General features: G+C 36.7%; 1 protein-coding gene across 3 annotated transcripts; it reads left to right on the forward strand.

The window, feature by feature from the left end:
• Positions 1 to 79,400: 79,400 nt before the first annotated feature.
• Kcnj3 (potassium inwardly rectifying channel subfamily J member 3) lies at positions 79,401 to 236,267 on the forward strand. 3 transcript variants are annotated; one of them, XM_052723835.1, is made up of 3 exons: positions 79,407 to 83,760; positions 93,469 to 93,685; positions 125,946 to 125,965. In XM_052723835.1, exons 1-3 carry the CDS (start codon positions 83,059 to 83,061, stop codon positions 125,948 to 125,950), a joined length of 924 nt encoding a protein of 307 aa, XP_052579795.1. In that variant the 5' UTR covers positions 79,407 to 83,058; the 3' UTR covers positions 125,951 to 125,965. The 3 variants fall into 3 exon arrangements, with proteins under 3 accessions (XP_052579796.1, XP_052579795.1, XP_052579794.1); XM_052723834.1 differs by lacking the exon at positions 125,946 to 125,965 and adding an exon at positions 232,983 to 236,267 and having other exon boundaries at positions 79,410 to 83,760; XM_052723836.1 differs by lacking the exons at positions 93,469 to 93,685; positions 125,946 to 125,965 and adding an exon at positions 232,983 to 233,094 and having other exon boundaries at positions 79,401 to 83,760.
• Positions 236,268 to 288,358: the final 52,091 nt, after the last annotated feature.

The raw sequence follows: 288,358 nt of genomic DNA on the forward strand, positions 1-288,358 counted from the left end.
TAGTACTTTATTAGAACAGAATAAATCCTAACTGCATTTTAAGATTCATCATTATATACACAAATAAGTGTAATTATCTATCACTCCTCATTAAGGAAACTTACCTGTATTTCACAGAAAACTGCAACTGGTCACTATGCAGATATCAATGTATCTTGGCTAGTCCAGTTTCCAATGAAACTTTTTTACATCACAGCTCCTTCATCTCTCTTCTTTTTTCTTTTTCGACATAATGCTTTTTTATTGATTATTTGGGAATTTCATAAAATGCACCTCAATCACATTTGCTTCCTATGCCATCCAGCATTCACTCCCCACTAACCCACAGACCACTCCTGCCTAGAGAGTAGGTCCACCCTACCACCCTTGTGCCCTCTCTCCTCCTTAAAAAAGAAGAAAAAAATACATCAACTACAGTTTGTGTTACCCATATACTCATTGGAGTATGGTCAAACTCCCAGTTTCCAGCCCCTTAAAGATAACTGAATGTATTCCCACCCCCTGCCAGAAGCCACAACTGTGACAAGCTACACTTCAGAATCTTTATCACAATTTTTAAGAATTCTCTTCAATAGCTTTCTAGACTGTTAATTAATTTATTTATTTGGGAGGGGGAGGTTGTCACAGAAGCCTTCAATGTCTCTCATTCTTAATTATGAGTTTGCAATCATCAATACCACTACATAAGAAGCTTCCTATCCCATAACAGCCAGTAGCTGCTTGAATTATGGACTTCCATATGGTTTCCAGCAGCATCCTGTACCATGGACATCAACACAGTCTCTGGAGGCAGCAAGGATCATGGACATCAACATGGCCCTCAGCAGCAGCATGAACTATAGAAATACACAGGGCCTCCAGTGGCAATTTGGAACATGGTTCACAGCATGATCCCTGGTGATAGCATAGATCACTAACCTCATCATGGCCTCCATCATCAGCACTGTCCGTGGACATCCACCTGTCTTCTTGCAATATGCCCTTCAGTAGCAACATGGACCACAAATATCTATATTGCCCCAGAGGAAGCACAGACCACAGACACCAATACAGCCTCCTCAGCTGCACAGGTCATGGAGTCCATCATGGCTTCTGGCAATAACAGGAGCCACAGACATACATGAGCACGGTCTCCAGGGAGAACACAGACCAGGAAGACCAGCCCAGTGTTGGGGATGTCCAGCTGGGGGCCCCATTCCATGCTCTGCTCTCATTCCTCCCTTTCCAAACTCCTGCCCTGAGAAAGCCTGCCAGGAGTTAGCCCCTCTCTAAGGCTGCTCAAGACCATGTCTACAGACTATTTAAGACCTTACCACCGTATTTGCCATGTGATTCCTCTCCTGCCCTCCTGAGGGTCATGCAGGAGTTGCTCATTAAACTTAGATTTATCAATTTGGCTTGATTGGATTATTACATCAGTGGCAGCAGATACTCAATAACCGGGGATTCAAAACATTCCCTTCTCATTCCTAGTTTCATTATATACAAAGCGTTTCCAAACCTGGTATGTTAACTGAAGTTGGCAGTTGGACTTGATAATTGTGAATTGACAGCATTAAGGGTTGGGTGTCCAGACTTCTTTTTAGTGGCAGGTGGAATATTCAAGGTTTAATGGTGTGTACTATATTTAAAGCTCTTGGAAATTTTATTATTTAGTCTTGGAGAATACATTGTTTTTATATTGCTAATAAAATATTGATTTTGTAACTCTAAGGTAGATTTCATTCTGCTGTTTGAACATATTTTACTTCTCTTTCCATCAGGAATTTGAAAACTAGACAGCATTCCTCCTCAAGTACTTTTCTTGATAGGGAAACATTCTAGCAATAAAAAGAAGTATGTAATTCTCATCCTATAAACAAAAATCTGCTTGTTCTTTCAAGTTATCTTTGTTGTTTGTGTAAATAGGGACAAGTAAGTCATTAAACTCTATTAACTGCCATCTTTATCAAATGACTAATTGTTTTTCAGCTGTCCCCTGAATGCCTTTTTAGGTGGCTGTATTGCCCAGTCCACCCTGCACTGGAAATTGCTCCTCTCCGTCATCTGCAAGGCTGACTACTTGTCTAGGACTTACGGATTAAGATGAATATTTCTTGAGTTTCAAAATAACCTTCAATTACTTGCCAATTTATTTTTCGTAAGAAGTGTTCAAATTATATGTTGAAATGTCCAGGTCTTTGTTTGCTCATGGGAATTTTTTGGGTTAGCTATAATTGTATAATTCAATGATTAAGTATTTATAATTTCATATAAACATGGTAAAGACAAATGCCAAGTAAATGGCTCCTGAATGTTTAACCTTGTTTATATGTAAGTACATTTGTTTGATTAAAAGATGAAATAAATTTTGTAGTTGGACACTGTATCTTGACCTTGGCAATGTGTAGTAAATATTTCCCCCTTTTTCAGGAAATCAACAGTCCTCTTTGAATGGGAATGAAATAGAGGCAGTAACATAGCAGTTAAATTTGCAGCAGGGCAAGTTACTCTTATGACTCATAATTTACTTTCCTTAAAATGAGTGCAACAACTCTGTTCTCCTAGATCCAATACCCCAATCTCATCCCCAGCTCCGCAGCAGAATATCTGTGACAATCTTCCCTGCCCTCCTTGAGCCCATCTCTTGTGGGTCCCACAGATTTTCCCTTTCTAATCTCCCTCCCCCTATTCATCACTTTATGCTAGCCCCCAACACAAGCAGGCACCCCTGTCAACCCACTGGCCATGCCTGCCAGAAGACCAGGCAGACTGCTTGCAGATCCTCTCTTCTTCCTCTGTTTCCCCAGATCCAGTGCCCCAGGATCATTCTCAGCTCTGTAACAGAACACCTGTGGTAGCTTTCCCTGCCCACCCCTGATCCCATCTCCTGTGGATCCCACAGATCAGCCATTCTTAACCTCCTTCCCCTGACTCATTACTTTGACTCAGCCCCCAAACCCAGCAGTCACTCCCCACTAACCCACAGACCACTCCTGCCCAGAGAGAAGGTAGGCTGTCTATAGATCCTTCCCTCTCCTTCTGTTTCTCTAGCCTCATCTGCCCCTTCCATCTCATTCCTAGCACTAAAGCAGACCCACTATGGTGACCTCTCTTCACTGTATCACCCCATTCCAAGGAGACAAAATAAGCATATCTTTGCTCAATATTTTATTTTCCTCCCTCCTGTGAACCTGCTCAGACCCCTAGCTTATCCTGATTCCTAAATGTCAGCTCCTAATACCCAGAAATACACTTTACTTAGAACCTACCAGTATCCACAATTGTCAGAACCAAAGAAAATTTCCTACCAGGCAACACAAAGACATCATACTCTCTGAATATACGCAGAGGGAACAGGAACCAAGGAACAAAAACCACTCATCCAATAAAGACCAATTCAGGAATGAGACTTAAGCCAATAATCAACCCAATCCCAGATGCCTAGAAACCAATGTAAAAATACAATCAATAACACTCAGGACAATATATCTCCACTAGAACCTAGAAACCTTACCATAGTAGGCCCTTAATATTCTGAAGGACAAGAAAAATACCTTAAAACTGACTGCATAAAGAAGATAGAGGTCTTCAAATAGAAAATTAATAAACCCCTTAAAGAAACCAATAAAAACACAGTGTAAGAAAATGAATAAAAAACTCAGTACCTGAAAATGGAAAAAAAAACCCACAAACTGAGGGAATTCTGGAAATGAAAAATTGAGGAATTTGAACAGGAATAATAGGCAAGTTTCATGAACAAAATACAAGAAATGAAAGAGAGAACCTCAGTTGTTGAAGATACAATAGAAGAAATGTATACATTGGTTAAAAAAAAAAGTCAAATCTGAAATCTCCTGACACAAAGCACTCAGGTAATCAGGGACAGTATAAAAATATCAAGCCCAAAAGGAATAAAGAGAGAGGAAGGAAAATAAAACCTGGTTAAAGGCTCAGAAAATGTTTTCCACAAAAATTATAGAAGAAAAAATGTCTAACTTAAAGAATAAGATGTCTGCAAAGGTACAAAAACATACAGAACTCCAAATGGATTGGACCAGAAAGGAAAGTTCCTGTGACACATAATAATCAAAAGATTAAATGTAAAGAGAAATGAATATCTAAAGCTACAAGGGAAAAAGCCCAAATAACATATAAAGATAGAACTATTAGATTTACACTTGACTTCTCAATGAGACTCTAAAAACCAAGAGACATGAAAAGATGTGCTACAGATTCTAAAAGACCACGATGTCAGCCTAGACAACTATACCCTACAAAACTTTTAATCACCATTGATGGAGAAAATGAAATAGTCTACAATAAAACCAAATTTAAATAATATCTATCTACAAATTCATCTCTACAGGAGGTTCTAGAAGGAAAACTCCAACCTAAGGAGGTTAATAACACCCACAAAAACACACAGAATAAATAATCTCACCAGCAAAATCAAAAGAAGGGAAACACACACACACACACACACACACACACACACACACACACACCCTACCACCACCACCACCACCACCACCACCACCAACAACAACAACAACAACAAAATAACAAGAATCAACAACCGTTGGTCATTGATATTTCTCAATATAATTGGTCTCAATTTCCCAATAAAAAGTCACAGAATAACAGGATAGATTTGAAAACAGGATCCATCCTTCTGTTGCATCCTAGAAACACACCTTAACATCAAGGAGAAACATTATATAAAGGTAAAGGGTTGGAAAAAATATTACAAGAAAATGGACCTAAGAAGCGAGCTGGTGTAGCCATTTTAATATCTAACAAATGAGACTTCAAAACAAAACTAATTGGAAGAGATAGAAAAGAAAACTACATATTCATCAAAGGAAAAATCCACCAAAGTAATATATCAGTTCTTATCATCTGTACCCCAAACAGAAGGGCAAAAAAGAAACTAGAAACTAAATATTAAAAAGCAAAATAATCCAATTGAAATATGGCATACAGATCTAAACAGAATTCTCTGTAGAAGGATTTCAAATGCCCTAGAAACACTTAAAAGAAATGTTCAACATCCTTAGCCATCGGGGAAATACAAATCAAAACTACTTTGAGATTCCATCTCATATGCATCAGGATGGCTAAGACCAACAAAACAAGTGACAGCTCATGCTGATGGAACATATGGATTAAGGGAAATACTCACCCATTGCTACTGGGAGCTCGAACTTGTGAAGACACTATGGAAATCAGTGTGATGATTCCTCAGGAAGATGGGAATCCATCAACCTAAAGATCTAGCTATACCACTCTTGGGCATATACCCAAAGGTCACTTCAACCTACCACAGGGACACTTACTCAGATATGTTCACTGTTGCTCTATTTGTAATAGCCAGAAATTGGAAACAACCTAGATGTCCCTCAACTGAAAGAATGGGTAAAGAAAATGTGATACATTTTCATATTGGAACATTACTCAGTTGTTAAAAAAAATGACATCATGAAATTTTCAAGCAAATTGAAGGAACTAGAAAAAAAATCATCATTTTGGGACATGAATGGGAGAATCCAGCCAGTGGGAGGGAGTAGGGTTCAGTGAGCTAACGCAGGGAGGGATGACTAGAGTTGAGGAGAATTTGAGGGATGGAATGGAAACCTAGTGCAGTGGAAACACCTTGAAATATATGAAGGTTTTTCTAATGAGACCTCTTATTAATGGGGTGACAGAGAGCCAACCCAGCCTGTTTCTGAAAAAATAAGTTATGTTCCAAAACAGATTGAGGGGCCATAATTGCTAAAGACAACACCCACCAAAATCAGTGACTATGGAGAAGTCAAGCTTGAGCCTACATGGAGCCTTCATCCCTATTTTCTAGTCTCTTTGGTACAAGGTACTCTGCAGGCTACCAAAAGAGAAATGTAAACATCAATGTAGCCACAAAACTTTTGACCTACAATATGCCCTGCTTGCAAGATATGCTAGGGTAATGGTGGCACAGAATTTGTAGGAGCGGCCAACCAATGACTGATTCGACCTAAGGTCTACTCCATGAGATGGAACCCATACCTGAAGCTATTTGGGTGATCAAGAACTTAGTGCAGCTCAGATAGATAGCTCAGAGACCTAAGGTAAAACCAAATGCTACTGTTCCAAACAAAATAGGTAACAATAAAATGACTACTAACAATCTTCTCCTATACTTACAGATAGGTGCCTTATTCAGTCATCATCAGAGTCTTCTCCTGTAGCAGATGGGAACAAATACAGAGACCCACAGCCAGACATTAAGCACACACACACACACACACACACACACACACACACACACACACACACAGAGAGAGAGAGAGAGAGAGAGAGAGAGAGAGAGAGAGAGAGAGAGAGAGAGAGAGAGAGCGAGCAAGCTAAGGACAAAACTCTAAATAGGATGTTTCTATTAAGTCCCTCCCCCAGAGCCCAGGAAACCCCATGCAAGAAGAGATGGAAAGGGTGTAAGAGCCAGAGGTGATTTAGGACTCCAGGAGAACAAGGTCCACTGATTGAACTGAGCAAGCCTCATATGAACTCACAGTGACTGACACAGCAAGAACAAGGCCTACTCAGGTCTGTGTGAGGTCCTCTGTATATATACTACAGCTTTCAGCTTAGGATTTTTATGGGACTCCTGGTGTGTGGAAGACTGGGTCTCTGATTCTTGTGCCTGCTCTTGGAGCTCTTTTCCTTCCATCAGGTTGCCTTGTTCAGCCTGGATATGATAGTTTATTTTTTTAATCTTATATTTTATTTTGTCATATTTAGTTGTTATCTCCTATAAACCTCTTCTATTCTAATGAGACAGAAAGGGAGTGGCTCCACAGGGAAGAAGAGGTGGGGAGGAACAGGGAGGAGTAGAGGGAGGGGAAACTGTAATCAAGATACATTGTATTTGAGAAGAGTCTATTTTCTTTTTTTAATGCAAAAACTAATTTATTTTGTTTAATATACAGAAATGTAACATCAAAATCACAAGAAGTCATAACCCAAGTATATTTTATTATCAATTTTGAATCTAGAAATAAAATTTAAATTTTATTTATGGTTTCTTAAAAACATATTTTGTAACTTATGTCTAGATCTTTTTTTCATTTTTTTTATTCAAAATTTTAGTAAATGGGCACAAATTCTATGACATCTTTGCACTAGCAAATCTTGTAGACAGGATATCATTGTAGGTCAATGGGTTTGTTGCTAGGCTGCTGTTCTCATGTCTCCTTTGGCAGTGTGCAGAGTACCTTTCAGTACCAAAGACACTAGCACATAGAGGTGAAGGCTTTACGTAAGCACCAGTTCAACTTCTCCATGTTCAGTGATTTGTGTAGGTACTGTCTTAAAAAATATAAGAGAAGAATCTATTTTCAATAAATGAAAAAAATGTTGCAGCAACATCTTACTTCATCAGTCACTTGAGATGTTTAAATATTTCAACATATTCAAAGTGCAACATATCCAATATTTATTATTGACATTTTACTACCATTTTTAAAATACAGAATGTTTAGTCTAAATTTATCCATTTTTTTTCTTACTGAATGAGTTTGGAATGTGCTTACAATACATAAGCAGACTTACAATACAGCTTACAATTCACCATACAGACTGTTGGTGAACTTTGCAGTTTGATTCCAGTAAGCATCCATGTAAGAATATGAGTTTCATTCAGAAATGTCTCATGAGAACAATTTAGATTCCATTTCCATATAGCTAATCTTATTACATTTGCAATATCTATACCAAACTCAAAGATCATATTCTCATAAACCATACAAGAACTTCATGGCACATGCGCTAAGACCTTCACGGGAGAAAAAAGTGAAGACCCTTTAAAAGAATTTAGCACATTTTCAAAGATATATAGAAGTGAACCAAGTTATCCTTGTCTACTGTTAGGAAGCTTGAAACAAGAATGTCTGACGAAGTGTTTTCTACCCATGATGAATCATATCCAGACTCCCAAAAGATGCCTTTATTTGTGTAAAGGTAAGTTTGTGGTGCATTTACACATTTTCTAAACATTATTCTCTTACCCTGAAAGGATTTTATTTTGAGTAGAAACATGTTCCCAATGAAGCCATAACAAAGGAAAGTAACCACATCAGCTTAATTTATTGGTTTTACTTCAGCTCTTATTACACTGCATGTACACCATGTATATTTTAGTCTTGGAGTGTAATACATTGTTTACTAGAAATGAATTTATGATTATTTTTTCTTAGACCTTGGAAATGGATCTGTACTTTATACTTTTTGGCTGTGAGAAGAGATTCAAGTTAGCTGGTCTTGGTAACCCAGAGAGTGAAAGAAATCATTAGGTAGGAGACTGTGATGCATAGATTTAGCCCAAACTGTACAAAACCTAAACATTTTCTGAAAAAGGATGTATCTCTCAAGTGGGATACTGAGAAATTCTGTAGTGCTTTCATGTTTTACCACCATTAACATACCATGTCCAAGCACTAGGTAAATTGTCCTAAGACAGATGGGTGAATCTTGTATTTTATCTTTTCCTAAGTATTTATGGTTAAGAATAGTTCTTGACTCTGAAATCACAAATAGTTTTCAGAGGTGGGAATGCTGAGCATTTATGCAACTTGAACACAGAGTAAGAGAACATTAATGCTGCCCGTGACCTGAAGCTGTTGCTAAACAGAGGTTTTCAGAGCAGCTACTTCCTGGATATAGGAAAATAAATAGCAGTTATGATCTTTGAGAAGAAAAAAATGACATATAACTTCGAAACTGAGATTAACATGCATGCTTGGAGGAAAGGGAGTCATTCAAAATGCTACTTATTAAAACCATGAATTATGGCAGTGAAACAAAACAAGCTTAATACAGAGATGGGCCAGGATGTGATCATGAAGACTTCCAAAGTCATGCTGAGCATTTTGATTATCCAGAAAGAAAATGTAGTGTAAATTTTGATTTAGAGAGATGACTTGGAGAGTTGGATCTTAAAAACAGATAGAAACAAGATGGAGATTTGAGGACTCAGCTATTGTAACACCACACAACTGGTGATATATGGTTACACATTACTAGGCAATGAAAAATGGATTCAGGATTATTTTAAAGATTAGAAAATCAAAGTATGTATCATTGATTGGATCATTTTTGGAAAGTTGAGAAGGAAACTTTCAAGTTCCAAATTATGTGAAAGACAATTCAGTAAAAGGCGAATATTGGTGAAAAAAAAACATCTAGAAGAAATAATTTAGTATTCAATAGCAAATTCTGATATGAATATATCAACATGGGGACTAATTAGGATTATAGAAACATTTGTGACTAAATAAGGACACAGTATATAAAGAAAAAAATCAAGAAAAAGATGGAATAAGTGGTCTAATATATAAGTTAATTAACAAAAGGAGGGAGTAAATTTACAACATGGTTTTGTTAAATGAGCTGTTCTTAGATACAATTGAAAACAACACAGATTTCATCACAGCATAATCATAAGGAGAACTTCCTCAAACAGGACAAAGTCCCATGTCTGGACTTCTCAATTCTGGTCAGAAAAGTTTGACAATTTCTAGACTTTAAGTTCTTGTGCAGCTTCCTTTATTAACATCAAGTAGTTGCTAGAAGCAATTAGAATTGCATGCATGAGAAGAGAGACAGATAAAGACAAACACTTCTTAGCTATGAAAATAAAAGCTTAATTCAGAATAAGCTGCTCATCTTTGCTCAAATAATAGTCTCTAGAGCAATGGCATTCTGATCATTGCCATAGAGTGTAGGAGTACTGCAACTTGACTAACTAATGAAGACTTAGCAAATAGGTTTTACAGTAAGGCTAAAAATGCTCTCAACAACTTTTAAGTCATAGGAGCAAAGTGGGGAGGGGTTAGATACGTGGAAGATGTACTAATTAGGATGAGTAATAAGAACAGTTTCTAGGTAAGTAAGCAAAAATCTCTACCATACGGGATAGAATATGACAATTTAAATTCCCAAACAATTACTAACATTTAGGAATGTTGATATGTAACTCCTAGTGTTAACTATTTTTCTTAAAGAGTGATTGTAAGTATATTTATTATGTAATAGCACTCCAGCTGTGTGTGTGTGAAAATAACATCATGGGGTCATGTTAGTTTTCTGAGAGTGTGTCCTCAGGCATCTGTCCTCTATCACTTTTAAATGACTTCTCAATCCTAGATATTTTACATGTTCTTCATGTGGAAGATCGTGATTGATCCTCTCAATATGTCTATATAGTAGACATCCAGCTTTGAATAAGATCACATATCACTAGCATTTGTTGGGATCAAGTCCATATAAAGTCAGATAAAAAGCCACCAGCTTTCATGTTCACCTGAGAGCCTCTTGCTTTGTGAGCTTTTCAGGATACAATAATGATAAATGAAGAAGGACTAAATGTGTGTCACAATTTTAGAAGTTTCAGACCAGGGACAGCTAGATTCAATGCTTTTCCTCTGCAGTATATCAGAATATCATCATGGTGACAGGAACTCCATTGGAATGAAGAAGTCAAAATTGTCAAGGGTAGGAGAGGAGCATGGTCTGAAAGGAAAGAATCTCAGTGTGTAGTCCTGTATTTGCCAGAAGTTGCCAAAACTTGTTAATTTACTTGGTTTGATGTTCCAAAATCCCCTACTGAGATCCTGTTGCTTCTAAGAGGCCATTTTTAGAGTATTTTAGAGAAATAGAATCTAGATATAGCAAGGATATTGTTCATTAAAGTAATGGCACTTGATTTATGTCCTTGTTGTCTAAGGCACTCAAGTGACTACATACAAATATTTTTACTCTCTCTGCTCACATTATATATATATATATATATATATATATATATATATGTGTGTGTGTGTGTGTGTGTGTGTGTGTGTGTGTGTGTGTGTGTGTGTGTATACATATATATGTGTGTGTATATATGTATATATATGTCCCAATAATAGCCATATCCATACATGCATATGTGTATATGTATTTATATAAAAATACACATATGTGTATTTACATGTATATATATGTATATACACTTATACACATATCCTGGTTTACAAGTGTTCAAGCACATAAAAAGTATTACATAATGAGTTTATTATATATGCATATATTCCGAACCAATTTGGAAATAACTTACACGGATATAGTTGTACATGTTCAACTGGTGTCTTGTTTCCACAAGCAACACAAAACATATGTGATCCACTTCTTCCAATATAACTTTTTCATGATTTTTTCCATGAATGAAAGAGATTAAACACTTGTTTTCTCCTTTCTTTAAAACTACTAGAAAGATGTGCTATCAAAGACAAAGTCTAGGGACTTACCCATGTTAGAATATCTTGGGTTGAGGTGGCTACTTTTAAGTATTTACTATATGTATATTATAATCGGGTGTGTATAACTTTTCAAATACATAATAATTAAAGGTGATTACATAACATCAAAGTAAAAATATACCATCCTCTGAAAAATATGTGAAGGGCAAAAATGTCTTTACAACTTCTGTTTATCTTCAGACAAGATAGTGCTTTGAATATTCACAGGAGATAATAAAACAATTTTGTTCTATTTTTAATATGTTATACAGTTTAAGATTAAATAAAGTAGGAAAGTTACTACAAGTAGTGATTTTTTAGATGCTGTGAGAAATAAAGTTTTTTTTCACCATGTGTTTTTAGGTCTACACAGTCTTGAATATGACTTTTCTCAATAAGCAGTACAGATCCAAAGAAGTGCATTTTAAAAAAGATTTTAAAATAACATAACATTTTTTGACACTTAGATCGTTAGTTTGTTACCCATAGGCATAATGTAAAAATAAAATGAGATGTTAACAGCATATAGATGACTAGGGTAAAATATTTGATATTAAAATTCAAAAGCAGGGTATACACAATACACAATAATTTATAAAAAAGCCTTGATTTATGTCAACCCATTAAAATTGATAGTTTCATAAAACAAAATAATAAATATTCTTTATTTTGAAACCAGTTCTTCAGAATATGCTATGTAGATTACTGTTTCAAGGATAAAATATGATTGACTCATAATGTGATAATACAGAATCCCTAATAAAATAATTATAAAAATATATGTAATACATTAAAAGAACCCATCTATAAATGTCACAGAGGCATATAAATGATATGAATTTTTTGTGTTGTCACATGCAAGTTGCTATATTTTTAAAGCTTTTTCCCCCTAAGGTATGAGATTCAGTTTGCCTTATAAAACAAGAAATAAGATGCCCTTAGAAATAGGTTTTCAGGTTATTAAAGTACCAGGCTCAGAAACCTTTGAAATCTGACATTCTACAGAAGATTGCAGCAAATGAGTGGTTATTGAAATATGATGGTAGGGAATGAAGACAGTCAAAAGATAGTAATGAGGAGTTGGTTACTGAGATTAAAGCCGCCACTGTGCCCTTGCAGCATACATACTTTTCCTGTCATTCCTCCTCCCCCAGGGAGAGAATAAAAGTACGTGGTGTACTATAATCATCATATAAACAAGAAGACATCAGAGTATTAGTAGAAATACTAATGATTACTGTAAACCAACAGAAACCTTGTATAATCTGGTAGCAAATATACTTGCAGAGACTGCTTAGAGATGAGCTCTTTTCCAATTCGTAACAGTGATCATATTCCCTGGACATACTACATTTGTTGTCTATGTCCCAGCTTCCTCCTGCATTTAGCAGGGACAATAAGAATATCTGGAATGATTGCATACACGTCTTCCCAAATAACCTCTCACGCTATTTTGTTTTGTTGCTTCTTAAAATTTCCTTAATACATATTAATAATTTATTTAACCCATTAACATCATTTTTCATGTTTCACTATTATAAACAGTATGCCAATGCCACTGCACTTATGTCATTTCATGCATATGACATTTAATTCTGCAGCAAGTAATTTATTCAAAAACGCCTGCCACATACATACAGTTCTAAAAGTTTCCTATTATAATGACTCCTCACATAAAGAGATTTTCTCCATGTCTTTAATATTGCTAGTAGATGATATCCTGTTGCTATATTCCTTGGACAGTTTTTACTTATTAAACTTTCATTTTAGACAAACATTTGATAGAATTTTGAGTTTTGCATGGGGAAAAAGAAATAGAAAAGAAAGGTTACACAGGACATGGCAAATTGGTTGTCAAAGAGAAAATTAGATTTAATTATAACAGAAAGCACAGTTTAAGTTCACATTTTTGAGAGAGATTCCAGACAGAAGTCTTTCTCTTTATGCTTTCCAGAACCATTTTCATTCACTAAACAGGTTCTTGAGCCTTGCTTATATCACTCACAAAACAGAGTTCCAATTCATATGGTCCTCATACTAATTACCAGTTTCAGGATACCACAGTGGTTATTGCTTGTTTGTTAAAATGAAGCAAACATTTTGAGAGAAACTCTGTACATTAAAGGCTGGAGGGATGCTGCAGCTGTTAAGAATGCACTCTGCTCTTGAAGAGGACCAGAGTTCAGTTCCTCTTATTCACACTGGACTCCTTACAACTGCCTGTCACTTCAGCTCAAGGGGATCTAAAACCCTCTGGACATCATGGTCATTACTCATGTGCACATAAATACACATGCAAACACACACAATTGAAAAATAATAAAAATAAATCATTAAAAATCTTGGTATCTTGTTATCAATGTCAAAATGAAGCTTGAAGTGCTGGCCAAGTAAGGACCTACAAGAAACTGAAGCCAATTACATACTATCATGATTTCAATGTTTTCCTCGGCTTCGTGGTAGGGTTGGAGCTAGAATTCACTATAAGTCTGGCTTGTGTCTTGTGCTCTTCATTTTTTGTCAACTTGATACAACCTAGACATATCTGGGAAGAGAGAGTCTCTACTGAGAAAATGCCTCCATTCATACTTTGTTGTTTTTTTTTTTGATCAATTGCTTTATTCACAGTTTGTTCTTTTTGATCAATTGCTTTAGCTGGTGTTTGCCCCGCACCCGTGTGTGTGTGTGTGTGTGTGTGTGTGTGTGTGTGTGTGTGTGTGTGTATGTGTGTCCCCTCTATGAATGCTGTACTTGTTTTCCAATATACTGGATCATATCACTATTATTTTCACAGGGAACACATTGAATCTGTATATTGTTTGGGTAAGTAAACATTTTAGCAATACGCACTCTTCCATCCATGAATAGAGATAGTAGGCTTCATTTCCTTCATCACAAATTTATTGTCCTATTGTAGAGATCTTTCGCTTTCTTAGTTAAATATACTCTGGTTCTTCTGTGACCATTTTAAGTAGGCTTTTTTCTTCGTTTTTATATCAGATAATTCACTATGATCCCAAGTTTTATAATCTGTGACTTTTTGAATTCATTTATTTAAAAATAATTCTAGAATTCATCATATTGAAATAGAATTATATCACATTCCGTACTCCTTTCTTCCCTCCAGCTCCTTCCAATTATTCTCCCTTGAATCTTTCCCACGACACATTCTCAAGTTATAGTCTTTTTTCTCTTATTATATTTGTATGTATGTATATATGCACAAATATAAATAAATACAACCTGATGAGTTTATTTTTGGTGTTTGTGTATGTGGTTTCAAGATTGACCACTCTGCATTGAACAACCAATAGGGGGATCATCCCTGGAAGAGGCTAATTCTCTTTCTCCTGCTAGTCAGTCGTTTACTCCCAGCACTTAATAGTTGCCTGTAGTTCTTTGTCTAGGGGTGGGACAACATACACTTTTCCCCTTCCATGTCAATATATTCAATGATGTCACTATTCTTCCTGTCTTGTTTGTGCAGCAATTTCTATGAGAGACTTTTTCACAGTAGACATACTGATATTTTACCTCTTACAATTTTTCTACCCTCTCTTCCTTGATTCTTCCTGAGCCATAGAGGAAGAAGCAGTGATGTAGATGTTTATCTTGTGGTTGAGCTCCCCATAACTTGTTGATCTGTGTGTTGTGTGTAGTAATGGATTTCTTTGATGGTCTGTAGTAACAGATTTACTATAAAGAGAAGCTTCTCTGAGGAGAGTTAGTAGCTATACTTCTCTGTAAGTATAAGGATAAGATTCAGTAAGTAGTAGGGAATTATGATGATCTAACAACGTGGTAGTAGTAAATTCCTTTCTAAGTTTCATAACTGCAGAAGCCCTGGAAAATTGGCTAGATCTGCAGTACCAGGTATGACTTATCTCCTTTTGAGTAGGCCTTAAGTCCAATTAGACAGCTAATTGTTGCTATGAACATGTAAGTTCTACTTCTTGCATGTGTGTGTACATCTTGCAATGCTGGTAACTCACAGTTCATAGGTGTTACTGCTGGATAAAATGCTTTCCTTCCTTGGCAATTCATCTCCTGCACTAGAGGCACACCCTGGAGCCCTAAGTGGCAACCAAGTGCTATATCCATAATCTAAATTATTTTGGGAGTTATTTGACTACCCCAACCAAACCTTTGAAAGGAAATTCCTTGTGTTTGGTACTGGCTTTTTATTAGTCTATAGCTCTTGTGGAGAAAATTATCATCCAAAGAGAGCTAACTTCTGTATATGTGTATTTAAATATGTAATATATATAAGAAAATATGTCCATATACATGTATTATTACGTATAATTTTAGTTAAATATAAAATAATAATATTTCTTAAGATTTTATCAAGCAATCTGTGTTATTTGTTTCCCTTTTTCTTTCTATATTGGCTTCTTTCCCAGTTAACTTCAAACAATGTTGCTTTTTTGTTTTTAACTTCTTCCTTCCTAATTTCTCTAATGGTTCATACTAGAAATACTTGTACTATGTTGAATAAATGTGGTGATAATGCTCATCTTTTTCTTGTTAAAGATTTAAGAAAGAAAGCTTTAAGACTACCCCCACTGCATTCTAGTATGAAGCTGAAAGTATTATAAAAAACCAGATCACATTGAACATTTTATACTCTTTCTTGAAATTGTAGTCTATTCAGAAATGTGGATTCTCTTTCTATACAAGTGGAGTTTAATTTTATCCAAGAGCTATTGAACACTCTTTGTCCCTGATGATTGCTAACCACTGGAGATGAGCTCTGCATAGCCCTCATTTTTCATTTCTGGACAGGACTGTGACTTCCTTATAGGTTATTCAATTGCAAATAAAATATGGCATAGGTGATGAGGTGTTAATCCAATAAATAATTGTATAAAATGAAACTCCTTGCTAGAAAAACAAAGGAAATACTTACTCTCCTACAAGTACTTAAGAAGGAAGTAACCCATGTAGCAAGGCTTGAGGGTGTCATCTCAAACCTGAGGTAAACTTTGACCCATATCCCCAAGAAATGAGAACTCTCAGTTTTATGGCATAACAAGAAAATAAATTTGGCCTATAAGCTGAGGATATTTTGAAGGAGAAATTTCCCCAGTTGACCTTTGATGAGCCTAGAACACCCAGTAGATATTGAATTGCAACTCACTGACACCAAGCAAGAAACTTTCTGACATTGTGGCTTAACCTAAAAAAGCTGGGAGATAACAAATGTATAGAGTTTTAAGCCTGTAACATGAATCTTAAATGGTCTTATTAATAAAAAAAAAAAAACCCAGAGCCAGGTATTAGGGTGAATGCTGAAAGATCAGAGAAGCAGAATAAGCCACAGCTAACCTCACCTCACCAACTTCTCAGCCTATCCTGTTTGCTCAAACTGGAAGCCAGTCAGTCTTCATCCAAATTCATCTCAGCTGAACTGCTGTTAAAAGCCTAAAAGCTTAAAAGCCTCTAGCTCCTCATGCCTTATATACCCTTCTGCTTCCTGCCATCACTTCCTGGGATTAAAGGCATGTATGCTTCCCATGCTTTCCAAGCATGAATATAAAACTCTAAATTTCCTTCAATGCTTTGAAGAAAAACCACATTTTCTATTTTTGGGGGCTTATTTTTATTTTTATGTTTTTATTTATCTATTTATTTTACATCCCAGCCACAGTTACCTCCTGTTCTCTCCTCCCAATTCCTGCCCCCAGCCCCCCTACCATCTCCAATCCCCTCCCTTCCATCTCCATCCAAGAAAGGGTAGACCTCCCATAGATATCAACAAAACATGACATCAAGTTGCAGCAAGAATAAGCAACTCCCCATGGCAAGGCAAGGTGACCCAGTATGAGAAGTAGGGTCCCAAAACTCAGGAAAAGAGTTGGAGATAGCTCCTCTTCCCACTGTTAGGAGTCCTACAAAAGGACCAAGCTACACAACTGTAACATATATGCAGAGTGTCTAGGTCAATCCCATGTAAGCTCCCTGGTTGTTGGTTCAGCCCCTATTAGCCCAGTTAGTTGATTGTGTGAGATGCTCTGTGGTGTTCCAGATGCCCCCCCACCCCCCATGGATCCTACACCTTTCTCCTACTCCTCTTCAGGATTCCCAAACTCCGTCTAATGCTTGGCTGTGAGTCTCTGCATCTGCCTCTATCAGTTGGTGGATGGTGCCTCTCTGATGACAATCAGGCCAGGCACTAATCTGGTCACAGGGTTCTTATCCACTATTGCTAGGATTCTAAGTTCCATTGCTCCTGGTAGACTCCTGGGAAATTCCCCTGTGTGTAGCTTGAGTTTTCCTGCCTGGCCCACAGTCAGGACAAATCTCTCTCACCTGCCAGTCCCACAGCCACTCAGACCCGACCAAGTAAACACAGAGACTTATATTGGTTACAAACTGTATGGCCGTGGCAGGCTTCTTGCTAACTTTTCTTACAGCTTAAATTAATCCATTTCTATAAATCTATACCTTGCCAAGTGGCTCGTGGCTTACCGGCATCTTCACATGTTTGTCATCGCGGCAGCTGGCAGTGTCTCTGACTCACCCTTCCACTTGCCAGCTTTATTCTCCTCCTTGTCCCGCCTATACTTCCTGCCTAGCCACTGACCAATCAGTGATTTATTTATTTCCCAATCAGCAACACACTTGACATACAGACCATTCCCACAGCACCTGTGCCAGTCTTCCACTGACCCAAAATGTGACCCCCTCCCAGCACTCCCTCCTTCCCCCTCCCCCACCCTGCTGTAGCTGATTGGTCATGTTCCCATCCCCACCCACCCCCAGTCCACTCACAAATTCTCTTCTATTTTCCCTTCCCATGACACAAATCTGGGTGTCCCCCACCACCCTGTGAATCTCCCTTGTTACCTAGTCTCTCTGTGGTTGTCCTTTATTTTACAACTAATACCCACTTATGAGTATGTACATACGATGTTTGTCTTTCTTGGTCTGGGTTACCTCACTCGGGATGATTTTTTTCTATTTTTATCCATTTGCCTTCAAATTTCCTGATGTCATGGTTTTTAACAGCTTAATGCTCCATTGTGCATATGTACCACACATTCTTTATTTATTTCTCAGTGAGGGACGTTTAGGTTGGTTCCAGGTTCTGCCTATTACAAATAAAGCTGCTATAAACATAGTTGAGCAAGTGTCCTTGTGGTATGATTGAGCATCCTCTAGGTATATGCCCAAGAGTGGTGTAGCTGGGACTTGAGGTAGATTAGTGCCCAATATTCTGAGAAACCACCATGCTGATTTCTAAAGTGGCTGTACAAGTTTGCACTCCCACCAGCAGTGGAGGAGTGTTTCCCTTGCTCCACATCCTCCACAACATAAGCTGTCATCAGTGTTTTTGATCTCAGCCATTCTGACAGGTGTGAGATGGTATCTCAGAGTCGTTCTGATTTGCATTTCCCTGATGACTAAGAACGCTGAGCAATTCTTTAAATGTCTTTTGGCCATTTGAGATTTTTCTGTTGAGAAATCTCTGTTGAGATCTGTACCTCATTTTTAAATTGGATTATTTGGATTTTGATGTCTAGTTTCTTGAGTTCTTTATATATTTTGAAGATCAGCCCTCTGTCAGATGTGCAGCTGGTGAAGATCTTTTCCCATTCTGTAGGCTGGCATTTTGTCTTATTTATCTTGTCCTTTGCCTTACTGAGGCTTTTCCATTTCTTGAGGTCCCGTTTATTATTGATCTCAGTGCCAGTGCTATTGGTGTTTTGTTTAGGAAGTTGTCTCCTGTGCTAATGAATTTGAGATTCTTTCCCACCTTTTCTTCTATAAAGCTCACTGTGTCTGATTTTATGTTGAGGTCTTTGATCCACATGGACTTGAGTTTTATGCAGGGTGATAATTATGGATTAATTTGCATTCTTCTACATGCAGACATCCAGTTAGACCAGCATCATTTGTTGAAGATGCTTTTTATTCCATTGTACTATTTTGGCTTCTTTATTGATAATCAAATGTCCCTAAGTGTGTGGATTTACATCTGGGTCTTTGACTCGATTCTGTTGATTGATCTGTCTGTTTTTATGCCAATATGTGATTTTTATTACTATAGCTCTTAAGTAAAGCTTGAAATAAGAGACAATGATCCCTCCAGATGTTCTTTTATTGTACAGGATTGTTTTAGGAATCCTGGATTTTTTGTTTTTCCATATGATGTTGAGTATATTCTTTCAAGGTTTGTAAAGAATTATGTTGGGATTTCAATGGGAATTGCATTGAATATATAGATTGCTTTTGATAAGATGGCCATTTTTACTGTTAATCCTATGGATCCATGAGCATAAGAAATCTTTCCATCTTCTGATATCTTCTTTAATTTCTTTTATAAGACTTGAAGTTCTTGTCTTACAGGTCTTTGACTTGCTTGGTTAGAGCTACACCAAGTTATTGTATATTATTTGAGGCTATTGTAAAGGTTGTTGATTCTCTGATTTCTTTCTCAGTTCCTTTATCACTTGTATATATGAGGGCTACTGATTTATTTGAGTTCATCTTGCATCCAGTTACTTGACTAAAGGTGTTTATCAGCTGTAGGAGTACCTTGTAGAGTTTTTCGGGTTGCTTATGTATACTATCATATCATCTGTGAATAATGATAGAAAAACACATTTTTCTAATATCCATCTGACCTGCTGAAATTAGGTCATCACTTTCTAAATGTTTCCACAAGGACAACACCTGTCCTTTAAATATTTTTTTAAAAAGGGTTTCTTATTTGACATTTGATTTTTACTGTGATGCTGTAGATGACCTTTCCTATCCATTCACATATGGTGATACTGCTTTTTAAGTGGAACAAACTGGACTGGAACATCCTTGTGTTTATTTAGTAGCCTATAGGCTCTTCCCATTCCTTGTATACTGTATAGCTGGCTGCCATTAATTCTTTAAAATTTATTTGTATGATTCCTCCAATATGCCAGCTGCTCAGACACTTGACTTTGTTTCTGTTGGTGACTGTTCCCTCCATTCTGACCTACTGCTCACTCTTATTCTTATGTCTGAGCTACATCTTGTCTTTTTAATAACTGTGTTTGAATCTCAGACCAGTATCTCCTCTCTTTCTAGTTTATTGCCTGTGTAGCTCCTTCTTAACCTTTAATATCTGGCTTGCTGCTTTGTCCTTATTTCCCAGACCTCTAAGTACTGTAATTTCTGAGTTCACTGTCTTCCTTTCTATCTATACTCATTTCATTGGTGATCAATTCATCTCACAGTTCCTTCAGTCTACAGGAATGTGAGTGGGAAAGAGTCAATGAAACTGTGGACAGCCCAGAGGTCAGGAATGAATAACAGATATGTAGGTTTATTTCAGAGCATTTCAAGGCCAAAGAGATGGCAAAGAAAAGAGAAACCTTGGGAAAAGAGAACCCTATATCAATCAGAAAGAATGCTTTCTAGGTATTTTTTGTTTCTCGGAGCACAAATTACTTATATCGAACTAAGTATAAGCAGTTTAGATGTGTTTGTCAGAAAATAAATAGACAAATATAACAAAAGCATTTCTATATGTTTACAAAACATCTTTTAACAAACCAACTAATGATGATCTGGAATTTTAATCCTGAATTTTAAGTATATCATACTTAAAACATAAACATTGAGAAGAGTGTATCTTCATGAAACAAGTTAGCTGCGATAGTCCAGGCTCTGAGTGTTCTCACAGTTCTGAAAAGTTCTTTTACTGCACCATTTAGAAGATCTTTTCTTAGCACAGTAATCCCTTTTCAGCACCATGATAATAGAACAAAGCCAACCTATAACTTACCATCTGGAAGCAAATAAGAATTAAGCCTTCATTCTGCCCATTCTGCATCTCCATGTGTATACATCCTTCGTTCTTTGTGGGAATTCTTGCTTTCTCCTTGTGGAATTTTGAAATTTTATGATATGAAGTGTTATTCCTTCCATCTGGCTACCCAAACACTTGGCTAGGAGAATATTAAAGTACTTAACTCCTACATAGAAAGTTAAAAATTCTTTAAGTTCAGTGTAGGTTAATGTATATTTAATTCAGTTTATTGGGAGGCAGTGCTGTATAGAAATGTATATTCTACTTTCCAAGAAGATTGATAAATATTAAATCCCACTTCACAAAATAAGTCTTTTTCTTCTTCTTGGTCATTTAAATTACTGTACCAACAGCACATTTTCATTATTTAGGAAATTATGATATAATAGCAGAGAATCTGTCTGGTATAAACATCTAGCTATACCATATACTAACCCTATACTTTAGCAATATTTACACTCTAAGTAAGTCTCACTGTAAATGGATAAGAAAACTAATTTGAACACATACTACAAACGTTTTCAACAGTAACTCGTGTTTAAGCACCCTGTGGAACTGATGATGACCATCATTTGATTATAAAATGTATAATCATTGCATTATTATAAAGTTCTATATACAGTAGGTAAAATTTAACAAAAATTTATACCTTAGAAATTTGTTCTAAGAAAATAGATCTATTACATACTTTATACACATGATAGATATGGTATGTGTAAAATGTGAGTGTATGGAAAAGCACTTTCTACCTATCTGCAATAATTAAAATAGGAATTTCAATATGATTGTTTTGTAATATTTTAAGCATTTTGGTTCATTTTTTAAAATTTATTTTATATTTTAGGGAGGGGTAGATTTTTGAGACAGTGTCTCATGTAGTCCAAGGTGCCATCAAATTTGCTCTATACTGGAGGATAACTTTGAAACCCTGATTCTCCTTCTTCTACCTCTCATGGCCTAGTGTGTGCACCCAATTTGTGCAGTGCTGGGGATTGCATCCAGCGCTTTATGTGTACTAGGCAGGAATTTGCCAGATGAGCTACATCCAAATTACTTTGTTGTAATTTAAGGGCAAAATCATTTAAAGTTTCTCCTTGTTTTGAAACTGATCGTTCTCACCTGGTACGTGGTTTTGTCCAGCTTTCTTTTCAGTTATTCAGTAAAAATGCTCTGCGAACATTTCCTTTGAAGACTTCTGGATTCCACCCCTTCCTCTGCATATAGGAGACAGTTGTGTAGCTGGGTCTGTTTGAGGGGCTGCGGCATTGTGATCGGGTTCTATCCCTGGTGCATGAACTGGCTTTCTTTTTTTTTTTTTTATTAATTTATTTTGCAATACAATTCAGTTCTACATATCAGCCATGGATTCCCTTGTTCCCCACCTCCTGTCCCCCTCACCTTCCCCCCAACCCCTCCCCATTCCCATCTCCTCCAGGGCAAAACCTTCCCCACAGACTGAGGTCAACCTGGTAGACTCAGTCCAGGTAGGTCTAGTCCCCTCCTCCCAGGCCGAGCCAAACAATCCTGCATAGGCCCCAGGTTTCAAACAGCCAACTCATGCAATGAGCACAAGATCTGGTCCCACTGCCTGGATGCCTCCCAAACAGATCAAGCCAATCAACTGTCTCACCCATTCAGAGGGCCTGATCCAGTGGGGACCCCTCAGCCATTGGTTCACAGTTCATGTGTTTCCATTCATTTGGCTATTTGTCCCTGTGCTTTATCCAACCTTGGTCTCAACAATTCTCGCTCATATAAACCCTCCTCATTCTCGCTAATTGGACTCCCAGAGATCCACCCAGGGCCTAGTCATGGATCTCTGCATCCAGATCCCTCAGTAGTTGGATGAGGTTTCTAGCACAACAATTAGGGTGTTTGGCCATCCCATCACCAGAGTAGGTCAGTTCGGGCTGTCTCTCGACCACTGCCAGCAGTCTGTTGTGTGGGTATCTTTGTGGATTTCTGTGGGCCTCTCTAGCACTTTGCTTCTTCCTATTCTCATGTGGTCTTTATTTACCATGGTCTCCTATTCCTTGTTCTCCCTCTCTGTTGTTGATCCAGCTGGGATCTCCCGCTCCCCCAAGCTCTCTTTCCCTCAACCCTCGCCTTTCATTACCCCCACTCATGTCCAGGCTTGAACTGGCTTTCTTGATCCCATTGCCTATGGTAGGACGCCTTGCTCACCCTTGATGCGGTGGGGAGGGGCTTGGTCCTGCCTCTACCAAATGTACCAGGCTTGGCTGTCCCTCCATGAAAAAACTTACCCTTTTGGAGGAGGAGATAGTGGGGGGGTGATGAGAGAGGGATCTGTGGCTGGTATGCAAAATGAATAAAAAAACTTTTAATGAAAATAGAGAAATAAATGTATATTTTTCTCTTTTGGGAATTTTTTTTTTCTGCTGACCATCCTTGAAGTCATTTTCGTCTTTCAGTGAATGCTTCCAAGGTCCTATGTCCTAGGGCAGAGAGCAATAATTGTTAAAAAAAAAATGTCTCCTGAAGTTGTGCTTAAATCTGTCTCCCAGTTATGGGCATCGATTGATTCTACTTCTGTCTTCTGAAGCTGTACTAGTAATTCTAACCTACTTCAGAAAAAATATCCCTCATTCTTGGAGTAGAGGATTTCACACAAGCCTAATGGAACCAGTACACCTACAGGCAAGCGCGGCTGTTTCATCCAGAATTTCATTATGAGGAAGTAATAAAGCATTGCTTAGAGAGTTATGACTATTTTTACTCACATTTGGATTCTAACTTTGCTGTAATTTATGTCATTAATTACACAAATTAACCAGTTTGGTGAATTCCATTCATAAATCATTATTCTAATTTTAAATTTCAATTAAAAATTAAGCAGATATATATCAGAAATTTTTTCAAAGTATTCCTGTTATTAATTAGGATGATTATCTTGGGGTATGGGTTATAACCTTTTAATTTATAGAAAATGAGGTCATTGATTATCTAAATTTTTGAACCTGTAAAAGCATGTCTAAATGATTGTTATTTATACTTTTAGTTCTTGAGGGGTTTTCAGCACACTAACCTTGTAAGTGTCAGGAGAACTGTTGCAGAGCATAATGGAAACACAGCTTAATAATCATAGTTTTCTCATGGGTCCATTTTCTTTTGCAAATGCTATTATATGTAACTCCTAAATTATTAAATTGTAAAAAACTAAAAACAGTGTTGTAAATTACATCTGAAGTATTTCCCCTCAGTTTAGAGGGTTATTGTTGCCTTGATTGTCATTTTGAGTTTTACAAAATGTATAAGAAAATCAGAACTTAAAATATCTGTTCTATAAATACCGTGTTTGTCATCATTTGTGGTTGTTATATTAGGCTGTGTGTATTTTTTTTAGTCACTCACTGTTACAGTGTTTAAATTGACATACCTGGAAGTAACCTTCATGCAACACAGCCATTTACTTCTTCCCAAGGCTCTATGATTTTAACACATACTTAGAGTATTTAAGAATTCTTAATATATATATGGGGGAATTCTTAAATACTATATATATATATATATATATATATATATATATATATATATATATATATATGAAAATATAATACTAAAATTATATCCTGTATCGGTTAATATTTTAAGACCAAAGAGTCTTTTCATGCTAGAGAAGACAGAATGAAAGATCATGACTGTCATTCTTACACTAGAATCATCAGTGGGATAGATCTGTTTTCTCTACACTCTAGCAAAATCCAATTAGTCCTCTATTCACAAGTTGGAAGAAGAATGAACAAATTAATAGAAGAGATTTTATGTGCTTTCACAGCAACTACTACTTTACAGGCAAATGGATGCAGCTAATATTTATTAGCATATTGTAACAAACTAGTCATTTTGTTATATACATGTAGCTCTGTAGGTAAAACTAATACATTTCAAGATGAAGAAATTAAAGCCAAAGTATTATACACTTTTGGTGAAGCTGTGTCATGAATTGTCACAGTTTTAGTAGAGGCTAAGCTTAACTCCCTAACTGTGGCATTATCTTCTTTATCCTGTTGTTGCTATGAGAAGACACTAGATAGCTGAATTAATAATATACAAAGCCAGAGCTCAAATGAGAAATGCTTAATGGAAAGGAATGGGAGTCTGAATATATTGTTGAACATACTTGTGAACAACTATAGCATTATATAATGCTCAGTGTGTTGACTGTCATCAAATCCTCAGTTATTAAATATAAATGGCTTACTGTAATAATACTCTTAAGTTGGATTGGATTTTGTTTATACTGACTGCATAATTAACAAATAATAAAGTGGATGCAAAAAAGAGTTCAGTTTAAGGGTGTAGAACAAAAACAACATTAAGAAATTCTGAAGTACCTCAGCCCCCTCCCCATTATAAGACTTTGTGCCATTCTGAGAAATACTGTCTTTGTTTCTCCCTCTCCCTTTCTTATTTTCTTTCTCTCTCTCTCTTTATCACTCTCATATTTTTCTTGAGTCCTTAACTTAGGTTTGTACCACACAGAACCAGGTCCTATAAGCTCAAGGGTAAGAATTTCTAGGGGCATTTTATAATTTCTTCTTGATAAATTATTCAAAGTATTTATAGAAAAATTATAAGTAAATTTGATGCTCAGTGTCTTTGGTCATTTATATTTTAAAAATCATTCATGGTTTTCTTGAACAATAAAAATGTGAAGTAAATCCTCATTAATAATTATAAATAATTCCATAAAATGCTCAGAGATATTGTGCTATGTGTAGTTATGACAAGGCTCAAATGGTCTCTTTTTCAATGTCACTCTAAGTTTGAACATCTCTGACAAATTTGTCATTGGTGGGATGTTTGGTAAGGAGCATTGATGCCAACACACTTGAGATCCTTGAAACAAAGGTACACAGCTCCCAAAAGGAGTTTTTTCTTTTACCTTTGTAAGCAAACTGTGTGATGTACTTTAAAAATCATTTTTTTTTTGTAATTTATCTTTCTTTAAGAGCTGTGTTTTTTCAGAGATGTTTTTTCTTTTCTTTTCTTTTTCAAGACAGGGTTTCACTGTGTAACAGCCTTGGCTGTCCTGGAACTAGTGGTGTAGACCAGCCTGGCCCTGAACTTGCAAAGATCTGGCTGCCTCTGCCTCCTGAGTGCTGCGAATAAAGGCATGTATCACCACTGCCCAGAAAGAGCTGTTTTTTTTCCTCAATGTACTTTTTGTATATTTAAAAATATCACATAGGTATATACATTATACATTATAATGTACAATATTTTGCAGTTGCTTAATGGCCTGAGCTATTCAGTTTTTCAATTGGTTAAATGAATACCTGAAATACTTACAGATTACAAACTTTGATGTGGCTTATCTCAGGCTAGTGAATCACAGGATCCTATGAATGAATGAATGGAACTTAGTACATTCTGAGCTAGGCATCGCACAATGTCAGGATAAGAGCAGACATAAAGAAGATTGTACTGTTATTTAAAGTTATACTCAAGCATTAGTCACTTGCCATTGTCACCCAGAACTCTGTTTGGAGATGATGAAATGTAGGCAGAGCTATTTTATTAAATGGCAAAAATGCAGGAAAACTGAAGGACCAGAGACAATACTCAAATAATGGTAGTGTTAAATTGGTAAATCTTAAGGTAATTGATTATTTTCTCACTATATCCTACCTATCAAAGTTAAATAAAGATTGGCTAAGAAATTTAGACAGATCGATAGCTTCTAGTGTAAAGAAGTAATTAAAAGTTTCGCATCACCAAAAAGCCCAGGGCCAGATAGTTTTAGCACAGAATTCTATCAGACATTCAAATAAGCGTTAATACCAATACTCTTCAAATTATTCCACAAATAGAAACAGGAGGAACATTAATTGTTTTTATGAAGCCACAGTTTGATACCTAAACCATATAAAGACCCACCAAAGAAAGAGAAATACAAACAAATTTTCTTTATGTGCATAAATGGAGAAATTCTCAATAAAATACTTGCAAACTGAATTCAAGAACACATCAAAAAGACACCATGATCAAGTAGGCTTTATCCATCCCAGAGATGCAGGCATGAATCAACATATGTAAATCAATAAATGAAATCCACCTTATAAACAGACAGACAAAATCCACGTGATCATCCATCCCATTAGATGCAGAGAAGACCTTCAGAAAATAAAACAGCTCTTCATGATAAAAGTTCTAGAGAGATTGGGGGATACAGGGGACATATCCCAACATAATAAAGACAATTTACAGCAAGTCCATAGCCAGCATCCACTTAAATGGAGAGAAAGTCAAATATTTCCACTAAAATCAGGAACAAGACAAGGCTGTCCACTCTCTCCAATTTAATACAGTACTGGAAGTCTTTGTAGAGCAATAAGACAACTGAAGAAGATCAAGTTGATACAAATTGAAAGTGACAATGTCAAAGTATCCTTATTTGCAGATGATAGGATTGTGTGCATAAGTGATGCTAAAAATTTCACCAGGGAACTCCGACAGCTAATAAACACTTTCAGCAAAGCAGCTGGCTACAGGATTAACTCACAAAAATCAGTAGTTTCTGTACACAAATGACAAATGGACCGAGAAAGAAATCAAGAGGAAAACACCATTTACAATAACTTCAAATAAAATATCTTGAAGGTAAATTTAATTAAGCAATGAAAGACTTATGTGATAAAAACAATAAGACATTGAAGAAAGAAATGGAAGAAGATATCAGAAGACAATAAGGTCTCTCATGCCTATGGATCAGTGGGGTTAATGTAGTAAAAATGGCAATCCTATGAAAAGCAATCTATAGATTCAATGCAACCCCATCAAAATTTCAAAACAATTATTCACAGACCTTAAAAAGACAATTTTCAGCTTCATATGGAAACACACACACATGAGAGAAAGAGAGGAGAGAGACAAACAAAACAAACAATCAAAACAGGATAAAACACTTCTGAATGATAGAAGAACTTCTGAAGGTATCTACACTCCCAATCTCAAATTGTGCTACAGAGCTATGGTAATACAAACAGCATGGCACTGGCACAAGATGTAATCAATGTAATCAAATTGAAAATCCTGATTTTTGGTAAAAATGCCAGAAATGCAGACTGAAAAAGATGACATTTCAATAAATATTGAGTCAAATGGGGTAGCTGCATGTAAAAGAATTCAAACAGATGCATACTTATCACCCTGCACAAAACTCCACTCCAACTGAGCCAAAGACTTCAACATAAGGCTAGATATACTGAATCTGATGTAACAGAAAGTGAGGAATAGTCTTGAAGTCATCAGCACAGGAAGACATTCTGAACAGAACACCATTAGCTCAGGCTCTAGAAAATAAGGGACTAGCGCAGAGGGTTGGATCTCCTTAATAACAAGAATTAGAATATATAGTTAGGGAGGAGGAAGGTAGCCAACACAGTGGGACTGTCTAATGGAGAGGGAGAAGTAAGAGGGAGCGAGGGACAGAATAAAGGGAGAGACAGCTAAAACTAAGTTCCAATTTAGGCATCACATGGAAACCTAATATTGTAGATGCTTCATATATATAATATTTACAAATATTTATATATAAATATATTTATATATTTATATATTGCATATATATTTATTTAGATCACCTTCATATATTTACGTATCTATATGAAGGTGATCTAAATAAAATTATCAAGTAATGGAGAACACAGAGCCCCAACTAAGCGTCTCTCATCACCAAATGAAGTTTCCAGTACTAGGAATGGGTTACATATAATCAAGCTTTTGGCCGAAGAGGTACCATGGGAACCCCCAAAAGGCTATTGGTAGTACTCCACAAACTCATAGTAAAGCCCTATTACTGGGGACAATGGCTATACAACTCACTGAACACAGAGAAGTCAATCTGATGCCTATCTAGAGCCTTCACTGCAGACTAATTAGTATTCATGGTATTGGAAGGTACCGTTCAGGCTACCAAAGAACAAAGGTTAACACTGGACCAGACACAAATCCTTCAATCTAAAAGAGGGACCTAGCTGCAAGACAAGCTGGCCTAACAGCAGCACAAAGCTTTTGGGAGTAACCAAACAAAATTTCGTTTGAGTTAAGGCTCATCATATGGAACCCACACCTTATGCTGTTTGAGTGGCCAGGAACCTGAGACTAGATAGCCCAGGGACCTAGGTAAAAAACAAAATACTATGGTTCTGCTAAGGAACATAAAAAATAAAAGACTCCTAATGACATTTTGCTATACTCATAGATCTGTGCCTTGTTCAGCATTCATCAGAGAAGCTTCCTCCTGCAGCAGATGGAAACAAATACAGAGACCCACAAGCAGACATTCCACAGTGAGTGAGAGACCTTGGAACACTCAGTCCTAAAATAGTTATCTCTGTCATATCCTTCCCCTCAAGAATCAGAGAAATCTGCAGCAGAGGAGACAGATAGAGTGTGAAAGCCAGAGGAGATATAAGATACTAGGGAATCAAGGCCTTCTACTTACAACAGGGCTAGCACACATGTGAACTCAGAGAGATGGTGGCAGCATGCACAGGGCCTGAGCAGATCTGCACCAGATGGGATCCTACAACTGAAAGAAGTAGACACACACACACACACACACACACACACACACACACACAAATATCATTCCCTATCCCAGAAGGTATCTTCAGTTGATAGCCTCTTACAGATGAAAAAAATTAGTTTACCCCCATGGAAGACTCATTGGGGAAACTAACCCATGCCCAGCAATAGATGGCTGATATAAAACAGACTCAATGGCATCTCTGGAGGTTCTTAGTCTCATAACGTTGAGTGAAGGCTGTCAGGGTTTTGTTGGTGGTGGTGTTTGTTTGTTTGTTTTGTTTAGTTTATTTTCTTTTCCTACAGGTCATTTATATTAATATTATGGCTTTCAACTTAGTGATTTTATAGGATGCCTGTGTGACTTTGAACCTGTATGTCTTTCTTGTGCTTTTTCTTTGGCTCCTTTTCTTTTGTTTGTTTATTTTGTCTCATTCCAACTTTTTTGTTTTCTTTTCTCTTATTGTATTGAATTATATTTTATTATTATTCATTAGATGTCTGTTGGATTTCTAAAGAGAAACCGAAAGGGTGTGGGTCCCAGATGGGAGGGCAGGTGGGGAGGAACTGAGAGGAGTTGTGGGAAGGGAAACCGTAATCAGAATATACTGTATAAAAATTGTTTTCAGTAAAATAAAATAAAAATATAACAGGTGTTCATTAAATTTTGTTGACAGACATTCTCTATTTGAGTAAACACAAGCAGATCATATTACATATGGATTTAAATTATTTTATGCATTTTCTTCATTTGGAATTGATTCATCCTTGGTTACTCAGGCTCACTTTGAACTCCCAGGCTCAAGTAATCTTCCTACTTCAAACTCTGGAGTAGCTTAGGATACAAATACAGCACCACTGTATTTAAATTAAAGCATACTTTAAATAATGAATTGTTCTTGTGATAGGTACAAGTATTTTTCTTATATTCAGAGAAGATAAAGAAAACATAGATCAACTGTATTGGTGAAGTTCCATATGCCAGGAAGTAGACTTATGGTATCAAATTGCTCTTGTGTTTGAATCTATGTGTTACATTAAAATATAAAATTGGATATTAGTGTTTATATTCATAACACTCTCATAACTTTTTTGGTCCAGTCATCAGAGTGGAAAATTTTAGAAGACGGAATAATTGAAACATAACTTTTTGGCCAACACCAGAAGACCCTAGGTAGGTGATACTTTTGAACTTAATTCAGAGATTTCACAGGGTCAAACATTTTGACTTCATAAATTTACAGTTTTATGAAACTTCTGGTATTCCAGATGCAAACATCTTGTTTCATTGGATGTATATTATTTCTTATTGCAAATTCTTTGTTATATTTTTAGTAGACACAATAAGGGGATTGTTAATAAAAATATAATTACATTTTTCAAAGAGAATAGGACTTAGTATTATACCAAACAGTATTATTTCATTGTATTAAGAATAATCTGAAATGAATTAACCATTTAATTAAAATATTGGTAATTTTATTCCTATTTGGAGAAGATCTAATTTGTATACATACTCACATTTTTTTCTCATTAGCTTAGCAAATATTTAATGGGTTTCACTGTATTAAGTGAACCAGATCCATTATTGTACCAATACAAATATGCATACTAATTAGTGTAAGGGGCATCCTAGCAGATAGCAAAATCATATATTTTGCAAATAAATAATCTTTTGAAGTTCTATTGTTAAAATGGGATAAAAATTATGATAAATTATACAATAAAACAGAGAATCCAGTGATCATTTTAGTTATGTAAGAAACCTCCCTTTCCTGTACACTTCCACTAGCTTTGATATTAAGCAACACATATTTGGTCCAAATTTCCAACTCTAGGGACCTTATCATGAAAGTTATTGTGGATATTGCTAAAAAGTTACCCAAATGAATAACAGTGGGAAGAGAGGAAGCAGTCCTGTCCTGACTAAATGTTAGAGTTACTAGTAAGTGAAGAGACTAAGGCACAAATGTTGTGCTGTCTGGTTTGTGGTGTTTGATTTCAAGATTACCAACCAATAGAAGAAAAGACAAAAGGCATCATTTAAGTTATTTATATAGTGTACAGTCCATCAGTGATGGTGCCGGAACTGTTGAGTCTCCAAGTTCTAAAGGTCTAACTAAGAAAACATGAAAGGGACAATTATCTTCTTTCTGTAGATAATAAGAATTGTGGCTGTTTGGTTAGGGGTTTGATCAAGCTAATAATAACACTCTTTGCCTTTAGCCATTTCTTTCTAAAGACTACTGAAATGAGGGGAGAGCTCTGTGTTCATCTTCACAAATCAAGATGGTACCACTCCCATTCAAGAGGACTGTAGGTGAGTCACATACATATGAGTAACATTATACAGACTGAGCAGGCTGTATTTAAATATTTAGGAATATGTATGTATATACACATATATATGTAACAACAATTAAAAATATAGGTTATGAGATTAAAAGAGAGCAAAGAGAGGTACATGGAAAGGGATGAAAGAAAGAAAAGGAAGGGAAGGAATGATATAATTATATTTAATTTCAAAAAGTAAAAAGAAAATTTAAAAATGAAATAGATGCTGTTGCAACAGTCAAAATGGAAAGATAGGCTTGGGGAGTGGGTCTGTTAATGAAGTCCCTTTGTTCTGTACTTCTAGAGAGCACCCTTTCTTTGTCCCTATATACAACTTCATACTGACTATGTGCAACATGCCATTCTTTGACCATGATCATGATCACATTTTATCCCTTTAATTTGCTATCTCTAGCATCTAAAATGCTGTTTTGGGTTCCATTGCATTTACTCTGGACACTTCAGGTCAGTGGTTCTCAACAGTCCTAATGTTGTGACCCTCATGCTGTGGTGACCCCTAACCATAAAACTCTTTGTGTTGCTACTTTATACTTGTAATTTTACTACTGTTATGAATCATAATCTAAATATCTGATAGGCAGGATATCTGATATGCAGCCCCTGTGAAAGGGTCATGACTCACAGGTTGAGAACTACTGGTCTGGGTAGTCCTCCTTGGGAAATAAAAACTCACTATTTCCCAACTATTTACTTGCCTTTTCTCCAAGAACCTGCTGCTGTTCCCAGCCTTAGCAGCCCACCACCTTTCCTCTGCTCTATATGTACACCATACAAAATACTTTGCAACTCTAGATTCAGATGTTCTGAAAAAGAGATGGACCAGCATGCAGTAGAAGGTTCAGTTTGGGAACTATGGCTGAAGACAGCAAGAACAACTTGCATTGATTTCAGAGTTGTCTTCTGCATGTGCAAGGCCCAGAATGTAAACCTCAATTCCAGGAGACACACACAGAGCGAGAGAGAGAAGAGGGGGATAAAGAAAGAAGAAAGAAAATAATCTGTTATAATATATAAAGGGACATCTAATATTTTTATAATTCAGACAATCACCCTTTAATGGACATTCAGTTAGTCAATTTAATGCATATATACATATGCATATACATTATTTTTTTAAAGACTGCTCTGAATACCACCATGTATTATTTGTGACCATGGAAACCTGCATATCTAATTAAATATCAAATGTTGGACTGCTATAATTGTCTTTAATGATGATACCCATTACCAATCAGACCAGTGCTAATTTACACTCTCACTAGTGTTATATGAGAAAAAAATGTTATTTCACATACTCACCTGACTAGCAAACATTTCATTTTTTAAAGATATATATTTAGTGCGGGATTGTATCATCCTTGCTTTGAGTTGAATTCAAAGTTGAGCAGGTTTTCATTGTTGACTTTCTAATTTCAGGATTAGTGTACATCAGTGTCTTTTAATCCCTGAACTAAATCTGAAAAAAATGATACCATAGAACTTCCCCACACAGAGCACTAATCCAGAAATAGGAAAGGATTGTTTTACCAGAGCAAAAGCAGTGCTAGTACTTTCTACATACTTATCCTCTGCTGGAATATGTTAGTCCCTTTGCATTCTCATGATGAAGTACCTGAAAGAAGCAGCATAAAACAGAAAAAAGATTTGTTTTGGCTCCTCATTTTAGAGATTTTGGTCCTTGGTCATCCGGCCCCATTGTAATGACCTGTGGTAAGGCGTAGCATCATTGTGGCTGGGTGGTGGGGTGTTATTCATCTCCTGACAGACTGGAAGGAGTGTAACAGAGAGGAAGGGTTCAGGGACAGGGACAAGATATTCAGTTTACACAATTGATAGACACACTTCTAGTGATCTACTCCCTCTAATGTGACTTTCCTTCTAGTAGTCCATTCAGCTACAAATGCACCAGTGGTTTATGCCATGGTAGTATCATCATGATCAAAGCACCAGTGAGTAATGCAATCAATTGGGGATGCAAGTCTTCAACACATGAGCTTTGGATACCACTTCATAGTCAAATGATAGATAACACAGGGCATCATTTAGTGATGACATCAATTCAATTGTGCTCATTCTTACAGTTAACTAGTTTTTATGTCTTTCTTTTTCCTTGTGTATAACATCAAAACTTGTATTGCTTCTCTCAAGGGCTGACAAATACACAGTAGAGCTTTGCTCATTTGGAACATCCAGTAAATGTGTGTTGAATAATTGAACAATGAGCCTGAAGGAAATCTTTCAACCTGGAAATTAATCTTATGCATCCCTGAATTTACTTCTCCCAAGCTATTTTTTCTTTTATAATTCAAAACAGAGCTATTGATTTCAAAAATGGTATACAAGGATACTATTTTCATTCATGATGTTGAAATAATGCAGTTCTCAGTATGTAATTCACAAGACAAAGGCATGCACAATAAAGAGAATACTTGCTCAAATAATCTGCAAATGTCTTTGTCTTAGGCAAACTTTGCTGACAGAAGTTGAATGAGTTCCATTTCTAATGATAAACTAAACTACCCGAGTTGGGGACTGTCTCCCACTCTCTTCTTAACTGCAGACGTTTCCATTGCCTATATCTAAGCAAACAGCACATCTGACACAATGTGAGTCTTTGAGTGTCATGAGACCATTTGAGGTGACTAACTGGATAAACAATATCATTAACAGTCTTTAACAAAAATTTAAGTTGCTGCATTGAGTCTCCAAATTATAACCTGAAATTAATTACTCATTTATCAATAACAGTCTACTTAAAACATAAATAAATATGTTGACCTAAAGGGCTTTATAATGTAGCAAAAAGTTGTATATTTTAGAAGTTATTTTGAAAGTATAAAAGGGTAGAAAAGGAAGTTTCTTGTCCAAATACACATTATATTTTCAGCACCATAATTATTGTCATTTTCAGCACTGCGAAGCTTTAATCCAGGGGAAAGTCATCAGTGGAATATGACTCAGTTTGATCTGAGAGTCCTTGAGAGGAGGAGAACTTTCTGCAGATGGCTGCTCATCTGCATCTCATAATTACAGTGTACGCTCACACTCTAATAAACCTAAAAATATATGAAGACCAACATAGTCAGTCTTCTGAGTAAGCAATAACTAATGAACATCTGGAAATGCCAACACAGCTTATAATTGGGTAGATAATTTCCAGATCAGTCAGTAAAGCAGTGGCTGTTAATCTCCATGTACACATTCCAGTCTCACCTAGGCATTTAAAAACCACAAAGCACATTCAAAACATGTATTTGTACAAATGATCTGTAATTCTAAATAGACCATGAGAAAGTATACTTCTTAGAGACAGACAAGCACATTATTTGGAGAGTGGCTGTGAGCACTGGTAAGGGAAGTCTGGGGTAAGGCGGCTGGTTGGTGGGAAGATGGATTCTATTCATATACTTCCTACAGAGCCAGTCCTGGTGGGGGGGAAACCTAGTTAGGATAAACTGTTTCCAGATACCTCACTTCCAACTGCCTTTATCATTAAATTACAACCAATATTCTTGTGGCCTTTGTTTAAAATGAAGGACAGATTTTGTTTAAAATTCATTAACTAGATTACTCTTAAAAGTAGGGTTTTCTAAGTTTGGTGCTTCAGCCAGGGCTCTAGGCTCCTGGCTGTCTGACAGTGCTCCAATCAGAGTTGCTCTGTTTTCATTTCCTTTAGATTTCCAAATGTCATCAGTACTTTGTTTTAATTAGACACTGTGGTACCACAGGGAAGAAATGTTTTACTCTCCCACTTAGAAAAAGGAAGGTGACTTTCTTAGTGCATGGAAACACCCCCATCTTTGCCCCTGTTACTGGAGATTGTTTGAAGCTAGGTCCTCACACCTGTTAGTCAAGTGCTCTACCACTGATTTATGCTCCCAGTTCTGAATGCAAGGTTTTTAACCTACAATAAATATAAGGTGGCTCTTACATAAAGAAGAGCCACAATGTAGAATCCTAAATAATTAGTTTTTAAATAATATATGAGCCACCACTTCCTCTTCTGGGTATATAACCAAATGAAATCAGGACCTTGAAGATATGTCTATGTTTCTATTCCTAGAAACTAGTTCACTTTAACAAAGATGTGGGAAAGTCCCATATCTATTTATGAATGAACACACAAATTTACTGTGGAATAAAGGAACACATAAATTTAATATGGACAATATAATATTATTTGGCCTTCTAAAGAAATAGTGCCATTTGCAACCACATGGACAAATTGGAATAACATTATTCTAAGTGTTCTGGTTTCATTTCTGTTGCTGACAAAAAGTAAGTTAGAGGAAAATGATTACTTGGCTCATAATTGCAGTCCACAGTTCACCATTCTGGAGACACCAAGGCAGGAGCTTGAAGTAGTAAGTCACATCACACCCACAGTCAAGAGCAGAGAGAAATGGATGCATGCACACTTCATGATCAGATCACTCTTAGACAATTCAGGCCCCAAGCCCAGGGAATGGTGTTGCCCACTTTCAGGCGGGGTCTTCTTACATCAACTAAGGCAAACAAGAACATCTCTCACAGACACACTCACAGGCCATCCTGTTTTAGAAAATCTGTGATTGAACTTCTTTTCCCAGGTGATTCTAAGTATTTTCAAGTTTATAGTTAAAGTAAATGGTAAGTGAAGTTGATAATGCACAGGAAAAAAAAAATACTCCATGAACTTACTTAAGGGTTTTATTTTGTTTTGTTCCTTCTTGTTCTGATTTTTTGTTTTTTGAGACAGGATTTCTCTGTGTAGCCCTGGCTGTCCTGGAACTTACTCTGTAGACCAGGCTGTCCTCAAAGTCAAGGAGATCTGCCTGCCTCTGCCTCCCAAGTGCAGGGTTTAAAGGTGTGCACCACCACCGTCCAGCCTTAAGAATTTTTTTAAAATGCACATAGAAACAGAGTGAATTTGGTAGACAAGAATGGAAATGTGAGGAATTGTCAAGAAACACAGAACTGAAGTGATGCAGGATAAGTACATAAACATCTCTAATATATGATAGGAGGAAAACAGTTCATAAGACTAATTTATTATACAACAGATTTTAATTTGCTCTTACACTCCCATATATGGAGCCAACTGTTGAAGGTAATTGACTTGTAAATTGTATGCTTTCAGCAGTCACTTCACTGTTGACACACATAGTGAAATATCTCATGTGATATAAATGTAAACATAATAATAAAGAAAAAAGCAAACAATGAAAATGACGATCATATATTTTTTAACTTGGATATGACTTCCACATTACTGATTTCCTAAGATAGCAATCTCTTTTCCCTCTAATTATAAAAGAGAATGGAGGGAACAGAGGAAGCTGAAACTGTCCTTTTACTTGTTTGTAGTCATTGGGTTAAATGCTTAATAAGCATCATTTTGTTTAATTTATAAAGCAACTTTTTAAAATTGACATAAAAAGTGTGGGTGTTACTTTTACCTCAATGTAATAAAGAAACTTTAGTCAAATAAATTCTACCTCTGACTGACATCATCATGCCTCCATCTTTTTCTTACTTTCATAGCTGACTCATTTGCCTGCTTTTGGGACCCTTTGCTTCCTATGGGGTTGGATCACCCAGCCATGATATGAGGGTTTCTGCTTAGTCTTACTGTATCTTGTTATGCCATGTTCAGAGGAGCAGAGAGAGGGGAAACTACAGTCGGGATGTAATGTATAAGAGAAGAATAATATGTATATATAATTATATAAAGAGGACTAAGCATTGCATGAGCTGATGTGTTTTACTGTGTCTCATGTTTATATTTTTTTCAGGAATATGGATAAGAACAAAAATAAACGCTGTCAACTATACTCAACTACAAGCAGAATAACCAGTTATTTTGGATATAAAAATATGTTTAAAATTCCACTTTAACTAATGTGTGTCAATGACTTTTCATAAGTAGACGTTTTACACCTCCTCATTTATTTTGATGTAAAAAATGACATAAAAGGCAAAACATGTCTTTCTCTTCAAAAAATAATAGCAGCCCCCTCTCCATGCTTCAGATTATTAGGCAATTATGAATTTGAATCTGTGATTTATTAGTCACCTGTTTTCTAGTCTACCAACTATAGTTGCTAAGAGATCAAAATGTTTGGTAATCTTTCTTTAGAAGCAGGGAGCTTGACTTCCCTCACTGCATGTAATCATCACTTTATGACAGAGAACAAAATCAGATAAATTTATTTATTTATAATTGCATTAAAATTCTTTATTTGGTGAGATGAGGTGTGCATGTCATGCATGTGTGGAAATATGAGGACCATTACGAGAGCTGACTCTCTCCTTCACCATGTGGGTCCTAGGATAGATGTCAGACTGTCAGTCACGGCGGTGGGTGTCTTTAAATAGCAAGCCGTGCTTAATAATAATCTACTTTGACATTGTTTTAAAGTACTATTTTATTTACTTTATCAAATAAAAAATACACTTTGTCAGCTTACACCTGATATTTTGGATTTAAAATTTTAAATATTGTGATTGATTTCTCTATCAATTTTACCCTCTATGCAATGCTTCTCTTTCTTTTACATCAATTACTGTGTGTGTGTATGTGTGTGTATGTGTATGTATGTGTGTGTATGTGTGTGTATGTATGTGTGTGTGTGTGTGTGTGTGTGTGTATGTGTATGTATGTGTGTGTATGTGTATGTATGTGTGTGTATGTGTGTGTATGTATGTGTGTGTATGTATGTGTGTGTGTGTGTGTGTGTGTGTGTGTGTGTGTAGGGGAGGACATGTCACTGTGTCGCTGTTCATGTGTGGAAGTGAGGACAACTTGACAGAATCAGATCTCCTAATGTGTGGGTCTTAGGGATAGCTAGGTCGGTCACCAGGCTTTGCTGCAAATGCCCTTGCCCCTGAGCCCTTTCTCCAAAGCCAAGGAATCCTTCTTTGTATGATATTTGCCTTGATTTTTATGAAACCAAGATAAATTATTTCTCTTATAAGTTATAGTTCCTGCACTACATTGAGATAGCTATTGTTATTGAATGAATTATATCTCCTTGAAATTCACCTGGGTCAGACCAACCTTGTTTATTTCATAATGTGACCATATGTAGAAGGATGGCTTTTTTCAAAGGTAATTAACGTTAAATAAGAAGGATGACATCATGGGTGTAGATCCTTTATCTTTCATGACACATATCTAAGTAAGAAACAAAAGATACCACAGAGAAGGTACATGAGCAGAGAAAAAGGTCACATGGGGAAAAACCAAGACGAAAGCTGTCTGCAAAGCAAGTATAGACCAGGAGAAGTCCAGTTGGAGCATTTTTGATTTTCATCTTCTGTCCTCCAAGGCTACAAGAAAATAAATCTATGGTACTTAAACCATCCGACCTGTTATTTGTTTTCTCAGCCCTAGCAAACTAAGACAACTCTATAGAGTTCAAGATTTTTGATAGCTACACAAGAATACTGTACATTTGAGCTGGTGAGATAGATCAGAAGTTAAGAGTACTTGTTGCTTTTGCAGAGGACCTGAGTTTGGAAGCATCTAAGTTGGGCAAGTCATAAATGCCTCTACCTCCAGCGCTGGGGGATTTAACACTATCGCCTGGCAACTGTAGGCAGTGTATATATGTGGCATGTACACACACATACTCACACACACACACACACACACACACACACACACACACACACACACTCACACAAACACACACTCATGAAAAGTAAAAACAAAAACTCTTAAAATGATGTTACCTTACATTTGGAGAAATTGAGTGCATTTTATTTTAGATCAGCATCAGAGAAAAAAATCGTAAGTATTGTCAGTTAAGTGACTACCTAATGTAACACATAAAATTTATTAGGCTTCAAGGAAAAAGAAACCATGATAAATGAAGACACCATGGGATTGGGAAGAAGCAAAGTGCTAGAGAGGTCCCCAGAAACCCACAAAGATACCTCCACAATAGACTACTGGCAATGGTCAAGAGAAAGCCCGAACTAATCTACTCTGGTGATAGGATGGCCAAACACCCTAACTGTCCTGGTAGAACTCTCACCCAATGACTGATGGAAGCAGATGCAGAGATCCACGGCCAGGCCCCAGGTGGAGCTCCAGGAGTCCAATCGGCGAGAAAGAGGAGGGATTGTATGAGCGAGAATTGTTGAGACCATGATTGAAAAAAGCACAGGGACAAATAGCCAAACTAGTGGAAACACATGAATTATGAACCAATAGCTGAGGAGCCCCCAACTGGATCAGGCCCTCTGGATAAGTAGACAGTTGATTAGCTTGAACTGTTTGGGAGGCCCCCAGGCAGTGGAGCCAGGACCTGTCCTTAGTGCATGAGCTGGCTGTTTGGAACCTGGGGCCTATGCAGGGACACTTTGCTCAGCCTGGGTGAAGGGAGGAGGGGACTGGACCTGCCTAGACTGAATCTACCAGGTTGAGCTGAATCCCCAGGGGAGTCCTTGCCCTGGAGGAGATGGGAATGCTGGGAGGACAGGGGTGGAGGGTGGCGCGCGCACACGCACACGCGCGGGAGGAGGGAGGATAGGGGAATCCATTGCTGATACGTAAAATTAAATTAAATTATAAAATAAAATTTTAAAAAAATTTCTTAATAAGAAATAAAAAAATTTTAAAGAAGTGAAATCAATCATTAAAAAAAGAAAGTACCTGATACTAAGTGAAATCGATAATACCAAAGGCAAAATGTTTTTTCAATTGTATTTTGCCTCCAATTTACTCATTCTGAAGGGTGACTGGTCCAATAATATAATATTTTCTTTAAATCAATATAGGCTATTGCAGTTCCCATTGGTTACTTATCAGCAGTTGAATGAAACTTATTACTGAAGGCATTGCATATTTAGGGCACAAGATTTGGTTAACTAAAGCTAAATGTAACCTGGAAGCCTCCTTCCTGTGGACTAACTTCCATAGTACTAAAATGTTCTGTGTAAGCTACCAAGAGAGGGAAGCAACCAATAGTCCTATCCAGGTGTGGTGCTTGTGAACCACAATAATTATCAGAGTTTCAAGGTAGCCATAATCCTGAAATAGTGGCACTCACGTTTTGACAGTAAACAAAAGCTGTCAAATTGGACTCAGGGCCTACTCAATGTGAGAGAAATCATGACTGGCACTAGGAACCTAGCCAAGTCCCAAGGGCTAGTGTGGCCATGGATGTTAGTAAAGAGTCAACTACTACCACTATCATAGACCGGCATAACTCGCTTTGTTTAAACTTTTCATTGATTCTTTGTGGATTTCACATCCCGAATCCCGATCCCACTCCTCTGCCAGTCTTCTTGCTTCTGCTTTCTGCCCTTGAAACCTCCCTCCCTGAAAACAAAATTTAACAGTAAAACCAAAAAACCGAAAAACAAAACAAAACAAAAAAAACACAAATAAATAAATCTCATTGTGGAAGTTGCAGTGTGACACAGTGAGTAACACAGTTTACCCTTTGGTCCATACATCTTTACTTGTAAGCGTCCGTTGCAAAGAGTCATTGGTCTGGTTCCAGGTCTCTGGCTTCTGCTACACTATCAATACTGGACCTTCACTGGAACTCCCCTTGCATATCCTACTGTTGCCTTGTGCCGTGGAGATCCTGTACCTTTGGATCTATCTGCAGAACCGGCCCCTTCACATGCTCCAGAAGTTCATAGATGAGGTGGGTGTTGGGGTGTGCTACCTAGTAGTCCTGGTTTGGGGCCTGGTGGGTAGCTGGATTGGTCAGCCCACTACTTTTTCCTCATCACCAGCAAGGCAAACTCTCCAGCATTGCCCCAGCTAGTTCGTCCAACCTAGCAGACAGCGAGGAGAGGGGCCAGTCCCTCTGCCCCCAGGCCTTTGGGTCTGGCTCACCGGCACTCATACCACCAGGGACAGCTCTACTGTTTTGCCCAGGTGAGGTACAGGGCCCATTCTCCAGATTGCTGTACTTGGTGAGTGGCAGGACTAGCTTTTCCATTCTCATGCACCCAAGGCCAGCTCTCTGCCTGCTGCAGGTGGCAACGGGTAGGAGGGGGAGGACACACTTTTTTCATCTTTGCCACCCCATGGTATATGAAGGAGGGGTCAGGTGCAGCATTTCTGCTCTCATGCCCACATGCACAGCTCACCTGTGCCCCCATCAAAAAGGTCAGCTCCAGTGTGCTGCCCAGGCAAGGCAGAGGGTCTGCCTCTCATGTGCTGCAGCTGTTGAGGGCAAGGCCGGCTCTCCCACTCTGGTGATTCCAGAACTACTCTCTCTCCTGCCACTGTGGGGGGGGGGGGGCAAAACAGCTTGACCACACAGCTGCCATGACAGGCTTAGAGGCCCAGACACAGCTTCTGGCAGGCAACACCTGGACCCAGGAAAATCCATAAGCTGACTCTACCCAGTGGGGCCTGCATCTAAGGGGAATTACCTGACATTCCAAACATTTCCTATACCTTTAGACATACGCCAGCCAATCAGGGTCCTGAACCCTTGAAATCCCCTCACCCCAACCTCTGCTATGATAAAACCCCCACCCCACCTGAGCTCAGGGCTCTCTGCTTTCAGTGATACATCGGACAGAGAAACCAAGCTCAGAGCTTGAAATTAAAGGCTCTTTGCTTTTACATATAGAAATCAGTCTCCCTAGTGGTCTTTTGGGGGTCCCTGTGGTCTGGGTATAACACCACAGCTGGCAAAGAACAGTGAGGAGAGGGTATTTTTTTCCTCACCCATGCCACCATATGGCAGACAAAGGGGGGCGGGGTCAGTCTTTCTGTTCTTGTGCCCTCCTGGGCGAACTTACCTGCGCCCCAGCCAACAAGATCATCTCTATTGTGCTGCTTGGGCGGGGTGTGGGACCTGCTCTCCCATGTGCTGCTGCTGGGGCAGTGCCAGCTCTCCCACTCTCATGACTTCAGGGCCAGCTATCCATCCCTTGTACCCTGGGACCGGCTTTTCCTGCCTGCAGTAGGTGGTGAGGGGTGAGAGGCAAGGAGGCATATCTTTCCTTCTCCCATGCCACTGCGTGACTGACCATGGGGGTAGCTCTCCCACTCTCATGACTTCAGAGCTGGCTCACCCACATCTCTGCCAACAATGATAGCTCTTCTGTGCTTCCCTGGGAAGGTGCAGGGCCCACTCTCCCCAATGCTGAAGCCAGTGAGGGGCAGGACCAACTCTGTGTATGGCTAGCCTCACAGCTTTCAGTGGTAATGAGCCATAGCCTTCAACACAGATGCAGTTGTGGCAGGACACTTGGCAACAGTCTGGGCCCAGATGTCATTGTGACCCTAGCTGGCATTGCCCAAATTGCCCAGATCGGAATGGCCCCGGTGGTGGTGTGGACCTCAAAGGCCAACATGTCCCCAGGTGGCAGCCTAGACCCCAGGTATATGCTCGGCCTTTGATGGTAACAGGAGCCACAGATATCAACACAGACTCTGGCTGCGGTAGATCCAGACATAACCCAAGGCTACAGTTCAGATACGGATGATACCATGTCTCCAGGTGGCAGCATAGGCCATCCAGGTCTGTATGACTCCAGCTTCAGCTTGACCCTTAAAGACCAACATGGCCTCAAGTGTCAGCCCAGACTGTGGGCCTCTGCAAGGCCCTCAGTGGCAACAGAAGCCATGGACATCAACTCAGAGCCTGACTGCAGCAGAGGGACAGACCCAGATGTGGCTCCAAGCAGCAGTCTGGGTCTGGATGTCACCATGGTCCTGGGTGGCATTGCAGGACTCCTGGACTAACATGGTACCATGATCCTGGGTGGGAGTGCAGTCCTCTGAGATCAACATGGCCCCTGTGACAGCACATCCCTCAGACTTAGACATGGTCACAGTAGTGACCCAGACTTTGGGCATCAGCAGGGCCCTCAGTGGTAACAGAGGCTATGGAATTCAACACAGACACCCACAGCTGTATCAAGGCCATGGACCAAATCATGACCCTTGGCAGCAGCCCAGGCCAGGACATTACCATGGCCCTGGATGGTAAACAGGCTGGCTATGTCAGCTCATTCCTCACCACCCTTGCCTCTTTAGATCTGCCTCTCTCCCCAACCCATGAATCAATCTCTCTCTCTCTCTCTCTCTCTCTCTCTCTCTCTCTCTCTCTCTCTCTCCCTCTGCCACTGCCTCTGCCTCTCCCTCTCTTTCTCCCCCATTTCCCCATCCTGTACTTGTTCACCATAATGGTGCCAGGCTGGCTTGTGGATGCTTTTTTTGACTCCAAGTTTAAAGACCTAGGGTGGAGCTGTGTTTGTCCTCCATGCACCAGCCAAGCCTCATAATTCTTAACTACTTCCGATACTACCCTTATATTCACAGGTAAGTGTTGTTCTCACTCATCCTCAAAGAAACTTCTCTTTACAGCAAATGGAGATCATTATAGAAACTACAACTGGATACAATGCAGATATCAATAGATCATGGGGAGCTCAGCCCCAACTGATACATCTACAATACTGCTCTAGCATCTAAGGCTCAGGGAACATTAAGGAAGAGGGGGCAGAAAGATTGTTAAGAGTCAAAGGACCAGAAAGTCTTCTATGAGAGTGACTCCTAGACATGGCTGCATAAGAAAAAGATCTACTGGAACAATGGTGATATCAAAAGTCATCTTAATGAAGGAAGGGAAAAATCTCATGTGGACCAAACCTTAGATAAAGAACTGCACATAACTAATCACTGCATCACTGCTGAAAGAAGAGAATCAGCTTCTCCTAGGAATGAGTCCCCTAATTGGTTATCCGATATAAATCATATCTGTACTGCTCTCAAATCATATGCACACAAACAATAAAAACAGACTCAGCAGGTTGTGTTGAAACATTTGTGCATGTACGTATGTATAAAAATAAAGAGAATGAGGCTATCAATTAATGACACAAAGGGAAGGGGTTGATGTAATTACATTTTTATTAAGGAAGGATTATAGGAGCCAGAGGGGTAAAGGAGAACATGGCCCACAGTATCAACTAAGCTGGGCACATAGGGACTCACAGAGACTGAAGTAACAATCATGGAGCCTGTAAGGGTCTACACTAGGACCTCAGAATATATATTGTGGTTGTTTGGCTTGGGGTTTTGTGTACTCCTAACAGAGGGAGTGAGGGTTTCTCTGACCCCTTTGCCTGCTCTTGGAACCCTTTTCCTCCTACTAGGCTGCCTTGTCCAGCCTTCTCCTGAGGGTTTGGGCCTAAACATACTGCATCTTGCTGTGTCATGTTCAGCTGATATTCCTGGGAGGCCTCCTTTTCTGAAGGGACATGGAGGAGCAGTGGATCTGGGAGAGGGTAAGTGGGGGTAGGAAACTGGGTGGAGTGGAGGGAGGGGAGACTGTGGTTAGGTTGTATTATGTGAAAGAAGAATAAATAAACAGAAAGAAAAATATATATTTAAAAAATAAAAAAAAATTAAAATCCTTTTTGACTTGTCTTGCCATCCCTTGAAGATAAACTCCAAATGCTTGTAAATGGCCCAGGGTGGCAATCTGAAGACTGCCACATTTCCCTCTGGGCACTTTCCAAGTTAAGCTCTGTAGTCCTGTGGCTCCCAAGACCCTGCACCTGCCTCATTCCAGGTTTGCTCACCTGCTGTCTGATTTCAGTCTCCCTTCTGTTTTAGTTGCTCTCCTTCAGCCATTTCATGACCCCATGGTGCAGTGGTAAAGACTGAGGACTCTGTAGCTGGGTTTCACAGGTTGAAACCCTGTTCTGTGGGAAAGGGTAATCAGGATACATTATATGACAAAAGAATCTATTTACAATAAGAGGGGAAATGCACCATTAAAATTAATTTTAAAGTTAATATGCTAATAATTCAACTTTAGAAATGAGTATACACTGTTTTCCATGAATTGTAGATCCAAAAATAAAGAAGGCTAGCCCCTTAAAAATAAAAAAAAATAATCTATTTTGCCAATTACTAATATACTGGCTTTTCCCTACTTCAGTGTTCTCATCTTTTGGTAATTAAATTCATATTAAATTATCATCCTAAGATTATTAGCTTAATAAATAATTCAATACTTATAAAGAGAACTGTGTCTGATCTATTCATTATAAGTACTCACTTGACTGTTAGTATCAATTTAGAGTACTGGGGTCTCTGACTTTGGAAAATTATCCCTGAGTCTCTCTCCAGCCTTCTGCATTTTCTACTGTAACAGGTCCATCGACCTTAACTGACACCATGTTGGAGGTATCATTCTAACATTACAACCCAGCACATAAGCTCCAACACCTGCCAAAGCAGGAGCAAAAACCCAATCCATCAAAGATCTGGCCCCTAGTTCCAGGATCCAGGAGAGTGCCTAAATATACAAACCTTTCCTTTTTGGCTTCGGTAGTTCTGCTTCTTGACAACCAAAGTATGACAACATGTCATACTTCCACACAATGCATAAAAGAAAAAAAAAACTCTATGAGGACTGGGGCTGCATTATTTGAGCAAGTTCTTCATGCAGCTACTGGCTGGTAATAAAGGATTTCTTTTGTGTTTTGATGCCCATGTGTGTTCTCTGGTGGACTTACTTTACAACACCGTGTTCACATTACATTATTCTAAAGTGGATCAGATAAATAGAGCTATATATTCTTATTATCTTTTAAAAAATTTAACGTTTTTATTAATTTATTCCTGACAATATCAAACATGCATATAATACATTCTGGTCACTTCCATCCCTCCACACTCTAATCTTCCTCCCATTCTTAGACCCCTCCTTCCATCCTTCTACTCACTACTCTCCCACTTTCATGTCTTTTTTGTTGTTGGTATTGTTTCAGTTTTGTGACCCAGAGGTTCTGATCAGAGCCCTCCAGACAGGCATGAGTGTGAAGCTATCCACTGGTTCATGACTAACTCGCCAATGGTTATAGCACTGAAGATAATGACTTCTTTTCCTTCTTCAACTTTCAACCGTCTTTAATTCTTTGGGTGAGGCAAGATTCCCACGTGGCTCACTCTTATCTATGACTGAAAGTTTACTGACTTGGTCTTGTGCAGTCCTTCCTCAGGCATTCAAGCTGTGAGTTTGTGAGTACCATAGCCATATCATATCTATGTCATTTTATGCCCCCAGCCATGTTGCTCAGCTCTCAAATCCTTTTGCCTTCTCCTTGATTCTTTGAAGAGATGATATGGGTGGGTGAGCTATTTAAACATGATTACCCAGCAGTCACTTATTCTCAACATCTTAACAGGCATGAGTGTAACACGAATCTTGAAAGGTCTTATTAATAAAACAAACCCAGAGCCAGGTATTGGGGTGAACACTGAAAGGTCAGAGAAACAGAACAAGCAACATCTAACCTCACCTCTTCAATTCCTCAGATGATCTTCTTTCCTCAAACTGGAAGCCTGTGTCCTCATACTAATGGATCTCAGCTGAACTGCTCCTAAAAGCCTAAAAGCTTAACAAGCTTAGTTCCTGGTCCTCATGCCTTATATACCTTTATACTTCCTGCCATCACTTTCTGGAATTAAAGCTGTGTGTCACCATGCCTGGCTGTTTTCAGTGTGGCTTTGAACTCACAGAGATCCAGATGGCTATCTGCCTCCTGAATGCTAGGATTAAAGGTGTGTGCTACCACTGCCTAAATCTATGTTTAATATAGTGACTGTTCTGTTCTCTGACCCACAGATAAGTTTATTGGAGTGCACAATATCTCAACCAAACATGAGTCTGCATTAGCCTCTATTTACTGAAAAGAAAATCTTCTTTGATCAAGGCTAATGACAGCCCTAGTCTACCAGTGTAAATATAAAACATTTTTTTATAATTTTTCTTTTTTATTTATGAAGAAATTTTATTATTCTCTTTATATACAAATCACAGATCCCCCTTTTCCCTCCTCCCACCCCTTCAGCCCCCCCCCCATTATCTCCTACAAGAAGGTAAGGCTTCCCATTGGGGAGTCAGCAGAGCCTGGTACATTTAGTAGAGGCAGGTCCAAGTCCCTCCCCTTGCTTCAAGGCTGTGCAAGGTGTCCCACCATTGGTAGTGGACTCCAAAAAGCCAGCTCATGCACCAGGGATGGATCCTGATCCTACTGCTAGGGGCCCCCTTAAGCAGATCAAGCTACACAACTGTCTTGGCCGAGCTCCAGGAGTCCAGTCAAAGAGAGAGAAGAGGGATTCTATGAGCAAGGATCATCAAGACCATGATCGGGAAATCTACAGAGACAACGAAACCAAACTAGTGGGAACTCATGCAATTTAGACTAACACCTGTGGGTCCTCCACAGAACTGGATTAGGCCCTCTTCATAAACATAAAATGTTTAAGAAACTGTTTACCTAGCATAAAAAGTGTAACAGACTCACTCCTAGTGTCTATGACCTCCTCTGACATGGACCTTTGACCTTTCGTCAGGTCAAGTACTGCCTCTTATACAACAGACTTCAGATTTAATCGGAAATAAGTTACCCCCTTAACAGTTGTGCCACTTTCACCATTAAGTACCTCTTGCCTGGGAAGTGATATTGTAGAATGCAATGTGTAGAGCTAGGGAAGACCATTGTTAACTTTTCTTGACCAATTTTCTACTTAGCAATTTCTAGGACTCTGAAGCTTCGCAGCTAGGGAAGAAGCTTTCATACCTGTTCCAGAATAATTTAATGATCAACATGTTCAGTGTCTTACCACCCAGTTCTGATGGACAACCAATAGTAATGGCCATAAGGTGTATGCTTTGGGGGATTCTGGACAATAACTCCCAGCAAGGCTCCTGGAATAGACATTGTTTACTTATGCCCAGAACTATAGTTAATAAAACACTTCAATAGTCTCCATAACAAAAGCTATAAAAAAGATAGGAAAGTTCTAGCTTTTGTGTTTTTACAGAGCATCATTTCATGTGATGTTTAGGAAATATTCCAAATGTGTGACAATTGTAGCTGATGAATAGATCAAAGGAAGAGCAGTGTTTGGTTCAACAATGGAAAATTTCTTTAAAAAATTCTAAAAGACAGAGATATTGTTTGTGTATATAAAACAATTTTTATAATTCTCTCATTAACCAGAACTTTCAAACATTGAATCAATAGACAATAATTTTCTGTTAGGAAACCAATACATGGCATATTTCTAAGGTTCTGGAAATATAAAAAAAAAATGACAAATACAATTATTGTATCAACCAAAGATCACTATTATTGATGATGTAATGTATCTTCAATTTAAATGTATGTTTTATAAATTATTAGCTAATATTAATCTTTCTACATTATTCAAACCTCTTCAAAAACTTTTTATAAACCATGTGACAAATTCATAAGTGTTTTCTTAAAGGTATTTTATTGTAGATTATTAAGACTGATCAATTTTGTCAAAGTGTAAGCAGTACCTCAATGTAAGTCTATCTTGTTTCCAACTACATAATTACCTCTCAGAATATGCTAACTGAATAACTGAATTTCCATTTCAAAAGTTGTAGGTATTATTACACCTGAATCATATTCATAAATGTATTTCTAAATGCTGTATTCTAACATTTATTGGAACTGTACAAATACTGGGTACCATACTCATTTAAATATTTAAAATTACTAAATGAGAACAAGTCAATAATTAAGAATATTTGAAATTTTCTGATATAAGTACTCTTTTTATGCTGTGCTGTAGCTAGAGTTTTCCTGCCTGGCCCAAAGTCAGGACAAATCTCTCTCACCTGCCAGTCCCACAGCCACTCAGACCCGACCAAGTAAACACAGAGACTTATATTGGTTACAAACTGTATGGCCGTGGCAGGCTTCTTGCTAACTGTTCTTACAGCTTAAATTAATCCATTTCCATTAATCTATGCCTTGCCACATGGCTCGTGGCTTACCAGTATCTTCACATGCTGTTTGTCATCATGGCAGCTGGCAATGTCTCTCTGACTCAGCCTTCCACTTCCCAGCTTTATTCTCCTCCTTGTCCCGCCTATACTTCCTGCCTGGCCACTGGCCAATCAGTGATTTATTTATTGACCAATCAGCAACACACTTGACAAACAGACCATCCCACAGCACTGTGTCTTATGATTTAGCAAAAGTCACAATTAATGCCATAATTGTGTATCAGTTTTCCTTTGGTAAATTGGAAAAGAGCCTAAAGGAAGTCAGAAAATGAAAGGCTGGAAAGATGAGAACAGATGCTAAGAAGAATGTCTAACCCCAGAAAAACTCATTATAAGGTATTTTCTTATTTCTCAGAATTAGAAATTAAATTAAATTGAAAAAAAACCCATCAAGTGCATTCACAAAGAAGTGATATACAAAGTCTGAGTAATGATTAATGATAATAAATATATTCACTGTATAGGGTATTCTACATTAAAAAGTCAAGCATTCTAAAACATTGCTATATGGTAATGGATTTAGAAAATGAAGTCAATTGCTATGTGGCCTTCACTCCTCTGCCACGCTTTGGTGTAGAATCTATCTTCCTTTTCATAGATTGCCCTGTATCTCAATTGCCGGTGGAGACATTCGCACCTTAAAAATGCACCCTCATTTTAGCTCTGCTTAAATTTACAAAGCTATACAGTAAAGCTAATCTATCTGACAATCCTTGTGTTTAATAACAAAAATGATGATGATGATATGATAACCAAAATGATAATCACATGAGGATGCTTTGAGTTATATTGCTTTCCTTCTTAGAAATTTATATTACAGGTTAATTCAATGCAACAATCTTGTTGAGGTTTTCGTTTGTTTGTTTGTTTGTGTTTTTTTTAGGTTTTATTATGTGTATGGATGTTTTGCCTCCATGTGTGCCTACATATCACATGTATACCTGGTGCTTCAGAGGCCAGATGAGGATGTTGAATTCCCTGAGGGTAGAGTTGTGAGCTTCATGTGGGTTCTGGACATCAAACTCAGGGTCTCTAATAGGGCAGTCATTGTTCCTAACCCCTGAGCCACCTCTCCAGTTCCAAAAATCTTTTCTATACATGCAAGGCTATAGATAGAATTAATTGGTAGGTACCTCATACTGCACTCAAATATTTAAAAGAAAAACAGTCTAGGAATATTAGATATTTATCAATGTAAAATGTGCTTTATGTTGTAATGTGTGATCAGAATGTTTCTTAAGTAACAGAAAATTAAGACTACTGATCAGACTACTTGTACTTTCTCCTACTGAGGAAGCAAACACAACTTCTCTTCTCAAAATTCTTTGGTTCCAAAACAAATGTGTACTCCTTGTTGAAGCCAGTTGTCAAGACTCCCTCCGTCTTAAGTATCTGCAGCAGAAGCTTCCCAAACTGCTCTTCCATTACTAAACTTTTCTGTATTTCACACTGACCCTGTGGCTGTAGAGGATTTACCTGCCCATTGTGTCATAATTTCTGTTTCCCAGTTGTTGGTGCTGATGAGCCTGCTGAACCATCTCCCACTTCTCTGCAGTGGGAAGCAGAGTGCAAACACAAGTCATTACCCGACTGCATGTGTCAGTGAACGCATTCAGGAACAGTCTAGTTCTGACCACAGGGCACGGCTAATGATGCATCTCCAAGAATCTTTCTTAGAGAAAGCAATTACTATCTATAGGCCCTGAACAACAACACTGAGGTGTTTGATCATAACACTCTCCTTATTAATTTTTAAATTACTCCTATGTTAATACAACCCAAAATTGACAAGATTTGATCTAATGAAGTTTTTTTTTTTTTTATTTCACACAACTCCTGTATCATAGGCTGAAAAAACAGCTTTAGTGAAAATGGAGACTTTTCATTATGTATTTATACTCATCTTTATATTTGAAAAATGACAAATCATTATTTTTCCACTTCATTGGCTTGCTGACTTTTGCTTTTGTTTTTAGTTTGGTTTTAATATGTAAGAATATAATTGTTTTATAATACAACAAAAGAAATACTCATGAAGAGCATAGAATTTTCTGAAAATTTAAAATAATGACAAAGATGCCATGTCAAGATAAGGGATATGACTGCATAACAATAACTCTAATTCACAGCACCTGATTCTTCATTGTTATTTATTGCTAATGACACTTCTAGTTATCCTTCTGATCAAAGTTCACATTTACTCTTTTTTTTTTTTTAAACTATGATTATGGTTAAAGCACAGAAGTTTAATCTACTAGAGCTTTTGAAGTGGTGCCTTCTGATATCGGCTGTATGGTGACATTTTAACAGGTCAATTTTTCAGGACCAAGCTCTTAACAATGACCCTTTGTACAACTTCATGGCATGTGTTCTTTGACAACTAACAAGGCAACTACTAAATTTCTATGAACTGGGTAATACACATTAGTGGTATCTGGACACATGTATACATTATTATGTTCACTGATATCCATGAAAATCTGTCAACTACATTACACTCCTGCCCAACACCCTCCCTCATACCACAAAATTTTCTTTCATGTTAATTGGCAGCATTTATATTTTAATATAATTGTCAATTCCTAATCAACTTAGTTGTCTGTTTGTTGACTGTTCTAATTAGTAGGCTTAAATTGCAAATAACAAAGAGGTATTTGGTTTGATTGAGTGCATGTTGTGGAAAGGGTAGGTCTGGATTCACATACGATTTAATCGGGAGATTTATTCTTTCCTAAGAAACTCAGCTACAAACCTCTCTGTTCTGTATGTCTTTACATATTGGTTTATCCTAATGGTGGTTTTATTAACATAACTGCTGCAGTCCTGGACTTTATATTAGTGTGTGATGCTATCCATTTATCAGGAGCTTAGCAATACTTTAGTAACTCTGAGGTTTAATCTTTTTGGTCCACATTAGAAGGTTTACATCCCTGAACCATTAATGGAGCAAAGGAACAGCATGTGTTAAGCCAGTATCCTATTTCCCATACTTAATATTTGGATTCCATCTAGGTTATAAAACTGGAAACACTGGGATATGAAATGAAAGTCAGAGACTGTTGCAAAAAATGAAGGAAAATAGATTATGAAGATATTGTTCAGAAAGAGGGACTGTTGTTCCACAGTGTGCTGCAAAATAACAACAGTAACAGTAAAAGCATGTGTGGTCCTCAGGCTCCAATGTCCTGTTCTGGAAGCAAAGGCTGACATTATTGTGAAGATACTTTAGCTGTTCTGTGCATTGTTGGAGAGTGGCTGTCCAAGAGGAGTTCAGCAGGAAGGCAGAATGAGAAAAAGGTTGGACAATTTCCCAGCTTTCCTGAGTCAGGTCCTCACAGTATGGCTTCATTAATCTCTTTGAAGTACTTTCTCCGAATGTCACACACATTCAAATATTAGCACAAAAAATGGATTTCAAAGCCAAATATGAATACTCATCATGCTATGCATGTTTGGATTAACCATATCTCCTTGCTAAAATTTACCTATTCCTCCCTGATTTAGCCAATTGTATCATTAGATAGGTCCAGGACAGGTATTCAAATACTTATTACTTGTCATGACATGAACTTCTGACAGTTGCAATGTAGTCAGACAAAAGAAAACAGGCTTACCGTTGACTTCACTGATCTTTTAAGTCCTGGATGATTGGTAGTCCTAGAAACACCCTTCCACAGTGAACCTATGAGTGGCATACGAGGGCTCAAGGTATAAAAGAATTTATTATGAGATTTTAGTGGAATAAAGCTATTAAGTCAATTGATCTTTGTGAGTAGAAACTCATACCTTTGGCCTTTTCCAGTTACTGTTGGACCACCTGCTCTCATTTTTTGGTCTTCATTATTCTTCTGTTTTTTTTTTCTATTATAAAGATAATCATAAATTGAAGATTTTACATAAATCATTATCAAACATAATAATTTTTTGACCTGTTAGAATAGATATACCATTTCTTGTTATCATAACTTCTTTCTTTGCTTTGCTTTATGTTTTCCTCCATTGTTCTTATGTTACTACTCTGCCAATGTTCTTTAATTTTATTTGTAAAAGATGCATTTGCTGAAAGAAAATCACGATGCCTTGGGTGCTGCTTTGGTCTTTTTTCCCCTTTCCTTCCTACCTTCTTTCTTTCTTGTCTTCTTTTCCCTTCCCTTTCCTTCCTTTCCCTCCCCTCCCCTCCCCTTCTCCTTCTTCTTCCTTCCTTCCTTCCTTCCTTCCTTCCTTCCTTCCTTCCTTCCTTCCTTCCTTCCTTCCTTCCTTCCTTTCCCTTCTCTTCCCTTCCCTTTCCCTTCCTTCCTTCCTTCCTCCCCTCCCCTCCCCTCCTCCTTCCATCCTTCCTTCCTTCTATCTTTCTTTTTTCTACTATAACCAAACAGCACAGACTGGGTCTTTTATAATAAACAGAAACTTAGTTCCTGGTTCTAGAGGCTGCAAAATTTAATGATGGGAGGCCATCAAACTGTGTGAACCTTTGCATGGAAGAATTAAGAAAGCATGAGAGAGAAGCAAGAGGGGGACAAATTTGCATATTAATTAGGAACTATTACCACAACAGTTAAGCTCACTATAGAAGTAATTCCTTCAATCCTTTCTTGAAGACATAGCTTTCTATCTTGATTATCCTCTTTAAAAAAATCCTTGTCTCAGCCGGGCGGTGGTGGCTCACGCCTTTAATCCTAGCACTCAGGAGGCAGAGCCAGGAGAATCTCTGTGAGTTCGAGGCCAGCCTGGGCTACCAAGTGAGTTCCAGGAGAGGCGCAAAGCTACACAGAGAAACCCTGTCTCGAAAAAAAAAAAAAAATCCTTGTCTCTTAATATTGGCACAATGGCAATATTGAGAAGAATGAACACGCAAACCCTAGCAGTTAAAGGCTACCTATGCAGTTGCTTGTGTATATTCACAGCTTGGCCATCTTTGTACCCAAATAGAGGTTCCATGCCTGAGAGCTGCCACAAACACACAGTATTAATTGTGTTAAGAAATCCAGCTTTATTCAGAAAGATATCACAGGTAACTTCTGGAAAACTCTTGGTGGTGATCTCTGGTTATTCAGTACATTCCTGGTTAGTCACTACTCTCAGATTCAGTACTGAAATAAAAGCCAAGAACAAAACAAAACAATAACAAAAAAATAGTCTTTGGGGTAGATAAAAGTGGGTACTCTATATACTTTAATATATCAAAGTAAATTACCTTGTATAAGAAGATTTTTTATTTTCTAAAAATCACATCAAAATTGTAATTGTCTTGGTATCTAGAAGCTGCTTAAATAAATAGAAAAATATTGTCTTGAATAATTTTTAAAAATTTTTTAATATTCTCCTTTTCTCCTACTGAAAGACACTGCAATTTAGTAAGAATGAATAAGAGGTACATGCCTCAGATAAGATGTACACACATTCTCTGCCCACTTCAACCTTATATTTTCTTCCTAATTCTTTATGATTTCTTAGTTCTTAATATCTGTGATCTCTGGCACAGTTTTAAAAGTAGTGTCATAAAGGAGTAAGTATGAAATTTATCAGTTTTGTGATCATTGACAAATCGCTTTTGTATTATAGACTTATGTAGTTGACTTGCATTTCAAATGCAAATGTCCAAAGTGGAGTTGAAAACTTGATCTTGTTCAGTCAGAAGCAATATCTTTTTGTCATCATTGCATGTTAGCAGAAAACTGGGAGTCAACTCTTACCCTCACTCTAACGGCCATAACTAGACAATCAATGGGCAATTGCCAGTGAGTTCCATCTCTACATGTATCTCCAACCCATCAACTTTTCTTCAGTGCCACATTCCTTTTCCTTCCTCTCAGTGTGACTTGACCTTACAACTGTATTATCTTCTTCATTGCTTCATTTTTCCCTGGCTATAAGAAGTAGCATATTATAAAACATATTCCCTAATTAGGATACTTTAATATAAGAAATATTAGTGGCTTCCCATAGCCCTTAGGATAGCAAAAAGAAAAGAAGACACTAAGTCCACTGGTCTTGGCACAGCACATAAAGCCATGTACTACATGCTCTCAACTCTAGCTTTTCTAGCACATTCCAAGTGCCCCAATAGAGACTGATTTCACTCACTGATATTGCTTTTGATTCTCCAAGGAAACAGTCTATTGAGCCTAATGTGCCATGCAGATGGAAGTGGACAGAGGAATAAGTAGAGGACAGATCACAATGATTAGACAGTGTTGGCAAGCAATCAATAGACACTTCACTGTCATGCTTGGGACGTGTTGCAATAACTGTCTGTTCAACAGTGTACTTGTGTCCTATTACTGTGTGTATTACTCAGTATTCACTAAAGAAATAGAACCAAGAGGGGATTATATTAAAGATATTATTTCATCTTATAAGTATGAAGACATACTTTATATCCATGTGTTTTAAACTTCTATATTCAACCAGTCATAAGTTAAAGATACTTGAGTGTAGCTTGAAGTTTTCCTATTTCCTGGCCAGCCAGTGGTTGGGACAGATCTCTCCTACTCAAGTCCCCCAAGTAAACACACAGAGGTTTATATTAATTATAACTGCTTGACCATTAGTTCAGGCTTATTACTGACTAGCTCTTACACTTAAAATAATCCATAATTCTTATTTCTGTTTAGCCACGTGGCTTGGTGCCTTTTCTCAGTTCTGCCTTGACATCTTGCTTCCTCTGTATCTGGCTGGCAACTCCTGACTCAGCCTTCCTCTTCCTAGAATTCTCCTTGTCTGCTTATCCCACCTATACTTCCTGCCTGGCTACTGGCCAATCAGCATTTTATTTATCAACATGTCAGAGCAACACACATTCACAGCATACAGAATGACATTCCACAGTGCCTGAGAAAATGTCATCTGTCTAGAACATTAATATAACTTAATTGTCAGTATTCCCAGCTAACATGGTCTCTAGAACATAATAAATAGGTCTATGTGTACATTTAAATAAATTCTGTATAATATTGACCTAGTTAGTTTTCTTTTCTTTCGTTCTTTCATTCTTTCTTTCTTTTTTTTTATCAACTAGGTACAACCTATAGTCAGCTGGAAAAGAAAACTTCATTTGAAGAACTGTCTTGATTAGATTGACATGTGACTATAACTGTGATAGACTGTACTGATAAATGTGGGAAGAATCAGCCCACCATGTGTGATGCCCTTTCTTTTTTTAACTTTTATAGATTCTTTGTGAATTTTACATTATGCATTCTGATTCCACTTATTTCCCTGTCCCCTCACATCTACCCTATGTGCTTGCAACTGTCCCCCCACAAAAAAACCAAATTTAAAAGAAAAAACAAAAACTAAACCAACCAACCAAACAACAACAAATAAGAAAATGAGAGAAGAATCTTGTCATGGGAGCTGTAGTGTGGCCTGTTGAGTCACACAGTTTACCCTTTAGTCCATTCATCTTTACTTGCAAGTGTTCATTGACAAGAATCATTCATTGGTCTGGCTTCAGGCTTTTAGTTTCTGCTATGCCACTAATAATGGTTTCTCACTAGGGCTCCTCTTGGATATCCTGTTGTTGTCCTGTATCATAGAGATCCTGTTGTTTTGGATCTGTAGATTGGTCTTCACCTGCTCCAACAGTTCATAGACGAGGTAGATGTTGGAGTAGGCCAACTCATAGCCCTGGTTCTGGGCCTCAGTGGCAGGTGGGTTGGTTAGCTCCCTAGCTTTCCCTCATAGTCACTACCTGGGTGAGCTCTACAGCACTGCCTTGACTAACTCACCCAACGCAGCCGACATTAAAGGAGTGGGGCCAGTTCTTCCGCTCCTAGGCCCTCAGATCTACATCACACATACGCATACCACCAGGACCAGTGCTACTGTTTTGCTCAGGCAAGGTGCAGGGCCATCTCTCATGAATGATGTAGAAGGTACATGAGGGAGGTGAGGCAGGGCCAACTCTCTTGCTCTCATGTCTTCAGAGCTGGTTCACCGGTACATCCAACAGCAGGGTATAAGCTCTGTGTGCTGTCCAGGTGGGCTTCAGTCCTGCTATCTTTTGTGCTGCAGCTGGTGAGCGGCAAGGCTAGTTCTCTCACTCTTGTGATCCCAGGGGGCAGCTCTCTTGCTTGCAGCACATAGCAAAGGGCAGAGGGGGTAGGGCTTCATTCCCTCACCCATGTCATTTCATGGCAGATGAGGGGGTGGAGTCAGTTCTGTAGCTCTCAAGCCCTCAGGGCTGTCTCACCTGCATCCCCTCCAAACAGGGTCAGCTCTAGTGTGCTTCCCAGCTGGGGTTCAGAGCCAGCTCTTTAGTGTGCTGAAGCTGGTGAGGGTCAGGCATAGCTCTCCCACTCTTATGACCAGGAGCCAGCCTTTCAGGAGCCACAGGTAGAAATGGGTGAAGCAGGGGAGGTCTGATGCCAATTCTAAACAGGTAGAACTGAGCTGTATAAGAAAAATAGTTGATTATCACATTTTATTTCAATGCCTTCTAACTGATTGTATTCTACTATGTATTTACTTTCCCTTGTGTGCATATTTGGATACATCATTATGTAAAGAAATCCAATGGGAAGCCTTACCTTTTCAGAGGAGGGGATAGGGGATGGGTTGAGGGGGAAGCCTGTGGGGGGAGCGTGAGAGGAGAGGAGGATCTGTGGTTGGTAAGTAAAATGAATAAAAAATTTCTTGATAAAGAAAAAATGCTTTAAGAATTTAGACTTTTCTCAACAGTGAGACACATCTGCTCTTGGCAGCACCAATTACTTCAAATAATTCAAATATGATGTGCATAGAAGAAACTCCTTATAGAGTTTGCTTTCAATGTGACAAGGCTAGCCATTTGGTCAAGAAACTGCTATTGCCTGGACTGCTTGACAGTGGGCTATATAAAGTGGACATGCAGGACCCACAGAAAAGTGACTGCTAAACTTTGCCAAAACAAGGTGGTATGGGCCTTCAGGTTCCTGCTTCACAGAGGAAACTGCCAGACATTTTGCAGGATACAGAGGAAATGGACTAATGAAATTTGCCAATATCAGCAGGATAGTCCTTCAAACTTTCTGCTTCACTAAAATATCTTCCAGATATTCTAGGTCTATAGGTTAAAGAGGGATGCCCCAACATTATGAAAGAACTTTAGTGACTGTCCAGGCAACTAGATGTTTCTGTAATTTCTAGAGTTTTGGAAGTTGCTATCAATGCACTTCCTGTTTCCTCAGATAATATTATATCCTTCTGGGATCTTTGATATAGTTGAAGACTAAATAGTTATAATTTTCCTTGGTTATGATAAAAGATAAGTTAGATATGAAACTTTAGGCTTACAAAGAGGATAGATGGTAGATAATTTCTTTAATTTTGCCAAATGCAAATAAACTGGATATTGTAACTGATTATTACCTGATAACTGTTTTTGTTGTATATAATTTTATTATATTAATGTTAAAACCACCAGGTGACAGTGGCCCACACCTTTAATCCCAGCACCTGGGAGGCAGAGCCAGGTGGATCTCTGTGAGTTAGAGGCCGGTCTGGTCTATAGACCGAGATCCAGGACAGGCTCCACCAAAACTACACAGATAAAACCTGTCTTGAAAAACAAAACAAAACAAAAAGCTAAAACCTTTTTTTTTGATTAGTCAGAAAAGGGGAAATGCTGTGCGATACCCTTCTGTATTCTGTGAATATGTGTTGCTCTCATTGGTTGATAAATAAAGCTGTTTTGGCCAGTGATGAGGCAGAATAAGGTTAGTCAGTACAATCAAACTGAAGAGGGAGATGAGGAAGGGTGGAGTTGTAGCAGACACCAGCCAGCTGCCAAGGAAGCAAGAAAATGTAGAAAATGAGGTAACAAGCCACAAACCATGTAGCAAAGCACAGATAAGAAATATGGGTTAATTTAAATGTAAGAGATAGCTAGTAATAAGCCTAAGCCATCACCCAAGCATTTATAACTAAAAAGAAAAATAGCTGAGCATAAGCCAGAGTGCAAGTCAGTAAGCAGTTTTCCTCCATTGCTTCTGCCTTCAGTTTTGTACCTTGAATTCCTGCCCTGATTTTACTCAATGACTGAATTTGATCAGGAAGTATAAGCTGAAATAAACTCTTTGCTCCACAAGTTGCTTTTGGTCAGAGTGATTTGTCATATCAACGGAGATCAAAGTAAAACATTATTGTTCTATCTATGTCTTCAATTATATGGGAAAGAGGGAGGAGAGAGAGACAGGGTGGGGGAAGGGGCAGGGAGGGAGAGCGATGTTTAGTTTTGAAAATTGGCTTATATACTTATGGAGACTTGGTGAATTCATATCTAAATACTTGCTCAGCAAGTTGTAATTGGAGTCTTAAGTTAGCCTGCTGGTATTCCAGGAGGAATCAGTACTGCACATGAAGTGCAAAGCCATCTGCTGAAACACTGCCTTGTCTATGGCCAACTGGTACTCTTTTCTATACAGACCTTCAGTCTCTGTCACATGAAGGTAATCTTTCTTTCCCCCAAATATCTAACCAGATATCTGGGCTTTCTGTACTAGCTAAATTGAGACATAAAATTATCACTAAAATTGTTGTTTTTCCTTTGTATAGCTTTTTACTAGAACATTATATTTAGAGACCAATACACTAATTTTTTTCCTTTGAATATTTATCATTGAATTTATGCAAATAATACTTACCAATGTTGGTATTTTGTCTGACTTGAACTTATCACAGTCTCTGTGAGATCATATATGTATCACTGCTGTTGTGTCTAAAAGACACTTCTTTATTGAGGTCATCCACCAACTCTGGCTCTTACCTTTTTGCCTCTTTGAGTCTTAAGGCAAGAGGTTTGATAAAGATTCCAATTAGGGCTGAATTCTCCAAAATCCCTTACTCTCTGTATGTTGTCCAGTTGTGGACCTCTGTTTTAAAGTGCAATATGCTGCACAATGAAGGTTCTTTGATAAGGGTTGAGTGTTAAGCTGATATATGCATATAGCAATGTATTACTAGAAGTCATTTTATTGCTATTTTTCTTTAGCAGAATAGTAGTAGTAGGTTTTTTTCTAGGCCCATAACTTATCTATTCTCAGGTTCTTGGCCACCATAGCCATGTCTGATATGGATTCTATCTCATGGAGTGGGCCTTAAATCCAATTTTTAAAAGTGGTTGATTACTTCCCTAATGCCTGTGCCACTGCTGCACAAGTATATCTTGCAGAAAGGATGCTATTATAGGTCACAAGGCTGTAGCACCATGATGGCTAGTGGGTAGGGTTGAAGCTCCTAGTTGGGAACCAGCTCTAGCTCGCAATGTTTGATGTAGTGTCTTCAGCAACAGGGACTTACCATCAGGTTGTAGAAAGTAACCAATACTCTTGGAAATAGTCCATGATGTATGTAGGGTTCTATAGAATCTCTGTAGCTAACCATTCAACAGGATGTAAACCATTCCTTGACCTGGAAATGTTACTTGATGTTATAAGGTGTCTAACTGGCTCACCCTAACCAAGAAGCTTTTTGCAATTGATAACTGGAAAGGGAAAATCAGTTTTCTCCATGGTGTGTCACTGGGTACATTAGGCACATTGTAAGACTTGTCCCATGTCTGAGGGTACTTGGCTAACATAAAATAAACCATGTGTTTTTGTGCCTTTTGCTTTGTTTTATTTATTTATTTTTTGTCTAATTGGCTTTTTAAAATTATTTTTGTTTCGTAGCTTTTGATTTTGTTTACAATATTTTTTGTTTTTATTTTTTGAGACAGACAAAAATAAACTTGAAGTTAGGTGGATAGGGAAGCTGAAAGGATTTGGAAGGAGTTGGGAAAGGGAAAATAATATGATCAAAACATTAAAATAATTAAAAACTAAACAAGTCTGTATGAAAATGCCACAATAAAACCAATTATTTTGCATCTTCATTGAAAGCCTAATCATAATAAAAACACAAATTGGTAGATTAAGTTATCTCTTTTAATAACCTCATTTTCATGAGTAGTTTAAGAACATATATGTCTTTTGAACAAACTAACCATTTAGACATTTCCGTTATTTTCTTGGATTGTTGGTTTATAGAGTCCACACTGGAGATGAATATACTTGCTTTCTGCTGTCAGTTTTGTATTGGATCCTCAATGTCTTAAAATATTCATAAAATATTCATTGAAACTGTGGAATCAATCCCAAACAAAAAAGTTTACATAATCTGTTATTGATTATTATTTTGTAGTAGGGTATCATCTAGATCTGTCTAGAATGGCAGCAGAGGTCATCTTTTCTAAGTTGCTCTCATTTTGCACAATCTTCAATGTTTAATTAAAAGAAGAGTGTGTCTTTGAGATATTGTACATTATTCTGGATAATAAAGCTACAAATGAGAAGAAGCTGGCTTTATAGCTTTATATAGTGAATTATAGAGTTCATTTATGAAAATATTTGAAAAACCATTTCCTTTAGATCCTACTCTTTTGAAATATTAGTTCAGTCATCAAGAAGTTCAGTTAACACTTTATGCTGTAATGCTTGACTGAGTCAATGCAGTAAAGACTATTAACGATTTTGAGTATTCTGGGGAAACATGGTTCCAGTCTTTTTTCTGAAACCTTCCCAAGTTTTTTTCCTCATGATTAATATTCTTATTTTACATTACTTAGCATTACATCTTCTTAGACACACTTAGAATATACTAATAATTCAAAAAGTCCTGCTGCCATTTTTGACTCATTAAATAATAGCCTATTTGGATCCCTACTGTTGTAGATGATATAGCACATCTACACTGTGACACAGAAGCATGAATTAAAATGCCTTCTTGTTGTGAAGGGATCCACAGGTTGGAATTTCCAGACAGAACAGTGGAAACTTCAAGTATTATTATCTACAGATTTAATGAAAGATCAGTATAGTATAAGAAATTGAGGAGTGATACATTCATCTTTCAGGTAGACTTGAGGCACTAAAACTATAAGCCTTGCTTTAAATACTATATTTCCATCTTAGAGCAGGATTCAGACATGACCAATTAACAGTATGTTAGACATATTGGTAGAAATGTGGAGGGGACAGTAGAGAAGGAAGCTTGGAGTGGGTGGGGATAAAGAACATGTGGGGAGCTAAAGCAGTAGTTCAGAAAACTAATACTGAGTTTCTGAGCTAAGGCAACCCAGGAAAATGGGAGAACACAAGATGAAAGACATTCTAGAAACAACTAACAAGGGCTGCAAGTAGCTGAATATGGAGAAGGAATGGAGACAGAAGAGTGTGTCAACTCAGGTTTCGGCCTTGAACACAGCATGGACAGTAATTGTGATAACACCTCTGAGACAGAAGAAGAAGTGATGTGTCCTGGGGAAGGCCGTATTGATTTCAGATTTGGACCTACAAACCTTGATAAGCATGTAGGACAAAAGTCACACATCCAACTCGAATTAGAAATCTTGATATAAAAGTCAAAAGAGATAAGAGCTGACAAGACAGATTTAGAGGACATCAACCTGAGATAATTGGATTTGGGAGTGAGAGCGAGAACACGGGGAGAGCATACTGATTGAGGAAGACACAGAAACAAGACAGGAGCCTGGCTCAAGAGTACAGTGCACATAGTGACAAACCCCGAGAGACAGCAGTTTAAACGATAAATGTACCAAAAACCAGTGGTGTACTGGGTGACGGTGGACGAAGTGATTTTTAGTACTGCAGAGACAACTATTCACTTCTGCTGTTACAGTCTGTTCTATTCTGCTGGGGTACTTAAAAGCATCTTTAGAGATGTTAATGGCTATTAGTTAAATAGCAATGAATTGTCAATTGCAAATGTACAACTTGCTAATGGACCACCTATTTAATAGTTTTGTTTTCTTTATTAATTCTTGAATTCATTCACCTTTTGGGGGGTTAAAAGAAGCATATGGGTTTAAAGCAGTAATTTCTCTTACCCAATCCATAGTCAACTTTACAGTCTCAAATATGCAACATGTCAGAGAAATTCTGCCACAACCTTTCTTTCTCATGTGTTTATTTGTGCCAGCTTCAGGAACTATCATTAAGACCAAATGAGGCTTCCCGCCTCCAGCCTAAGGCAGGATGAAAGGGAGGGAGAGCTTACCATTTTTGTTTGTTAAACAATATGTGTTTAGGAATCTTCCATCATCAATCTTCCTGAAGCATGCTGATAACCAATGACAACTAGGGTAGGCCCAAACAGCAAGTTTTCTGATTTCTTATCCAAGATAAAGTATTGTGAGGTTAGAACACTATAAGTTTTCTGTTTACTGATGCTTAGAATTTTTTTAGTAGTTAATTAATTTTGTGTGTGTGTGTGTGTGTGTGTGTGTGTGTGTGTGTGTGTGTGTGTATGCACTTATTTGCTGTTGGCCTACAGAGGCCAGCCAGAGTATAATATTTAATCATATGGCACTGAAACTGATGAAGGCTGTAAGCTGCCTGATGTGTACCCTGGGAAAAGTGTGGGTCTTTTTGAAGAGCAGGAAGGGTGAAAGAGATCTTTTGAGATGACTTGTCATAAACACAATCTAGACAGACTTCAACTTCTGATAGTCAACTGAAACATTTCACTTTACAATGGTGTAGAAGGCAATATGAATAGAAATTATACTTTAAATTTCAAATTTTGATGCTCCCAGAGGTAGCTAATGTATGATTTCAAGCAGTAGCAGTAAGCTGAAGTCTTGTTATCATGAGATTAAACAACCAATCCTCTACAGCAGAATATTGCTAAGCTGGTGTTTGATAAGAGATAAATAAGATACATTTTCAAAAAATGATACTTTTAACTTGTGGTGCATTATCTGGGCATAAGCTCTCTTTAGGTGGAGGAAAAGCTGGAATGCACATTTTTAACTGTCATTGACTTTCCCACATCCTTTTAATCACTATTGCTGCTTGAATTTAGCCTATCTAATAAAGGCCATCCCATAAACCATTGCTTCAGGATCTATTTTCCATGGATCTAAAGTTGAGGCATTACTCAAAACTAATAATGAAGCAAATTATATTAATGACTCATTCTTTCTCATTGACTTATAATTCATCTATGTATTATTAAGTTGTTAAGTAGGTTTCTGGGGTTAAAACCCATTCATTTGATTCCCATTTAATTTACTTATTTTAGTTGCATAATTTTTTTTAAATATCCAATAGCCCACTTCTCTAGACATTGTCCTTCTTTTGTAGAGAAGAAACATTGCTGGATATAAGAAATATTTCTTTAATATTAAAATTCTATATCAAGAGTGGCTTTGTAGAAAGTTGATAAATTATTACATATCTTCCTTAAAACTGATCAAAGGGATGAGGACAGACACTTGTGTCCACTTAAGCTTGTACTATCCTGAAGCAAGTGACTGAATTACAACTGAAAAGTGTGGAGAAAAGGGGCCATTCTTGGATGAGTGACCTTGAAAATCAGAGAAGGGGACTTTCACGGGAGCATGCTATACTGGTGAGGCCATGTATTTGTAAAGACTGGAGGCTGCTAAAACATTTCAGGAGAGGCTCTACCATGCTTCTGGTAGCAAAGAAAAGAAGTCAGGAGAAGAGATGGACTCTCAAAAGCAGGAAGCTTAAATGTAACCATCTTGATGCACAGGAATGAATATATTCTAAAGAGACACTTCTGTTCCATTCCTCATTTGGTTATCAGATTATTCCAACTATTGGTCCCAATAAATAACAACTTTCCCAGCAATCTCTTCTTGAGAGATTTAATAGCTGAAGCCATGGGCATCCAGAGGAGGAACTTCGTGGGGGGGGGGGGAAGACTTACAACTTGTCAGACAACCTTGTAGGAGAAACTAGATTGCAGGACAGACACTGAGTCAAGACAAGGAGTAGTGGACCACACCTTGCCAGACTGTTTAGCTACCTTTATATCTTGCTTTGTACTTAATCCTTACCCTCACGTCATCACCTTCCAAAGATACACTTGGTAGATTCAGTCCAGGCAGGTCCAGTCCCCTCCTCCCAGGCTGAGCCAAGTGTCCCTGTATAAGCCCCAGGTTTCAAACAACCAACTCATGCACTGAGTACAGGACCTGGTCCCACTGCCTGGATGCCTCCCATACAGATCAAGATAATCAACAGGAAGGCGGGCAGGGGTCAGGGAGGGAATCCATGGCTGATATGTAAAATTAAATTAAATTAGAAAATTAAAAAAAAAGAAAAGAAAAGCTGGCTAGAAATAAGCAAAGCTAAGGCCAGGCATTCATAATTAAAATAAATAAATAAATAAATAAATAAATGTAAAATTGCAAAAAAAAGATATACTTGGGACAGTGAAAGGAGCTTCATCCCTTTATCTTTCTTCACAATCAAATAAATATTTCTTTTCTGCTTTATGTTATTATTTTGCCTCCTTTAATTGGCTTATTGAGGATGGGTGGCATAACCTGGTTTGTTGGGGCAAAGGCTGTGACCCTATGTCCAGTAGCAGAAGAAGTTCAGGCTAATGGCAGAGTTCAGTTGTGATTGCAAAACACAGGCAGAGAATTTTTTTTTTCATTTTTCTTTACTAAGAAATTTTCTACTCACTCTACATACTATCCATAGATCCCCCCTCCTCCCTCCTCCCACCCCAGCCCTCTTTTCCAAGCTACCCTGCATCCCCACATCCCCCAAATCGAGGTCTCCATTGGGGAGTCAGCAGATCCCAGCACACTGAGCCTAGGAAGGTCCAAGCCCCTTCCCACTGCACCAAGGCTGTGCAAGGCGACATAACACAGGCACCGGATTCCCAGAAGCCTGCCCACAGACCAGGAACAGATCACGATCCCCCTGCCTGGGTGCCGCTCCCCAAACAGTTCAAGCCAAATAACCGTCTTCTGTATCCAGAGGGCCTAGTCCAGTCCCATTGGGGCTCCACAGCCACCAGTCCACAGTTCATGGGCTTCCACTAGTGTGGCCGGTCATCTCCAGGCAGAGAAATTTTAAGAGTACTCAAAAGACACTCAAAACATCTTCAAAATTGAAAATCTACCAAAAAGGCTAATTCCATTGAGTTTCAAATCCTTTTAATTCCTTTACTTCATAAATATGAGACAGTGAGACATGGGCTCTGGAGGATGCTAAGAGTTGGAAAATTTAAGAGCTGCTGAGGGAGATCATGGTTGCTCAGTTGAGGCCCTGCCTGAGAGGATTGAAGGTCAATTCTGAAGGAAATCTAGGAGTCTGTCTGACATTACATTTCTAGTGACTAAGACTATCTTAATAAAAATGAATACTTCCTCCTAGAGAATGAATCTAATTACTTCCTACCTGGGTCAGGACAGAGGACAGATCTTTGCTTTCTCAGGAACCCGGAATGTCTGGCTCACACTCCCCATCTGCCAATCATGTGTATGTACCATCTCTATCAGACCTAGGCTTTTACTATTCCCCAATAAACTAGCTCTCAATGACTCCAATGTAGATTACCTTTCTGACCATTACTAACGCCAATGATTCCATGGTGAATTCTGATCCTTATTTATCCTAATAAAGTGCCAGTTGCCCAGACATTAAAATGTCTTGCAAGGCAACCAGACTGGAACAAGCCCTACTGCATATGAACACTGAAAGCAAAATGTCTGGAATATTCCAGAGGAGGAAGGAAAGAGAATGTAAACAAGCAGAGGAGGAATGTGACCCATTCCTGGAACAGGAAAAAGTAAAGATACAGCCTACTCTATACAGCTAACTTTCTTTTCCTTGGCACTATATCCCAACATTTATTTCTTTTCTTTTATGATGCAAATTCCACCATCCATCACATGTTTTTTAAAGAATCTTCTGGTGGTTAGTTATTAGGGTAGTTTGAGGTTTGGTGAGGTTTGGTGAAATAACAAAGCCTTGTTTCTTTCTTTCTTTTTTTTCCCTTTGTTCAGCCTCCTTAGAGACGGAGATGCCCCAAAGAACAGAAGCCTATGTCTCTGACTGAGATACTAATTCTGGAGCTGCTCCAACCTGGCATCATGTTGTCTGCACATGATACCTACTACCCATCCTGAAACTGAAATTAAGCATCCTTTGAGCATTCCTGTGATTCTGAAATCAAGCTTTTTCAAAACAACTTCTCTGAAGCTTCATGCTTTTCTACAGTGGGACCAAGATACACAGCCTCCATAAAAATAGAAATATTAATGAAGCAGGCATTTGATTTTTAAAATTAGAATCATTTCAACCCTTTCCCATACCTGAATAATTTCAAGGCTTGTGTGTTAGACCATTAGTGCCTGGATAAGAGACATTTTGTGTTATCAGCAGCATATGGCAGAATTGCTCATCCCTTGGTGACTAAGGCTTTGCTACTGGCTCTTTTGAGGTATTCCATCTTCTCTTTGAAGGAATGACTTGAGTATTTTATGATCCCTTAGCCCTCAAGCAATTCAGTTCTGTTAAGTCTGTGCCATGCTTCATCCAAACACAAACAGACACATTCTGGGATGAGCTGGCATTCTCCCTCACTATGTGTCATGTGACACTACTCCTGAGGAGACAAATGTCTGATCATCCTAGGTAGGTAACAATCAGACAACCAAACCCAACTCAGTGAATCAATAGTTTATCCTTTTTTCCCACTAAAATATTTTTTAACTTTTTGTACATTTTTAATATATTTATATATTATATTTACTATAATATAAATATACCATTCCCCACCTTTTCTCCTCCATCCCCTCCCATGTTTCCTCCCATGTACCCTCTACTCTAAAATTGATAGCTTATTTTTCTTTGATTATTATTGTTACATACACACATAGACATATAAATTATTGTTACACATCCCCATATACACATATATGGACAAATACATAAATACAACATGCTGGGTCCTTTTTTATTTTTTGTATGTATGTGGTTTCAGAGCCTACTATTTGGAATTGGATTTTGTTGGGTCTACTTACAGAAGTATGAGGAATGGGTTGTTTATTGGAGCAGAAATGCTTCAAGGACAGCTCTGTCACCAAAACCTGACCAAACATGGATGATGGTTCATAAAAACTGGAAATTGGAGTACAATGCGCAGTTTTCAGGCAGCTCAGCAGGTTGGAGTGTCTGGCTGGCAGGTCGGTTGGTCTGAGTTCATTTCAGGTAGCCTAGCTTATCTCTCTCTGCTTCATCTTGACAACTAAGCTGGTCTTAGGGTGTCTCTCATCAGTCCTTACTGTTGATATAACCTTGGAAAGGAATCTGCCTAGTGCACCTTGTCAATTTCAGTGATTTCCTGAAGATTTTAAATCGTTCACTTCTGGAGTCTTAAAAATCTTACCTGCAGGATGGAATGCTTGACCTCACTTTAGATCACCTTGAGACATAAGGAACTTCCTACTACAATGGAATGCTTTATCTCTGAGGAAATTTCTTTTCAGTTCTATGTTATCTTTCTGTCTCATCTAGTAAATTCTAGAAGCAATGGAAGATGGAGTTTGCCCCTCAGACATTGATAAGCTGTCAACTTTCCTTTTGTTATGGGATTATTGGACAGAGAAACTGGACCCTGAAGATTTCTCCCAGGAAGCAGCTTTTATTTATGTTGGCACTGGCTCAGTGGATTTACATCCAAAGGCTGAACCCTAAGCAGAACAGAGCTTTATTTTATACATATTTATCTGGTTCTGTCTATATTACATTCTCAGTGGAATGTAATAGCCATCCATACTCTAGGGCTATAGGTCTATGGCACTAAGGGTACAGGAATGTGATAAGACTCTGTGTGTGTGTGTGTGTGTGTGTGTGTGTGTGTGTGTGTGTGTGTGTGTGTGTGTACTGAGATTAAGTCAAGCTGTCATCTTTGTTCTAGGGGAGACCTTATTACACCTTGATGGGTCTTAGTTGGTGGGACTTTGCTTCTCAGCCTTGCTTCAACAGTAGTTGTTCTTCATCTATTTTCTTTTCTACCCCCACAAGCTTCCTTTTATCAAAGAATTTCATAAATTTTACTTTCCCCCAGCTCTCTTCTAGAAGGTTCCTAAATTCCAGAGTTGTTGGCTACTGGTCACTCTTAGTGGCAACTTTGGAATTAGTGCTGTCAATCTCATTTAACTTCTAGTAAATTGTTCATATCAGGCACATTTAAAGAACATGCTTTTCTCTTTTTATTTAAAAAAGTTGTTTTTTTAATTTTATTTTCATTTTATATACCAATCCTGGTTTCCCTCCCTCCCCTTCTCCCGCACTCCCAACCTCCTCCCATCCCATTCCCCACCCACTCCTCAGAGACGGTAAAGGTAAGGCCTCCCTTGGAGAGTCAACAAAGTCCGCCATACTAAGTTGAGGCAGGACCAAGCCCCTCCCTCCTGTACAAACACATTGTACTTTAGAATCTGGAAGTAACTTTATACAAACGTGTGTGTACTCTTGTATGAATCTCTCATGTGCAATTTGTGTTTATCTTCTATCAGTTTGTGAGGACCTGGCCTTATCAACTATCACTCTGCAATTAAATAACTATCATCATTTAAAAAAAAGAACATAATTTTCTAATAAACAACTCTGCTCCCTTCACAGTAACTTCAAAAGCCAATTTGTTATTTTTAATGTATATTTGTTTTGAAAATGAAATTCTCTTGTTCCACAGTTTGTGTATGAAGATATTTCTCACAGATTAAGTGTGTGTTAATGAGTATGCATGCATGATAGTGTGTGTGTGTGTGTGTGTGTGTGTGTGTGTGTGTGCTATGATTCTGCTTTTATTTAAGATCTAAAGCAAATAAAGCAAAGTTACAGGCTTTTTATAGGGTTTGAAAAGCATGCAGAATTGAAGTATCAATAACAGTTTATTTTTATAGTATAGCTATTTTGTCTTTAAAAACCACCAAATTAAACTTGCATTATATTAGGTAGGTTTAGCTTCTGAACATTAATTGAAATGCTCTCTGAGAGTTGTTTGATTGTGATTTACACAGCTTTTAAAAAGTCTCTGTCCGCCTTCATCTCTAAATCTCTACATAGCCTTTGCCAGTCACATCACTGGGTAACCCACAGAAGCACAGTGAATGGTTAGTGATAAAAGATGACTTGGGATAGTGACAGTTACTTTGGCTTAATGAGGAATATAGTTTTAAATGACCTAAAAAAATCTTGAATCAGTATTAGAAGGAGAAGGTCAGGTGGGAGCCTTGCTCCCTCTCAGGGAACTATCCCAACGGACTTGAACTTTATGACTATATTATTCTGAAATTCTGTGAGATTGGAAGGCTTAGGGGACGTTTCCTCTAGTGTATCTTTCTCCTTGAGTTCCTGCTCCTCATGTCGTGTTCCACTTTCTATCAAAGCGAGTGTGCTGTCCAAACATTTCATGGACCTCAAAAGTAATCCAGAGACTGAGGAACCTTGTAAATAGTGAAGACTTTCTGGAAGAGCCTTCTTTCAGGGAAAGGCTGTCCATCTTCAGGTTTTGCTGGCACAGTCTCCAGCCCTTTGTCTACCTACTGCCCTTTTCTTCTGGAAGAAATAACAAGCAATTCTCCAGTCTCCCCATGAGATTCCTCTACCTAACTTCACGTGTTCCAGTATCTGACAGATTCAATTCCTAGGACAGATTTTGTCAGGTAAATCTTTCAGTTTTTCAATACAAGAAGGTTGTTAGGGGAATTACTATTTCGTTTTGCTTTTTCTTCTAATTTTGTTGTTGTTATGCATGGATGAAGGTCTCTTTTGTTTGATTGCTACGAATTCAACTCTTTCCAAATGAAAAAGCAAGATTTTCTTGGGTGCTTGGACAGGGAGGTAGGTGAGTTTCTCTCATCTGTGGCCAAAGGAATCATGAACAAGAGCAAGCAAATATAGGAGTAAGCAAATAGTGGAGCAACCAAATGCAGCAGTAGCAAGTATTCCCTTTAAGAAAGAAGCAGTGACAGATACTTTGAGTAAACTGTAGATGCAGCCGACTATATCAGAGCAGCAGTGGCCGAGCAACAACAGTCACATTTGGATTTATTTTGAGTTGAGGCCAGAAAACAGGCTGCAGTTTACAAACATACAACATCATAATGAAGAAAGAAAACATTGGAAATCTTCTGAATTTAGCTATGATTTTAATGATTTAGTATATTTTGGCTCTGAATTCTTTTGTAGCCTCATTACTAGAGATTCTCCATAGAAATTATTATTTTATGTAGACATAATGTTTTGATTTTTTTAGCTGACCTTGAAAATATTTCGTGCCAGACCATAGAGTCTATTTTGTACTTACATGTTGTATCATCCTCCAATCAAGTACCTCTCAGAAATAAATTCTATTTCCATCTCATTTTAATAGTGAAATTTCACAGCACCACTGAGAGATCACTAACTCACCTAATACCACATAGACAGGAAGTACAAGGCAATAGTTATTCCTCTAACAATCTCTCAGCACCTTCAGGGGTCTATGTCAAGATCCTAAATACCATCTTATCTTGCTTTCTTTGTTTGTGTGTATGTTTATACAAGAATGTTTTGGTGCCTGTTCCTTTGGGTACACACATGTACAAGTACCTTCAAAAGCGCGCGCGCGCGCGCGCGCGCGCACACACGCACACACACACACACACACACACACACACACACACATGCATGCATATGCACTGGCACACATATACACATGCAAGCATGTATACACACACAATTAAATGCTAAAGAAAGCACTATGAAATAATGGACAATTAAAGAAGAATGATGTAGATTCAGAATGGAGGCTTGACAGGAAATTCAGTGGTGCATGTTAATTTTTAAGTGTTTTATATTAAATTGTTTAGGCAAAATATTTTTCCCTGATAATCACAGTAATGCTTACTGTGCTGACCAGTGCTAACATGTCTAATTAATTGGCACACTTGAAGTTTATTCTGAGGAGACTTCCTTGTCCTTCATCTCTGTTACCTGCAACAATTGATGTGAGACCTTTTGCAGCCACAGAAGCAGTCTTGTCATTCATTTGTGTTGTGAAGAAGCATAAATAATCACTAGGTGACACTTTGACACAAAGGTTTATTTAGTGATGTTTGTATCCTGACATTGACTGAATATGTGAGGACATTGCATCAGCAGCAACTCCAGCCTTGCAGAATGCAAAATTGAATATGCACTTGATTGATGGCTGGATATGGGCACTGACCTTCTTCTCCTACCTTCTAATGGCGACACACTTCTTTGTTTTTACTAAGATAATCAGGCAGAAAAGACTTGCTTTACACATGTATGCAAAATAAATTCATAAGTTGATAATGTCGTCATATTTTATTTGTTTTTTGTCTTTAAGCTTGATACAGAACAGAAACAATACTGACATGTAAATATTGTACAGCAGACATCATATTGATGCTATGTGTATAATAGACTTCTAATACACATTCACAGTTTTAAGGAAGATATTTATTTAATTTAAATCCTCTTAGCTCAGTTTAGAGAATAGATGATTAGTAGAAAGGGAGAATAATTTAGAAATTATTCAAATTAGTTATAGGTGCTCTCTGCAGCTGTTTCTAGAGTTACAACTTCATGGGGGTCACAGTATACAGGTAGATAACCTCTCTGTGCAAAATATATATAACTTTTATTTTCAGACCAGGTTTGATCAGAAATTGCTACTTACTCAGTTTCAAATTTGTGTAGATTAAGTACAGAATTTTTAAGATGGAAAAATGACTGCATGATAAGAAAGTGGATGTCTTATTTCATTCCCACCCCATCCTTAAAAGAACAACAGTGGCCTCCTCTGTGGTTTCCCAGGAAATCCAGACATTAATTGGATAGGCTACTGGTTAATATGAAGATAAGTAGGTCTGTGTTGCCATTCGGCAGGTTGAACCTGAAACTGATTTCTTTCTCTAAGTGAAAAACTGATGACTAATATGGAGTTTCTCAGAGAAAAACCAGGATGAAATTCCACTCAGAAGCCTGTGAAGTGTTATTCTTTTTTTCTAGTAATTGTTTTATTCTAGCAGTTACTAATCATTGCACTGTGTCCAAACAATCACAGTGTAAAAAGTAATAATAAATAATAAAACAACAACACAAAACCCCAAACTGACCAGCATGCATGATCCCGGCTTCCCTCTTTCCTTCTGGATGTGTAGTGATGAGCTTCTCCACTAGCTTATAGTCATTGCAATGATTGAAATTTCTGTGCTTCTCTCCTTTCTTCTTCCTCCCTTCTTCCTTCCCCCCTTTCCTCTCTTCCCTGATTCAGGAAAATCTGATACATAGTGGTAAAGAGAACTCTGAAGGCAGAACTTTTACATACTCCTCCGCAGAAAGCAGAAACATTATTAATGAATAACTTAAAACATTTATGGGTTTTACAACCAGTAGTGCTGGATTCCCCTATTCATGTTTCATTTATGACTGTGTGGGTGGTAGGATTGGTTTAACCTGCCCTCATTGCAAAATGTATCCTGCTTTGCCTAGGTGCTCTCCACTGAGGGAAAAGCACCTGCTGTAACCACACATTTGTGTCTACGGATGGTGGACTCTGGTGAGCAGTGAGAGAGAAACCTGTGTTTGCTCATCCCTCTGCCGGTTGGCACTGAAGATGAGGGCTGTCGGGAGAGGGGCAGAGATGGATGGGGGTTCTTTAGGTGACATTTCCCAGGGAAGCTTCTTGCTAATGGGAGTGCAGTTCCCAAGCAGTAGTGCTGCACAGTCCCAGCTGTGATGTCAGAAACCACAAAGGGGTTTTTGAAAAATACTGATGCCTGGGTCATACTCCTGCAGCGCTTGATATAAATAATCTGGAATGAAGTTCAAAGGTAATGCTAATGCATATCTAGAATCAGTAAAGATGATCATTCTATTTCACAAAATTATATTCCTGTCATTCCCTTTCTTTCTAACCTAGATTAACTGCTATAAAACCTTTGGCTGCCATTCCTCATCCCTTGTCTCCCAGCATCTTTGCCAGTTTTCTGCATTCTTTTCTGTCCCCAACCTTGTGCCTTTGTCCCCCTGTTCCATTACTCCGCCCTCCATCTCTCCACGCTGTTTTCATGCTGCCATAGTATGGAGGAGGATAAAGCAGCAGCGCTGGAGAATGTCTACCTTCTAGCTGCATATATCAAAACTAAGATCAAAATAGCTCTGGGTCACCCACTCCCACTGACAAAGGCTCTTATGTGATTGCATCAAAATGAAGCCAAAGGTGTATGCACACATTCAGTATTATTTTGTTCAATTATGGAAGAACTTTTGGGTCTTCCTAAGTAAAGTTCTGAAGAAACACAGATGACTTCTGTTTCTCTTCTCTAGTAGCCAAGGAAGTATGCCACTGGCTTGTCTAGCCAGAGGAGCTTGCCCTTTAGTTGGAAGAAATTGCTATAGTAATCTTCCAGAGCTGATGTAACATTAAGAATGCCTCAGAAGCAGCTCCTCCACTGGTGGACACCAATCATCTCAGCTTAGTGGACTTCGAAGACCAGGCTATCTATGACCAGGGCAAATAACTTTTGTTCCAGAGCTCCTATTTTGCTTGGTAAAAAAAAAAAAATGTATCTGGTTTTCACCATGGCTTCATTTTCTACTCTATTCTGCTTACCTACCTTGCCTTTTATGGGTGTAGTAGTATATTTTTGTCACTGCTACTAAATGATTCAGGCTACATAATGTTCTAAAGAAAATAAGTTTATTTAACTCACAGTTCTGGAGAGTTAAGGATTTGCATTTTGTGATAACATTCTGGCCAATAATTTTCCCAGGTTGTGAAGGGTGTCACAAGCCAAGAGACAGGTATACACACTGTCAATTCTAGATCTTCTGGTCAGTCCTCTTAAATAATGCGTTTAGTAAGCATTCTACCTGATGACTTTACCTAACCCTGTCCCCTCCCATCGATTCTTCCTCATAGTCACACAAAGTTTCTACCTTTTCAAGATTTCTTATTGAAAACGAAGTTTCAAAACAAGCAACCTGGAGACACAATCACAGCATGTTCAAGCCAGAGCACAGGTATGGGATCTGCACCATGGCTGAAGCTTCTGCCTCCTCTGTCCCTTACCTTTCATCTTCAAAGTCCTTACATCCTAAGCAAACCGTTGCCCTAAGTTTCACCCTCTTCTTCACAAACCAAACTGATACAACCTGTCTACATCTTTAAAATTTCTATATTACAAAATAATTATTATTCATTATTGGGTAATGGTTTCTAATTTCTATCTTTTCTATAAATACTGACACTAGCAGCTTTCATTTTCAAAATACTCCGTATTTTCTGTATGAGCACATTAATAAGCTTCTATGGTGTGGTACATTTGTTACTTGTCTTGATGCTGCACTCAATTACCTGACAAAAGCTATTTTGGGAAGGAAAGATCTAGTTTGGCTTGCAGTTCTTTGGGGCAGTCCACCATAGTCAGGAAGTCATGGTAGGAGCATGAGGTTGCTGGCCACCTTGGATCCGTATTCAGAAAGTCCAGAACGTTGAACACTCTTTCCTTTTTCTCCTTATTCAGTCTAGGGCCTCGCCTGTAGACTGTCACAGCCTATATGTAATGTTGACTATATAACCTCAATTACCCTAATTTAGATATCCCTTCATAGAGATGATCAGAGACTAACTTATTATCTCTCACTGGCATGTGTAGAGATTTTCTTCTAGGTAATTGACAATCACATATGGTTAAGCATTATATCTTATTTTTTCAGATTATATACAAATCTCATCTCTAATTTTCAAATAAATTTTGTTTTTGTTTTCTGAGGTCTAAAATAGTTTATAATGATATTATCTGATGATGAACAAAATGTGATTTTGGTAAGATGGAAGCTGGAAGAGTCCTATTTGCTGGAAAAGTTCCTGAAGAGACTTGTTCTGACTGCTAGTAAAGTAATCCTCTTCATTTAATATTTACCACATACATAGAACATTGTTATTGTTACAGATACTATAGTTAATGTATCTTATTGGCATGATGTCTCCTCATTCCTCACCTGCACAACTTTGGTCTAATGATAGATACATAGTACACATACTTTCATTGTTTGGTGTATGGAAGTAGCATAATCCTTGTGCGTATTCTGATACCTGTAAGTCCATCAGTGCTCTTGCAGGGCAATCCTTGGAAATACTGACATGGGTAGGGCTTTTTTTTTTTTTTTTTTACTTTATATCTTCTATTTATACATATATACCTGTATATCTTGTAAAACAAACATTTACCTTATTAAACAGACTGACTTCCAGAAGACTCTTTAAAAATCCTTATTCTTTTATAGAACAGAGTACTCCATGGCACATCTCTGTGGTAAAGAGAAGGTTTTAGTGAGGAAAGCCTTGCTAATAAATGGCCTCCCAGTGGCAATGGATTATTGCCTTTCTCTGAACCCTTAGGTAGAGGCCAGGTTGGAGCCAAGATTAAAGGCTTCCTGAGTCATCTGCCATGGTCTGGCAAGGCCTCTGTTCTCAAGTCTGTGCAATCAAATCTCAAACTGATTTCTCTTTTTGGTTTTCTTCTTCTTCTTTTTTTGGCAAGAGAGAAAATAACTTCTGTATTCTTTTTTAGGAGAGTGAGAAAAAGGAATATCATTCTATTTCTCAAAATTGCATATAGAATTTCAAAAAGTGACCTCTTCCCAGATGTAGCAAAAACCTATATTGGCAATGGGAGCATATAGTCTTTTGAGGATGAAAGCTTTAGAATTCCTGCCTTGCCACGTCTTCATTATTTCTTTGGAAAGGATTTGGAAAAGAAAATCACCTATAAAATAATATAAAACAAGTTTCCCTTTTGAGTAATTAATAACTCTGGCAAGCTGGCAAGCCAGCTGTCTCATGGTGTGTCACAGTCACAGACCATGAATGAGGAGACCCACTCCAGGTGCCCTGGGATGCTCAAAGCCTGGCTTTTGTCACAGTTGGCCGATTAAGTCATTTTTAGAATTTGGACTTCTCAGGGGCAGAGGTTTTATCTTTTATATTAGGTATGTTCTTTTCCTCACACTGTTCTGTTACATAATAGGATAACTGCATGTTCAAAGTCATGCTTTTTTAGTATAAAATACAAAATCATATCCTTCACTTTTGAAGTAACAGTTATTCATGATATTACTTATTTTGGACACAGCAAATAAGACATTGCCAAAAGTACTCTCTAGGCAGAATAAATATGTAGCTGGGCCTTATCTGAGTTTGCTGTTAAATATAGCTTTGTTCTATCCCTCTGAACTCCAGGTTAGTTCACTTGTGATCTACCACCTTATCTTGAAAGGCTAGACTCCAAATTATTATTCATTTTGTAATTATCTTCTTTTCCAGATTTTTCTGGCCATTGTGACCTGGTCTGAAACTGCGTGCCTCTCTCACATTTTGACCCAGTCTGCACAGAGTGTTTTCCTTCAGTCCATCCAACAGCACCGGATTCAGTGGCCTTCTGTCATCTGTTCTTCACACATTCGCCTGGCCTCAGCACCATGGGGCTGGCTGTCCTCCAGAACCTCATCCTGGAAGCAGCTGTCCTCACAAGGAGAGAGAAGCTTGGTTCATCTGTAAATATTTTCAAGGAGTGGGACTCAATGTCACAATGGGGTCAAAGCTGCAGTGTCACATAAAGTGTGACACGATGCCATTCTGAAAAATATTTAACATACCTGGAAGTATTAGTACTGTGTTTCTAAAATGATAGGAACCTGAAAGGGGGCCAGTGTATATTCAATCCCTGCCCCCCCCCCCCCCCCCCCCCCCCCCCCCCCCGTCTTTCTAGCCAGGTACTACAAATACAACCTGAAGATACAAGTATGTAGCCCGGAGCATTTCAATAAGCTCCTTGTAAAGCTTGGTTCTTTAGAACTCTCTTAAGTCCTTTATGTATACAAGGCTAGGATGTATCCCTGGAGTACAGAGAGTATCAAAATATTATCAGATATGTGCTCAGAGGGCTTGCCTTCCACTTGGACAATTTGGGTGAATTTCAGTATCAACACAGGCTAGAATGTTCAACATGTCATAATGAAAATCTAAGAAAATGGGCACATAGGGAAAGGATGGATTGTTGTCAGTAGGAGGATTTGGGAAAGTGTTATGCAACTGAAATAAAATGTGGAGAAATTCTATTACTGCCTTGTATGCTAGTGTCTAGGATGTGGATTTCAGAATAAGAGGGAAAAGATAATGTAAGTAATAAGAAATAGGTGAGTTAATATGAAGAGTTAATGAAGTTAATATAGAGCACATTCTGTGGAATAGAGTTGATTGGAGAAAAACCCAATTCTGAAGAGGATGTAGAAAATAATTTGATAGGCTAACCTACACCATTTTGGAGATCTTAACATCAATGAGAAACAAGGCCTATGGAAAAGAGGGTCCCAAGATCTGTAAACCACTCCTGGAGTAGAAAACCACTCCTCTAACCATGCTGGCAGGGGGTGGTAGCCCACTAAGGTTCTGGGGACACATTGGTTGGATTAAAATTTCCGTGTCTACTTTTCTGTATGTGGTAGTCAACGACAATTCACCCTTTCTAAACCCAGTGTGCTCTTTTGTAAAAGGAGATGATTAGACTAGACCAAGTCTTTTTAAACTTTCAACTGGGACTCTAAGTGTATAAAATATGCATACAAATCAAACAGGATTAATAATAAATAATAAATTTATCTAAAAATATTTTTTTGGTATACATAAATGTTTACCACTTATTAAAGACCAAAGCAAATTTGCAAACAAATGGAATGCTTGTGCTTATTTTATGTATTACATCTTGGCTGAACATTTGACATCACAGCATGTGGGACAAATGCAACATTCTTTTCAGAGTGGATTGATATTTTGACTTTATAATTGTCCATGTTGAGAATGACACTTTTCATGTGCATGTAGTACAAAATGGCAGAAATAAAAATGCTTAGCATTATTTCAGAAATGGTTAGGTTCTTCACAACTCCCAAACAAAAATTAATTTAAGGATTATCAAGATGAGATTCAATAAGGTAACTCAAACAAAAAATTAAAACCAGTCTTTCTAAATCAATAAAATTCATAGTTATATTGCTCTAATACTTACTGGAGAATGGCAATAGGAATATATTAAATTTTTTTTATTAAACCATTATGTTTCTGTAAGATCCCCACTGTGTAGGCATTGATGGTCTGGAGATTGCCTCACTCACAGAGATCTGCCTGCCTCTGTCTACTAAGTGCTGGGATTAAAGGCGTGCTCCATCATGCTTGACTGAATTGAGGTCCTAAATAGAGGTTAATGGTGTTGTATTAAAGAAAGTGGAAGAATCATTCCAAACATAGCAAACAAAGATCCAAAGGACTGATAGAATATAAACTTTTAAAGTAACAAGCTCAAGAAATATTATTTTTTCCATTTAAATCTTCTTTCGTATCAATTCAAGTGAGTGACCCCACTTAGTGATGATTAGATTCTGAGTTAGAGTTTTAGTGAACTTATATGGGGTTCCTTATGATTGGCATATGTAATAATCCAAGAAATCGTGTTTGTCAAGGAGGAGGCAAGTACTAGTCTAGTTATGAGGAACATAGTAAGGAATGAGAAAAGGAAATAAGAGTACTGACAGGGTCCTTGACCTTGTAGATCCTGTTTTATGTGATTGGCCATGGAGCAACAGAAAACAGCACTGAGAAAACTAGCTCATGAAGAAAGAACCTGGCTGATGAGACAGGTTGAGCCTGAGACAGTAAGGAAGGCTGCCCTGTAAAGGACATACTTCAGCAGAGAGCCTAGTGATATCAGGAGCCAGTAACACTTATGGGGTCGACAGGAACACTACAGGGAGAGGAAGAAGACAGTGGAAGGCCAGGGATCAGCTTCTGTCTGGGTGTGTCTCAGTAATTGAGAGCAGCGACCTGACAAGGGCATAGTAGACTGTGGAGGGGACACGGTCATACGGTCAGAGATGAGATGAGAATATATGTTAGTTCACAGCAAGACAACAATTTGAGAACTCATTCATAACCTCCTCTTCGCTTTCTTAAAACGTTGTAGCCCAGTATATCCTTCAGAGGAGAAATAAAATCGCGTTTACTTTTTTTCTTTTTTCTTTGGTTTTTGTATCATGACTGGGGAAATGGAAAACTCTCAGTTTTTTGAAGGAGGAAATTGGGGCTCAAAGATTTTTCTCTTGCTCAAGGTCACACAGCTTGCAAAAGGCACAGCTAGGATTCAAATCAGGCCTTAGGATTCCAGGACCAGAGCCTTTCATGCTCCTGGTAGTGTCACTGTCCTTATGTAATCTCCAGAGAATAAGTTGCTGACCTCTTATAAGGGACCTGGCAGGACTGTAACTGTAACTGAATGTTTTATAGTCCTCCACCCATGGCTCACAAGCCCTCCACTTTCGCCAGTAGGAAGGTTTCTGCTAGGGCACAGGAGCCAGTGCCTTCCTTCTGTGGAGAAAAGGTCTAGTGATTGTGTGTTTCTTTTGCTTAGCACTTGCTCAGCAGCTCTTTGCTTTTATAGCAAGAGTTGACTTTCTACCAACTTTGTGTATCTGGACTGAATGGAATATGGCATAAGACATTTTAAAACGAACATGAAATGTGGTGAAGAAGCTGGCATTCACTCATGGGTGCTATATCAGCTGTTTCTGCACTTTGCCCCTCCATTAAATTAACTGCCAGGCTGGGGCCATTAAAACACATCACTTTCCCCTCAATTATAGTCACACACTAACTCCAAATATTCTAAGCTTTTCTCATAGAATCCTTTTCAGAAAGGACTGGGAGTTTCCTTTCAGTGTGGCCCTTCCTTGGTGTTCCCATTGTTGGGTCTATTTTTTGTAATTTTTGGTTCTGAATATGCCTATCTGAACGCCAGATCTCTGTTGATGATGCATCCCCAAATCCTAGTATTTGCTTGAGCGAGAGCCCTCGAAATAGAGACATATTGTACTCCTCTCAGAAAGCAGCATTTGTTGCTTGCTTGGGGGCTTTCTGATTGATGCAAGGGGGCGAGGAAAGAGTTGGCCGCGGCTAGGGAGCAGATTTAGTGCGGCTTCTCATTGGAGGGGCTCGCCTTCTCTAAGCTGCCAGACACTGCAGGCTCAACCAAGGCGCGGAGGTGCAATTCAGGCTGGTGGAGCAGCGGGGGAAGGCAAGGACAGGCGGGGCTAGCGCTGCTCTGCAGCTGATCACACGCACCAGCACACACACCTCATCCTCGCTGTCTCTGCTTGAGCCTCGCATCGTCCATCCACCGGGCAACCAAAGCGTGTACATGGACTAAGAAAACCAGGAAAGGAAGACTCAAATGTTTCTATTGCGAGGCACAGGAAAAGCTGGAGCAACGCCAGGGTTTAACCTGAAAGTCTGACCTCGGTTAAGCTGCCGCTCTGTCTCCTGGAAAGAGGGCATCGCGCGCGCCAAGGAACCCCAGAGTCAGCGTCCGAGTCCGTCTCTGCTTGGAGCACCAGGGTCTTCTGGCGGAGACTGTGTAGTGTCCCCCAGGGGGTTCGGAGATTGAGGCACCTGCTTTGGATCTCACCCTGGAACAGCAGGAAAAGTAGGAAGGGGTCGGGCAGCCCTGAGAGCTTGGCCGGACGGCCTCAGCTGCTTGCCGCGCGGCTGTCTGTCCTCTGCTGCTGGGTGAGTGCCCCGGCTTCCAGCGCTCCCCGGAGCACCGGGGTGGCCTGGCGTCCCCTCCTCCCCACGAGGGTCCACACGAAGGCCCCAGTGGCGCGCGTGGAAACTCGGCCGCCCGCGCACGGCAGTCGTACAGGTCTCTGGAGTCCCAGGCGGGGGATTCTGAGCCAGCAGAGCGTGGGTAGGGGGCGTTGCACCACTGCCCAGCAGACATGCCTCTGGGCGGGATTTTGGCTAAAAGATAGGAGGCGGGAGTGACGAGGGAGCCAGGAGCACTCCCGGGGGGCGGCTGATCAGGGTGCAGCTGGGAGGGGGGAGGGTCTGGACCAAGCAGGTAGCGCAGCTTAGCAGCTTGGGGAGTTGGCAGGTAGGGTGGGACTTGCTTGTCAAACTCGTTAATTTTCAGCAGCCAGTTCAGGGTGCTGCAAGATAGTCCGGGGTAGGGTGCTGTGGAAAGGTAAGAGGTGGCCCGGGATGCCGGTGGTGGGGGTAGAAAAGGGGAGCCTCAAAGAGCTTGGAGGCAAAATTGCACTTGGGTTCTTACACCTTGCATCCCTCCTGCCTTGAGTGTGGGAGAACACTTCTGTTTTAACACTGCTCTTGGAAAGAAAGCCTCCGTCCCAGGGGAGGAGAGGCGTCTGCAGGGGCAGAGCCTGCTGCTACCTGCAGGGTGCTCCCCAACCCCCCACCCAGGCGCCTGCTTTCGTCCCCTCCCCTCCTGCCTTCGTCCCCTGCCCCCACCTCCTTATTGGTGCTGGTTTGCAGCGCTTGGCTCCTGTGCCTCCGCTTCGTGTTTGAATCTGGCTCGCCCCTCCGTATTATGTCTGCACTCCGAAGGAAATTTGGGGACGATTATCAGGTAGTGACCACTTCGTCGAGCGGCTCGGGCTTACAGCCCCAGGGGCCAGGGCAGGGCCCGCAGCAGCAGCTTGTACCCAAGAAGAAGCGGCAGCGGTTCGTGGACAAGAACGGCCGGTGCAATGTGCAGCACGGCAACCTGGGCAGCGAGACCAGTCGCTACCTCTCGGACCTCTTCACCACCCTGGTGGACCTCAAGTGGCGTTGGAACCTCTTCATCTTCATCCTCACCTACACCGTGGCCTGGCTCTTCATGGCGTCCATGTGGTGGGTGATCGCTTATACCCGGGGCGACCTGAACAAAGCCCACGTCGGCAACTACACTCCTTGTGTGGCCAATGTGTATAACTTCCCCTCTGCCTTCCTCTTCTTCATCGAGACCGAGGCCACCATCGGCTATGGCTACCGCTACATCACCGACAAGTGCCCCGAGGGCATCATCCTCTTCCTCTTCCAGTCCATCCTGGGATCCATCGTGGACGCTTTCCTCATCGGCTGCATGTTCATTAAGATGTCCCAGCCCAAGAAGCGCGCCGAGACCCTCATGTTTAGCGAGCATGCGGTGATCTCCATGAGGGACGGAAAACTCACTCTCATGTTCCGGGTGGGCAACCTGCGCAACAGCCACATGGTATCCGCGCAGATTCGCTGCAAGCTTCTCAAGGTAAGTGCAACCCTCTCCTACCCCATCAAGCATGAGCTACTCAGAAACCCAAAAAGTCAAATCCCTGGGCACCACTCTGCCCTCTCCTCGGGTTTTCCTTCCACCACAGGTAAACTTCTTTGGAGCAAGGAGGCGGTAAAGAGAGCTGGGGATTGGACAGAGGACATAGTTGCCAGTTCTGTTTTTGCCCCTACTTTGGTGCTCTGGTTTTATGCTCCTCACCTCGGATGCACTGTATCACAGGGGGTGATGGTGATGGAGAGTGCTGTGGGCTCCTGGAGCTTAGAAGGAGACAGATGCCCTGCTCTGTGCTGCAGCTTTGTCCTGTGAGCTCTTTGGGTTTGCTGTCAACTCAACACTCCCTAAACTTCAGGCACTAAAGCTTCTATTTTGAAGAATTAGGTGTTGAAGTTTCCTTAACTTTAGTTTTGGGATTCTCTTTAGTGTATCTCCCTTCCAATAATACCATCAGGTGGATTACTTTTTTTTAGGACACAGTAATTTAACTGTGGTCTTCTTTTAAACAAGCATACAGATCCAGGCAGCAGTTAGTAAAGTAGAAGACGCCATATCTGTTTCTTTAAAATTGTTATTTTTACTAAATATTTTCCTTGAGATATATTCCGTGAAAGCTTGAGTGCTTTTCCTGTGGAGTCTCTTGTTAATTTTATTCTTAATTGCCTGTTTCTATGAAGCCTTTGTCAATTATAGATTTCACTTGAAGCTTTTCAGCATCCATTAAAGAAGACTGCTTCCTAATATCGTGTTGTAAACGCTAAAACAAATTGCTCATAGTGTAGTTATTAAGGTCAGGTCTTTACAGCCCTGAGAAGGTACCATCACAAAGAAGAGTCCCTAGTTATTTATCAATTAGAGTCTGGGAGGAGGGATTAAAGTCTAGTTCTCACAGTCTACAGGTGTCACTTTTCTTTCTTTTTCTCTTTTTTCTTTCTCTTTCTTTCTTTCTTTCTTTCTTTCTTTCTTTCTTTCTTTCTTTCTTTCTTTTTTCCTTCCTTTCTTCCTTTCTGAGAGATTTTTTCCAGAGTGCTTTTAAATGTTCACAGATTTAAAAAGATAACCTCAAATGAGTAGTTCATTATTGAAAAAGAGTGATCTAAAATCATGTAAAGAAGCATAGAGAGGTTCTGAACTTAGAGGTAATGAAATGACTGATATCTAAGTTGAGGGAAAATTTTGTCTTTGAAATTTCAGTTTGCACCATTCAACTATGTATTATTTTATACAGCTCCTTGTTATGCAGTTGAAAGTGCTTTCCCAGGATTAAAAAAAATGTTTTGCTCTTATGTCACTTTCATTATCACCTATAAGATCTCATCCTAATTATTCTTGACCAAGTTGCCCAGTGCAGTGCTTGAATTAAAGCAGTTCACTTGCCCTGTCACTTCCCATCACATGAGTATTTCCTATGCTGCATAAGACAATAAATGACAGTTTTTTATATCAGAGTGTAAAATTTTCAGTCTGATTCTGGTGTACATTTTCATAAGGATAACTATGATTATGTAATTTTAATTGACTATTTTTTATAATACACTTTATCTGCACAGAATTGTTACATTTTAAGGTAGCATTTTGCTGTATTGATATCTGTTTAAATTCAGTGACTTGACAGATCTAAGTAAGTGGATGAGTTGCAGACATGCTTATGGCAGTGGTACTGTGTGTGCTCCTTTCTGTGTGTGCAGTGACCTCTTCCTCTGCTTCATTAGGGAGACCTAGTGGGCAGATAGGAGCACTTCAAATGTTTGAACCATGCTACAGCCACTGCCAAGGAATCTTGGATAGTGTGTAGCTATCACTTTGAAACTTTCATTAAGTTTATCCTATTCACAAGAGTTCAAGTTATTGTCATTCTCTAATTTTTCACACCAGATAAAACTGGTATTTTTACATGCAACTTATTTTAAGTATTCCCAAATTTTATTTTAACAAGTTAAGGATATAATTGAAGGATTATTGACACAGATGTATACAATGAGTTTGAGGTTCTTGGTCTCTACAGTGGTACATATACCCATAGTGATTTTTCTATGTAATGCTATGGACCACACTTACCAGAACAGTATCTTGAATTAAGAAATAAAATATTATAATGTTGGAGCAAGGTGCTATATTGATACAAGGTGATAAAAACAATATCACTTTAAAATAATAGAGTACTAGTGATGTACTGTCTTATGATTTATCAGAAAGACATTAGTGCTGAAAGTAAAAGTGATTAGCATGTGATATTAAATTTATATTGAAAATTATAGTGAAGTTAATATAGATCATTTTAAATTTGTTTGTTTTTCTGATAGCCAGGGTAAATATAATGAATTCTTACAGTTTTTTAAATCCTTTTTTTACACTACATTGAAGCCATATCCTACTGAGGAATTAATAACATTGAGCAAAATTAGAGGAGACATTTGCTTTAACAAATGACCTCTATTTTCTGTTATAGACTCTTAAAGTGACCTAAAACAGTCAACTATGACATGGGAGGAAAACTATATCAAAAGACAAAAGTTTTAATATTTGTTATCAAATGTGTATATTCTCACAAATTTCAGTTCACATATTCAGTTTCCTCTTGTAATAATTTTAACACTTCAAATACTATATTTATGTGTCTTCAATACCTAATATATGGAATTTTCATGTCAATAAAAGTCAGTATATTATTGAATCATAGTAATTATAGTACACATATAATTTCTTATAATTTAACTAACATTTTCCTACTCGTATTTTATTTGTTGAATGAAAGACCTATTATTGGCACAAATATAGATTTAATGAATCATTATAAAGTATTTTCAAATCTTTGGACAACACTGAGAGCGGGAACCTGCCTTTCTAACACTGGATACTGTGAAGTTTTTCACACACAGTTCTTTGGAGTTCCCAATTATCTGATGGAAATGATTCTAACTTTTCTATTTAATTTCAATTTTGCTTTTCACTTACATGAAGGAAATTTTCATTTAAACTTTGCCCCTCAGTTTCATGCTTGAAAACACTGACATTTCTCTAACTAATCATAGTGAAAACTCCTAACTTTATGACTAGAGAGGTCAATATTTTCTTATAAAGTAAATAAAAAGTGAAGGGTATAACTTGAAGTTATTTTAAATGTCTACAATCTAGTTAATTATAAATATACCTCCATAAAACTATTTTAAGGTAAATATTCTTAAAAATTTTCCCTCTCATTATGAAATTAATATTTACTTAGTTTTACAATTTATTTTACTTGTCTTTCTATCCAACCTAAGGAATAGAGATTAATTAATACCATGACTAGATTAATTTAATGTATTCGCCTATAGAAGTTTTAATGAAAGTGCCTGGACTGGGGAGTTGAAAGCTCTGGGACCAACCTGGTAGAACATACAACCTACTTTGGGTCTGAAGGAAGTGGAAAGTTCAAGTACTTTTCCTGTCCCTAGTCATTAATGATTGACTGTCCTTGTTAGAAGAAAAATAAAATGATCTTCAATGAACTGTTTAAGAATTTATAGTTTATTATTCAAACATTGCCCTTTACATCCAAATATTTTTACAATACAAACAAAAAAGGCAACTATTACAGCCACACTTTAAAAGCGGTAAGAGGGAGCCTTTTCATGGGGATATTCTTATTTCTTCATATTTTTATCATTGTTAACAGTCTTTCTTTTGAGACCCTACACAGCTTTTAACTCTCATCCATTAAAAGGTATAAGGCCACATTCCTTCTTCTAACATCATGTGCATTGTCTGTGTACACCTCTTCTTTTCTCCATTTATATGGCTAATCAAAATTTGATGCTGTGTGATTTCTGCAATAGGAGTGTGATCACGCTCAGATGCAACAGAAAACAATATTATAGTTTGCAAAACGATTCAGCTCTTTACTCTTTTCTCGGTGCTGGGAACCTAAAGACTCATACATGCCAGCAAGCCTCTACATGGAGATACAACCTTTGCCAAACTTTTTATTATTATTGATGTTATTATTACTAATTGTTACTATTATTATTTAGTCACTGCAGGAGGTCTAACCCAATGACTACCCATGCTGGGAAATTATTTTACCACTGAGCTACATCCCCAGACCTATCCAAGCATTTTGCTAGTCACTAACCACAATGATTTTTGGATTTTTTCATAAATGTATTGATTTGTCTTTATTTCCTATCTTGTACTTAAATATGATTTTGCCTTTCACTGTGTACAACCTAATCTTGCCTGCTTGACACATTTTACAAACAGATCTTGGTTGAACTTTCCTTTATAGCCTAACCTTCTTTTAAAAACATCAATCCATAAAAATGGGTATACCAGAATAATTGGAGAAGTCTAAGATGGAGTCCCTAAGAACTGCTAGGAGCTAGGTCTTATACTATTTGTTTTATATGGAGTCGTTCATTATAAGCTCAAAAACTAGTACAGTAGCTATTTATTTTAGCTTTGCTTCCTTTGACACATGTGTGACAATTCTCTAATAGGTACAGATGTTGAGCTCTTTCTAAAATCTGTATTTATCATTCCTTTTTACACTAGTAGTAATAGCTTTTGGGTTGTTTGGATTTTTATCTTAAATATGGTTCTTAAAGAGTACAGGGTACCTTGTATTCTTAAAATAAAGTATGAAGACAAGTAAGGGATGTGAAAACCCACAACTAAACAGTAGTAGGTAAGAACAAATGATAAAAAAGGCATTTCATGGATGGAAGGGTGTTGTTGAGTAGGAAAGCAATGTACAAACAGGGATACAAATCCTGCCCATAGTTATTATAAAGTCAACAAAAGACCCCCATAGTGACACAAAGTAGAGCTTTCATTTGAACAGTACAAAAGGCTCACATAATCTATTGCAAGATAAATTACATTACATCTAAATAAGGCAAATTCCTTTCATAAAAATGGACATTTTATGGATTAATTAGCTTAACATTAAAAAAATTATTTTAGACTTGGCATTGATTTTCATCATTCTACTTGAGCTGAAATTTCAAGCTTTAATCATCCAAATAAATGCACAAAGGTCTATCCCAGTCCAGATGAAATTTTTAGTCTCCATGCTTCTCTAACTACCTTAAATTCTGACATGATTGTCATAAGTTTTGTCATAGTTGCTTTGAGTCACCGAAGCAGTTTAATTCCTGGTCTTAGTACATGTCTTAGACATATTTCCTACTTTTAGCTTTAGGCTACTACTCTGACTACACTCTATGTATTGTTCTTTGTGACTTCACCATATACTTGGTGTATATAAGCTCATAGATATGTTATGACACATTTAAAGAGAAGTAAATTTCCAGACATAAAGATAGAAGGTGGTAGGAAAGACTGTGTGGTTCTCTTCATCTTGTTCTCCTTTCCTTATCACTAACTATACAGTCCCTTGTCAGCGAGAATTAGGGGAAGTGGAATGTGTGGCCAGGTCACAGACCATGGCAGAGTCAGGCAATGATGAGTAGGTCATAATTCCTGTGCCCAACTTCAAACTGGGACAGAATACAAATACAGGTCAGAGACGGGATAGGAAGTTTCTGGGCAGCATTAGTGAAGTGTGGCCCAGAATGATAAGGGCTGAGTGCAGGTCTGCTTATGTATGCCAGGACAGTGATAAAAATGTTTATGTGTATATACCTTCAATTATCTTTGTTCTGCTGAAAGTAAACTATTTGTTTAAAATTATCAGAATGTGATTCTTCCTTCTGAGCATATGTGATTTTTGATTTTTTTCTATCTGCATTAAAAACATACTTGATTGTCTTCTATACTTTTTTGGAATCTGAGAGGACCCAAAGTTGTTGTATAATATTGTATAATATAGATTTTTTGAAAGTCAAAAACATCACTCTATAGTTAGGCAAAACCCTTAATATACATTCAGAGATTCTTTTCATTAAATGTTAATTCTGTGTAATTGAATATTGTTACATAAATATTTTAATAAGAATAATAACTTAGAAGTTATTACCACAATTAAAATTATACAAATTATTCTGAAAATCCATATTCATGTAAACAATTAGTAAGCCTTAGAGATCCTCAATCTTTCCTCTAACTCAAAAAAACTTTTGCTTCAGTACTAGCAACTAGCTTGATTTTGGGATGATGGAGCAATATTTAGTATTTTTCTATGATTCCATGAAATCGAAATTCAGTTGTTTGCAAGCCATTTTCAGATCAGAGGTTCATCAACTTATCTTCTAAGTTGTTAAGAATTTTCCATTGTTTTCTTTCCTCCTACCTTTACTTATTTTCTCACTCATTCTACAGTTTTTATGAATCTTTGTTATCAGTATTATTAATTTAAATATTTTACTATACCCATCTAAATTTTTAGCAACTGTTTTGCATTTCAAGGCAATGTGGATTATTGTCTAATCAACCACCATTTCACAGTTTAGTCTGGGTAATAGTCATGGTCTATGCTCCCTTTAGAACAGGAAAATTGTAGGGTTGAAGAATCTAAGTACACTAGTCACAAACACTCTCTTAATGGCAGTCTCCATCATGATTCAGAACTCTTACAATGACATAATTAAGAAAGATTAAACTCCTTTTATCTAAAAAGATTCTGCCTATTGTCAAATAGCTTTATATTAAGCAAAGTAGTTGTTAGCCACACAAGACAGATAGCCGATGGGACATAAGTGGTACTGTAGAGTACAGCATCTTATATAAGGCCATTTATAGAATTATCTTTTCCTCTTTATCTTTATTTTCCATATATGTGCGTATGTCACAATTCTTTAAACAAAAAGTCCCAACTTCTCTTTTATATTCACTTTGTTAACTTTGTTCTGGAACATCTAGGCACTTATATCAGAATCGGAGCCCACAGACTATAATTGTTAGAAATCCAGTATAGAATGCGTCTGTTTTGTGGATGTATGTAGTGGGCACCTACATTTTTCTGCAGTATTAAAAGTGTTTGGCTAGTCAGTGATAGCAGAACTTGATTCCAGTCAGCAGTCCAGACTTCAGAGAGGTCCAGCCTTGCAAGCGCCTCTTCTCTGACAGCACGTCTTTCACTTTAGACCTGCTCTAAAGCCTCCTATCTGGTTCTAGCTATTAATAGACTTCTTAATCTAGTACCAAGTCAAAAAGACAAACAAAAATCAGAAAATGAATGAATTTACATTTGAAATGTCTGATGTCCTAACAGAAATGGCAAAGACTTGGATGATAAATTTGGAAATATGTGTAAAGTGTCTCAATACATTAAACAGTGCCTGATGGAAAACAACTTCAATAGCATGTATGGGGTATCACTGATATTTCAGGAAGCACTACAAGCACCTTCCAAAATGAAGGTATTAGCACTTTCTCCAGAATGTCACACAGTAGGGAGATCTGGATAGGACATGGAGTTGTCAAGACACTCTAGAATGGTGAGAGGTGGATTAAAGAGTATTAATTTGAATATAATGAACAAGCATTTTAAAAATGAAGACACGTTGAGTCTGAATGAAATGAATCTATGTATATTTAAATCTAAATTGCCTATCTCTTAATAAACCACTTTGCTGAAAAATCAGGTCTTCCCAATTCAAGCCTGCTCATTTCCTGGTAGTCTGACTGACTTAGGCCATTTCCTTTCTCCAGTTGTTGAAAGGTTAGGGAATATTAATCATAAAACTTACTCTAAAGCCACAGGTATGAATAACAAATATATCAAAAATTAGGCAAATTTTAGTACTGGTATACCATATGATACTCAAAAATTGTCTTCTTTGGAGAAATATTACAAAAAATGACTTTAAAGACATAGTCCACGCTGTAGTATAGAATAACAGAAATTAGAATAGTTAGTGGAAAGGACCCAATTTAAAGTCATTAATTATAGATTTCAGAATATCACCTTGTGCTTGTATAGCACCTGCTGCTTCTTAGGCGGGAGAACAATGATGTGGGCTTTGTTTGTCTTCGTCCTTTTTGTTGTTTTCTGTTTGTTAGTTACTATTTTCATTTGTGAATCAACTATCAATATACAGTTGGCAGTAGGGAAGTTGTTAATATCACTTTATTTTACTAACTTGGCAATATGTTGAGACTATACGTGTCTGGAAATAAGCTTCAAACAGGTATTTTTTATGCTGATTTGAAAATACCAATTGCTTTCCAGTATTGGTTGCTAGAGCTGAGGTTTTGATTTTTGAATTATCAGGTTTTCCCACAGATGAAAAACAAAAATGTGATCAGGAACCTTTTCTTTCCCTCTACCTTTCCTCAGAAATCCTCTTTCCTCCTTTTCTTCTACATTTACATTCTACCTAAAGAAGAAAAGTGTTCCCAGTGTTTTCCCTGAATAGTCTCCTACACAAATAGAAATTTCAATATTTCCAATTGTAATGGAGCCTCTCAAATGAATCAGCTCAGCTTTTAAAGCCCTGTTTGGTGATTGCAACCATGACATACCACCACTGATTCAAAACTACTCATTCTTTTTCTTCAGGGAAAACAGATTATTCAAGCAGTTCTTCAGAATTTCCAGCCTTATTTACCAAACATGAAATCTAATATATTTGTTGCAAATGAAAATAATATTCCTGTTTTAAAATGAGTGTTTCTTTTGGACAGATTCATGCTCTAGATTCATTTTCATTTATTAACTTAGCTGATGAAGGGTCTTAAATATACTGGATTCTTCCAAGTCCTATTTGGCCACTGGGAATAAAACCATTCCCACTACTTTTTTTCCTGTATAAGTCTAACTAAACAGCTCTTATTTTGCCTGTATTATTAATGTTAAATCTAAATATTTGCTTGTACAGCTATTGTGTATAATAGATGTGCTAAGCAAATTGAAAATGAGTGAAACAAAAAGAATGAGTAAGTCCACTTTTATGGTTTGCTGATACTTGCTTTTCATTCATAGTCTTAGAATATAACTGGATTGTTGAGTTAAGCTTTAGAGTGATTATATTGAAACAAAATGCTAATGTACTATGAGACTTTTTAATGGACTATTTATCAAAGACAGCTACCTTAAAATTCTATTTTGTTTAAAAAGGTTTAATAGGGCACGTTTGGCTATATTTTAAAATTCATAAATAGAGGAGTGGAGAACTATATTACAGTTTATTATCATTAGGAGAATGAAAATAATGAACTAATAGCACATGCCTTTTAAGACTATCATGGTACATATCACAATTCAGTATGACAGTGTCTTTTCTGTTTTATATTCGTTTGTTACTTTACTAAATTCCCAAAAAGAAAAAAAAACAATTATTCATTTTGCTTTTCAAGAAATCAACAAATCTCTTTTTCAAATGTGGTCAGCACCTTTCGTCTTCACAACCTCCAGTGGAACTGCAAAATGATTTGCTTTCTGGGAAGGCAACTCTGGCATGCTTCTGGTTGTCATGCAGAGATTTCTTTCAAGTAGTGTGCACATACACGTTCAGTTCCACAGTTATGTTCACAACCATTGTTGCATTAGACATTTGTCCAAAGCTCAGGAGTTAGGGATGGGTAATTATAGCAAATTCTTTATTATAAATAATGAATGTATGTTCTGCATGAGCTATGTGGGGTTTCAATCCATTTGGTAAAATATAGCTGTATAATGATTGCTTGGATTTTATTACTGATGATTGATAGTGCAGAATGTTGGCAATGATTTAGATTATTGTTAGGATACCTTGAAATTATCAGTACAAGTGGTGATTTCTTCTCTTTTTCTGTGTGCTTGTCTAGTCTCGGCAGACACCTGAGGGTGAATTCCTTCCCCTTGACCAACTTGAACTGGATGTAGGTTTTAGTACAGGGGCAGATCAACTTTTTCTTGTGTCCCCTCTCACAATTTGCCACGTGATTGATGCCAAAAGCCCCTTTTATGACCTATCCCAGCGAAGCATGCAAACTGAACAATTCGAGGTTGTCGTCATCCTAGAAGGCATCGTGGAAACCACTGGTGAGTAAGAACATTGATGTACCGTCAAGTTTTTGATTTAGAATTCTCTACTATGTACCAGTACCTACAATAACTGGCCTAATGTCTCAATTTACAAGCATGAAAGTAAAGACATATCATTTAACACCCTGATCGCACAAAATAGATAGCACTTCAAAAATGAAGATTGTTGTTTTGGTGGTTATACACCTGGGTTACCAGTAATATTGATTAAAACTACTACTTCAAAAATGAAGGTTGTTGTTTTGGTGGTTACATACCTGGGCTACCAGAAATAATGATTAAAACTACTACTTCAAAAATGAAGATTGCTGTTTTGGTGGTTATATACTCGGGTTACCAGGAATAGTGATTAAAACTAAACTAAGCTGATATTTTAGAAATGAGTATGCTGTTCTTTTTTAATAACAAAGATTTCCTATAATCATGATTTTTCTTTCAAAATTTAAGGCTAAGAAATCTTTAGGGTAATTAGTCATCAGCCTGAACTCAATATGTGTTTTCTTGACTTGTGGTGGTAAAATGGAGGGCCGGGGGAGTTTATTGATAAAGCTCTGGCATCTACTTTGTGGAGCCTCACGGGAAAGTGTCCTCCATGTTTGTGTGTGCACACAGAAGCAACGCTATTGTTTCAGAGCAGAGCAGCAGTTCCCATAGCTAAATATTGACTATAGTTTTTCTTTCAAAACAGGATTTTTTTTCCTATTCAGTTTGATTAGTCTTTAAGCATCCAATGCCATTGGAATGCTCAAAAATAAATTTCTACTCTCTGAGGAAAGTTAGGCAGACAAAGAAAAGAATCAATAAATGTAAGTGTATTATTTGGGCCATAAATATTGCCAGTTATGTTTGAAGCCTGCTGAGTATTTGAGACTAATGATACATGATTATCCTCATAATTACTTATGTACATAAGCAAATAAACATTTATACAACTTGACTTTTACATGTTCTTCAGGTAATAAGAAGCAAGAAATATTTTAGTTTTTCCCCACTATTTTTTTTGGACCAATAACATCTTAATCTTGAAATGCTAACTGTTAAAGTATGGCAATATTGGAAATCACAGTGTCAAAAATATAAATTCAAGTTTCATTCTAGGGTGTCTCTGATTTCATTGTACCACTTTTCCAAGGAGTAGGCAGGTGGCTGCCGTTTTTTATATCTGTGGCATAGTGACTGTTTGAAATTAGACAAGGTACCATTTGTCTCTAAACTGCATCTTTCTCTTTATAGTGAGGTCATTGAATGACCAACTCACAACTGACCTTTGATATTGCCTTATTTATTAATGCTTAACTTAAAATTAAGATTTTTGAAAAGAAGTGACAAAAGATTTATTAAGTCAGAAATTTGACTTCTGTGTGTTTTGTGATTTGCACTCCTCACTCTGTCTTCACTTTAGAATCAAATAGTGTTAATATTTTCGTGAAATATGCTACTAAATAAGGAACCAATTTAAATTTACTTTGGATGTCAATTTTTGTATATCATTTATCACAATAAAATGTTATATTAGAGCTTAAAGAAAGGTACCCCAAATTTTACTTATTACTTATAATATGTGCTTTTTAAGTGATTATTAACATAATCATTGAGATAAGTGAATTTCTCTTTTTGTGTGGCAATCTTAAAAATCCTCCATTTTCACCATTACTTATGTAATTGTGTACTCATTCATCCATCTGATGTCTCACCCTAACCACTGGAATTTTTAAGCATGAAAACATTTCCCTACAAAATCAGTTTAAAGATGAAATATTTCCTTAGGGTTTTTTTTTTTTTTTTTTGGTGTGTGTGTGTGTGTGTGTGTGTGTGTGTGTGTGTGTGTGTGTGTGTGCATGCATGTGCATTTGAGATTTATTTTATCTTTAATTATGTAGAGGTGAGTTGGTGTATGTTTACATGTATGTGTGTGCATTCAGATGCCAGAAGATGGTTTCAGACCTTCTGGAGCTGGAGTTATAGGCAGTTGCGGGGCACATAACTGGATATTGGGAATGGTGTTAAGGTCCTTTGAAAGATCAGTAAATTCTTTTAGGTCCTGACTCATCTCTCCATCTCTTTATTTTGTGTTTCATGACCTCATTATGTTTGAAGAATCTAGACCAGGTTGTCTGTATATTAGTTCTATCTGTACCTGATTTTCACATACACATTAATTCTTTTGAGGTGTGTGTGTGTGTGTGTGTGTGTGTGTGTGTGTGTGTGTGTGTGTGTGTGTGTGTGTAATAATGCCTTTTGTTATTTTTTCTGCATCAGTATTTTAAGGGCGAATGCTGAAACACGTGACTTTGTAATTTCAGCTGTATTTCGGAGAATCATGATTAGTAAATGGTGCTGTGTAAGGTCAGATGGAATTTTACACCATCAATTATTCATTACTAGTATTGATTTTAGTTTGATGACATTCTTCACTCTTGCATTTTTATCCTGTCTGTTTTGATGAAAGTCAACTGGCAGAGAATACTTTGCACAGGTAATCTAAAACTTGGGTGGAGACTGAATTACTTACTTAGAGATTGCTTTTCATGGCAAAGAGCACACATTCTTCTTCCTTTTAAAAATCTCTTAATTAAGCAAAATACAAAGTGAAACCACTGCTTGTAACACATACTTTATGGAAAATTCATCTGATATTTCATTTATATACCCAGCACAGCTAATATAGTCTTACACTGTTCAAATTCTGTAAAACCTGGTTGTAGCCCTCATGTACTAGCTTGATCAAAATAGCACATTTTTGTTTCACTTGATCATTTAACAATTTTATTGAAATATACTCAGATTTCATCTTGAATAGTTTTTGCCCTGTATGCCTCCATCCATAATAAAAAACAATCTTTCTTATGGTATTAATTTTGGGGAACAAGGCAGATAGGTTCAGTATGATTCATGAGGCAAGAACATGATTCTTTTCCTATAGGTTTTGGGTATAGAGCCTTGGGTTGAACTTGTGCTTGGTATAACTTTCTATCATGTTTGAAATTAAAGAACCAACATTTGTGTTATTCATTAACTTACCATCTAAGTATTGAATGTTATGTGCTTGCAAGAATCTAAGGAACTAAAGGTATAATGGTGACTTAGACAGGACTGCTTTCTTCCCAGGGTTTATATTGTGACAGAGACATACAATAAATCACAAATAAGGAAAACGTTAGCATTGTCAAGAATTAAATAAAAGCAAACCAAAAACAAAACACTCCCCTCACCCCTCCCAAAGTCAGTTGGTAGTGGGGGATGTTAAAAACTGAAGACTACTTTAGGTTGATGTTCAGAAAATGTTCTAAAGGAGGTGACACTTAATCTTAATCTTAGCTGCTTGATCTAAGGGCAGAATATGACAGGTCCACAGGAATAGCTGGTGCAAATGCCTGGATGTGGAATAAGCTTTGTTTGTTTTGGTAACCGAGAGAAAACCTGTGCTTGGGGGTAAGAGCTAAGGATGTGGAGTGTAAAGTGAGAAGTTAAAGTGGAGGGCTAGCTGTCACTGCCGAGGATCTTACTTCACTGAATGGCAGCATTAGGGGTTACTTAGAAAGAGGAGTCATCGTTTAGTCAACTCCACTGATATATAACAAAAATCCTTTTTCTCCCTCTGACATGTAGTTTGTTTAGAAGTTACTAACTAATTTCTTGGAAATTTATACAGTTCTAGACAGTTCCTTTTTTCCTGTCAATCATCCTCACCTTCTGACCCCTGTGCACCTGCACTCCTTAATTGGTCACTTCTAGACAATCCTTTACTAAGAATTTTTAAATTTCATGTTGTTTTTGCTTCTTCCTGATCCTGTGGTCTCAGCAGGAATAGAGAGGACCAGGAGGTAAGAACCCAGAGGCTTCCTGATTTACACAGAGAATAAGGTAGCAGCCTAGGACTTCTAAATTAACCCTTTCCCCTTCCCTTGGAAATATCCAGTCACCAGACTCAGAGATTGTTGCCCTGCTTAGTTGAAAGGAGACAGGCTCCCGTGCATGCCACAGTCTGCCTGGGTTTCAGCAATAGCCTTTGTATCTTTGCTCATACGGCAAGTTCCTGCCATAGAATTTACCTCTAACTTCTGTTCTCTTCACTGCTTCTCCCAGGAGAGTGAACACTGCTGGACGCAAACAAAGTACTGCAGATTTGGCTCATTAGAACGGGATGCTTTCAGGCTTCAATCTGGTTTCTGCTGCTATTTGGCAGTCTTTTTAATTGTCTTTTCTGTACTCTCAGGCTCAGTCCCCATGGGATCTATTTTAGACCTTTCTCTGTCTCCATGCCCCCAGTCCCAGCTGTCCTATCTCTTTCCTGGCATGTCATCTCTCCACCCATTCTATTAAAAACTATATGACACTTCAATTTTTGTACATTTTTTTTTTTTTGCTTCACCCATTTCTCATAGTTATGTTCTTTTCTTTCCTGGTATTTGTTACTAAGGATATTCTTTCTTTCTTTCTTTCTTTCTTTCTTTCTTCTTCTTTCTTTCTTTCTTTCTTTCTTTCTTTCTTCTCTCTCTCTCTCTCTCTCTCTCTCTCTCTCTCTCTCTCTCTCTCTCTCTCTCTCTCTCTCTCTCCCTTCCTTCCTTCCTTTCTTTCTTTTTCTTTTTTTCTTTCTCTTTTCTTTTGAGACAGCTTCACATTCTCTGACCAGGCTGACCAGAGAACACAATCTTGCCTCAGCCTCCTGTGTGCTGCTCTGACCTGCATGAGATAACAATCTGCTTAGTTATGCTCCTTAAGCATGGTTACCTGCCACCAATGTATCCATATTCAGTACCTACCAACCAACATCTTCCCATTGATCCCTTTTCTGTGCTCTAAAATCTCAATCCTTTCTTTACAGGAGTAATGCCATAATTTTTCCATCTATACTTTGAAGATTGTTTTCCTGGGATTCAGAGGCATGGCATTCTTCCCCCACATCTCTGTCTTTTCTTCTTTTCGGTGTTTTCTAGTCTTTCTTTATGTCCTTAACCCTGGCAAATTGGTCTCTATCAGCTGTTCTACTGATTCTCCCAAGCTCCCTGACCTTACTTATGGTTTTCTTTTTTGTTTTTGTTTTGTTTTGTTTTGTTTTCAGTCATAGCTCTCACTACTCTACCACTCTACTATTCATCTCCAGCTAGAAAATCTTTCAGTCATGATTTTGTATATTCTCTTAATTCCAAATCGTTTTCTACTTAGACAGTGACATTTTAATTCATAGTTCCTTTTTCCAAGAACTATGCCATCTTCTCATCTTCCAATTATAATATATTTTATTTTGGAGCGATTATCTGTTTTACTAAAATTTTTTTTAATCACAGATCACCCCTTTCCTTATCATATCCAGCTAATTTATTTATTGCACTAATACATCTTGAGAACTTATTATTCTGGACCCTAGAAAACATATAAATTAGAAAAACAAAATTTCTGCTCCTCTGGCTTTTTCTGTGAGGAACACAAGAAACACAAGGGAATGTCAGGAAGTGGGAGGTGCTGTTAAAAACAGTAATGAAGGTCAGGAGGTACTGGGAATGCAGAGGCCAAAAGGCCACAGTGAATAGTGCACAGCTGAACTTTGAGCAAAAGAAATGAAATGTCTCAGTTAAGGTGACTCTAGGTGAAGGTGCCAGCAGGCGAGAGTGTTCCCAGGCAGATGCTTCTATTCTAGTAATGGCTCTTTTGTTACCTGTGGTTACCTTCTGCCCTCCTGTTTAGGCATGCATCAAGATGGTACTTTGAAATCATGGTTGTTCAGATGAGGATATAGCTTCTGTAGGAGCTCTGCTCACTAGCAGATTGCATATGGCAGCCCAGTACTTTTGCTTAAGAACCAACTTTCATTGTATGCCTGTGCTCAAAAGTCTTAATGACAACTAAAGAACTATACACACATTATTTTTGTTTGAGAAAATTAGACTGTACCTCTTCCTCTAAAGCTCATGCATTCATACTCACTTTTGCCTTTCGTGTTCATGATCATGCTAATTTTTGTTGCCTAGGATGACATTTCTCTTTCCCAAGATTACAAGAGCAGCACAGGCTCTGAGTTTCTCTTGAACACTTTAGACCAACATTTTCTTTAATAGGTCATTAAGACTTATTAACCATGCAAGAGTTATTACTTAAACGCTCCTTTCAGAAGACATAAGCAGTATAAATATGCAAAAGTAGAAGCTCTTTCTCAATTTCATTTGCTGTTTTATTAACATGTTGATTGATTAACTGTTCAAGTGTCTGTATTTGATATAGTACTGTGCTCAGTGTACCATTTCATAACTTGTTTTATTATATTATCTATTGTTGCTGCCTTATGTCAAGTCATAATGCTGCATCATTAATTTGAATGGCTCTATTGTATGCTAAGACATGCTTGTCTTAATCTTATACAACTAAGCCTCTAATCTAGACTCTTTAAGTATTTTCTTTTTAACAAGGCAAACACTATTGATAGCTTTAATTTATTTATTCCTGACTAGCTATTTTAGATAAACTATTAGAAATAGAATTATTGGGTGTTCTGGTCAGTTTTTTGTTTATTCGACATGAACTGGGATCATTTGGGATGGGAGAACCTTAACCGAAGAATTACTTCCCTCAGATTGGTATGTCTACGGGCATGTCTTCATTTTCTTCCTCTCTAACTTGGTTTTGGTCAGTGTTTTATCATAGTAAGAAAAAGCAAGCTAGGACACTGGATCATGTACATATAAATCTGCTTGCCTTTATTTTATCTTTAATTAAATTTGTAATTATTTTATAATGTTGGTGATTGAACTCAAGTTCTTGCTGGAGTTAGAGAAGCACTGTAACATGCCACCACATTCTCAATCCAACTTCTTTAAATATTTTTTAGTTTTATTTATTATTTTATGTTTAGGAGTGTTTTGCCTGTGTATATGTATGTATGTAGACCATGCACATTTCTGGTAAGTGTAGAGGTCAGAAAAAACATCAGATCTCCTGGGACTGGAGTTACCGATAGTTGTGAGCTCTCATACGGAATTAAGTCTGGGTCTTTTGCAAGAATAACAAGTGCTCTTAACTACTGTGCCAATTTCCAGTTCTTTTTAAATATGTAATGTATCTCAGGAGTCCTAACTGAAATGGAAATATCAATAAACACTGTAAATTAATGTGCTCATTTCTCCATATACCTAACCAAAGTAAACATTTTAAAAAAGGTTTGTCATCATTTTCAAACCTTTGATTAGTGATGAGGAAGAAAGCGTTCCCCTTGCCTGCTTACTGGCTGTGCCTTTTGTCTTACAAATTGTCAGTTAATATGTCCTCTTTTTATGAATAAACTGTATAGTTAGTAAGATAATATCCCTGGCAGGTCTTATTTTTTCATATATACATTTTCTTTATGCAAATCCAGGGAAGTATATTGTATTTATTTCATAAATACTTTATGGCACACAAGGCAGAAGGTCATCAGAATGATACCTTGGCCTTCTAGTCAGAGGAACAGCAAGTGTGAACGTGAGGGTTCATTTTGCTAAGGGCATAACAGACAATTTCAAGTGCTAAGAGAAGTGTAGAGTGACTGATGAAAGACAAGCCTTGGCTGATTCCTAGATAACTGTCCAAGTGTAAAGTGCAGACAATAAGACTGTGAAAAGTATTAGTGTGCTCTGATGGTGCTTCGTGGTAGAAAGTTCCCTGTGGCAGCAGGTAGAAGATTGATTCAGTGGATCTGAGACTGACTACAGACCAGTCATTAGGTTGTTACAACAGCCCAGAGCAAAGGTAATTGAGTTCTGTTTGAAATTTTGTGGCTGATGCAACTGTGTGGCTATTGGAAGTAATGAAAAAGGCCTCAGGTTTGAAAGCCGTTACTTGTGATTAAACAGGAATGGTGGGGAAACAGCCCTAGGCTCTTTCTCACTGAACTTCCACAAGTTACTGAGAAGAAGCCTAGATATCTGGAGGGCAGGGTGGATTAACAAATAAAATAGCAATAACAAGCTATTGAGTCTATTCTTTATCCATGAAAAATCACTAAAATATTCTAAAAAGAAAAATTCAAAGAGTACCATTTTACCTTCGTAGTAAGTGAGACGTGCCATCGTTTTCTTCTCTTGAAGATTTTATGGTATTTAGCTTTATTATCGGTAATCAGTCATTGGGCCTTAATGATCTTTTGGGAAACAGCGACCAGCAAACTGCCTTGTGGTACCTAAAATGAGGCTATTCCAACATGCCTACTAGAAAATTTATTCATCTTTCCTTATTGCATCCTTTCTGAATTACCAGCTTTTGAGTGAGTCAACACATAATTTAGCTTCCCATGTTAGTGGCATGTAATCTCTACAGATGGGAGGTCTCTAACTAGTATATTCACAGTAACTTCCATGATTATTTATTCAATAAATTGTTATTGCTTCTTAATTGTGGTTGTACACACATTTTTCTTTTTACACCTTAATTAACCAAGTCAACATAGATCTCAGATACTAAGATCCCTGTTTAAACTAAAGCAACTTTTTTTACAAGCTGTTTCTAAACAATAGTATACCTTATTGTTTTCTTTTGATAGGTCATAGAAAATTTTCATGCTAGAAAAAAAATAGCATTTAAGTATTGAAGCATGAAGGAGGATGAGAAACTAGAGCAGCCTACCATTAAAAGGCTTTGTGGACTATAAGAACTCCAGTGATGAAGCTAAGAAAGTCCTGAGCAAACAGAGATGACTTTTCACACGCCACAGAAGCACAGATTATTAGATCAGCCTTACTAAATGCTAGCTTCAATTCCAATGGATTTTACTTCATTGATAATGGAATAGAATTTTCATTGCTCCTGTTTGTTATCTTCCATCATTTCACTTAGTCTATATTTATCAATATTAATCCCTCAAAAAAAAAAAGAGGACATTTGCTCTTAGTTTGTCCATGGTCTTTAATTGCTCTTTTATCGTTTGTTTGATGCAATACCTAACATCTTTGGATGGGAGTTTCTCATTTCCCATGCAGGACTTTGCGGTGAGTGGGGATTCCTGGGCATGCAGCTGGGATCTAGCTGGCTCTGTGCTGTGGGATGTTCTGTATGTTAAATGTGTTGCTCTGATTGGTTAATAAATAAAACACTGATTGGCCAGTAGCCAGGCAGGAAGTATAGGTGGGACAAGGAGAGAAGAGAATTCTAGGTAGTGGAAGGCTGAGGCAGAGAGATGCTGTCAGCCGCTGCCATGAGAAAGATGTTAAGATACTGGCAAGCCAAGAGTCACGTGGCAACTTATAGATTAATAGAAATGGCTTAATTTAAGATATAAGAACAGCTAGCTAGAAACCTGCCACGACCATACAGTTTATAAGTAATATAAAAGTCTCTGTGTGTTTACTTGGTTGGGTCTGAGCAGCTGCGGGACTGGTAGGTGAGAGAGATTTGTCCTGACCATGGGCCAGGCAGGAAAACTCTAGCCACAGCTCTGCCATTGTTACAGTTTTGTCTAAGACTGCTAGGAGCAAAAGAAGTTAGAAAACTTCTTGGATAACACAGTTCACCCTTAAATATAAGCACCAAGAAATAATATTGAGAAAGATAATTTTTCTCCTTTTATTAAACAAAGATTCTTTTCTCATACTATATAATCTGAATAGAGCTTCCCCTCCCTCTATTCTTCCCAGTTCCTCCCCATATCCTCTCCCACTTGGATCTACTCTTATTCTGTCTCTTATTAGAAAAGAATAGGCTTGCAAGAGATAGATAGCAACAAAACATAACAAAATAAGATAAAACAAAAACCATCATATTGAAGTTGGACAAGGCAAATCATCAGAAGGAAAACAGCCCCAAGGGAAGGCATAAGAATCAGAGACTCACTTGTTCACACAAACAGCAGTCCCATAAAAGTAATAAACTGAAAACTATAGTATATGTGCAGAGGACCTTGTCCAGACCTGTGTAGGCCTTGTGATTGCTACTTCTGTCTCTGTGAGTTCATATGAGGGCCTAGTTCTCCTGGTGCTCTCCATCACCTCTCTCCCTTACTTCTTTTTCTACTTTCTTCTCCAAGGTATTCCTTGAGATATGAGGGGAGGAATTTGATATCGACATCTTGTTTAGAGCTATATGTTTGAAGGTCTTTCTCACTTTGTAAATGTCTGGCTGTGGGTCTCTGTATTTGTTTCCATCTACTGCAGGAGGAAGCGTCTCTTGTGACAGCTGAACAAGTCCCTGATCTATGAGTATAGCAGAACATCATTAGCAGTCATTTTATTGTTACTTTCTTTTTAGACCAGTAGTATTTGATTTTATTCTTGGCCTCTGGGCTATCTTATCTCTGGTTCTTGGTCATCCAAGCAGTGTCAAGTATGGGTTCTGTCTCATGGAGTGAGCCTTAAGCCAAATAAAACACCAGTAGTTATTCCCACAAGGTTTGTGCCACCTTTGTCCTAGACTATTTTGCAGACAGGATAGATTGTAGATCAAAGGTTTTGTGCTTGGGTTGGTGTTTGCATTTCTCTTTTGGTAGCCTTGCAGAACAATTTTCCATGTCAAGACACTAGAACATGGGGGTGAAGATTCTATGCAGGTAGCAGCTAAACCTAATGTCCTTTAGATTAAAGTATTTATTGACTGTAATACACCTTTAAATTTTAAAGCATCTATTTACTTATTTTTGAGTGTGTGTTGGTGTGTGCCACATGTGTTGTTCAGACAACAACTTTCAAGAACCATGTGAACTTTCCATTTACCACATAAATCTCAAAGATTGAACTCAGGTCAAGTTTGACATGAAGCACCTTTGCTCAATGAGACAGCTTGATGCTCCATCAACTGCAATACATCTTTAAAAAAAACTCAAATTTATTACTATTTGTATTTAAATTTTATTATAATTTACATGTACCCATAAGATATGTGGAAGATGGAGGAAGGCAGAATTCATGGCAGGCACATGAAGGTCCAGGAAGACTGCTGTGGACTCCATTCTCTATTTTCAACTTTATTTGGGTTCTGGTGGTTGAATTCAGATCTTCAGGCTTGAATGGCAATGGCTTTACCCACTGAGCCATTTCGCGCCTCTCAATTGTAGTACCTCCTGAGTAAACTTTCCACATTCACACATGTTAAAACTGAAAGAGAACACAGAACTTTAGACTTGTGCAATCTTCAGAGATAGAGTTTGTGTTGATTCAGACTGTGCTGATCAATGTAGCCAAATGCAAATTAGTGTGGGAAGGAAACAGTGAAAATCAGGGGTATGAATTAAAATGTGTTGCTGTTCATCATCCTAACTATGAACAAGATGTGATATCTATTGTGGAACATTGTGTAAAGATGTGACATAAATGCCAAACAAGGATGCTGATGCCACTCACGGATGGAGACTTGCTGCACATTCATTAGATGCAGAACACAGTGTGCAGTTATTTACTGATGCACAGGAGGGAATAGCATTGTGCTTACGACAAAGTTCAGAAAGACAACTTTCATTTCACAAGAAGGCAAACATTGGCAATTCGTCAATGCCAAACCATTTTGGACCTTTCTTTTCTGAGGACAAATTTGCAGAGATAACATAGATTAAATAGAAAGAGGCTTTTAATAGACAATGATAGCAAATGGATTAGATTTTATATTCAGATAGAGTGAATGTAGCTTGACAAATTAGAATTCTAAGCCCAATGTGACATTGTCTCACTGTGATTAGTTTTTACTCTGTTATTTCCATGCCTTGGGCTGTGTCTGAGAAAAAGCTAAGATCAGTGACCTACTCAGCTCATGGCAGGGACTTCAGCAAGGAAATTCAAGTGGAAATCAGTGCTGCTGTGGCATTGCTACTGCCCAACACAAACACCAAAGCAGATGAAGGAACATAGGGTTACTTCAAAAGTGTGGTATCTTAACGTTTACTAATGTTAACAGTGAGGTGGCATCAAAACATGGAAATGGTATCTTAATGGACAAGAGTGTTGAGGAAAAGGTAGACGGATATTTGATTCTATACTGTTCAATGGAAGATTTACCCTTGATTCTTTTGATTATACATAGGCTGTGTTTGCTTTGTTTCTTTTACCAAAAATTTTCTCATCCACCTATGAGTAGCTTGATCCATGGCTGCTGCCAAACTCAGGACAGAACTATGTCTAGACTGTTACCAAGAGATGATTAGATCTTATAGCTTTTTAAAGAAAGAAATTTTTAGTCTCCTTCCACATTACTGTCAAGCAATTTTCCATATATCTCTAAGCTAATTTTTTAATATAATTTAATCTCCTAATTTTATTATATCTAATTTAATTTTTGTTTTTTTGTCAAAGTTGGAAACTGTTCTGTTTTCATAGCCATCATTAGTCATGTGTAGTACCAGGTAAACTGTGTATTACAATTAAATGCAGGTAATACTGACTCTTTAGAGAGCAAGCTGTCTCCCCTTACATATAAGTATGAGAGAATAAGTATAGGAGGGGCAAATAGATTGTGCTTTGAGGATGAAAGAAGGCTGGGCCTTACAGATGAAACATACCTACCTGTTTGTGGATGTTCTCACAGCATTTATTTTCATACGTTTTCTGCATTAAGAGTTTACTTATAATGGAGTCTGCATGGGTCTGAGCTAGGCCCTCTGTGGTATTTCTAACAGTGGGAGTGGGGGCTGTCTCTTACTTCTTCTGCTTGCTTTTGAGACCCCTTTCCTCCTACTGGGTTGCCTCAACCAGCCTTCATATAAAGGTTTGTGTCTAGTCTTATTATAACTTGCTATGCTATATTTGGTTGATATCCCTGGGAAACGTGCTCTTTTCGGAAGGGAAACATAGGAGGACTGGATCAGGAGGACAGGGGAGATGGAGGGGAGGGACTTGTAGGAGTGGAGGGAGGGGAAACTGCAGTCAGGATGTAATGTATGAGAGAATAATTTTTAAAAAAAGGGTTTACTTTCTGACTCATGCTCCTGATTCAGCAGTTCCCTAGAAATGGCTTCAATCTTTCCGAATTTGGAAACACTACTTTGAGAATGGATGAGCAAACTGATGTAGTCTCTTTGTATATGTATCTGTGTTTCTTTGGATTAGCTTTATCAGCTCCACAAATATTTCAACATGTGTTATCTGTCCACAAGTTTTGCTTTGCTGTGAATTTTCCTGGCTCTCCCCCTCGTTTTTTCAATTATGCTTTGTTTTCCCCCACTTACCTTATCACACATTCCATACAAAGCTTCCCAAGCTTACAGAATATAGTCTACACATTTAAGTGTTAATGTTTATGACCTATGATTGTTGAATAGTCATATATTATAGTGGTGAAAAAAGTTCAGGTGTCTTAGGGCTTTAGGACAATTTGCTGAAGTTGAGGATTGGCTTTGGGCCTGAACTTTCACTGTTTTTTCATATGGTTAATGTGATGGCTTTCTGTCACTGTGATGAAACACCAAGAAAATTTACCTTATGAAAGAGCAACAACAGTCTTGACTCATGTTTTCATGTTTTAGTCCATAGTTCTCCTGATTCCATTCCTTTAGGCTTGTAATGAAGCTTCTCTCTCGTGGAGGTCAAGGAACCAAGAGACAGAGAGGAAGACCCACAGTACCAATATCCACTTGAATATGCCTCCATTCATCCAACTTCCCCTAACTAGGCCCTCCCACTTCACAATAGCACTCTATCATCCAGAGACTGAGCCTTTAGAACCAGAGCTTGGGGAGCACATTTGAATTCCAAACAGTAGCATTGTCTAATTCACCGACTGACTTTTTAGTATTCAGTTTAACAAGCTTAATTTTAGTTTCTCTTTAAAATGCCCGATATTACTAAGAGAATACATATACATCTTATATGTATTAATATATTTCAAGTTCTATCAGCTTAACAGCTCAGATGACAATATTGTAATCTACCTGAGTTGATCATTTAATTACATCCATATGACATGACATTCCTGAAGGTCATGTACTTAGTAAAAAAAAAAAAAAATATGAGAAAAACATATTTCTTGCCCTCACCCATCCACCCATCGGGAATCTGTGTAACTACAATAAATACAGAAGAAAACAACAAAAGGCACATTTATAATTTTTTTTTAATTTCAGCTATCATCTAATTGGACAGTGAATTATAATTATAAGATAAAATATACCTCAATGATAATCTTATTAAAATTTTCCATTTGACAGAAACAGAAACTAAAGTTTAATGACATGGAAAGATTTGCTGACCTCAAAGCCCTTGTTTGGATAAGTCTAGAACATGTTTTATGTTCCCATCTTATTCTAGTATTCTTCTTATTATAGCAATTTAATTTATTTAAATATACTTCTTACTTCCTTTCTTTAAAGATGATATAGAGAGCTTATTTTATTAAGGCATGTCAATGACTTTTGCCATTTGAAATTTTAAGATTCCAAGTTTTGATTAGATATATTAGTTACTTCACCAAACAGAATAAAAAACAAGACAAGAAGTTGGTGACCCTCTGAAGATATGGCTTCATCAGTAAAGTGCTTGTCACATAAGCATGAAGACCTGCATTTGGTCACAGTCCTCATGTAGAAAGTTAAATATACTGGCATGGGCTATAATCCTAGCACTGAAAAAGTAGAGACCAGTCTCACTAAATTGGTGAGCTGGTAGGTTCAGTGAGAAACAATGTCTTAAAAGAAAAGTAAGGTAGATGATGATTGGGGAAGACATGGTATTGACCTTTGACTTCCATAGGCATGTGTACACATGAGCACACAGACCTCCTCATATGTACACACACAAGAACATGTACACACAGATACAGCCACCAACTCCCTCACATATTGTGATGATTATCAAGGCAACTCCATGTAGTTAAAAAGGAGGTTTATTTGGGGGTAACTTACAGCCAGTAAAGGGATTGGTTACAGGATACTGGAGAGGTGAGGTACAGTCAAGAGTGGTTTTCTGGAGAACTCTGCTCAGTCTACCATCCAGCATCCAGGATCACAAGAAACCTAGAGCACAAGCACGTCAGGATCTCAGGTCTTAAAGGCTTCCATCTTGGCCTTGCCCTAGGGGCAGGTCATAAGTAGGTGTGGCAGTTACCAGAAGCCTCACTAGGGGTAGTACTTCCAGGTCAAAGCTGGAGCAGCTACCCACTACACACACATACTAGCCATGGTCATTAACCAAAACTCAAAGGCCTGTTTCTTTGGAGCTCTTAAATATACTGAATATCGTAGCTGGTATAGAACACTTACGGTCAAGAAAAGGCCAATTTTATTATTGTTATAATTATTTTTATCTTTCTTCTTTGTTGTTATGAGAAAAAAATGTTTAGTAAATACTGACTACAGGTAAATTCTACCCTATTTTTGAACAAAATAAATTTTCAGTTGATGTATTGAGAAAAGATCCAGTTAATTCACTTTTTATTATATCTCAAGGATTGTCCTTTTCATGTATTGCCAAGCTTCATGCAAGTTGTGATATGTTTCCTTCTCACACTATGAGAGCTAGTTCTCAGGGAGGAGGCTTCCAGCTCAATTCCTCCAGGTCTTGTGTCCAAAGTGGATGACGTCTTCAGCAATAGAATTATACTTTGAAATTCTGGGAGGAAATTAGGGGTGACAATAATAGCCTATACAGTTTTTGAAATTTCTTTTATTTTTTAAAAATCTTTCTCTCATATATTACATCCTGGCCACAGTTTCCCCTATCTTCAATCCCCTGAATCTTTCCTTTCTATCATCTCCCCACAACTCCTCCCTCCCTGTATCCCTTCAGAAATTAGTAGGCCACTCAGGGACATCAACCAAACACGGCATAATATGCTACAATAAGATGAGGCACATGCCATCATACCAAGGCTGAACAAGATGACCTAGGAAGAAAAGGGTCCCATAAACAGTCAGAGTCAGATATAGTCCCCACTCCTACAGTTAGGAATCCACAAGAACACCAAGCTACTTAGCTACAACATATCTGTAGAGGATCTAGGTCAGACCCCTACAGGCTCCCTGGTCTCTGCGAACCACTGAGTCCAGTTAGTTGATTCTATGGGACATGTTCTTGTGGTATCCCTGTCCCTTCTGGTTCCTCTGATCCTTCCTTCCCCTTCTCCTCAGAACTTCTGAAGCTTCTCCTAATGTTTGGCTGTGGGACTCTGCATCTGCTCCCATCAGTTAGTGGATGAAGTCTCTCTAGTCTCTTTGATGACAATTCTGCTAAGCTCTGGCCCCTGAACACTCAGAAGGCAGGATGAACCATAGGTTGAACATTATGTGGCTGGGTCGGTGTCCCAGTCCCTCCACTTGAAGCCTTACGTGGTTACAGAAGGTAGCCAGTTCAGGCTCTGTGTCTCTGGTTACTAAGAGTCTTTGCTAGGGTTACTCTAGTATGAGGTGGAAACCTAGTGCAATGGAAACTCCATGTTTTTTGGAATTTCTTCAGCTCTCATGACCAAGAAGAGAAGTTTCCCATGCTTAGCTCTGGGATTAAGATAGTCTAAGTTTCTTAGGGTAAGCAATGTCACGCTAAGTGGCATGATTTTGTTTAAACTCATCCCCTCTACACACACAAACACACATATGCACACACATCCACACACACACACACACACACACACACACATATATACACACATACTCAAAAATCATCTCTATGTGAATATCTGTAAATGCATATGTACATTTACACGTAAGTATTATCATAAATATTGTTTCCTTATGGCTTTTCAAACATAGTTTGTCTTATTTATCCTTTCCTTCCCTCTCCCTTTGTCTTACCCTCCCTTGCGTCTTCACAGTTAAGCCCATCACCAATTTTCCCACTTTCCCCTTCATAACAACTATGTCCTACAATGCCATCTCTAGAGCTCCTCATTCACTCTCTTTCCTAATTAACATGGACACTTTTTTTCCTTTTTCCTTTACTGGTTTCTGTGGCCATTCCAGGTAAAAAACTGAGAAGTAGAATAAGATATGTATAACTCTCAGAGTTCTCTTGAGAATTCAAAGACGAGGTCTAGAACATGAGCTGTGAAGCTGAAGGAAAACATTTTCAAGCTCACTAAGTGTGGCTGTCTTATCTTTTTCCTTCTTTGCAGCCAACTTAAAACATGGACTTTCATAGGTCTTTTGACATTGTGATTATGATTATTAGAAATATTGGGTTCCTATATCAAACTATGTATCATTAGTTCATGAAAATAGTCGTATTTCCCACTTAAAAAAACTTATTTGATAAAGTTCAACTAGATTTTCAAATAACTTTAGAATCATTTTTGTGTTGAGCCATTATAATGGATGGAAAAAAAACATGAATTAAATGTACTTAAAGCTGTATATTTAGCATTTATTGAATATTGTGGGTAATCTTACATAAAACATTTGTTTAGATTTTTACATTTCTGGAAATCAGAGCTTACATCTTACAGTAGTTTGAATGAAAACTGCTCCTCCAATAGGCTTGAATGTTGTAACACTTGATCCCCAGTGGCTGGTGCTCTTTAGCAGAGGTTTAGGCTGTGTCACAATACTAGAGGAAAAATGTCAATATAGGTGAGCTTTTAGAGTTTAAATCCTCCTCTGCTTCCAGTTTGCTCTCTCTGCTTCATGCTTGTGTTTAAGATGTGAGCTCTCAACTTCCTGCTCTGGCTGCCATGCTTGCTGCTTGAAGGCATGCTTGCTTGCCATGTTGGGCACATCTTTCTGGACCCGTAATCCCAACACAACTTTTCCTTCTATAAGTTGTTTCTTTCGTGGGTGTTTATTACTGAAACAAAGCAATAACCAATGTACATGCAGTGTTAATTTTAATTAAAGTTTTATACCTAAGGTACATTGTTGTTACCATTGTTACCAGGGAGCCAGAGCCTCATAAAAATGTCCTGTGTCATTACCTTACTCTCCCCTTCTACCCAGAACCCTGACAATGTATCCTTGGATATTCATTGTGATATCTTTTTCATTAACAACAATTTGCTTACAGTACTTAACTGGTACCCTCGGTATCATCTACTTTTACAGTAAAAGTTTTATCAGTTTATTTATTTATTTTTATTTTATGTGAATTGGTGTTTTGTCTACATGTATTTCTGTGTGAGGGGGCTGAATTCTCTGGAAATGGAGTTACACACAGTTGTAAGCTGCCATGTGGTGCTGGGAATTGAACCTAGGTCCTCAGAAAGAATAGCCAGTGCTCTTAACTGCTGAGCCATTTCTCCAGACCCAGCTCTGTCACTTTTATCTATGTTTTCATTGGCTCATTAATTAAATGTAATTTGTAACAGTTCATAACAAAATAGTGACCCTTACTTTGAAATGCTATGTACATAAATGTCTGTGCTGCAGTTCACATATTCTCGATGCTTCATTATGTTAAAATGTCTTCTCTGTTAGCTTACTAGATACTGTTAATAGGCTCAGTGTCACTTTTTTCTTTTAAATTTATATATTTGGTTTCTGAAAGCACTGGGATAAATACATCTCCAATAGTGAAATTTAATGTTTGCAGAGTTGTTTGGATTTTCTGTAGAAGAATGTGGAACATGACATTTCAATTTACTGATGTTTAAAATATGTCAAATGTTAGAAGGAAGTTGGACTGCAATATTTAAGAGAATTTTCACATGTAGTGGTTATAAGCCTTTGGAGTGAAGTTGCCTGGTTCAGTCTCTCTGTGCTTTGTGTTATTTGTGTGATTCTAGATAAGTTGGTTTACTTTTTTTGGCTTGGTCCCTGTATACAATGAATTCAGGATGAAAGTACGTCATTACAATGTCCCCATTGAGGGTAGGCCAAGATTAACAACATCAAAATAAGATTGCACGGTGGATATGATTATCTCATTGCTATGTAAGGGCATCTTTAAGTAATAATAATCGTTGCTTTTATCATTAAAAATGTTTACTATGAGGCTGGAGACATGGTGAAGAAGTTAAGAACACCTGCTACATATTCAGAGGACTGGAGTTTGGTTCTCAGCACTCACAACTCTTAGCTTCCAACCACTTAAAGTTCCAGCTTCAGAAGGAGCTGATTCTTTCTTCTGGCCTCTATAGGCTCTCACAGGAAGTACACACAGACACACAGACACCACACACACACACACACACACACACACACACACACACACACACACACACACACACAGACACACACACAAATAAATAAATCTTAAAAATATTTAATAATGTAAGAGACTCAGTTTGCCAATTTTTGAAGACTAGAAACATCTTGAAACATATTAACATCTGTAATTTATACTAATCTGTGAAATTTAAATTTACAACATTTTAGAAACGAGTACCAAACATGTTTTTGCTTAGAAGCACAGGACTGGTATAATTACCAAAAAATAGGAAAACTAGATTAATTAGTTTCTGATTGGGAGTATTATATCTCAATTTGTACAATTACAATTGGTTTGCCAGCCAGACCATCATAGGAGAGGTTCTTCAATCCTATGATTTTAAATGCTATGACATAAAATAAAGTACTAAGATGAATAAATGGCTTCTGCTCATATGATTAGTCATGGTCATATAGTTTTCTTTTGAATTTGAGTGGGACCTTTAATGTAATAGTTAATATTTACAATATTACTATTATACATTTTTTTAATATCTTAACATTTGCTTCTAATTGACTCATTCCTTTATTTTTTTCTTTTCTCATAATATATGTGCTTTCCCTGGCTTCATTGTTATGTAAACCACCGAAGTGAAACAATATACGGACTTATAGTCACAGTGGACTTTAAGCATAGTGATTTCTTGTCACTGAGGACGGGGCAGAGACTGAGGACTAAGGGGTCATAGGGGAGAGCACCACCGACTCTATAAACCCTTTCTAAAAAGTGAGACAAAAAGAATAGTGTATGTATTATGACCCAAACAACAATGAGATCATTGAAATCAGAATGACCCTATTCAGAAAGCTTGATTTATCCTTGTGACACTTTCTCTCTACATCCTATTGTCCAAATTAGGAGTGCACTTCGTTTCAAAGAGTAGAAAACCCAAGATAGCTAGTTTACTTTTTATTTATAGTGAGATATTCAGAAATAGGCACTATTGCTAGCCCAGCTGCTAAAATAAGGCATTAGATTCCAACTCCTGCCTGTTTTTGCCTTTTTAAAGCATATGCTTTTCTTCCTTAAGAGTTAGAAATGGCTCCCTTAGGCTCAGGCATCATCCCAGTTTTAAGCTGAAAGAACTGGGGAAGAGTGAAGACCAGTAGCTCCTACTCCTAGAGATGGTTTTGTCGTTTTATTCAGAAAAAGGTATTTCCTAGGAAAACCTGTCTCTATAGCCTTGGTCACAACTACCTCCTTCCACCCCCTGGTCCCAATTGGATGAGTTTTAGTAATTCAGTATTTTTAGCTGTACATACTTTCTTGGACTAAATAAAGATTCTCTTTTTTTAGTGAGGAATAATGAGAGGTGGGAATGAATAATCTCACATATGAAAATGAATTCTTTCCTCGGCCAAGTTTTAAAAGTTATGCTAAAGAAATAAAATGAAAAGCATTGTTTTATATCAAATTTTCTAGCTTATTAACTTAAAAAGCTAAGTAATGAAACAAAAGAATGTTGTACTTTATTAGTAGTAAGTGACTTAGGAGGGAGATATGCTTGGTAGAGAATTACTAAATTGTGCATTATTAAACTGCATGGTTGTCAGCTTGTTAGTATGAAGTAAAACACTAACATATAAATGAAAACAAAACATAAAACAAAAAGCCAACATCAACTGTTTTTGATTGACCTATGAACATTGAATATTAAATGGCATGTGCAATGTTTTAGGAATGTCAAATTTTATTGTTTATTTAAATGTGCTTTTATTCCTGACACATACCAATCAAATTTCACCAAAGATTAGAAAATGTACCTTCAGTACATGATGCACTATTTTCTCACACTCCACAATAAATTTAAAAAAATTCCTTGCTTGATATGTAATTCAGTAAGCTTGTCAAAACTGAAATCACATATCCGAATAATTTATCAGGAGCTGCAAAGATGGACCATTGACTAAGAGCTCTTACTGCTCTTACAGAAGACAAGAGTTAATTTCGATCACCCATGTTGGGCAGCTTAACACCACCCATTACTCCAATTTCAGAGGATTTGACAGCATTTTCTGGCTTTCTTGGAGACCCATGCACACATAGAGACACACACATACATAGATATAAATAAAATGAAAAGAAGCTCATAGATTGGTGCCTAGCCCATTTGTCGTCAGAGAGGCTTCATCCAGTGACTGATGGAAACAGATGCAGACCCACAGCCAAACATTAGGTGGAGCTTGGAGAATCCTGCAGAAGACGGGGAGAAAGGCTTGTAGGAACTAGAGGGGTCAAGGACACTACAAGAAAACCCACAGAATCAACTAAGCTGGGCTCAGAGAGGCTCACAGAGATTGAATTAGCAATCAGGGAGCCTGTATGAGACTGACCTAAGCCCTCTGCCTATCTATTACATTTGTATACCTTAGTTTTCTTGTGAGAGTCCTAACAGTGGGAGCAGGAACTGTCTCTGATTCCTTTGCTGGCTTCTAGGACCCTACACCTCATAATGAATTGCCGTGCCCTACCTTAATATATGGGGAGGCGCTCAGTCTTACTGCAAATTGATATGTCATGCTTTGTTGATATCTATGGGAGGCCTGCCCTTTCTTAAACAGAAATGGAGGAGGAGTGGATTGTGTAGTGGGGACAGAGAAGGGTAGGAAGGGAGGGACTGGGAGGAAAGGAGGAAGAGGAAACTGCAACAGGGATGTAAAATAAATAAATAGATTAATTAAAAATAAGTAATTTGGAAGATTTTTTTCCTAAAAAAGAAGAATATAATTTATTTAAATGTGATGGCATGATTCATGTTATAAAAATACATGCAGTAAAAATGCCACTTAAGAGGTGGATATGCTGAAATGATCCTTGAGAATGTGAGGTCAAGGTGGATCACTCAGATGAAATGTTTCTTCAGGAGACTTTTCAGTTGTAAATATAATATTAGTTATTACCAAGACCAAAGGCTTGATGTGATGGTAAACTTTAATTGAAGCAGGTTATTGTATGAACATATTGCATGAACATATAATAAGATATGGGTGGTCAGATCTTAGGGTGTGCAGATAGCTTCTTTATGGTTAGGAGTATCCTGGAGAGTTATGAAAACTAAAGTACATGCAGTATATTTTTAATATAAACCATAGGCTTCCATTGTCCATCTTCACTGTCCTCTGACAACATGTCTGTCTTGTAATAGCAAATTCATAGCTAAATCAAGGACAGTCTTATTCCTAAAATATACATGAAATACAAAAAAATAAGCCAAATAATTCGATTAGTATGTTTTAAATACATATCATAGTTTCTGTTTAAATAATGATATTTATATAATATTGTCTGATTTGCTCATTGCTAGTGAGATTAGTCTTTCAGATAGGTGACAGGGAAATGAACTGGGATTTCAAGAGGAAATCAAAAGTAGGATTTAGTCTGATAATATTCTCCCAGGAAACATTTGATTTACTACTGCTTTTCTATTTGAGGGTGTTCTGGGTCACCTAGGTTTTCATTCTTTGATAATGAACAGTTTCTCCTAATGTTACATATTTGTATGTAGTGAAAAGTCAACACTGTTGTTCTACTGTGTGGATAAAAAGGGCAACAGCAATGTTTTGCTTATAGTGAGGGGAGATGAGACAGGCAAAGATGGAGAAATTTATTATCTTACTTTTGAGATCATACTGTAGTTATACAATTTCTCCCTTCTCTTTCCTTCTTCCAAACTGTCTCATATACTCTTCCTTGCTTTCTTTATGGTCTCTTTTTTCATTCAGTGCTGCTACACGAGGAACACAGAGTGAGAGAAATAGTCTTTCCTAGGGAAGATGATACCCACTGACTACACGATTACCAGTCAGTCCTGAAAACAAACATACAAGCAACAATATACAGACAGAGCAGATTGTATTCATGCATTTAAGAATATATAAAAACATATAGAAACACAGATATATGTATGAAAAATGATGTTTTAAAAAAATTTCCCATATGTGTTCAGAAGGAAAATGTTTCAGAGTACTTTGCCTTTTAGATGTAAAAGTGAACTTGAACCTTGGCCTGTGTCTCAGTCACTCCTCTATTGCTGTGAAATGACACCATGATAAAGACAGCTCTTATAAAAGAAAACATTTAATTGGGGGCTTGTTTACAGTTTCAGAGGGTTAGTCCATTATAATCATGACTGGGAACATGGTGACACACAGACAGACAGGGTGCTGGAGAAGGAGCTGAGAGCATTGCATGCTGACCTGCAGGCAGCAGGCAGAGAGAGACCCTGGGCCTGGCATGGATTTTTAAAAACTCAAGTCTCAACCTGAGTACCACAGTTCCTTCAACAAGGCCACACCTTCTAATTCTTCCCAAACAATTCCACTAAGAAGGTATGAAACATTCAAACATAAGCGCCTATGAGCACCATTCTTGTTCAAAGTATCACAGTCTTTGTGATACAAATTAAAACAAATCTGCTTAGCTATTAAGTTCAAAAGGACAGGTATACAGTTTAATGTTTATTATTGATTTGTCTTCTCATGACCTAAGGAATACTAAAGTTTTTCATGTTTTAGTTCTGAATTTCTGCATTTTTAAAGTTTCTTAAGTGTCCTGTTTATAAAAGAAAATGTTGTAATATAATTTGACATTCTCTAACCAGAATAAACCACGTGAGCATTTGTGTTTCTAGTTCTTTCTTTTCTTGACCAATGGAGTAACTTCTTACCCACTAGGGTTTGAAGAGATAAAAGACAATTGTGGACTTTAGTGGAGTCTTCAGAAATACATGAAGGAAACCATACAGCATCATATTTGGGAATAGGATCCAAAAGCTGTGTGGCTTCAATCTATTTCCTTCACTCAGCCTCACCATTTGACTTGAAGTTGTGCGTGGAGGAGATGGCAAGTTGGCATCTGAGCAACTCATAAGCTGTTCATTTCGACTTTCTATTCATTGTTTAGCTAACTGACCATCAAAACTCAGTGTGCAGTTGTAGGCCTGTTACAAGAATCTGAAAAGAGATCATTCACAGTCAGGCATTACTTACAGATTATTTGAAAGTATGAAGGTTTAAACAAGGATGGAAAATGCATTTAGTATTTTATCTATGATTTATTAAAATTAGAAATCAAATGAGATTTACATGGATTCTATGAAACAGAGGCCAATTCTGCCTAGGAGATTAATGGAAAAATTGGAAAAGACAACAATAACAACACCAAAACAAACCTTTGACACCAATTTTCACTTAATATATTGGTGTTTTGTTTTTCAAAATAAACTTTTTTTTTTATAAATGTAGAGATTAAACCAATCCATGTCACCTTGTAAGAATTCATTTTGAATGCTGAAATAGATTCTACCACTAGAAGATTCAGTTTCATATTAAAAAATTCTACATATATAATTCTCAATTGGCTCCCCCTCCCCTTATTCTATAAGAATTACATATTTGAATGAAAAATTAGATTTCAAGCCTCTAAAAAATGAACCCTCAATGTTTAGTTTTCAGTGAGAAATGCTGAGCATTTGATATAGATAACAAATGGTCAACCATTTCTAATTTGCTGTGAAAGACAAAATTATATTTTCCCAGAAGCATTAAATACAATATAAAATAAGTTGCTACTTCAAATATATTTTATAGATTTTGATTTAGGCCCCTTTTTGGATGGAGGGAGAATCCTGAATCAGTGGTATTCACCCACATCATCTCAAGTGAGTGATACCCACATCATAAAAAATTCTGGTCCTTAGTATTACTGCTAAAGCACTAGTTGAAATGACTCACAGACCAATGCCTCATACCACAAGTAGATGCTGGATGCATGCGTATGGGATTTTTAAAAAGAGAGAAAAACTACTCAATGAAAGTTAACACCTTGTTCTCTATTTGTAAAGCTATAAATAATTATATGACACATGGGACTTGTCAATCCTCAAGGAATTTTGTTTCCTTTTTAAAATTAATTTTATTTTCATTAAATGTATTTGGATCATGTTTTTATCTTTTCATAACCAAAGTCCTTCTAGATCTTTCTAATCTTCCTACCTACCTACCCAACTTCATGCTCTCTTTGAAAAAAGAAAACAGAAAAAAATCAATAATCAAAGTCTAATCAAAGACAAAAATAGCCCATTATGCCTCACTTCAAAAAAGGAAAAACACAAAAGCCCACAAAAAATGCAGTTCATTTTGCTGCAATAGTCAGTGAAGGGGCTGATTCAAGCCCCCAGGTAAGCTGCAAGGTTGAAATGTCAGAGTTTTGAGGAGTGAAGATCTGAAAGCATGAATGGAAAAAAGAAGATAGAGAAAAGAAAGCCATTTGGTCTTCTTTCCACAGCAAGTTCAGGTTGCTCAATTAGAAATCACGCTTATGTTCAGTCAAGTAACAGGAATGGCTTCAGCTGGATGGACTTTGAACTGCTGTTGCCTGGTCACTGAGAGGATATCTAAGTTTGTAATCATCAACATTAGTCACCTACGATAAGACAACCAGGCTCACCAGGCAAGAACAGGCTTCATTATGTTGAGGCTTTTCTCTAGACCCTAAGGCAAACATGGAAATTAGTAAAACATTATATTATTTTAATTTTATCTGGTGTCTTAGTCTATTTTTGGTTGCTATAATGCAATACCCAGATGTGTAGTTTGTAAGGAACAGAAGTGTATTAGGCTCATAGTTTTGGAGTCTAGGAAGTCAAAGAGAATGACTGTGTATGTGGAAGATGAAGTGAGTGAATGAGGCAGAAGAGAGGTAGTGCGTGTAACAAACCCACTCTTGGGATAAGGACTATGGCCCAGTCACAAGAGCATAGCCCCCAGACTCACACTATTCCTTTTGAAAATTAGTTTTAGTATTTATTTTTATTTAGTACACTCACTATTGGGTTTTAGAATGACATTTTTCTTTCATGTGTGTCATTGTAATTTGTCTTCAATCATTTCCCATCCCCAGGACCGTTCCCATCTTTCTCCCTTTAGCCAGTTCCCTTTGGCTCCTGTTAGTCTACATTTCTGCACTCTCTTTTGCATGTTATCCATCACCTCGGTTTTCAACCTCACATAACCTTTCTTCTTCCATTATCCTCTTTATAATTTCATGACCTATAAACATGCACATATAGCATATGCATATGTAAGTACATAAGTAATTTTAATGTTCTGTATATGAGAGAAAATATGCAGTATTTGTCTTTTGGAGATCAATTTGTATAATTTGGTTAACATTTTTATTTCCAGTTTTAATCACCTTTCCTCAAATATCATGTTTTCATTCTTATTTATAGCTGCACATAAATACCTTTTTAATGTGTACTACATTTTCCTTATTCATTCATCTGTTGATGGACATCTAGACATCTAGACTGATTCCTTTTGTGAATAGCACAAATACAAAAATGTATGTAAAAGTCTTTCTGTGGCATATTAACTTAAAGTCTTTTGAATATATAACCAAAAAGTATAAATACAACCTTTTTATTTTTAATGTTTTTATATGCATTGGTGTTTTGCCTGCATGTATGTCTATGTGAGGGTGTCAGGTCCTCTGGAACTGGAGATACAGATAGGTGTGAGCTGCCATTTGGGTTCTGGAAATTGAATGCAGGTCCTCTGGAAGAGCAGTTAGTGGTTATAACCACTGAGTCATCTCTCCAGGTCCAGTCCCAATTTTTTTAAATATGGGTATAGGTTTGTGTAATTTGCTATATAAGTGTGTGATGGATTTGCACATGTATGCATGTTCTATCCATGTATGTAAAGGGCAAAAGAGGACATTGGGTGTCCCTCCCTATCATTCTTCACTTTATTATGATAGGATCTCTCACTCTCAGGTGTTCAGATACTTCTGCCTCCACTGCCTCCCTCATCCCCGTATTGGGTTAAAGACATGCAATGTCAAACTTAGTAGCTGGATGCTGGGATCCAGACTAACCTTTCATCCTTATGCTTACAAAACAAGCACTATTACCTACTGGGCCATCTCTCCAGCTTCATAAACACAGTTCTAGTTTCAGTTTTGTGAGGAACCTCCATACTGACATGCATAATGGCTGCACATGTTTGCATTCCTGCTATCACCCAATAGGTATTATTCTTTTCAGTCATCTCCAGCATTTGTCATTTGGTTTTGTGATGATAGCCATTCTGACTGGAGTAACAGAAGATCTGAAAGCAGTTTTAATTTGTATTTCCATGAGAGCTAAGATGTTAGACCTTTTAAGCAGTGCTGTTTGGCCATTTGTATCTCTTCTTTTGGCAACGGTCTACTGAGTTCATATGTCCGTGTGTTGATTCAATGAAGTGGCTTTTGGCGTTCAGTTTCTACAGTTCTTTATACATCATGAATATTAACATTCTGCCTGATGTGTAATTGGTAAAGATATTCTCCCAATCTGTCAGCAGTCTCTTCACACTGATGAGTGTTTGCTCTGTGGTGCAGAAATTTTCTTTGCTTCATGTAAAGCATTTGTCAATTTCCCCGATTATTTCCTGTGCTACTGGAATCTTCTTCGGAAAGTTCTTGCTTATCCTAAAAGGCCTTTTCTAGCAGTTTCAAAGTAGCATACCTTACATCAAGGTCTTGATACAAATTAAAATTCCAACCACTTTCTTCACAGAACTAGGAAAAACATCCCCCAATTAATTTGGAAGTACAAAAAAGCAGATCTCAGTTAAAAGTTCAGTACTGGAGGCCTAAAATACCTAAACTAAAATTATATTTTAGAGATATCTTAAGAAAAATATGTTAACCACACAAAAATAAACTTATGGAATAGAAGAAAGCACCCAGAAGTGTGTTCACAGGTTTACCAGCTACAACCAAGGTAAGAGATATGGAGTACCTGTGGAGATGAAGTTACAGCATTTGTGAGATACTTGGTGGGAGTGAGGGGAATGGAAGTTAGGTCCTCTGCAAGAGGAGTATACACTCTTAACTGCTTTGAGTAATCTCTCCACCCATACAACTATCTAATACTTTTTAAAAGCTATAAAAAACACATTGGGGAGAAGACAGTCTCATCTTTGAAAATAAAGTATTTTCTGGCCGGGCAGTGGTGGCGCACGCCTTTAATCCCAGCACTTGGGAGGCAGAGGCAGGCGAATCTTTGTGAGTTCCAGGCCAGCCTGGTCTACAGAGTGAGATCCAGGAAAGGTGCAAAGCTACACAGAGAAACCCTGTCTTGAAAAAACCAAATAATAATAATAATAATAATAATAATAATAATAATAATAATAAATAAAATTAAAAAATAAAGTATTTTCATTCTTTGAGAATGTTATAGAAAAATTTTGATTATTTTCACCACTTCCTGAGTCCTATCACATCAACCCCTTACCATCCCAACCCTCTTGACTTCATGTCCTCTTTTAGTTTTATATATATATATATACCCACTGAGTCCAATTTTTGCTACCATATACTTCAGGGTGTGTGGGTTATCAATTGGAGCATGTCCCACATTCTAGGTGAAACTCCCTTAAAGAAAACTGACTTTCCCTTCCCTAGAAGTCATCAACTTTCCCTAGCTCTCCAGGTAGGGATAGGGGTTCATGAATCTCTCCCTTCTTCGTTTTAGAACATTACTAATTTGGTCCTGCAAAGGCAACTACAGTTGCTCTGAGTTCATGGATGTAGCAGTCATGTCATATCCAGGAGATGTTTCTCTTTGGTCCTCCTCAACCTCTGGCTCTTAAAATCCTTCATCCCAACTGTTCCTTGATGTTCCCAGAACTTTAGTGGGTGGATGATATAGATGTCCTTTTGGGAGTTGAATGTTCCATGGGCATTTGTTTGCAGCCCTTCAATCAGTCATACATTTCTGCATTAACAGAAATACAAAATACAGGGATCCATCTCTGATGAGGAAAAGATAACCTCTAAGAAACAGGCCTGGAAAACTGTATTTCCTTCCATATATAGATGAATGAAGGCAGATTTATATGTCTCCCCTTCCACACAAAATCCACCTCTTCTTAAAGGTCCCAACTCTTGACTGTTACAATGACAAATCACATTATTAGTTTTCAAGGAGATATTTAATCCAAGGATTTGAGACATGTTTAACAAATTTTAAGATTTGGTTACATGAATACAAAATATCCTCATGTATTCAAAAATCCATAAGTCCATTTTAAAGTTAAAAGTGAGCCATGTAAATATTCTGACCATTATTTAAAATATAAATTTTCCTTTTTTATATTGTATTATAGATGGCTTTTAAAATTAACCATTTAAAGCAGATTATTCAAATTTTCTGGAGAAACGTATTTTTAGCTCTCACACAGCAATTTCTTTTGTGTAAAAACAAAACAAAAACTAATAAATTTTGCTTCTGGATGGCAAGCATTGTCTAGTTCCATAGCAAAATATGATATGGATTTCAAAAATATCTCTATGCTTATAATTTGATATAGTAAAATTTGTAAGAAGTTCAGTTCAGTTTCAATTTCCAAGTTGTAAAATTCCCATAGTGGTAAAGATTCATGAACAGAGCCTGAGTATTCCCTTAAACCCAAAACCACAGATAAAATGTAAAATAAATGAAACACTAACTTTCTGAATATTGGGAATCAAATAAGGAAGGGCAATGATGCCCAAAAGTTAACAAACAGACAAACTCAGACTACTGACTTGCCCAGCTTCTTGTATATTTTAAGACTGTGTTATTAGAAGAGGTCTTAGGTTGAGCCTGAAGGTTTTCTTGAATTGAGGAAGACAACTAGGAGCCCAGAGAAGATAAAGAGTCCAGAAGTCACAAAAACTCATACCTGAGAAGAGAAAGCTAGAACAGAAAAGACTATGGATACTTGCAAAGTTTACAGTCTTAGGCTGGGCATGGTTCAGTTAATGCTTATGAGGAAGCTATCTGTGTTAGTCTTACTCAAAAAATTATAGGTAGATGAGCCAGAAAGCATGACAGTCTGGAGAGTAATGCTGTTCATGTCAAACAGAATAGAAAATCTCATAATTCATAAGTGATCACATAAAATAGTCAAAAGACTTTGCTCAGTGTCAGGACAAAATCAGCTCTAGATTAAAGCTTGTTCCAAATCTGCTTGGCAATGTTTAAAAGCAGTACTTGAAAATCTGAATCTATTTCCAAGCAACTTAATCATGTTCAGAAGAAAGCTCATCAATAACTACAGGACTACAAAAATCTTTAGTGTATAACAATGTTAATAGTTTCTGGCATCCACCAAAATAATTTTTAATATTATTTGAAAATGTTTTCTTAAATGCATTTAGCATGATTGTGTGTGTGTGTGTGTGTGTGTGTGTGTGTGTGTGTGTGTGTGTGTGTGTGTTTGCATGTTTGTGTGTAGGTGCACATATGTCAGGCTTCCATGTGGAGACAGGAAGACTCCTTTCAGAAATTTGCTCCCAATGATCAAATTAAGGTCACCATGCTTGTGGAAGGTGCCTTTTTACCCACTGAGCCATATCTCTGGGTTAACTTTAGTACCTATTTTAAATACCCTCCCCAAATAGTTATGTCTTTTTATCATATACTACTGTTAATACACCAACATGAATAAATACGGAAGCATAAATAGAAAAAAAGTCCTAAATCTCTTATCACTTTTAGATATGCTAAAATTCAAAACTGACATCTTTAGAGAACAGAATGTCAGTTAGGCACTGTTTCAGACTTGTCAACGTAGTTGAGTTGGTTTAATTCTGCCATGTGAAGGGATAGTAATCAGTTCTACTATTGACCACCCAATTGACCTTAAACTACTTCAGAGGCATATGTACCCGTTTTTTTATATGACTTCCATTGTATCAACACCTGAAATATTCTATGATGGATAAAAAGATTTTTCTTTTCTTTCGAGGATCCGTTCTCTCAAAAGTTCAGATTCTGTTTGCAATTGAGATTCTTAGAACTCTTACTTGATATCAGTGCTGAGATTTTGAAGGGCGAGTTTGTATTTTCCTCATTTAATAATTGAATAATTGTTATATGCTCTCTCCCATCTCTTGCCAATCACTCTCTTCCTTGTCCTTGTATGAAGAGTATTCACTCTTCCTCTTTATGCTACCACACTGCTAACACCAGCTGGTACAGGCAACCTAGGCAGCTACCCAGGGCAACTAAAGTCATTGATCTTAGAGGAGGACCTAGTTTCCACTTTACTATATCAGCATAATTCTTAACCGTATTCTTAATATTTGTCCTTAAACCCACAGGTAAACATAATTCTCATCCTCACCAAGGAGACATCTCTTTCTTTGACTTTAAAATTTTGTTTAGCCGAAAATTAAAATAGCCCAATAGTGAGTTATCCTAAGTATAGACTTGGAAAAGTGCTTAGAAATGTACTACAGAGTTCTGGGGATATTGCTTTAGATAGTACCTGCCAAAAATGCCTTAACAAATGTTTGTTTTTGCTTTTCATGCTTTTATTTTACTATTTGGGAAATAAGTCAATATTTTCTTATACTCTTAATTTTTAATATGGCATGTGTCATCTAGGCATATTTTTGAGTTTACTTCTCTGCAAAAGACATGATCATCAGTGGAGATGGAAATGAAAAGGGCTAGCTGATGATAAGACCCCATGATCAATTTGCCTCCAAATGAAAGACATAAAAGTGGATAATACAGGCTTTACAAGGTGAAGTAGAAAATGAACTGGGTAAAATGTTTACCAGTGACATTCCTTTCAAGAATTTGTAATTCTTGAAGCTTCATTTAATTACAGTTTGCTTTTACTCTTATATTAAAAAGGGAGAAAGGGACAATATTCAAGCCCCCTCAGGAAGACATTCTCCAGTGACTCATGCTCAGTACCTTGCAATGATAATACTTTTTCTGTGAAGCATTGACTAGGATAGAAACCAGACTGCAAAGCACAGGGAAATCTCATCTGAAAAACACATGGAAGCTCATATTGCTTCCACACATTTTGTGGAAAGCAGATAACCCCAGGATTTTCTTTCATTTCTTATGAAATCTGACATTATTGGAGGAAGTTAGATAGAGCTTCGTAATCTTTTTTATTCTTTAATTATCATAGTTTTGTTTGTGCACAAAGCTGAACAGAACGAGCATAGTTGAATTCCCACAGTACTGAAAGAAAGCAAAACCCAACAAGGTAGCCGTTCTTACTGTTAGGAACTTTGGTTGAGACAGAGACCCTTCTAAAAACACTGTCTCCTAAACACTCTAGGCTTTAGTGTCTAGGTTATCTGTTCCCCATGTTTTTTTTTAAAGCTTGATACATACATTTATGAACTCTTATGTAACATGGGCCTTTCAAGCTAAAATAACAGCTTCTGTCTTTATGTTGCAGAATGAGATATGGTAGCACCAGCGTATCTTTCTAGCTTGAAGTTGAAGAATGTCCGTCCTGTACACCTTCAACTTGCTTTCCAGGTTCCCAGTTTTCACACTGCATTGTCTCTTTCATTCCTACTGTCTGCTTGGCCCACTGTCTCAATTTTCAGCCTTATCCTTAGGAGCTGATGTCACTGTCAGCAGGTCCCTTTTCTGATTCAACTTGTTGTGAAAGACATGTTGCAGCTTAACATGTTTAAAGTGTATAAGCTAAAAATATTTTCAGATAAAGGTGAAAATTGGACAAAAGTGAAAATCCAAATTTAACAGTTCTTGTGTAAGCACAAACCAGATTTTAATAAGGGATGTCTGCTTTTTGTTTGGTATTAATTATAGGTTGTTTTTCATTTTTAATGCTGCATGCTACATGGGAGCCACCAGTTTTTATCTCCACATGCTTGCCAGGGTATTGTTAAACAGAGAAAGATTTCCTTATTGTTTTGTTCAGCCCTACACTGTGATTGGACACTATTTTTAGTAGTGGCTTCTGTTATTATTTTCTTGCTTGATCATATGTTCCTTGTTGTTGCCAATGATTAAAGAAAAAAATCAAAACAAAACTGCCTGCTGGTTTCTTGGAAACTAGTTCAATAAAAATTTTACATCACATCCCACAAAGCAGTATGCTCATTTTTGTTAATAGAATTTCATAGTATAACAGCGTAATGGAGGCCATTTTTCATTAGGAGGGCACTTTTGTTTTCTCATGTGTTCTCTGTTGCTGTTGTGGAGGACGATGCTTCTTTAGAGAGAAATTATAGGATTCTGATGTCATGCCCTCAATGAGACTTTCCAGTTTTAGCATCTGTCCCCTTGGCACTTTTCCTGGTGTTGACAGTTGGGCAAGAAGACACCCCTGGGTTTTGTGAAGTGCTCCTGCTACAGATGGCAGGCATTTGCTTTTAAAGACTTTGTTTTAGCACTAACTCCCTTTGTAATCTCATGTATATATACATACATATATTTTGTTGAGCATTTTATGTAATAAAAATTATGCCACACATACAAATTAAGTGTAAAATCACTTAATGTTGCTCACGATATATGGAATAAAAACTACAGATTTTGAATTTACAGAATTTGCCACTATGGATCCTATATCTGACTTGCCTGACTGAAAGTAAAACACATTGTAAAAAAAGACCAGGAGGAAGCACTTCAAGAGCTTGCTTTGATGTTTGGGATAAAGTACCAGGGAGCTGAATATTTCACTCCCTATAACATAAATTTCCAGAGAATCCTGTAACTTGAATTAATTGTGAGACCATATTTCCTCTCTCTCTTTTGATAGTATTGCATCAATGCATTTTGTGAAACACAGCTTTTTAAAAATCTTAGAAAACACTAACTTTCACATGTTAGTGGTATTTATCTGTCAGTCTGTCTAGCTGTATCATCTATCTATCTATCTATCTATCTATCTATCTATCTATCTATCTATCATCTATCTATCTATCTATCTATCTATCTATCTTTCTATCATCTACCTACCTATTATCTATCTATCATATATATCTATCTGTTTGTCTGTATGTCTATCTGTCTATCTGTCCATCTGTCTGTCTATCTGTCTGCCTATCTGTTTCTCTGTCTATCCTTAGATATATATCTATGTCATCATCATTAAATATCATTTATATATCTCCATCTTTGTCTCTACTTCTACCTCTGCCTAACTCACACCCTTCCCCATCTATCTGGGTATTGATGCTGGAAACTCAAGAACTGGGACCTGATCTATAAGGACCCTCCTCATAGCCCTTGGATCTCTTTGGGGGACATTGCTCCATGTTTTAGGGCTCTGTGTAGGAGATGTAGTAATCTTCCATATTTTGTTATTGCATATTTCTCATCATAAAAGTTGAATTTTATTTATTAAAAATAAAAAGAATCATGGCAAGCACCTGAAGATTAAAGCTTTTCATGTTACGTGGAAAATTCAGAGTATTTGTACTCTTTCACTTCTAGGCCTCTTACCCAACATTCTTGAAAATCAATTGTGAAATGTATTCCCCCCATTATTACATCATAAAAATAGATGACATTTTTGTCTACATGAGCAGTAATAACACATCACTTATTTCTTAAAAATCTATCTGCTTTTTATGAAACATCAGTCTAGGCCTCTAGTCAGCTATCTGCTCCCTGCTGTTGCTTTTGAAAATCGGGGAGCTACACAGTACTGATGTATCTTTAGTGCACTCCAAACTTGTAGTATTTTTTCACTGTGAAGATTCCTTCAGTGTTTAATTTATTAGGAAATGAGAGAAATGAGTATTGACATAAAATGCCTTTTGAGCTGTTAATGGCCCCTACCACTTCCCTATCAGTGGGAGTGGGGCTGATATGTTCTTATGTTATTATTTATAACTTAAAAGGATTTATAAGAGATAAAACTATATAACTTTCGCTGGGATTTGTCATCACTGAGGCCCTATTAGTCATAATATTGTTCTGTTTTCTATCCTCATTCCAAGAAATCAGGAATAGCTTGCCTCATTAATGTGTCTAAAATCTGAGTCTTCCATACGATGACTATCTACTCTCGATTGGAATCAAACAACATCTTATTTCATCTCCACACGAGAAAAAATAGAGCTCAATAAAAATATTAATAACCGAACACAGAGGCAATTTCGCAGAGAGAAATGTGCCTTGACTCATAGGTCTCAGAAGTGAAAAAATCTTGGACCCTGAACTAGTAGTACTTCCACCCACAAAAAAAAAAGTACTGAGAAATTTGCTGGGACATAGATACCTACTAGGATATGAAAACCAGGAACATTCAGAAGTATCATTTGAGATTTCAGTGTCTGAGGCATGAAAATAACCTGCTTTTGAATGAATTTTAAGTGGACTTGGGTAAGTAGCATACTTATTGGTGTACAATTTTCACCAAGGTTAAAGTTCTTCAACCTTTCTTCTTGGATAAGATATTCCCCTTAGAGATTGTTGGAGCTTCTTGTCTCTGCATCGTACTCCAAAATATAACACATAACCAAATGAAAATGTCCTGTCAACCTGTAGGCCAACGAATTGTAGTCTACTTTAACTCAATGCTTGGATAGAATTTATAGCTGGTTTTTGCATGCCTGTTCTGTTCTTAGAAAGTAATGTAATATCCTATTTTGAATCAAATTCGAGTCATTTGATTGACTACTTTTCTTCTAATTTCTTTTTTATGTGCTTGAAATATGGTGGAATTTCAAATAAAACCTATAGTGTAGTAAACATATGTTGGCATTTTATTGTATAGTAGTTCATACTGACTGTGCAATGTAGAGAAGTTTTTCAGTGGCATTCAAGTGTGATGTCCTCCAGTGAAAGCAGCTGAGAGTTGAGAACGCATAGGATTTCTTGTATCCAACTCTAATATATTAATTAAGAAATCAGAGCAGATTATCAACTATATTCATATATATAGTTATATATGAATTGAAAAATTACCTGGAAACCTATACTTTTATCCATCCGTTGGCATTAGAACAGCAAATTAAGTAATAACCCACATTCTCAAGCAACTGCTGAGTAGAACCCACCCAAATATTTGAGGCTAAAATTGTCAGTGAGAAGATTAAAAGATATGCCAAAGAAGACATTTTTTTTCTTTTTTGTTGTTGTTCACAGACATTGTGGTCCACAAGGACTTTATCTGTTTTTTTATTTTATAATTAATTTAATTTTACATATCAGCCATGGATTCCCCTGTCCTCCCTCCTCCCCCCAGCCCCTCCCTCCCCCCAATACACTCCCCATTCCCACCTCCTCCAAGGCAAGTTCTCCCCTGGGGATTCAGCTCAGCCTGGTAGATTCAGTTGAGGCAGGTTCAGTCCCCTCCTCCCTTCACCCAGGCTGAGCAAAGTGTCCCAGCATAGGCCCATTTTTACTTTCATATGAACTTGAACACTGGATATTTGGTAATTGTATCACAGATATAGGAAAATTAAACACTGCCTATAGTTTTTTTTCTCACTTGACAATAAAAAAAGACATGATTTGCAAAGTGCTTTGCATATTTGACCTGACCAGATTCTGTAATTCAGAACTATTAATATTGTCCTTCTCTAGCATCAGTAGAAATCATTTCCTTTTAAGGATTACCTTAATTACCTGATGCACTGTACAAAGAAAATCACACCTTGGACTGGTACAGGTAGTGGTTGGGTAGAGTGCACCAACAAGCCAGTCAAGCTGCTACTCTTATAGAAACCATTGATTTTGTATAAACTGTCATCTAGGAATATAGCCACCAAACATTAAATAATGGGTTTAATGTCAAGCATCTTTGAAATGCATATAGTTGATACCAAGTGATTCCTATAACTAATCAAATCTTTCTTAGAAACTACCTGCCGTTATGCAAAGTATTGTGTGCAGGTTACGAAACAAGCTACATTTGTCCAAAAGTTTCATAAGCCCTTTCTGTGGGGGATGACGGTAGTAGATAGATTGCCAACCACTAGGATGGAACCTACACTGCTAATCTCACATTTTCACAGGTACGCTACATATGAATGCAACAAACAAATTTAAGTTATCTGTGATGGATACATAGGTACCTCAACTATTCAGTTCTCTGAGCATGTATTATAGTTATAACTCAAGACAGTTTATCTGTGGCTTTTCTCTATTTAAAGCACACTTCGATGCTGGATTTATCTCTTAGCTTTATGACTTTGGCAATGTAAGATAAATTTTGTTATATTCATTTCTCTTATCTAGTGGAAAGATTATATATATAATATAATCTTTTTTATATATATATAATATATATATATAATATAATCTCATAGGGAGAGGTGGTCTATTAACCAGGAAGCCAGCATTCAACTACCTTTCTTTTGTATGAATTCAAAGCTGGAAATTATGTTTAAAATAATTTATCTTCTATAAATGTCTAATGGATAAAAACCTAGTGTATAAAAGTAGGAAGAAAACGCTTAAGATGTTGGTTTTTCTTTTCTCCTTATCATGATCCTCCCATTGAACAGATAATGAGATAAATGAAGCATGATGTGCAATGTGCAGCATATAGGTGAAACTGGTCCTCATAAGAAGCAACATGATGTTTAATTAAAGCACTCCTACATTATGCTGTTGTAATTAATCACATGACTTTAAAAGTTTCTGGACATATAATAATAGGTTATAAATTTTGATGATTTGTAATAGCCTAACACTATTACTATTGCTAATGTGATAAGAATACTAAACAAGACTTCAGATAATACCAATATATGTAAATGTATGAAACTTCAAAAAAATTATTGATTATACTTAATAAGTGTTAACTTACCTCCTAAACTGTATAGCATTCCTGTTCTATTGTTCTTACGGAGACTGCTGGCTTTTACAAGCACAGCTTCTGAACTGTGCACTTCAGCTCTGCCCTATCTCATCCTAACATAAATACACAAAGGTGTAGCTTTCAGTAATCACCAGGCAGTGTGGACGCAGCTGCAGTCCCTAACTTCTTGTTTCTTCTATCAAACGTTGCAAACAGTAGAGCCAATTCAACATGGAGTTTTGATTTGTCTTTGTAGCAATATTATGGATCAATGGCTTTTTCTGGTTTTGTCTAGATTGTTCATGAAATAACCTTTGAAAACTTATACTTGGGTTGGACAAATTAATTCTGAATATGATCATTACAATAGCAACAAGGTTTTAAAACAATTAAAAAATAAAAATTCTGTGAATTTTACTTTCTATCATTTTTATAAATTTTTGAAATGGATGTTTAACCTACAAAAACATATTTTTAATATACATTAAATATATAATATATAAATACATAATGTATCATTATATATATATAACTTAATATACATTTTCTTCTGTAAAGAAGTACATTTAAGATAAAAATATCCAAGGGTCTCATCCCCACTCACTCAAGTTCTCCTATCCTTTCTCATTACCTTGTGACTGATAAAAAATTAATTTATTTTTGTGCTAAGATATTTAGAATTTCATTTTAGTTGCTAAATACATGCCATTTCATGTTTTTATGTAGAAAGTTAAGCTTTAGAGAGTTTGGTTTTTATTATTATTATTATTACTATTTTTGTGTATTTGTGTAATGCTGAGTGAATGTATGCCAGCCACAGTTTGTGTGAGTGTGTGTGTGTGTCTGTGTCTGTGTAGGTGAGAAGACTAGTTTTGGGAATCAGTTCTCACCTTTCATTGTGTGTTAATGGAATCCAGTTCAAGTTGTCATGCTTCTGCAGCAAGAATTTTTACTTTACCAGCTATCACACTAACTCCTAAAGTTAAGCTTTTTATTCACTAGCTTATGTAGTTTCTGTCCACAAAATGATATATACTGTATGGTTTACCCCCATTAAACTGTATATATTTATTGGGTGTTCTTTTCTTTATATTAAAAATTCACCAAGAGATTAAACTGGTTTTAGAATATATGTGATAAAATTGTGGAATTTAATCATAAAAAAACAAGTGCTCTATGTTTCCATTAGTTTATAGGAGATCCTTAATTAAAGTACATAGACATAGCAGCTTAGACAACAGAAATTTACTGTCTCTCAATTCTTAAGTTAGAAATGCCAATTCTAGCTTGAGATGGATATGGATTTCTTCTGAGGACTTCTTTTTGGACTTGGAGATGTTAGGCTTCTTTCTGTCTTCACACAGTCCTATTTCTTGCTCTACCTGTCCCTAATCTCTTCTCAGAAAGATATTAGTTTTGTTGACTTTGTGCCTTTCCCCATTATTTTATTTCAATTTAACTGTCTTTTTAAAGTCTCTCTGCCTTTCCCTCCTCTCTCTATTATACCCACATTCTAAGCATTCAATATGCAGGATTTTAGTATTTTAGAAAAACACTTTTAAAACATAAAGTAGATAGCAATTATTTTTTACAGAGTTAAGGCAATTTACTTTCCTTTATCTTATTTCAAAATAAAATTCAAAATAACCCCTTCTTCCAAATTCTTATGCAATTGAAATGTAAACCATTATGTAACTATAAATGTGAATAACTCTCAGAAAGATTATAAAAGATATAAAAAAAATTGAACTGTTGAAGAAGAAATTGAGAAAAAAATACTTATTTTTTTTGTTTGTTTCTTTTTTTGTTTTTGTTTTTGCTCAGGGTTTCTCTGTGTAGCCCTGGCTGTCCTGGAATTGCTCTGTAGACCAGGCTGGCCTTAAACTGTAGATCTGAGTGCTGAGATTAAAGAAGCTATTGGTAACGTGACTAGCCATAGATTAAATCTAAATTAAGCATCAGCAGAATTAAAGGATGGGTAATAGAAAGAAAATGTGACAACAAATGAAAATGTGTAATAATAGCAAAACAGGAAGCAGTTTAATAAAAAGCATTGGTATACTTTGTGTACTAGCTATTTTTTAAGACAGTAATCTTGTCAAGGCAGTGTTATTAACCCCAGGTGAATACCTTAATTTTTTCAGATTAGACCTTAATTTTGACTTGTGACTTATGTAATGATATTGTTGTAATGCATACTAATGTTATAATCGGGAGGGCAAAGTTTGGTTATGTGTCAGGTCCACATTATTTTCAGTACATTTCATGCCAGTTACCCTCTGCCAGGAACAAGGTGAAAATGCTTGTAAGTAGGACCTCTTACTGCCTGAATTCAGTCAGAGACAACAGACGACTTACTAAAATTGTGTTGATACCAACATTAGGAAGATGTCCTTTTCATTTCTTATGAGTGTTTTTAATATTAGAAAATCATCTTAATCATATAAGTTGTCCTACATGCATGTTGTTTTGTAAGTGTACATTTTATTAGGTTAGCTTTAGATACATTATGTTTTGTAATTTACATTCGAGTCTGCTTTTTGTGGCTGTTTATTTTAGCCATGTTAATAACTTAATCAACAGATTTTAAATATTATTCAGATGATAGTCCCCTACTCAAACTTTGTACCTACTTTATTTTTATGACATTGATTTACTTTTTATCATTGTTATATTTATTTATGTTTTTGTTTTTGAGATAAGGTCACACATTCTAACTTAGGCTGTCCTGGACTCACTACACAGCCCAAGCTAACCTCAAATTACATGCAGCTGTTCTCTCTGAGTTTCTTGAGTGCTGGAACTACAAGTGCGACCCACCTAACCCAGCTTTAATGTTTCTTTAAAATAGACAAATTTGACACTGTCAAGCAATAAAATAAAGAAATAATTATTTAAAAACTGTACATTTGTTATTTTTGAAATAAGTTTAGATTTAGAGAAATGCTACATAAAGTTCTTACTTTACTGTCTTTTAACATTCATATTTTTCATAACCATAATACAATGGTAAAAATCATGAAATTTTCATTATCTTGGTAATTCTTTACTATAAACCTTACTTGTATTTTGCAAAACGAACTACTAATATCTTTTATTAAATAAACTTTAAACAAAATTTTTGGATTTATAGAAATACTTCAAATGAAAATATTGCCATTTTTATCATGGATAAACATTTACTTTTGTCAATATTTGTGCACCCATTAAAATTTAGTTATTTCTTTAATTCATTTTTACAATAAATTCAGTATACATTTGAAAATTTAATCAACTTATCACAAGTCGTTAAATTTGAATAACCATTCTTTCAATAAAACTTAGATGTATGGAGAAGATGGGAAAGGACTTTTGTGTATTGGTTTATTTGATATGAAGCTATTTTGTACAGGGTTTTTCATCTATTGTTTAAAGGAATATTATCCTACAATTTGTTTAAGTTCAAATATATAATTAATATATTTAACAAGTTTGTCATTACTATATCAGAGATGTGAAATAGTAATGTTTGTAAAAGATTTATCAATTTAAAACAATTAACTTAAAATATTATTTCTACCTAAAGTGTGATGGAATTTACTAACAAATGTCTCTCAGTTTTGACTTTCATCTAAGGAGATTTTAATTGCAATCTATCTGTTTCTTTGCTTTTTTGTTTGCTGTATTTTTTTTTTTTTTGACATTTTGAAGTAAAGTTGATCTTGGCCTAGGCTAACTTAAAACTGACTGCAACCAGACAGGTCTCCAACCTGGACTTTTCCTGCCTCCATCTGCACAAATAATACTGTTCTCTGGGATATAACCTTATTCACAGTTTCTTCTTTTTTGAATTTTTTCATCAATTTTATTTTTCTTAGGAACTTACTGTTTTACCTTACACATCTAATTTGTGATGTGTAGTTGTTTGTGAAGACTTTGCTTTATCATCATGATGTTTGAAAAGTCTATTGAAACAGCCCTAGCATATTTTCTCCCAGAATCACCCCACATCGGTCTTCTATGTTTCGAAAGACTTTCAAAAAACTTACAGAGATTTCTCTGCTTCATGTGTCCTGTTTGGTTACTGACTTCTAAAACCCTTCCTTTCCCTAGCCCTGATAGAGAGGTTGATTTAATATATTTTCTTAATTTCTTGATAAGATGGCTTAAATTAATACTATTGATTTCTGTTTTTCATTGAATTTAAAATCCTGGTTTTAATTTTAAGCTTTTCAGTGTAGCTATTTCAGATGTTTTGTTGTTGCATTTCCAATTATTTGATTATTTTAACTAATCTCATGCTTTATGATTGGCAAACATTTATTTTCTGTTTTAAGGAATCTGTACAGAGTCATCAATAGTTTTGCACTATGTTACTGGACTGTTTGCATATATGACAGCATTTTATGTTCATAAAATCTATGTTGGAAATGAACACTTTAGTATATATTGCAACGAATTACATAATGGTTACCCTATATATCCATGATATTATTAATTTATGAATAGTGAGAAAACCCTCTGACTGAAGTACACAGAGAAAGTCTAACATTTAGAAGTAAATCATATTTAAGCCTTAAGACAGACTCTGTGAAAATAACAACTATAAACAAAGCAGATAATTTTGTTTAAAATATCTTATAGAAAAGTCCCTAAGATGAATCTTACTGTTTTGATATACTGGGGTTTGTCATCATCATGGCAGAAGAAAACTTTCAGTGAATAACCCTCTTAAAATTCTTACTGTAAATTCTTTCACCCATAATAATAAAATATCATATCATAAATATGATACTGCAAAACGTGTTTAGATGCCTTAGTTTATTATTATACAAGGAAGTGAAATATAATGTCTACAGGAAAATCTCTTAGAATGAAATGGTTAACTTGGCTAGTACAGGGATACTAAATTAGCTACTTTTTCCTCCTTAGTGACTCAATGTCATTTTTTGGTATGTCTCTTTTTGTATGTTCCAAAATAATAATACAATACTATTATTATTAATATCATCTTATTAATATATATTCTATTCACTAAGCAACTAAGCTCAACCAACCTATTTATATCTTCAACATCTTTGTGGTCATTAAAAAAAGTAGCCCATATATAGAAAGAAGTTGTCATTTTTATTTGACTCTTAGTATCCATTATTTCCTAAGAGCACATGTGTACCTGTCTGCACCTTTTCTCAAATGCTAAAATCAGATTATCATCAAGTCCACGCTCTGTTCAACATTGGTTTTTCTCATGGTATGTGTCATTAGTAAGAGCAATTGTGAACAGTCAGCTTTGGAAAGATGTGGCAGGAGAAAACAACATAATGTGATCCAGTGTTGACACTGAGCTACAAGAATGAAAAGCTAACAGGCAATATGACAAATGTTACTATATCTCCTTTTCCCCAGACATCACTGGGCAGCTGGATAAAGCCTAAAGACTAGTGTAATCACACAGAGTTAAGAATTTAGACTGGTGATTACAAAGCTTCACTAGTTTATACCAGAGTAATTTTTGTACTTGAAAATCACCAGGCCCAAATTCAAAAACAAGGAATCTTATTCATGTGTATATTAAGTGTCCACTGCATGTGAAACCATGACTGAGTCCTCAGATTAACAGCAGGGAACAAGGCAGAGGAGAATTACCTCATTTCTGAACTTTATTTTTAAGCAGGAAAAAACTAATGTAAAGCATATAGACATTCCTCAACTTAAAACAAGGTTATATCTGAAAATCTATTGCATGTTGAATGTAGTTAAGTGAAAGATACATTTAGTACACTTAACTTTCGGGAGTCTCACAGTCTAGCAAACCCATATCTGTTATTTACCCTCACAATCATGTGGCTCACAGGAATATACCAACTGCTGCAGTTGCCAAGCAATGAAAGAGAGTTGCTGACTGCATAGAGCAAGCCTCAAAAAAGATCCTATTAAAAATATATTCTACTGTGTGCATATTGTTTCCGTAAATAATCTTTTCAGACACATTAAGTCAAGTCACTGTAAATTAGAGACTGTCTCCTTAAAATTATTTTCCTTCCATAATTTCTGTGGTAGTAAGTGAACAAAGGAGACCCATGGACTGAGTGAATGAAATCCCTAAGGACCAATAAAAGTAAAGGGATCTGAGATGTTTGAGTGGCATAAAAAGTTTCCCTTAGTAAAATTTTCAATAAGAAGCAAAGCGGTGGTTCTCAGAAAAAAAGATCAGTTTGCCTTCCGTGGGATATTTGGAGGTTATTTTGTTTGCATATCTGAGGAAGATGATAATGCAGGGAACACAGATTGTAAAGGCCCTCAGACTTCAATCCTCAACATGTTACCTGACTCAAAATATCTATACAACCTACCTGGAGAAAATTCTTTCTAACGCAGAAAATTTATAAAGGCAAAAGAATGTATGAGAATGTATGTTCAAGAACTATAACTTCCATAATCATTTGATCAAGTGAATAGCATTCAAAAAGATTTCAGAATACTTGGACCATGATACAGGAAAGAAACAAGACAAGACTGGTGTAGATGGAGGCTTTTGTAGACACACACAATAATTCTCTCCACTTAGAAAAGGATGAAAAAATATAACGAAAAAATGATTCTTGCTAACTCATTCTCAGAATACAAGAAAGAAAATACAAGGAAGAAAATCAAATATTATTTTGATTACTCAAGTGAACACTAGGCTATATATAACATCAAACTTGACCTTCTGCTGTGGAATGTGACAGATCGGGAAAAGCAAGTGACCTACTGAAAGACCTACGCTGTCATCAAGTGGCCATGTGGTGCTGGCCACTCGGTAGCTGCACAATTCAGAGGTCGATCAAACAGACTTGGTCAAGCTGAAAACCCAAAGGGAGAAGGCAGGGAAGCTTTTGATGATCAGAGAGGTCTTTGCCCTTTAGTTTTCATTTTGAATGATTACATCCATTACTCCTAATAAAAGCATTTCTTTTTGCTCAGAATGTGACTGAGATGTGCACAGCTTTTTCCAATTTATAAGCAACCAGGTAAGGCAGTACTCTGACAAAAAATATTGACATCACAATTGAAAAAAAGAATATTGTGTGCTTTGAGTGATAACTGGATTATTCAAAGGGGATACAGATGGTAGCTGTATCTTATCTATATCCTCACACTAGCTATGATAAATGCCACATGGTTTTTTCAATTTTCCCTAGAGCTGCATTTTTTAAAAATCTTTTAACAGTTAGACAGCAAAGGAGAAAACAAATAAGGATACTCTGTTTATTAAATATCTATTTTGTACATGACAGATTCAGAGTGAGGTATTTTTATTTGATTCTGTTCAATCTACCAAACAGCTTCATTTTAAGTGAGAGAAAACAGGCCATGCAAGGCTCTGACTGCCCAGATTTAGCATGTAGAAGCTTGAGCTCATTTTTGATGTCATTATTTCTTATGTCCAAACAGCTATTATACAATACTTCCTTTCAGAACATCCTCTTTTCTTCAATGGACTCTACATTCCAGCTGCATTTTACTCTCTAGAAGCTTCTGTAAAAACCTGAACTTGCCGAGCGGTGGTGGCGCACGCCTTTAATCCCAGCACTCGTGAGGCAGAGCCAGGCGGATCTCTGTGAGTTCGAGGCCAGCCTGGTCTACCATGTGAGTTCCAGGAAAAGGCGCAAAGCTACACAGAGAAACCCTGTCTCGAAAAACCAAAAAACAAAACAAAACAAAACAAAACAAAAAAAAACCTGAACTTGATCACCTAGTTCAAACACTCTGCTTCTCACAGATGAAAGTCCATGCCACTCTGTGCCCCCAAAGGATGTGACCAATAGCTATATAAGATCATGTGTTGCACCTTCTCTAAAGCACAAATCGTGATGCATCCAGTAAGAAGATATCGAAAAGAACAGGCATTAACATCAGACAGAATTATTACTACTGGCAGGAGTCTAGAGTCCATTAGAACCACTTGAATGGGACATATTTGGAGAGCACACAGGAACAGGAATGCAATGGAAAAAGTAAATGATTCCATTTATTACTTGACCCCAATTATTTTTAACAGCTATACCAGGTATTCATAGGCAAGGGGCCAAATTCATTATGATGATATCAGCTCCAATAAACTTAAAAGTTTTGCTTTAACATATTTAAATTTTATTAATTATATGATGTCCTTACAGAATAGACCACTAGAAGTGTAAATACCAATGGGAATGATTTTTCTGAGAAATGTTGTTTGAGGCTTACCTTTATGAATCAAACTTTCATCCTTCCTGTAACCAAGTTATAGCATGCATTGAGATCATTAAGAACTATATAATCACTCTGCTTACATGTAGTATTTTCAACCTGTTCAGAATTAGCAAATCTTTAAGTAAAATATTGTAATTGGTCTTTCTGTGTTTTAGTTCCCAGATGTACCATGTTCCCTGTTCTTCCTTTGTGACACTTTCATGCGCCTGACTCAGAATAATATATGTGTGTATAAAATATGGTAGCTAGACCTAAGATCATTTGCTGAAAACAGTGAAGCATTGAAAACAATGCCCTATACCCAAGAAAAATGGTGAAAACAACATGTGGTTATAGATTGATAATATTTGATTGTGGCTTTGTGGTTGTTCTAAATCAATAGGTCCCAAAACAAATTTCCTCCTTTGTGAGACTCCTGTAAAAGACTGAGACAGAAATTCCCTATTTTTTTCCCTTCCATACTTGCTGTGCTCATCAATGAATACCAAGGTTGGCCTCTGTTCAAGAGCTAAGTGCAGGAGCCATCAGATCTCTTCTGAGCAAATCAAGCCCACTCTAGGGTTAAAGACACCAAGGGTCAGTTTTCTTTCTTTGTATTTTATATATATATATATATATATATATATATATATATATATATATATATAATTATTGGTATAAACATAAAGGGCTGGGAGTTTTCCTTATTTAATTTCATTTCATCATTGCAACTGCTCTGTCCTTGACTTTTCCTTGAGAAACAGATTAAGAAAATGAGACTTTAAACATGGAGAATAAGCAGATCGTCCTTAGTAGGATAGAAATGTCCCTGCACTCTCCATCAGACCAGCTGAAGGAAGGAAGGAAGCTGACTTTGTTATTTTCACTTTTTATTAATTTTAAGTTAAAATACAAAATAATATATTTCATTATGACATTTTCACACACACAAAGAGGCACCCAGGCACATACACTCATCCATATGCAAATACACACATATATTACATATGTTCACACACACATACTAAACATACACATGAATACACATAGCTATAGATGACTCATTTAGTGTGTGTGTGTGTGTGTGTGTGTGTGTGTGTGTGTGTGTGTGTGTGTGCACGCAAATTTAAATTGAGACCCTTTATATGAGAGAACACATACTATATTTGCCTTTCTGGGTCTTGCTTATTTCACTTAGCATAATGCTCTCCAGTTCCATCCATTTTCCTACAAAGGGCCTATTTTAATTCTTGCCTACAGCTGAGTAATTTCTAATATGTACACACCTCACCAGTTCTTCACCAGTTCACCCTTGATGGCTGGCTAAGCTGGGTTCATATCTTTGTCATAGTAAAGAGTGCAGCTATGATCAAGGATGTCTAACAGTAAACAGCTAAGACGTTAGTTCAAAAAGCCAGAACCCTCTGGTCCATGTGAAATTCCCTCCCAGTCCCAGTCGTAACACTGGACTAGCATTCCTGTCCAGCACTTGGCGTTTGTTGCAGGCTGCAGTTCACTTTTGCAGTCTGCACTTTATAGCCGAGACTTGCTCTGGAATTGCTGCAAACAAGGAGACTATATATGAATATTTAATGGAAGGATTAGAAGAACCATCTGTCCCTGAGTCAGCAAAAACAAAACCAGTCATGTTACTTCTTTGCTTAGGAAACTAGTCTTGATACTGTCAGAGACCTGCAGGGCAAACATCAGTGTCCAATCAGCCACATAAGCTGCAAACTCAAAAGCCTGGAAGAAAAAATCTAAAATAGAGCTGTCACGACAAATACTGAAGAGGCACACTCCTCTTTAAAACTGGGTCTCTGACTATCCTCTTATAAACTCAGCTTAATAATTAATCCAATAAAGGGATTCACATTTGCTTCAAATCAGTAGAGACAGCTTTCTTGTTCAACTTCTCACCGAAATGCAGTTCTTCCAGGAACATCCAACATTAATATACAAATATATCCAATTCACAGGTAAATATTCTTACATAGGCTCAACTGCTTTATGTCTTAAATTTGTATTAACTTAAATTTAATACACACTTTTCTAAAAGGCAACACCAAGTATAAACTATGAATAGTGTTGCTGACCCAATACCACATATGTAACAAGAGACAAATCTTTATTGGCTTTTCTATATATATTTCATACTCTGCTCCCCCGCAGCGCGCGCACACACACACACACACACACACACACACACACACACACACACTCACTTAGAAACACATAATTTGAAATAAATAAATAAATGAAACACAATTAAAAATTCTTGAAATAGAGGCCCCAATTCAGATATTATGGTTCAATAAATCTCAAATGCTGACCATGTCTCTAACATTATGTATGGCATGTTTAAATATGTTCTGTGAATATCATTTCCCAATAATCCCAACGTGGAACCTAACAACTGAAGTTATAGTATTGACAGGCTTTGGTGAGTGATTGATTAACTTACTAGGTCTCTTCCCATAAATAGATTTGTGCTTTAATAAGGAGCCTCCCCCAGAGATTCGTCAGCCTTTGTCTACATGGGATGAAGCAACAAACTTCCATCTCAGATACAGAGAAGGTGCCTCATCCAACACCAAGTCTACTAGTTCTTTCTTCCTGAAATCCCTCAACTCCAGAGCTGGGGGAAATACAGTTAAATTATTTGTAATAACCCTCGCTAGTATTAGCTGCACTAGTTGGAATACACCAAGAGCCTTTCAACATTATGGGTTAAGAAATAAGCTTACAAAATCGAGTGAATAATCTGAATGCTGTTTGCAGTTGTATTAGCTAACAAGACTTCGTGTGCAGAAAGACAAGATGTTCTCATATGTAACATGGGGGGATACAGCAAGGAGTTCAAGAAGGGAAAACGGGTGAAGAGTTTTCTTGCTTGAGTGGAAATTGTATTTTAAGCTCCCATTTCTACTTTTGATAGTCTAGAAGTACTATTTCTGATAAGGGAACAGCCTGGAGCAGCTGTTGCAATACTAAATCTTCCTCCCTAAAAATATCCACTTCACTTATACTGCCATACTGCTCACAAATACAGAATCAGCAGCTTTCCCAAGTTGTTCATCTAGAAAAATGCTAAAAAAAGAGTGGAAGGGACATTCTGTTATGCTCAAATGTGTCGATTCATATTCTGTATTTCTTATATTTTATTGCCTAGTGACTTACTCCAATATGAAAAGAAATCATAATTGCTATGAAAATGCTTTGACAACAAAATATATCTGTAAAATTCATCATTCATTTATTTCTAAAGCTTTATATTGTCCCCCTGTTTTGTTCATTTTATATAAAATGATATACAGATTTCTGAAAAATTTATAGTTTTCTACAAATAATTTAGTTCCCTGGAGTGGATTTCAGCCAAACCTCCTCCCAAAATATTTGTTCTTCCTGTCATACATTTATTGAATGTTGCATTTATGAAAGGACATTTGTCTTGAATGGTAAATTAGACAGAAAAGCAAAGACTTTGTTTTCTTATTCCACATAGTACTGAGCATACCAACCTCATTATAAACATTTGACTGTTCATAGCACCAGTTCTGTAGAACCTTAGAATGTAGATTTTGATGGCACAAAGTAATAATTTGCTTGCTATTTAATAAATTTTCAAATATGAGTTATAATTGTGGAAAAAGATATCAGAGCATGACTGTACAGTAATGTTTCAAAATATGAAAAAAAGTTGGCACTTTTTTGGCTTTAGCTAGAAATTAGCATATATAAGAAGCTATTACCTTGTGTGACAGTTACTACTATCACCATCATTAATCAAATTGACAGTTAATCACTAACTTTCTTTGACATTGTTATCAAGTTCTTTTATTTTTATATAAAGATCGAGAAATATAAATGTGTAAGAATGTAAGAAAGATTCATCTACTATCAATAGCAAGGAAGCACCTGGTGGGCATGCTATTACACAAAGGCATACATCTGTTTGGATATCCAAAAACCATAACATAAAGACATTCTGAAGAAAGTTAAAAAAAAAGCAAGAAAAGAATATCCTAAAGTGTCTTCCAAGTTGATAGTGTAGGGGAAAATATTGTAATCTAATTTATAATATCACTTGCCTAGTAACTATATTAATTATGTGCAATGTCTAGATGAAAAAACTTAAGGAACATTTACCTAATATCAGAAAGCTAACATAACACAACACCAAATCCAATCTGCATCTATGACACAAAACTTTTGATAACATTACTTGCTGCATTTCTGTATTTGTTTTGAGTCAATTTGCTTCTAAATACATATACAAGGTAATATGAAAGATAGTAATCTATTTTCAGGTTTAGTGATCTATTAAAATGAACTTTTGAGGACAGTATAATTGGGAGCATTTACACTGTCCGTCTAAGTCAATGCAAACTCTGTCCATTTTTACTTTTGCAATTACTGTCATGCAACTGTGTCACACACTTCATAAATGAAATTACAATACACTGTAATTATAATAAGTAAAATTATTTAGACATAAAATTAAAGATAAATCAAATTTATTTCAGCAGAAAAAAAAACCCAGATCTCATTTAACATCTTCGATATTTTTGCTTTTTAATAAATTTTCTAAACACATTATATAGTTATGAGAAATAGTAACAAAGAATTTCACAGTATAATAAGAAGGTGTGATAAGTACATTTAAACTATTAATAATCTTCATTTATTATTGTCATTACCATATTGGTAGTTTTAATGTAGTTTTAAATTTTGGCATTTTAAATGGCTTAAAGTGACTACCAACTCTGAAAAAGTGTAACAAAGATCAACCACATTTCAGAATGAGTTGTACTGCTTTCTGAAGAATGTGAGGACATTGTTCAGAGGCAACGGAAAAGTGTACAGTTCCCAGCTGCTAAACATTGGCCACTTCTTTCTTCTGTATAATTATGCCTCACTACTTAGTGGTTATCTCTGCACTGAATAATCTTTTGAAAATTTTGATATTATGTACCACACTAGTTGATTAGGAATTCGCAGAGCTATAATGTAACAGTAGAATTAATGATGGTAGAAACCTGAGTCCTAAATTCTGTGCCAATAAAGACCTTGGAGAGAAGAAGAATCGTTGGCATATTGGAATAATGTAGAAATAGAATTTTTATTGCTTTGTTTTTACCCCTCCCTCTCTTCCCTCCCTCCCTCCCTTTTTCTTTCTTTACTTCCTTCCATTCATTCTTTTTCTTTCTTTATTGGCATAGCACTAGAAAAATACCTCAATTGTATTGTACCATGATTATACTGTGAAATTCTTATTATTTAAGTTTTCTGATTTAAACGAATTGTTTTTAGTCTGTTTTAATCATTACACTGCTGAGTATTGCTAAAAATGTTATTTTTCTTTTCTTTTTTTTTTTTTTTTGAGTGTTTAGGTAAGGTGGTGTATCACAATGGGTTAAGGATCATTATACAAATGTTCTTTCACAATTAAGAAGCCTCAAGAACACAACTTTGTTCAAGGAAATTTGACCAGAAAAAACAGAGAAAAACTAACACTTTTGTCCCTCAGGAAAAAAAGCAACTGTACTTTTCACTAAATAATTTTGAAGCATGCAAAACATTTCTAGAAATGAAATAAATGGGACACATTCCCTATGTCAAGGATACATTTCAAATATGTAAAGTATTTAAATATGAAAGTAAGCCCTGACTGTGCTAGATGAAATATTGGATGATTACATTTTAAAGATACGGTGTAGGAAGCTGAATTGATTCCAGTGTGCGAGGATTCTGTGGTGTGTGTGTAGCTGTTGGAACAGAGAAAATGGTAAGTGGGCAGAATAGTGCAGACTGAACCACAGAGTTCAGAGGTAATATATTTCAACAGTCATATATCTACAGCCATGAGTCAAGCAGGTGTCAATTGCAGTTGATACCAAGCATGTACAACATGATTAGAATGCTGTGAGCCTTTTTTTAAGAACAGGAAATTCTTGACACTGTTCAAGAATCAAGTAGACTCTAAATAATATTATTTCTGGTTAGTAGAATAACTTATACAGGTGTCACACGTTGGATGGCTTTGGTCTATTAGTGGGTACTGTTAGGAGACAACATTACATTGTAAGTTACTAAGATAAGATCTCTAGAAGGTAGGAATATGGCTTCATGCAAGAGGGATTTGCAAATAAATATCAGAAGAATGTGCTAATTCAATTTTTTTTATATTAAATGGAGAACCTCACAGAGTTATGGACTTTGAGCCTCACTCATGTTGGAAAGAAATGTAGAATTCACAATGAAATTAAATAAGTGATGTAAGGAATTAACTACTGGGACATAGAGATGGCTTGCCACCAACCAGTATAACCTGAGTCTGATCTCCAAGACCCACGTCATGGTGGAAGACAAGAACAAACTCTAACAAGTATTTATGACCTCCACATAGTTGCTCTGATACTCATACATACATGATAAATAAATAAATAAATAAATAAATAAATAAATAAATAAATAAATAAATATTAAATAAATAGATAAGTGAGAAGGGAAGCTGAGTTCCATTTGGCTGATTTCTTCCTCATCTCTATTCATTTAATTCTGCTAGAAACTGAGAAAATCCACACATTCTAAACTGAAGATGTTTCAAACACAGCACTGAATTTGGAATGACTGATGCACTAGAAATATGTTTACTTTAACAATTTCTTTGTTCTTGAAATATGATTTTCCACTAGCACACAATGGATAATTATCAAACATATTATATTTGTTTTCCTTGTTATTTCCTTCCAGATTTCTAGAAAAGAAGATGTACTTATGTGAAATACTGTCTAAATCAAGGTTAAATATTAACTCAGAATATCAGAGTTGTTTAAAGTCCCAAGATCATTCAGAAACATTGTTTTGAAGCTTCTCTTTCTAGAGACAATCTCTGAGATGATAGTTGTCAGCCTTTTAGGCTGTATTTTCTGTGTTTGATATCTGTATCTGAAAGCCAAAGTGTTTCAATCATTCAACCAAGTGTGATGATATTTTTTCTTCAAAAGTTATTTTATTTGCTCAATAGCACATTAAAATATGATTGCTAAATTAAAATTTTCCTTCTTACTCTGAAATTATTGGAGTGTTCAGTGATCACTAGTGTACAGTCTGAGATCTTAACAAGTATAGCTATAAATTCTAACAATGAAGTAAGAAAACAATAAAGTGACTCAAATAGTGACGTAAGATGACAACCTCCCTGACAAAGTCAGACATTTAGTAGGAGCAAAAATGGCACATTTTATTTCTGAATTGATAAGAATCCTTTAAATTATTTTTTATTAATACATAAACATCTTTTCACATTTTTATTGTTAGCCCTGAATATTTCATCAAGGTGCTGCTTTCTTGTTGATAATCTGCTGATATCAGTAGCAACATAACACAAATTTTTAGTGTTCGTGTGACAGTTAATCATCATATAACTTTTTCAAGATGATTTATTTTACTCTATAACTGAGTTAGTAGTCTGAAAATGGAATATGGGGATTAATGACACCATTAAAATAATATGTACATAAGGATGAGAAAGAGATTTTTTGGTCCAGAAATAAGGTTCATTTTTGGAATAATTTTTGACCTTGTTCAGACTTGTGATGCAGATACATTTTCTCCCACATGTCAAGAACCATTAGCTACAGTCATGTGAGTTTGTGCTTCAATTAATGCCTTTTTATTCTGCCTTTGAGATCATCACTATTCAGTCCTTTATTGCTCACTTAATAATTCAGACATCTCTTTTTTTGGTTACACACTTTTCATTATGTACTTTAAAATTTTGAATGATTATTAAATTGATTATCTAATATTCACACATAAGATCATATTTTAATATGTAAATTGTAACTACTAAAACCATTTGTGTAGGTACCATGTGGCTTATCATGAGAATTACATTTACTTAATATGTTGTTATAGAATGATGTTATAGGTACAAATCCACTTGCCTTCAATCATCCTTATCCTTACTATACAACTGTTAATACTGCACCTTCATAACTGATATCCTTTAATTGTGTTTTTCCATTCATGGAATTCAAGGGGTTTCAAAAGGCTCTTGGATGTAGTTATGTCACACTAAGTTGACCAAGGATGGCTATCACTCCCATATTTAAAGTTTAAAAATCCATTCAGTAATATTTTAGTATTTTAATCCATCTAAGTAGACAAGCTAAGCTGTGCCATCACAATTTGCTTGTGGTGTATCATTGTTAAATGACATGAATCCTGAAAAAGAAGGTGCTCACTGGTGTGGACAAAGTCTTTAAGGGAAATTTTGCAGAGTGGGGCTAGTTTTTTCAAATAGAAATGTGTGTTCATTCCTAACTCTGTTTCCTTCGTAACATGTGTCAGCCATGAGGAGGCTGTACTAATATTCCTCCTTATTCTTTACATCAATTTCCTCAGTGATTTATTGCTGTAGTAATTGTCAGTTGGGTAAATTTAACTTATTACATATGTATCTTCCATAATAATACAAACATACCAACAAAGACTTGTGATTAACTTAGTGTTTCAAACTCAAACTTATAGTTTTAGTTTATTTTTTAAAGAATATTTTATTGTTTAAGAATTTCATATGTGTTTTGATCATCTTCTCAGATATCCTTCCCATTCCTTTCCCACCCAAATGTGTGTCTTTCATTTCACCATTAAATCCAATTGTGCTGCACAAATATTTTTTTTTTGTGGACTTCCCCTGGTAAATGGTTGACTTAACAGGAGCTTTACAGTTAAAGAAAATAGACTCGTCCTTTTCATGGAGCCAACAATTTCCAGGAGCTCCTCAGTTAGGGGTAGAACTAACGCCCAACTCTCCTCTCCATGCTGGGATTTAATTTGGCTTGGACTCCAGCAGGCCTTGTGCTTGCTGTCAATAAAGCTTTGAGTTAATATGCACATCTTCCTTGCTGTGTCCAGAAGACACTGTTTCCTTATAGTCATCCACCACCTCTGCCTCTCACCCTCTTTCTGCTCCTTCTTCTATAAGATCCCTAGGCCTTTGGAGAATGTGTGTGTGTGTGGAGGGGGGCACAGTATTCCATTTAAGGCTTATTCCATTTAAGGCTTAGCACTCTACAGACTCTTATTATTCACAGCTTGGCCATTTGTGAGTCTCTCTGTTGCTCAGCCTCTACTAAAAACAGGAGCTTCTCTGAGGAGAGTTGAGAAATACTTTATGTTATGGGTATAATGATGAGTCATTAAGAGTTGGTTTTACACTATGTTCATTTAGATGAATAATAGTAAGTTCTCTTTTAACATCTAAGATCGGTCAAGTCATAGATTCTTGGTCCAAGGTGGTGCCAGATGAGTTTCATCTTCTGAATTAGGCCTTAAATCTAATCAGAATATGACTGTTTCCTCCTATGTTGTTCATGCTACTTATTGTAGCAGTGGATGCATCCAGCCACTCATAGCTAGTATGGCACCTTCCAGCATAATGAAAAACAGCCAGTAGGGATGAAGCTGTGGGTGACAGACTGATTTATTCATGTATCAATAAATCAGTATCAGATTGACTTATTAATGGACAATGACTCAAGTATGTGAAGACTTTAGCAACTGGGTCAAAACATCGAGTTATGAAGGATAATAACCAGAGTGTTAGCAGTAGCTTGTAGTATATGAGAGTCTTTGTGACCTCACTGGCAAATAACTCCTAAAGGTGTAGCCGATTCCTGCCACTGGGCTTTTTGTTTGTTAGCCCCTGGTACCTAGTAGGGGCATTTTTGATCTGCTATAAGGTTATACTATTTTAACTTTTTTAAAGATTGTTTGTTATAAGAAATGTTTATGTAAAAAGATTTTATGAAGATAGTTACAAAAGAGAAATAAAGACAAACCAAAAATAGAAAAATACTTATTATGGCGTGACATATGTTAAGTTGGAAGCCATACTAGATATGCAAAGGACCTGTAGGGTAAAAACAGTGAAGAAAATATATAAATATTAAGTAAAATGAATTGGAAATAAAATAAAAATGAAAATAAACCCAAAAAGGAAAAGCCCTGAAATGACATACTGAGACAAGGACCCTCTAAATATACCTTGAGATCATTTTCTGTTGGCAGTCTACTGCTGGGCATGCTGTCTATCTACTTTTAAGAGTAGTTTGTTACCCAGTGAGACTCCCTTGGAAAAAACAAAATTATCATTTTCAAGGGGTTATCGATTGCAAATTGCTTTTGGGTTAGGGATGGGGGAAGTGCTCACTTCTTTCATCTCTAGGACATTATGTGGTGCAGAACTATGCAGACCCTATACATGCTGCCTCATTCTGTGAGAGTTCATGTGTGAAACATCCTTGGTCGTTTAGATGGCTATGTTTCCTCGGTGTCCAACATCTTCTCTGGCTCTTCTTACACTTTCAGTCTCCTCTTCAACAGGGGTGTCTGAACCCTGAGGGGAGGGGTTTGATGGAGACACACTGTTTAGGACTGAGTCTCCCACTCTCTGCATATTATCTGGCTATGTATCTCTGTATTTGTTCCCATCTGCTTCAGAAGGGAGCTTTTCTGATGATGGCTGAGCTAGGTACTGATATGTGATTTTAACAGAATGTCATTAGGAGATACTTTTCTGGAAGAGTAAAATTTGGTTTTACCCTAAGACTAGTCTTGGGTTCTTGGTCACCCAAGCGGTATCAGGTCTGGGTTCCATCTCATGGAATGGGCCTTAATGCAAATCAGATATTGGTTGGTTACAACCACAAACTTTGTGTCACCATTGCACTAGCATATCTCACAGATAGAACACAATTTTAGATCAAAGGTTTGTGGCTAGGTTGGTGTATATGTTTCTCCTTTAGTAGCATGAAGAGTACCTAGCTCCCAGTACCAAAGACATTAGAATATAGGGCTGAAGGCTCTCTTTTTGCACCAGCTTGGCCTCTCTATGTTCAATGAATCGTAGGTGTTGTTTTGAACAATGGATCTTGCAGTCAGCTTATGGAGAACAGCCTCTAGTTTTGGCAATAGCCTGGGTGTTTTGGGAGTTCCCATGGGACACCTTTGGCCAATTTTAATTAGATGCAATCCCATCCTAATACTGGGAGCTTCATTTGGTGACAAAAGATGGCCAGTTAGGACTCTTCCCCTTAACCCCATTAGTTGGTGATTTTATTTAGATTGTCTTCATATGTGCATACATTTTAGGAAACTTCTAACCATTTACGTTTCCATAATACCCCTCACATGGCCTTTAATTTTACCTGTCTCTCCTTGTATTCCCTCTATTTCTTCCCCTTCTCCATTTGATTCTCCTGTTCCTGTCCAGGTACCTGTCATCTACCCATAATTATGTATTCTATTTTCTTTTCCAAAGGAGATCTCTCTGCCTGCTCCTACTTATGCTAAACCTAACATCTACGGTTCTATGGATTGTAACTTGGTTATTATTGACTTAATAGTCAATATCTACACATAAGTGAATACGTAACATATTAGTCTTAATGGGTTTGGGTTAGCTCAATCAGGACGATTGTTTTTAGTTCCATCTATTTACCAGAAAATTGCATGATTTCATGTTTCTAAACGTCTGAGTAATACTCATTGTGGAAATGGGCCCCATTTTCTTTAAACATTCATATATTGAGAGACATCTAGGTTATTTCCAGTTTCTGGACGTTATGAATAGAGCAGCAATGAACATGGTTGAGCAAGTGCCTGTGGTAGGATGATGCATCCTTTGGATATGTGCCCAAAAGTTCTATAGCTGGGTATTATAGTAGATTAATTCCCATCTTCCTGAGGAACCTCTACATGGATTTCCACAGTGGCTATAAAAGTTTACATTCCCACAGCAATGGGAGAGTGTTCCATTTACTCCATAGAATGAGCTGTCACTTGTTTTGTGGATATTAGTTCTTCTGACAAATATAAGGTAAAATCTCAAAGTAGTTTTTGATTTGCCATTCCCTGACATCTAAGGATGTTGAACATTGTTTTAAGCATTTCTTAACCATTTGAGTTTCCTCTTTTGCGAATTCTCTATTTAGATCTGTATGTTATTTTTAAAATGGGTTATTTGTTTCCTTAATATCTAATTTCTGAAGTTCTTTATAAGTTTTCGACATTAGTTCAGTATTAGATGAGTAGATTGCAATAATCTTTTACATTCTATAAGCTGCTGCTTTGCCTAAATGATGATGTAAAGAAGTTTTTCAGAGCCAGGTGGTGGTGGCACACGCCTTTAATCCCAGCACTCAGGAGGCAGAGGCAGGCGGATCTCTGCGAGTTCGAGGCCAGCCTGGGCTACAGAGTGAGTTCCAGGAAAGGTGCAAAGCTACACAGAGAAACCCTGTCTCAGAAAACCAAAAAAAAAAAAAAAGTTTTTCAGTTTCATGGGGTCGAATTTTTAATTGTTGATTTAGTGCCTGTACTAACAGTGTTCTGTTCAGAAAGTCTTTTACCATGCTAGTGAATTCAAGGCTATTCCCTACTATCTCTTCTGTCAGGTTCACTGTATATAGAGGTCTTTGATCCATTTGGAGTTATGTTTTGTTCAGGGTGATTAATATGGAACTGTGTGCATTTTTCTATTGCAGCAATCCAACTGGACCAGCATCATTTGTTGAAGATGTTTTCTTTTTTGGTTCATTGTACATTTATGGCATTGTCATTAAAAGTCAGTTGTCTATAGCTGTGTGGACTTATTTATGGGTTTTCATTCTATGCCATTGATCTAGTATAATTTGAGTTCACAGATGGTGATACCTCCAGCAGTTCTTTGATTATTCAGGATTATTTTTAGCTATTTTGGGTTTTCTTGTATTTCTATATGAACATAAAAATTGCCTTTCTAAGGTCTCTGAAGAATTGTGCTTATGGGGAGTGCATTGATTCTGTAGATTGCTTTTGGTAGTATGGTCATTATTTTGTTGGTTTTTGTATATTAATCCTGCTGATCAATGAGCATGGGGTCTGTTTCTATTTTCTGATATCTTCTTCAGCCATCCAGTTTGAACTATACTATTTGTTGAAGATGCATTCTTTTTTCCAATGGGCATTTCTGGCTTCTTTATCAAAATTAAGGTATCTATAGGTGTATGGATTTAAGTCTATGTCTTTAATTCAATTCCATTGATCATTGTGTCTGTTTTTATGCCAATACTATGTGATTATTCTTACTATGACTCTGTAGTACAACTTGAAATTGGGAATGGTGAGACCTCCAAGAGTTTTTCTTTATTGCTTGAGATTCTTCTAGCAATCTGTTTTTTTTTTCCCATATGAAGTTGAGAATTGTCTTTTCTAGGTCTGTGAAGAATTCTCTTGGAATTTTGTTGGGGGTTGTATTGAATCTGTAAATTGCTTTTGGTAAGATGACCATGTTTATTACTAAGTTAAGTCTGCTAGTCCATGAGCATGGGAAATCTGTCTTCTGATATCTACTTCAATTTCTTTCTTCAAAGATTTGAAGATGTTATCATACAAGACTTTCACTTGCTTGGTCAGAGTTATATAGGAGGATTACTGATTTTTTTAGTTAATCTTCTATCCAACTACTTTGCTGAAGGTGTTTATCAGCTATAGGAGTTCCCAACGGGAATATTTAGGGTTAGTTATATATACTATCATATCATCTGCAAATAATGATACATTGAGTTATTTCTTTCCAATTTTATCACCTTGATCTCTTTCAGTTGTCATGTTGCTCTAGCTAGAACTTCAAGCACTAAATTGAATAGATATGGAGAGAGTGGACAGCCTTGTCTTGTTCCTGATTTGAGTGGAATGGCTTCGAGTTTCTCTCCATTAAAGTTGATGTCATCTATAGACTTGCTGTTATTTGTCTTTACCATGTTTACATAATTTCCTTTTGTCCCTAATCTCTCTAGGGCTTTTATCATGAAGGCCTGTTGGATTTTGTCAGGCCTTTTCTGCATCTAATAAGATGATCATGTAGTTTTTATTTTTCAATTTCCTTTTAAATATGGCTGATTACATTTATTGATTTACATATGTTGAACTATGCCTGCATCTCTGTGATAAATTGCACTTAGTCATGGCGGATGATCTTTCTGATGTGTTTTTTCTTTTCTTCTTTTTTAAATAAATTTATTAATTTATTTAACATCCAGGCTTCAGTGGCCCTTCCCTCCTCTCCTACCAGTTCCTCCCACCCCCTTTGTTCCCATCCTCCCAATCTACTCCCTCTCCAGTTCTGTTTAGGAAAGGGTGGGACCTGTCTATTGGTAAGTGTGGGATATTGAAGTCTTCCACTATCATGGTTTTGGATCAATATTTGATTTAAGCTGTAGTAGTTTTTGTTTTCTTTTATGAGTTTGTGTGCCCTTGTGTTTGGTGCATAGATGTGAAGAAGTATACTATCCTCTTGGTGGATTTTTCCTTTGATGAGTTATTTTAACTCTTTTTATGTATATTTATATTTTAGGTCATTTCTACAGTAGTAGATTTCTGTATGGCTTTTTGGGAAAGTGTTATTTTTATTATTATTATTATTATTATTATTATTATTATTATTATTATTTATCTCAGCTTATCCCTTCTACCCTGAAATACCTTCCTCTACCCTCATTTATCCCTAATCCCATGACAAGAGGTCAAGAAATTCCTAAGGGCCCATGGTGAATGATTTTGAAGGACAGAATGCTCTGGTATAATTTCATATCTCTGCCACAGCTTTGTGTGAGTGCCTGGGACAAGTTTGGAAACTGAAAGAATTTAGATTTCTGAGAATATCAGAAAAGCCAGATTGACAAACACAAAGTTATTTATTAAGATATTCTGATTATCCTCTAGGATTCCATTTACTTCTTAAAATGCTGTATCATGGAATAGACACTTTTATGTCTAAACTTCAAATAAGTGGAAAAATGTAGCTATCTCCTTACCATTTTTTTAATATAATTTAGCCTTGAATTCCATTTTGTTAACTTTAAGAAAACACACTTGAAGAACACAAAACATTTTGAACTGTATATCTTTTAAATTAAATAAAAATTCATTTTTCTGTGTGGTGTTGGTAATAGACTTAAGGCCAGCAATACATCCTTAGTCTTAAAAATAATGAAATAAATAACCTTTCAAAGAATCTTAGCTCTCCTATGCTTTGTGTAAGAGCCAGTGTTTTTCTGAAACATTTTGATTGATGACTCATTTATGTGACTCATGCCATGTTCTTTCATTACAGTGTTGTTTGCTTCTCAGAAGTGAGTATCTGTGTTTTTCTGTTGGATGTTCCTTTCTATACACTCCTTTCCCCATCACTTTCCTAAACATTATATACTGCCAAAACCAGAAAAGAGTGAATTTCAAGGCATTTGCTGGAAATCCAAAGACTGAATTTGCAACACATTTTGAGAGGTAAATTGACATCAAACTAGAACCAAACAGCCAATCTTGATTGCACGTGCACTCCTACAATCCCAGCACTCAGGAAGCTGAAGCAAGAAGATTTGACGTTCTAGGTCCATCTGCTGCACACAGTGAAACCCTCTCCCAAATAGCCCAAAACAAACAGAACATTTGCCCATCAAAATCAACCAAGAAAATAAAACAAACAAAATTCCACACACACCCCAAACAAAATAAAAACCCCACCAAAAATAAAATAATAAATAAAACAATCAAACAGAAATAAATAATGCAATTCACCATGTGCACAAACTGAATTTTGAGCCATTTCAATTTTTAGGAATGCCATTGTGTAGGAAATACTCATTTTAGAGACAGAGGAATTTTTCTTGGTCACTTGTAGAACTTTTCTTTAAATCATTTGTGCAATGGTTACAGAAAACATTGCAAGAACAAAATAGTACTCGAGAGCAAAATTGGAAGATTAATAATAAACAAAGAGACAGAATGAGATTAGTAAGCTCAACTTTACCTAAGACATCAAAACAGTTCATCTAAACTTTCCTTTTAGCATATATATATATATATATATATATATATATATATATATGTATGTATTAACACATTTAATTTACAGACACTGATTATGTTTTAAAAAAATTAGGAGTAAGCCTCCTTCTTAGTTTCTTCTCTTTTGCTTTTCATTTCTCTTCCAACCTTTCCAATGTCTCTACAGTTTTGATGACTAGCTGATTTAAGGCACTTGAACAAACATGGCTGTGCATTTACTGTTTTTGAAACAGACAGTACAGAACAAAAATAACCATTATGCACAGTAAGGAATTAATTTACAGAATAGTTAAATTTAGTGAGTTGGAAGTTAAGGAATTTGGTGATTTTGTGCTTATCTTTGAAATGCATTACTTGTACTTATTGAAATATATTTTTAAATTTGATTTTTCATATTTCTAATTAAGAAATACTGGATTATGTAGCCCATAACTTTAGAATAAAAATTAGTAAGAATTAGTATGTTCTTTAATCTATTATGATTATACTGAATCAAGATCCTAGCTACACTGAATATATAAGTATATATTCAGATAAATTGCCTTAGCTAAAACTATGTTAATCCAGAGACTATCAGTAGCCCTAGACATTTAGCTGTGCTTCAGAAGGTGAAATTTAATCATCTTTGTCTTTTACTTTCTGGTTTCTTGGTAACTCATTGGCAATTTAGAGGCAATCTCTCCACTTTCATAGAAAAGGATTTCAATTAAGTAGATCAGTGATCTCATGTTCTAGTTTTGAATAGCATTGTACAAACTCATCACTAATGATGTTCTATGGAAATCTTGTGCTTCCTAAATTTTCTAGAAGTCACTTGTACCTAAGACATCAAAACAGTTCATCTAAACTTTCCTTTTAGCATATATATATATATGCTTTTGAGAGAAAGAGAGAATTGGATGAGCTAAGGTATTCTGTTCAATCACAACAGGATAAAAATTCAGCCTGAAAACCCCTCTTTGAACTTCAGTGACCTTACATAAATATGCTGGTTGTGAGGGGGCTCTTTTCAAGAATGCAGGTTGGTAGGTTTCATTAATTTCATGCCCCCTATTCACATTCTCTGACTTCATGAATGTAGTATAAATTTGTATGTGGGTCTCAGACTTTATCAAATATCTTTTTGTTTTTCCCTTTCTGATAAACACTGTTCACATTTCCTGACATCGGAAATCACTGACCCAGTGCAATCCATCATATCAACACCATAGGCATCTCACAGCTTCTCTTTCTTATTTTCTGTCTAGTTTCTTTTATTTTGCTCCCTCTTTGCCCCTTAGCTTCCCTGTGTTTATAGCTCTGCCTGATGTAGGGTATTGCAAGTGATAATAGCTGAGTCAGTAATTATCCTGTTCACACCGATTGTGCGGTACATTCTTTGTAAATATAGAGAACATTGGGAGCATTTAGACTTTTTTTTTCTTTTTGAAATAAATTCCTTCAGTCATGTTTTCTCAAATATTGAAAAAGATTTTTTTACATACACTTGTATAAATGTTAAACTGTAGCAACTATGAGTCAGTTGTCCCAATTTAATTTCACAGACTTGGGTGTCAGAAGAAAACTTAAAGGAGATTGGCCTCATGGAGACTTTATCTTGGGAAATAAAACATGGTCATAAACATGGGACTTTAATGCAAAGAACTAAAACTTAACTCAGTAGTCACTCACCCCACAACCTGGGCTTTCCTGCTATCACATACAAGGGATACTCTATAAGGTGTCAACTTACTGTCTTCGTTTTCCATTATGAAAAGGAGCAATGAACAGAAAGCAAAAGGAAATGATGTATGAGACACCCATACCAGCTGTGTTATTGTCTGACTCTGAGATGAAGACTGCGATCAGCTTTATATGTCAGTTATTTAGGTGTTGAAGATTTCTTCATAGTTTAATTGATCAAGGACCGATTCGTATTTCCACTGATATATAAAATTATTAAAATTCTATTTGGCAATAATTCATATTATTCTTCCATCAAAGTGGGGTAAATGATCAGTTTTGACTCTGTTTACTAAGCTTTTAGCAAGATTCCTGTCGTGAACTGAGGTGTTTCAAAACCAAAACAAAGGATCAACTTGTCCTTTAGAACTCTTTCAAGAATGACGTGCCTGTTGAATGGCTCAACTCACAGCAGCTGTGGTTCCCACTAAAGATCACGCCAGACAAATTACCATGGATGAGAGGGAAATCCCCCAAGGCTCCTTCCCTATTGAAGGAGGAGTTATTTCTAGCTGATAGCTACTGATGGAGGCCCCTCCTTTCCAGGAAAGTCAACCTCCTTTCCAGATGTGGTCTGGTGGGTTGTTCTGGATTCAGTGGACTGGCACACATGCATATGCATAAGCATATATATAGTGCTAATTGGACTCAAAGGTTATTAATAAGACAAAAATAAATAAAAAAGGAGGTATCAAGCTGGGAGAGAGATGAGGTTTGGGGGCCCTAGAGGAAGTTGTAGGGAGGTGGTGGTGGATGCATGAATAGATATGTTTTATATATTATGTAAGAGTATGAAGGTTTCTAAGAATACAAATTATTCATGAAAAAAATATTTAAGAATGAAGAAATTAAGGATACATGACAAATTTCATTGTGATAATTTGTTGCTAGAATTTTCCTCTCTGGCCCACAGTCAGGACAAATCTCTCTCACCCGCCAGTCCCAAGCCACTCAAACCCGATCAAGTAAACACAGAGACTTATATTGGTTACAAACTGTATGGCCGTGGCAGGCTTCTTGCTAACTGTTCTTACAGCTTAAATTAATCCATTTCTATTAGTCTATACCTTGCCACGTGGCTTGTGGCTTACCAGTACTTTACATCTTCCTTATCCTGATGGCGGCTGGCAGTCTCTCCCTCACCCAGCTTCCTGTTCTCTCAATTCTCCTCTCTGTTAGTCCCGCCTATACTTCCTGCCTGGCCACTGCCAATCAGTGATTTATTCATTGACCAATCAGCAACACATTTGACATACAGACCATCCCACAGCAATAATTTTCATTTAGTAGCTTGATATTCAAGGACAGAATGTATTTTTTGGAGTATCTGCCAGAGAATGCTGCTTTTTTGAGGTTGAAAACATTCTACTTCTTTCCAACTTCTATCCTATGACATTAGAATGTCATCTGTCCTAGTGGTAAACCTGGGTAGTATTCTTTAAATGCTTAAGCACTATTTAAACAAGGCAATAGCTTCAGGAGCTGAGATAATTTTATAGAATTGTGATTATTTATTTAAGAGATGTAATGTGCACACATATGACTCTTTGGAAGAGCATGCCTTCCTGCAAAATTCCAGTTGAAACTAGAAAAATTATTCTTCCTTCGCTTTTTTTGACTCGTGTCAGAGAAGGTAACCCTTTCACATATATTTTGCTCTCATGCTCATAGTCAAAGCAGGAAAATATATAGTTTAGGTCCTGGACTTCATTGGTAATGGGGACTAAAGCTTTGTGCCCTACCAGCAGAGGATTTATATAATGCCCTATTTTTCTGCTTCTTTCTATATTTAAAGGAGACCATACAATGTGTCTTTTTGTGAGGTGTCCTATGATTAAATATGTAAATCCCACAGGCTATGCTTGACAAAATTTGCTGCTTAGTGACATTTAACAAAGCTTTTTATTCTGAATTTTAAAAACATAGCTAGCTTATTAATATTTTTTTCCTATTCTTATGTGGGAAAGAGAAACTGTAGTATGTTGACTGTTAATAGCATGGTGTGTTTTGAAAACTGATTAAATATACAATTTTTTTGAGAAGTTTAACTGTATTAGTTTGGAGTTATTCATCTCCAGCTTAAAATAAATTTCTGTATTATGTTACGCTCTTTTTATTAAGAAAAAGATAACATATGAGATAATGCATAGGGACCTGCTGAGGTTATCTGTTTCTAACATGGGAGCTATCTCTGGCCACCCAATGAATTAGAATACTTCATGACACATAAGTTCAGTTTGTAGTGTTGCTTTTGCATTTGAATAATGTGTTGGTTAGAACTTCTCCCAAAGTCAAACTTCCCTGTGCTTCTCTAACTTAGGATTATGATATATTGGAATTTTACTTTGATGCCTTCAAAACATGCCTTTCATTAATATTGTACAGAGGAAAAAAAACCTTCTAAGCACTGATTTATTTCACAAACATTTGTCAGGGAATTCCAGCTACATGTTATATTTATTCAAATATGGTTATTTAGAATTCTTTCTTGAAGGACTAAAATTGCAATTGGAGAGGAAGAGAAAGAACAGAATGGAAAAAGGAAGGGAGAAATAGCGACAGTTATACATACATGAGAAAGGGGAGGAAAGAAAGAAGAGGCGTGTAAATACAAGTTCTCTGGGCTATGCTCTGTGACAGGCATCTAGTCTCCAGCTGCAAAAATCTCTCACCCAAGTCAAGTAGGCAGTGCCTTCTTTTACACACATGTACATGTATTTTATTCATGTACATTAGTTACACATTAGAAACTGTCTCAAGTTTACCTCTGTTTTCAACAAAACAATCATCTTGAGTTATTTCTGAATAGCAATGAAACCATTGTCTTTTGTGGTGGGAAAAATAATGCCCCCACTCCAAGAAACTCACATTCTTCTCCCCCAACCTTTAGAAATGCTACATTACATAGAAACAGGAAATTAAAGCAGCAGCTAGAACTAAGGTAGCCAACCAATCAGCTTACCCCCAAATAGGGAGACTATATCCAGAGAAAATGTATGTTGAGATCCCTAAATGTAGAAAAGATAGCGTTAAAGTGGATGCTAATAAGAGTCATGAGAATTAAGCATAAGAACAACCGGTCACTGCTGGCTCTGAGGTGTAAAAGGCCATGAGAAGAGGAGTGAAGGTAGTCATGAGAAAGTGGAAAGGTCAAGAAACAGAATTTGCTCCTCAGTGCCCACAAGGGATGCCCTCCAGTTCACCATGAGGTTTACAGCCATTTCGGGTTTACAGGAAATAAGATGGTATATTTGTTTTTGAGCCACTATGGTAAATTATTGCGGTTATGATAAATACATTCACCTCTACAAGATGAAACAGCCTTTTGGCTATAACTTTTTAATTGAGTCCTTTTGGACTCAATTATTTATAGGAAATACCAGGTAATACATTAATATCAAGGTATTGCCCACAGCCTTTTCAAAGGACTCCCACCTTTGAAGTTTAGGATTTTTCTAAAAGGGGGTGGGAGTAATCTCTGAAAGAAAAAAAGAGGTAGTGTGCAGAATGTAAAGATGCAAGAGTTTCTTGTGCAGAATACAGAGATGCAAGAATTTCCTGTGAAGACTGATTAGAAACTTGAGCTAAAAGAGTATACATTTTCATTTTTGGAATAGTAGTAGAATTCTGTCGATCTTGGCTTCTGATTGACATGCATTTTGGCTACTAATAACATAGTTAAATAGGTATTAAAGGAAAAATCAGTCAATACTTGCATAGTTCTTAGTTACCTGGAGAATTTTATAGTCTACTTAGAAGTAGAGATTAAGTTATAAGTATGGAATACATATTTTTTTAATTTCACCTACTGTCCTGGCTATTCACAAGAAGATCAACAAAATTTTAATAAATTAAATTACCTTTTTTGGTTCTTTAACTAGGTCAGGTCAAAGATTAGCAAACTAGTATTTTTATTAGGCATAACATTTATAGATTTGAGTGCTAAGAAATATCAATTTAAGAGTTGGTATATAATGTTCTGTGGTGATTTTAAATATCTTCCTGGGATGATTTTGCTGGCTGGTGGACGAAGCATCAGTAAAACTATTTCCTAGTTTTGGATATTTTATTTGCTTCATCATGACTATACACTGGAGTAAAAGGCTGAAAGACGGCCGGGTGGTGGTGGCGCATGCCTTTAATCCCAGCACTCGGGAGGCAGAGCCAGGCGGATCTCTGTGAGTTCGAGTCCAGCCTGGTCTCCAAAGCGAGTTCCAGGAAAGGCGCAAAGCTACACAGAGAAACCCTGTCTCGAAAAAAAAAAAAAAAAAAAAAAAAAAAAGGCTGAAAGACATGTTGAAATTCTGGAAAGTAAGAATTATGGAGGAAGGGTACTTGGTGAATATTGATTTTGATACTTGCTTGTCAAGTGGTTGTGAAAAATTCTCCATCTTTTCTGTGCTTTGTTTTTTATGTTGTACAAAATGAGGGCAATAATAATGAATGTTTAATGCAGATGTTGGGGGGTTATATGAATTAATATAGCTATTGTGACCAGAGCAGTAAAAATCCATACTAGGGGATAAATCCCAGCTATAATAATTTTCTGCTGAAATGCACTGTTGAAAAAGGGACACACATACAGTTTAATCTTTGACAAAATATAATAATATGCATTCACATTAATGAAACATAGACATAAATGTTCTGTTCATGTAGCATGAATTTTAATCAGAAAATCAATATCAAACAACATGATAAAACATGTACTAAGAAAAGAATGTCCTCAATTGGCCTTATTTCATGCATGAAAATAAAAAAAAAATGTTGTCTTAAGATTTGACTGGGGGAAAAGAATTGGATGAATGATAGGATTATGTCATATTGCTATACTCAAATCAAAATGTGCTTCTTTTAAAACCTCTTCAGCAGTCCAGGAGTGGAAAGAAAGAATAAGGGCCGAAATTAAGTCACTGCAGACAATTAATTTTGTATTTCTTTTGGGATAGAGTTCTACTTTCAACTAATTAAAATATACTTTTATTCTATTTCAAAGAAAAAGTACTCCAGAGGAATTACTGAGACAATCAAATGTGGATTGTATTCTAATGATGTTGAAAGTCAGATATGTTTAAAGATGCCATCTTCTTGCTTCAGTTTTACCTTTAATAGGCTTTCAGGATCTTCATGGGTCCCTTCATGTCTTTGGTCACAAGATAGGGGAACATAGGATGTACAATCACATAGCATCAAGATAGGAAAATGACTCACTGGAACATGTTTTTCTGCCATACTAAGATCCTAAAAAGCTTTTTTTTTTTAACTACAAAGCTTTTTTTTCCTCAAAGTTTTAATACTCTCTTAACTTTAAGCAATGTATAGGTGATAATGTATTCAAAACATGTTTTAACTGATTAATAAATAGTAACTTTTAAAATCATTAAAACTTGGGTTAGGTATTATAACTATCTTTATTTCCTAGAAGATAAATTGAGGCAGAAAAATACTTAATTCTTTGCTGAAAATGTTTTAGAGTTCAGTATGTGCTGCATTCTTCCAATTAACCCCCGTCATTGCTTTGATTATGCACGGTAAGAATTTCTTGAAAACATGTCATAACAATAGTTTTTCATGAAAGCTTACTAGAGCAGGGTACTCTGTGTTTCATAAACTTTAAATGAAAATCCAATTTAAAATATTTTCTTGAGGTAAGACAAAATTTGAAAATTATTATATGTCACATTTTGCTTTGAAGGTAGATTTTATATGGATATGTCAATCATTGTGACAAGACTCAATTTGGTGTGATAATTCATAATGTTACCCAGGAATTTTGAAAAGAAAATTGAATAATTAAAATTGTTATCTATCATAGAAACGTTATTTGTGATCATGAAAGAGTAGAGTATAGTTTAGAGTTATCTATCTCAGTCAAAAAGATATTGAAATTATTAAAAAGACAAAAAATTCTTTGAGGAAAATGTATATGTGACTTCTGTAATAAAGTCTCAGTTTATTGAAGGAATGTAGCTGAGTTAAAAGAGGGAGTTTATCTTTCCAGAAGTCAGAGTTATGTTTTGAAGGCCCTGTGACATAATGGGCATAGAACAATATCAGAGAGGGGATGTCTGTATTGCATCTGTACCCTATAAGTACATTAGTATCTGTGAGTTGAGGGAATTTACACAACTTCTCTTTGTTTCTTAGTTGATAACATAGTATTCTAGTGGTTCCCACCCTGCAAAATTGCTGTGAGGCTTAATTGATTTAACATACAAAATGCTAAACAGTACCTACAGCATGCTGCATGCTTCATAAATGCTTCTTGTCTTAACAGCAGTTATAGTAGAGGGAAGAAGAACAGGAAAGGAAGGAAGATAATGGAGACCTTATCTGGTCTAAGGGGGCTAAACAGCAGACACAGGGCAACTTTATGTAAGCAAACTTTTCTTTCTGAAGAAGGCTTGCTATCAACGTTCTTTAAAAAAATGTATAAATATATAATAAATAAAATATAGAAGTAAAAATGAGCAGTAAACTCATTGTCCTAGTTAGGAGAAACAGTAGACTTGTATTTGTAGCTCAAGACTGCTAGCTCAAGAACAAGATGCTGCCAAGCACAGCTCCTTTGGAGGCTTCCTTCATGTAGTGGTCACATGAGGTCTATCCTTGGTGCATACACATCTCTGGTGTCTTTCTCTGTACCCAAACTGTCTTAAGAGACCAATCAGATAGGATTAGAACTCATCTCAAGAAGCTAATCTCTGGTGTCTTTCTCTGTATCCAAACTGTCTTAGTAGACCAGTCAGATAGTATTAGACCTCACCTGAAGAAGCTAATTTTAACCTAATGCTCCTATTTCAAAATTCATTTACATATAAGGACTCCAGCAAATGAAGAATGGAGCACAATTTGCCCATTATAGTCTCTCCCACACCATTCTACTGCTGAAAATTGAACTTTGGACCTCATACATGCTTGACAAGGCCCTTCCAGTGAACTAGACTCCCACCTCTTAATAGTCTTTTTGGAACAAATGAATTTCAAATTTATGGCTATGATTCAGGACTTACTCTAAAATGTCATTATCTCTTTTCAAAGTTTTAATCTTGAAGTTGAAGAATGTTCATCTTTAAGATTCCTGTTATGAGTGTCTTCTTCTAAGAGGGGTTGATCACCACTGCTCTGACAGACTGAGGCTATTGTATAAGGCCCTAATGATGCAGGAAACATTTGGAAGAGGGCTAGGACTTCATTCACGTAGAGATGAACTATCTATGAGTTAGAAAAAGAAAGTGTTTTATTTTTCTTTTATTTACTCTGATGAAATTTTTATGTTAGTTTGAGAATTGGTGGGGCAGGGCGGGAAATTATAAATACTCTTTTTGTATTCTCCTGGGAAGCAAGGGGTCATTGCAGGCTTGTCACTTCCTACATCAACAAGAACAAAAACTCACAAATATTTTATTTCTGAGTCATCGGATATCAGACAAGAGAAACATGCTTTAGGTTCAATGATCTTTCTCTATCAAAGCTGCTTGACTGACATTTGAATATTAGGTACCACTCATGTAAACAATAGAGGGTCATTCCTGTGCTATTTTCACTCAAATTGCTTCTTGATGTTTCTTGGTACATCGTTTTTTTTTTTTTTAATTCTGCACTATGGAATCACAGTTCATACACACACACACACACACACACACACACACACACACACACACACACAGAATTGATGGAGGTATCACTTGTCATTGAAGAATTTAAGGATGAAATGGTTATGGACTATAGTCTATAGGTCTATTTGTAGAGGACAAGGAGAAAAATATATAGCTTTATATGTAATATAAATCAGAGGATATTGATTTGCTATTCTCAAATTTTGGTTGGAGTATGACTTAGAGGAATTTTGAAATGACAGCAGTTAGCATATGGGGCTCCTTTCTCCTGTTTTCCAGACTCTTCCAATGCATATTTTTCTCAACCATTGGAAGTAATATGTCAATTTAAATATAGTTCTATGTACATTGTACAGGGGGAAAATGTAACTGAGAGATGGAGGAACAAACACACTTTTCAGTGTCTTTTATGGTACTGTTTCTTCATCCTTGCGTTTCAAAACATTGAGTACAATTGACATTGCATTACCTTCCTTTCTTTTTTCTTCCAGGACCATCATTCACTAATAGCCCTCTTTTCTAGCAGTCTTTTGAAACAAATTGATTTTTACTACTCAATTGCTCTTTCCATTGTAATTTTTAAATAAAACCTTTGGTAGCTTCTCAAAGTCTCTTTATGGATCTAGCCTGCACTGATGATCAATTGAAGATGTGCCCTTCATCTGTTTTCTTCCTCACCTGCCACTCCTGGTACAATGACTTGGAAATCTCTTTGAAACCTCAACAGAAGGAGGACAAAGCAGGAATCTGTTCCAAACATCACATGGAGGCTTGTTTCCTCTCTCTCTTTTATTTTGTTTTCTCGAATTTTCTGAAGTCCACTTCCCATATGTAGAAGTTAGTGCATGGAAAAGCCATCTCCACGAGATTTGGATAGTGTATTAGACCAGGGTGTACCCAGGCCATGGTCCAGCTTATACTCTTCATTTTCCTATAGCACTCCTGTGCCCTTTAATACTCATAGGTTCTTTCCATGATTTTCACACTAAACTAATTAAAACGTCTTCCATCTCTGACTGTTGAAATCTTGTAGTCATTGCAAATACTCCAAGTAGCATTCCCTGGTACTGCCAAAGAAAATGAGATTCAGTATGTTTTTATAGCAACAAGTTTCCCCTTCCTTATAATAAAAGCCAACATAAAGTTGTGTTACTTAATCTCTCATGTTCTGAAAAAGATACTCATTTTCACCCACGTGTTTGATGGAAAAAAAATTAGTTTAGTTAATATCACTACAAAATGCATGGCAACTGTAATTGGGAGCCTGGATTCAAAATCAGAGGTTTAATATACAGAGAAGGAAGCCATAGAGAGCACAAGAAACACAAACACCCTCCACTACAGTCTTTATTGAGGATTAAGGCTTATCTGATGATATGTAGCTGCTCAAATAAAAGCACTGAGAAGTTGTACTAAAGCAAGCAGCAAATACTATGAAAAATTAGTATGTCTATTTACTGTGTGGTGCATGTGGGTTTGCATCATGTAAGGTCCTGAGCTGAACAAAAGGCTGCAGGGCACTAGACTTTTACAGTTTCGGAAGCTGGACCAAGGTGCAGTCCTGACATCTGGATGAAAAGGACTTCTCATTTTGCTCATGACACAAGTAGTAAATACAGATGCCCTCATATGCCTAAGAAGGTTTTCTCTTGTTTTTTAATATTTTTAAACTTTCTGCTTACCTGGTAGTAAAAGCAGCATTTTAAAGAAATATTATTGGATAAAGCTTTGATGGTTAAATATGCTGATTGTTTTTCTTCCAATTTTTAAAACATTAGTTTCAACTGTATTTGCTTCCTGCTATTAATCTCTACAGTTTGTAAGGTAGATGGAAAAATTCAGTAAATGAATTTGAAGATTTGGTTGACTCTCAGGTGTTAGAATTGCAAACAAATGTATTTATTTTCAAGAAATAGGATATTGTGCTACAGTAAATATGAAATTTTTAGAAGAAAGGTATTTCTCAAAATTTATTATGGTATGACCAATATGGGACATACAGGTAGAGTTAGCTATGAGAGTTAGTGTGAACTGTATAAGGCAGACAGGAGAAGACAGCTATGAGAGTTAGTGTGAACAATTTGGTGCATATAGGTGGAGACAGTTTTGCTGTGAGTTAGTGGGAACTGTGTGGGGGAGGTAGGTGGATGAGAATTAGTGTGAACTGGATGAAGAAGATAGGTAGACACAGCTATGAGAATTAGTATGAACTGGATGTGGAAAATAGGTGGAGACAGCTATGAGAATTAGTGTGAACTGGATGGGGAAGATAGGTGGAGACAGCTATGAGAATTAGTGTGAACTGGATGGGGAAGATAGGTGGAGACAACTATGAGAATTAGTATGAACTGGATGGGGAAGATAGGTAGAGACAACTATGAGAATTAGTGTGAACTGGATGGGGAAGATAGGTAGAGACAACTATGAGAATTAGTGTGAACTGGATGGGGAAGATAGGTGGAGACAGCTATGAGAATTAGTATGAACTGGATGGGGAAGATAGGTGGAGACAGCTATGAGAATTAGTGTGAACTGGATGGGGAAGATAGGTGGAGACAGCTATGAGAATTAGTGTGAACTGGATGGGGAAGATAGGTGGAGACAGCTATGAGAATTAGTATGAACTGGATGGGGAAGATAGGTAGAGACAACTATGAGAATTAGTATGAACTGTATGGGGAAGATAGGTAGAGACAACTATGAGAATTAGTGTGAACTGGATGGGGAAGATAGGTGGAGACAGCTATGAGAATTAGTATGAACTGGATGGGGAAGATAGGTGGAGACAGCTATGAGAATTAGTGTGAACTGGATGGGGAAGATAGGTGGACACAGCTACAAGAGCTCTAGAAAATAACAATAATGTTTCCTGCTTAGAATTCTTAGTGTCTTATGACTCTTTAGTGCTTGAGATTAATTTTAGGGTTTAAGGGACCTTATCAGTGATTGAGAATTTACATGCATGCATACTAATTTTTCTTACATAAATTCCTGGGTTAGAAAGATTCCATAGCTTTAAATTTGTTCAGGATACAAAGATTTGGTGGCAGATATTTTTCTTCGCTGAATCATATTGCAAGAAGAAAAACACAAGGATGTTTGACTATTGGATTTCATTCTAACCAACAAGCTCAGAAGTTGCCATGTACCTAGGGCCTAATCGCAATCAGGCTAAACTTAAAGCAAAGAAGACAGTGGCCACAGGGGAAATTAAAGCAAGAATCTCTTTGAATTGACTTTGTTTCTTCAAACACCGTGGGGCTTATATATGAGGAAAACACTGGGGATATTTATTTTATCTGCCCATCTGAATTTCATAAGTGTGCTTGATAGAAGGCTTTATTAGAAACTAGGGGAGCAAACCAATCTTCAGAATCAGGGTTCTTTTCTTTGGAAGACTCTGCATTTGTTACCTTTAAAATACTTAACAGCATAGAGGCTAGGACATAACTCTGATTACTGAGATAATGTAAACTAAACTGCCTTGAGAGATACAAAACATTGTTCACATGTTAGACATTATTAGATTATTAAAACTAAGATTTCTTGGCAAGACAAAAACACAGACATAAAGTAGTATATTGAGTGCTTAATTTCCATTATCCTCTGTGCCCATCTCTCTCTCTCTCTCTCTCTCTCTCTCTCTCTCTCTCTCTCTCTCACACACACACACACACACACACACACACACCATAAAATACACACACATATGCACACAAAACGTACACAATTCCCATACACAAACACATACACACATACACACACACAATGTACATATGCATGCTCTTGTTTTACTCAGGTATTCCAAATTGTCCTACACTATCTAAAATCTTTATTAATATTACATACAGAAATGTTGAGTTATATTTAGTAAGAAGCCCATTTGGGAAAATCTTTCAGTAATTAAAAGTAGAGAGGAAGAAAAAGAAAGACAATTTGAAGGGGTTGAATGAGGATTTACAGCCTGGAGCTTTTAGAACAACTAAAGAAATACAGAATGCATTAATGTTACCAAAGGCACCCTTTTAGAAATGTTATTAAGGATATTTTACAAGGCTAAATTAAAAAACCATCAAGCCCTACTAATAATGATTTATAGTAGAAAGGGAGGGCAACTGATATAATGCTTCCTAAGTACCACTTTCATTGTGGCTCATCGTCTTGGCTCTTCCTCAAAATGAATAAACAGAAAGGCATCAGTCAGATACAGTTTTAACATCACTTTCAATATGTATATAAACTGACACAGATTACTAAAACATTATCCTAGAATGCATTTTTCATCACAGCTAATACAGTGATGTTCAGAAAAGACTTCAACTTTAGAAAATCATACTCACTCTAAAAATGAAATTATTAGTCATGTAGAGTAGGAGACAGCAAGCATCATTAGTAGCATTGTCAGGCTCTTTGACCACTGCCCATGATTTCTTTATTACCTTGTTGCATAAGCTTTGCTTACCTCTACTTTCTATCTGCGTGTCTGGCTTACTTTGTGGTTTCTCAAATCAATAATCAGGGCAGCAGAAGATGGGACAAGAGATGCCTTGTTGTTCAATCGAGTTGCTTGTCTCACATTTATCACTATAGTTTTGTTATTGGTTTGATGCCTTAAAGACACTTGTCATGTTGAGAGAGAGAGAGAGAGAGAGAGAGAGAGAGAGAGAGAGAGAGAGAGAGAGAGAGACAGACAGACAGACAGACAGACAGACAGACAGAGACAGAGAGAGGAGAGAAAGAAGGAAGGATGACCAGGTTTAAAAAAATGTGGGTGGCCATGAGATGTAAAAATGTTCTTTGTTTGTTTTTATTTATGGAGATAGAATTTTGCCATGTAACTTAGAGGCTGGCCTGGAAGTTGAATTCCGCCTGGAAGTTTAATTCTGCCTGCCTCAACCTCCTGAGTGGGGTGATGATAAGTGTCCAATATTAAGCCAAGTCAGTGTTCTTTTATGGATAGCACTATTTTGTTATCATCATTATCTCCCAGTTACAAGACTCCATGTTTTAAATTCCATGCACCTTCAATAATAAATGTAGCAGAAGAAAGCTGTGGGAAGACTTGTTCACTTGGCTTTGCCCCTTTGACAAGAAGGCTGGTGAGGGTACCTCAACCAAAGAAGGATATTATCTGTGAATAAACCAGAAAATATTTCAGGAGATCACCAGTATTTCATAAGACTTTGATTCCATCCTCACAATCCTTAGACCCTCCTACAAGTTCTGGATCTGGAAGCTGTTTCGTGAGTAGAGGGAAGCACTTGGAAGAGGAGGAGAAGAACAGAGTTAAAACAGACAGAAAAGCCCACCTCATGATTGGACAAGGAGATCAATTAGTCATGCCTGAGTTACAGCAGTGTTGAAAGTTTAACTGGTTAAGATTAAAGGCTTACTAACTTAGAACACATGAGAACCATTTGTTATTTAATTTCTGAGACTCATTAAGACGTTAACGTCTATGTCCAAAATTCAGTCCTGGTAAGAGAAAGGCGGGGAGGTCCAGAGTTGCTTTTGAAGTGGTTTAGAGTTAAATATATGGATGACTTTCTTTCTTTCTCTTTCTGTTTAAAAATCTCCTCTTATGGTCTTACTGTTCTAGCTGAGACTTCATGTACTATACTGAATTTGCATGAAGAATGTGGACAACTTTGTCTTGCTCCTGATTTTAGTGAAATCGCTTTACATTTTTCTCTATTTAAGTTGATGTTGACTATGGGCTTGGTGTAAACTATCTTTATTATGTTGAAGAATGTCCTTTGTATCTCTAATCTCTCCAAAACTTTTATCACAAATGGGTACTGAATTTGTCAAAGTCCTTTTATGCATCTATTGAGATGATCATTTTTTTAAATTTTATTTATTTATATAGTAGATTACATTTATTGGTTTTCATATACTGAACCATGCCTACATCCCTGCATTCAACCCTACTTAATATGGGGAATGATCTTTTCGACGTGTTCTTAGATTCATTTTGCCAGTATTTTTTGTTGTAGTATATCACTTTAACTATGAAAAGATTTGTTACATTTGTTTATGTTTCAGAATATTACTTTATGTAAAGGTGTGTTACATTTGTTTATGCTACATTTTTGTTCAGTGATGTAAAGATGTGTTGCTTTGTTTGCCTAAGGAAGCTGATTGGTCTAATAAAAAGCTGGCAAATATCTAGGCAGCAGAGGGATAGGCAGGACTGGAAGACAGAGAGAATAAGTAGAAGGAGTGTATGCTCAAGAATGAAGAGAGAGAATGAAGGAGAAAGAGAGGGAGTCACCCATGACCAACAGGCAGCCATCAGCCAACCAGACACGGAGTAGGACATACAGAATGAAAGAAAGATAAAAAGTCAGAGGCAAAACACAGATGAAGAGAAAAAGGTTAAATTAAGTTATAAAAGCCAGTGGGACAATCATAAGCTAAAGTCTAGCATTCATAAATTATAAGTCTCTGTGTTTTAATTTGGGAGCTGGTTGGTGGCCCAAAAGAAGGCCTACTACATACTATATTTTATTGAGTATTTTTTTACCTATGTTCATAAGGGAAATGTGTTTATAATTCTCTTTCTTTGTTGGGTCTTTGCTGTGGGATGTTCTGTATGGCAAATGTGTTGCTGATTAGTCAATAAATAAAACACTGATTGGCCATTGGCTAGGCAGGAAGTGTAGGTAGGACAAGGAGGAGAATAAAGCTGGGAAGTGGAAGGCTGGGTCAGAGAGACACTGCCAGCCGCCATGATGAGAAACAGCATGTGAAGATGCTGGTAAGCCACGAGCCATGTGGCAAGGTATAGATTAATGGAAATGGATTAATTTAAGCTGTAAGAACAGTTAGCAAGAAGCCTGTCATGGCCATACAGTTTGTAACCAATGTAAGTCTCTGTGTTTACTTGGTCGGGTCTGAGTGGCTGTGGGACTGGCGGGTGAGAGAGATTTGTCCTGACTGTGGGCCAGGCAGGAAAACTCTAGCTACAGGTCTTTATGTGGAGGTGTTGTCAGGGTAATTGTGGTCTCATAAAATGAATTTGGCAATGTTCTTTCTGTTTCTATTTTGTAGTATAATTTGAGGAATATGAGCAGTAAGCTCCATTACTATTGCTTAAGTCTCTCTGAGGCCTTATGAGCCCTGCTTAGTTGATTCTGTGGGCTGTGTTCTTGTAGCTGTGTTGTTTTCAATCCCTCTGGATCCTACAATCCTTCTTCCCCTTTTGTGCATGGTTCCCTGAGCTCCACTTGTTTGGTTCTGGGTCTCAGCATCTGCTCCCATCACTTGCTGGACGAAGCCACTCTGATGATGACTGGCCTAAGTACCAACCCATGAGTACAGCAAAATATCATTAGGAATCATTTCACTGACTTTTTTTCTAGTTCCAAACATCTGCCTGCAAATTTCATGATGTCATTTTTTAACAGCTGAGTAATACTCCATTGTGTAAATGTACTACATTTTCTTTATTCATTCTTCTGTTGAGAGACATTTGGGTTGTTTCCAGTTTCTGGCTATTATGAATAAAGCTGCTATAAACATGTTGGGCAAGTTTCCTTGTTCTAGGATGAAGCACCCTTTGGGTATATGTCCAAGTATGTTATAGCTGGATCTTGACTTAGATTGATTCCCAGTTTTCTGAGAAACTGCCGTATTGATTTCTAAAGTGGCTGTACAAGTTTGCACTCCCACTAGTGATGGAGGAGTATTTCCCTTGTTCCACATCCTGGCCAGCATGAGCTGTCACTTGTGTTTTTGATCTTAGCCATTCTGGCAGGTGTAAGATGATATCTCAGAGTTGTTTTGATATGCATTTCCCTGATGGCTAAGGATGTTGAACATTTCTTTAAGTCTTTCTCAGCCACTTGAGATTCCTCTGTTGACAATTTTTTGTACAGATTTGTATGCTTTTTCATAACTGGATTATTTGGTTTGTTGATGTCTAGCTTCTTGAGTTCTTTATATATATATATATGTTTTTTGAGACAAGGTTTCTCTGTGTAGCTTTGCGCCTTTCCTGGAACTCGCTTTCATGCTGGCCTCAAACTCACAGAGATCCTCCTGCCTCTGCCTCCCGAGTGCTGGGATTAAAAATGTGAGCCACCACCGCCCGGAATTTTTTTTAATGTATTTTTTTTATATTAGTCTGATATCAGATGAGGAGTTGGTGATGATCTTTTCCCATTCTGTGGGCTGCCATTTTGTTCTATTGACTGTATCATTTGCCTTACAGAAGCTTTTCCGTTCCATGGGGTTTCACTTTTTTTTTTTTTTGGTTTTTCGAGACAGGGTTTCTCTGTGTAGCCTTGCGCCTTTCCTGGAACTCACTTGATAGCCCAGGCTGGCCTCGAACTCACAGAGATCCCCCTGGCTCTGCCTCCCGAGTGCTGGGATTAAAGGCGTGTGCCACCACCGCCCAGCTGGGGTTTCACTTTTTTATTGTTGATCTTCCTTTCTGTGCTATCAGTGTTCTGTTCAGGAATTTGTCTCTTGTACCAATGTGTTCAAGGCTATTGCCTAATCTCTTTTCTAACAGGTTCAGTATATCTGGTTTTATGTTGAGGTCTTTGGTTCACTTGAGCTTGAGTTTTGTCCATTGTGATAGATATGGATCTACATGCATTCCTCTATATACAGACATCACGTTAGACCATCACTATTCGTTAAAAAATGTTTTCTTTTTTCCATTGTGTATTTCTGTCTTCTATAATAAAAATAAGGTGTTCTTGGCTGTACGGATTTATTACTTGGTCTATGATTCAATCCTATTGATCAACGTGTCTGTAGTACAGCTTGAAATCAGAATGGTGATATTTCTGGAAACTCTCTTATTGTACAGATGTGTTTTATTTGTCCTGGGTTTTTTGTTTTTCCTTGTAAAGTTTAGTATAGTATTTTTCAAGTTCCTTAAAGTATTTAGTTGGAATTTTGATGGGGATTATGTTGAATCTGTAAATTGCTTTTGTTAGGATAACCATTTTTACTGTGTTAAATCTACTGATCCATAAGCATGGGAGATCTTTCCATCTTCTGATATCTTCTTCATTTTCTTTCTTCTAAGACTTGCAGATTTTGTCGGATAAGTCTCTCACTTGCTTGCTTAAAGTTACTCCAAGATATTTTACATTATTTGTGGCTATTGTGAAGGTTGTTGTTCGTCTGCCTGTTTTATTTCTCAGCCTGTTTGAGATTTGTATATAGGAGTGCTACTGATTTTTTTTTTAGTTAATCTTATATCCAGCCACTTCACTAAAGGTGTTTATCAGCTGTAAGAGTTTCCTGGCAGAATTTTTCAGGTTGCTTAATTATACTATCATATCATCTACAAATAACAATACTTTTACTTCTTTTCCGTTTGATATCCCCTTGATCTCCATCAATTTTTTTTATTGCTCTAGCTATTACTTAAAGTGATATATTGACTAGAAATGAAGAGAGAGGAAAGCCTTGTCGTTTTTCTGGTTTTATTGGAATTGCTTTGAGTTTCTCTCCATTTAAGTTGATGTTGTCTATAAGTTTGATGTAAATTGTCTTTATTATGTTTAGGTATGTCCTTTTAAGTCTAATATTTCTAAGACTTTTATCATAAAGAATGTTGGATTTTGTCAAAGGCTTTTTCAGCATCTGTAAGATGATCTTTTTTTCTTTTAGTTTGTATATATAGTGTTTTACATTGACAGATTCTCATTTGTTGAATCATCCCTGCATCTCTGGGATGAAGCATCCTTGATCATGGCCTTTTTGATATGTTCTTGTACTCAGCTTGTGAATATTTTATTCACTATTTTAGCATCTATGTTCATAAGAGAAATTATTCTGTAATTCACTTTCTTTGTTGAATTTTTGTGTGGTTTGAGTTTCAGAATAACTGCAGCCTCATAAAATGAATTTGACAATATTCTTTCTGTTTCTATTTTGTAGAATAATTTGAGGAGTATTGGTGTTAGCTCTTCTTTGAAATTCTAGTAGAATTCTACACTAAAATCATCTGACCCTTATCTTTTTTTTTTTTTTTTTTTTTTTTTTTTTTTTTTTTTTTTGGTTTGAGAGACTTTTAATGACTGGTTCTATTTCACTAGGGTTTATTGGTCTATTTAAATTGTTTGTCTGATCTTGATTTAACTTTGGTAAGTGGTACCTATCAAGAAAATTAACTGTTTCTTTTAGATTTCCAATTATTTTGGAGTACAGATTTTAAAGTACATCCTTAAGATTGTCTTGATTTCCTCGGTATCTGTTATGTCCCTGTCTTCCTTCCTTCCTTCCTTCCTTCCTTCCTTCCTTCCTTCCTTCCTTCCTTCTTTCCTTCCTTCCTTCCTTTATTTCTTTAATTGAAAATAGTTTTTTTCTCATACAATACATCCTGACTACAATTAACTTTCCCTTTACTCCTCCCATGTCTTTCCAACCTCCCCTCTCACACAGATTCACTTCTCTTTCCCTTCAGAAAAGAACAGACCTCCAAGAGACAGCAACCAAACATGACAATACAATATACAATAACACCAAGAGTAGGTAAGAGACTCAGAGACTCACCAGCTCTCACTGTTAGGAGCCTGACAAAAACACCAAGCTAAGTGTCATAGCATGTACGCAGAGGATCTCGTGCAGACCTCTGCAGGCCTGTGCTTCTTGCTTCAGTCTCTGTGAATTCATATGAGGACTGCTCAGTTTATTCAGTGGGCCACGTTCTCCTGATGTCCTCCATCCCCTTTGATTCTTACAGTCTCTCCCCTCTCTTTTTTCCTTGGTGTTCTCTGAGCTCCAAGGGGAGGCACATGATGGATACCTCCAATTTAGACTCTTTCTACATAGTCAAGCTTTAGGTCTCTGCACCCACTGCTATCTGCTGCTGGAGGAAGCATCTCTGAAGATGACTGGACAATGTACAGATCTATGAGTACAGCAGAAAATCATTAGGAATCATTTCATTGATTTTTTTTGGCCAGTCATGTTTGGTTTTAGCCTAGGTCTTGGGGCTATCCAGTCTCTGGTTCCTGGCCAATGGATGACTTTCATATTCACTGTTATAGGTTACTATGCAGGTTATTCGGCATACTGCCTATGCATTATTTCATTAAATCTCTATGAGATTGATTTAAGTGCTGCCATTGAAGAATGTGGATCCAAGAGAGCATACTAAATTTGTGGGAGCTATGTGAACTCACTCAGCATGTGGTAACTGGGATGGCTGGTGAAGGTTCTGAAACTTGATGCCCTGACAGCCACAAATCTAGGATATTAGTCAGTGTGGAGTGGTGTCAGAGGCAATAAATCATGAGGCAAGTTTGCATGGTTGTGGAGAGTAGACTAAAGGATGCTGGGGAAAGTTCTGAGATGTCTATGGCTGTATGTCTTCTGACCATGCCTAATTTGTCTGAGTTAAACTTAGAATGCTTCAAGTAAGCATGTGACAGGCAAAACAACAAAGCAGAAGCTGGAAATCTTGTACTACTAATCTAGAGGGACAATCAAACTTTGTACATACCCATAGTTCCTGATTCAAGCATAATGTATCCTATATCCAAGTGTTTAATCAGCAGAATGTTCAAGAGAACATGACAAATGCACCAGAAAATAGGATTCCTGTATTCATTCATTCAAGAAAGCACAATAGAAATCTTATGATGGGTAGAATTTTAGATCAGGTCTGACATTACATTAGTCAGCAAGCAAATAAGAGCTTCTGTCCTCATGTGGCCTTTTGGGAGGCGAAGTACAAGCAGGAGTGGGTGGTTGGTCTTTTAACTGCTGTCATATTTCTAGTCCTGAGCGCATGGCTTCCTAATCTTGGATATGTACAAAGCAATTTTCAAATGTGCTAAGAAGCAGTTACTCAGTCTCTTCCTGGTCCTGTTCCTTTCCTCCAGTGGGTTGAGAGATGGCAAGGCCTTGCTTTTTCACTTATCTGCTTCTTATCAAACAGTTATGCAGCAGGCATTTCTGAACAGGCAGAACATCCCTGGCATGTGATCTGCTTCTCCTCTCAGACAAAGGGCAAAGGCATGCTCACTGCTTCTTGAGTTTCTCTTTTGCTGCCACATACATGCTGTGTACATGCTACTGCACTGAGCCTAGCTCTTGGGGCTTCCCATGAGTGGCTTGCTTCTACGAGAATGAGCACAGATATGTGCATGATTCTGCCTTTTGGCCCTGAGGTTTTGGGTTTTCATTCAGAACCTGTGAACCTTGTTAACTATCCTACCAATCACTTTCTTCTTCCATCTTCTTATTGTTCTCTCCCCTCTTCTTCTGCTGCACATCACACTTGATTAAAATAATTCAATATAAAAACTCAAGATTTAATAAGAAGAGAGAAATGGCATCAGGAATAGGCTGTGTTGGTTCATTTTTCTCTGTTTTAGTTATTTATGGTTTGAAATAATAAGTAGAATAATCTAAAAATATTAACTTAGTTTTCTGTACTACAACCATACTTCAACCTCTATGGGAAAATGTTTTCTGAACAAACTCACCTGTCATGATTATAAATACGCATCGCAGAGGTTGGAAAATGATAGCAGAAATTTTACCGTGGATCTCTAACATAAATCTCCAGAAGTGAATTGAAAACTTGTTTTCTAAAGCATTTTTATTTGAAATGAATGCTGAGTTATATTAGATGACACGCTAGAAATGCTTTTTAAAATGCACAGTTTTGTGGAAATGACAAAGAGTCCACAGGCTGCTTCTATCCGAATACGGTAGAAATGTGACATACAATAGAAAGGAAGGAAAACGAACTTCAAGAGTTGAAGACATAAGTCATCTGTGAAAAACTCACAAGCCTACGTTGTAAGAATTATATTTGGCTGGGGCTGGAGAGATGGCTCAGAGGTTAAGAGCACTGCTTGCTCTTCCAAAGGTCCTGAGTTCAATTCCCAGCAACCACATGGTGGCTTACAACCATCTGTGATGAGATCTGGTGCCCTCTTCTGGCCTGAAGGGATACATACAGACAGAACACTGTATACATAATAAATAAATCAATCTTTAAAAAAAAATTAAAAAAAAAAAGAATTATATTTGGCACGTCTTCCTTTCCTGCAGGCGTCACAGTATGTGTGGCCCTTCCTTCTCTCCTCTTTGCTCATTGGGAAATGTTCACCGACGACATCCAGTTGTTTTGAATATTCAAAGGCACTGCCCTGACTGTCTGATTTGTGCTGTCTGGGCAGCACTCATCAATGTATGAAGAAGTTGGTGCTGTGGCCCTTTTCCAAACAGAACACAACAACAAGCCACCATCATTCATATTTTACATATTTTAAAATGTATATGATCCCAATGCTACACTAGTTCAGAAAGTGTGATTGCTTGAGCTTCTTTAGATGTTCCACAATCCTCTAAAAAATAATCTTAGTATGCATGAAATTTAAAAAAATTATTTTCAGAAACATTCATAAGCATGTAACATTGCAAAGCATTAGATTTGCCAGTGTCACAAGTATGTGATATGAAGGGTTTTGTTCTCTCTCTCTCTCTCTCTCTCTCTCTCTCTCATACACACACACACACACACACACACACACACACACACACACACACACACACTTAGAACACAAAAACTGTGCTGACTTAACTTTCCTGAAATTGTGGACCAACCTTTAACATTTTACATGTGTCTCTCTGTCAACTCTGCCACCATTGTAGGGAACCTGGCACTTAATAGACACTGGCTAGCTGAATGGATAAATGAGTGAATGCTATCCAATGAAATGAAGGTGGGTTGAACGTATGTAATTGGATTTAATGCCTAGAGGCACTTGGATTGCAGATTCTGAGCCCAAACATTATGCTAATTTCTTCCCCTGAAGCAAATACCTTGCTATTTTCAGGGCTGCTGAGTGTTCACTTTCAGCGCTGTGAAGTGAAGGTGCTTAGAAACTCCTCGAAGCCAATCGTGGAGGAAAGTTTGGTATTGCTGAACTCGGTGCTGACATTTCAATTCTAACTGAAGCCTAAGATTAATATATTTTATAATTTTGCGTCATGGCCTATTGAGTGTGAATCTCTATTCCCTTGTTGCTGAGAATCTATTTACATAAATGTTTTATATAATTTTTTTCAAATAAAAATAATAGATATTTTTATTGTCATTCCACTTTGATGGGCTATTTCCTCCAGGAGAACTGATTTACTTTAGAAACTTTTTTTTATTCAGTATTTTCTTTCAATGTTCTCTAAAATATTTCTGCCAAAGAAACATAATTCACCTTCTTGCAAAATGTTAACATTTTCAAATTGAAGAAAAAGCCACCTTGCCAACAGTGTTATTTCAAATGTTTGATTCATCATGCTATGTTCAGTCTATTTTTAAGGTTTTTCCAATTTGAATTTTAAGGTTGTTTCTTGTTCCAAGTTGGATCAGTTTGCAATATGTTGCAGAATGACTGAGTGGGGAGAGAAATAAACCCAGAATCAAATGCATTCAGAGGAAGACTCACAGAAAAATCGTTGCTTTTCTTTACCAAACGTGATTAACCTGCCAACCGTCATCCTGCTCTCAAGGTCACAAAGAATCCCATTTATCAGCAAATGAGATTATTTCTTTACATAATCCTTTAATTTATGTGCTATGCTAAATATGGTTGAATAAGAGAATGATTGTCTGGCTTGTTATTATCAACATAAGCCAATTTAATGCTTAATTATACTGGAATATCATCACATAGTAGGTACTCAATAGACAGAACAATGAAGCATAGAGTTTCCACACAGTGTGGCCTACCCTGTTCTTATCCTAGGATGAGTTTCTCTTGTAAAACCCAGAATTGTATGGCTGGCACTGTACAGTTAGTAATTGAACGAGTGTAATACAGGAATAACACAGTCAGGGAGTCAATGATGTGAGAGGTGAGGTCCAGTAATACTAAGGGTTAGGGTGGGGGGGGGGTGATGCTGCACAAGAAACTGAGGAAGCCTCGTGAAGGAAGATCCTCTTTGTAATAGCATAACCCAGTGTCTGGAAATAGTCATATTGGATATTCAAGTACTTGTATTTCCTTTTATCTTCTTAACATAGCCCATCCATTAAAGTTAGCAAAGATCCTTGCCAAACAGCAACATATGTGTTGGTACCACTAGGTTAAATAGACAGAATTAACTTTACTAGATTAGATTCAGATTTATGATATAAAATAAGTGTAGATTTTATTTTTGTTGAATCTGTTTCAATTTCTGTTTCCTTGTGATTTTACATTTAAGGAAGCATGTGCTTATTTGCTTTACCATTAAATATTTTGGTGCATAGTTTCAAAGGAAAGTTTATATTTTATACAGTTGGTGATGATTAATCTAAATCTATAACTCTCACCAAAAAGATAAATACCAAGAAAAATTATCTCTTTAGCTGAAAGTATATTTTATTATCTTTACTAGGCATGTATTATATATTATGTATATATTATAGATTGGGTGTATAATTTTTCATTTAATTGGATATTCATCCCAAATGATATCCTATATTTAAACATTCTAACACAATACTGTCTTTTACTATTTTTTTATAATTGGAAAATGTACAGAGATGACCAGCCAAACTAGTGGAAACACATGAACTATGGACCAAGAGCTGAGGAGCCCCATGGTACTGGATAGGTGAGGGAGTTGTTTAGCTTGAACTGTTTATGGTGTCCCCAGGCAGTGGGATTGGGACCCACCCTGATGCATGAGCTGACATTTTGGAGACTAGTGCCTATGGTAGGACACTTTCACAGCCTTGGTGCAGGGAGGAGGGCCTTGGGCCTGCCTCAACTGAATGTACCAAGCTTTGTTGACTCCCTATGGGAGACCTTGCCTTGGAGGAGGTCAGAATGGGGTAATTTGCGGGGGGAAGGCTGGGAGGTGGGAGGAGGGAGGAGAGGGGAATCTGTGGTTTGTATGTAAAATGAATAGAAAATCTCTTAATAATAATAATAAAATATTACATCACAGTAAAAAAAATTTCAGATAGCTTACATTGTAAAACCTTTTACTCCTTAAAAATGTTCATGTAGGACATTTTTCTATTCAAGAATTTTTAAGTATTTTTAGATTATAGGCTTCACTATTAAATTTACTTGACACAACCGAAGAGTAAAAGCTGTCTTTGTTAGCAGACATCATTTTTAAAAAATCAAAAAATATAGTACTATTTTGAAATGTGCCAATAATTGTGCACATTTGTGGGTTATAAGGTGGCCTTTCAATACATGCATACAAAGCATAATATTATATCAGGGTAATTGTCATTCTGCCACTCAAATATTTACTCTATATCAGAATTGTTTAAAATCCTCTCTCAGTTATTTTGTAAAATCCTTGTATTGATTATCAACATTCTCCTGCTGCATCACTTAGCCTTACAGTTCCTCTGTGGACTCTCTCTCTCTGCACCTTGCATCCTTCCTTTCTTTCCTGAGACTATTCCAAGGCTCTGGTAACCACTACTGTATCCTCAATTTTCTGGAAACGAACTGGAAATCTTTCTTAGTAATGCCTCATGTTAGTTTTGTAGGTAATTATGGATGAAATTAATTGTGAGTGACATTTTTTAATATATATTTTAAACGCAGGACTCTTTGGGTCATAAAAATATTCCCATGAGCTTTCTCTCCCATGTCTTGGTGGGGTGTTCTCTGTTTCATTCCCATGTTAAATCAGTGTGGAGCCTAAAGCACCATTTCAGAGTAAGGCAAAACTTAAGTAATTAGGTTTCTCCTGGGAAATTGGATTCTGAGGAATTGGATTTCCCCAGTAGATTGTGAATGACAGTGATTCTAACTCTCAAAGAAGGGTGCCTTTGGAATGTCCACAGGCTGATTCACAGGAACACAGACATAGTGATTTTTACTCGGTTTCAGATTATTCTTGCATTGGCTTTTCTCTAACTAGTACACATGAGTTCCAAGTAATGGATTGAACAGCAAACTATGTTGAGTGTCCTGAGTGAGGCTGTGATACTGTACTAAATTACATGACCAGGTAAGGTTATGTGAGGGATTGAAAGAATTGAAGTCTGTCTTGGAGGGGCTGAGAAAATGTTTTCTGAACGAAATGAAAAACCATGGAGAAAGTCTGAATTTTCTGAGTGTAAAATGGTTATCTGTACAAAAGTTTTAAAAATTGCAGTTTTTCCAATTATATTGTCTAGACAGTGTTTAGTATCTCGCTTATTTGCTTTCATATTTTCTCTTGATGATGTGATTGATATACTGACAATGATGTGTTTGTGTTTTAGAAAGTTACCACTTTGCTAAATGAGAAGATGTCTTTTGATCATGGCTTTCTTGAGGGCCCTGGGTTGTGTATTTGCATCCAGTTGAGGCAAAGAAGTCAGTGTTTGAAAAGACAGCAGAATAGTCTGTGTAGCTCATTAGTTTTTACAACCCTAAACTTAAATCGTAGCTTAAAGTGTCCTTTGAGATGGTAGCTTTGAAGATATGACACCACATAGTAGAGCTGAAAGTGGGGAACATGGAGACGTTTTAAACAGAGCCAACTGAGTTCCCAGAGAATTGGCTTGTTAGTTTATTACCACTTCTCAAGTTTTCAATTTGCAAAATTATTTGAGTGACAGAAAACACTGAATAGAGAGAAAAACAACTAGAATTATCTAGATAGGTTAGGAGCATCTTTTGAAAGATACTTGATGTGCATTCTGTGGTCATAGTTGGCAGGATCAGCCACTGAATTTTAAACTTATTTCTTCCCACTCTGTTATTGCATGGCTAACCAGCAGGCTGAGAAATATCTGCTACAAAGTGTTCAAGGCTTACGTGTTCTGTGTAGGTGAGAAGAGAGAGCCTCAAAGTACAAGGTTAAGGTCATTGGAATCTAGACATCCATTTTCTCCTCATGTCACTCAGTGTTTACTAAGACACAATGTGCTACTCAGTGTTCTAGGTGCTAGTCATTTCCTGGTGCCTCAGTATTTCAGATATATTCTGTAGAGCACCTTTGAGATTTCATAGTATTATAAATATTAAAAACTGTCTGGTTGTATTTCATGAAGTTCATATGAGCCTTAACTTAGGAAAGTGTTGTAAGAAGCTTTGATTGACACTAATATATGTACATTTAATTACAAAAACAACATGAAACTATTCTTTATGAAAATGCCCAGTGATCCAGGACTCCCTCCTCCCCAAAAATCACTGTTCACAGCTGTTGTGAGTTACACTCATTAATAACTGTCAACACATTTGTTTATTTTGTCACTGTTGTTTTAATGTATCAATTTTGCAAGACATTGTAGTATTTTCTATATTTGAATGCTATATATATATGCATAGATATATTATATATCATATAATTTGCTTTTCATATGAAAGTATATTGTGTATATTGCTCTATATTCCATATAATATATATTTTTGGAGACAGGGTTTCACTTTGTGGCCAAGATTGGTCTCAAACTAGTGATTCTTCTGTCTCAGCCACCCAACTGCTGGGATTGCTGGTATATGTCACCACATACAACTTTTCATATGCCATATTTTATTAAATATGATTTATTTAAATATTTATTGAAATAGTTTATTTAAAATTCTCCTTAGCTTGAATATCCAGATTGCCTTTTTAATTATTGATATTTGTTATTATAATAATATTGAGCACGTGAATAACTCCATTAGGATATTTTATTTGTGGCACACAATATTACAGATACAGTATTGTAAGGGAAATATGTAGAACTTGCACATTTGTGACTGTACACATCTGAGCAGTCATTTCTTCCTGTTTACGGTTTCTGGTAACCACCTTTAGCATTATTAAAAACAATGTAAATTTTTCATGGATAGATGGATGATGAAAACTAGCCTATGTAGTTATATTGGAGTATGACTCAGTCTTAAAAAGATGAAAACTATGCCAGCTGTAACTAGATGATAGAGCTGTAAGGATATTATGCCAAATTCAACGGCCCAATAATAGAACAAACTCTACCTGGATCATGTATTCTAATGATTAGATGGAAGTATTTCATGGATTCTATTCTTTTTCATCCATATATTCATGCACCAAGATTATGCTATACTAATTTTTGATTGTTTCACCCATGAGGAAGACTGATCTTGCATTAATAATTTACTTTACTCAGAAACTCGTTTACTGTTCTTCTAGTTTTTTATACACTGGCAGTGAGAATCAATCTGACTATTTCTCTAATACGGAACGTTTGGAGACTTGGTTGTAAAATGTACTGACTTGATGCATTTTGAAAATGTTGACTTGTTTAAAATATTGGATCCCTTTGTATAGGGATCTTTTAAGTTTGAGTGTATGTATTATGTTTCGCATTGTGTCTTAGTTAGGGTGTCTATTGCTGTGAGGAGACACCATAACCATGGCAACTCTTATAAAAGAAAACATCTAGTTGGGGGCTGGGGGCTGGTTCACAGTTCTAGAGATTCATTCCATTATCATCATGGAGAGAAACTTGGTGCCATGCTGGTAGATACAGTGATGGAGGAGGAGCTGCAAGTTCTACATCTTGATCTGCAGGCAGCAGAAGGAGACTGCCACACTAGGCCTGCTTGAGCATATATGTGAACTCCAAGCCCACCTTCACAATGACACACTTCCTTGAACAAGGCCACACTTACGCCAACAAGACTACACCTCCTAATATTCAAACTCCCTATGGACGAAAGCATTTACACACGTGGGTCTATGAGGGCCATTCCTATTCAAACTACTGCACATTGTTACCAGCAGGAGTGATGTGCCGGGAAAAAGTGTGTTTCTCTGTGTTTACATGTATATGCATACATATGTGTATTTATGATGGGAGAGGCTGAATATATAAGATGCTAAAAATACATATTGTCTCATAAACTATACAGATTCCATAGTCAAAAAAAGGAAAAAAAAAAAGGTCTTTAGATTTCAAAAGTATCCATAGAAAACTGTTGAGGAGGAAATGCCTATCAGAGACTGAATCTTGTGTTGGAGAAGCCAATTATCTCGTCATGTCCCAGATGTTTCAAAGGCTGTACTCATTGGTGTCTCTTACCATGGAGAAAATCTGGACCAATTGCCACTAAGACCATTCCTAGACTTACAGTATAATGTTGCTTCCAATTCATTCCAGTTTTCTAATCCAAGCAGATTTCTGGGTCTTCCCTGTTCTATCTCTTCTGGTGAACTTCACTCAAATCAAACAGTTATGGGTATCTTTATTAGAACCATACACTCCTCCCTGTCTAATGATTCCATTTCTGACAAACATTAATAAAAAGTCCAATCCACATGGAGCTTCCACTCATCATACTGTGGAGTAAATTCTGTTGGAAGTACATTAAGAGATAGTAAGCAATAAGCATAAATGAAAATGTGATGGAATGGCACAGAGGTGGGAAGAGGGTCGTAATTTTCTTTTCTTTTTCTTTTTTTTTGCTTACATTCTAAATGTGTTTCATCATTGTGAATGTGTGAGACATACATTTATGTATGCTATACCATCTAGCATTAGTTTATGTGAATGAAATGAAAAATTAGCAGTAACATTTACAGAGGGTTGTAATTTTCAGTAGAAAAGTCAAGGCAGGAGCTGGAGAGATGGCTCAGAGATTGAGAGCACTGATTGCTCTTTCAGAGGTCCCGAGTTCAGTTTCCAGCAACCACATGGTGAATTACAACTATCTGTAATGAGATCTGGTGCCCTCTTCTGATGTGCTGGCATACATGCAGGCAGAACACTGTATACATAATAAATAAATTAAAAAAATAGTCAGGGCACTGTCAATGGGAAGGTGACATTTGTGTTGTCCTGAAAGAGGTTGAGGTGATTAGACTTGCTGAAACTCTGCAGTAAAATGTTTGTTCTCTTCATCCTTAAGATTTATATATATATATATGCATGCTTGCTCATTTGCATTATGTTCATTAGGTCATCATTGTCTTACCCTGTACTAAAAAGTTTGTTCTCTTCCTCTTTGAGATTCATATATATTAATACACATGTAGGCTTATACCTGCTCATTTGCCTTATGTTTGTCAGCTCATCATTGTATTCTTTGATCTCTTGGTTAGGTTCTGCTCATCTCTTGCTCTAGCAGGTTGGCTGTTAAAACCTCTGAATAACGTGGGTATAACTTAATAATATAGGAATTGACTAGCATGTGTGAGGTTGTTGGCTTAGTTCCCAGCACCAAACACATGCACACATACACATGTGCACACTCTCACACATGTTTGCACATTTACATACTTATGCAGGAACACACACAAACACATCTTACAAGTACATCTTTGAACATATTTTAGATTCCTCTACAAGATAATTTGTCAATATAGTAAAATTGAGTAAAACAAAGATAAATTCTGCTTCTTTGAAATTATGAATCCTTCTAGAATGAGTGAATAAATTGTATAGGTAACAGCATTGTTGGCCAGTCCTAGACACACGCTTCATTTGTGATTCCTGAATGGTGAGACAAAGAGCTGGATTTCCCTTCATTCTTCTTTATGTGAATTCTCTTTCTTTTGGTAGCTCCCTCCTCTATTTTCAAAGCACATTTTGTGTATTCCCAGTATTACTACATTTCACTGTTTAATTCTTGTTTATATCATATGCAATATGAATTTTAATTGAGCATCACTTGTCAGGATTTTTCTATCTGCACTCTACCACATACTCTTGATTCCTGTGTATTTTCATATCTGGCTTGTCTTCTCTTTATGGGACACTTTTTTGTGCTTCATAGAGCATAATTCTTTGTAATAACTGCATTTTGAGTTCCATTTCAAATAGTTCTCTTTTTACTGGTATTCTTTCCCACAGGTTCTAAGTGGAAGCCTCTGTATGTCACAAAGATTATATTTCTAGTAAAGTACATAAAAGCATAGGACTCTTGAAGCCTCCTGGCTATCAGAGGAGCATGCTCCACTGGCCTTCATGACCTCACTGGAACACTGTGTATTTGGTTCCTGGTGATTCCAAGAGGAGTCACCAGATGCTTACAATCTGCCTTAGTCATTCTCACTTATGTAAAGACGTGGATAGAGAGCGTAAATTGCAGGGAGTTCCAGATGTGTGAGTAAAATTCCACTTCTGCCATCTTCTCAGCTCTGGGATCCAGGGGAAGTTCCTAACTTTAATTTCTCTGCTCTTCATTACTCTGACATAAGAACTGAAAAATAAATATGCCACTGACTTTAGTATTTGATTGTTAGAATTAAATTAATAAATGTGTGTTTAGTTTTTTGGAGATATTTAGCTGTTCATTTATTCACTTGAGAAAAAGAGAGAGAAGGAGAGATTGTGAATGCTATGGCACGAGTGTGACCATCACAGGAGTGGATTCTCTGATTCCACCATGACAATACCAGAACTCACCTCAGATCCTAGGCAGCAAGTACCTTCATCTGCTTTGTCTTCTCACTAGCAATGATATTTAATGTTCAAGAGAATGATTGTCAAATAGCAGGAATTGTGCGAGTGCCAAGACATTTATTGTTCATTTTATTTACTATTATATAAAAACACAACAGTTTTTTCTTTATTGGTTTGTTTTACTTCTTAAAGAAGGACACACATATTGTTTGTTAATTTTTGATATCAGGTGAGATTGGTATCAGTTTCACTTAATTTTCTCAGGACAGTACATATTACTCTGTTCATAGTCCTTCTTGAAATATACCAAATAAAATATTAAAGTTTGTCTTATCATTAGTTTCTTTTAAAAAAGACATTTTATTATTCATTTTACATACCAATCACAGATCCCCCTCTTCCCTCCTCCCACCCCTCCATCCTTCCCCCCCATACCACCCCCATTCTCTCCTACAAGAAAGTAAGGCATGACAGTCATGTAGCTTGATCTGCTTAAGGGGCTCCCTGGCAGTAGGATCAGAATCCATTCCTGGTGCATGAGCATGCTTTTTGGAGTCCAGTAACTATGGCTGGACACCTTGAACAGCCTTGAGGCAGGGGAAGGAGTTTGGACCTGCCTCTACTGAATGTATCACTAGGTTCTTAATATATACTAATGTAGATTTTAGATATACAATTGCTGCTGTGATATTTTTCTCTTGGCTTGATTATTTTATTCTAGTAACATTTACAAGTCAGTAGTAACATAGAGATACTCCTCCAAGATAAAAACCTGATAGTCATCATGTAGCATTTCTAGAGATTTAATGCTAGTGTGTGTGCGTGTGTGTGTGTGTGTGTGTGTGTGTGTGTGTGTGTGTGTGTGTTGTATATATAACATACAGTTTATATGGATTCTATTAATTTGATTATGTGAACACATACTATGAGTGTTTATAAATAATAAATAAACATACAAATTTCTCATGTTGTGAATCCTTAAGATTTCTTGCTTTCCAGTTGTCTTTAGTGAATTTGAAAGTACTGATAGGGACACATAGGACTGTTTTGTGGGAAAGACACAATTCAGCATGCTCTGGATTAGGAATGATAGAGGGTTGAGTTTGCCTTCCATTCTTCTTCCAGAGTACCATGTTGTCTTGCATACAGTTTTATCAGTATTTATTTATTTATTTTGCTTTCTATTGTTCACAATTGTATAACTTCATTAAGTTTTTTTTGTTTTGTTTTGTTTTTTTTTTTTGTTTTTTTTTTAATTTATTTTAATTTATTTTGCAATACAATTCAGTTCTACATATCGGTCACGGATTCCCTTGTTCTCCCCCCTCCCGTCCCCCTCACCTTCCCCCCAACGCCCCCCCCCCCCATTCCCATCTCCTCCAGGGCAAAGCCTTCCCCACAGACTGAGGTCAACCTGGTAGACTCAGTCCAGGTAGGTCTAGTCCCCTCCTCCCAGGCCAAGCCAAACAATCCTGCATAGGCCCCAGGTTTCAAACAGCCAACTCATGCAATGAGCACAAGATCTGGTCCCACTGCCTGGATGCCTCCCAAACAGATCAAGCCAATCAACTGTCTCACCCATTCGGAGGGCCTGATCCAGTGTGAACCCCTCAGCCATTGGTTCATAGTTCATGTGTTTCCATTCATTTGGCTATTTGTCCCTGTGCTTTATCCAACCTTGGTCTCAACAATTCTCGCTCATATAAACCCTCCTCATTCTCGTTGATTGGACTCCCAGAGATCCACCCAGGGCCTAGTCATGGATCTCTGCATCCAGATCCCTCAGTAGTTGGATGATGTTTCTAGCACAACAATTAGGGTGTTTGGCCATCCCATCACCAGAGTAGGTCTGCCCCAAGCCCCTTCCTGATACTTAGAGGCGGGCCCCCAGCTCCCATCTTGCTCCGGACTTCCCTTTTGGAACACTGGTCTGGCTGAACCAAGTGTGCGGATAAGGCCAGTAACGAAGCACAAGGAGATGGGCAGACGTCAAGGCAGAAACATATACAACAAAATGAATAGCAATACAGCATCACCAGGCCCTAGCCCTCCTCCAACACCTAGACCTGAACATCAGAAATTGGAAGAAGCAGAAGAAAACAGCCTTATGAATGACATCATGAAGAAGCTAGAGGCTTGTGTAGAGGAAAAGACAAAAAAATGTGAAGAACGCTGTAAACAACTAGAGGAAAGGGCAAACAAATTAGAAGAAATCAATAAAGTCCTGGAAGAAAACAATAAAATACTGAGAGAAAATCAAGAAAAATCAATGAAACAAATGAAGGAAACAGTCCAAGACCTGAAAAGGGAAATAGAAAAAATGAAGAAGACACAAACAGAGGAAATGCTGGAAATAGAAAATCTGAGAAAATGATTGGGAACTTCAGATGCAAGTATAATCAACAGAATGCAAGAGATGGAAGAGAGGATCTCTAGCATTGAAGATACAGTAGAAGAAATACATTCATCAGTCAAAGAAAACACTAAAGCCAACAAAGTCATGAACCAAAATGTCCAAGAAATTTGGGACACCATGAAAAGACCAAACCTAAGAATAATAGGGGTCGAAGAAGGAGAAGAATACCAACTCAAAGGCACAGAAAATATATTCAACAAGATCATAGAAGAAAACTTTCCCAACTTAAAGAAGGAAATGCCTATGAAGATACAAGAAGCTTATAGAACACCAAACAAACTAGACCCCCAAAAAAAGTCCCCTCGCCACATAATAGTTAAACAACTAAACGTACAGAATAAAGAAAGAATATTAAGAGCAGCAAAGGAAAAAGGCCAAGTGACATATAAAGGCAAACCCATCAGAATAACACCTGATTTCTCAATGGAGACTTTGAAAGCCAGAAGAACCTGGACAGATGTAATGCAGACACTAAGAGACCATGGATGTCAGCCTAGACTAATATACCCAGCAAAACTTTCAATCACCATAGATGGAGTGAACAAGACATTCCATGACAAAGCCAGATTTAAACAATACTTATCCACAAACCCAGCCCTACAGAAAGCACTAGAAGGAAAATTCCAACCTAAGGAAGTCAGATACACCCTCGAAAACACAGGCAACAGATAAAGTCATTAAGTTTTAAAGTAGACAGCTTTATAGACAAAATCTGTGTTAAATGGTTTTAATAATGATTTACCCTCTAAATATATTGCTATTTTTGACACTTCTGTTGCTAACATACTTTTACACTGGCATATGACGTCATTTATTTTGATGGATTTGAAATAAGAATGAAAATAGCTAAGTAGAACACCCTGTCAAGGGCTAGAAATCCAAATCAACTGTTAAGGCTGCTGGTTGCTCTTCCAGAGGTCCTGGGTTCAGTCCCCAGTCCATAAATGACTACTCATAATTACCTGTATTTCTAGTTCCAGGCTTTCTGATACCTTCTTCTGGCCTCCAAGAGTACGGCATATATTTGATGCACATATATACACAATACACACACACACACACACACGCACATAAACATACACACACATGCAAAGTAAAAATACATATAGAAATAAAGATTTATTGTAAAATAAAATTAAAATATGATCGATATTAACCCTAAATTTGAGTTTAAGAATAATACAATGAGTCAGTAATGCTGATTTAGTTGAGGCTGAGTCATAATATTTGGGCCAAAGAAATTATGACATATTAATTATCAATTTTTGACTAAATGAAAACAAAAACTATATAAAAATTATAAATTCTAATATTTTCATAGTTTTTCAACATCTTAATCCTTGCTATATTCAGTATTCCAATTTATTTTTAATAAGTTTTTATTTATAATTGAGGATTTAGTATTATGAAAAGCATTTTAAAATACTTCTAGCTGAATAATTTTATTAGATTGCATCTTTAATTAGATTTTTTTCTTTTGAGCATTTTTTTCTGTCCATAAAGTGACAGAAACAACACTTATTTTGAAAGTTGATTTTCTACATGGTGAAGCAAAACACTTGAAAAGCAGTATAGAATGCCCTGTGAAACTTAGGAGGTCCCCACTGAGTGTCATTCAAGACTTAATCCAGGCTTCAATCATGGCAGAGGAAATAGTAAGCAAGGATTCACAGTCCCTTATGCTCATATTCAAAACCATTGCTGGGGTTATGTCATTTTTCCTCTTGCTCATCACACCCTTTTCTATATTTTCTGCCATGCTCTCCATTTTCAAAAATTACTTACTTCCAGATGCCTACTAGATACCTTACACTATAATATGGACAGACACTCATGAGCAGGAATAAAGGAAAAGGCATCTGCCATATTTTTTGGACAAAGGGTTCCATTCTGTAGCTGAGGAGCACCTTTAACTCTTTATCCTTGTGCCTCTACATCATGAATATAGGCATTTGCCACCATCCCTTCACCAAATTCTTATCATAAAATTTATCCTGGTTTTAGCAAAAAAATGTGTCTTTTGTGTTCTTTTCCAAAAAAGTGGACAAGACAAGGTGTTCGCATAGTATCCCGCTGTGTATAGTAGGTCTTGTAAACACTCACCCAATGAATAATACAAAATGGAAGGCATTAAGGAGCTAGCCAGTATTCCTCCACCAAATATAACAGTGTTAAAAATCTAACTCTGTCCTACCCAAAGCCATGTTTCAACTGAAGGATGAATTTGCCTGTGTTTGGCATGTATCTTAAATTTTTTAAGCATTTAACATAATAGGCAGTACAGTTTTTTGTGATCAATTTACATTATTAATATTTAAGTGTCAGTATGAGGATCTATAATCTTGGGGGTCTCCAAGTTACAAATAGATGATGTTCTGAAGCCTGATTTACAAATCAGATGTTATAACATAAAAATAAGAAATACAACTATAATTAAACATTTAAGTTGAAAAACAGTATTATCATAAACGAGCAAGTGTAACATGAATCTTAGAAGGTCTTATAATAAAAAAAAAAAACCCAGAGCCATATATTGGGGTGAAAGCTGAAAGACCAAAGAAGCAAAACAGCCAGCTACCAGCCTACCTCTAGGAAATCCTCAGCCTCAACAGAGCAAGTTCCTGTTTCCTCACACCTTATATACCTTTCTGTGTCCTGTCATATTACTTCCTGGGATTAAAGACTTGTAACACCACTGCCTGGTTCTGTTTCTCTCATGTAGCCCAGTGTGGACTTGAACTCACAGAGATCCAGACGGATCTCTGCCTCCTGAGTGATAGGATTAAAGGTGTGCACCACCACTGCCTCTATGTCTAATCTAGTGACTGGCTCTATCCTTTGATCCCTAGGTAAGCTTTATTGGGGTACACAATATATCACCATAAGCAAGGACATAAAACAATACATATTCAATGTGAAGAGGGGGCTGTCTGTGTTTTGAAAGAAAAGAATTGCAATTTTGAGGAGATGAGCACATTTCCTAATATGTACTGATATCAACTGAATATATTGTAGAAGAGAAAAGTCACAAGGTACAGATGTGTGTATAAGAGATGGTTCACTTGGTAATGTGCTTGCTGTGTGAGCATGAAGACTGGTGTTTGGATCCCAGCACCCACACCAAAGTCAGGTACAGTAGTGAATATCTGTAGTCCTAGCATTGGGAAGGCGGAGACAGATACATCCTTTGAGCTGTCTGGCCAGCCAGTCTAGCCCAGTAGGTGAATTTCAGGGTTAGTGGGAGACTATGTTTCAAAAAATAAGGTGAAGGGCTGGAGAGGTGGTGTAGTGGGTATGAATGTTTGCTGCTGTTGTGGAGAACTGGAATTCAGTTCCCTGCACTTGTATTGGGTGGTTCACAACAGCCCGCAACTCCAGGTCTAGAATATCTTACATCTTCTAGCTTCCTTGGGTACTTACACTCGTGCATGCATAAACATGAGCGTGCACACACGCGCGCGCACACACACACACACAGACACACACACACAAGCACGATTTGTATTTAATAATGTGTGTGAGATTAAAACAGCAGAAAACAGTGAGGTACCTTACACATGCAAATGGCCATTGCACAAATCCTGATATAAAAGAAATTGTTAATTATAAGGGCAGGTGATTTTCCATGATGTTGATGAGAGAGTGCTTTTATCCTGGGTAGACTGGGTTATAGACATGACCTAAGTGTGTGGATGATAGTGGAAACTTTAGTGAGAGTAGATCAACCTCAGGCTAAGATGAAGTCGTGTGAAGTTGAACTACTTTGTACTTATAAATAGAGTATCGTTAAGTCTTTTTCCTTTTCTGTTTCAGAAAATATTTCAGTAACACTTTGAAATGATTTAAAATTGGCCCTTTTTTCTTCATGATTAATTACTGAATTGTACTGCAGGGATAATTGCAAAGTTGGCACAACATATGAATTATAATTTGAAGTAAAGGAACTGAAAGAGTGTGTTTTTACTTTGCAAACTTTTAACATGAAGGCTTTCTGGAACTTTTCAATGAAAGGACTAAGATGTATCTTGATTTAAATTATTTTAATATGAAATTTATATCCTTTAACTTTATTACTCAAACATTATGCTATAGTGTGTAATATGGGCAAAGTATAGTTAACTTGCTACTTTGTCTTAAGAATATGCATTTATCACTAATATACTAAAGATTACAATGATCAACTATGTCAAATTTGTTGCAAATTAATTATCAAGACAGAATATAAGGCTTTGATAGACTTTCTTTTATTAAGTAATATGCATAATTAGGTGAGAATCATATGAGAACTGTAGTAAGTAAAATTAAAAAAAAGTCATACAATTCTGTAACTGTGTCAACATACTGAGAAGTATTGACTAATGATTAAAATGTGCTCCTCATCTATAGTGTTCAATTGAAATATTAGTCTCCCTTCTGTGTCTTTCTAATCATACTATCAGGAGCCACTTACACTTTTATGCAAAATGTGAAGAGATGCTTAAATGGGATATGGTTATATCCCATTTTAAGTACATATTGTTTCCTTCAAAAACTGAAAAGATTCCAAGATTTTATTTTATCCTACTTTGAAATTCCCATGTTGGTCTGTTACATGGAATGTGGGAGAAACAAGGGACTCCTGGATTTCAGATAAAGGATTTAATTATAGCAAAGCTGACAGTTTGAATGTGAGTGAGTATACTGGTGTATGTCTTCCGTGCCTACCAAGTAGCACTTGATGGAACTCAATATTTAGATAGACAGTATAAAACAATGTTTTATGTTTTAATAATTGATTGGTCAAAAGTATGAAGTAGAGCTTCATACTTTTCCCCAAACATCCAACACAGTAACAATCATCAAAGAAATGAGTTTTTTTTCTATTGGAAACAAGAAATGAAGTTCTCATACTCGGTTAAAATTCAGTTAATTCGTAGGTGATTTTGCTTATTTAGCTGGTGTTGTCAGTTTGAAAATATGTTCTGTATCAGAGAACAGATAAGCCTTTCTGTTTATCACACTGATAAAGAATATACAGGATACTCAGAACCCTGGAAGGCTGCCTATGGAAAAATACAAAGTATTATTGGCCCTACGTGTTCTTAGCTGAACTCAAATTTCCTTGTGAGTCTGTTACTCCAAGAGTTATAATATAAATCTTATCAGCAAATTCTGTATTTGCAGGGGCCTGGTATATATAACATTTGCTTAAGACTATCACCATGACTCCACACATCTTATAGAGACAATCTGAACTACTGACCCTAACCCTGCCCCAAAGGGTCCCACATTGAGCTCTCTAAATAAATTCTATGGACATCAGATTATTCTTGGCAAAGGCATATGGCTATCTCTTTTATTGATTCTCTTTGACCTTTCCTCTTGCCCAGGATTACTAATCCAGATACACTAGCAGAAACTGGTGGTGATTAGGGCCCTGATAGTGTTTCTCCATTCTCCACAGTTGTTTTGGAACAGTATTATATGCAAAGAGCCAACCTTGTGTGAGCATACACGTGTTTTACCTCTGGATTAAGTTTATCTAAAAATAGCATTGCACGTTGAATATCTTATATGTTGAACTTTACATCACAGACAAGTCTATGTATAACCATGTTTGTATGTATGCTTGCGTATAGTTTTAGAGCTGATGGGTATACATGCATTCATACCTATTAATTATTATTAATTGTACTTACACCTCCCCTCCTTCATTTCATTATAAGGTAAAAGCAGAATTTATGGGTGCAGGATCCTATATGCTACTTGAAAGGACATTGTTATTTATTTTAAGATACTGGGTAAGACAAACAAAAGACTGGATTCATTGAAAATCAAATGGTACTTGATAGAGTATGGTAAGGGAATATTATTAAGTTAGTTTATCAAAATTGAGACACCCAGCTCTTAAAATAGCACCATTATGAGACGATACAGAACATTTAGTAAAACCATCGGACAAAAAAACTGATGCTATGTCTTACAACCATTTTTATATCATGAGGAAATGTAAGATATTCTTGTAACATTTGGTTTGGTGTTAGGAAAATATTTAAATATATGAAACAAAAATCAAGAATAATTAATAAAATTAACTACAGATTTAATAATTAGTAGTGGATTTTTAAATGGTTTGAATATTTGAGAATTAAAAGTGGCAAAGCTTTTCCTTTGTTAAATAAAAAGGAATTTTGATAATGACCAACCTTTAACTACAGACTTCCTTTCCCAGCAGGAGCTTTTAGTGTCAAAATCAGGTGCAGCTCTGTTAGGATGGAAAAGTTTGATGAATTTCCTAGGTGATACTTTCACTATTCCAACTTAAAAACTATCTGGGGGCATGTTTTTTGCAACATATCATTTAATGTTTCTTGTATTCTCTCATAAAAAGCAATGAGAGGTTGTATGCCTAGATTTACAAGACCTGGACAACTCTGCTCCACTCAAAAATAGTTAATGTATATGAATGTTTTGCTGGCTTATGTATTTGCACACTATGTGACATGTAGTACCTGTGGAGACCACAGATGGTATTGGTTCCTCTGAAACTAGAATTGCATGCAGTTGCTGTGCATGAAGTGGATGCTGGAAACCAGGCCCCGCTTCTCTGGAAGAACAGCCAGTGCTCTCAACAATGGAGCCGTCTTTCCAGTCCTTGTTGCCCTTTTTTATTCAACATTTTGTATTTTTCAAAGGCATGCACTACTTATTCAGTTTTTCTTGTGTGTGTGTGTGTGTGTGTGTGTGTGTGTGTGTGTGTGTGTGTGTGTGTGTGTAATGATAAGATATGGTTTGTAAACTTTCTTCTTTTTAACCAAACAGTCTGCATTTATGCCCACATATATTAACAAAATATTTAAGTTGAAATACATCATAAATAAACATATCTACAGTCTGACAACTTAAATATCAACAATTAAAGTAGATGAAACTGGAATGAAATAATTACAATAACAAAAATCTAATGAATTGTACCTTTATCATGTATCACATGAACTTTCTTACCCTTTTTTAGCACATGTGTATGTGTGTACATATGTGTATATGTTGCATGTGTGTTTGGGCACATAGGTGTCACAGCATGCAGATATGGATCAGAGGGCGACCTGCCTGAGCCAGTTTTTTTTTTTCCTTCCACCATCTGTGTATGTTCTGAAGATCAAAATCAATTAATCAAGCTTGGGGGCAAGAAAGTTTACCCACTGACTCATCTCACCAGCCCTGCCCATCACTTCTCAGTCTCCTGCAATGAATAGCCAGTAGGAGCATAGATGTAGTCAATGCCTTATTATAGTCTATATCAAAAATGATAGAGTTAGGAAGGTAACTGGCCCAAACTATTCCCATATGATCTTGTGCAGTGATGCATTTCAACAGGGAAGACCATCATTGAAGAGATGCAATGGTGGTCTTAATTTTAAAGCACTCCATTAATTCCTTGAAAGGTGTCTTTCTTTGCTCCCTGTCAACCCATGAAACACACTTATTGCACTTTTGCTGACGTACTACTCCTATAATGTGGATTCATCCAGCTAGACTTCAGGACCAGGAAATACCAAGGAAGAAACATAATTTAGTGTGTCCTTCTACCAGTGCAGTGAACTGATTTTGTAAGAAAGAACTGCAGTTATAAATTAGAGATTAATGGTATGTTATTGATTTTTATTATTTTTTTATTTTTAAGACAATATAATTACAACCCTTCCTCTTCCTGTCTTCACAACAAACCCTGCCCCTACTTGCTTTTCTTCAATTTCATGGCTTCCTTTTTCATTGCTATCTGAGAGTGTGGAGGATGTGTGTGTGTGTGTGTGTGTGTGTGTGTGTGTGTGTGTGTGTGTGTGTGTAATACTTATACATTCTTAAATATGATTTGTTCATTAAATTTAATTTTCATTAAATTTTATAATAAGCCTGAATGGCATTGTGGCCCCTATTGATTTACATTTTCCATTTTCTGTAGAACAAAATATACTTAACGATTTGTCTGTTTTGTGTTCAACTTGGTAGTTGCTCTTAAATTTTATGCAAAGGAAAAGTCCCCACCATTTCCCACTGAACAGTGAATACCGAATGCAATTGTACAAGAAGAATTTTTTAACAAAACAAAAAATAACTTGAAATAGCTTAAAATGTATATAACCCATTTTAAGAGCATTGCAAAAGTAATTTAGTGATAACTATTTCATTCCTGTAAAAATGCTTATTGACTATTGCACAAAATAATGGATTATTCTGACTATAATAACAGTAAAGCTATTCAAACTTATCTCTACAATTAACAAAAATATAACTCTTAACAAAGTCAAATAAGCACTCATATCAAGCACATTTTGACAACCTGCCTTATTATGGTGTGAAAGGCCAATGTACCAGAAGAAAAGTAAGAATTTGACTATGATCTTATTACACTCTGTCTCTGAATATATGTACTTTTCTGTAATTCTAAACAATCTTTAGACATCACTCTAATGTCACTTTTATAATCATCATCTTTGATTTGTTATTGTTGTTGTGAAAGCTCAAGACTTCCTAAATTTGTTTCATATCAATCTTAAGGCATTGATATAACTGTAAAACAGTAGCTGTACTCTTATCCCCAGAATAATCCAATTCTCTTAAACTAATATGTGTGTGTGTGTGTATACTTAAATTTTATGTATTTCTTTTCTCAATGCTGGAAGTTGATATAGTTTGTTTGTATGTTTGTTTCTTTCAAAGTCTGTTTGGGTTTATTTTGATTGTTTTGTAACCAGGTTGTGGTGGTTTAAATGAGCAATTCCCCAGCTAGGCTCATGTATTTGAAGCCCTGGTCCTCAGGTAATAGTGTTCCTTGGAGGAGAGTACAGAACTTTTAGGAGGTTCAGTGTTGCTGGAAGATGTGCATGTCTGGGTATGAGCTTTTGAGGTTCATGGCATTACCCCATTTCACTCAAGCTCTCTGTGTCTCTCTCTCTCTCTATCTCTCTCTGTTTCTCTCTCTCTCTCTCTCTCTCTCTCTCTCTCTCTCTCTCTCTCTCTCTCTCCCTCTTTGTTTCTCTTTATATTTCTTTCTCTCTGTCTCTGTCACTCTCTGTCTCTGTCTCTCATTCCTCTGTATAGTATCAAATCCTCCTTCAGGGTTACAGAAATTACAACTAAGGATTGAAAGTTTATGACTTATTTCTGTTCTTTTCATATTTTTATCTAGTTCAGTGAATTCTGACAGAAAATAGATTTAAATACACGTGTTAGTTTCACAGTTTGTAACAATATGGACTTTACTCTTTGAGGATTGCATAACTTACCACAAAATATGAAATAAAGTGTATTTTGTTATACTCTCAAGTATTATTTGAGTTGAATCAAATTTCGAACCTGGACTTTGAATTATGTACTGATATTACTGGTTTCAAAAATAGAAACTTTGTGCTTAAGGACAAAACATTCAGAGCAATGAGGTCTTAAGTTCCAAATCCGGGTAATATCAGCTTCCATCTTCCTCACTATTAATAACAGTGTATTACTCTTCTGTGGAATTAGAGATAAATGTGTTTTCCCCATATCATGTCCCAAATGAATTTACAAGATCCCAAAATAGTCATTACCGTGGCATTTTCAAATGTGTATGGCAATCATTTGATTGTGATGTTTATACATTGCCTTCAGACCACTCTTACTTCTTCACAAAGGATTTTAGGGTTCAGTCTCATTTCCTTTCCTCCTTTCTTGTCATTATACCCTCAGCAATTTGTCATGATCACTACTCAGCACATTTTAAAAGATTAACTTTCTTTTAAAGAAAACTAAACTTACTGAATTTTTACTTAGATAAAGTATGAATTTTAACTTGAATGTACTCTCAAAAAGAAAGGATTGTTGAGAGTTCTGTACCCAGAGGCAGCTGTCATGCTGCAACACCTTAATAATATTTAAATATATATCTGTTTAGATGTATGCTATTAATAATAAAATTCCCAAAGAGTTTGGGAATGAAGCAAAGAAGTATTCCACCAAACAAACTCTTACTAAAGGAAGTTAGTAAAATATATTTTTATCATTTGTTAATTTTTACTTTCTTATCAGTAGAATGTTTTCAAAGGCTTTCAGTTGAAAGTTTGTAACACAAATTACTTTAAAAGATTATTCTCAGGAATATTTTTGGAATCATTAAATTCTAAGAACAAAGTGGTATCTAAAGATCTTTATTGTAAAATAGAATATTAAACAAATAATTATTTTATAACAAGAAAGAAGTTCCAAATACACAGCCATGAAAAGGTAAGACAATTCACACAGGCACCATGACCTGTACAGAGAGGAAGATATGTGTCTATGTCAGGAGGGTCACACATGAATATCTGCTACAGTCTTTAGAAGCCAAGCAGATATGGAAATGGAGTTGTCTACATTTTTTATTTCTTTTCAATATAAGCATTTACTTTAAAACCATTTTTTTAATAAAGTATCCTTTTGTACTTTATTGGCTTGTTGTATACAGCTCTAGAGGATTCTTAGGGTCATAGATAATCTGAACAGCTAACCTTTCCCTAAAGATCTATGTGTTTGATTGCCAATAGCAACCAATTACTATTTTTTCCTCAGTATCTTCTTTACCTCCTTTTTGTAAAATGGCTGCATTAAACATCAATATTGACTGCACTGTCAGTTTTTAGCTATGCCCTGCCCTGTGGTTTATTTATAGTTTTACTTCATGTTGGTGGAGAAGAATCAATGAGAGGAGCAGATGGAAAATTTGGTTCTAACCCTAATATTGACCTAGCATGCTCTTCTGTACAGCCATAAATGAAGTACTGTTGGAGTTTAGTTAGAGGGACATACTTTCTAACAGGCTTCTTCATGCTTTGTATTCACATCCTTCCACTTCTGGGAGCTACGTTAGCCTTCGCTAGTGCTTTGATTTAATACTTACTCTGTTGCCTGGTTGTCAGTTAAAGTGGACTCTACTCCTGCCCATAGTTGTAGAAATGTGCCCAAATCAGGGCCTTTTGTTTATTATCTATTTTATCCAGAAATCTTATTCTTAAAGAATTCAGTGTGTGTGTGTGTGTGTGTGTGTGCGTGTGCGTGTGTGTGTGTGTGTGTGTGTGTGTGTGTGTGTGTGTGTATGCACGCATGCATGGATGCGTGTGCGTTTCTGTCTTTCTGTCTGTGCTCACCTTCGCATGACATTCAAGAGGAAGGAGATGGTTCTCTCTTCCATCATATAGGTATGGGGTTGTTAACCTTGGCATTAAGTGCCTGAATCCACCGAGCTCCCTTACCAGCTCCCAAAGACTCCTCTAACAGATATTTCCATAGTTTATTTTTCACTTAAAACATTGCTAGCAGGGAAATATTTTTTGCAATGCAAGATATAAATGCTGATTCTGACATACTGCTTTATTTTCTTCAGGATCAGATCATTGAGAGACCCAAGGTTGCTCGATTATTTCTTTGCTTGGTGTTTGTAAACATTTGTCTTTTCCTATCAGAATTCATATTTCATGAGGGTGTCATTTGGCCTGGCACATAGTAGGTACACAGAACTGTAAATGAAATAAAGAGAAATCTTTATTTGAAATTCACAATATTTTAAATGTAAAAGAGTAAATTAATTAACACAATCAAACACATAATATGGTCTATGCGTTAATGAGATCCCAAAGGTAAATGAAGGCATTTTGTCCCTAGAACTAAAATTCTACACACAAATGCTATAAAAATTATGTGAACTCTTGAAAGTGTAAGGCCTTAATATTTGACTCTGATGTTAAACATATGCAGGACACTTAATAATGTAAACAATGTAATGTCCTATTCTGTATGACATCGTGCATAAAGTAATATATATGCACAAAAATAAATGCATCAGTAAATGTAATTAAAAACAAAAATAAACTTTAAAATTTCTATAATCTTAGGAGAAACAAATTTCTCTGGGATAAAACTTTCAAGCAAGTATTAATGACTCTGTAGAACTGTTCTAGAATTTGGATTTAAAACAGCTCAGTGTTAGCCTTTCTATTCTTACAGCAATTGGTTGTTGACCTTTACAAAGTCACTAATAATAGTTCTACATTCCACAGATAAAGCCCACGAGTGATATTAAAAAGATCAAAACTTTGTTTTGTTCTTTGGCAAGTGATTCAGTCCCTGGACATCATATTGTAGCTGTGGCAATACTCTATGATAAAAATGATTTATGTGTGGAAACAGGAGAATACTGCATTCATTTAAGTGAACTAATTGCATTTCAGATGAAACCCCCCTGCCCCAATAATAAGAACCTATGTTTGGTTTTCTTCCAATTAATTCATATTCCTTTTTTATTCTAATAATAACCTGCAATATGCAGCCTTAATCATGATAAGCAGTCTCAAATCACTTTATCTCATCACGGTGTTGGATAAACACTCCTGATTTAAATTTCAATAATTCAACATTAGCAGAGCTGGTGTGAGACTTAGATGTCTGATGGAAAATCTGAACAGGGATTACTTAGTAATTATTGGTTTCACTGAGGTTTATGTAGCACTGCAGTTAGCTATGCGCCAGAAATCCAAGCCCCAGAGAGCAGGCCAAGCCAAGCTTGCATGATCACTGCTGTTCACCTATTAGGCATGTCATAAAAATGAAATTAAAGTCTCTCTAGTGAGTGATCAAACTGTCTAAAATCTCATAGAATTTCAAAATCATGGAAATGTAAAGATGAGAGAGCTCAATTAGATTACCTAATCACTTCCCCACCCCTCTCTCTACAGGGACTGTTCTCTTAATGCCATGTTTGATTATTTTGTCTAGCTATTGAAATGACTTGGTCCAGAACACTTCTATACTTCCCTCAGGAGAACTTGCCCTGCTCTAATAGATTTCATTGAGGGAAGATATCCCTAAGAGCAAAATCTTTTTCTCTCTTGATTTCACATAGTTCTCCTTTTTTCACCCTTTGTTTAGTATCCATTTGGTTCTATACCTTGTACACAACTCAAATCTCAAACAAACAAACAAATAATAAATAATAAAATGTAAATACTACATTTAATTCTCTGAGATGAAAATCTTGAGCACGAAAACTTCTGAAAGGTAAACCTGGTTTATTGATGTCATATTTATTAATCAACTAGAAACATCCCTTAAGTGCTATATCTTTCAAACTCACCACAGTCGTTTTTACATTATCAACCTCTTCTCACCTGCTTGTTAAAATCATGAACCACACTTGATAATCAAAATGAAATATTTGTATAAATGGGACAAAAGCTATAATAAACAGTCTACTGATGAGTTTTAGGAAAGCAATATTCATTAATCATGACATGGATTACCTCAGTCTTCTATAGTTTATGAAGAATGACATATATTTTCTTAGTCTGTGGAATCCTCCTGAAAGATTGGCAATTGATTAGGTTATTTAATAATTTCTTACAGACATAGGGATGGATGAAACTAGATCTTGAAAGTCAATGTTGAGCACAAATGTAACACTCATATGACCAACACTGACATCTACTGCTCCATGTGGAGACCAAAAGCTTGAGAGCCCACCACTGCTGCTTAGTCTTATTCAGCAATCAGTTGACATGTTCCTAAGTGATTTACCTTAATTATTTCCAATTTTTGAATTCCAAGTACTGTAACCTTTCTTTATCCAATGTACAAAGGGAGTTGAAACTGAAAGAATAACCTAGTAAAGCTAGATACCTAACAAAAATATGTGGTTCCTAAAACAAAAACAAAGACTCTACTTATAATCACTCTCATTGCTATACTTTACTTTTAATCACTCTTACTCTCTGTGCTCATCATTGAGGTTGTTTTTTAAAAAGATAAATGATAACTACTCTGATATGGAACATAAAATACTTTATATTCATTTTCTAAATAAATACCATTACCACAACCTAGTAAAACTAGGCAATCTGATGCTGTAGGAGCTGTCTCCTTTACTTCTCATGTGAGTATGAATAGGGAAGTTTCAAAGCTTCTAAAAACCTAGGTTGTGGATAAAATACAACTTTTGTGTTTGTCATTTTGTTAGCTTTGCTAGAATTAAATGACTTACTGAATATAATAGAACTATCACCATACCAGAGCTTTAGTTGCAAGCACATGTTTTAAGCCATCTCTAAATTTTTTCCCTTGAGTCTCAAGAAGAGCACGGAGATTATCCTAGCCTTTATAACACCAACACCAAGAGGTGCTATGGATGGTACCAAACGACACAGAATTTTCAACTACCAGTGTACCCAAGCAAAAGTTTTGACATATAAACTTTTTAGAAACCTTTGATTATTGTAGGTTGCAAACACAAGTGTGGGGAGAAATTATATTCATCCTCTGATTCAGTCAATATCAGTGAGGAATAAGCAAGGCTTGTTCTTTTCTGTAGATTTATTTTAAACCATTGCATGCCATCATCATACCATCAGTTTTTTCATTTTCCAAGTAAACAAATTTTTTCATGATCACAATATCATTATTAAAACCCAGGAACATTAAGAAATCTAATGCTGAATTTGCATCTTTATTTCTTAGCTTTTCTAAAAGTTTCCCTTTAGAGTTCATGTACTTAAATCTGAAACAGAAGTGGTGTGGGATGCATTTGCTTTGCCCCTTACTATTTTTAAATGTTCAATTGTAAATAATTTTAGAATTAAACATTGACAAAATAGCATTGAGTTTCGGAATATTTTTCATCAGCTCCTCCTTCTGTTAACATCTTAGGCACAATACAATGCTCAAAATCAAGAAATTAACATCACAACGCAGACTGTTGCCTAGACTATAGTTTTCTCTCTGCAAATTGACAGAAAGGCCCCATTGCTGAAGACAACACTTACATAATTCATTGAACATGGAGAAGTCGAGCTTTTGCCTACATAGAGCTTTCATCACTACACACTAGCACCTTTGGTATAGGAAGGTACTCTATGGACTACCAAAGGAGAAACAAAAATACCAACCTATTCACTAACCTTTTGGTCTACAATGATACCATGCCTGCAAGATTTGCTAGTGCAACGGTGGCACAAAGCTTGTGGGAGTAACCAATCAATATCTGACTTGACTTAAGATACACGAGTTGAAACCTATACCCAACATTGCTTGGGTGACCAAGAACCAGAGACTAGATATCCCAAAGACCTAGGGTAAAACAAAATACTACTATTCTAGTAAAAGAAAAGCAGTAAAATGACTCCTGATAACATTCTGCTGTACTTGTAGCTCAGTGTCTTGCTCAGTCCTCATCAGAGGAGCTGTCTCCTGTAGCAGATGAGAACAAATACAGAGACTCACAGCCAGAAAATATGCAGAGGCAGAGAGAGAGAGACCTTGGAACATTCAGCCTTAAATGGGATGTCTCCACCAAATTCCTCCACTCAGGACTCAGGAGACCTTAGGGAAGAGGAGATGGAAAAAGTATAAGGTCCAGAGGAGATAGAGGATACCATGGAAAAGAAGACCAACTTACTTAATCAACAGGATCAATCATACCTGTGAATTTACAGATTTTGTGGCAGCATGCATAGGACCCGCCTGCATAGATCTGCACCAGGTGGGGTCCTAGAACTGAAAATAGAAGCAGATATAGGTTCTTATCCCTAACTCAGAAACTATCATCTATTGATAACCATTTGCAAATGAAAATTTAGTTTTCTTCAAGGGAAACAAACTACTCTTAATGGTAGACTGCATACCCTACAGTAGATGGCCATCAGAAAATGAATGCAATGACATCTGTGGAAGTCCCTAGTCTTATAATGTCATGGCAGTTTTTTTTAAATTTTATATTATTTTCAATTTTTTATTTCATTTTATTTATTTATAAACATGTGAACACACACATGCACACATACACACACACACACACACACACACACACACACACACACACACACACACACACAAATAGAGGCTTCCAGTCTGAGTTTTTGTGGAATTCCTGAGTGTGTAAACAAGTGGATTTCTGTTTCTATATCTGGTTTTTGTGACTTTTCTTGGGCTCTTTTCCTTGTTTGTTTTGTCCCATTCTGACATGTTACTTTTTATTTGATGATTTTGTATTATGTTATATTATATTTTATCTTATATTCCTTAGAAGTATGTTTTCTAATAAGAAATAGTAAGGGGGTGGATCCAGATAGGAGGAGTATATGGAGGGGAAAATGTAATCAGGATATATTATATGAGAAAAAATACCCATTAGTAATAAAATGGGAAAAGGTATTGAACAATGACTGGAATTTTCATGAAGAGAGAACATATTTTTGTGACTGAAAGGTCACTAGGAAACAACAAATTAGGACTGATAAAAAGACAACAGAAGCTGAGGGAGGGGAGGAAGGAGAGCAAAGTACATATGAGATGGAAGAGTCCCTGGATTTCTACTTGGATTTACTCACTTATCTACTCATTTTGAAAGAAAGATACTTATATAGTGCTGTTTATGGGACAAATCATGACTCCAGTGTTTGAATACAATAGTGTGAACAAAACTGACATAATCTTTTCCTTACAGATCTTTGCTGTTAGGGAGAACAATACCATTAAAAGTAAATCTACTTTTTATTCTAAAAAGAGAATTTAATGTCAATCACAGTACTAATTACTAATAACTGGCCACTAATCCATTGGTGCTACTGAGCCTTCACCTCGGGTTTGTTTTGTTTTCTTATCTTTTTTTAAACTGCTGTTTGTTTATCCTTTCCAGGATCTAACTCCAAATCTCTCATAACACACACAGTCCACTTTCCCCCATGATGTCAGTGAATTTTTTTATTTCTTTAATTTTTTTGTTTGTTTTTTTGAGACAGGGTTTCTCCGTGTTGTTTTGGTGCCTGTCCTGGAACTCACTCGTTAGCCTAGGCAGGCCTCGAACTCACAGAGATCCGCCTGGCTCTGCCTCCCGAGTGTATTGGTAGAAGTATTAAGGCAACTCTATGTACAGCTACCCCACTACACGAGTGCTGGGGTTAAAGGCGCGCACCACCACCGCCCAGCGTCAGTGAATTTTTAAAAGAAAAAAAAAAAACCTAATGTATTAACTGTTCATTATTTTGAATGTACTTGCCTTTTCCTATCGATTACACTTAACATGCAGATTAGCTCTAATAATTAGAAGAGAGACCACGTGTTTTACTCAGTTTAGTTCCTCATAGTAAAAAAATAAATAAATAAAAATCACTTTAAAGATTATGTTGTGGCCATAATGTTGAACCATGTCAGGAAAACCGTGTTTGCTTGTTCCATTTCAGTGGGAAGATAAGAATTCTGAATTTCCATATTCACTTTCCCCCTTAGTATCCATTGGCAATCATTGCCTGGTTCAATTATCTCATGCCCTGAGAAAAATACTACTTATTTTCTAATTTAAGGAGAGCAGTGAAGTGTATGTTGGAGGGTTTGGAGAGAAGAAAATGGGGAGAGAAATGATGTAATTATATTCAATCTCAAAATAACTTAATCTATAAGTAATTACCCTTTAAGGGAAACTTTTGTTGCATAGGCAGACGTGGTTTCTGGTTAGTTGCTGTGAATTTTGCTTTCTTTTTGTAATCACCAGCTCTACAGTAAAACAGTGACATGTTAGCTCCCACCATTACAGACAAGCTGCATGGCTCCCCCTCAAACATGCTCTCTTGGGTGATTCCTTTCTTAGTCTACGCAGATTTGCTAAAGTATCTTTACCAGTGCCCATGTTTTATGCATCTAAGGTATCTGGTAATTGCACTCATGCTTCTTTTTCACCCTCAAATTTCTCATGAGAACTAAACAAATCCAGACGACACTGCTGCTCTTTGCACACACGGCTGCTAGGCCTGATGGCTGCATTGATTTCCATGGTAAACTACCAGCCTCACCTTGTGGATTTCCTTTTGCAGATTTTTAATGAGATGACCTTCTGAAAAGTTCGTGTTCCCTGTTTTCTTTATTTTCCTTTTTTTTGGTGAAAATGACATTCAAAGATTATAGCTTAGACCCAAAGAGCAAAGTATAGGCACAGTTTCTTTGAAATGTATTATTTTCATTGAGCATATTACTGATCACTAACTCTTAAAAATAATTTACTATATTTGTTTTGAAGTTGGAATTTTTTTTAAAAAAATTCTTCTGTATCCTGACAAAAATAATATATCTACACACTACTTTTTTGCATAGAAATGACAACAAATTTCTCCAATTCTAAAAGCTGAAGCTTTCACTTTCTTTGGGATGGCTTTGCATTTTGTAAAAGGCACTTGCTGCTCCTGAAGATTATAGTGATCTAAAGAGAAGGCCACCACCAGAGAATAAGCAATCTGTTAAAATATGAGTTTTACCTGCCTGCAGTATTGTACCAGCAAGGCTACCAGCTCACCTGTCTCCCACTTCTAGACTCAACAGCACTTCAGTATAAAACATATCCAATGGTGGTTTCCACAAAGATGTAAAAATGAGAGAGCAGTAGAATAATTTTCTGAATTCACTAATTACTTTCGGAGTATCTCTTTAGATATTTGCCAGTGAACCTGAGCAGATATTCAAGTGTCAATTTGTCTTTTTTTTTTTTTTTTCCGTTTTTCGAGACAGGGTTTCTCTGTGTAGCTTTGCGCCTTTCCTGGGACTCGCTTGGTAGCCCAGGCTGGCCTCGAACTCACAGAGATCCACCTGGCTCTGCCTCCCAAGTGCTGGGATTAAAGGCGTGCGCCACCACCGCCCGGCCTCAAGTGTCAATTTGTAATAACTCATATGCACATGATCAGTGAATGTTTTTAAGATGTTATATTAAAACTGAAATCGTAAGGGTGTATTCATGACACTTTCATTTCAAAACTCTGCTTCATCATTACCCAGGACCATGGCAGCCTTTAAGCATCTGTAACTGACCTATAGTAACATTTATATTTATTTTATTCATTTTTTGTTACCTTAAATAAACTCTCAGAGTGCCATTTGTTAGGAATATTAGATCAGTAGAATCTACCTACTCGTGAAGACAAAGAGTACAGCCAGCTTCACATTTGCTTCTGCTGCACAACCAAAGGGACTGAAGCGAGGTTAGCCGACACAGCTGCTGCGTCATGCGGAAGGTTCTGAATCTTCTGTTCCCGTGATGTAAGAACAGATCGGAAACCGAGCAGAAGAAACTTAAAAGGAGTACAATCCCAACTGAACTACATCGATAGATCTTAAGTAAAGTACCAATAACACAGTTATTTTTTTAAATTTGTCAAATTCATAAAAATATATTTTCCTAGCCGGGCGGTGGTGGCGCACGCCTTTAATCCCAGCACTCGGGAGGCAGAGCCAGGCGGATCTCTGTGAGTTCGAGGCCAGCCTGGACTACCAAGTGAGTCCCAGGAAAGGCGCAAAGCTACACAGAGAAACCCTGTCTCGAAAAACCAAAAAAAAAAAAAAATGTATTTTCCTAAAATATCAGCAATTAAGAGTACGATGTACCAAAAGATGTCAGAGAAAACAATGTGATATATTATACAGAAGCAAAATTCATGATACTAGAGTTACAAATGATTTTAGTTTGAGTAACTAGAACTGAAATATTTTAATTTTTAGGTGAAACTTGACATTGGATGTTTTATTAAAATGATATAGGTCTGCAATTACTATGTCTTAATTATTTCTAATTAATATATATTAAATTTGTCTCACATTATATATTAGAATCTTACTAAATATATGAGATATTTGACATTAAGGAGTCATTGTTATGAAGTTTGTATCATGATATCTAATTTTATTTATAAAGAACCTGTACTGATATTTCTAACAATTTATATTACAAAATAATATTACTATCTTATAATCACAAAAAAGTATGAAAGATTACATAAATGAAGTACTGAATTGACTTTTAACCTCTTATTTCTATAAATAAATACCATTTCTGAATAAGTATTTAAACAAAAAGACAGTGGAAAACCAAGTAGTAGTAATATTGATAAAGAATTAAATCACTGAAGAGTACAAAAAATAGATGAAGGAAAAAGGGTAAAGATGATTCATATACCACAGTAATTTGCCACTTCCTCTCTAACATCCAGTCAATGACCAAAGTCCAGCAATAACCAATGGCTTTATTTATTCAATCATTTAACCCATCAGCCAACTCATATTTTCCAAGCACTCACCATCTGTCAAGCATCTGGATACTAAAGCCTGTATATCTCATGTATAATTTCCTTCCTTGGATTTCACTGCCTTTCCTGACTGATCCTTAAACATATTGATTCTTCTTTACCTTTTAGTGCTTTTCTAAATTTTATTGTTTATTTCTGTATTACAATCCACATTCATATATTGTTTTCTCATTTACTAATCTTTCTGATTTTATACAAGGTGTCTAATATTAAGTAGTTAACTTTCCTACCACCTCAATCTTTAGACATATATTACTTACATGATGGATACAGTTTTTCAAGAAATTCCTGTCCATATTTTGTCTTGTACCAATGTCAGTTAATTCTATGAAGATAGGAATTTTTCTATGCTTTATTCATTCATATCTGTTCTTTTAATTTTTTATGAATAAATAGGGGGAGTCCTTGAGTTCTATATTATGTTGTACATAACAGTCAGACTGCTGCAAATTTTATGATTTTGATAGTAATATAAAAGGGTATATGTCCCTTGAGGACACATTTCTGAAGTAAAATCAGTGAGGAAAAAATCTCCAAGTGTGCCTCTTATTTGTCATAGTATTTTCTGTATTGAGAAAAATACAAGTGCATTCACAAAATATAAAAGATAAAGGTTGCCGGGCGGTGGTGGCGCACGCCTTTAATCCCAGCACTCGGGAGGCAGAGCCAGGTGGATCTCTGTGAGTTCGAGGCCAGCCTGGGCTACCAAGTGAGTCCCAGGAAAGGCGCAAAGCTACACAGAGAAACCCTGTCTTGAAAAAACCAAAAAAAAAAAAAAAAAGATAAAGGTCTGTTTTAAAATCATGGATAAAGCATTAACCACACATATTTTTATGTGTAAGGACCAGAATGAGAATCCAAGCATAATAAAGGATGTTGGAGAAACCAAATGAACAGTTATATAACAAAAATAGCGTCTACTAAGGCTATCCTGATAGTCAGTTTTGCAGAGAGTCTTCTAGGCCAAAGCAAGCACTGTAACCTCAGGTCTGCATGAGAGATGTGAAAATGAGCTCTGTAGAAAAACAGTGAAAATCAGTCTGTGAGGGGCCTTGAGTAGGGAAATCATTGTGAAAGGAATACAGTCATTTTTATGGTGGCGAGGTAATTGAAATCCTTCCTTACTTAAGTGTCTTGAAGACAACTGATTGAGCTTGTCTCCAAGGTTCTCCATAACCAGGCCACTCCCAAGCTATTTTACTTGTTTACTCTTCATTTCCCTGTCTTTTAATACCCTACACTTTTTCTGTCACTTTTCTTCTGTTTATTCAAAGTATTATTATGGCTTCTATTCTGTTAAGTAGAACTCTTAACTTGGAACAGATTCACCCCTGTAAGAAACTATGATTCTACTCTTTTCCTGCTTTAGTTTTTAATCAATACTTAGGGATTAAATCTAGGGATTTATACATGTCACAAAAGTACCCTGCTAGTGAGCTATATCACCAGACTTTTTGTTTCTTATTTGAGACAAGATCTTACTAAGTTAGCCGGGCTGGTCATGCTTTATTCTGTAGACCACCTAGGTTGCCCTTGAATATTTGATTCCAAGCCTGTGCTATTAGGCTCCATTAGAATTTATTTGTCACCCTCTATTCACATTTCTTGATGTTTAATGAGCAGGGCAACTTCTTGTGCCTTATATTCCAGAAATAATTGGGATTTAATTAATTCATCACCCGTTGCTGAAATATTGTTACTTACGTTGTTTTAAATTTACTGTATATGGGTGTGTGCCTACATGTATGCCTGAGCACCACTTTGGCTGCCTTGTGCCTTAGAGGCCAGAAGAGGATTTCTGAAACTCTGGAACTGGACTCACAGATGACTGTGAGCCCCTGTGTTGATTCTGTGAGTTGTACCTTGGTCTTCTGGAAGAACAGACAGTGCTTTTAACTGCTGAGACATCTCTCCAATTCCCTGAAATGGTATTTTTTTAAAAATCTATTGTGACACTCTTAGGTGTGTAAAAGTGAGGACCAAGCATATTTGACTTACTCATTCCCCTTGATGACCGGCACAGTGCCTAATGTGTGGAAAAATGCATTACTGACTTCACTAAAAGTATCTGGAGAAATGATCATCAGCATGAAAACATTTGTAGGAGCTAGCCACAAGATGAAGACTCAGACATCCTAAGCCTCATGCCCTTAGCGATTGCCTATTACAAATAAACTCACTTATGAATACACACATCATCAAGAACACAGAGTGTAAAAATATTACTAGTCAAAAGACAGTGATAAAACAACATTTACGCTTAATGGCCTTATAGAATAGTCATGTCACATCCTTCTTTAATTTACAAGAGTGAGTTAGGAAGGACAGAAAGACTGGAGCTCTAACTCTCTCCTGACATCCTTGGCCACTTGGCTCCCAATCAGTAGTCATGATCTATTTATTAAGAGCATATTAAGATATGACTACACTCAATTAATCATTAGAAAGGGCACTTGTGAACAAAATTTAAATAGGAGGACTTAATGTATGGATAAACAGCAGTTACACTTCTAGACTCACTGTGAGCATAGAAATCTGAAAACTTGCAGATATCTGTAAAATATACAAAGAATTATAAAATCTTTATTCTATTTTTCTTAAGTGTAAGAAATTATATCTGATAAAGATAATAATTTATAGCTCGGTTCATGGAGCATTTCTAATTGTATTTAATGTGGGAAAAGCTTTATTAGTTCTTCATGTTTAATTTATTAAGACATGTTAAAATTTACTTGCAAGAATAACATAAAATCTAATTTTATATTTATCTACAATAAATGATTATGAATAATCTTGAATTATTATTTGGTTACAATAAGAACATTTTAAATCAGGGTTTCAAGAATCAATATTGTGAGTTTGAATTATAATTCTTACACTAATATACGATTGTTATATGGCCAATTATATTATGAATATTAAGAAAATATAGATTAATGAATTAAATGAATTATGTGTGTATGTGTGTGTGTGAGTACAGAATATTTTCTGAAATTTTATTTTAAATCGGGTATATATCATTTAAAATCTTAAAATATAATAATATTCAACTATTTCTATCTATTGGCAAAATCAACAATACAAAATATATAACAGCCTTAGGCACCTTGCCCATGTGTTTAAATATATATAAAATATACTCAGCCCATATAATCCATACAATAATAATATTACTTGTATGTGTATATTTTCAGGGTAAACCTTTTGGTGTTGGATAACCTATTGGTGTACTCTTCTCTGGGGATGATTATTTTTCCAAATCTCAGCATATAGTCCTTTGTGCATGGATGGGTCACATGAGCTTCCTGCTCTCAATATTAGCATGTCGATTGTGTCGTCCTTGTTCCTGAATTGTTTGGGTAGCCATGTTGGGTAGCCATGTTGGGTAGCCATGTTGGTAGGATGTATCTTCTGACCACTTTAACAGACACAATTTCACAGCAATCTCCCTGTTCCAAGGGTTTTTACAATATTTCTGCTCCCTCTCCCGCAATGATCCCTGAGCCTAAGGGGCTGGAGTTTTATTGTAAAAGTATCAAGTTGGGACAGGGCTCCAGATCTCAGTTGTGGTCTTCTGTAATGGTCCCCATCTGTTGCAAGGAGAAGTTTCCAAAGGACAAATCCTGCAGTTTCTCTCCTTTTCCTTCATGTGGTGTTTCAGTTAATCAATCAAGGTCCCCTTCTTTCCTTTCTTATTGGTACATTCTATTCTCCAAGATGAGGTCTTTTGACAACTGAAGACCTATACCCCTAGGTTAAACATATATCTTAATACATCTGCCTATAATTTCCTTTAATTTTTGCATACTGATATCCTAACATAAGCATATCTTTAAACTAATGTATACTCCCTTTGACAGGCTGAGAAAATTCTTGGAATCCAGATGCTTCGTCATAGTTGGAAAAATTGTACTTTTAAATAGTTTTGGTTTTTTGGGGAGGTTTGCTTTCATTTTCAGCTTCAATCAAAGAAGTATTGAAGGGGCTCCTCATTCCTTTTGGGGTTTATGTTAAAACGTCTATCATCCTTCTTTTGCTTAGTACTAAACTCAGAAATTTTCCCCAAGACCTCTGCAGAATGCTATTTTTCCTGAATTAGCTTCACAGATGTTCTGCTAAGCAGGCTGCCTTATATTTAGGAGACCATTTCCACTTGACAAGTATGAAGAGGCCAGTTGCCCTTTGCAGAGATTGCTTTTGCTTCAAACACAATTCACAGAACCCTCTAAACATCTAGGCATTGTCAGCTAGTGGACTATTTAGTGCTCAAGAGACACAACATGGGGGTAGTAGAATAATTTCAGATTGACTTATAGGCTTATTTACAAATGTTCAGAAATGTATCAATGTTCTTCAAACCTGTGTACTTGAAAACTTTCGTGTTTAGGAAGACATTGATTAAGTTACCTTAAATCTCGTGGTCTTAGTAGACATTCCTTAATGTGAATACAGGCTTTGGCATATGGTTCACTGAAAAAAAAAATAGCAAGAAGTTTTGTTCTCTAGTGTCATTCAGTGATTCTAGTACTCAAATTCTGGAAAGAGCAATATATTTTCTGTAACTAACTCAGATTTTATGAAGTATAACTAGAGTGTGTCAGATGTATATGTGTGTTAGACTCAAGAAAATACATTTTTCTATGCTCTGTACTGAATACCTTAATAATATTTACCTTCATATTAAATGGGTGATACATTTTACATTTGTATCATGATTATGCCAAAGTTCAGTCTCAGAAGTGAGTAAGCAACCTGATGACAATGGCTTACCTCTAAAACAAACTGTCTGAAACTGTCTTGTTTTTGTTTACACTTAAAAATTGTGAGTTGGGGTTTCTACTAAGTCACTGCTGAGTTAGTTTTCACTGGAAAAAATACTTATGTATTTGTACCTTTGTTTGCTATAGCAATGACAAGCTGTAGATGTCTTATTGTAACTCTTAGGGATCTGAGACCTGTCTGCCTCCCACACACATGAGAAGCTATGTCAGTGCATGGTTGGGCTTTCTTAGCCATGGGAATGGGAAGGTTGAACTAGAAATCGGTGGTATGTTAGGGTTAGCAATTTGTTTGGTATGGATGAGTAAATGCATTTTTACTAGTAACTTATTAAGACTTGCCAGAGCAATTGATGGAATCCCAGGACTTCACACAATCAAGGAGGAAGGCTGTAGTATGTGTGTGGCAATGAGAAGAGCACCAGACTTTTAGCTCAGGCCAAACTGACTATCCTAGTTTAACACAAGACCCCAGCTTAGGCATTCAATGCCTCCCCTCCAACCCAAGCCCTTAAGCTGTGCCCACCCTGGCAGTCTTGTGCCACTTACTCTCTTCTTTTTTCATGCTTATGAAACACGCAACCATTCAAAAACCAAACAATTTCATCTCCATTGGTAAATATATTGAGGGATAAATTTAGATTGAAATTTCAAACAAAGAAACAGAAAATATTTAAGTTACTATTTCAAAACGTGTTATTGCTATGTATTAAAACTTACACATATTTTATTTCATGCAATGTTTAGCTTTGAAGCAAAAAAATAAAAATCTTTAAATCAATAGGATCATTGCAATTTGCATATTGTACCATGTTGATTTTGTCTCTAGAAAAGGTGATAGGACCTCAAAATAGGTATGCCAAAGTCTAAAGCCCAAATATTATTTTTAAATGACACCAGAGAATGAGACAGATGGCTGTTTACTTTGAATATTCTAATAGCAACCAAGCTGTTAATTAAAATAAGAGGTAACTCAGAATGTTCTCCACCTGTTCAGAGAATTAAATTAATCTGGATAATTTTGACATGCAATTTTCTTCATTTTAAAACAAAGATCAATGTCCATTTAGTCTCATCATGGGGCCCATCTTTCCACTTCATTCTGTTATGTTGGTATCACCTATTATCAAATTGTGTCAAAAAGGGAGAAAATAAATGTGGCTAGTGTCTTGGGGGGGGGGGGGGATAATAATTTCTTTACCTGGGTTTCCCTGTCTAGAACATTAGAATTTTGGCATCTGTTTTCTGATACTTCTTTAACTGAAATCAGTCTAGATTGTGTAAATGCCCTACTCAGAAAGTAAAGTTTATTGTTTTACAAAGAACACACCTTTTCTTTCATCTGTGTTCTTATACAAGTTATTTTCTTTGCCAGTTTTGTGCTCACAATCTTGGAAAGCAGCAGTGATTATACCATATCTCAACAGTCCCTATACATTGTGGGAAATTTAATGGATTTAATTAAAACCATACTTTTACATCCCCAAACCACCATAAGATTGTTGTTACTCTGAAAAGAGGCTTGGAAAACAGTGTCATTAAGATGCACACCATGTCCTTCAAACTTAATGTATTTGATCTGATTAGTTGGCTGAGACCCAGTCACTGTTCTGTCAGCAGATCCAGAGTAAAACAAAGAGGCTATAATTAATGAAATTAATGCCAGATATAGAAACTTGAGGCATGAGGTGACACTTTGATCATAACATTTCCTCTGATCTAAGCAGAATGCACAGACAGTAATTGCTCTTAGTTTCAAGGCATGGGTTTAGATCAGGGACAATTATTTTCTTCATGCAACTGATGGCTATGGATGTTGTCAAGCTTGCTACAAAATGGTCAACTAGATTTTGAGAACAGAATAAAGTTCAGGAAATGAAAAGGTATGATTTCAGCCATTATTTTATCTTTGTTTTCTTAGGAAATTCCCCAGTGACGTTTGAGAACATATCCATCTTCATCATTTTAACAGCACAAACTTTTGGTGGCGAGCCATCTTTACCAAACCCAAACAGCTATCAGTTACTAAGAACTTGGTCTCCTCAACACCATTTTCCTTTCTCCTGACAGCTGTGTGTTTGGCCATTGTCTTTTAGTCCAGTTTCTCACCTGAGTTTATCAATTTTTTTTCTACACAGCAATCTAAGTGATTTCTGCAAAGCACTCACACTGTGGTGAAATCTTTGACAAAACTACCCAGTGTTCCTACTGCATGGAGTAAGACAGGTTTCCAGGTGATAAGTGCAATTTCTCTTCTATATGCTACAGCAGATATTTCCCTGATATTAATTTTGCAATATTCAAAAGAAATGGAAAAGTCAAAGCTTTTAAAAGAGAGGTTACTTTGTGTAAGTCAACTTTAGCTCCTGAATACAGATATTGACATTTTACTAATTTCAGTAACAGGTAGTATTCATTGACTAGATCTTGAAAGAAAAAACTGGAGATCTTGACACCTTTTTAGGACAAAATAAATTGTAGCATCTTACTGTCCAAAGTTTATTCTGAGGGTTTGGTTGCAATAGGAGAACATGGTAGCAGGTAAAGAACAGTGTGCAGTGGGACATTTGTGTACATGAGAAGTGTATTGGGGGAACATAGGAAAGGTCTGCAATGGCATTCATAGTATTAATTTGGGTCCCAATGCTTAAAAATATCAAAACCATAAATTATTACACAATGCCATAGTACTAGCAAGGAATTCATACCAAACCTGGTCTGCCTCAAGGACACTTACTTCGACTACATTATAATACTTTGTAGGAGAAAAAGTTGAGAATGGAAACAACATAAACTTTTGGATTTCCTTAAGCAAAAGAGAATTACAATTTATGAAATAGAAATGTAAAATGAAAAGGACTTATGCTAGGTAGAACACAAAGCTGAACTTGATCCAGATTCCACTTCTGGTAAATGCCTGTTTCTTATAATAGTTCTCATACATTATCTTTGTCTGATAGCAGTGGAATATTCTCCATTAAGATCTAGCATAGGCTGGGTATAGTGGCTCCCACCTTTCATCTGAGCACCAGATAGCCAGAGACAGGGAGATATCTATGAGTTCGAAGCCAGCTTGATCTACCTAGTAAGTTCCAGACCAGCTAGGGCTGGTTAGTGAGATATTGTGTCCTGGAGCGGGGATGTGGAGGGGAGAAGAAAACAAAAGTTGACAGAGTCTAGCATAATATTATGAGTTTTAGACTTTAATCTCCTTGAATCTCACATAACAGTATTTCATAGTATACTTTATACAATATTTATTAAACATGGACCAAGTAAAGCTGATTGAATGGGAGGTTATGACAGCATATGAATAACTGAGGGTTCTCAGAAGATTAGTGAGGGGATATTCTCTTATGTAAGTAAGTAGACTGTTGCCTACTGCAGTGAGCATGGCGATTGCAACAGCAAACTGTAGGAAAGTAACATAGGGCTTGATTGCGGGACTTCTTCAACTTTTAAAATATTTTTAACAACTTTTTAAAACTAAATGCAGTCATGTGGTGCTATGAGATTGCCTGATAATGAACACTAAGTGGGTTGCTCTTATTCTTTCTTCTAATATTAGTTACTCAGGTAAAACCATTCAAAATATTTTCTTCTAATTTTATTAAAATTTACAGAACTTTTCAATTATTTGTAGGCACACCAGAAATTATAACACTTCATACCTATTGGTAAATCTATTCCGTACCACTCTCGCCCCTACTTTCCCCACCCTCTGACAGCAATCTCTCTTCTTAACTGCTGAGATTATTTCATTACATGTGGAGATGAACATATTTTACAAGTATTTTTATTTCCTAAGTATTATATTTGGTGAAAGAATCTCTATACTATCCATGTTGTTACAAATGACAGCATTTTTACTATTTTTGGTTGAATAGTACTATATTGAATATACGAACTACATATTCTTTACCTGTTTAGCGCATGTTGAAAATATAGGTTATCCCTACATTTTTTTAGTATTGTAGCATTACAGTAAAATCTCTTGAGTTATGGTTTCAGTCATTAAAGATGATCAAAGGAATCCATTAATGAATTAAAATGATAAAAGAAATTAAATTCCGAGAAAGCTTGTTTGTTGGTAAATCTTTTCCCAGGGCTTTCCTTTATGAACCATAGAGCCTAGGTCACATTTCCAGGTAATGAGATGGCTGAAATGCGGAATGGAACTTGAATAAGAGGTCTGCACACTGGTTAAAGAGTGGAGGTGACACTGCTTTTGTTTGCATGCTCTGAGGTCTTAAAAAGTCATTTAATTTCTCTTAGTTATTGGGTTTGTGGCTTGGTTTTTCTTCTGTTTTAAAACTTTGGACATGCAGAGTTCTCATATACCAACCTATGGCTAGATTAGCCTCCTTCTCCATCAACATTTAGCCCCAATGTTAGTACCCCTATCACAGTCCTGGAGCCAACTGACATGTTTTGTATCAGAGTTTACATTTTGTTTTTATTATTCTGAGTTTTTGACTAGTGCATAATGCCATCTGTGTACTATTATAATACCATTCAGAAATGTTTCACCATGCTAAAATATGCAATGGTCCTCTTATCCTTCTATCCCTCCCTTAACCTTTGTAAATAATTTACCTTCTTACTGTCTTTAACATTTATTATGAAGAATTTCATTTACTTGGAATAATGCCTCACACATCATTCTCAGACTGGATTCTTTTAATTAGTAATATGTAACTCAGACTCTGTCACATCTTTTTGTGCCTAAACAGTTTATTTAAAGAACATTGAGCAATATTCCAAAGTGCAGATATACCAAAGCTTACTTATGCATTCCATTTCTTGAACTCCCCTGACCAACAACTTGGAAGGGGATTTCTCATGCCTGGGATTTTGATTAGATAGTCTATGACTCTCTATGAAGGCATTGTCAGACCACGTGTCATACTTTATTTTATAGATACATACATGGATGCATATATACATACATATGTGCACATATACACATATTATTTTAACTATAGGTAAATAAAAATATAATTCCTTAGGGTTTTTTCAAGTATACTTATTATTTTTCACTCCTGTCCCTCTGTTTTGACTTCACTCCCCTGTGACACCTATGAACCCTAACAATGAGAGTAAGCTAAGATATATCTAAAGATACAACAATAGCATTCAAATTTTGGAGGTAACCAATAGCTTTCAAAGGGAACGTAATCATTCCTGGCAAAGGAAACTACAAGGGACTAGTTTTAGAGGAGAACGTACTATTACCACTGTTTTGAATCAGAATAATTCCCAACTGTATTACAAATACTTGTCCTTATACCCATAGATAAGTGTAGCTCTCATCCACCGTCAAGAGACTTTATTTTTGCATAAGATAGACCCCCTTACAGAAAACCCAAAATGTTTAAAATGCAATAACAACAGATCATGGTATGCTCAGTCCAATGGATACATCTATAACACATCTCCGGCACTTAAGGTTCAATGCACATAACAGAAGAGAGTTTGGAAAGACTTTATGAGCCAGAAGACCAGGAAAACTGCCATGGGATTCTGTCTCCTAGAAAAGATAGAGAAAGTACTTTCATGATACCTTAACTCTGTGGCTGACTAAATAAGACCTGAACCAGAAAAACACCAATAGACTTGCTAATGTGGAAGGGGAAAATCTTCCCAGGGCTCCACCCCTCAACAAACAACTGCAGACAGCTAAAAATTGTTGAGAGAGGGAGAATTAATATTCCCCATGGATGAGGCCCCTACATAGTGTTCAGCCCTGAAATTAAATACATTTAAACAACACTAAATTGTTATATTTACATATTTATGGATTTAATCATATAACAGTATCAAGTAAAGAAAAAGAGGTCATGCATTTGAAAGGGAATGTGGTGCGCAGCAGGGGGAGGTTTAGAGTAGTGGTTCTCTACCTTTCTAATACTGTGACCATTTAACACAGTTCTTCACATTGTCCTCAAACCATAAAATTACTTCGTTGCTACTTCCTAACTGTAAATTTGCTCCTGTTATAAATCATAAAGTATATTTGATAAGCAGGATATCTGATATGTGACCCCTGTGAAAGGGTAATTCGACCCTCAATAGGGTTGTGACCCACAGGTTGAGAACTGCTGGGTTAGAGGGCAGGAAAGGAACAGGGGAAATGTTTTATTTTTATTTTAATTTTAAAATAAAATGTAAGGTGACATAGAAGACTTTTATTTGTGTAATTAGCTTTCATATCAGTGCCTTGCTATGCCTTGACCTGTGCTCATTATTACATTTTCTTCATGTTTAACATGTTACTTTATTGGGACTTTTTAAAAAAAAATTTATTCATTTTACATACCAACCACAGATCCCCCTCTCATCTCTCCTCCTGATCCCTCCATCCCTGCCTTCTCACCTCCCCCAGCTCTGACCCTTCCCTTATCCCCTCCTCCAACAAGGTAAGTTTTCCCAAGGGGGGACAGCTAAGCCTGGTACATTCAGTTGAGGCAGGACCAAGCCTCTCCCCACTGCATCAATGATGAGCAAGGTGTCTGACCATAGGTAATGGGATCCAGAAAGCCGGCTCATGTACCAGGGTTAGATCATGATCATAATGCCAGGGACCCCTTAGAGCTGGCTCAGCCCTGGCTGCTCTTACCTCTGAGTTCAATTCTCAGCAATCACATGGTGGCCTTCAAACCATCTATAATGGGACATTTTTTAAATTTTCTTACAAATAGCTTCTACTGAGAAATGAATCCAAGCTTTCATTATCAGGATTACTAGTCCTAATGTACACCAGACTCTTACGTGCCGAAATTTTACTGTTGCTTTGAAAGCTTCACTTACAATCATTTATTACTTTGTTTCAAGTAAAATGTGCTGTTTTTATTTATATGTTATTATATTTTCCTCTAAAAAATGCAGGGTCAATAGATAATAGACTTTAATGTGTTTATATATTTATTATTAGCTCTCTTTGATATTTGATACCTTATTAAAACATTGTTGATTATCTAGAACATAGAAAATGTGAAATACATGAACATGTTATTAGATGCAAAAATAAACCAATTCACATCCTTCCTATTCTTTTGTTGAGCTGTTGTTAAAAATTATACAAAACATCAGATGTTTAAATAAAGTTCTGGTTGCTTGATTTAATTTTCCACTCTCAAGGAACTCTACCAATCCAGAAAGTAATGAAAATGTCACTGTGTATGACTAAATGTCACTAAATTAAACAAAAATTTAGAAACAAAATTAGAAAAAAAGAATCTTCTAATTTATAGAATTTATGAAAAGGTAGTTTTCAATTCTGAATGTAAAAAAGATTGAAAAAACATTGTGTTCATAAGTGCTGCAAATAAAATCCTTTCTTAATAAATTACTACTTCTATATAATGTGTCCTAAGTGAGTATCAGGCCCGAACACCTGATTTTGAATCTTCCAGATTGATTATTTCATCGGACCTTTCATCTCTCTTACCTTCCATCTCCCTCACAGTTACATAGTTAAATATTATTTGTTTTGAAATATTAGCTAGGCCTTGATGAAAGATTTTAATATATTGAACATCTTAATCCCATTTTGTGAGGTAAATGATACTGTAAAACATTTCTCAAAAATGCATATGCTAAAATTTCTCCAAACGTTAGCAGGCCATTGGAGGATTTTTGCCTCTAGACAAAGAATCTTTACATCAATGGAAAACTTCCAGACAGACAGTTTTTCACTTAACCACTTGGGAGAAAAAGCTAAGCTACTTTTGGAGTGTGCTACTTCTTAGTATAAACTTACAGAGTTTGGTTATCATTTTCTTTCTGATAATGCCAAATTTAAGGAAGTCACTTTGTCTCATATTTCATATACTATTTGTCTTAGTATTTCCATACTTTTGGTTTTATAAAAGCAATCTATTTTTTATAATATTGAGATAAATTAAAGAAATATTGAAGGACATGAGAAACCAATGAGTTTAGGAAACTATAGTTTGTCTTTAGTCTCTAGACTCTTTCTTGCCCGAAAATTAAGTTCATTCATAAGACTTGTGCTTAATGCTTCAATTGATCATTAACTTTACTTTAAAATATATGTGTTAACAGAACATATATTTGTGAGTATTACTGTGATGTGCCATTTTCACACTTAGAGAAAAAAAAAAAATTTCTCCCAGAAACTGCTCTCTTAAAATTATAGGGAATTTATGTTTCACTTGGCCTCTAAAAATAGCATAACAGCAAAATTAGAATAAAAATCTCCTGACCTTTTACTGCAAAGCGTAGAACCAGAACAACTGCTGAATTGCAAATGTTTATTCAGCTCTGTTCTGAGCCTGCAAGCAAACAAAGTGGAGTTGAATTTCTGCCAAAGGAGATGTTAAAGAGTAGCTACAGTGGGTGACTGTAAAAGATGTGGCAGTCTCTATAAAAAGGAAGAGTCATGAGCTAGAAGAAAACAAGTTTTAAACTGTCAGGTAGAAATAGATGTGCTGTATTGTACGAGGTGACCAATTTAGTGATATGAGGAACAGGGATTTCACCAAACAGATTCTGGATAAGACAAATGTTGAAGTGTGTACAAAATACCATCTTGGTTTAATTATAATGTGGCTTACAAACTAACTCTAGGAAAATTAACTCTTTCTAATAACCATCTTTACATCTATATCTACTTGTATATGATTTCATATTCATGTAAGGAAAATATGATGTCATCTAATGTGATATGTATTATTTATCATGTTTATAATGATTGCATATAACCTATTATTATATTTTGTTTGCTTGCTTCACTAACCAGTATAAAAAGTTTATGTATAGACATTTGTGGGTCAAGTTTTGAGTTCATATGAACAACAAATTGTTTTATTTTCAATGTGTAGAAATCAATCTAGGCTGAAATATCACAGATTTTTACTCCATTAATAATTGTCACCTGCAGTTTTGTTAGTGACTTTTAGTAGTATAAAAATCAGCTATTGATAAGTAGATAGAAATCATTGAAAGAGTTAACTTCACCACTAACACTTCTAACCTCATTCATCCCTCTCTCCCTTCTACCTCCTTCTCTCCCTCCCTACCTCTCTCCTTCCCTTCCTCCCTTCTCCCTCTCTCCCTCCCTTCCTCTGTCTCTTTCTCTCTCTCTTTCTTTTCTTTCTTATATTTTGATTGTATTTTTATTTATTTCTAGTGTGTGTGTGTGAGTGAGAGAGAGAAAGAGAGAGAGAAAGCACATGAGTATGCACATGATGAAGCATAACTCTGCAGGTCAGAAGAAGCCTGCAAGAGTCAGCTCTTTCCTTCCATTGTGTGTGTCTCAGGGCTGGAATTCAGGTGGTCAGGTCTGGTTGTAGGTGCTCTTATTAGTTGAGTCATCTCACTGCCCCTTGTGACATCTGAAATGTGTCTATTGCTACAGAAAGTTATCAAATTCAAGCTCTGCCTTAAATTTAAATGTAGCTAGTGTGCTTTTACATATGCTGTTTCTCAACACTGGTATACCACTTGTTCACATTGTTAGTAAGGACTATTTCTAATACTGCCATCCATTAGTAAGTTTAAAGTGAACAAATGGAAGTCAAGAAGATTGATTTTACACTTCATTTTTGCAGCACTTGTGAGTACCAGAAGAATGCTTTGCAGAAAGTAGATGCTCAATAAATGAATGAAGGTTATTATTTATGCTCTCAAGGCATTTATGGTTCTCCATGAGTGAAGAGTATTGATTCATTTGCAGGCATGTACAAATGAGGCAATTTCACTTATTTAAAGGCTACAAAACTAGAATATAAAACTGGCAATGACGTGGTGGAGTTAAATGCACTTGATTTACACTTTGGATATGAGAAATTATTGACAGAGGGATGAATGAAGACCTTCAAGCCTTTTGAAGTAGCAGATATGAAAAGAAAACAATAGTTCCTACCTGCTGAAAATTGGTGACTCAGTGTCTGTGTTTTGTGTGTATTCTATTGTCTTCATAATTCACATGAGGAAAGGAATATTTCTTCACAGGCACTGAGGAGTTACATAACATACATATCTGCTTCCGATATGGTATGTAGTTTTTCTTACTAAGTGTTAGTAATATTTTTGTTAAGGTTTTTATCTTATAAAGATATTTCAGACTGTCTGAAAGATATGTTAGAAATATTTTGTTTCTTAGTCCGTATGAGCTTTGTGTTGTTAGGCATGACACGGTTTTGGTGGATAGCTTTGAAGATTATATTAATTTGTATGTAATGTTTGGAAAATTTGACCTACATTTTTGTTCCCCTGATTTTTAATTAGGAATATATTTTCCCAAATAATTACTTGTTAATGTCACCCAAAAAAACAACCTTCTGTGTTTGTTTTTTTCTTTTTGTGCTACATGTTTTATTTTTCCCCCATTTTTAAAATGATCTTTTCTTCTGTCAGTCTTCTACAGGCCATTCTCTTGCAGTAACTAGATTACGTTGTTGCTACACAATGAAAATACTTTGGAAACTAAATCTTGTCTTATTAGGGAAAGAACAATGGCAACCCTTGATTTGTTTTGATTCTATAATTGACCACACAAGCAAACATGTTTTAATAGATACTACAAGGAGAAATCCCAAAATAGGCAGGCTGAAAAGAGAACATTCCCAAGGTGAAATTTAGGGAATGATAATCAGATGAAAGTAAATCCGTCATCTTGCAATGCTTCCCTACAAAGGAAGACTAGGGTCTGGAGGTGGTGCCCGGTCAGTGTCTCCTGGAAATTAGCTGTAGCAAGGAGAAGGAGTTCTACTATAGTTAAGTTACATTTCTTCATGGGGAGGCAGGTACACAGTGGAGCTTGAGTTGCTGTTAGTAAGTATGATAATATGTGCTTATCAGACCCCAGGGTGATGTAGGCTCCATAGTGCAACTCAGATCACCAAAGAATAGCAATAATACAAGTTAATTCAGTTGCTTTGAGTTGATGCTGAAAAATGAGGTAATTACTAGAAAATATATTAATAATGTCTAAACTGACCTTTAGGTTAGAGGGAACTGCAATAACAGTATGATGAATAATTTCTTCCAATTACTCACCCTTTATTATTTAATGTCTATGATGGTACACTCATAAGTTGGTTATATATACATACGTAATTCCTATATACATATTTATGTTGCAAAGAGCTTGAGGATTAGATATTATTAGCCTTAATACTATCCACACTTTATAGCAGCTAAGGTTCATGTGGTTTAAATAACATGTCATTGGTCGTACAGGAACAATCTCTGATATATAACCTACATTTCTGTTCTTTAATTTTAGCATTACCCTGTCCTCCAGAGTGTTCAGCACACACTACTTGCATATTGCATGTTTTTCAATAAACCCAAGCATCCACTTAAATTCTGTTGTGGAACCTCAACAGTCACTCTGTTGGTCATTTGTTAAAAATCTCTTTTCCTTTTTATTTTGAGATTTTAGAAATCTAAAGTGTATTTTAAAAATTTGTTGTCAAATCATTTATAAAGATTGATTCCCTTACAAACATAATTAGGTTTTTCTGCTTTAAATAAAACAAAGCAAATTTCTGGCCTCAGTTGTACAAAACTAGCAAACTGACATCTGAGAACACATAGGATACTACATGCTTGTACAGAATAGAGCATAGTATAGAGCTGAATGCATGCCTACAACTCCTCTCTACCCGTGCTTTGGCAGACTATGTATGGCTTTGAAGAGATTCCATCTATTTAAAGCATTTTATGGAAACAATTTATGCATACTTAATGACTTTGCAGCATGTATCCCAGGAGAACCCAACACCAATAACCCCGGTGTTATTGAGCATTGGAGTACACGGTGTCTTTTTTGTTTTGTAAAGAATAGTTAAATATCATGAGTTTCTCTGGAAAGTTTATAGTTTAAATTTGGGTTCAGCACAGAGCAGTAGAGTAGAGAATGAGAAGAGAATGCTGAATGATCCCAAGTTATTATTGAAGAGGGACAGGAGAATTTCTGGAAGGACTTTAGGGAAGAAGCAGCAATAGACTTTATTCAATAATCTTAAAAGAAATATGCATGGCAGACTGGGAAGTCATGTGTGATACACAACATGCCCTGTATCGGCTTCTAGCTGATACAGTTATAATAATAACTGCCAATTTAAAGAAAAGATAGACAATAAGGACTTGAGAAAGGAAAACAATATTTCTAGTTAAAATTTCCAGCTTTGTGTATCTGTATGAGTATGAAAATGAACTTGTATTTACATAGCCTTCATTTGGAGACCCTTCTTGAATAAAATGATCACTGTGTTTTATGTAAACAATTTACATATATTTCTTAATTTACTGAATCCTCACAGCATCCTTTGGAAGGAAGCCTCAACTGAACAAATAATAAAACTGAAGATTCTAAAAATCTATTAGCTTTTTCTTCTTCCAGATTATATATTAATTAATGATTTAGCCAAGATCCACTGTTTGATTTTACATGGATCTGGCATCAAAACTCGTGATTTATCCATTGGCCTCTAGGGCTCATGTGGCCTGCTTCTTTAGATACTGGATTATCAGCTATATTTTGTAGCTGGAGAATTTCTCTCCAGCTCCCACCAAGTCCCGCCAGTCCCGGAGCCCACTTATAAAATAAACACACAGGCTCTTACATTATTTAAACTGCTTGGCCATCCTATCATTGTCTAGCTCTTACTCTTATATTTAGCCCATTTCTATTAATCTATACTTTGCCACGTGGCTCATGTCTTACCGGTACTTTACATTTTCCTTGTCCTGGCGGCAGCTCTAGGCAGTCTCCCTCTTTCCTTCCTCCTTCCTCAGTTCTCCTCTCTGTCCGTCCCACCTATACTTCCTGTCTGGCTGTTGACCAATCAGTGTTTATTTATATAAAGCGATATCCACAGCAGTATTTATCCTACAAGGTCTATGTTCATAGCATTGCATCCATATCTAAAAGTGTTTTTGTTGTTTTTATTTTCTGGTTTGGTTTTTTTTTTTCTTTTTTTGTGTGTGTATTTTGACACAGAAGGTAGAACAGTGAAATGACTTACCTATACTGTGGATATATGATAGAGTTAACTTTGATCAGATTTCAGTTCTTTAACCAAAGATTGTATGAGACAATACGTCATTGATACATGGTTTACGACCCAGTTTGGCCTCTAGACTTAGTTCTGCAATGATTTTCTGCTTCTGGTATTTTCCAAAATCCAGTACTTTCCCTCAGATATGGACTTAGTAAAACTCATGTCAAAGTTCCAAAGTGATGATGTAGAAAAATATTAAGCTACATAGCACAATTCATGGCCTACTGTTAATTATGCTGTATGCGATTAATACTACCACTTTTGTCTTACCAAAAAGTAATGATCCTTTTAAAGACTAGCCAGAGAACCATAAGCTAAGAACTTTTAATGTGGCTAAATGATGATTCAATATATTTATTAATTGTTAAAAATGTAATGATATTTTTGGTTCATCATATATTTTCCATGTAATATAATTAATAGTTACAGTAAATAATTTTTAATGCCAATACCAATATTTTTAAATTTAGAAACAATATCTCATGATGTCATCTTGATGTCTCCAAGCTATGAGAACAATAATATTTCAGTTTTAGAGAAATTGAGAATCAACAAAGAAAGGCTAGGTACCTTCAAAAAGTTATACATCCTAGGTATTAGTACTAGGATGTAACCACAGGGTTTGATGTGAGAGTCATTGCTTCCTGGATCTCTACAGGGTCCCTTTTGTGTTCACCTCCATTAGAAATGATCATTTTCCTTATGTTTCATTTTTGTCCTGGTCAGATCTCCCTAACCACTAACTTACAGAATAGTTCTCCGTCCACACTAATTGTCATTTGGAGTTGAATTTTCTTTGGCTGCATTTCTAATGCTCTAATAATCTTTTTTATTCCTTCTTTTGTCTACACAGTGCAACTTAACAGACAGACACTATAACACAGGGATTACAAGCATGGCTTTCTAGGTCCCGTTTCCTTATTCAGTCCCAGCTCTACCATGGTTACATGATCTTCCTATGACTTAGTTTTACTTCTAGAATTTGGAAAAGTTGTAACAGAATCTCAAATATCTCAAAGTTTAATGAGTATTGGAGTCAGAAAAAGGGCAACATGTTTAAGGAACTGAAGAGGGGGAGGTTTCCATTTGTACAACTAACTAGCTAACAAATTTTCCTAAAGCCATCTATGCTGATCCTAACTTTATGAACTACAGACAACTAAACCCTCTCATGGCTTTATGTAGCAGTTGAAAATGTGTGTGGTGTTCAGTGACTTAGTGGCTGCTTCTCCTATCTACATAATGATTGCTTTTATCTGATGTGTACCTGAAAATTTGTGATGCTGTCTGATAGAAGTGAAAAGTTTGATAGATTGGTAACATAGAAAGTTTGTGTTCAAAACTATTGGATATTAGCAACTACTTTTTGTCAACTTGTGAATAATTAAAATATTTAAATTTTTAATTAAATTTTCTTATTTGAATAACTTTTGCATTTTCCCCTCTCCCAACTCTTCCCATATCCCCACGCCTTCCTATCCACTAACTTCACGTTCTTTCATTCTCCCCCCATAACCTCCTGCCTCGATCTCTCAGAAGTTCACCAAACAAACACACATCAAAATACAGACACCATGGGATCCCACCACTAACCAAGAAACGACTGGAAATTGATACTTGCAGGCAAAGGGGAAACCAGTTTCCTCCAGTGGAGTGTCACTGCGTTTAACAACTTCACTCGAGGCAGGCCCTATGCCAGGAGTAGTTAGCCCACAAAATGAACTCCCTGGTTTTAGTCGGTTTGTTTTTTGACATTTGATTAACTTTGTTTTGTCATTTTTCATCTTAAAAACTATTTTTTAGTTAAATTACCCATATTTCCAACTTTTAGATTTTATTCACCACTTTGCTTCTCATGAAGTGACAGAGTCAGTGTGAACACTAGGTTTTCATTAAAAAGGTTTTCAGTAAGTGAATGAATATATCTGTCATAACTTCATATTAATGATATGAGGAAAATTGTCCAGCACATTAGCTTTTCTTTTTCTGTTCCTTCCATTCTTTCACTGGTTGTAAGAACACATAGAACATCTAAGTCCACACCCATAATAGTTTTAAAATGTAGTCTCACCTTGGGATCTTATGAATTTGAAAGTGAAATATGGATAATGATGAAATTTTACATATTGTATAACTGAAAAATATCTACAACTCCTATTCCTTGCCTTAGATAATGAGCCAAGCTGTGATTGAGAAAATACTTCTTTTTCAAAATCTATTCTATTCAAAAACTAGTGTACCAAAAAATAAAATGCAAACTCTAATTGAGAAGCTGTAAAGTAGATATAATTATGTTTTCAAAGAATATGCATGCATTATAGCATCCTTCCTTCTAGAATGCTCTATCTTTTCACTACTTTTTCTAATTAAAACTATTTAAAAATAAACCTTGCCCACATTCCTGACCGAAGATACCGGCTGAATTAAAGTCATTGCAGGTGAACACCATCATTCAAAGGGCACTATGTGGTTGCACCTCTCAGCTGGCGAGATGACTGTTTGCATGTTTTAACCAGATTCCAGACTGGAACAAGTGTGGTGAAAATCAACACGCACTCATCCCTGTGGAAACTGGCGAAGCAGCAGATGCTGCTGCTGGAAATAGCTGGGACTTCTGCATCTTTGGATGAAAAAACATTTTGTGAAAAAAAAAAAAAGATTTGCTTCATGCATTGACTCACAGATTAAAAAGGGTATATGTTATTGTTTAATGTGTTTTATTCTAGCAGCATTGTAAATTTAGAATGGTAAATGCAATGCAGATAACCTCTTTGGTATTTCCTATAGCTAATCCTTTATTTACCCTAGACCAAGGTCATGTATTCAATCTAATTCACTGTTCACTAGAATAACAGGTCTGGGAGCTTTTGAGGTGAAAATGGCAAATGCTTGATGTTATTATAAATCTTTAATTAAACTGTCAGACGATCATTAACTCTGTAATTGTCCATTGTTTCTATTGGAAGAGAGAGTGCCTGCATAAGTCACAAACAGTGGGCAGGATATGTTTAAAAATGGCATAACCACATGACCTAGTGTAAGAATTGCTGTGGAGGTGGAGTAGAGAGTGAGAGTAAGGGGTCAACCAGAACACTGGACAGCAGTGGCCTCAATAACGTGCCCTCAACAAAAGATAAATAAGCAAGCAAACCAAAAAGATATTCTCCAATAAGGGTGATCATCAGATGTTGTTTCAGTGTTTACTCTGACTGTTGAAATAATCACACGAAGCTCATGTCTGCTGTTACTTTGAGACTTCTTAATGAAAAGGAGTGTTTACAGAAATCTTGGGACAAACCTAAAAGATGTCACAAGTTCAGAACTCTGACATCCTGAGAATGTGCCTTGACATACAGTTGTACTGAACCATGATTGTGGTAAAAATGGAGTAAGAAAGTTGGGTTGTTCAAAATGAAAATGTGGTTTTAGGGGAAACATCATCACTTAAATGAAAAATACATTCATGGTAGTTTTGTTCCATTGAAATTATACAGAGAGATTTTTGTAACTCCATACCAAATGGTTTCTTTGAGGAGACAGTTAAAGGGCATGCTAATTTTATTTGCTGTATTATATACTATATAGAATATTTGTTTCTTCTGGGTAGCTTATCTTCAAATTTTTCAATAAAAGTGAGTGAATATATCAGTAGAGTCCTTTTTTATCTTTTATGATGAAATAACAATCCAACATTTTCTTAAAAAATATTTAGTAATGGATTATAGATATGTTTACAATACAAAAATGAGTTTCTGCTAGTGTGCACACATAAAACCCAGAAATAATGATTTGAACTGATTTAATTACCTTCACATATGAAAATATAGGGGGGTTGATCCTGGCATGATATTTATTATAAATAGTGATTTTGTCACTGGCCACACTTGTATTATCTTTTCAGCATTGAAGTGATGAATGAGTTTAGACTCTTAACTGAAACATTAAAAAATAGAGAAGAGAAGAGAGGGAGAGCGAGTGAGGGGATAGAAAATGAGAAGATGGGACAAGAGATATTAAAACTATGCTGACATTTTTCTCTTCTGCTTATTAAATCGGTTTCCCAGTAAGTTCAAAAAATTAATGCCTCTGAGGCCTGGGTTACTTATCTTTCTATTTGACAGAGCACATTCCCTTAACAGGGCTGTACAGAGGATAAGGAAGAAGAACCAGGGCACCTAGCACAGTGCCTACCATGACGTGGATGGTTATTTTCTGCATTAGAAAGTTTTAATCCCTTCTGAAAGATGGCATGTCATGATGACTCTGAAGTACCTCGTGATATGTTACTGATAATGCTCATTTGGCAAGATGTTGGAGGGATTCAATGAAGGATCTATCTTTCTTTAACATGGCTTTTCCTATGACAGACTTTAATCCTAATCCTCTGTAAGTACTTGTGTGATTGCTTTTCAGGCAGCAGAAGGGCACAATATTCTTTATTCGTCCTCTGCTATGTTTTGAAACAACAGAGATCACCTGTGTGATGTGAATAATTGAAAGAAGGTGGACCTTGTTCATCAGATAACAATTGTTAAGGGAGAATTATTAGTTTTATGACTTTATATTTTAGTAGCCAATTGGAGAAGTTTGATAGTGAATGTGCAGGAAAGCAATCATTTTACTTCTCACAGAAAATCATATTGTGATTTGTATAAAGCTGAGATTTGATGTGTGATTTTAAATTTTCACTTCATTTTCAAGAGGTGAATATTCAGAGGTTGACTGACTAGACAATAACTTAATGTAAATAAATTATATTAAAGAAAACAACATTGGTTACATCAAAGTAAAATGAGGGACATTATATTCAAGCAACATAATATATAAGTGGCACAATTTTACATCTGATAACCAGCATGACTCCTAGAATTTTTAAAGCAGAAATGGAAAGTGATACATTGCAAGATCCCAAGAAGCTCTTTTGCCATCAAAATTTCTAAAATTTTAACCAATGTTTGACCTTATAGATCTAAAAAGGTAGAGCTACCACAATGATTTACCATCATCCAGAATAGAAATGTTTGGTTTTGTTAATTTAACAAGTACTTTGGGGAAAGATCTTTGGTGTTCCCGCCTCCCCCTGCTTATTGTCACCAACTGAAGAGGAAAAAAATAACTCTTATTTATTGAGAACCAACTGCATGTACTAACTACATGATTTGTTATATTTCTATATTTGACTTTGACTTCTTGCTCACAGCATGAATTTCTTGGTTTGTAGACACTTTACATTACAGGAAACAATTTAGAGTTTCCAATTTCTTTACCTTTACACTCTGGTACAGTTCGCATTCGAAGCCAGATATAGTTGACATATCACATTGCTTCTTAAATGATGGATATGATCATACCATTTCCCCTTCAGCTTCCTCCTATAGATAAATGTGCTAAAGTTATTCAAGGTAGGTTTTAGTCTTGGTTTGTGGATAATGAACCGTGAATCATGTGAGTCTGAGGATTTCTGCCACCTTTTGTGTTTCTGTGGTAGGAAGGAATATGCAGTACAGCTTTAACACAGAAGAAAACTTCTAAAGTCTTATACTGTGTGGTCTCTTTATATGAATATGTGAACAGAGTGGATTCCTGCTTTTTCTTTTGCTTTACTGTGCATAATTCATCAAAGGGTTTTTTTCTGTTTGCAGGGATGACTTGTCAAGCTCGGACATCATACACTGAGGATGAAGTTCTTTGGGGTCATCGTTTTTTTCCTGTAATTTCTTTAGAAGAAGGGTTCTTTAAAGTTGATTACTCCCAGTTTCATGCAACATTTGAAGTCCCCACCCCTCCATACAGTGTGAAAGAGCAGGAGGAAATGCTTCTCATGTCCTCCCCTTTAATAGCACCAGCCATAACCAACAGCAAAGAAAGACATAATTCGGTGGAGTGCTTAGACGGACTAGATGACATTAGCACAAAACTTCCAACAAAGCTGCAGAAAATTACTGGGAGAGAAGACTTTCCCAAAAAACTCCTGAGGATGAGTTCTACAACTTCAGAAAAAGCCTATAGTTTGGGTGATTTGCCCATGAAACTCCAACGAATAAGCTCAGTTCCTGGCAACTCTGAAGAAAAACTGGTATCTAAAACCACCAAGATGTTGTCTGATCCCATGAGCCAGTCTGTGGCAGATTTGCCACCAAAGCTTCAAAAAATGGCTGGAGGACCTGCCAGGATGGAAGGAAATCTTCCAGCCAAACTAAGGAAAATGAACTCCGACCGCTTCACATAGCAAACACCTCCTTAGGCATTCTTTAAGGTTTTGATTTAGTATTAGTCCAATATTTGGCTTACAAGATAATCCTCCCTAGGAAATCAGAGAGGTCTATCCCAGTCCAGCAAGTGTATTTGAGAACTCTTCAATCCAGTGTTGTTACTGTGCAGAACATGCGTTATGAAGGGAGGCCATCATAAGGAAGTTATTAGTAGGCATGTATTATCACATCAAGCATGCAATAATGTGCAAATTTTGCATTTAGTTTTATGGCATGATTTATATATGGCATATTTATATTGAATATTCTGAAAAAATATATATAAATATATATTTGAAGAGGAGATATTCTCCCCAAAGTTTCTAATATATGTATTAAGCCAAACATGAGTGGATAGCTTTCAGGGCACTAAAATTATATACATATATACATACACACATATAAACACACATGCACACATACACATGACATACCCATACAAACATATATATCTAATAAAAATTGTGATGTTTTGTTCAAATTTGTATTTCTTGTGCATGTTTACTTTATTAGACTAGGAAGGCTGCTGGCATTGATTATGAATACCAAATACTTTAGCCTTAAATTATTTGTTATTTAAAAATCTGATTTAATGTTTTCTGCTGTTAAGGTCATGGAATCTTTCAACTGTACTTAATCATAAAAGATTTCTCAGAAGTTTATGGGGTTCATGGCACCACAGAGACATCATTATTATGTATTTAATTTGTAAATTTAGAGTACCAATACATGGTACACACCGTTGAACTTTTCTTATGATTTTTAGAAGTCACTGGAACTGGGGTTGGGTAAATAAAAGTTTATTAATTCATCAGTTAGTCTTTTCTTAGACTAACTAATACCTTTAAGTTGGATTTGTACACAGTCTAATAAAAGTATGAGCTCTGGACAAATGCTGAATCATTGGAATAGTCAGTAGCCAGGTTATATTTGAATATGTCAGAGTTTGTGTGAACTTTGCAGGGTAACGGTCCCTGTTTCAAAATGAGTTGACTGCAAATGTTTTCTTCTTTTTGTGGGACTTTTGTCATCCATCAAAAACCTCGTAGATCTTTCAGGAGATATGACAGCACAAAGAAGCAGATGAAATACTCATGCTAAAATCGTGTATGTCTAACAGAGAATTTTTTTTTTTTTTGCTGTTTTCTTGTGTATGCCATTTGTTGTGAAAGGACAGGCTTTTTCCTTATCTGGAAAGCATATCCCAGGCCTGGCAATCATAATTTAGCACAGACCTGAGGAAATTAAAATCAAATGAATTGATAATGTTTGTACACTCAGGATTTTTCAGTTTTGTTTTGGTGTTGAACAATTCTTTATTGATGCCTTGGATCTCTGGCCTCCACAATAAGTTTAGTAGTACGATTTTTCAACTCCTAACATCTTGCTGGAATCAAACTTGATCAGTAGTACACTTTTAACACAGGGTTTAGGGTGAGAAGATTTTTTTTTTTTTTGAAAATGCAGAAGTACTTCTTGGCATAATAGCATAGGTTTTGCTATATAATTTCTTTGGGAAATTTCTTTGGGGTTTTCAATCCAAATTGGCCCCGAATTTACTCATGTCTCATTAATATGTAAATCACTGATGGATGGCTTGAGCACACAGCATTCCTTACAGTTTAGTGATCCTGCGATAATTTTATTAGAGGCAAATTATTGCATAAACAGTATATCATCCACTATATCTTATGGCTACCTCTGTATCAACCAAATTCTGTAGGTGCAAACATATACCAGGGAATGATTACTGGAAAAATGATCAACTCTAGCATCCATCCACTGTGAATAGAGCAATTGCCCTTCCCCTTGATCACTAAATGTTCTTATTTGCCAGATGAAGATGATATTAGCAGAAAGAAAAAGGGGACCAGTGGGTATGGAATATTTAGCAGTGGAGGAAGCTGCATAGATCATTTAGTCCAACACCTTAAAACTATACAGAGCCATAATAGTCTTTGGAGAGTCATTTTAATTTGTTTTTGGTATTGTGAAGAAGAACCAAAAACAAACTCTCTGGATTTATTCATTTAACAAAAATTGTTGCATGCCTTCTTTGTCCTAGGCATTGTATTTTTTCTTTTCTTTTTTTTAGGTTTAGTTCCTGGGAATTTAGATATGTATGCCGCATGAGCAGGAGAATGTGGAGGAGACAGAAGAAAAAGAGAGAGAGAGAGAGAGAGAGAGAGAGAGAGAGAGAGAGAGAGAGAGAGAGAGAGAGAGAAAGAGATAGTATCTAGTAGTCAACATTTCAAGTATAAGAATGAACACAGGGTAGATACAGAAATGGCTGGGGGTTGATGAGCACACAGAGGAGACACGTAGGGAGTTGATTAACAATAGACTTGGGACCTGGATGACAAGAAAGAGCCAGTGTGGCCATAATCAATCAATTCAAAAGAATAGGACACTTTGACCTTTTCCGCACACGTGTGGGAACAGTATGATTTCTGCATGTACTTGCAGTTTACTCCCGATTTCTAGGTTGAACTTAGGATCCAGTCTGCCCAGGAAACTTGCAGTTTATACTTGTTGTACTTGTGTAATTATTAGTAGCCCTCTCTTTAATTCCTATTATGTCCTGGTTTGGATGATATATGGTAAAGTTTCGTTGATGCTAACAAAATTATCGAGTCTAATATATTTGGAAAAAAATAAAGAATTGCTTTACTTCTCCTTTTCTTGATTTTCTTTTCTTTCACACACTGTTTTGGGAAGACTCACTCCAATATCACTTCTTTTAGCCTCAAGGAATTCTTAGAAAAGAAGTTGGATCTGTACATGTCATGTCTCTTAGGTTCAAAACTCACGCATTTTATTGAAAGCATAACATACAAAGTAAACCTAACTATTTCCACTTAAAGAAGTTTTTGAAGAGCTAAAAATCAAAAGAACTAAAAGTTAATTTAGGTCAATATGCTTTCCAGATCACCAGGTTAGTGGTTATTGGGGAAGAAATACCATACCGAATAACTGGACACGAATGTGTTCCTAGCATTTTACAGCATAGCTTTGGTTATAGTAAAAGATATCATTCTATTTATCAAAATGTTAATAAAACAACTATTTTGATAATGCTTATCTTCATGTTAAGTACATATTCATTGCAGCAACACATGAATATACTTTGTAATAGATGTTAAATGAGCTGGAGGATATTTTATCATCAATTATGTTTAAATCTTATGATATTTTAATATCATTTATATATGACTTAACATTTTATCCAAAGAGTTCTGTTACTCAAGTACTGAAAAGCCCTGTTGTCTGGAAGGGAAGGATTTATTCTAATGCATGATTTTTTCTGGAGGTATAATTATGGTACAGCGGACATCTATTTGTATCAAGAACATTTCTGTTATTTCTCACTATGAAGAAAGTTCAGTTAAACTGCACTGTCTGTCTGTGCATTCCATTTTACAATTTATACTTGAATTACATTTTGCATATTAAATTAGTATGAAACTTATTGTATTTTATAACATCCAATCTTTAAATATTTCAATGTACAGGGTTATTTGTGTTACAAATGTATAAACTCCTGCATTCAGTACAGAGAGTCTAATTAAAACACACAGTAAAACTTTGGAGAACCACTGAGCTTAGTTTTCAAAGCCTCATCATCATTTCTTCACTTTCCTACAGTGAACCACACACCTTCATAGAACTTATGACTTTTAGTTCCTAAAAGACAGTGATTTGATTCTCTATAAGAGCTTGCTTATAAATTACTTTCATGGAGTCTCTTTATTGATGAGCTGTTTCAGCAACATGAAGCCTCTACTTACTAATGCTGATTTCTCAAGACCTGATTCCTTGGAGGAAGCTTCAAGAACAGTTTGTCCCATACTAACTGTTTTTAAAAATGGTGGTAAGTAAATCAGGAAAAGTGCAGTTTTGTTCAAATAAATAATGTTTTAATGTATGTCCACTTGGTTCACCTGAAAATGTTCCATGTGTCATCAGGCTATTAAATGTGTCATTAGATTACAGCTATGTTTTTCCCTTGATATGTACTGCTTCCTGCTCCTGGGATCATCACAGAATTAATTTTATCAAAAAATTAAAATTAGAAAGCTAAATTACAGGGCAAGAGAGATTTCTGAGTAATTATGAGAGTTTACTGACCATGCAGAGAAGATCTAGTATTGGTTTTCAGCACCCATATCAGGGTCTTACTACTGCCTATAACACAAATATCAGGAGATCTTCATTGGGTTTTTTTTCTTTGCTGTTATATGACACCATGAACAAAGTCTCTGTCTACTCTTGCAAGACTCTCAAAAGTTGCTTGCGTCCTTCTCCCATTTCTCAGGTAATAATATATCCTTCTGAGGTCTTTGATGTAGTTGAAAACTAGGTAGTTATAATTTTCCTTAGTTATGATAAAAGATAAGTTAGGTATGAAACCTTAGAGTTACAAATATAGGATAGATAGAATATCTTTTTTAATTTTGCCAAATATGAATAAACTAGTTATTATAAATAGACTAGATACTGTAACTGTAATTCTTGCTTGATAATTGTTTTGCTATCTGCAATTTTACTATGTGAAAGTTAAAACCTTCCTTTTTGAAAAAAGAAAAGGGGAAGTGCTGTGGGATGTTTTGTATGTTAAAAATTTTGCTCTGATTGGTTAATAAATAAAACGCTGATTGGCCAATAGCCAGGCAGGAAGTATAGGTGGGACAAGGAGAGAAGAGAATTCTGGTAACAGGAAGGCTGAGTCAGGAGAGACGCTGCCAGCTGCCACCATGACAAGCAACATGTGAAGATGCTGGTAAGCCACGAGACACGTGACAAGATACAGATTTATAGAAATAGGTTAATTTAAGATATAGGAACTATATAACAAGAAGCCTGAGCCATTAGGCCAAACAGTTTAAGTAATATAAAAAAAGAAAGAAAGAAACTAAAGTATAAAATGAAGTATTTAATTTGGGCTTATGGTTTCAGTGGGTTAGCATCCATGATGGCAGAGCACAGGCGTGTCGACAGGAACAGCTGAGAGCTTACATCTTGAACTGCAAGTATGCAAGACACATACAGAGAGAGACAGAGACTGGGAAAGTTGCTGTGAGCCTTTTGAAACCCCTGAGCTCAATCCCTAGTGGCAAACCTCTTCCAACAAGGCCATACTTTCTAATCCTTCCTAAACAGTTCCACTATGTGGAGACCAAATATTTAAACAAATTTTCTTATGGGGGCTATTCTCCTTCAAACCACCACATTCCATTAGGTTTGTGGGCATATCATAATGCAAAATGCATTTTATCTAACTTCAAAGATTCCCACAGTTCTTTAAAGCCTCAACAAGGTTTAAAAGCCTAAAATTCAAAGTCTAAACTCTTCTGAGACTCATGGAAATCTCTCAGTTTTAATTCCTTGTAAAAATAAAAACATTAAATTACTAAATTCCAATATAACATGGCATAGAACACACCATTTCTGAAAGAAGGGATGGGAACATAATAAGAAAATGCTGAATCTAAGCAAGACCCAAACCAGCCTGGCAAATCCCGAATCCTGTAGTTCCCTGTCTGATGTGAAAGGGCTTTGATGGTCTGCCTTTCTAGGCTTTCTGCCTGCAACATTCTTCTCTCTCTAGGAATGGTTCCACTCCTCATATACAGCTCTCCTTGGCCGAGGTTCATGGCTTTGACATCTCTAGCATCTTTCCCAGCTTCAGTTAATGGCCTCTCAGGTTATCCGGGACTCCCCTATCACACGTCTGGTCTCAGTGGATTTCCTTCACCATAGAGGAAGATTCCAGACGTCCTTTATTCATGTATCATTTATTAATCTAAAACCATAACCACATGGGTGACACTTTCAAGTTTGACTACCAACTTGAGGTGAATCACTTTGGCAATCTTCAACCACATTCAAATCAGTTTTGACTTGTTGTTACTTTTCAGGAGCAGAAAATTCCTCAGTTCTCTCCTTTCTATGGTTTAGAAGCTTACCTGGGTGGCTGTTTCCCTCGAAGTACTCCTCCATTTATTCCATTGTAGATCATGACTTACTTTGATCTTTTCATCTGAGCACAAGCCTTGGCTCCAACATTAAATTCCCTGGTGCTATTTTTCCCCTCAAACTGTACACTTTGCATTTTTTTTTGTTTCACATGGTTTTGTTTTTTTCATTGTAGACATGTCCAAAAATGATTACTAATAGCCACACAGAAGAATCAATATTAGGCTGTCTTGTAATCACTTTTACCATATAAATTAGTTTCTTACTTTTCAATTTAGTCTCAGGTACATTCTTAGGACACTGATGAAGCCTTATTCTTTGCCAGAGCATTACAAGAATGCCTCTAGTCTATTTGCTAATATTGTTTCCCTCTGAAACTCTTTGAGTGGGGCCTCCAGAGTACATACTGCCCTCAGCCCTATTATCTTCCAAACTACTACAAGGATGGCCAGTTTAACCCTGCTCACAGTACTCAAGTGCTTTCCTAGTACAAAGTTCCAAATCTTCCACACTCCTCGAACAAGCTGCATGGTCAGACCTGTCAAAGAAATACAGGACTTGCCGGTACCAGCTTTGGTCTTAGTTACTTTTCTATGGATATTATAAGAAACTGTGACAAGGACAATTCCTAAAAGGACATGTTTGAGTACGGTTTATGGTTTCAAAGGGTTAGAGTCTATGAATGTGGAATGCAGGCATGTTGGTCCAAACAGCTGAGAGCTTACGTATTTTTGTAGGTTTTATTTTTGTTGTTGTTTTCAAATCCAAAGCAACATTCCCCCTCCCTTCCCTCTTCTCAATTCCTCTCCCCCATCTCCCATCTACCCCTCCACCATCCATTTTCTCTTCAGATACAGGTGGACCTCCCATGGACATGAGCCAGCCAAAGTATATCTAGTTGCAGTGAAACTAGGCTCCTCTTCTATTAAGGAGGGATGAGGTAATGCAGTGGGAAGAATGGGCCCCCCAAAAAAGGCATCAGAATCAAAGACATCCCCTGTGTTAGGAGTCTTACAAGAAGACCACATCACATAACTATAACATGTATGCAGAGAGCCTAGGTCAGTTCCATGCAGGCTCCCTAGTTGTTAGTTCAATCTCTGTGAGTCCCTTAGGAAGGCCAGGTTAGTTGGTTCTGTGGGTTTTCTTGTGGTGTCCTTAACCTCTCTGGCTCCTACCTTCCTTTCTCCCCCTCCTCAGCAGTATTCCCAGAGCTCTACCTAATGTTTGGCTGTGGGTCTCTGCATCTGCTCCCATTAGTTGTTGGATGAAGCCTCTCTGATGACAGTTGGACTAGACACCAATCTACACTTTATGAAAATAGCAGAATATCATTAGGAATCATTTCATTTCCTTTTCTTGCTATTTGTGTTTAGTTCTATCCTAGGTCTCTGGGGTATCTTTCCTTGAAATGGAATCTGGGGTCATCTTCGGGTAGAGCTAGAAACCTAGATCAATGAAAACTCCCAGGAATCAATGAGGGTGACCCTAGCTAAGATTACTAGCTATGGGGCATACAGAGTCCGGATCAGTCATCCCCTGTAACCAGACAAGAATTCCAGTGGAGGGATTGGGACACCAATCCCACCACAAACCCGTCAACCTACAATTTTTCCTGCCTACAAGATGTACTGGGATAAAGATGGTACAAAAATTTTGGGAGTGGCCAATTAATGACTGCCCAGCTGGAGACTTATACCTTGAGAGAGTTTACACTTTAACATCCAAGTGTAAACAAGAGGAAAAGACTAGGAATGCCACAAGTCTTTTTAAACCTCATGGTTTACCCGCAGTGACACATTTACTCAAACAAGGCCACACTCCCTAATCCTTCCCAAACAGTTCCACCAATTGGAGACCAATATTCAAACATATGAGCCCTTTATGGTGGGTTTAATTCAGTCCACCACATTATCCAACACCATTTACATACAGCAGACACCTGCACAATGTTTTGAACAAAATCACATAGATATACATGAAACAAACAAACAGACAAAAATTAACTAAATTTCTTGAATCTTAATCTTGTGGGTTCAGTGATGATTGTCTTCAGTAAATTTTATTATTATTACTATGATGATGATGATGAAGATGATGATAATTATTTTTACTTTGGTTGGTATTGATTTTACTTGTAAAGTTTGTATTTTTGTTCCTCTCTCTTTCTCTCTATCTCTCTCTCTCTCTCTCTCTCTCTCTCTCTCTCTCTCTCTCTCTCTGAGACGAGCTGGTTGCAAGCTCACAGTCCTGCTTCATCCTCCTGGATGCTGGGATTACAGGTATTTATCCTTGCATCAAGTTAAAGTTACTTCCTCATCCTCATTGACATCTAAGCTTCCTTGTTATGATTTCAGTGGTGAAAAGTTTGGTTGCTGATAAGATTAGAGGTCTCTAGAGCTACACACGACACACCCATCAGTTCTTAGTTTCTGCTTTAGAATGATTCATCCTTCATGTTATTTCTCATGGATGTGATAGTCCCAATGTCCTAATCAGGATTACCCAAGTCTAATTCTTCTGAACACAAACAAACACACACACACACACACACACACACACACACACACACACACACACACACACACACCACAAACACACAAAAAAGAATCACATACATGCATATATGCAGAAAAGCATTACTTTACTTTTGAAAAATATTATTCTACATAAAATATATGAATATATAGACATGTATGTGTATATATACATATATTTATAAGAATACATTCATATGCATATATGATGCAAATATATATATACATATATATGAAATTTTAGTGCACTTAGCCATCAAATTTATATAAGGACTGCAGAGAAAAGTCTCTGCTCTGTACATATTGTCTATTCATTTCCTTTTCAGACACAAGACTTTCTCTCCTTCTGAGTAATTCCAGTTATATTAAAGTGTAAGCTGCAGACATCCAGTAGATCTGTCTCTGACAATCTTTCCACTCTCTCTTCCTCAATGATCAATAACTGTTGGAGTTAATGACCATGAAATAGATGCCCCATTTAAAACTGAGCATTGCACAGTCTATTCTCTGCATGTTAACTAGTTTAGGGTTTCATATGAATCACCATCTAGTGAAAAAGAAAGAAACTTCTCTGATGAGAGTCAAGAGACTCACTAGGCTATCAGGATAAGAACTTAGTTGCTTCATTCAGCAGCACATATACATAAAATTGGAACAATTTGCAAGGATGACACACAGCTATAAGCTTACTCTTAGATGTATGTATAACGTATCAGTCTCTCTCTACCTCTCTATGTGTCTCTGTTTCTCTCTGTCTGTTTCTATCTCTGTACTCTGTACCTCTCCCTCTCCCTCCCCCCTTTCTCTCTATCTCATGTGTGTGTGTGCATGTAGTTTAAACAGAGTTGTGTAATGGAGGAAGATAATGCTCCCCCTAAGAGCCATAGACAAAAAATCCAGTGCCAGCCATAAGACACCTCCCTTTGAGTCATTGGTCAAAAAAGTTCAAGAGACTCCCCTAGCAACACAGGCTATGGCCAATGCTCATGATTATCTTTCAGAAAACACACTTTAGTCACAGGACTTGTAAAATTTGAGATGGAAATATCTTAAAAGCTTCCCCCTTTACCACTCAGCTTCCAAGGTAGGAAATCAATCAATAGTCCTTCTCATCTTTAAGACTACAAATCACAATAATGACTAATCTTGCAAGAGGCCCCTAATAATGCAAAAATGGCATTATCATCCTGGAAGTACCTAGTCACTATATAACTGGACTTAATTCCCACTTAAATGGAGATAATTCATACCTGGTATTGTAAATCTTATCAATTAATCATGGCTGAAGTGATCATAGACCTTATGGGAGAAGAAGCTATTTTTCTAAACCAGTGCAATTCAATTTCTAACTATATTCTAAGTTCTTACCCTTAAATCCACACATGTCCTGCTCTTACCCTTCATCAAAGAAATTTCTTTTTGCAACAAAAGGAGACTATTATAAATGTCCACACTGGTCAGAATGCAGAGAATAAATGACAAGGGTGCTCGGCTCCAACTATTATACCTACAATAAAATTCTTACAGCTAAACCTTAAGGAATATCACAGGAGAAGGAATGAAAAGATGGTACAAGCCAGATAATCATGATGCCTTCTGCTAACCAGTGTCTTTTACACATGACAGGGATGCTTGCACCTATGAAATCTCAATAGTATGGTTGACTACACAATACATTTGTAGTGACAGCATCAATTAACACGGCAACATGGAAATTGCACAAGGTTCCACCTGTAGATGAACAACGGACAATAATGGCCACTGAGAAAGATAACCAGTTTTCTCCAAGGGTGAGCTCCCTTATGAGTTATCCGATGCAAGTACCAACTTGAAACAAATGATGACTGATAGGGAGAGCAAGTCTTTTTTTCCAGTGGTGTGACTAGTGTATATTGCTCATGCTCTGGTGGATGTCCTTGCACCCTGCATGGGCAGAAGTACTCAGTGATGAAAAAAAGAGAGAGAGATGAAGTTGGGAGGGTTATGTAATTCCTGAGTGAAGTTGAAGGAGAAAATGGGTTTGTGGGTGTGACTTCACTTGATTCCTTTTTCAGTATACATAAAATGTATAGGATGAAATTATATTCCTTTCATTTCTGGTATTCATATTCATATGACTTATATCTTTTCTAATATATTAATGTAGATCTGTCAAATAATTTTCTCATTAATCTTCAGTTTCTCAGTTAAATAAAAATGCATGAATAATGTCAGCAACTTTTCATTATAAGTGACTCACAGAATTGATGCTCAATCACAAAGAAGATATAATTTGAAAAATGTTTGGTAAATTTAGATCTAACCTGGGATGAGAATATACAATATTTTTAAAAGGAATAACAAAACATTTTAGACTTATAAACAGATAAATAATAAGTTATAAGCAAGTTAAGTGAATAAGAATTTTTGAGAGCATACATGATTACAGGTCTTTATAAATGTTACTTTCCTCTGTGCTTGCAATCATAGTTGTTGGTTATAATATGAATGGTCATAAACAATAAATGACCTGTATTCATACTAATATTCCATTATTCTGTACCTATATTTTATTTTATAGTCACTTTCATGACTATACAACATAATGCCACCAATTTCAAATTGTTAAATACTCTGTTGTTTAGGAAAAGATCTTACTGAGAATAATGAATTTAATTTGTAGCCACTATAATATTAATACCACATGATGTCTATTAACATGTAATTTCTGAATAATCATATCCAGTTGTAAGTTGAAATCTCACAACAGTGTGAAATCTCCACAATGATTCCTTTATCATAAACTTTAAACTAGTAACCACTTATTGGGTCATTTTTTCCTATTATAGAAAACAAACTAGAGTAAATATAAGGATCAGAAAATTCAAGCCCTATTAGAGATAGGGCTTTAGTGGGAATAGAATGTTCTAATTTTTTTAAACATCAGTTCATAGTATGCTATAAGAAAATTGAAGGACAAAGTGATATATTTCATATTTGATGTGATTTTGAAATTATAATCACAAAATTAGAGAACATTTAAAATTATTGATAATAATGGGTACAGAAATTACATCTCAAATGCTTTGAAGCTATTTCTTAAATAATGAAAAAGTAGAAGAAAAGTCAACAACATCAATATATCCATAGGGTTTGAAAGACACATTATGGTTTGTAAATACAAAATGCAAAAAAGTATAAAAATGAAGTATGAAAAGTAGATCAATATGGATCATAAAGATCAGATAAATAGTAGATTGTTCAAAAGGGAAAATAAAACCCACAAACAGTGGCTGTACACTCTTTAAAAAACTTAAGTAATAGGGAGAAAAGATAAATATTTTGCACAATACACTGACAGTAATCAAGGGGCTTCCAATAGTGGGACTGGGTTATATTTGGTTGATTTATTGATCAAAGAGTGGCTGCTGTTGAGATCCCTAAATAACCCAGGCAGAAGCTCAAATAGAAAGTCACTTTCTTAAAACTGACAGTGGGGTCCCATTGCTGAGGACATGCACATAGCTAATTGAACATATAGCATACTACCTTGTGCAGTCTCAGAGCCTTCACCCTTACATTCCAGTCTCTTTGTTACAAGAAAGTACTCTGTGGGCTACAGAATGAGAACCTGTACACCAACCTAGTCACAAAACCCTCTACCTACAATTTGTTCTGCCTCCAAGATATGATGAGCCAATGGTGGCTTAGACTTGTGGGTATGGCCAATCAATGTTTGGATTAACTTGAAGTCCACACCATGAGAGGGAGCACATGCCTGTCTTTGCATGGATGGCCAGAAACTGGAGACTGGCTAGCTAGATACCTAGGGCAGAACCAAACAATAATGGCAAAAAAAAAAAATCCAATCAATGAATGATTGCTAATGATATTTTTTTGAACCCATAGATCAGTGCCTTGTCTAGGTGTCATTAGAGAGGTTACTTCCAGGAGTAGATGGGATAAGGTGCAGAGATCCATAACCAGACATTTTGCAGAGAGAGTCTAAATTAGAGATGTCCATTAGGTCCTACCCCTTGGAGCTCAGGGAACCCTGCAGAAGAGGGGGTGGAAAAATTGTAGGAGTCAGAGGACACCAGGAGAACATGGCCTACCAAATCAACTAAACAGAGCTCATATGGTCTCAGTGAGATGGACATGGCAAGCATGGGGCTTCATGGGGCTGCACCAGGTCCTCTGCATATATGTTACAGCTGTTAGTTTGGTGTTTTTGTGTGAGTATTAACAGTGGAATCAAGTATGTCCCTGACTCTTTTGCCTGCTCCTAGGCCTCTTTTCCTTCTATTGAGCTGCCTTGTCGAGAACTTTTGCCTTGTCTTGTTTTGTCTTGTTTGGCTGTTGTCTCTTGGAGGTCTGATCTTTTCTGAAGAGGAAACAAAGGAAGGTTCGATCTTGGGGAGGAGAGGTTGGAGGGAACTTGGAGGAATAAAGGGAGAGGAAACTGTGCTTGGGAAGTATTATATGAGAGAAGAATCAATTTTCAATTAAAAAAGAGGAATCAATAAACTGATGTTTCACTCCATTAAAATTATTTTCATTGAACTTTGTTTATAGATCATGTGTTTCAGAGAACAAAATAAACTCAGTGTAAAGTTTAATGTTAATGGTTCTAGAAGTTGCCAAAACTAATATTTTCTCAATTATCAAGTAAGACCAAAAAGGAATCATCATTTTTTTGTGGTTACCCTTATTTGAAAAAGAGAAAGGCAACAATTCCCTGAGGATTCAACAATAATTCTAGTTCCTTTTAAATCACATAAGACTTTTACATAAGGGTCTCTTTCCTCATTCCGTGTAATCAAGATTTCTGCTGGAACCTTTCCCTAAGGAAAATGTAACTTGGAAGTTGCTTTTATTTTCTCCCTATATTAATCAGATGAGACTGCTTAAAAGAAAAGCAGTAAAAAGTGGACTGTACAAAAGCAAAGATTAAAAATAAAAATTATGATATTGGGATTCTTTGTGAATCAAGAGGAGATTTTGCCTTGACTGTGTGTTTCAGATGAATAAATCCTATTCATCTTTGCTTCAAAATGAAATTTTTAAAATGAACATTGGCACATAAGCTATACATGATATAACTTTTTGCATATTTCATTATTTGAAATGTAATGAATACAGTTTGACTAGTAGAATCAATATAATTTGTGTGTTTTTGTTTGTGTCTTCTATGTATATGCGTATATGGATTCATGTCTGTGCTCATGGGCATGCAGGTACATGTGAGCATGAGTGTGGAGGCCAGAGGTAGAAATGAATCTTCTTTAATCACATTCCACTTTATTATTTTTTTTAAAAAAAATATGCATTTACTTTTATTTTAAGCTTATGAGTTTTTCTTGCATGTATATCTGTGCACCGTGGGTATGAAGGGTATTGGCAGACAGAAAAATACCTGTGATCTGACTGAGTCATCTCTCCATCTCTAGCAAAAGCATTTTACATGAACAATGGAGACCTAATCTTACGTCTTCATACTTGCATGATGATCACTTTACCAACTGAACTATCTCCTTAAAAATTGTTTTGCATTGACTAATTGATTGATATGCTTACTTACTTTTTTATTCATATTGGAAAGGCATGGCCCACACATACCATGGCATATATGTTGATGCCTGAAGATATTTTGCCTGAATGGGTTCTCTATTTTCATGAACATCGCTGGGATTTAACTTGGGCTATCAGGCTCAGTAGCAAGTTCCATTTCTATAATACACCATCTTGCCAGCCCCTCACCTCACTTTGTGCTTTTAAAATTAATTTTTAATTTATATCTTTGTGTGTGTGTGTGTGTGTGTGTGTGTGTGTGTGTGTGTGTGTGTGTGTGTAGTATAGATATCAAACCCAGAGAACTTTTGGCATGCTGGGCAAGCACTCTACCAGTGAACTAAAATACTAGTCAAATCATTAGGTACAAAATGTGCAGCAAAAGTCTTCTTTCATAATAATCTGATTACAAATAAGTGACTGATTACTAAAAGATATCAAGATATCACTGTTGGGCATTAATATTCACATAGTGAACATCTTCAACAGTGAATTCTGAATAATGATATCTTGCCTTCTAGGAAGTAGTTTGACTGAATACTTTCTAGATTCCATTCGGTCACATGGAATATGCCATTTAATTTATACCCAATAAAGCATTGTATAAATATGTATACAGTTAGTGCTAATTGTCAGTTTTATAAAATCTAGAATCACTTAGAAGACAGGCTTCAGTGCATATCTATGAAGAATTATCTTGATTATATTAATTGATTTGGGAAGACTCATCTTAATTGTGGGCAAGACCTGAGCTGTAAATATTGAATTGAGTACTAACTAGTATGCATTCAGGGGATACTCTCTGCTTCTTTACTCTGGATACAATGTGCCACTTCCTTCATACCCCTGCCCCATGACTTTCTTGGTATGATGAACTATAACCTGGGAGTGTGAGCTAAATAAAAGCTTTGAGACTTAAATTACTTTTGTCAAGTTATTTTATCATAATAACTGGAAAATTTATTAAGATGATATTATAGATCATTTGAGCTTAATAGCATAGGCTTTCTTAAATTATTTCTCAGAATTCCTCAGAGATTCTGCCTTCAAAGAAATATCTTTCAAGACACACCGAAGTATACAGAATGATTAATTTTAGTTTACTTGGCAAAACTCAAAAGCAAAGTAACACTGTGAAGTATGGAGAAATAATTCAACAAAACTCAATCTTAAATTATTTTTGAGAAAATATTGTCAGGTTACCAAATACATGCTGTAAACACTGTTACAGTTCATGAATACTTATCACATGAAATAACTAGATAATTGTTTTACAACACTGCTTTATTTTGGTATAGAAATAATTGTAAGTATTCAGAAAGTTTAAATGATTAACATAGTATTACTTTTGGTAGGGAAAAGACCTCATTTGTTATTTTAGATAAATTTTACTAATGTGTCTAGTAACTCAAAAATAAATGAATGTGTAGTATGAGAAAATGGAATATAGATGAAGTACACATTTAAAGGAGCATTATTGTATGTTGGTTAAATTAATTGCTCAGACCATGAAATATTTCAGTTAGGTTTTAGCAGGTACCAGTTTTAGTGAAGAAGATGTTGTGCTTCTAGGCAGCACTGGGATGCCATTCAAAGAACTTCATTGTTCAAATGTTTGCTTCATGTTGGTATCAACTGTTTTTAGCAAAGCTATGACAACTCATTCCTTCTGGTTTTCCACAATCATCTTCAAATTAGATGTCACTATACTTGGTATTAAGTTATATCAAATTTTCTTCTGTGGAGAGCAGATGAGATCATGAATGATCTGTGTTGTTGACACGAGCCCAGCCACATCAAGGACTCCAATGCCAAAAACTCATGGGCCTCTGTAAATCCTTCCTTGGGTCAGGCACAGGAAATTGGCAAAGCCTTCTGCTATTTCAAAAAGGAGTGCTTATAAATGATAAAACAGTGTATATAAACACTGGAAACCACATCTTCCCCATCCTGGATGAAGGTGACCTGGAATGTTCCCCTACAGAAAGCTACCATCAAGACTAGATATCCCTCTACCTCATGCTGCACATAATAAATGTCTGTCTGTTGGCTTAATAGTAGGCATCATTCCATTAGAGTGAACACAACCCGCATGATCACAGTTTTTCTGTATGTGTGTCTGTTATCTTTTCATTGCCCCATCAACTTAGTTAGTCTTCTAGACCAAGTCATGTAGGACATGGCATTATTCCATAACCATCATATTAGGAAACATTGTTTACCTATTGAATATAAAATTACCATAAAGCCACCATCTAGTAAGTTTGTGTTGAACACTTATTTAACCTTCATTTATTTAATACACAATGCAATGATAGTTTTAGCATACAGTATATATAACATTGTTACTAAGTGTCATTGTCCAGATAAAATCTTATTAAAATGACTTAAGGTTTTCCACATTTAGGTGAGAGCCAGTTACCTTTTGGTGTTAATAATTGATGTACCTTAATATTCCCACCATTCAGAAGTCATTATAATCTGAATAAGTAAGAAAAAAGGCTTTCCTTATGGTTATAACAAATATAACATACTTCTTTAATGCCAACAATAAGAGAGGGTCCACAGCATGATTGATGTTGCACTTTTAATGTATAATGTAGATGCGCTCATCTGAACCTCATTGTAAATGGAGGGTTCTCTCCCATCCACCATTTCCTGAATAAACACACAGAAGTTTATATTAATTATGAATGTTTGGTCAATGGCACAGGTCTTATTACTAACTAATTACTAATTACATTTAAATTAACCCATTTCTATTCATCTATTTATTGCCACGTGTTCTGTGTCTTACTGTTTCTCTGGCATCCTGTTCCTTGGGCAGCTGACTGGCATCCCATTATGCAGCCCTGCGGGGTAAAGCAAGGTCAGATTCTCTGACCCTGAGTAAGGTCTCACTAGATAGCCTCTGTGGGCCACCACAAGACTCTCAAATGGCAGAGAAACACTTAAGGAGATGTTCAACATCCTTATCCATCAGGGAAATGCAAATCAAAATGACCATGAGATTCCATCTTACACCTGTTAGAATGTCTAAGATCAAAACACAAGCAAAAGCTCATGTGGGAGAGGATGTAGAGCAAGGGGAACACCCCTCCATTGCTTGTGGGAGTTCAAACTTGTACAATCACTTTGGAAATCAGTGTGATGGTTTCTCAGAAAACTGGGAATCTACCTACCACAAGACCTAGCTATACTGCTCTTGTACATATACCCAAAGGATGCTTAATCATACCACAAGAACACTTGCTCAGCTATGTTCATAGGAGCTTTATTTGTAATAGCCAGAACCTAGGAAAAATATAGATGTCCCTCAACTGAGGAATGGATAAAGGCAATGTGATAAATTTACATAATGGAGTTACACAATTCACTTTAAAAATAAGGACACCAGGCTGGGCAGTGGTGGTGCACACCTTTAATCCCAGCACTTGGGAGGCAAAGCCAGGTTGATCTCTGTGAGTTCAAGGCCAGTCTGGTCTATAGAGTGAGATTCAGCACAGGTACCAAAACTACACAGAGAAACCCTTTATCAAAAATGACACCAGGAAATTCAAGGGAAAATGGTTGGAACTAGAAAAAAAATCACCCTGAGTGAATTAACCCAGACTGAGAAAGACAAACATGGTGTGTACTCACTCATAAGTGAATATTAACTGTAAAATAAAGGATAACTATGCTACAATCCACAGACGAAAAAAAAAAAAAAAAAACTAGGTAGCAAGGAGGGTTCATTGTGTGTGGGGGGGAACACCCAGATCTCCCTGGGAAGGAGAAATAGAAGATGTTTTGTGAGTGGACTGAGGGTAGGATGGGAACATGACCAGCCAGACTGGGGGATATGGAGGGGAAGAGTGCTGAGGAGGACAGTTTTGGATGGCATTTCAGAGTTGTGTGGAAACCTGGCACAGGGGAATCTCCCAGGAGTCTATGGGGAGGACCTCAGCTTTGACTTCTAGTTGTAGTGGATAAGTAGCCTGAACTCATCATGCTCGGTCATCTTGCTCAGCCTTAATACATGGGGAGGTGCTTAGTCTTACTGCAACTTCATATGCCATGTTTTATTGATACTCATGGGAGATCTGCCCTTTCCTGGATGGAGACTGCAGAGGAGGGGGGTTCAGGAATGGGATGGGATTATTGGGGGGAGGTTTGAGGAGGGGAGGGTTGAGGGTAGACTGTGGCCAGGATGTTAAATACATAGATGATTTTTTTTAATGTATATTGATGCCTCGGCTCCCCCTACTCCACTCTCTCCTTCTTGGGTACCCATTAAATGATCAGTCATTTTGATCTACTATCTGTTCCCTGTCATAATGTTCAGCCTTGCTATAGATCCTGAAACCATTGACTAAAGACTGTGGAACCATGAGCAAAACATACAGCTTTCCTCTGCTAAGTTTATCTCCTCAGGCATATTGTCACAATAATGGAAAGGCTACTAAACTAATGTGTAGGCATGAATCTTAAAGGTACTTATTAATAAAATCAAACCTGAGGCCAGTTATTGAGGTGAATGATGGAAGATCAGAGAAGTAGAACAAGCCACAGCCACCTCACCTTGTCAATTCCTCAGCTGATCCTGTTTCCTCAGACTGGAAGCCTCTGAGTCCTCATCCAGAATGGATCTCAGCTGAACTGCTGCTAGAAGCCTAAAAGCTTAACCAGGCAAATGCTTCTAGTTTCTGGTCTTGATGCCTTATATATCTTTTTGCTTTCTGCCATCCCTCCCTGGGATTAAAGGTTCACTCTCTTGGATTAAAGGCATGTGTCACCATGCCTGGCTGTTTCCAATGTGGCCTTGAACTCACAGAGATCCAGGTAGATTTCTGCCTCTGGAATGCTAGGATTAAAGGTGTGTGCTACCACTGCCTAACTTCTATGTTTAATATTGTGGCTGTTCTGTCTCTGACCCCAGATAAGTTTATTAGCGTGCACAATATTTTGGAGAAAACAATACCACTACACTACTGGCTACAGATGTTAGAGAGTTTGAGGGTCTCAATTTGCAGCACCCTTGTACCAGTACTATATCCATGGTAAGCATCACTTCATGTTAGACAATGAGAGCTACTCAGGTTTCTTTTTTTTTTTTTTTTTTTTTTTTTTTTTGGTTTTTCGAGACAGGGTTTCTCTGCTTAGCTTTGTGCCTTTCCTGGAACTCGCTTTGTACACCAGGCTAGCCTCGAACTCACAGAGATCCACCTGTCTCTGCCTCCCAAGTGCTGGGATTAAAAAGGTGTGCACCACCACCGCCCTGCGGTTTCTTTCTTTTCTTAATGATTTGCTTTTCAGGTATTTTTATTATTTAAAGCAATTTATAAATTTAAATATATTTTAATCATACTAATCTCCACCCCCAAGTTCTTCTAAATCCTCTCTTCTTTCTATCCACTCAACTTTAACTTCATTCTCAAAAGTTAAAAAAAAAAATCACCCCAACCAATGAAACAAATAAGACCACACCCAAAAACAAAAAGGAAAAATACCCAACTGTAATTAAATAAAGGCACCCAAAACACTGAAGAGTCCATTATGTGTTGATCAACTACTTCTAAACATGAGGCCTGTCCTGGAGTGTTTGGTATATCCAATGTCACGCTATTGGCTAAAACTGATTTTCCCTATCCCAGCAAGCAAAAGTGACAATTCAATTGTTTCCATTTACCCTAGTGTCTACATTTTCATTCATTCATTCATTCACTCACTCATTCATTCATTCATAAATTCATTCATTCATGTTTTTAAATATAACTAAATAAAATATAATAAGGTAAAAACAAAAACTACTACACTGAAGTTGGACAAGGCAAACCAATAGAAGGAAAATAGTCCAAGAGAAAACACAAGAATCAGAGACCCACTCATTTTCACACGCAGGAATCCAATAAAAAGACTAAAGTGGAAGATATACTATACATACAGACCTTGTGAATGCTGCTTCAATCTCTGTGAGTTCCTATGAGCTTTGCCCTTGTTGATTTAAAGGTGCTTATTTGCTTGGTGTCCTCCATCATCTCAGGCTCTTACACTCTTTGCACTGCCTCTTCCTCGGTGCTCCTTTAGCTCTGAGTGGAGGGATTTGATGGAGACATCCCATTTAGGGCTGAGTGTTCCAAGGTCTCTCATTCTCTGTCTAATGTCTGCCTACAGGTGTCTATTTGTTCCCACCTGTTGCAGGAGGAAGCTACTCTGATGACAGCTGAGCGAAGTACTGATCTATTAATATAACAAAATATCATTAGTAATCTTTTTTTTCTGGTTGTTTAAGACAGGGTTTCTCTGTGTAGCCATGGATGCCCTGTAACTCTCTCTGTAGACTTGGCTGGCTTTGAACTCAGAGATCGATCTGCATCTGCTTCCTGAGTGCCGGGTTTAAAGGCATGCAACTCCACCACGCAGCAAAAGAAGATGAAGAGCTGGGATAGCCTTTTATGTGTTTTGTTTGTTTGTTTGTTTGTTTTATGTTTTGCTGAGACAGTTTCTTTGGTAGTGTTGACTATCCTAGAACTAGCTCTGTAGACCAGGCCGGCCTCTCAAACTGAAAGAGATCTGATGGCCTCTGTGTCCTGAGTGCTGGGGTTAAAGGCATGTACCACCAACTCCTTGTTAGGAATCATTCCATTACAATATTTTCTTCCTTTGGACTAGTATTATTTGGTTTTACCCTAAATCCCTAGACTATATAGTTCAGGTTCTTGGTCACCCAAGCAGTGTCATGTATGGTTTCCATCTCATGGAGTGGGCCTTAAATCAGATCAGTTATTAGTTGGTTATTCCCACAAGCTGTGTGCCACTATTTCCTTATCATATTTTATAGGCAGTACACCACCATAAGTAAGGGGTATGCCATTGGCTTGATGTTTATGTTTCTCCTTTGAGAATATGCAGAGTACAATCCTGTACCAAAGACTCCTAAAGACAGGGATGACAGCTGTATTTATCTTCAATAAGTTGTGTAGGTGTTCTTTTTAGCAGTGGAGCCTTGCTGTCAGTTTTTGGAGAGCAACCTATAGATATTTCAACAGCCTGGGTTGTTTTGGAAATTTCTATGGAGCCTTTTTAGCCAGAAACTTGATTACATTCATCCTAACTTTTGTACTTGAAGCTTTGTTTGGTTACAAGAGATGGTCAATTGAGACTCTTTCTCTCACATTATTTGGAGATTTCATTTAGATAGCCTTCATATATGTGTACATTTTATGAAGTTTCTTGTGCATTATGTTTTCATACTGCCCATCAAATGTCCACTGATTTTGGCTGTATCTCATTGTATTCCCTCTTTCAACTCCCTCTCCTCTCCCTCTCCACACTTGATCCTCCCATTCCACTGCTCCATACAGCTACAACTATCTATTCTATTTCTCTTTCCCAATGACATCTATTTGTTCCTTGTAGTCCTATATATATCTTCAATAGTCTATGGATTGCAGCTTAGGTATTACTGAATTCACAGATAATATCCATACATGAGCAAAATCATACAATATTTATCTTTTTGAATCTGGATGTATCACTCAGGGTGATTAGGGTGATTATTTATACTTCCCTCCATTTCACTGCAAATTTCATGATGTTATTTTTTTTAACAGATGAGTAATACTTCATAGTGTTATGTACCACATTTTCTGTATCCATTTGTCTGTTGAGGGACTTATAGGTTGTTTTCAAATTCTGACTACTAAGAATACAGCAGTGATGAACATGGATAACAAGGGTCTCTGAGGTAAAATGAAACATCCTTTGATTCTATACCTAAGAATAATATAGCTGCTTCTTGAAGTAAATCAATTCCCATCTTCCTGAGGACCTGCCACACTGATTTCCATTGTGTCCATAAAAGTCTACACTCCCACTATCAATGGAAGAGAGTTCTTCTTTCTCCACATCTTCATCAGTGTAAGCTGTTATTTTTGTTGTTCTTAGTAATTCTGACAAGAGTAAGATAAAATGTCAAAGAAAATTTGATTTGCATTTCCTCAATGGCTAGTTCCTTGAGTTCTTTATGTATTTTGGATGTTCTCTTCCACATGTGTAGTTGGTGAAAATCTTTTCCCATTCTGTAGGCTGCCATTCTGTCCAAATGACGGCGTCCTTTGTCTTGAGGAAAGTTCTGTTTCATGAAGTCCCATTCATTAATTATTGATTTTAGTGCCTGTGTATAGGCAGAATATTCTGTCATACCAGTCAACTCTGTCCCTTGAGCCAACTCCCAAATAACCACATGAAGACCTCTTATTAATTATAAATTCATAGCTGATAGCTTAGGCATGTTACTATCTAGCTCTTACAACTAAAATTAACCCATTTTATCAATCGACATGATGCCACATGACTTGTGGTATTTAGCTGTCCTCTTGTATGTCTTGCTCTCTCTCTGTCTGGTGATTCTGCCCTTCTTCTTCCCAGAGTTCTCTCTGTCTGTTTTTCCCACTTATACTTCCTCCTGCTTAGCTATTGGCCATTTACCTCTTTATTAAACCAATGAGAACAATGCATTGTCACAGCATACAAAAAGACTTTTCAACAACATTTCTGCCTCTTTGTATATTTAAAAAGAAAGGTTTTAACTTCAACATAGTAAAATTATATACAACAAAAACAGTTAACAAGTAAGAAGTACAGTTCCAATATCCAGTCTATTTGCATTTGGCTCATCCAGAGAAAACACTTCACTATCTAGCCTATCTTTGTGAGTGTAAAGTTTTATATATAATTATTTTTTATCATAATTAAGGAAAACTATAACTACTTAGTCTTTAACTCCATCAAAAACCTCAGAAGTATGTAATATTACATAATGACAGGGACATCTGGCTGCCTGTACAGTCAACATTTCAGTTCCTCTGTAATCTTAGGGATTATCTTTAGCCTACAGGCCTAGTATATCTGACAAGCATTTCTAAGAAGCAGGCAATTTAAAGGACTGTCATATTTTGTCTTGGCAAAGTTTGGCAGTCGCTTTATTTTGTGTCCTGCTGGTCCAGTTTGGACACCATATTGTCATGGGCCAAGGCAATGGCTGTTTCTTGCCCATATGGCTAGCTTTGCCAAAAAGAAAGCAAACTCCATAAGGATATTTTTCAAGGCCCATTATCCTTTTATGAACTAAATTGTTGCTGCCAGAAACAGACATTTCTCACTATCATGAAAATCTTCATGTTAATAAAATGTTTTAAATGCCATATTTTGTAGGTCTTTGAAGTCTTTGAAGTACATTTATCTATGTAAATATATGTGTTTAATCTTGAAAAAATATCTAATAGGACTACAAGTTTGGTTGTTTTAGAAGACTACCTATTAACCTGAATTTCTTAATTATACATTGCATTTTTAAGTGAGCTACATAAGCACAATACCCCAAACAAGAGTAAAGACATATATACAGTATAAGAAAAATAACTGTAAACTTGTATCAATAAACCAAAATCTATACCAATAAAAATATTTTGAGATTAATAGTTGATTTTTGGATGAAAGTAGATTCAACAATCTACCTTTTTATCTCATCATTTCTATATTATATACCCCTTTTTTCCTTCAGAAAGAGATCTTTAACTCCTTTGTTTAGCTTTCCTCCTGACAATGACCAATAACAACTTGTAAGCAATCTCCCTAAAAAACGACACACATCCATAACCCATCTCTTGGGAATGTGGATGTGATTTTCCCTAGACTGCTTCCTGTTGTCTGGGGGTGCTTAAATCTTTGGGGGACCCTGAGAAAACCAGAATACTGATCAAGTCCTGGCTGGAGTAGTCTATGAGGCTGGGCTATCTCAGGCAGCAGCTTTGAAACTGTTCTGGATTCATAACTTTGAGGAAACTGCAACAGAGGCACTCTGAAATGCTGGATCACTTGGGCAATTCATTTTCTTTGGTGTCTGGTCCCTTGTCCTGAAAACACTTAAATTTTCAAAGGTAACATACATATCTACATTAATACAAGTATAGAATGTACATTGTATACAAGTTAGCCAAAGATGATTTATTGTTTTATGTTTGAGCAGGTAAAACATATGTCACCTGTCTTATAATTTTTCTAGGTTTATTTCTTTATGTCTGTAGCCATAATTTTCAACTGGTCTTCCCTGATCAAATCTGATCTTCTTCAACCCTGAATGAATCTACAGCCTTTAATTTTCTTTGGGAACAAAAGCACAAGAACTTCCCCAAAACAACACATCTTTTGACTTACATTTTGAAGTCAAGATACTTCTAAAATATCTAGGTTTATTTAATCCAGCATTCTCCACAATCTAATGTCTATCATCAGCTACTGGTCATTCATCGGTAATCAAAAAACTTAAACTCAATGCAACACCATACAGGATCCAGATACTTTTTGTGTTTCCCATCTCTTCATGGCTTTTTCTTATTTTACTTCTCTGTTTATAGACTTTATTATTTTTAAACTACTTTGTCTTTGACTGTCTATACCCTTTCTCTTTCCTTTTTAAAGCTTATGTATATTTTTAAATATACTGTAGCCTGTTTAGATGTGTTTTTCCATCTTCATTTGTCTTTACTGTGCATCTGCAGTATTTTGTGATTACAAGAGATAAATCTTAAACTGCTATGTCAGCTGTCAGTGCAGCTCAGCTTAGTGCATGTTGCTAGCACATGGCACTGGTGGATGGCTCTATCCCATTCAGTTCCCTGAGAGCTTAGCCTCATGTTGGAGGTACCAGCAGGAGCCATGTTACTGCCCCAGCTCTGGTAAGCTTTTGGGTCCACCCTGCTGTAAGTGTTTATACATAGTCTCATGCCCCACAGTAGCACTCCACCTGTTACTCATAAACCCCATACAACTACTCCATAGCAGGGTCTCTTAAAAGAGCTTCACCTCTGTTTGTGGATAACACCGAATCTACATGAAAGAAAGTGGTCAACAGGCAGCTGCATTTGATTCTGTGTTCTGAACATTTTTTTAAATCTTTCTTAGGCTTTTTGTGGATGTCCATCCTACCAGTCAGCTCTGTCCAAACAGCTAGGTCCCAAATCACCACACTGAGGCTTCTTATTAATTACAAAAGCTTGGCCAATAGTTTAAGCTTTTTACTAACTTGCACTTATGACTAAAATTAACCCATTTTATCAATCTATATGTTTCCACATGACTCCTGGCATTTACCTGTTCTCTTGTATGTCTTGCTCCCTCTATGTCTACCTGATGACTCTGACCTTTCCAGAGTTCTCCCTGTCCAGCTCTCCTGCCTATATCTCCTTCTACCTAGCTTTTGGCCTTTTAGTTTTTTATTAAACCAATGAGAGAAGCACACCTTCTCAGTGTACATTTTTTCCCCAACACCTGTGCTAATGGAATTCTATCCAGATTTTTTTTTCTTTTCCAATGAGTTCAAGGATATTTCCCACTTTCCTTCTATCAGGTTCAGTGCATGTGTTTTTATGTTGATATCTCTGATCCATTTGGAGTTAAGTTTTGTGCGGGGTGATAAGTATGGGTTCTTCTAAAAGAAGTCATCCAGATTTGAGCACAGCTTTTGTTAAAGATGCTGTCTTTTCTTCAGTATATGTTTCTGCTCCTTATCAAAGATCAGGTGTCCATCCATGGGTGGACTTATGTCTGAGTCCTCAGTTTTGATTCCATTGATCAATAACTCTGTTTTATACCAATACTTTGTTCTGTTTATTACTATAAACTTGTAGTATAATTTGACTTTTTCCTTTCTAATTTGTATCTTTTGATCTCATTCAGTTATCTAAGAGATAACTGCACTAGTGAAGAATTCAAGTACTATATTAAGTATGTATAAAGAGTATATAACCTTTTGTTTTTCATGATTTTAGTGGAATTGCTTTGAGTTTCTCTTCATTTAATTTGATGTTGGCTATGGGCTTTCAGTAAGCTACCTTTATTATGTTTAAGATTTTCCTTGGGTTCCTAATATCTCCAGGATTTTTAGCATAAAGTGTTATTAGAATTTGTCAAAGGCCTTGTCTGCATCTAGTGAGATGATCATATGGTTTTTGTTTTTCAGTTTACTCATATGGTAGGTTACATTTATCAATTTACATGTGTTGAATGATCCTTGCATCTCTGGGATGAAGCCTACTTGATCATGGTAGATGATTTTGGATTCCATTTGCAACTATTTTAATAAGAACTTTTACATCTATGTTTATAAGAGAAATTGAATTGTAATTCTATTTTTGTATTCTTGATCCCTGTGTAATTTGGGTATTAAGATAATTTTTCCCTTATAAAAAGAACTGGGTCATGTCCCTTCTGTTTCTATTGTGTGGAATAATAGGAAGATTATTGGCATGAACTCTTCTTTGCGTGTCTGGTAGAATTCTGAACTAAAGCCAGCTAGATACTGATTTTTATTTTTATTTTATTTTTGGTTAGGGGACTTTTATTCTTTTATTACTAAGGATTATAGCTCCATTTAATTTGCTTATCTGATGTTCATTTAACTTTAGTAAGTGGTATGTGTCAAAAAATATATATATTTCTTTTAGATTTTTCCAATTAGATACAGATTTTTAATATCTGTCCTTCTGATTCTCTATATTTCCTCTGTCAGTTATCATATTCCCCTTTTCTTTTCTAATTTTGTTAATTTGTGTATTCTCTCTGTGTCTTTTGGGTAATTTGTATAAGTATTTGTCAATCTTAATGAATTTCTAAAAGAATCAATTTTTGTTTTGTATTTGTTTGTTTCAATTTTATTGAGTTCATCCATAGTTTTGTTGTTGTTTGTTTTTGCTCTTTTGGGCAGCCTGCCATCCATCTCCCAAATAAATCACATCAGAGGCTTATTCTTAATTATGAATGCCTGACCTTAGTTTGGCTTATTTCTTGACAGCTTTTCTTAACTTTAAATTAACTCATCTGGTTTTTGCATCTGGGCTTTTACTTGTCTTTATTCTGTATACCTTTCATTTGTTCTTTGTAGCTAGAGTTTTCCTGCCTTGCCCACAGTTAGGACAAATCTCTGTCACCTGCCAGTCCCACAGCTGCTCAGACCCAACCAAATAAACATAGAGACTTAAATTGCTTACAAACTGTATGGCCGTGCCAGGCTTCTTGCTAACTGTTCTTATAGCTTAAATTAACCCATTTCTGTAAAAATATACCTTGCCATGTGGCTCATGGCTCACCGGTATCTTCACATGCTGTTTGTCATGGCGGCGACTGGCAGTGTCTCCCTGACTCAGCCTTCCACTTCCCAAAAAATTCTCCTCTCTCCTTCTTTTGCCTCTACTTCCTGCCTGGCCACTGGCCAATCAGTGTTTTATTTATACAGAACGATATCCACAGCAGTTCTTACTCTGTGTCTGGCTATGCAGCTGGGTGGCTGGGTGGATGACCCCTTAAGTCTCCCTCCTTCCTCTCTCATTCTTTCTTCCTCCCAGATTTCTCCTTCTATATATTCTCTCTGCCTGTGAGCCCTGCCTACCCTTTCTCCTATCTTTCTATTGGCCATTCTGTTTTTTATTAGACCATCAGGTGTTTTAGAAAGACACAGTAACACAGCTTCACAGAGTTAAGCATATGCAACATAAACAAAGTAACACATTAAAATAAAAATCCCCAACATTTCCCCATTTTTTCTAAACAAAAATAAAAGGTTTTAACTTTAACATACTAAGACTGTATACACTAAGAACAATTATCAAGTAAGGATTACATTCACAATGTACTGAATTCCAAATCATTTGTGTCTGGTAAATTTAAAGAAAATACTCCATAATCTCTCTTATCTTAGTAAATCCAAAATTTTATATCTACTTTACTTTCTATTATATCTAAGGAAAACTGCAACTATAACTGTCTAGTCTTCAACTCCATCAAGGCCCCAGAAGGACATAATAGTATTTAAATAAACAAAAAGTGCATTGCAAACACCTTCCAAGAATTCTAGAAATGACAGAGACATCTGACTGTCTGGACAACCACCCAAATTTCCTCTTCAACATTGGGGTATCCATCTTCAGCCTATAGATCTGTGGTATTTGGCAGACTTTTCAATGAAGCAGGAAATTTGAAAGACTGTTCCACTTATATTGGCAAAGTTTGTTTGTCACTTTCTTCTATGTCTTGCAGAATGTCTGGAAGTTTCTTCTGGGAAGCAGGAACACTGAAGGACCATCCCACCTTGTTTTGGCAAAGTTCAGCAGCAGTTACTTTCCTGTGGGTCCTGCATGTCCAGCTTATACAATACACTGTCCAGCAGTCTAGGCAAGAACAGTTTCTTGTACAAATGGCTAGCCTTGCCACATTGAAAGCAAACTTCATAAGGAGTTTCTCTGATGCCCATCATCTCTGAAGTAAATTGGTGCTTCCAGGAATAGACATGTCTCATTGTCATGAAAGATCTAAGTTAACAAAACATTTTAAATGCCATATCCTATTGGTCTTTGAAAGGGTTGAAGATCATCTAGCTAAAATATATCTATATATGATCTGGAAAGCATACCTAACATATTTACAATTTTGATTGTTATAAATGACTAAGCACTAACCTATGTTTCCCATTTATCCAATATAGTTTGTAATAATAGCTTTCAAAAACTAGAACTTGACCCTACATTTCCAAATGAACTGTATAGGCACAATATATGTTTCTATTTTTATTTGAGGTATTGGGATTGTGAACTGGACTGATAAATTGAACCAATCTAGATACTTAACTTTAAAAAAGAATTTGGTGGGAATGGGGGTTGGGCTGGGGGGAAGATGAGGGGGGGTGGGAGGGGGAAGAACAAGGGAATCCGTGGCTGATATGTAGAACTGAATTGTATTGCAAAATAAAAATAAAAAAATTTAAAAAAAGAATTCAAAACATATTTGACAAATGGAAATAAAAAAAAAAAAAAAAACGCTTTGGAGTTTTGTTCCCACCAGTGGTCATGGATTCCTTCAGGAATAATATGGATCATGTATGCTCAAGGGAGACCTCCTGAATCTTGACAGCTGATATCTATCATCAAAGATTATAGCTGGTATTCTCAGGACTTGACCATTATCTCAAATTTTCTCTCTGGAAACCTAAATATACTTCATCCACAGACAACAGGAAGCAGAATGGGAAAAAAAAAACCTATGCCCACATTCCCAAGAGTTAGCAGTGAGGGTGGTCTTGGGTTATTTGGTGGATTATGGTATTTGTTATTTGGGGGAATATAGGACAAGTAAAACAACTATTAATCTCAGATATTTTGCATTGGCATGGATTTTGGTGTATTGATACAAGTTTAAAATTACTTTTGTTACACTGTAAGCATGCTTTTATTCTTGTTTAAATGATTTTTGTATATTAATAAATATTGTAACAAAAGTAACCTTAAATTTTTATCCCATGTTTCTTAACAGCTGGTGTTTGCTTATCAGCATTCAAATAAGTAAAATTAACACAATACCATACAGGATCCAGACACCCTGTGTATTTCCCATGTCTATGTGGCTTATTCTTTTTTATTATTTTACTTCTCTCTCTAAAGACTTTGCTATTTTTAAACTATTCATTGTTTCTATGATTATCCATACCCCTTTTCTTTCTTTCTTAAGCCTATGAACATTGTTGAACACACTGCAACCTATTTAGAGGTTGTTTTTCCATCTGCATATCTTCCACCTCTTTTACTGCATAACTCAAGTCTGTCTTTTAACTACACAAACAGACTTTAGACTGCTAAACTACACCTGGATCCTCCATGTCCAACTCTGGGCTGGCTCTCCCTGCTGCTGGGTTAGTGAAAGTCAAATATTAAACTCACAGCTTGGTCAGAGGTTTATGGCAAAGAACTGCACTCAGCCTTCCTAGCACTCTAAAATGCTGGTGTTTGCACTGTGGCAGGCATTTTTACTTAGTTTTTTTGTTCCTACTTAACCTACTGGCTGCTCAAGGGATTGCCTTAAGGCAGGAACTCTTAAAGGAGCTTTATCCTTTTTTTTTCTTTTGTTTTGCCAACTTTCTTAGGCCCTACATGGAAATTTGGGCCCGTAATGGAGTGCCAAAATGCTGTAGTTTGTTTTTTACTCTCTTGTGGGGTCCACCACCCAGATCCCAAATAAATCACACATGGAGGCTTATTCTTAATTATGAATGCCCAGCCTTACAAGCTTGGCTTGTTTCTTGCCAGCTTTTCTTAATTTTAAATTAACACATCTCTGTTTTGCCTCTGGACTTTTACCTGTCTTTATTCTGCATACCTTTCATTATTTCTTACTCTGGTCTAGCTGGGTAGTTGGGTGGCTGAGTGGCTGGCTCCTGAAGTCCTCCTTCTTCCTCTCTCATTCCTTCTCCCTCACAGATTTCTCCTTCTATATATTCTATCTGCCTGTGAGCCCTGCCTATCCTTTCTCCTGCCTTGCTATTGGCCATTCAGCTCTTTATTAGATCCTCAGGTGTTTTAGATAGATACAGTAACACAGCTTCACAGAGTTAAACAAATGCAACATAAACAAAAGTAACACCACTTAAAATAATATTCTCCAAGAGATTGATTATTTCCTTCATTCTACTCCTTTTTGGTGTGTTTTTTTTTCTTTTTGTTCTAGATTCTGTTTCTTTCAGTTGTGCTGTTAAGTTGCTTGTATGAGATTCCTCCTATAGTTTTAAGGTAGGCACTTAGTGCTATGAACAGCTTTCAGCATGTCCCATAGGTGTGTGTATGTTATGTATTCATTTTCATTTAATTCTAGAAGTCCTTTATTTTTTCGCTTAATTCCTGTTGACCCCTTTTTCATTCAGTAGAGAGTTGTTCAGATTCCATGAGTCTGTAAACTTTCTATTTTTTTGGGGGGGGGTTGTTGTTGATATACAATTTTAATCTGTGGTGAGGTGATCAGATAAGATGTAGGGTGTTATTTCAATTTTCTTATATCTGATAAAACTAGCTTTGTATCTGAGAATGTTGTTAATTTTGGAGAAAGTTCCATGGGGTTCTGAAAAGATGGTATATTCTCTCTATCTGGCCAATATCTTCAGTTAGCTCTAGCATTTCTCCATTTAGTTTTTTCACTTGTCTTTTTGGTCAAAATAAGGTATTGAAGTCTTCCACTAGCAGTGTGTGTGCATCAATATATGATTTAAACTGTAGAAATGAAATCTTGAGTGCCCTTGTATTTAGGGAATAGATGATAAGAATTGCAGTGTCCTTTTGGTGAATTTTTTCTTTGATGAATATGTAGTATCCTTTCCTGTTTCTTCTGCTTAGTTTTGTTTGAAGTCTATCTTGTCAGATATTAAAATGGCTACACCAACTTGTTTCTTATATACATTTGCTTGGAGGTGATGTCTATCCTTGATGTTTAGGTATGTTTCTTGGATTCAGCAGAAGAATGGAGCTTGTTTTCACATCTGCTCTTTTAGTCTGTGTGTTCTTACTTGACAAATGAGCTATCAATGCCCAATGACTGTTGATTTCTGTTATTTTGTTGTTGATAGTGGTGGTAGTAGTGGTGTGTGTGTGTGTGTGTGTGTGTGTGTGTGTGTGTGTGTGTATGTATGTATGTGTGTGTGTGTGCCTCCACTCTTTTGACTTTTCTGGTCTGAGATTGTTTACTTGCTGTGTTTTCTTTGGTGTAGTTAACTTCTTTCACTTAGAGGTTTCATGCTAGGGCATTCTGTAGGGCTAGATTTGTAGACAGATACTGGTAAATTTGGTTTTATCGTGAATGTTGCATTTTCTCTATGATAATTGAAAGTTTGCTGGGTTTAGTACTCTGGGATGGCATTTTGGTCTCTTAGAGTCTGTAGCACATATATCCAGGCTCTTCTGGCTTTTAGAGTCTCCATTGAGATGTCAGGTATAATTCTAACGGACCTGTCTTTGCATGTTACTTGGTTTTTCCCCATGCAGCTTTTAATATTCTCTCTTTGTTCTACATATATAGTGTTTTTATTATAATATGCTGAGTGGACTTTCTTTTCTGGTCTAGCCTATTTGGTGCTCTGTATGCTGCTTGTACTTTGATAGGTATATCCTTCTTTAGGTTTGAGACATTTTCTTCTATGATGTTAAATATATTTTGCTGTGCCTTTGACTTGGGGTTTTTTTCCTCCCTCTATTCCTATTATTATTATATTTGATCTTTTCATAGTGTCCCTGATTTCCTGGATGCTTTGTGCCAGGATTTTTTTTTTTTAGATTTAACATTTTCTTTGAGCAAGGTATCCATTCTCCATTTCATGTATTGTGTCTTCAATGCCAGAGAGTCTCTATGACATTTCTTGTATTCTGTTGATGAAGCTTGTCTCTGTGGTTCCTGTTCAAGTTCCTAAATTTTTCATTCCATGATTTCCCTCAGTTTGAGTTTCTTTATTGATCAATATTTCCACTTTCAAGTCTTAAACAGGGTTTTATTCATTTCGCTCCTTTGTTTTTTTGTTTTGTTTTGTTTGTATAGTGTTTTCATGGATTTCTTCAAGGGATTTGTTCATTTCCTCTTTAAGGACCTCTATAATACTCATAGAGGCTATTTTAAGGCCTTTGTCTCATGCTTCAGTTATGCTGCAATATTCAGGGCCTTCTGTGGTAGCGTTGCTGGGCTTTACTGGAGACGTATTATATTGTCCTGCCTATTATTGATTACACTTTTACACTGTCATTTAAGCCTCTGGTATTGGGAAGGTTCTAATCTAAGGGCTGATCTTTGGTCCTGTCTTCATTGGGTAGAATTTTTTTTTTGGTTGGTTTCTATTTCCTCTCTGGTTCTTGAGAGTTTGCGTGCTCTGTGTTGACTGTAGCAAGATCTTCTGTGGTCCCGATAGTGTGGGCACTGGAGGTCCCAAGTAGAATGTGTGTCTGAGTATGGGGACCTGAGACATGGGATTTGAGATGGATTGGGGAATGTGGAGGGACTTCTCAAAAAGAAGGAAGGCAGGATTTTCCACCAGGATCTGTTTATTTAGTTCCCTGGCAATGAGGGCAGACAATGAGAACATGCCATAGCAGAAGGTCTGCTATGGAACTGGGGATGAGACTGGGGTATTAGACTTGAGAAAAGTGGAGGGAGAGGTGAGGATCTACAGTTAGCCTACCCATTTTCTTGGCCAGAATAACTTGTGAATTACCAGGGAGTGCCTGCTGGAGTTGGGGTGGGGGTGGGACAAAGCAACGAATAGGAGCAGGGCAGTTAGAAGGGTAATACCTGTGTGATCCACCAGAGATGAAGCTGCCCCAAGTGTTCTGCTGTAAAGCTGGGGATTAGACTAGGAGATTGGACTAGGAAGATTTGAGGGAAAGTTGAAGATCTGCGGTTAGCCTACCTGCTTCCCTGGCTGGAGTCTCTACTCAGGTTTCTAATTTTAGGATCATTATTAATAGTGTTAGGTTAAAAATGCTAGAAATCACTATTGCTTCAGATGATTCTATGTCTGGTTATATTTTAGAGGAATTTTATTATAAATGTAAGATATCTTGAAGTGGGGTTTCACAACTATGCCACATTATCTGTTTGTGGATTAGAAGTAAAAAGAAAATAGATGATACAAAAGAACAAGCATTCTAGAATCACCATATTGGGCAGTAAGAGAATGGCAAAATAAACTTAGAGATGAGTGATTTATTAGAAAGTAAAAGAAGGAAACTTATTTCAAAGTAGTACTATATACACTTCAGACTGTCATTTTTCATTTGCAGGTTAATTGAATCAAGTCTATTATTCTTACACATCAATATTTCATACAGTACAAATAAAAGTGTGATGGAATTTCATAGCTAAAGCAGAATAAGAATTGTAAAATTGATGAATTAGATTCTGAAAATAGACCTTGAATAGCTTTGATGAACAATGTGTTTCATTTTGTTATAAAGGCCAATTTTAAACTATTTTGCATGACTAATATTTCCATAGCATTGGTTGGCAAATGTTTCTAACTCCATTGTAACCAAAACTGTACAATATAACAATAATAGAATTTATAAAGCAATTCTATCAAATTATTGACAATTAAACAAATTTAAATCTATATTTTGTTTTCTAGGAGACATAGGACATGTGGACAACTTTGTGTAAATAAAAATGCAATCCTATATAATCTTTGTGTAGCTATATTAGCAACAGGCTAGACAGATTTCTAAGCTATAAAACATTATCAACAATGGTTAAATTCAAACAACATATATAATTCTATGCTAAAGATTATAACAGGAAAATATTCAATCAGAAGAGCCTTAATATCAAAATATAAAGTGTATTCAATGAAATATTAATGATTTAAGTTGAGTAAAAATACTTGCTGCAAATCCTGATGGTTGAAAGGGAAAATGTAATTCATCAAGTTGTTCTCTGATGCCCACATGTGAAAATGGCATGCATACACACATAAACACACACTCACATAGACAGACAAAATTCTACAAAACTTTAAAAATAAAAAAAAAAATAATGACCTAAATGACATATTTGGAAATCAATATGGTGGTTTCTCAGAAAATTGGGAATAGAACTACCTCAAGACCCAGTTATACCACCCTTGGACATACACCCAAAGGACGCTCAATCATACCACCAGAACACTTGTTCAACTATGTAGCTGGAGTTATCTCCAGTCCCGCCTGGGCCCGCAGCCACTCAGATCCAAATAAACACACAGATGCTTATATTATTTAAACTGTTTGGCCTCATGTCTCAGGCTTCTTGCTATCTAGTTCTTATATCTTAAATTAACCCATTTCTATAAATCTATACCTTGCCATGTGGCTCATGGCTTACCGGTATCTTACATCATACTCCTCATGGTGGCCGCTAGCAGTGTCTCCTTCTCCACCTTCCTGTTTCCACAATTCTCTTCTTTGCTTGTCCTGCCTATACTTCCTGCCTGGCTACTGGCCAATCAGTATTTTATTTATACAGAGTGATATCCACAGCACAACTATGTTCATAGCTTTATTTGTAATAGTCAGAATCTGGAAATAATCTAGATGCCCCTCAATGGAAGAATGGATAAAGAAAATGTGTTATATTTACACAATGGATCATTACTCAGCTGTTAAAAGCAATGACATCATGAAATTTGAAGGCAGATGGACAAAACTAAAATAAATCATCCTGAGTGAGATTTGTGACTATCCACTTGTCATCAGAGAGCCTTCATCCAATAATTGATGGAAACCAATGCAGAGACCCATGGCAAGCATTGTGTTGATCTTGGAATCATGTTGAAGAGAGGAAGAAAGGATTGTATAAGCCAGTGGTTCAAGGACATCATAAGGGAACCCAAAAACAATTAACCTGGGCTCACAGGAGCTCACAGAGTCTGGTTGGACAGCCAGGAAGCCAGGAAGCATGGGACGAACCTAGGGCTCCTACATGTATGAGATAGCTTGGTCTACCTATGGGAATCCTAGCAATTGGAGCAGGGGCTGTCCTTAATGCTTTGACTGGCTTTTGGGAATCTAATACTGAGTGGCCTTGCCCACCCTTAAAACAAGGGGAGTAGCTTAGTACTAACTCAACTTGGTATGCCATGCTTTGTTGATACTCATGAGAGCTCTGACGTTTTTTGAACAGAAACAGAGGAGGAGTGGATGGGAGTGGGTTAGAGGGGAGGCTATGGAAGGTAATAGAAGGTGAAAAGGGAGGGAAACTGCAATTGTGATGCAAAAAAAGAATACATTTAATTAATAAAAATGAAATCTTTAAAAGTGATACTAAATATAATAATTTTTTTTTTTTTTTTTTTTTGGTTTTTCAAGACAGGGTTTCTCTGTGTAGCTTTGCGCCTTTCCTGGATCTCGCTCTGTAGACCAGGCTGGCCTCGAACTCAGAGAGATCCGCCTGCCTCTGCCTCCCAAGTGCTGGGATTAAAGGCGTGCGCCACCACCGCCCGGCCTTAAATATAATAATTTTTAAAAGTAACTTACAATGGGATATTTAGAAATGCTTTTAATTAATTGGAAAATTATGAAGAACAGTGGATAAAGATGTTTTAGTACTGGGGCCTATTGGATTCTCAGTGGTTAAAAGCACTGAGATAGATAGATAGATAGATAGATAGATAGATAGATAGATAGACAGATAGGTAGATAGATAGATTCATTATTTCATTATCCAGAAAACACATGAGGTTGATCACATATTAATGACAGTATTTTGTTTTTGTGACTTGTAGAGGTTTTAATACATTGATTGTATGGCTGCATATTCTCAAGTCTATGACATGTTGGAAGGGTATGCCAGAGTAAAGCAGATCATATCATATTATAATAGCCAGGAGGCAAAGGAAGAAAGAGAAGAGAATCTGGGAACAGGAATAATTTATAGCTTTGAAAGGCATGCTCCCTGTTATCCATTTCCTTGAACATTTTCCCAACTCCTAATAGCATATTTGGTGAGGTATTCAGCAATGAATTAATCTACTGTTGTCACTGTCAACTTTGTTGACATTTTCATATGTGTGCATGTGATGAATTTAATCATTTTTACTCCATTAGCCTCTCTTGAGTGCCTCCCTTTCCTATTGAAGCCCTTGTTGTTTCTATCTAGTGCCCTTCCAGCTTCTGTGTCTTGTTTCTGTGTGTGACTCATTTTGTTTGAGTAAGGTTAGTTGCATAAACACAGGTTGAAGGGTATTTACTGGAGATGCCACCTCCCTTAACAGTCATTAGCCAACTGCCTGTCAACAGCGGCTCAGGGTGGAATCTTATGAGGCAGTTATTCTCAAACACACTGTAAGTTGGAGACCAAGACTTCCGCAATGAGCTTTTGTAGACAATTTGTGTCCAACTATCATGACATTTACATAGAGTATTACATTGCTTTCAATAAAGAACAATATTTGTTGTTTTGAAAAGTAACTGTAATATCCACAAAAATAGATCATACACTACACCATTAAGTAAATATCAACAAATTTCAAATTTAAAAATTCAGTAAAAGATAATGGTGCTATGGTCCACACACCCAAAGAGGCTAAGTAACAAGGAAGGTTTAATGGGGAATGCATGGATCTCCTTGGCAAGGGAAAATTGAATAGATTTTGAGGGTGGATTGGGGGCAGGTGCGGTTGGGGGCAGGTGGGGTTGGGAACGAGGGATCAAGTAAGGAACATGGAAGGAGAAAATACTGAGAGAAACGATTGCAATGGAGGACATTTCAAAGGCAAGGTGGAAATCTAGAGCAATGGAAACCACATGAAATTTACAAGAGTAACCCTAGCAAAAAACAAAACAGAACAGTAATGGAGGGCATGGAGCCTGAACTAGCCCTCTTCTGTAACCAGGCAAGCCCTCAGTGGAGAGACTGGGACATCAATCCAGAGACAAAACCTTCCACCTATAGTTTGTCCTGCTTGCTTAAAAAATGTTCTTCTCAAAGCCTAGCAGAATCAGAATCAAAAGACCAGAGAGACTTTATCCAGCAACTGATGAGAGCAAATGCAGAGTCCCACAGCCAAGCATTAGGCAGAGCTCAAGAGTCCTGCAAAGGACTTGGAGGAAGGAGCAGAGGAACCTGAGGGGTTAGAAACACCACAAGAACACAGCCCAGAGACTCAATTGATGGGTTCATTGTGGCTCATAGAGATCAAGAAGCCTGTAGGGGTCTAAACTAGATCCTCTCAATATATGTTATGACTGAGTAGTTGGTATTCTTATGGAACTCTTAACAGTGGGAGCAGAGACTGTCTGTGATGTTTTTGCTGCTTGTGGGATCCTTTTCCTGCTACAGGGTTTCCCTCATCAGCCTTGATATGGTATTATGTGCCTAATCTCATTGTAGCATATTATGCCATGTGTGGTTGATGGCCCCGGGAGGCCTGTGCTTTTCTGAAGGAAGACAGAGGAAGGGCAGTGGGTTGGGAAGAGAGGGGAAGTGGGGGTAAGAGACTAGGCAGTGAAAGGGGGGAACTGCTATGTGGATATAATACAAGAAAGAAGAATAAGAAAATATTCATGGAATTTCCTTGAAATTTCACTTAGCTATTAACAATATACAATAGCTAGCTAGAAATAACATATTTAAAAATCAACAAATCTCCTATTCCTGGTTCTCCCTCTCTGTTGTTGATTCAGCTGGGATCTCCCGCTCCCCCAAGCTCTCTTTCCCTCGACCCTCGCCCTTCATTACCCCCACTCATATCCAGGCTGTTCATGTAGATCTCTTCTATTTCTCCATCATTGGGCGATCCCCATGTCTTTCTTGGGGTCCTGTTTTCCAGGTAGCCTCCCTGGTGATGTGAGTAGCAGTCCAGTCATCCTTGTTCCACATCTAGTATCCTCCTATGAGTGAGTACATACCATGTTTGTCTTTCTGAGTCTGGGTTACCTCACTCAAGATGATTTTTTCTAGATCCATCCATTTGTCTGCAAAACTCATGATGTTATTGTTTTTCTCTGCTGAGTAGTATTCCATTGTGTATATGTACCACATTTTGTTTATCCGTTCTTCAGTTGAAGGGCATCTAGGTTGTTTCCATGTTCTGGCTATTACAAACAATGCTGATATGAACATAGCTGAACAAGTGCTCTTGTGGTGTGGTTGAGCATTCCTTGGGTATATGCCGAAGAGTGGTATAGCTGGATCTTGGGGAAGATGGATTCCCAATTTTCTAAGAAAGCGCCATATTGATTTCCAAAGTGGCTATACAAGCTTGCATTCCCACCAGCAGTGGAGGAGAGTTCCCCTAGCTCCACATCCTCTCCAGCATAAGGTGTCTTCAGTGTTTTTGATCTTAGCCATTCTGACTAAGGTGGTAACACAGAGTTATTTTGATTTGAATTTTCCTGATGATTAGGGATGTTGAGCAATTCCTTAAATGTCTTTCAGCCATTTGAGTTTCCTCTGTTGAGAATAGGAGACCATGGTAAATGAAGACCACACGAGAATAGGAAGAAGCAGAGTGCTAGAGAGGCCCACAGAAATGCACAAAGATACCCACACAACAGACTGCTGGCAATGGTCGAGAGACAGCCCGAACTGACCTACTCTGGTGATGGGATGGCCAAACAGCCTAATTGTCATGCTAGAAACCTCATCCAACTACTGAGGGATCTGGATGCAGAGATCCATGACTAGGCCCTAGGTGGATCTCTGGGAGTCCAATTAGCGAGAATGAGGAGAGTTTATATGAGCGAGAATTGTTGAGACCAAGGTTGGATAAAGCACAGGAACAAATAGCCAAACGCATGGAAACACATGAACTATGAACCAATGGCTGAGGGGTCCCCACTGGATCAGGCCCTCTGAATGAGTGAGACAGTTGATTGGCTTGATCTGTTTGGGAGGCATCCAGGCAGTGGGACCAGGTCCTGTGCTCATTGCATGAGTTGGCTGTTTGAAACCTGGGGCCTATGCAAGATTGCTTGGCTCGGCCTGGGAGGAGGGGACTGGACCTACCTGGACTGAGTCTACCAGGTTGATCTCAATCTGTGGCTTTGCCCTGGAGGAGATGGGAATGGGGGGGGGGGGCTGGGGGGAAGGTGAGGGGGACGGGAGGGGGGAGATCAAGGGAATCCGTGGCTAATATGTAGAACTGAATTGTATTGCAAAATAAAAAAAAAAAAAAAATCAGTGTAGACAAGACAACTTGCCAGAGTGTGAAAAGACCACAGAAGACAGACGAAATCAGCGCGAGCGTTTTCACTTTAAGGAAACTGAAGTAGAAATTGCAGAATTATTTGACTGGTTGCAGTGATGTCTGCCTATAATCCTAGTCGCCAGGAGTTAGAGGCAGGAAGATCAGAAGGCCAAGGTCCTCCTCAGATACATACCAGGCTCATGAGCCAGCTTGGGCTACATGAGAACTTGTCTAAAAAACAGCATCAACCACAATAAAAAAGCGAAAAAGAAAAAAAAAAAAAAGCACTGGGACAAATAGCCAAACAAATGGAAACACATGAACTATGAACCAATGGCTGAGGGGCCCCCAACTGGATCAGGCCCTCTGAATGGGTGAGACAGTTGATTGGCTTGATCTGTTTGGGAGGCATCCAGGCAGTGGGACCAAGTCCTGTGCTCATTGTATAGAGTTGGCTGTTTGAAACCTGGGGCCTATGCGGGATCGCTTGGCTCGGCCTGGGAGGAGGGGACTGGACCTACCTGGACTGAATCTACCAGGTTGATCTTAGTCCTCGGGGGAGGCTTTGCGCTGGAGGAGATGGGAATGGGGGGTGGGCTGGGGGGGAAGGTGGGGGGGGGCCATAGGGGGGAGAACAAGGGAATCCATGGCTGATATGTAGAACTGAATTGTATTGCAAAATAAAAATAAAAATTAAAAAAAATCAACAAATCTCTGTAACATTCCATACTTCAATAAATAATACTTGAAAATAGATGACATCTAGTAAAATAACAGCAGGGCAGTTTTCAAAATTTATAGGATGCAACACAATAAAAAGAGACACTGACTTTACTTAAAATAGTAGTAAGAAAAAAATAGTTAAAATCAATAACTAAAATCTCTCCCAATAATTGATTAAATAATAAACCAAAAACCAAAATAAAAAGGTATACATAAAATAATAGTGATAGTAACATGGATTTATTAATGATATCAGTTATTTTCTCATCCCTTATTTTATCTTGTATTGTTTGCAATACTAAACAGTAATCAAACTTATCTCTCATTTGGAAAGATCAACCAGTTATTTCATTCTCTGAGAACATAGAAGAGAAAGGAAAATTCTTCAAAATGAGTATTTATTATAATTTTCAATGGGAAAAATACTGGCAAGTTCTGTGTGGTGCTTTCAATGAGAATGTCTCCCATTGGCTCAGGGCTTTGAAAACTTGGTGCCCAGTTGGTAGAGGTTTGGGTGGTAGAAGCTTACGGAAGGAAGTATATCACTGGAGATAGGCTTGGTGAGTTTACAGCATCACCCCACTTACAGTAAGCACTCTGATTCCTACTTCCTGTTTGTGATTAAGGATATTATCAACCAGCCTCCTTTTCCTGGGGCCATGAATCCACAGCCATGATGGGGTCTAAACCCTTTGGAACTATAAGCCGAAATAAACTCTTTCTTCTATAAATTGTTTGATGGCAACAATAGAAAAGTAACTAATACAGTAATAAACATAAAATAATAAGGTATAAGACTTATTGTTTCCATTATTATTATTATTATTATCTAGATTAATATTATACAAAGTATTATACTAGTTATAATAAGTTTAAAGAAATCATTAATAATACTATCCTAGATATAATAATTCTAAACAGATTATTTCTTAATAATGTCCTGTAGAATATGAAAGTAAAATTAAATTTTCCTCAAGTTGATTTTTATTAAATAATTCAGTTTGGATTTAATTAAACAATAATTATTTCAAAACTTTAATTATTGTAATTATTGTTAGTTTCATAAATAGATTTATTAATTATATAAGTAATTAGAAATATATTTGGCAAAATTCATGCTCACTAATGATAGATGATCCTGGCTAACAGAGTCAAAAAAGAGAGACATTAATATGCACAAATATTTACATCATTTATAACTCATGGAATTTTGAAAATATTCTCTGAACAAAGTAGGAGAAAGGTATCTCACATGATGATGTGCAGTAAACAGAGGTCCTCCAAACTGGGCAACTAAAGTAACATCGAAGAAATAAATGTAAGTACAACAATTGGAAGGCATAATTCCTTAAACTCTCCTTCACAGTACCTTATACAAAGCTAAATCATGGGATTAGTCCTTTTAATAATCTATTACTGAGCTATAACACTGTTCCCATAAGCTTCAATAATACCACAAAACCAACTTTTTCAACTACAAGTAAGTTGGAGTAGGCACAAGAATGATTGATCAATGTAATGAGTGAGCCTTTCACTTTGTTATAGAGAGATAGATTTCTCTTTGTTTCATTAATTATATATATAATATATATATGTGTGTGTGTGTGTGTGTGTGTTTATGTGTGCACATATGTGTGTGTATAGTAAATGGCAACACACACAAGAATAAATAAAAAAATCAAACATAATTGGGATATCAAATATGTAATATACTGATGCACTGAATAGAAGAGGACTGTAATAACAAACAGTAATAAATAGTGCCATAAAAAGAATATCAATTATAAAAACAAATAGAATGAATTTTCAGTTGTCATATGTAGATATAATTATAATTGTTCAAACACTGGAAAACATAGGGACAGAATAAAGTAAAGGTGCTTTAATATAAAAAAATATTTATTTTATTTGTATTTTTATTTCAGAGGTTTCATCATCAAATAATAAAATTAGTATAGCAATATCAAACATTAATAAATAGTTATATGCATTTCATAAATACACCACATGTTTTGAAGCAATTCAAAAGTGAAAACAATATTAAAAACAAGAACATTGAATATTTTTTGACAATTTTCTAGATTTGCCTGCTTGTAGTACATGTTTCTATTCTATTACCAAGATAGTAACAGCATTTTCCAACATTATAAAAGAAATGGTCCAATTTTTTTTCTCAGATGTTGATGACTTGAAAATTGGAGCAAAGGCCAGCAAAATTTTTGTGTTTAGTTTATAACTGTTCTACATTGTCACAAACTACAAATGTCATCCATCAGAATCTTTGGCACAAGTTAGACAAAGATTCTATTTCAGATCCAACTTCATTTGGAAATAGAATAAAGGAAGGTGAAGGTGTGATAGATCCATGGTCACTTTGAGATGACACTGTTCTGTTAGTTCCTGTGTTGTGTGTAACTTGATGACTTCTGTTAAATGGACACGCTGTCTAGTGAAGAGAGAAAGACTACTTGTCAAAGACCACATGCTTCTCTACCCACTGTTCCCCTCCAGTGGACTTTGGACACAATCTTACCACAAAGTATTAATAGCAAAGAAAATACAGGTATATATTGTTTCCTTAAAGAACAGTGTGTGTGTGTGCGTGTGTGTGTGTGTGTGTGTGTGTGTGTACAAATTTTCATTAAGTACTAAAGATCCAATTCCTTTTCAGCCACCTCATCAAATGGTGCAATGCTTCCATGATCAAATGAATTATGGAGCATGTTCAAAACTGAAGCATTTATTCACAGTTTAAACTTGCATTAAACAAGGACTAACTCCACCAGGGCTCAGAAGCTTAAGGACTCTGATATTCACTAATGAATAAAATATACTTCCTATCTCCAAATGGTTTATAGGTAACTATGTTTTATGCTTTAATACGCAGAAGGTAAGGAAATAAATTCTTGCTCATACATCTATTTCATGCCTAGAAAAAAAATAATAAAAGGGCTAGAGTTAATGTTATATTAATACAAAATTGTCCATATATTTGTTATCTTGTCTAGTCTATCATCTAATTTTCCTAGTATTACTCATTAGAATGTTATCTGGTGTTCCTAAGCCAACATATAAATTACCAAATATGTAGGAATAAATCTCTTGAAAAACAGCATTTCTTTAAATGCACTTGGGTGTATTATAAGAAAAATGCTTTACAGTAATATAAATGTTTTTAGTGTACTATTTCCCAGATATATAAACAGATCTTTTTACAGACTCCAGGAAATATGATTTATCTCTAAGTATGCCTTTAAATTACTTTTCTGATATGCGATCAATGATACATATATATCTAATATACAAAAGAAGTATAATCCTGACCAATGAAAATTTCCGTTGGCTTCATTTCTGTGGTGCATAGATCCCCAAGGGCTTATCTTACAATTTCAACTTCTTCTATAATCATGTTCATTCTTCCAACCACAGGAATTAATTTAAATGGAAAACTCGAGTAAAAATGTAGAAAAACTTTAGAGGTTGAATCAAGGACATACGACAATGAGTCCTTCGAACATCTTTCAGCTCTCATACACTGTTTTTATCAGTGATGTTTAGGAAATCCAAACATAAGCTCAACTTTCTTTATCAAGAAACTTGCTACAAGATATATGATAATTATTTTATTTGTATATTTTCCTGTGTTATGTATAGAAGTTTTTATATAATTATATTTAATGATCTCTACTCTTAATAAAATAATATATTCTTTAAAAATGTAGAAAAACTGTGATGATATTTTATTTGTGCTGAAATGTGGTGATATTTAATTTGTGCTTTAATAAATAAAGCTTGCTGGCAGTGGTCTAGAGGGTGCCTGGACTGGTCTACTCTGGTGACCAGTCTAGTGAATACCCTAACCGTCATCATAGAGCCTTTGTCCAGTGATTGATGGACACAGATGCAGAGATCCACGGCCAGGCACCAGGCTGAATCCAATTGATGAGAGAGAGGAAGGATTCTGCAGGCTGGGAAAGTGGAGATCATGATGGGAATATGTGCAGAGATGACCGGCTACACTAGTAGAAGCCCATGAACTATGGACTGGTGGCTGTGGAGCCCCCATGGGACTGGTCTAGGCCCTCTGGATATGGAAGACATTTGTTTAGCTCGAAATGTTTTGGGGTCATGGGCAGGCTTTTGGGAGTCAGGTGCCTGTGGTGTGACGCCTTGCACTGCCTTGGTGCAGTGGGAAGGGGCTTGGACCTGCCTAGGCTCAGTGTGCTGGACTCTGCTGACTCCCCATGGGAGACCTTGATTTGGGGAATGTGGGAATGTGGGGTGGCTTGGGAGGGAGGACTGGAGGGTGGGAGGAGGGAGGAGGGGGGATCTGTGGGTTAGGTATGTAGAGTGAATAGAAAATTTCTTAATAAGAAAAATGAAAAGGAAAAGAAAGAAAGAAGAAAGAAAAAGAAATAAAGAAAGAAAGAAACAAACAAACAAACAAACAAAGCTTGCCTGTAGATCAGAGGAAATAGCAAGCCATTTTAAATAAGCAAAGAAGTCGGGCAATGATAGCACATACCCTTAATCCTATCACTTGGCAGGCAGGATCTCTGTGTGTTCAAGGCCACACTGTAAACAGAATCAGGTGTGGTGGCATATGCCTTAAATTCCAAAACTAGTTAACCATGGAGGTCTGGAGGTCTGAACAGACAGAATTAATAGGGCTGGGTAGAAGAGGAAGTGCTGTAGCTGAACAGAGAGAGGAAATCAGATGGCAGAACAGAAAGGCATCTGGCATGGGTAGACAGGAAGTCACAGCATTTGAAACCTGCATAGGTGGTGAGGTAAGGTTAGCTGGTGGCTTTCCCTATTTCCCTGATCTCTCTAAGGCTTTCACCCCTATATTTGGCTCTGTGATTTTTATTTAATAAGATCATTTAGAAAATTCATCTACAAAACTCTTTTAGTGTATCAATTTGTGAAGAATAGTATTTTCAGGTGTACTGTATTAACTACTGTTCTCATTGCCATGACAAAATATCAGATGAAACTGTAAAGGAGGAAATACTGGTTTTTCCAATGGTTTATGAGATATTAGTCCTTCAGAAAAGGAAGGCAGAGAGGTAAAGAGAAGGCACATAATGGCATTGAGAAGCTGAAAATATTACCCTGGATTTGGTTCTCTCCTTTAACCACCCTCTTCTATTGGCTCCAGAGCATGGGGTGGTGCCAACACATTCAAGGGAAACCTTCAGCTTTGTTTGCTATCTTTGGAAATTCCATCACAGGCAACTCAGAAGTATGCTTTACAAATCTTCTAGGTGTGCTTCAATCCAGTCCTCATGACAATCAACACTAATCATCACATGTACATAGCTACCTCTATTTCATTTAAATCACATACAGCTGTGATCAGAAAATCATTACCAAGTCATTTTATCACACAACAGGGTTTCTATGATTTCATGGAAGATCATCTGTGATATACATGGAATTTCTTCTCTAACAATTTTGTTGGGATACAATTTAACCAAATAAAATTAGCTAATTTCTAATGTTAGCTCAATGATTTTTAGTAAATATACTAAGTTGTAGAGCAATTGTTATATTTAATTTTGACCGTTTATGGTTTCTGCATGAGACCTTTCATATCCATTTGTGGATAATACTCTCACCTGAACACATCTGCAGTTAGTCACTAATCTCCTTTTTATTGCTATCTTTCCTTCTTCTGATCTTTTCATATTGACAGAATCTGAAAAGACTACTTTAGCAATCAACTATCCTTTTTTTGACAAATTAATATTTAAATGTCCTTTTATTGTTTTTCTTAGGCTAAGTCCCTTTGTGTAATTCTGACATATTTTTGTATCTGAGTTTCAAATATGTTCTCTCATTCTGACTTCTCCAATGAATATTTTTGAAAGAGAAGTTTTAATCTCTATGAAACCAAAACTTTTAGTTTTGTTTTTTTTTCAGAAGATCAAAATTGTGATGGCTATTCTTCATTGTCAACTTGACTATATCTGGAATGAACTACAATCCAGAAATGTGATCTGTGTCCACTTGGTATCTGGATCTTGAGGCAAGAAGACAACATGTCTTTGATCTGGATCATGAGGATGGATGGCACATGCCTTTAACCAGATCTTGAGGCAGGAAGGCACATCTTTAATCTGGATCACACCCTCTGTTGGAAGCCTATATAAAGGCAACAGAAGAATGAAGGGGTGTTCTTTGATTGCTTGCCTCACCTCCCTCAGCACATTCATTTCCTTCTTTGAGATCCCAGTAGACCAGCTGAAACACCCAGCCTTGTGGGACTGAGCAGCAACAAAATACTTGGGCTTTCTATTCATAACTAGCCATTGTTAGATAGACTTCAGCCTGTAAGTCATTCCAATAAATTCATATATATATATATATATATATATATATATATACAGAGAGAGAGAGAGAGAGACAGAGACAGAGAGACAGAGACAGAGAGACAGAGAGACAGAGAGACAGAGACAGAGACAGAGAGAGACAGAGAGAGACAGAGAGAGAAGGAGGAGGAGAAAGATTCATTCCATAAGTTCTGTGACTCTAGAGAATATTAATACAATAATGTTAGCAAGATATCTTAGAAATTTTAAATTCAAAGCCATAATTATTTCTATTTTCTTAGAAAAATATTCATTATTTGATTTTGCATTGAGATTTCTCATCTGCTGATGTTAGCCTTGGTGTATGATTTGAAATAAAAATGACTATCTGTGTGTGGATGTTTAATGGACCCAAAGCTACTTATAACAGTAACAGTGAACTGTCTTGGCCTCTCTGTGAAAAATTAAAGTATCCAAACCACAAACATTTACCTTTAGGTTATCAAGTCTGTTCTACTAATTTATATATCTATGTCATGAAATAATTGTTCAGATTATTGTAGCTTTTTATTGAGCAAGTGCCCAAAGTGAGTGAATAATTTTGCACAAAGCATAGAAACAGTAGCATAACATAGACATGTAAAAACTTACTAGCACTGGAAGGAACAGTACTGATGTTTAAATGTATTGCTCTTAAAGTACAACATTAACAGAAATTAGAAACTCAAATAAAAATTTACAATCATACTTTGATTGTTGAAGATAAGATGAAACACTTTAGCAGGAAAGACAGTTTGGTATAGTGCATGACATTTAAAACGGCACTCTTCTGAGCATCCAACAGGAAGAACAACAATGCAGCATGATATGACAGTAAAATGGCAGGAGTGCATTCTCTGTCAGAAAGGGAGTATGGATTTAATTTGTGCAGTCACATAAATGAAGCTGAAAAATAAAAGCAATAGTTATTGGCACATTTTACTAATTTTCTTGTGGATAACTGATAAGGTTAAAATGTAGATTTAGTGTGTTAAAATAGCTAAATTAAACTTGTGTTTGCTTTTGCAAATTTGTCTAGTTTTATTTTTCTTTTAAATCTCATTACAGTTTAGATGCTTCCCATTCACAAAGATCTACCTCACTTGCATATTTTATTTTCCATTTCGTGGGCTATACAATTACTCATTCCTAATTCATCTAGAGTTTGGATATCAATTCTGGTACGGTTTTGTTGTTGTTTGGTTGTGTTTTGTTTGGTTTTATTTTGTTCTGTAGAGATATAGACTAATGCATATTCATTTCAGATTGTAACTATTGAAACTAGAAATAGTTTGGTAAACCAGTGAGTTTGACTATATGTAGGCACATTAGTGAGCATTAATTGAGGGCAGTTGCATCACCAATGTACTTACTCCTGCTTGGAAAAGACACAGGAGAGGAATCATTGAAATTGTTTCAGAACCTGCATATAGTGCCACTATAGAGTTACATAAACTGCTTGCAACTCTTCCAGATTTTCATGTCTCCCAGCAACATTTTATTGCTTCTGTTTATACTGCTCTGGTGATGGTCTCATGAGGCTTGCAAGTTCTGGAAACTTTCTGAGTCTTAGAAATTTTGTGAAGTTCTTTACTCTTATAAGTCTCCCTACTCTCTCCAAGAGGAATTGTTTCAACCCATTGGGAAGTATCAACTTGCTATCAACCATACCAAAGAGCAAACCTCAACATTAGGAAACAAGAGTTGAGTGTCAGCAACACAGACTTCACACTAGAGCTCAGATTTGTTGCAACCAGAGGAGAGAAATCAACAGTCACAAGATCTTATAAAATCTTTCCTTGTCATGAATATTAATGATTTAATTTTTAATCTCCCAATTCTTGTACTTTGTATTTCCTCATTTTACCTATCATTTTGTACATTTCTATACCTCATTTCTACCACTCTTATTGCTGTCACATCTTTTTCCTTTGTTCCTCCTATTTTACCTAGATTATAAGTAGCTAACATACAATTATTATTGGACAAAGGGTTGCAATGTATTCAGATGTCTGTGATGCTGATCAGCCTCTGGTAAGAAAGTTGAGAAACAAGTAAAAAATAAATAAATAAATAAATACATGACATGAATGTAGCTAGAGTTTTCCTGCCTGGCCCACAGTCAGAACAAATCTCTCTTACCCGCCGGTCCCACAGCCACTCAGACCCAACCAAGTAAACACACAGAGACTTATATTGCTTACAAACTGTATGGCCATAGCAGTCTTCTTGCTAACTGTTATTATATCTTAAATTAACCCATTCCTATTAATCTATAAGTTGCCACATGGCTTGTGGCTTACCAGTGTCTTAACATGCTGCTTCTCCTCATGGCAGCTGGCAGTGTCTCTCTCCTCAGCATTCTACTTCCCAGAATTCTCTTTTCTGCTTGTCTCACCTATATTTCCTGTCTGGCTACCCTCCAATCAGCATTTTATTTATACAGAGTGATATCCACAGCACATGAATCTGTGTTCTAAGAGAGAAGAAAGCATTGCTAGTATCATTGTTTGTTTGTTTGTTTTTATCCTATGAAAGAAATGAAAAGGACCAAGGTGGTACCTAAAATGAGAGATTATAATAAAACAGCACCCATAACTTTTTATTCTTCAATATATTAACACAAAACACAGTCTTCAACATATTATCATATGGATATATTTCTTGTTTCTTCCTCTGAAAAAAATCCAGCAATATGTTATCAATGTGATGATGTAGCAAGAATCTTAAAGAGTCTTGTTAATAAAATCAAACCTGTGGCCAGTTATTGGGGTGAATGCTGGAAGATCAGAGAGACAGAACAAGCCACAGCTAACCTCACCTGGCCAACTTCTTAGTTGATCTTGTTTCCTCAGACTGGAAGTCTCTGTGTCCTCATATCCGAATGGCTCTCAGCTGAACTGTGCTGCTCAAAACCTAAAAGCTTAACCAGTCAAATGCTTCTAGTTTCTTGTCCTCATGCCTTATATTCCTTTCTGCTCTCTACCATCACTCCCTGGGATTAGAGGCTCGCTTTCTGAGATTAAAGGCGTGAGTCACTATACTTGGCTGTATCCTTGAACAGATGGATTTCTACCTCTGGAATGCTAGGATTAAAGGCATTAGTGCCACCATTTTCTAGCCTAAGTATCTAGTGGCTGTCTGTTCTCTGACCCCAGATAAGTTTATTAGGGTACACGATATTTTGGGGAACACAATACCATCGCATTCAGAGATGGCACCAGAATATAAAATGTGGTCCTTTGCTGATCAAGACATGTACCTGTAGAGCTTTCTCAGTAGTTTTTTACTGCTTTAAGAGACAGCACAGAAATATTTATTTGCCACCCACAAAATGGTCACATTTTAAAACGCTTTGCAAATGTGTTGATTTTGTTTTGACTCCGATATGACTACACCTCACAGCCATATTCTATTTTTACTCCTGAAATTATCTTAATACTTGACATTCTGGCATAATATACTAAATTGTTCTAGCAATGAATGTAGCCCACCTTCCTTTTTACATCTTATGCAAAGAAATTTGAAGAAGCCAAGGTGGGACCTCCAAGTTTAAGTCATGGAGATTAATTGATATGATAGCTGATATGGGAAGGGATATGTATGCAATGAATTATACTGTGAACAACGGTCAGCATTCATCGTGACACTGTAGTAAAACTGTACATGTGTGGCCAGTACTTGACATTTTTATTTTGCAGAAGAAATTTTATTGATTCACTTCTTTATGTCAGTATAAAGAAGAAAACAGCAAAGGGAGTATTCCAGATTCAGGTTTTACAAAATAGTTGTAAACAGTCCCCAAGTCAAGACCTCTGAGTAAGAGAAATCTTATTCATCTTCTCCAAGTAATTGTGACAACTGACTTACTCAAAAATTTAAAATGTATGTCTGTGTTACATAGTTTGCATAAGAAAGCTTTTAAGGATGGGGTACAACTGCCCTTTCTCATATAGCACTTGACCCAGCTTCAAACCTATCATCAACAACATTAGTAATAGTTATAATAGTAGTAAAGAACATTACCCGTCTAACTGGTCCCATAATTCAGAGAGGATCCATTTCTCCACCTTAACCATGTCCGAGCAACAGTTGAGATAACTATTGTACATTCTATTGGCCCCCATGGAAACCCCAATACAAACTGTAGTCTGACCCTTCTTCGTGGTCCAGTATCTTCTTCCTGACTACTATGATGCCTTCTCTGTTTGGTCCAGGGTGGAGTAATCTGTCTCTAGGATTGTGAGTTCAACAACCTCTCTTTCATAGTACCTCCTAGGTCAAGTAATTCTGGGTACACTCACCAGCTACTCATCAGCACAACTGGAAACATGTGTATTCTCTTGTGGCTATTCTTTAATGATCATCAAATATAAGAAGTAAAAGAACCAACTTTCATTTTCTGTGCTACCAAAAACATAGTGAAATGTCTTACTGGATATTCCTGTAGCTGTCTTGGATTCACTTGTGTGCACTTATGCAATAATTTTAGAATTGTTGAAGATGTAATTTTGATTGATAGCTCTTCCTGATTAGCCAAGGATGAATTCACTGTTTTGAATGAAAGAACACTTACAGGGAGACTTTATTTTATACTTATTAAGTATTGGGTTGCATAAATATAGCAATTACAGAAAGAATTACAGCTGTGTGATATTTAAAGGTGTTTTAATGATACGTTGTTAAGATTCTTTCAGAGATGCCATGTACTTGCATCCATATTCTCATATGTTTCTAAACATGTGCATTACAGGTGTATGACTGTATTTAGATTTCCATTCCTACAGGGAATGATAAAGGGAATATTCATATTTTTAACAAGGACACTGAGACAAAAACCTAAATGGATAAAAAGAAAGAAATAGGAAACACCAATATTTCTGTAAAAGTGAAAAATAAAAGATAAACTCTGTCAAAACCTGTGTGGTTGCACTCTTTATAAGTTAGACAAATGTTTCCACATTTGGAGTTCTAAGAGATATTTATGTCTGATGCCTGTAAGACTCTTACAAAAATGTTTACCCTCAACTCCAAGTTCTTATCTCTTGAGTCTCAAGCACAAGCTCATTGTCCTTACTAAGAAACTGTTCCCTGAGACAAGTGCAGACTAACTTCTGCATTCCTTTCCAACTTTGCCCAGCACCTCAACAGATATCTCTTTTTACCTATTTTTTTCAGCTTCAGGTTAAGAAAGAAACAAATAAATAAAGACAATGAAAAAAAAGAAAGAGCAGCTATTATGGAAATCAATACGATGGTTCCTTAGAAAACTGGAAATTGATCTACCTTAAGACCTAGCTATACTCTCTTGGGCATATAGCCAAAAGATGTTCCATCCTACCACAAGGAAACTTGCTCAGCTGTGTTCAGAGTGGCTTTATTCACAATAACCAGAAACTGGAAACAAGCTAGATGTACCTCAACTGAAAAATTGGTAAATCTGTTTGAAAAAAATTACATCATGAAATTTGCAGGCAAATTGTTGGAACTAGAAAAAAGTCATCCTGAGCAGGGCAACTGAGATCAGAAAGAAAACATGACATGTGTTCATTTATAAGTGGATGATAAAAGTTAAGCAAAGGTTAACCATAATACAATCCACAGACCCAGAAAGGCCAAGTAACAAGGAGGGTTCTAGGGGGATGAACTGATCTCCCTGGGAAGGGGACTGGTAGGGATGGGAACAGGAGGGATCACGTTGAGGAGGAAGAGGCAGAGAGAGAGAGTATGGGGAGAGAATACTGGAATAGGTGGGCATTTAGGGGAACGTGGAAACCTAGTGTGGAAGAAACTTCCTGGAACCTATGAGGGTGACCCTAGTGAGGTGTCCTCTTTATGGAGGATATGTAGCCTGAACCAGCCATCATCTGTATCCAGGCAAGGTATCCAGTGGTGGGACTAGGAAACCACCCCAGCCACAAAACCTTTAAACCACAATTTGTCCTACTTGCTAAATGCACTGGCGCAATGGTGGCTCAGAGTTTGAGTCAATGAAATGATTCCCAACGTTATTCTGCTTTACACACAGATCGGTGCCAAGCCCAATCATCATTAGAGAGGCTTCCTCCAGCACATTTTGGGAGGAGTTGTAGACACCCACAGCCAGACATTAGGTGGAGCTCGGGGAACCTCAGGGAGGAAGGATTGTGGGAGCCAGAGGGGTCGAAGACATCAGTAGTAAACTAAGAGGGAACACTGGGGCTCATAGGAGCTTAAGAGGTAATCATGGAGCCTGCATGGGACTGTGCTAGGCCCTCTGCACACATGCTGTGGTTGTTTAACTTGTCGTTTCTATGGGATTCCTAACAGTGAAAGTGGAATTTAACTGACTATTTTTCCTGCTTTTGGGACCCTTTCCTCATACTGGGTTGCCTTGTCTAGCCTTCATATGAGGGTCTGGTTTATGCTTAGTCTTATTACACCTTGTTATCCCACATTCAGTTGATCTCACTGGAAGACCAGCTCTTTTCTGAAGGGAAATGGAGAAGCAGTGGATCTAGGGAGAGGGGAGCAAGGGGAGGCTCTGGTCAGGATGAAGTGTATGAGAAAAAAAAAATAAGAAATGTATGAGAAAAAAATTAAGAAAAAGAAAAGAGAGAAAGGGAAAGATCCTAGGTCAAGTAATTCTGGGTACACTCACCAGCTACTCATCAGCATAACTGGAAACATCCTGATTCCAGCCTGTTGCCTTACAGTCAGGTAAAGGATACAGTACATTTGGAATCAGCCTGTAAAGCAGCTTGGGTGGGTTCCCTCTCTGCTTATTCATGTGCCTTATGTATGTGGACTGATCTAAGAGCTGTAGCTTTTCTTTAGAAGACTCCATCACCAAAGCAAAGGCTGTGACAATACGATAAACAATAATAGCACTGTAATATGATAAACCGATGATGTTTGGATTTTTTCCAAATATACAAAGCAATAGATACTGTGAAACTATTTTAAATGATAAACATCGAATACCATGGGTGCTTTTTTAGCAAAAGATGATTTAGTTAATAACCATGACCTTAAACTGCCTTTAAGTACTTCATACCATTGACTGAGTGACAATGCCTACAGGACCCCAGGTAATGTACTGAACATCTCCCAGATCCCTGCCTATTGAAAATAATCACATGGAATGATGGAAATGCAACATCCTTTAGTGAGGTCCTTTAAGATGTAAGTCTGGGCTTGGGATACATATGTACTCCATAGAGATTCATCGTGCTACTAACATGCTATAACTACACGAGGGCTTTGGGACACAATAATGACAATGACTGTTCTAATTTAAGAAGTGACAAGTTGGAGGTGGAAGTAGAAAAGTGATCGTCAAACCAGTGAGAATGCTGCAGGGAGATGGAAAGGGTTGATGCTCAGTAGGCACTGAGTTACATTTACAGAGGATCCAGACCTCTGGTGTGATAGTGAACAGCAGGCTAATTATAAATAACAGCAATGAAGAAAGGATTTTGTATGTTTGAAAAAAATAGATTGGTTCTTCTGAAACATTATATGATATACATGTGCTTTGAAACATAACATGGTGATCTGTGTATGTGTGTAATTTTTATATTTTAATGTATTAATTAAAATGAAACAAAAGGAGTATTTAGTAGAAAGGAATACTGTTTAAAGACTAAATGTGTGCTACCAATAGTGCAGGCAATGTACAAAACTGAGTTGTGAGAATAGTTGAAGAAAACGTTTCTTTTATTTGGAAGTTTCCTAGTTTTATAGAAAAGTCACTTCAATCAAGGCTTTGAAAGAGTAAACTTTTCTAATAAATTTCAGACTGCAAGTGGGAATCATGCTCTTGAAAGAAACTACTAATAACTCAGTGTTCCTGTAGGCTAGACGCAGGGCTGTGGTGCTGTGGGATGGTCTGTATGTCAAGTGTGTTGCTGATTGGTCAATAAATAAATCACTGATTGGCCAGTGGCCAGGCAGGAAGTATAGGCGGGACAAGGAGGAGAATAAAGTTGGGAAGTGGAAGGCTGAGGCAGAGAGACACTGCCAGCCGCCACGATGACAAACAGCATGTGAAGATGCCGGTAAGCCACGAGCCACGTGGCAAGGTATAGATTTATAGAAATGGATTAATTTAAGCTGTAAGAACAGTTAGCAAGAAGCCTGCCACAGCCA

The sequence above is a fragment of the Peromyscus californicus genome, unplaced genomic scaffold, assembly GCF_007827085.1.
Source record: "Peromyscus californicus insignis strain IS unplaced genomic scaffold, ASM782708v3 Scaffold_7__1_contigs__length_154581171, whole genome shotgun sequence".
Lineage (NCBI taxonomy): Eukaryota > Metazoa > Chordata > Mammalia > Rodentia > Cricetidae > Peromyscus > Peromyscus californicus.

Coding starts and splice junctions, on each gene's coding strand:
- Kcnj3 (XM_052723834.1), top strand. CDS start 83,059: ATGTCTGCACTCCGAAGGAAATTTGGGGACGATTATCAGGTAGTGACC. Junction 83,761..93,468: donor TTCGCTGCAAGCTTCTCAAG/GTAAGTGCAACC, acceptor GTGCTTGTCTAG/TCTCGGCAGACACCTGAGGG. Junction 93,686..232,982: donor AGGCATCGTGGAAACCACTG/GTGAGTAAGAAC, acceptor TTCTGTTTGCAG/GGATGACTTGTCAAGCTCGG.